This window comes from Mustela lutreola, chromosome 12 (assembly GCF_030435805.1).
Source record: "Mustela lutreola isolate mMusLut2 chromosome 12, mMusLut2.pri, whole genome shotgun sequence".
Lineage (NCBI taxonomy): Eukaryota > Metazoa > Chordata > Mammalia > Carnivora > Mustelidae > Mustela > Mustela lutreola.
In genome coordinates this window covers 5819923-6071503 of record NC_081301.1, presented here as the reverse complement: position 1 = coordinate 6071503, position 251581 = coordinate 5819923, and the positions used below count along the sequence as shown (strand labels likewise).

The 251581-nt window shown below is 48.1% G+C and overlaps 6 protein-coding genes across 27 annotated transcripts; 3 read left to right on the top strand and 3 right to left on the bottom strand.

Annotated features, from left to right (window-relative positions):
* The first annotated feature begins 18006 nt into the window (after positions 1 to 18006).
* LOC131812375 (large ribosomal subunit protein uL23) lies at positions 18007 to 18525 on the top strand. Its single transcript, XM_059141803.1, has one exon. The coding sequence runs from the start codon at positions 18021 to 18023 to the stop codon at positions 18489 to 18491; it is 471 nt and encodes a 156-aa protein (XP_058997786.1). The 5' UTR covers positions 18007 to 18020; the 3' UTR covers positions 18492 to 18525.
* Positions 18526 to 33274: 14749 nt separating this feature from the next.
* On the top strand, positions 33275 to 39159 carry TOR1B (torsin family 1 member B). 2 transcript variants are annotated; one of them, XM_059141455.1, is made up of 5 exons: positions 33275 to 33542; positions 34162 to 34427; positions 35781 to 35956; positions 36400 to 36527; positions 37048 to 39159. In XM_059141455.1, exons 1-5 carry the CDS (start codon positions 33344 to 33346, stop codon positions 37287 to 37289), a joined length of 1011 nt encoding a protein of 336 aa, XP_058997438.1. In that variant the 5' UTR covers positions 33275 to 33343; the 3' UTR covers positions 37290 to 39159. The 2 variants fall into 2 exon arrangements, with proteins under 2 accessions (XP_058997438.1, XP_058997439.1); XM_059141456.1 differs by lacking the exon at positions 36400 to 36527.
* Positions 39160 to 41405: 2246 nt separating this feature from the next.
* On the bottom strand, positions 41406 to 47392 carry TOR1A (torsin family 1 member A). The gene is made up of 5 exons (XM_059141459.1): positions 47146 to 47392; positions 46385 to 46650; positions 45300 to 45475; positions 45073 to 45200; positions 41406 to 42048 (listed from the first exon to the last, which is right to left on the bottom strand). The coding sequence occupies exons 1-5, from the start codon at positions 47321 to 47323 to the stop codon at positions 41798 to 41800; spliced, it is 999 nt and encodes a 332-aa protein (XP_058997442.1). The 5' UTR covers positions 47324 to 47392; the 3' UTR covers positions 41406 to 41797.
* Positions 47393 to 48601: 1209 nt separating this feature from the next.
* On the bottom strand, positions 48602 to 55710 carry C12H9orf78 (chromosome 12 C9orf78 homolog). Its single transcript, XM_059141457.1, has 9 exons — positions 55550 to 55710; positions 55153 to 55212; positions 53908 to 53959; positions 53690 to 53760; positions 52657 to 52734; positions 52192 to 52389; positions 51231 to 51367; positions 51037 to 51135; positions 48602 to 49288 (listed from the first exon to the last, which is right to left on the bottom strand). The coding sequence occupies exons 1-9, from the start codon at positions 55630 to 55632 to the stop codon at positions 49197 to 49199; spliced, it is 870 nt and encodes a 289-aa protein (XP_058997440.1). The 5' UTR covers positions 55633 to 55710; the 3' UTR covers positions 48602 to 49196.
* A 128-nt stretch (positions 55711 to 55838) lies between these two features.
* On the top strand, positions 55839 to 98534 carry USP20 (ubiquitin specific peptidase 20). 6 transcript variants are annotated; one of them, XM_059141815.1, is made up of 26 exons: positions 55839 to 55927; positions 69430 to 69540; positions 70662 to 70758; positions 74289 to 74342; positions 74775 to 74837; positions 75176 to 75307; positions 76298 to 76394; positions 76851 to 76920; positions 79046 to 79159; positions 80098 to 80176; positions 82464 to 82911; positions 83194 to 83334; positions 83619 to 83734; positions 84014 to 84186; positions 84770 to 84864; positions 91145 to 91178; positions 91379 to 91424; positions 92249 to 92429; positions 92515 to 92641; positions 93206 to 93375; positions 93467 to 93548; positions 94485 to 94593; positions 95437 to 95545; positions 96491 to 96562; positions 96923 to 97099; positions 98227 to 98534. In XM_059141815.1, exons 3-25 carry the CDS (start codon positions 70678 to 70680, stop codon positions 97081 to 97083), a joined length of 2754 nt encoding a protein of 917 aa, XP_058997798.1. In that variant the 5' UTR covers positions 55839 to 55927; positions 69430 to 69540; positions 70662 to 70677; the 3' UTR covers positions 97084 to 97099; positions 98227 to 98534. The 6 variants fall into 6 exon arrangements, 5 of the variants coding, with proteins under 5 accessions (XP_058997798.1, XP_058997795.1, XP_058997800.1 ...); XM_059141812.1 differs by having other exon boundaries at positions 94428 to 94593; XM_059141813.1 differs by having other exon boundaries at positions 55918 to 56049; positions 94428 to 94593.
* A 3371-nt stretch (positions 98535 to 101905) lies between these two features.
* Positions 101906 to 245607, bottom strand: FNBP1 (formin binding protein 1). Of its 16 annotated transcripts, XM_059141389.1 has the most exons (18): positions 245325 to 245485; positions 191422 to 191537; positions 179310 to 179366; positions 178468 to 178615; positions 164143 to 164205; positions 163626 to 163730; positions 137287 to 137415; positions 135977 to 136123; positions 130485 to 130682; positions 129357 to 129539; positions 126240 to 126323; positions 123651 to 123665; positions 119740 to 119849; positions 112739 to 112871; positions 110840 to 110961; positions 110413 to 110552; positions 108711 to 108869; positions 101906 to 104952 (listed from the first exon to the last, which is right to left on the bottom strand). In XM_059141389.1, the coding sequence occupies exons 1-18, from the start codon at positions 245346 to 245348 to the stop codon at positions 104945 to 104947; spliced, it is 1941 nt and encodes a 646-aa protein (XP_058997372.1). In that variant the 5' UTR covers positions 245349 to 245485; the 3' UTR covers positions 101906 to 104944. The 16 variants fall into 16 exon arrangements, with proteins under 16 accessions (XP_058997372.1, XP_058997380.1, XP_058997371.1 ...); XM_059141397.1 differs by lacking the exon at positions 101906 to 104952 and having other exon boundaries at positions 105626 to 108869; positions 245325 to 245607; XM_059141388.1 differs by lacking the exon at positions 101906 to 104952 and having other exon boundaries at positions 105626 to 108869; positions 110413 to 110549.
* Positions 245608 to 251581: the final 5974 nt, after the last annotated feature.

Genomic DNA, 251581 nt, shown 5'->3' with positions numbered 1-251581 from the left:
CGAAAGGGACTTTGCGGACGGAATTAAGATCTTCAGGGACACCTGGGTGGCTCAGTGGGTAAAGCGTCTGCCTTTGGCTCCAGTTGTGATCTGGGAGTCCTAGGATCGAGTCCCCGCATCGGCTCCCTGCTCAGCAGGGGGTCTGCTTCTCCCTCAGCCCCTTACTCCGCCTTCGTGCTCTCTCTCTCTCTCTCTCTCTCTCTCTCTCAAATAAATAAATTCTTAAAAAAATAAGTTAGAATCTTGAGACGGGGAGATCATCCTGGATTATCTGGGTGAATTCAGTTCAATCACAAGGGTCCTCCTAAGACAGAGGCAGTAGGGAGAAAAGAAAGACAGGAACAGGGCGCCTGGGTGGCTCAGTGGGTTAAGCCGCTGCCTTCGGCTCAGGTCATGATCTCAGGCTCCTGGGATCGAGTCCCGCATGGGGCTCTCTGCTCAGCAGGGGTCCTGTTTCCTTCTCTCTCTCTCTCTGCCTGCCTTTCTGCCTACTTGTGATCTCTCTCTGTCAAATAAATAAACAAAATTAAAAAAAAAAAAGAAAGAAAGAAAGACAGGAACAGAGGTCAGAGAGGAGAGGGGATGTTATACTGCTGGCTTCGAAGGGGAGGAGGGCTAGGACCCAAAGGATGCAGGGGTCCTCTGGAAGCTGGAAAAGAAATTCTCCCCTAAAACTTCCAGAAGGAAGCAGCCTTGGGATACCTTGACTTTTCATCCACTGACATTGATTTTGGACTGCTGGCCCGCAGAACTCCCAGATAATAAATTGGTCTTGTTTTAAGCCTTGGAAGGTGAGGTGAATGGTTACAGCCAGCACGGGAAGCTAGAGAGCACCCTTCTGTTCTGTTCTGCAGCCTCTCTGGGCAGGCATGCCTTGGAGATGTTGCAGGTTCGGTTCCCAACCACGGCAAGAAAGTGAGCGTCGCAACGAAGTGGCTCCAATGGATTTTTTTTTCACTTCCCAGGCCAGGTGGAAGTTACGTTTACACTGTACCGCAGTCTGGTACGTGCCCAAGAGCGCTGTGTCTAAAAAAGAGGATATGTACCTTAATTTTAAAAATATTTTTAAATATTTAATTTAATTTATTTATTTGATAGAGAGTGAGAGAGAGCATGAGAGCAGGGTGAGGGACAGAGGGAGAAGCAGACTCCCCACTGAGCAGAGAGCCACATTTGGGGTTCCATCCCAGGACTCCAGGACAATGACCTGAGCTGAAGGAGGACACTTAACCGACTGAGCCAGACAGGTGCCCTTAAAAAATGCTTTTTTTTTTTTTTTAAGATTTATTTATTTATTTATTCATTCATCTGAGAGAGATACAGAGAGAGCACAAGCAGGGGGAGAGGCAGAGGGAGAGGGAGAAGCAGACTCCCCTCTGAGCAGGAAGTCTGACATGGGGCTTGATCCCAGGACCCGGGGATCACGATCCAAGCCGAAGGCAGAAGCTCTACTATCTGAGCCACCCAGGCACCCCTAAAAACATGTTATTGCTACGAAATGCAAACCATCATCCTAGCTCTCCCTGAGTCATCCTCACTGATCTGAGATCACCGTAACAGACATGAGAATAATGAAAAGTTTTGAAATATCATGAGAATGACCAAAATGTGACACAGAGACCCAAAGCAAGCAAACGCTGTTGGTAAAGTGGGGCCGACAGACTTGCGGAACAAAAGGTTGCCACAAACCTTTAATTTGTTAGAAAATAAATAAATAAATAAAACAAAACAAAAAACGTAAAACCCCACAGTATCTGCAAAGTGCAGTAAGGCAGAGCACAATGAAACAGAGAATGCCTGTCCTTTTCTGGGAGACTCCCAGGCACATGGTTTTATTATGTACAGAACTTCCCAAAAGGTCCATCAACTTTTCAAAAAAAAAATCACCAGTTTGTGCTCTCAGATTCTTTGACTCTCTTGCTTCAGATCCTCACCTGGCTGTGCCTCCTCCCCACCCCCTTTCCTGGGTTTAGGGCAGGACCTCTACAAAGGCATGAAATCTTGTCCCTTTTTTTTGCCAGCACTTCTTGCTTTGCAAGGAGGTGCCCTGGGGTGGCGGGTGGGTGGGTGGGAGAAATCAGTCTTCTGTGTCTTCTCCACCCTTGGGCCTGCCCGGAGGGACAGGAGTATCAGTCTGGGTGGGTCCTAAAGCAGCAGAGACCAAGGACTGGCCAGGGGGGGGCAGAGACACTGGGCAGGGGCTCTGGAACCAGACTCAGCGGACGCTGAATCCCAGAGCCAGCTCTTGGTGATGCCCACTGTGTGGTCTCAGGCAAGCAGGTTCCTTCTCTGAACACTTTTGGTCACACCGCTGATAAGTCACTCGGAACAGCAGTTGAGAGAACTGGAGGGAGTCGGGTCTAATTATTAAGCACCAGGCACAGAGTAAGCCCTCTTCTGTATGAGCCTCGGAGCCTCAGCTTCCTCCTCCTCAAAATGGGGATAATGTTTGGGTTGCCAAGAGGGAGGCTCTTAGAAACTCCTGTCCTTGCGGCTGGGGCAGGGGGTTGGGGGTGTGGAGTGGGGTGGGGAAGAATTGCTTATCCATTGGTTATGTGCCAAGCCTTCCATTATCTGGACAAAAAAATGTGCTTGTAAACCTACCCCCATGTTTCTGAAACTTGGGGCCGCCGGCCCGGGTTGTTCCAGCCCCACAAGATAAATGATAGGTCAGGAGCAGGTCATAGAAAGTATGGGGTGTCCTGAATTATGTTTTATCTCTGCCTGTATGTTTGAATATGGGTTACACCACTCCCAAAATCGTGGACCACGGACACCCCAAGAGGGAACCCTAGGGACCCACCCTTCCTTGGACGGGCAGCGTGCTCTGTCCTGCTTGTTCTTCTGAAACCAGACAGGCACCTCACAGGCAGAGGCTGGGAAAACCAGTGTGGGCAAAGAGTGGATTACTATCCTCCCTTAGCTGGAGCCAAAAATAAGAGGGACTTTGTGGGGAAACCCTTCCGAGTGACGTGCATGACTTCATGGTAGGAATCTTCCTCATCGTCCACTGAAATGAACCAGCTAAGCCAGGACCTGGCAGGGAGGATAGGCCCTTCTCTGATCTCCGGCCAAGAATTTCCGCATCGGGCTCTCTGCTCGGCAGGGAGCCTGCTTCCCTCTCCTCTCTCTCTGCCTGCCTCTCTGTCTACTTGTGATCTCTCTCTGTCAAATAAATAAATAAAATCTTTAAAAAAAAAAAAAAAAAAAGATTTTTCCTAAAGCCTCCTGCAGCCAGTGGAAGCTGCCGCTGTTGTTTTGGTGCTGCTGCTGCTGCTGGGGGTGATCCTTCTCTCAGAGCTTTGCCTGTAAGAGAAGTGCCCCTACCCTTGCAAGGGGTGGGCCCTACTGGAGACGGTGTGTGCAACGCACTGGGTGGGGATGCGGCGCTTGTCTGGGCCTGGCCAGGAAGCTCACGTGAAATAGACAGGGAAGGTGAGAGAAGCCCAGAGGCCGCCCTGGAGGAGGCCTCCTGGGGGGGGTCAGAAATGTGTTTATATCACCCCTGGGTGACGGTGATGCAGGTGAATATAGACGTAAAAATTCACCATGATGGACCTTCAGAATTTGTGACTTTACTGCGTTACAAAAAGAACAATAATCCAAAAACCCCCAAAAAACCCCACAGGAGTTCTCTGGTCACAGTGTACAATTCCAGAGCCAAGAGGAGCGGCTTCGTGAGAGCCGCCAAGTGGCTCCTTCCAGCTCACCCTCCTTGGCATTTCCTGAGGATCAGAGACCAGCTCTGGGGGCTGTTTAATTGTCTGTGACTTCAGAGGAGCTTAAGAGAGAGGAGGAAGCGGCCCCACCTCGGCCACCGGCTCCTGACCTGGGTGGCTGCGGCTGGGGCTTTCTCCAGCCGGGCGTCCCCGGGGAAGGGCTGTGATAAAGTTACTGTGCTCCAGTGACCTCTGAAGTCAGATCCCTATGGCAGGCGTCAGGGCGGCCTCGACCGCGTATCCTCACCCCGGACAAGCGGTGCTTGTGCAACGCGGTCTGCGGTCTGCGGTCTGCGGCAGGGGTGCGGTCTGCGGTCTGCGGTCTGCGGCAGGAGTGCGGTGCAAACAGAGACTAGTGCTGGTTTCCCGTGGGGCATACATCCTCCTGCCCCCGACCCCCCCAGGCCGGACCCCCTGAGGAGTCCAGGAAGAGCAACTCAACGATGGGCCCTTGTTCTCCTCGGCCAGCTCACCTCTCCTTCCCACCTTCTTCCAGGAAACTCGCAACTTTCCTTTTGGGAACTGGACCCCAGCTGGTGTGGCCAGTCCCGGAGCTCCTCTTCTCGGGATGGGGTGGCCACGTGGTCCAGGGAAGCCAATCACAATGTCCCTGGCATTGGGCCACTGGGATTGGTCCAAGCAGAGCCAATCAGAGACCTTCCCTGGGAGTTTCTATTAGGCCCCCCCGCTGGAAAGACCCCTGTTGGCTGTAGGGCTGAGTCCCGGGACTGCAGTGTCCTGAAGCCACGCGCCACCGTGTCCGTTCCCTGCACGGTGGGGGGACCCTGTATTGTGGAGGCAGCAAGGCCCCAAGGCCCGAACCTCTGAGTCACCCCGGGGCCTGGGAGTTTAGGAGTTTCCTACTTTGCTTAAACAAAACATCAGTCAAATCATGCGTGTCCTTGGCTCCAAACTGCAGTGGCTCAGTGTCGCTCAGAGTAAAAGCCAGAGTTTGGACAGTGGCCCGTGGCCCCAGCCCATCTGGTCTCCAGCTGGTTCTCTCCGGATTCCTTCTCCACTCACTCAGTCAGCCTAGCCACACTGTCCTTGCTGGCCATCATGCACACCACGCACTGTCCTTTCTCTGGGCCTTCGTGCTGGCTGGTGCCTCTGCCTGGAATTCCCGCCCCCTCCCCCATCGACACTCACCTTCAAGTCTTGGCTCCGATATGGGCTCCTCCAAGCCCCTCGACCACCTTCATCCATTCCACAGCCTGTCCCCACCCGTGGCGCTTCTGATGCCACTTCCCTGCCTCTGCTTTGTCTTTTCTTTCCATCGCTCATTTCACTCGATGACACACCATACAATTTATTTATTATCCTTACTGTCTAACATCTGGATTCCTAGCGCCGGGGTCTCGGTTTTGCTTGCTGATAAGCCACAAGCTGTTGGTCCCATGCCTGACATATAGATCCAACTGTAATGTATTGACTTGAATTAAGCTCCTTTGGTAAGAATTCCTCTCTCTATCACCAAAAGAATCTAGACCAAGAGAAGTAAAAAGCTCCCCAGTTTGGTTCTGCGTCCTGACTCCTACATGCCTACTCCCTGAAATGCCCCAGGGGAGCCTGGCCACCTTTCCTGATGGACACAGAGCGAGGTAAAAGGCCTATGTGTGCCTGACTGCCATAGGTTGCCTGGCAGGCTGGGACCAGAACACTATAAGCCGCCTCTGGTGCCCAGTTGGTTAGGTCTAAAAAGACCATATGATTTTAAATTTAGTTACATTACACATTGGCAATGCAAAAACGTTCATCCGGCAGGGCAGAAACACAGCCACTAACATTTATTGATAAGGATAAATGGTGAACACGAGAAGCTGCCCATCAGCGAGCCGGGCTGATTTGGGGTTTCGTGCCAGGCTGCTTCCCGGGGCTCTCAAGGCCAGTCTGGCCCCTAAGCCCATTCCTGTGTTGGCCAAGATGGCCTTCAGGGATGGTGACATCAGTCGGACAGGGTGATTTGGCTGCAGGATTGCTGGTCAGTGTTCTCATACCCAACGCTTGCTTAATCACATGCTAGTGGATTTAAACCTCCCGAAGGAGATAAGACTCTTAGACCCATTTTAGAGGTATGAAGCCTGAGGCCCAGGTCGGCGATTGCACTGGCCCCGGGTCCCGCAACTGTGCGTGGATCCAGAGGCTGTGCTGTTCTAGCTGGGGGGCTGTATGGGGTAAGAACTCGGCAGCAAACTTTAATGGGTAATGTAGGGTTACTCTGCTCTCAGTACGCCTCCCGGAGGCAGGAAACTCCCAGGGAGCTCTTCCCCTCCCAGGAGTGAGGAATTGCAAGGTTGCTCAGCTGGAAAGCCCAGAGGTGAAGAAAGACGGGGAGTCACCCAGGAGAACACTGTTCTGCCCTCAGGAGGACGGGTGTACAAAACATGCTAGGACACGGTTGATGCTAAGAAGCTAAGCCACAAAAGGCCACACAGCATTTGATTCTATTATAAGAAATGTCCAGAATGGGCCAATCCATGCGAATCAGTGCTTGCCAGGCTGTAGGCGGAGGGGGGATGGCGAGTGACCGTTTAAGGCCCATGGGGCTGGGGCTTTCTTTCGGGAAGACGAGAAAGTTCTGGACACGATGCTGATGGTCACACGGCAGTGTAAATGGACACAGTGCCACGGAACTCAGACACTTTAAAATGCTTACTTTTATGTGGAAAAGAAAAAGAAAAGAGAAACTGGGTCACTAGCTTCCTCTCCCCTGTGTGCCCAGCGAGCGCCCAGTGGGGTTTCTGCACAGAGACGTGCTTCCTAAATATTTGTTGAAAGATGGGCCGCCTGAACGTGGGCCCGAAATGCTGTGAATTCCGGGGCCACCCTCTTCTCTGGGCTCAGCAGAGAGAAGCACCTTGAGGGCTCTTCCACACTCTGGCCCCGCGCTGGCCCTTGACGGAGCCCAGCTGCTGCTCCCGGACCCCCAGGCGCGCAGAGCTGCGGTCAGGCAGGAGCATTTCCTGGATGCTTTTTGGGAACAGCACGCAGCTGACGGAAGAGGTGCGTGGGGGACCGGGAAAAGGACAAATGTGTGTCTCAGCGCAAAGCCCTGCCAAGACATTTCCAGAGAAGCTGCGGGCCTCTCAGGGGGGCTCTCCACAGAGGCTCAGGGTCGGGGAGCGCCAAGAGCCGCCCAGGCCCAGGCTGTGGGAGCATCCAGCCCCACCCCTGCACACGCGCCCTTGCCCCCCACCCCACCCCATGCTGCGTTTCCCCTGGGCATTTCCGGTGTCCGGCTCTCCGACACAGCAGGATCTCATTTCCTAGGAGGCCTGGAGGGAAGCTCTGCATTCCCAGGACCAGAGTTCAACCAGCGGTGGCTCAGGGGACAAGTGGCCAGGGGCTTTCCCATGCAGGAAAGATGGGAGCCCTTCCCACTCTTCAGCAGCTTCCCAGACCTCAAAGTTCCTTAGTTTCACAAGAAGCGCCACCCTCTATCCATGGGGCCTTCGTCCCAAAGACAGTGCTTTATGACTGTGGGTTTTTTAACAAATCATCCAAATGTGCCAGAGGCCGAAACGGTTAAGGAGGCAAAGTGTGCCCTTCCTCCATTAGCTCTGATGCCGGGGACATCTCTGCAACTCTGTGATGGCCCGTCTCAACTTGAGCCCTGCCAATCAGGGGACTCACTACTTTCCAAAACTACTACTACTACCACTACTACTACCGCTACTACTACTACTACTACTACTGATGATGATAATAATAATAATAATAATAATAATAAAACAATAACAACAAAGACAACAGCAGGCAGCTATCACGGAGGTAGGCACATTTAGGCGCTTTCTGTATAAACCTGCCTTGTTTTATCTTTAGTGTCCTCACCTGCATCCGGAGAAATGGGCTTGGGGCTACGAATGACTTCACCCAAAGACACAGATCTGGGCAGAGGAAGCTATCTGCAGCCAGAGCCTGGGCTCCTCACCCGCCAGGCAGAGCCAAATTTTGAAGTCAAGCCAGCTGTTTCCTTCTTGCACAACTTTTTGTGCACAACTCCTTCCTGGTGCTGAGCTGGATCTGTCCTTTGGGGTCACAGGGGACACACATGTTCCTTTCTCCTCCCCATGGCCCTTAGAAATTGGAAGACACCCCCAGGCCGACCCTAAATCTCCTCTTCCAGGCAAAACCCCAATCAGCTCATTCTCGGATCCCCTGTTTTCCCAGCCCCTCAGGACCGCGTTTGTAAAGGTCCCTCTAGGAGGTATCCCGTGTGTGCCATGGACCGAACGCAGATCCGGGGGGGACACCCGTCCTTACTGGAGGCCCCTCATTGCCACAAGCACACAGGATGGGCTCTGACACCAAGCAGGTCTGGTTACATAATTTGTAGGGCCCTATGCGACATGAAAATGCAAAGCCCCTTGTTCAATAGTTATTGAGAGTTTCAAGCTGCTGACCGTGGGTGCCTTAAATGGAGCACAGGGGACCTGGTGTGACTCCACGGGCTGGCCCTGATTCTGAGCTCAGGGTCATTCAACATGAGCTGAGTAAGAAAGGCATGTCTGATTCAAAGCCAGAGGAAGGATAACATCAGAGCTTGATAGAACTTTTCGTCACCTATATCTAATATAACAGATGACAGCATTTATCATATAACAACAGGGACAACAGCAGCTTCCCCTGACCCAGGCATCATGCAGTACTGTTTGGTGTTTTTTTAAAGATTCATCTATTTATTTGACAGAAAGAGTGAGAGAGGGAACACAAGTGGGGGAGTGGGAGAGGGAGAAGCAGGCTTCCTGCTGAGCAGGGAGCCTGATGCTGGGCTCAATCCCAGGACCCTGGGATCGTGACCTGAGCCGAAGGCAGACGCCCAATGACTGAACCACCCAGGCATCCTGTTTATTTGTTTTTTTGTTTTTAAAGCAACACTAGTACAGAGGTGCCTGGATGGCTCGTTGGTGGAGCATATAACTCTCAGTCTCAGGGTTATGGGTTCAAGCCGCACACTGTGGGTAGAGATGACTTAAAAAAGAAAGAGGGGCCCCTGGGTGGCTCAGTCAGCCAAGCATCTGCTTTCAGCTCAGGTCAGGATCCCAGGGTCCTGGGCTTCTCCCTTTGCTTCTGCCCCTACCCCCTGCTTGTGTTTTCCTCTCTCTCTCTCTCTCTCTCTCTCTCAAATAAATAAAATCTTTAAAAGAGAGAGAGAGAATACTTAAAGAAAGAAAGAAGGAAAACACTTGTGTAATATTCTCTAAGTTCCTGGGAAATGATAACAATCTTCAACATCGGGTTGAGGAAGGTAATATGATTCTTCCCACCTCCCAGATGAGAAAACTGAGATACGGAGTAGTTGCGTAACTCACCCAGTCACAGAGCTGGTAAGTGTTCTCATGCCAACACTTCCAGCTAAGTCCCTTACCTCCGGTTTTCAGAGCGGATCCCCGAGTTTCGTGGGAGAGGAAGCCACCCTAGTAAAGAAGTCACGGCGGGTGCGTGGGGATTGAACCCAGGACCCCATGGTTGTGAGACAGAGACACTCTGCAGTCCAGTCTCAACCAAAGACCCAGGTTACAGGCTTGTGGTGTACCAGATGGTGCCTCCCAAAGAGATCTGCCCAAGTCCTCACCCACGGTATCTGTGAATGTGGCCTTACTTGGAAATAGGGCCCATGTTAGTCAGGGTTCTTTAGAAAAACAGAACACATATCACGGCAATACGTATAATCGTGCGATTATAGAGGCTGAGAAGTCCCCACACGCTCTGCCGTCAGCAAACTGAAGAGGCAGGAAAGCCAGTGGCGGTGCCATTCAGTCTGGGTCCAGGTCCCGAGAACCTGGGGGAGCTGATGGCGTGAACCCCAGTCCAAGGGCGGGCGAAGATGGGAAGAGACGTCCCAGCAGCACAGAGAGGCCGTCGGCTCTGCCGTCCGTTTTCGGCCGATGCCCACCCACCCCAAGGCCGACTCCTTCAAACTGGGTCTGCTGATTCAAATGCTAATTTCCTCTGGAAACACCCTCCCGGCCACACCCAGAAATAATGTTTCATCCGGGCGCCCCACGGCCTGTCAGGCTGATGCCTGAAACGAAGCACTGTTGCCGAGCTGCTCAAGTCGAGGGCCTCCAGATGAGACCACCGCTGAAAGTGAACTCTGAATCCAGCGACCCGTGTCTCGAGAAGAGGAAGGGGAGGGAGACTCAGACACACCGAGGAAAAGACTATGTGGCCACAGGCCCGCAGCCACCAAAAGGGAGCCAGGAAGACCACCGGCCACCAAGAGGATCTCGCCCTCGGAGCTTCCAGAAGGAACCAACCCAGCCGGCACCTTGCTTGCAGATCTCTGGCCTCCAGGACTGCCAGAAGTTACAATTTCGTTGTTCGCAGTCACCCAGTCTGTGGTCATTTGTGACAGCAGCCCGAGGACACACACATGTGCCTTCTTGTGTTTTTAGGCGGATTCTGTCTCCATAGAACACGTAGCTCCTGGTGGGATCTCCAGAGAGGGCTTCCAGATTTTCACAGAATTCAGCCAAACACTGAAGATTGATTCAGCTGATGCTGCCAATTTGGAAATCAATCTGCAGGGGCGCCTGGGTGGCTCACTCGGTAAAGCATCTGCCTTCAGCTCGGGATCATGATCTCGTGCTCCCTGCTCAGCAGGGAATCTGCTTCTCTCTCTCCCTCTGACCCTCTTCCCCACGTGTGCTCTCTCTCTCTGTCTCAAATAAGTTAAAAAAAAAAATCTTTTTTAAAAAAAGTTACAAGAATCTCAGTGACTTAAAAGAACAGAAATACAGTCTTTCACAATTCGGGAGGTCACAAGTCCGAAACCAAGGAGCTGGCAGAGTGGTGCTCCACGTCACAGTGCTCAGGGAGAGACTGTTCCTTGTCCCCTTGGCTCCTGGTGAGGCCAGCATTCTTTGGCTTGTGGCCACATGGCTCCCACCTCCGCCTTGACCCTGCTTCCTCTTCTTCTTCAGGTGTCTGTAAGTCCCCCTCGCCCTCTCACTCATAAAGATACATGTCAGCGCATTTAGGGTTTACCTGGATAATCCCAGATAATCTCCCCACCTCAGGATCAGCAACCACATCACAATGGCAAAGAAAGGCTCCTTTTCCCTATAAGCTAATGCTCAGTACTCCCAGGAATTGGGAGTTGGTATCTGTGGGATATTATTCAGCCTATGCTAATAATCTGTTTTATTTAACCCAAGTATGATTTTAACATGTAGCTAATATTTTAAAATCATGAATAAGAGGTTTTACTTTTTTTCATATTTAGTCTTCTTTTTTTCTTTTTTTTAAAAGATCTTATTTATTTATTTGACACAGAGAGACACAGTGAGAGAGGGAACATAAGCAGGGGGAGTGGGAGAGGCAGAAGCAGGCTTCCCACCGAGCAGGGAGCCTGATGTGGGGCTCGATTCCAGGACCCTGGGATCATGACCTGAGCCAAAGGCAGATGCCCAAGGACTGAGCTACCCAGGCAGTCCTCATATTAACTCTTTAAAAAGCAGTGTGAGTGGGGCACGTGGGAGGCTCAGTGGGTTAAGTCTCTGCCTTCAGCTCAGGTCATGATCTCAGAGTCCTGAGATTGAGCCCCACATCAGGCTCTCTGCTCAGCGGGGAGCCTGCTTCCCCCCCCCCTCCTCCGCCTGCCTCTCTGCCTACTTGTGATCTCTCTCTGTCCAATAAATAAACCTTTAAAAATATATATATTTAAAAAAAAATCAGTGTGAGTTTTGCAGGCCTGGAGCTTCTCAGTTTGGACTGGGCATGTTGGGGGAGCTCCAGGCCCACACTGGGTGATGACTGCCACCGTGGCCTGTGCCGCTTCCCATAAAGAGATGGACTAATGTCATTTACCTCTTGCTGTGCGATAAAGTCTTCTAGAAACTTCTGTTTTTTTAATCTCTTTAAGACACATGACGCAAAGGTCACAGATGCGATTAGAACCTCAGATGAAAGGCACACACCTTTCGGTTCCGATCCCGTGGCCTGTGAATCAAGATGTCGGAGCTGTCCTTCAGGTATGTGCCCAAATCGTGGACTGATTTTGAGCAAGCTGGACTTAAAGGTCAAGTCGGCAAAGCCCAATTTATTGCTGAAAGAACAGGAAAACTCCTCTTCTCCTCTGTGATAGTAATGCCGACCTCAGGGTTGAGTTTTACAGTCTGAAAAGCACTGATTTTTTTCTATGACCGGCTCATATGATGAATCTCCTTATCCCACTTTTGCAGAAGGGGTAACAGTAAACAAGACCAGGAGAGACCAAGTAACTGCCCCCCCCCCCCATGGCTGGGCAGCTGGGCAGCAGGGAGGAGCACAAGCCCCAAACCAGTGCCCGCTCACTGTCGGGTACCACAGCCTCCTAACTGAGCACCACACTTGGCGTCTCTGAGCCTCGCTTTCTCCATCTCTAAAATGGGCGTGATGACCTTCCTTCGAGGATTCCCGAGATAAGCCAGGTGACGCGTGGATTTGTGCTGCGCGTTTAGTGTTAAGTTATGACTGCCGCTGTTGTTTTAACAACTGAGGTCAGCCACGCCTGTTTTGAGCCCAGGGGCTGGAGATGCATATGCAAAGGTCCATCCCCACCCCTGCTCCCCAGACTCTCAGTCCAGGACGGGTGGAGACAGGTAAAAAACTAATTACCGCACAGCAGGATAAGGATCATAATGATGTATGCGTATCAGGTGAGAAAGTTACAGAGGACAAAGTGGGGTGGGGGTGGGGTTGTTGGATTCCCCGGGGAACCCGATGAGCCGGTTGGAAGCCAGACGGGGGTTGGAGAGGACAAGGCCCAGAATGGGAGCCCTGCCTGAGCCCCTGTAAGGGGTGCCCCTGTACCTCCACCCAAACACCCCGCCCCACAGCAGACACACCTCCGCCAAGTAAGCAGCCCCCACCCCACCCCACCCCACCCCCGCAATTCCGGGGTCTGACCACTGCGGGCTCAGCTGATTGGACCGTGGCGAGCACCCGACTACAGGCAGCCAGCCAATGGGAGGCGAGGCAGCTGCCAAGGACCGCAACAGCCCTAGAGCCCGAGCAGGTGCTCCTCAGGTGTGAACAGAAGATACCCAGAGGGTGCTGGAAAGGTGGGCGGGGCGGAGGCTGAGCTCAGCGCCCCGGGGCGGGGGTGCGGGTGGGGCTTTGAGTCGCAGGAGCAGTGCAGAGAACCTTAACAAATAAACCCATCCGTGAATCCGCTTCGGTCCTGGCCAGTGCTGGGGTCCTCACCTGGGTTCCCGCAGCCCGCTCAAGAGGTTCCCCTTGGACCACGAGCATCCTCGCCGTAAGCCCCTCCATGCCGGAGTCCTCAGAGCGGCTCTGCCCTGAGGACAGCGAAAGGAGCCAGCTCCCCTTAGCTGGAGCTAGTTGGCGCAGGTCCATCTCCTGTCTTTGGGTGCTGGGGTCCGCCCAAAGCCAAGGCCCTGCAGAAGGCCGCTTGGGATCCCGCTTGTTTTTGGGGTACAGGAGGGTAAGAAGACATTTTCTGTGCAAGCCTCTGCTTCCCTGTCCAGTGCCTCCAGCCCTAACTCCACCCCCATGAAGGCCTCCCTGCCTTGTCCTAAGAGCAAGGTCCTCCCTGGCACGGAGGAACACAATATTGGCCCGGATGAGCCCCCTTGCCGCCAGCAACCCCCTCCGCCCGGCGCGTTTCCTGCCAGACTCTTCTTTGGGCACAACTCTGACTACAAGGACCCATCAGAGGCCTCTGGGGTGGGGGTTGGGTGGGGGTTGTTCCTGCAGAGTATGTCCGAGGCAGGAACTCAGGGAAGCCGGGAGGGGGCCCGACGGCCAGGGTTGAGCGGACACAAACTTGTCTAAGACCAACATAGGACCTGGTGAAAGAGAACAGGTTTTTCCCTCCTGGACCCGACAGCTGCAAGATAGAGCTTCAGCTGGGCAGTGATAAAATAACAATTATCACGTAACCAAATTAACGACACGACCAGAGTTGATCCCTGCCAGACCCTGTGTCTCGTGCTTTGTACAGGTTAGCTCAGCATCTTCTTGTAGCCCGCCTTGGGGTTATTAAACCCATCTTCAAGATGAGGACACTGAGGTTCAAAGGGGTGAATCCACTTCTGTGTTCAACCGTAGAGCCAGAGACACATACATGGTGGGTGCGTGTGAAGAAGAACCCTTCAGGGAGCCCAGAGGAGGAGGACTTGCCTGGGAGGGGACTGCTGCCCAGAGCAGGCGTGGAGAGCCCTTGGGCTGATCTCCCCTGGGCCAGGCTGGATGCTCTGACCTCCCCCAGGGCCGCTCGGTTTCGGTCTGGACTGCCCATCTTGAGCCCTGTAATCAAGGACTCCGCCCAGAGCCCTGGGCTGGAGTGTGGGGGAGTGCCCCGGAATTGTCCTGAAATTGGAGCCTGGAAAGGGCCCGAGAGGTCCCTTGCTGTCCCCACCGCCCCCAGCACAAGCTGCAGGCAGGAACCCAGGTGACCAAGTTTGGCAATCCTGGGAGGCCCTGACTCTCCTATCCCATCCTGGGCACAGTGGGTTTGAGCCTCCGAATTCCACTTGCACTACATTATCCTGGAGGGGACCCCCCCCCCCCAAAATTTGCTTCTTCCTCCTGGCTGGATGCTAAATTTGTACCTAGCTTTCAGTCACTCCCCAGCTCTGCATGGACTGAACCATACACCTGAGCCTGTGGAAAGGGCAGGCTTGGGACCACTCTGCCAAGGGTGAGACGTGTGAGGTCCCAGCACGGCCATTTCTGAAGGTTCTACAACGAAAGCGGGAGAATGGGGCGCCCAGCAGAGGTGCTTTTCTGGCTCCTTCATCCTTTCAACCCCTGAACCCCAAGCACGCTAGTGTGCCAGGCCCAGGGCTGGGTGCAGGGACACGAGATTCAGGTCGGAGGCACCCTGACCTTGGCAGTGGTCTGGAGCCGTCTTCCCTGTGACCATTCTCCAACCCCGTCTCCACCCCATGACCTCTCTCCAGCCCAGGCCCGGTGTCTGCTGGGCCGGCCTCAGCCCTCCACCCTCCTGCCTCTTACCCTGCTCGCGGGAACTGCCGCCTGAGCTCATTGGTGATGACTTCAGAGACGTCACACCCAAGGCCTTGGCCAGCCTGAGATCCGAGGGGCTTCAGGCTCTTGCCTCTTCCCCTCCCTCCCTCTCTAGCATGACTCAGGCCGGGACAGGGCCCAGGCTGTGGTCAGACTTTCTTTTTTGATGCAACCGCTTTCTTCACTCCGACCACAGTCCCCCTCCCCGGGAGGCCCCCCTCGCCTCCCTCTCAGCCCTCTGACGTCTGTCTGCCCACATGCCGGGCAGAGAGAGATCCTCACCTCTGCTGAGGTCAAGGCCAGGCTTCCGTCCTGGCTCCAGCTGCTCAAGGGGAGAGGATCGGTGAGGAGGCCGGCGCCCTTGTCCAGAGGAGAGGGGCCGGGGCCCGAGAACTGGCACAGAGCTGGCGGGCCTCGGGGGCAGGCTGGCTGTCGGTTTGGAGGCGGAGGAAGTGTGAAAACAAGAATGCCAGGGGCAGTTGGACCAGTGGTTTCCTCTGGGCAGAGGGCGGTACTGCCTGGGACCGACACGAGGGAACTTCTTGGATGCTGAGAGATTTCTGTCTCCATCTGGGTGGATTTCGTTAAAAAGAGAAAGAAGGAAGGAAGGAAGGAAGGAAGGAAGGAAGGAAGGAAGGAAGGAAGGAAGGAAATCCCAGTGGCCTCGATCTGCCTCAAGTAACTGAGTGAGTTGGGACTCTGTCTACTGCGGTGGGAAGCCTGGAAGAATGTCTTGGAAGAAAAAGATCAAGCGTTCTGTTCTGTGTTTACCCAATGGCTGGACATCTAAATTGTCCCCAGTGCCTTCCCCAAGATACACAATGCCAAGACGAGCATCTGTGTGCATTCAGATGAATTCCTACGAGTAGTTTTTCTGGATCGGGGTGTGTCCCGAAGACTTTGACCTCCCACTGCCAACACGATTGTCTCCATTGGCATTCCTACCAGTGTTCATTCACGGGCTCCTCCGTTCCTTCTGTGAGTGCCAACTCTGTGCCAGGCCCTGTCCCGGGTCCTAGAGACACGGTGGCAAAGGAAACAGGGGGATTGCCACCACCCCCTTCTTGGAATGCCCAGGGTGGGATGGGGATCCATTCAGACTTGAAGGGGTTCGCACACTGAAAATGCTTGCCCACGACCTTGGCCTGAAACCAGTGGCCAGCTGTTTATAGTGGTTTTTCTTCTGGAGCTGGAAAAAGATATATTAGCGAGCCAGAGCTGCAGGAGCTGGGCAGAGCAGGTTGGCGGGGGAAGGGTGCACTGAAGGAAAGAGCACAGAATGGGCAAAGGTCCTGCTCTGAGGGGTATGGGGGCAGGGAAACAGGGCCAGGCAAGACATCGAGCTTTATCCCCAGAGCAATGGGAACCAGGAAGGGATTATCAGCAGCCAAGGGACTTGGATTTTTATAAAAGATCTTCTGACTGCATTAGAGGGAGGGCTGGAAGGGATGGGGGTGGGGAGGAGTCAAAAATCTGTTGAATAAGTTAGTTGCTATCTGGTCCACAGAATTTGCATGTAGGTCCCCACACTTGCCACTAATGAATGGCAACTCATGCACAAAAGACACATGGCTTTTAGGCAGCAAAATTAATGTGATCCTAGGTTATACTGACAGAGGTTCACTTTCAAGACACAGAGATATGGGGGCACCTGGGTGGCTCAGTGGCTTAAAGCCTCCGCCTTTGGCTCAGGTCATGATCTCAGGGTCCTGGGATCGAGCCCCACATCGGGGCTCTCTGTTCAGCTGGGAGCCTGCTTCCTCCTCTCTCTCTGCCTGCCTCTCTGCCTACTTGTGATCTCTGTCTGTCAAATAAATAAGTAAAATCTTAAAAAAAAAAAAAAAAAAGAGAGAGAGAGAGAGACATGGAGATGTGGCCAAAACAGGGAGAAATGGTCATATTTTTTTAAAAGTTCTAGAACAATAGCTATAGTATCAATCCCCTCCTTTTTGGTACAAATAACAGCAAATATCCACACACACACAGAAACAGCCGTCCATTTGTAAAAGCAGAGAAAAAGTTCTAGAAGTAGGAACAGCCAGCCAGTCACTGGGCAACTCTGGAGAGAAGGACCAGAAGGCAGGGGACTGACCATCTCTCCTTAGTTACACACTTCTGTATTGTGGGAGATTTTATTTATGTTTCTAGTTTTTTTTTTTTAAGATTTTATTTATTTATCAGAGAGAGAGGGCGAGAGAGCAAGCACAGGCAGACAGAATGGCAGGCAGAGGCAGAGGGAGAAGCAGGCTCCCTGCCGAGCAAGGAGCCCGATACGGGACTCGATCCCAGGACGCTGGGATCATGACCTGAGCCGAAGGCAGCTGCTTAACCAACTGAGCCACCCAGGCGTCCCTATGTTTCTAGTTTTTAAAGATTTATTTATCTATTTGAGAGAGAGAGAGAAAGAGAGAGCGAGAGCTTGTGAGCATGGGGATGGGGGCGGGAGAGGGAGTCTCCAGCAGACTCCTCGCTGAGCACAGAGGCTAACCTGGGGCTCCATGCCAGGGCCTGGAGATTAAAATCCAAGCAGAAACCAGCTCAACAAACTGAGCCCCCTCTGACACCCCCAGACTTTGGGAGATTTTAATCACAGGCTCATATTCCACACCACCCAACTCTGCTTTCACTCCCAGGTTAGAGGAAATCAGGGGGACGGAGGAATGCGTTCCATCACACCGAGAGACACACCTGGGGGTGGGTCTTTCCCTGGAGCGCCGGGCCCCCTCTCCCCAACAGGTCACTGTCACAAAAGGTACACTAGCTTAGAACCTTGAAGACATACAATCAGAGGACTTGAACAAAGCAGCCATGGAACACAGGGTGGGCTTAACTGGGAAATCTTCAATAAAATCTTGCTTTGGGTAAGGTGAGAATTGTCTGAAATGGAAACCTGGAAGTCACTGGCAGATTAAAGCAGGTCCTCAAAGAGTCTGTTTGGTTTGGTCCCCCAGATGAAATCCCACCAGGATCATTAAATCGGCCACTCCGGACACAAGGGACATTCTCCTAGAAAAGCCACAGCACGTTCTCATCCGATGATCCTGCCGCGTGGGGTCTCCATTGTCGGGGAAAGCAAAGCCCTAGGCTGGGTAAGCCCCTGGCCGGGGAAGGATCCGGAAGGCTGGTGTTTGAACAGCTCTGATGTCGCGGTGGAGGGGATGTGACATTCTTGTTTATTTTTGCATGTTCGTATTTTCTCATTTTCTTCACGCACGTGTCCTGTTTCTGTGATTTAAAAATACATATTTTAAAGTGTACGCATACATTATGGGGCTTTTGATTTTATTTGTTAAAGCTCAAGTCCGGGAAATCCCTTTTACGAAGATGGCGCCGAAAGCTAAGAAGGAAGCCCCTGCCCCTCCCAAAGCCGAAGCCAAAGCAAAGGCTTTGAAAGCCAAGAAAGCGGTGTTGAAAGGCGTCCACAGTCACAAAAAAAAGAAGATCCGCACATCACCTACGTTCCGACGACCCAAGACTCTGCGTCTCCGAAGGCAACCCAAATACCCTCGAAAGAGCGCCCCCAGGAGAAACAAGCTTGACCACTATGCCATCATCAAGTTCCCCCTGACTACTGAGTCAGCCATGAAGAAAATAGAAGACAACAACACACTTGTGTTCATTGTGGATGTCAAGGCCAACAAGCACCAGATCAAACAGGCTGTGAAGAAGCTCTATGACATTGATGTAGCCAAGGTCAACACCTTAATCAGGCCTGATGGAGAGAAGAAGGCATACGTTCGGCTGGCCCCTGACTATGATGCTTTGGATGTTGCCAACAAAATTGGGATCATCTAAACTGAGTCCAGCTGGCTAAATCTAAATACAGTTTTTTCATAATAAAAAAAAAAAAAAAAAAAGCTCAAGTCCAAGGAAGCGAGGAGAGGCAGCCTAAGGTTCCTCGCCCCGCGGGTAGACAGACCCTCCTCTCTGTTGTTCGGCGTCTTTCAAAACACCTACGTGGGGTCTCAGGTGGAGGAGCGATGCCCTCCCCAACCCCCAGGAAACCGCGCGGGGAGGCGGGGACCCAAGCCCTGCGCCCTGGAACCTCGCCCCTCGGAACGTCGCCCCTCGGAAACGCGCGCCCCGGAACCGTGCGCCTTGGGGCCCTGAGTCTTGGCTTCGCCCCAGCGGTGCCACCGGATTGTGCATTTGGTTTGGTTAGAGACGACCAGAGCGGGTTCGAATCCCGGCTCCCCGACTCTCAAGCAGGAGGACTTGGCGCAAGGCTTTGCGGCCTTATTTTCATCTACCACACGGAGGGGATGGCAGTGCAGCCTTGTGATAAGGACATGACCTCCAGCCTCTCCTCTATAAACGTAGGCGGCAGCCCCCACCCGGCTGGTCTGAGGGTTCCCCGAGAAGCCCTGTGTCCCGTCCTTCCCTCGGGCACCTGACCGCCTCGAGTTCTCACACAGGCGAGCAATTTTCATTAATTTTGGTTCAGTTCCAAATCTGGCTTCCATGACAACCAAATGCAAGGCTTAGTCCTTCATTGGATCTTGTAAAAAGGGGAAAAAAAAAAACAACCTCTCTCAAGGACAGTACTGGGGTAATTGGAGGAATTTGAATGTGGGCTGTATAATTGATAATAGTGTTATATTGAAACTAAACTGTGTGGGGTAGTGGTTTGTGGTTTACAGGTGTTGTCCTTACCCGTAGGAAAGACGCCATGAAGGGTTTACGGTTCAAGTTTACTGATGTCCGCAAAGGGCTTCAAATGGATCAGCAAAGGGAAAGAGAGGTGGCTCGGTGAGAGTGGGCTCACGTCGCATGGATCCGTGGGAGGGACATGTAAGCGTTTGTCGTAGTATCTTTCCATTTTTCTGTAAGTTCGGTTTTTGTTTGTTTTTAGAGAGAGAGAAAGAGAGAGAGCGAGCATGCGCACGAAAGGGGAGAAAGTCAGAGGGACAACCAGACGCCCCGCAGAGCAGAGAGCCCAATGTGGGACTCGATCCTAGGACTCTGGGATCATGCCCTGAGCCCAAAGGCAGATGCTTAACCAACTGAGCCACCAGCCATCCGGTTCAGATTCCCCCCTCACCCCCCGCCCCAAATAAAATGCTACCAATTTTCTAAGCAGGAGGCTCGTGTTACCTTGTTGCATTAGGGACGGGGCTGTGAGCTGTTCTCCCCCCTCCCTCTCTTTCCCCTATATCGCCCCCCAGCCTGGGCCACACGGTTGGGTGTTAACACATGCGGTGGGCTAGCCTGGGAACCTTAGCATTCTTCTTAATGCTGGCTCCAGGGAGAACTGCCACGAGCACACGTCTAGAACCATCTAACCCCACCAGCCTTGCGGAGCCAGGGCAACCTGGATGTTGGTTCAAGATCACGTCTATTTGGTCATTGCTGGCCACTGCCCTCCAGCCTTTACCAGGAGACATTCTGAGCAATGTTCCCATGCAAAGGTCCTCCTTCTTTGACCAGAGTGATAAAAAAAACTCCACCTAATTTAGTTGGATCTCACTGAACCAACCTCAGTTAGTCCCGGGTCATGTTTCCATATATGAAAGGCTGGTCACAGTACCCTTGGAGAGTCCGTGAAAATGACGGAGCTTCTCCCATAAAAACCGCACACACTCATTGCGCACGTCATGTCAAGACGCTGACAGGAGGTGTGAAGTCCACTCCCCAGCCCCAGGTTAAAATGCGATGGGCAAGACAGAAATGGGACACAAACGAAATCTTCTTATAATGGAATACGAGTCAGCAATAAAGGGGAGTAGTCATGACTGTGAAAATACGGAGCTCAGGAAAAGATGCCGGACGCAAGAGACCATATGTTACTGACCTATTTACGCGAAATACCCAGAAAAGGCAAAGCTGCAGAGACAGTAAGTATATTTGTGGTTGCCTGGGGTGGGGACAGGAAATAATGGTAAATACGCAGGAGGGAGCATACGGAGGGGACGAGTTGGTTTAAAGCTGATGAGTGGTGATGGTTGCATAACTTGGTACACGTATCAAAAAAATCACCGAGTTGCACATCTGAAAAGAGTGAGCTACATGGTTTGCAAATATGGTTGATTATGTTATTTGAAAATGTCACTGGGCCAGAACAGATTGACTAATAGTCTTCTGTTTTGTTTCAGAGGCTTATTTTGGACAGGCCTGCCCACCTCTGGTGGACTCACCGGGCCTCATGATTTGGACTCATGATCTTATCCCCGCATCACACCCTTTGTCCCCAAACCCTCACATATTTGTTCTGTCCTGACTGGGCTGTGCATCCCTGCGGGAGCAGAACATCCCTGCGGGGGTGTCTGTCTTACTCACCACCGTGTCTGGGGGCCTACACAGGAAGCTGGCCTCTTAACACTTGTCTAAGGAGGGAAAGAGGCAAATGATTGTGTCGCCCCCACCCCACCCCAACACCTTGGGGTTTCCAGCTGCTCCTTTTACACATTCATCACAAATCCAACAACTCTCCTTCCCCATGGCTGGGTGCTTGGGACTATCTTCCTCCCTCGGGAGAGCATTAAACTTTGTTCTCTGTGTTGCTGGCTTGACTTCTCATCTTCCCTCCCTGGAATTACTCACTTTAGAGTGGTTTGGGTTTTAGCACCTAACATTTCTTCCATTTGGCAGAGGCCTGTGTGCCAGGGGCTCCGTGTGTGTAATCACATTTAACCCTTCTAACAGTCCGGAGCAGGTACTATTACTATCCCAGATGGCAGATCAGAAAACTGAGGCCCAGAGAGGTTGGGATAATCCCCCGAGATCACACAGCTGGTCAGAAACAAGGTATTTTTGCTGAAGTCCAGACGCTTGAGAGGAAAAAGAGATCATCCCACCTTCCAGAGGGTACATACACCTCTGGGTCATTCAGTGGACAGGAGTAAAATGCCATCAGCCAGACGTGTGGGTAGGACCCGGAACCCTGTTAATGGCCAAGAACTGCTTCTTAGACAATTTCAAGGATTAAGAAATAGACGCTTCATTAACACCAGTGAATGGGATTACTGCGTCAGGTAGGGGTCCTTTTGTTTTCCGGGTGTTGCTTTTTACCTCTACCTGCCTCTCTGGCTCTCAGATACATTCTCCGCCTCTGCCTCTGCCTCTGACATGCAAAAACAAACAAATAAACAAACCAAAAACATGCTTCTCCCTTGGGGCAAATTACTGGCGCCATCTAGTGGCCAAACTTGGGAACTACATCAGCCTCCTTCTGAAGAGCCTCCAGGTGAGGCAAGGTTTGGGGAAACCAACGCCTTGGAGCCCCTCCTTCGTGGACGAAAATACAACATTTTTCAGGCTACCAGATTCTCCAGATGTGTTCAAGCTACCTCCTCGTGGCCACTTGAACTCTCATATTTAATTGTAAACTATTTCATCGAAGGAAATAACATTTTGCTATAGTAGTCCCTTTAGCTCTCCGTGTCTTTAATAAAAGGAAAGCTCCAAGCCCCATCCCTTCGGCTTTCTGCCCCAAAAGTCATCTCGATGCTGAAACTGGGATGCATCAATTCCTTGCCATGTTTTGTTTTTAACTTTAAACATGTGTGAATCCACAAACAACGTGTAGCACATACATATTTTTTATTACAATTTTTATTTTAATTCAGTTAGTTAGGACACAGCATTATATTAGTTTCACGTGTCTAACACAGTGACTCGACAATTCCATACATTACTCTGTGCTCATCGCGATACATATACTCTTTGATCCCCACCAACTGTTTCACCCACCCCTACCCACCCCTCCTCTGGTGACCAGCAGTTTTCTCTACTGTTAAGAGTCTCTTTCTCGGTTTGTCCCTCTCTCTCTTTTTTTCCTTTGCTTGTTTTGTTTCTTAAATCCCACATATGAGTGGGATTTCCTTGATCTTTCTCTGACTTATTTCGTTTAACATAATACTCTCTAGATCCTCCATCGGCGTTGTTGCAAATGGCAAGATTTCATTCTTTTTTACAGCTGCATAACACTCCACCATGTGTGTGTGTGTGTGTGTGTGTGTGTGTGTGTGTGTGTGTGTGTGTGACATCTTCCTTATCTGTTCATCTTTTGGGCTGCTTCCATAATTTCGCTATTTAAAATAATGCTGCAACAAACATAGGGGTGCCTGTATCCCTTTGAATTAGTGTTTTTATATTTCTGGGGTAAATACCCAGTACTGTGATTATACGATTGAAGGGATAGTTCTATTTTTAACTCTTTGAGGACCCTTCCTACTGTCTTCTGCAGTGGCTGCCCTGGTTTACATTCCCACCAGCACTTCCTGAGGTTTCCTTTTTCTCCATATCTTTGCCAACACTTGTCATTTCTTGCGCTGTTGATTTAAGCCATTCTGACAGGTGTGAGGTCATCGCTCACTGTTTTTTTTTGATTTGCATTTCCCCAGTGACGGGTGACGTTGAGCATCTTTTCATGGGTCTGTTGGCCACCTGGATGTCTTCTTTGGAGAAATGTCTGTTCATGTCTTCCGCCCATTTCTAAATTGGATAATTTGGGATTTGGGTGTTGAGTTGTATCAGTTCTTTATGTATTTTGGACACTGACCTTTATCAGATATGTCATTTGCAAATATATTCTACCATTCTGTAGGCTGCCTTTTAGTTGTGTTGATTGTTTCCTTCACTGTGCAGATGCTTTTTATTTTGCTGTGGTCCCAGAAGTTTCTTTTGTTCTTATTGCCCTTCCTCAGGAGACATATCTAGAAAAATGTTGCTGTAGCTGATGTCAGAGAAGTTGTTGCCTGTGCTCTCTTCTAAGATTTATGGTTCATGGCTCACAGGTAGGTGCACAACCCATTTTGGATTTATTTTTGTGTACGGTGTAAGAAACGGGGCCAGTCTCAGTCTTTTGCATGTAGCTGTCGAGTTTTCCCAGCATCATCTGTTGAACAGACTTTTTCCCATTGCATCTTCTTTCCTCCTTTGTTGAAGATTAATTGACCATATAATTGTGGTTCTCTACTCTGCCTTATTGATCTATGTGTCTATTTTTGTGGCAGTACCACACTGCCTTGATTACAGCTTTGTACTATGACTTGAAGTTGGAGCACAGGTACGTTTTAATAGATAAATAAATGGTGTTCTGTGCCGTATCCTTTTGCCACTTTCCACTCAACTCTGGTTGCTGAAACTTGTAGACATTCATACACATAGTTTAAGTTCATCCATTTTTACCTGCCACATAATATTCCACTATAGGACTCTACAGTAGTTTGCTTACCCATTCCCCTAGTGATGGGAAATTAGGTTTGATTCCAGCGTTTAATATTACACACAGAGGTTCAACAAACATCCTCAAATGTGTCTCCTGTGCACATGTGTGAGTCCTTCTAGGGCTGGGCTTTGTACCATGTATGCTATGAATGGGCTGCAGGTGGGCAGTGGGGAAGAGCCCAGGGAAGCCAGAGCCCTGAACGCCGTCACCTCACCCAGCAGCCCCTCCACTGACCCCAGTAGGACAGACTCATGCGTTCACATGCCATAACGCGAGAAAGGCTTGAAGAGTAGAATTTTGGGGTCATAGGGCACACACATCTTCAACTTTGCCAGCTATAGCCAAATTGGTCATGTTTTCGACCTTATCTCTTGAACTGACCTTGGGGGGCTTTTGCTCCCCCAAAAGATCTAGGTGACTGCCGTCTCCTGGGTGTGTAGCTTAGGACTGCAGACCATCCAACCATTCCATTCGTTTCACAGAAACTCATTGACATCTGTGCCAGAAGTAACAAAGTCCCTATCTTTGACCTGGAAGCTCATGTCCTTGACAGCCTCTGTGAACCTGGAAAGCCAGCATGTGAATTTGCAAGAGGGTGAAATCTGAGCCCCTCTGCCATTCTTGACAAGACACGCCCCCCTTCCCCACCAGGGGTAAAGCACTGTCACCAGTCTGAAGGTGCAAAGAGAAGGGCTTGGTCTCTTCTGAAGGGTGCAATGGTGAATTTTATGCGTTAGCTGGATTAGGTCATGAGGTGCGCCTATAGTTGGTTAAACGTTATTTCTGGGTGTGTTTTCGAGGGAGTTCCTGGATGAGATTAACATTTGAATCAGTAAAGGGAGGAAAGCAGATGGCGCTCCCCCAGCTATGTGAACCTCCATCCAACCTACTGAAGGTCTAAGCAGAACAAAAGGCTGAGGAAGAAAGAATTTTCAGGTTGAGTGAATGAGTGAAAGGACCTAGGTTTGGAACGGGGCTGAGCAGTGCTGCTGGGCCGAGGGAGAACGGCGGGGCAGACATGGGGGCCATGCTAGGGGAGACTGCGAGATCCGTACTAGAGGTGGATCTCTTTTGGGGAGCGGTCCTTTCCTCATTGTTCCAAACCAGGGGATGCTGTCCTGGTCTCACCCCAGGTGACCCCAGGTTGCAGCTGGCTGGGTCAGGGGCCACCTGAGCCAGGCCGGGGCAATCAAATCCCTTCCCTGGGAGTTTGGAATTGGAGTGGAGAGTGGGGAGGGGAGAAGAAGCCGTGAGCGTGTGGTCTCTGGGTGTCTGGGGCAGCGCACACAAAGCCGGGTGCTGGGCAGAGAATGGGACAGATCCACAAAGGACAGGCCGTAGAAGAGAAGGAGGGGGAGAGGCGGGCACTCCGGGCCTGACTCATGTCCCTCCCTTAATGCCCAGCTCCTATGCACGTTCCGTGAGGAACTGTGTGTCTCCTGCCGCCTGAGGATCCACTTCCTTTTGCTGCTTACTCCAGTGCCAGTGTTTTCTTTAGCTTGAAACCCACAGTCTCTATGGATGCCGTCCATTAATCATCTTCCCCAGCACTGGGTTTGGACCTCAGCAACATGATCCCTCTGGGCAGCGGATTTCCTTTGCCCACAGCATTCTGCTATCAAGGGGGTTGGCAGCCCTTGGACCCATACCCTTTCGGGAGGTCAAAGAGGGTGGCTGGGTCCCAGCGGGGAGAAGAAGCCAGTTTTTAGTTAAACACTCTGAATTCTCTGCAGAGAATTCATGAGTGAACATCTGAGACTCGAGTGGAAATAAGCGATTGCTAAGGACCCATGGCCTGCAGTGGTGTGGCCGGTCTTGCAAGCCAGGCCAGTCATTCCAGAACCCGCCCTGGTCCATCCTTCTGTGGTTGACTGGGGGACGGGTGGCGGTCAGGGAACAATAGTGAGGGACTAGAGCAGTACTTATAAGCACAAGGAAGAGAAAGCTTCTTCAGAAACCTTTCAGAGAAGTGTTTCAACAGTAGCAGTAGCAGTAGCAACACCTTGGAGCGCTTTTCAATAATATTGTATTTATAAAGAAGTGTCCATGCGGCAGCTGGTCAGTCTTAGGTGACGCTGATAGAACTTGGATGAAAAACTTTCACAGGAGGGGCCTCCAGGTGGCTCAGTCAGGTAAGTGTCCACCTTCAGCTCAGGTCATGATCTCAGGGTCCTGGGATTGACCCCAACATCGGGCTCCCTGCTCAGTGAAGAGTCTGCTTCCCGCTCTCCCTCTGCTCCTCCCCTGCTTGTTCTTTCTCACTTGCTCTCTCTCTCTCTTAAATAAATAAAGTCTAAAAAGAGTTTCAAGGGATTATAAGTGGGCAATGGCAATTGTTTACCCTGCCATGGCACTGAGGACACTGAACTCTAATTGCTGGGATGATGTGCCCTACTCCCACAACCAGAGGGGAGTCCGGCTGGGCGGCACCAACTCTTCCTTGCTTACTGGAATCCCTAGGGAGCAGGCACAGTTGCCAACACACAGGAACACTTTGGGTCCTAGAAGATAGATGAGCACTTTCCAACGTGAACAGAACAGACAATAGTGGTTCAGGAGTTCAAGGTATCAAGGAGGTACATTTCCAGAAGCCTTGATCCCCACACCAACGCCGCCTTTCCTGGCTCCCCGGTTCGCATCGTGCACTGCACATCTATCTGGTTGCATTTACTTCCCACGCCATGACCACAGTTAGGTGCCCTGACACTCATCATCTCAAGTGACCCTCAGGGCAACCCCGTAAGGAAGAGACTATTGTTACAAACATCCTACAAATGAGGAACCGGGTCTAGAGAGGTTCAGTAACCTGTCCAGGGTCATACACACGGTCATAGCAGAAGCAGGATTTGAACCTGGGCAGCTTGTCTTCTGTAGTAGGCATCTCAGGCACATTAGCTAACCCCTCTGGATCTCAACTCTTTCATCCGTAAAATGGAGATTTCCACTGCTGCTTCGCAGGGTGCTTTAGAATTAACTGAGATAATGACTTCACGCACCCAGAACTTGGCATTTAGTAGAAAGCACTTAACACACACACACACACACACACAAATACATAATGTTATTTCTAAAACGTGCAATATTCTATGAGAAGCATACTAATCTACAGTGATTAAAAGCCAATCTATGGCTGGCAGAAGAGGGGGCATGACGGAAGATGAGAGAGAAGGCTGAAAAAATGAGAGAGGAATCTTCTGGGGGTGATGGTCCCCATGGTGATGGTTTCACAGGTATACACAGATGTTAAAACTTATCTAACTATACACATTAAATATGCGCAGTTTGTTGCATGTCAACTCTAGCTCAACAAAGCTGTTTAAAAGCATATGTAATATTCTATAGCTGTAAGATTTCCTAGAAACAAACTGGGTATCATTGTGTGCAAAGTAACAAAGGAAAACACCAACCATAACGCACCCCAGGAGAACCCCTCTGGGTAATATGGACATTGATAAGACTTGGATGAGAACAGGGCTTAATGTAAACAATCAGCATTTTAAATAATCTAGCCTTTGAACTTTTTTTGTTGTCAGTATTTTTTGTGACCTTGTGAAGGTCGCAGAAGTAGTAAGTGATAGAGTCAGGATTCGAATGGACCTCTCTGAGTCCTGAGACCAGCAGCTCACGAGCACCCTCTAGTGCTTCCCTCCCCAGGTCTCCCCAGTTTCCGGTAGGTTCACAAGCTAACAGGTAGGCTCACCTCTTCTGACAGTCAAATCCAAAGCTCCCGGGGAAACAGGTGCGGGTCAGGAGGGGGCGCTGTCTCGGGTTCTGAAAATCTCAGCCTGCCGGGAAACCAGAGAGCCGAGCCCTGTCTCCAGCAGGATCGCACCCTTCCAAGACTTTTCTGGTCGCTCTTTCAACTTATGACAGCCTTGAGGAGTCAAGCTGGTGGTTTTGAATATTTTCAATCAACAATTTAAACACTGAAAGCAATGCTGCAACAGAGCGATGACAAAGAGTAAAGGGAATGGTAGAACATGAGGGCCAGGGGTTTGAGTGGAGGGTGAAGAAGACGCCGGGCTTCCAGTGACTGTGACACAGGACGGCAACCAGCACAGGCTTGGACAATTTATGAAAACCAAACAGACAGCCTTAGGACAGAATGTGGATCTAAATGCCCAGAATCACTCCCCTTTGTAAGATTTGTAACAAAAATTAATATGAATGGAGTAGTAGTTCTAATGAGGTAGTCACCCAAGAGCCGCCTCAGTGCGAGGAAAATGGCAGAATTCACATAGCATCGAAGTTGTCCTATGAGACTTTTGGTGCCTACCAATGTCTAAAGAAAATATGAGACTCCCTCAGCCACCAAAAGACGGTATTATAGCAATTAATAAAAAAGAGCCGGGACGCCTGGGTGGCTCAGTTGGTTAAGCAGCTGCCTTCGGCTCAGGTCATGATCCCAGCGTCCTGGGATCGAGTCCCACATCGGGCTCCTTGCTCAGCAGGGAGCCTGCTTCTCCCTCTGCCTCTGCCTGCCATTCTGCCTGCCTGTGCTCGCTCTCTCCCCCTCTCTCTCTCTGATAAAAAAAAATAAAATAAAATAAAAAATAAAAAAAATAAAAAAGAGCCATTGGCTGCTGCTACCTTCTCCCTCATCTGACTTACACAGTCTTCATTTTTCTATAGAAACCAGGTTTCTAGATCCATCTTGCAGACCTCAGAGTACTGGAGGTTCCCATTCTAAGGCAATGTATCCTAAGATACTGTAAATGGTAGTAATTTTTTGTCCATTTGAAAGACATGTTCTTTTTAAAAATTTTAAAATTTTCTTAAAAGAGCAGGAATGGAGCACAAAGCAGCGTCAGAATGATTATGTAGTTGGAAAGCAACTGTTGGGCTCAACTATGTCCACCACTGGGGTTCCAATGTGTCTTTGTCCCCCAGAGAGCTCTTTGTGAGGGGGCCTGGAGGTCCTCTACTCTTGTGGCCATCTTCCCACCCTCTATGGATTCCAGTGGTTAGCTTCATAATAAATGACCAAATGGCAAGTCAGGAAATACATTTTAGGGATACAAAATGCCATAGAAATGTGTAGAACAGTCCAAACTGGGGGTTACTTTGGCACAACACCCCTGCCCATGGTTAGTTGATCCAAGGTCAAGATATCTGATCCAGGTTGGGCCAATCAGATTCTCTCTCTACAAGGGCAGTGCCAGAGCATGAAGGGTCCAGAGCTCCTGACTCTGTGTCCTACACACCCTACCCCTCACACCTTTTCACAGATATGAGATAGATAATTTACCCGTTTCACATATGCTACATTCTGTCTTTCGAGCATTTCTGTCCAGCAAGTGCAATTTACACACTTTCACAAACCAACTTCAGTTTAGGAGAATTAAATCTTGTGTGATTATGATTTTTACAACATCACTGATTGTCAGACAGTAGCACAAACAAAACTGCTTTTTTTAAAACAAAAGAAACCTTTTATTTTAGATTTACAGAAAATCTTCAGATAGTACAGTGAGTTTCCATATAGCCTTCACCCAGTTTCCCCAATTATCAACATCTTAATGGGCTTAAGGGCTCCTTTCTCGTGACCCAGCTACTTCCCAAAGGCCCCTCCTCCTAAAACCGTCAGAGTCAGAATAGGAATTTTGGGGGATGGGAACATTTAGTCTATCGTGGCATATCTGGCCCTCAGTTCAGAGTTTGTATGCTATGCTTGGATGTTAAACATGTTTACTGAGCGCCTACTGTATATGTTGCACCATTCTGAGAGTTAGAGAAACAGAACACAGCAGATAAGGTCCCTCTTGAAGCCCTCAGTCCAGTGCAAGAGACGGATTGTAAAGTTTTTTCCAGCGAGATAAACACAACACCAGGCAAAGCGGGTGCAAGGCAAGATTTATTAAAAACACTCTCCGACGAAGTTTCAGGGCTCAGGAGAAGGGGAGCCAGGAAAGTTGTGCCGGGAGGAGGTGGGCACCCGCGGGCGAGGTTCCGCGACTCTGGAAAGCAGAGTGGGGAAAGTCGCGCCCAAGGCAGGGAGAAGGGGGCTTTTAAGGGGTCTCGAGGGGAGCTCAGGGGTCTTTTGGCAAGTTTCCCTTATTTGGATATTTCGCCTGCTCATTGGGGTCCCATTGGTCCACTGGAGCCCGGGGCAGGGGTCTCAGATTCCTGCTTGTCAGGGTCCCTTTGGTCCATGGGAGCCTGGGGCCGGAGGGTCTCAGATTCCTGCTTGGGCCTTTGTTCTCCTGTCCGAGCTCAGGTCTTGTGGCGGGGACTTTCGCCATCTTAAGTAGCCCTTTCTGCCAGCCCAACAGTGACAGTAGGAAAGGACACAAACAGGGTGATAGGGACAGTGGGCCACGAGGGGTGGACGTGAGGTTACTTTACATAGAGCAGGTGGGCCTCAAGCTGAGGCCTGGAAGATCTTAGCCAGGTGAGACTCTGAAGCAAGAGTTGGGGCAGAAAGAACAGGATGCTCAGGAGAGAGACGAGGCTGTGGGTTTGAGAACAAGGCGGTATGTGGGATGTGAAGGTCTGAGAGGAAGACAGGGCACATCAGGTAGAGCTTTGAGGTCAGAATAAAAAGGGTGGATTTTTTCTTAAGGGATTTTGGAAGCCATGGGCAGGCTGAACGCAAGAGTGACATGATCCCATTTGTCGTGAAAATGTTGGGTCCCCAATGTGGGTCCCCCAATAATGGGTCCATGGTCAAAGGAGCAAGACTGATACAAAGCGAAGGTCCAGCAAAGCTTTATTTCGCACCAAGCATCGAGAATCAAACCGTCAAACAGATGGGTCGGGGCCTCCCCCTTACGAGAGGACGATCTCTCCCTGCCTCACAGACTAACTTTTATAGAACAAAGGCCTGTAGTTGAGCCTGGCCACACACAGGTGGCCAATGAGATTGCAATACAGAGAAAGCTGCACAGTCATGCTAGGTCACACATGGGTGGCCAATTGACAATTCACCCCATAGTAGACATTTGCACTAGCCTATCACCTTGGTGAGAATTGCCCCCCCCCAAAAGGCGGGGCCCACACTCGGTAGCTAGGGAGACAGTCTGCCTGCTTTACTGATTGAATGTCTCCACCCAACTCATTCCTGCATTTCCAGCTGTTATCTCCACCTGACCTGAGCCACCCTTGTATTTGGGCTTTGTTACCCCAGACTGGTTTCCTGGACTTGCTTTTAAATAAGTTCCCCTGGGGGGAGGGCAGGGTCAACTTAAGTTTTCCTGCATAAACAACAAAATGGCTGTTCCACGGAGGTGGGGCCGCTCTGGCTAAATAGGCCCTTACAAAAACACCACCTATCTCTGTCATGGACAGTACAGATCCAGGAGGAGGGCAGAGGCAGGGGACCCCCCCTACAGGGCTACCGTGGCCATCCATGATGGAGGCTTGGACAGGGGGTGGCCAAGGAGATGGAGATGATGACTGAAGAGCTTTGGAGAGGTTTTGAACATGGGGTCAGCAACCTGCCAATGGATTAGAGGCGGAGGACTGGGGGAGAAAAGAATCCGGGACAACCACTAGCTTTGGGTCTATGCAGCTGGTGGAAGACAGGTCCACTTCCTGAGATAAGGACCATGGGGGGAGGGGCATTGGCAGAAACCAGTCAAGTTTTCTGTTTGTCTGGGTACTGAGATGTCTGGAGAAGAGCCAAATGGAGATGTCCAGCCAGATGCAGGGTTTTGAGGGAGAAAGTTGGGGCATCTCACCCAGAGAGAGAGCAGGGAGGCAGAAGGGGTCTAGAAGAGAGCCTCAGGGCAGGACAGGACTGTGGGGTGGGAGACAGGGAAGGTGTGGCAACGAAGAGGCTGACGGTGGAGAGGAAGGAGGCCATTTTGCCAGAGAACAAAGTTCTGGGTCCATATGTATGTCCTTTCCTGGGAGCTACTAATCCAGAAGGGAGGCACCAACTATTTAAAGTAAATGCAGAGTTAACATGGGGATGAAGAGTCAATGCCTTTGGGGCACCTGAGTGGCTCAGTTGGTTAGGCGTCTGCCTTCAGTTTGGGTCATAGTCCCAGGGTCCTGGGATCAAACCCCGCATCAGGCTCCCTGCTCAGTGGAGAGCCTGCTTCTCAGTCTTCCTCTGCCTGCCACTCTGCCTACTTGTGCTCTCACACTGCCAAATAAATAAATGAAATCTTAAAAAAAAAAAAGTCAATGCCTTCTAAGCAGGGTATGATTTCCAGGGAGGGGTCTTCACATGGCGTTTGCTCATACATACATACATAGATCGACACTGAACATTTTCATCGCAAGTTTATATGGTTACAAAAGACCCAATTTCCTGTCTAATGCATCAACATTTTAAGATGATACTCTGCTCTTCTAGTATACCCAACGGAATCTAGGCCCACAGCAATTTTACTCATTGTTCGGGTCTCAAGTGAGCTAGGAGAGGAGAGCCTCCCCGAACCCGCAGACTGAGTAAGGTGCCTCCTCTGGGCGTCCCACGTCACACCACGGACCGCACTGGCGGTGACCCACCTGCCGCCCGTCTGTCTCCCTCGCCCCCGACCGAGAACTCTGCGAGGCCCGGGCCTCTGCCCTGCTCCCGCTGTGTCCCCAGCATGTGGCACCGAACCGGACACTGAGCCAGGGCTCATCAAACATCTGTCGAGCGGCTGGCTGAGGGGCCAACTCAACCCGTTTCAGGAAAGCCTGGGCCAAGATCCCCTGGACCGGTCTCCTCACCGAGCCCAACAGCCAGGGTGGTCTCTGTTCTGCCCCCGCCGCCCGCCGTGGGCCATCTTCCGTGGCCCCCCACGGCCTCCTGCACAGAGCGCGGACTCCCCACGGCGCCTGCAGGGTTTCCCTTTCCAGCCTCCCCTAGCGCCGCGCGCTCCTTCTCGCCGGCCTCCCGCGCGGGAAATACCCCCCCCCCCCCCCCACCGCACCACCTGCTCTCCGGGCAAGCGTTCCCCTGCTCCCGTCTTGCTCGAGAAGCTCCTCGAGTTCCCAGTTTAGACGGAAGCCGTCCCTGCTCCCCGGGCTGCTCCCACCGCCTGCCCGGGGGCCGCGCACGGCCAGGACCGACCCCCGCTGCTTCCCTGCGGTCCTCCCAGCACCCGCCGAAGGGCCGGCCTCGCAGGCCTGCGCAAGGCCGCGACGGGCTGCGGCTCCGACCGTGCGCCGGAGCCCGGCACTCCTCGTGCCGAACCCGGGGGAGCCCGCAGAGCGCAGCCCGGCCGTCTCAGGAAAGCAGGCAGGTGGGCAGACGTGGGAAGGCTCCCTGCAGCTCCAGGGGGACAAAGCCAAGTGCGGGGGCTCGGAAAAGGTCTAGGACACAGAACGGGGAGAAGCAGGCAGGGGGCTCGCGAAAGCCGAAGCACCGCACAGCTCCGGCGCCCCGCACAAAGATGGCGGTACAAAGCCCCGCCTCCGCCAATATGGCCGTCCCGGGGAAGGAGGCGGTCCTGCGGGGCGGAAGTGACGCAGCCGGAAGTCCGGCCTGGCTCTTGGCTGGCGGGCAGTACGGCGCGCAGGCTGGCGGGCTAGGAGTGGGGCGATGTGGCGGGCTGCTCGCCTGGGACGTGGGGTGGCCCTGGGGCTGCTGCTGACGGTCCACGCGGTGGCGGCGTTCGAGCCCATGACCGTGGGCATCGCCATCGGGGCCGCGTCGGCGCTCACCGGCTACCTGTCCTACAAGGACCTTTACTGCCGCTTCGCCGAGTGCTGCCGCGAGGAGCAGCGGCTCAACGCGTCGGGTAGGGCGGGTCGGCCCGCGAGGGGCGAGGCGCTCACCCTGAGCTGGGCGGGGGCGGGGGGCACCGACGGGGTCTCGGTCCGACATCCAGCCCTGGAAGCCCTGCTCTCTGACACCCGCGCTCCAGATCGTGGAGATCTGCCTGAGCTCCTTCTTAAACGCCCCGGATTCCCTGCGAGTACAGTAAGAAGAAGCGAAAGCCCCGCGCCCAGCGCTTTGCACCATGTCAGTCCTATTAAGTAGTTTTCATACGTGAGGCGGCTACCCCGAAAGCCCACACTCGGCCCTTGGTTTTCTTACAAGCCAGCAGGGGCGGCTGGGGCACAGCCTGTAGCTCGGTCAAGAGAAGGCTAATCCTTGGATGAACGAACACGTTAGCTTCCTTATCAGACACTGGAGTATTGAGGATGACATCCGTCTAATGCATATCCTTAGAAGTGGCATCGTGTGACTTTCAACCCGAGGTTCTGCCTCCGGGCCAGCCCTGGGGTTGGGCAGACGCCCTGCTGGACCGCTTGCTAATACGTGCCTCTGGCTCTGGCCAGCTGGGGAAAGTGCTGCTCTTCTGGTGCCTGTCTAATGTGTATTTTTCTCTCTGTTCTCCCGGCTGGCTTTTGCAGCCCTCAAGCTGGAATTAGAGGAGAAGCTGTTTGGGCAGCATCTGGCCACAGAGGTGATTCTCAAGGCGCTGACCGGCTTCAAGAACAACAAAAATCCCAAGAAGCCGCTGACTCTTTCCTTACATGGCTGGGCCGGCACGGGCAAGAATTTTGTCAGCCAGATTGTGGCAGAAAATCTTCACTCAAAAGGCCTGAAGAGTAACTTTGTCCACCTGTTTGTCTCCACGCTGCACTTTCCTCACGAGCAGCAGATAAAACTGTACCAGGCAAGAGAATCCCTTGATCCCGCCCGCCGGACACTAGGACTGGTCTGGGCAACCTGCTCACTAACTCCGGCCTCTGCTGCTTCCCTTTGCACTGCAGAAGCCCTGGGCCCCCACTGAGTTAAGGCACGCTCGTCCCCAGTAACGCTCTGCTGTTGCAGAGCTCTCCTACAACGCTTTTCTCCTTTGATTCCAAAATGATACAATGGGGCAGGAAACGTTATTTCCATTTAAAGAGCCATGAGGGGATTTTTGTGCCTTACAATCTCTCTGTTCTTGTAGCAAGTCAGAAACTTGGGCCCAAATCTCCAGATTCGAGGTTTCTGGGGCAGCAGCCACGTTCTGCAATGAATGGGCGTGTTCGGTGTTTCCTCTCAGCCCCTGGTGAAGCGGAGCCCTTTTAAATGATTGGTTCTGATGTGGTTTCATTGAGGTCTCCCACCAATAGCGCAGAGGATCCTGCCCCACCCAGTCGCTTTTATTTTCTTCCTTTACATTCAAATCCTTGGCCTTGCTTTCATTCTTCAAATGCAAGCCTCAAAGAACTGACTCTTAAGCCCGTTCATCCTTTGGAGATACTTTGTCTACATTTAATTTATATTAAGTTGTCTAGGTCGTCTTTGTAAAGGTTAATAGTTCTGCTGTTGGGGGAGGACCTGAATGACAAACAGAAACTGAACTGAAAGGGAAGTGAAAGTGGCTCTTGGCCGCACAGACTGAGCCTGAAGATTGCTGAAAAGAAGGAATAGTTATTGTTTTTCCAAATCCTTTCATGAACCTCTAGAAATACAGTAATTAGATGAGGGGGGCCTCTAGAGCCTTTCTCGTTTTGGGGTAGAGGACTTGTTGCTTGGGTGTCTTTGTCTTGGGAAAGCATAGGGCATAATGCTTTCCATGAAGTACCAGCTCTTTTCACTGCGTCAGTCCAAGTGCTGGTTTGGGGCACTGTGCAAGCGTGTTTCAGTTTCCAGTTGCTTATCCCTCTGTCTGTCTGCTAAAATTAACTTGAGCCTTCAGGCCATGGTGAGCGGACATGATCGGCTGCTTAACCATGACCGAGTAATATTCATGTTTCTTGCTCCTCTTATACCTTTAAAAAGTCACACTCCGCACATTACTTGAGTTAGGTGGTAGGGTGCAAAGAGGTGTTTTTCCTGTCAGCTTCCACTTTTTACAGATAAAGTTTTGGAAAAGCTGTTACCCAATGCATGGATTAGGATGCCGTTTCCGAGAGCTCTCCGTGAAGGCCCAGAGAGCCCGACTTGCCCTCTTGCGGAGTGGGGGAACAGTGCTGTGCTGCTCCCCTCAGCACCTCCTTTGAGCCTCTGCACCCTCTTTCTTTTATGGTTGGTCTAGGACCAGTTACAAGGATGGATTCGGGGTAACGTGAGTGCGTGTGCGAGCTCTGTTTTCATATTTGACGAGATGGACAAATTGCACCCCGGGGTCATCGACGCGATCAAGCCGTTTCTAGACTACTACGAGCAGGTGGATGGCGTGTCTTACCGGAAGGCCATCTTCATCTTTCTCAGGTCAGCGCGAGGTGGTTTCTTGGGGGCACACAAGGCACTCATTCTCCCGGTGCTAGAAGGAGGTCCTGGCAACCGTGAGCTTTCAGTTGCCCAGGGACAAAGGTGCCTGGCGAAAGTAAATGTTTTATTTCTTTTACTTCGCGGTTGCTACCATCGGCGTGGCAAGGAGTGGGAGGGCCTGAGAAAATGAATTAGATATTACTGGTCACTGGCAGTTTCGTTACCTGCCCATGCATCCGAGGCTTATCAGAAGTCAGCGTTGTGCAGCAAGTTCTCGAAAAGCAGATTTCAAGCTCTGTGAAGGCAGACGCTTATTTTGTCCTTGTCCAGGAGCACTTAGTAAATACTCCTCCAGTTAAGAAGAAACTCAGAGCAGGTGTGATTCTTGACTGGACACAGAATCTTACCACGTAATTTTTACTCTGCTTCTTTGGCAAATTCAGCAATGCCGGTGGGGACCTCATAACTAAGATTGCCCTTGACTTTTGGCGGGCGGGAAGAAAGAGGGAAGACATTCAGCTGAAGGACTTGGAACCCGTGCTGTCTGTCGGAGTCTTCAACAATAAACACAGTGAGTGTCCCAGGCCGAGGAACCCCCGACCCTGCCAGCGGAGCCTCCTTCTCCTCTACGCCTTCTGCAAAGCCTCCGAGTCCTTGTGCCTCTCTGGCTTCGCTGAAGTAGGGACGTCCCATAGCAGGAGCAAGGTAGTGAGGGTAACCTTTTTTTCTTTATTAAAGATTTTATTTATTTATTTGACAGGGAGAGATCACAAGTAGGCAGGGAGGCAGGCAGGGGTGGGGGGAAGCAGGCCCCTGCTGAGCAGAGAGCCCGATGTGGGACCCGATCCTAGGACCTTGAGATCATGACCTGAGCTCAAGGCAGAGGCTTAACCCACTGAGCCACCCAGGCGCCCCTAGTGGGGGTAACCTTAACAGACTTGTTGCACGCTTGATAAAAAGAGAATCTCGAGGGGGTAGAGACAGGAAGAATGTACTGTGGGCTGGGATCAGAATGGGCCCTCTAAGAGCAGCGAGCTTGGCCAGGTGGCAGGGACAGTGATGGGAAGACCCAGCTGTGTCTTGCTTTGCAGGTGGCCTGTGGCACAGCGGACTGATAGACCGAAACCTCATCGATTACTTCATCCCCTTCCTCCCCCTGGAGTACAGACACGTGAAGATGTGTATACGGGCGGAGATGAGGGCCCGCGGCTCTGTCATAGATGAGGACATTGTCACCAGAGTGGCAGAGGAAATGACATTTTTCCCCAAAAGCGAGAAAATCTACTCAGACAAGGGCTGCAAGACCGTGCAGTCACGGTTGGATTTTCACTGATGTCTGACTCAAGCGGGGTAAGAGGCCGCTGGGAGCTCAGCAAATGAGGGTCTTGCCTTCTGGAAGCACTTTGAAGCCCTGTGTGGGGTTTGCACTTTGCACCTGTGGACTTTTGGGACATAGAAGTTTCTGAGAGTTGAGTTTTAACAGACACTAACCTACTGAGTGTACTTGTCATCTTGGACTGGACAGCCGTCCATCTGTGAACTGCGGTGGACGATGAACTAAAATCCTGCCCCCTACCCCCCTTGCTGACCTTGACAGAAGTGCCTTGCAAACAGCTGTGTGAGATCTAGGACCCATTCTGACCCCACGGCACCCACACCTCAGAAGCTGCAGCTCTAACTCAGGGAGTGCAAGGGCCCTGTGGCAACCTGGGGAGCATTCGGTTTGCACTTGCTGAAAACCTCCAAGAGTGTTCACTGGCTTTTCACTTGAAATCGGTGGCACCTTCAGGCACAGGCAGTGTCCAGGAAGATGCGGGCCTGCACACTAGGAGCATCCTCGACCAGGCGACCTCGCGGCCTGTGGCGTGGGGTCTCTGGCCGAGGCCTCTGCAGCAACACAGGACCGGCTGCCTCACGGTCTGTCCATTGGTCTGGCTGGTCCTGGAATTCCTCTGCCTTCTCTCACTTGATGTTGATCTCCGTCTTCCTGGTACCTCTTCTGCTCCTGAACTTCAGTCGCTGCCAGATTTGTACCCAATTGCATGTCATCACGAGAGTCCAATCAGAATGAGGCCCTTGGTTTTGCATTTGAGTCCTCTGTTCCCGCGGTGAGATGTCAGTTACAGTTTATGCGTGGGTTGATCCCTCACTTTACTCCGGAGAATCATCTGAAATCCACAGGACAAGCTCTGTCTCCGTGGATGCTACGTGCCAGAGCGGTCAGCCGGCGGGTTCTGCGTTGCCAAAGAAATGTCGGCATTGGACACCAGAAATGCTAGAATTCTCAAGGATACGTAGGTTTTTTATGATGTTTTTACTTGTGAATCTTGTATAACAGAAAAATATAGGACGTGGCTTATTTTAAAATATGGGAAGGATACCAAAAAATGGAGTAACTGCCTATCCTTTGATCAGAAACTCTTTACAAAAACTATGCATTTTTATCCTTCAGTGCATGGCAATAGCTGGTCGAAGTTGGAGGTCAGACGAAGACCGTGTGACGCGGCTGGTCCCGGGTGTCCCCTGAGGACGAGCACCCTCTCTGGCTGGACCGTGCTGGCAACTGGGAAATAAGACGATCCAGCCTGTGTGAATTGGGGTGTGTCTGTGTGTGTGTGTCAGTGTCACAGCTGTGACCTGACCAGAGACCCTTGAGAAGAACAGCGCGCGGTGTGGTTATATGTGAGATGCGGAAGGCACATCTTCGTGACGCAGGAGTGCCTTACAGACGGTCACTTTTAGTCTTTTAAAAATGCCAAGTTAAGGGACGCCCGGGTGGCTCAGTCAGTTAAGCGTCTCTGCCTTTGGCTCAGGTCATGATCGCAGGGTCCTGGGATCGAGCCTGGCGTCGGGCTCTCTGCTCAGCGAGGGGCCTGCATTTCCATTTCCCTCAGCCTGCTGCTTCCCCTTCTTGTGTGCTCGCTGGCTCTCAGATTTGAAAACACAAAAAAAGCCCAGTTAAGGCTTAAAATTTTTTGTACCTGTTCTCGCCCTGAAGCCGCGTTCCAGCTCTTTCCTAACCCCTCGAGTGTCTGGTCAGGGAGAGACAAGCTTTTCCCGGTTCAGGGTGATGCAATTCACTCACCACGTGTGAGCCACCTTTGGACTTGCACCCGTTAGAGGCCACGACTGGCCACATCGTCCCTCACCCGGTGGAAGAGGTAGACCTACTGAATAGGAAATAAAGCCTACATTTTATCCTGTGACGTGTCACTTACAAACTTTTTTGTTTTCCCTAGTTTATTCGGTAACTCTGAACAGTTTGAGCTTGGGAGAAAGGCTGTCCAGCAGCTCGGGGTGTCATGCGCACCACATCCCGGACCAGCTGGCGGGGAGTCGGTGTCACTTGGCCAGTATTTACCTTCAGAGCTGGTCCCCCCCCACCACCCACACGCACAGTGACACTGGACTGGGTGATGGGTTCTGTGCCACAGTTCCACGGATGAAAACTCCAGGGAGAGCTGGGCTTCTTTCTAGCAAGTGTTTGCTCCTGAAGTTGACGTAGGAAGGGAACGGAGGCAGTGGGAAAACAGGGCTTCCTGCTGACCTTCTGCACCTGAGCAAGGCCGGGCTCCGAGCCGGAAGCCCGCACCGTCCCGTGAGGTCCTTGCTCGAGCGCAGTCCACGGCGCTTCTCTGTCGGCAGATCGTTAATACCAACCCCCTTTCCAGGACTGAGGACAAGCCAGCTACTTCCTAGAAAGTTCAAACCCAGCATCCCACCCGCTCCCACCATTTCTTAACTGAAGGTGCTCAAGTCCTGAGACAGAACTTTCCAGGTCTGTTCCCAGCCTCGTGCAGTTTCCACTTCGCCCTCATCTACAAAGACTGAATTTGCCAGATGGAAGTCAGGGGACTCCCATGTTCCCTATGGAGGGGCGCCCAGGTGCTGGGGCTGACATCTGAAAGTCATTAGCCTGATCGATCTGTGACCCCTGGCGACAGGACGACAGGTCAGCTTCTGCTCCACATCAAGAACCTTCCAACATGGGGCATCTGGGTGGCTCAGCCGGTTAAGCCTCTACCTTCCACTCCTGTCATGATCCCAAGGTCCTGGGATCCAGCCCTGTATCGGCCTCCCTGCTCAGGGTGGTCGGCTTCTCCCTCTCCCTCTGACCCTCACCCCTGCTTATGCTCCTGGTCTCTCTCAAATGAATGAATAAATCTTAAAACTTCCAACACTTGCAGCCATCCAGACTTAGGAGGCCTGGATGCCCTTAAAGAGCCTCTCTGGGGCCAGGTCCCACAGAACAAAGTCCTGTGGTGGCAAGTGCCAGCTGGTCCTCTGGTCCTGCAAAAAATGGGTCTGTGAGCACTTTAGTGCCACAGCCCACAGGAACTACCCCCACCCCTGCTGTAGGTGCACAAGGGTGCCGTGGACACCAAGGTATGCCTAGTCCCCTGTAGCTGAGGCTGTGTCTCTGGACTTGAACTCCACGGCTGGGTATCAGGAGCTCCGTGAAGCCCAGTGCTGCTAAGCAGAGAGCAAGAGCCATCGGGAGGCTCAGAGGCCTCGGGTTAGGCTGCGCATTGCACCTGCTGGGTCTTCATTCACAGCTGAAGCACCTAAGACCTACGGTGGAGGCTTTTTCCCCTCCTTTAAGATGTATTCACAAGTTTTACACAATATCATTGTAAAACGGTAGCTCTTCTGTAGTTATAAGTAAAAACACTGTTCTTGGCATCCACAGGGTAGACTGGGAGGAGGGCAGGCAGTTTAACTTATAAGTTTTGGGAGTTCATTAACAAGAACTAGCAACTAGCAACAAATATAGTTTTTAAAAATATGGCCGAACTTGCCAGACGACAAGTTTGTGGGGCTCGTTTGGGAATGGGAAGCAGAGAAGGGTCCTCCTTTGCAAGGCTGAAGGCCTGGCAAGTGAGAAGCTGGAAATACTTCTCTCCCGTGGAAACTCTGTTTCTAACAATGTTCACAATGTTGCTATTCCCACAGTTCACAATGTTACTGAGATCAAAACCCTTGGAAAGGGGATTTAAGGCTTATCTGTGACTTGCCTCAGTGTGTCCCCTCTTACACACTCCTGCTTTTATCTAAACACTTTAGTGCGGGGCCGCCTGGGTGGCTCAGTGGGTTAAAGCCTCTCCCTTCAGCTCAGGTCATGATTCCAGGGTCCTGGGATCGAGCCCCAAATCAGGCTCTCTGCTCTGAGGGGAGCCTGCTTCCTCCTCTCTCTCTGCCTGCCTCTGCCTACTTGTGATCTCTATCAAATAAATAAAATCTTAAAAAAAAATAATAAACACTTTAGTGCCCCTCGCAATGGTCAGCCCATGATAGGTCTGATCACTGCTCCTGCCTCGGTCCCCAGTTATGCCATCTTAGGGACTACGTGCTAAGGACCCGGGCCTGGACTTCTTTGCAGTAAAGACATCACAGTATACGATATGGTGACAGGAACTTTAAAAAAACAAAAAACACGAAGCCAGCAATGTAGAGTCTGAAAAGTTTCTCATAATGTTAAAAACCATTTTAAATAAAGTTACTACATTTTCAGTAAAACTTAAGACGTCCTTCCTTGAAACAGAAACACTTGAAATTAAAACATGATTTTTTAAAAAATCATGAGCCCTGGGCCGAGCAGACTGGGAGCTGCCTGCTTCCTCCGCTAAAGGCTCCTGGGGCTGTTCCGAAGTCCACGATCTGTAGGGTCTGATGCCATCAAGCTTCACTGGATGAAAATGGCCCAGGAAAATGCCCGTCCTGTCCCACAGGAAGCGTTTCCTTCAGTCCTCTTCCAGAGGACAGGGCTAGGGGAGGTCCGGGAAGAGAGCCGTGTGCTGAGTTCCTTCTTCTCCGACTCGAAGCAGTGACTCCAGGCCGCCATCAGTCATCGTAGTAGTAATCTAACTTGGTGAACACGGTTTTGCAGCCTTTGTCAGAGAAAACTCTCTCCTCTTTGGGGAAAAATGTCATTTCATCAGCCACTTTGGTTACAATGTCCTCGTCAATTTCAAAGCCTCGGGACTGCATTTCAACTCTGATGCACATTTTTAGGTGTTTATATTCCAGGGGGAGGAAGGGAACAAAATAATCAATGAGATTTCGGTCAATCAGGCTGCTATGCCAGAAGCCACCTGGGAAAAAGAGAAAGGTGGTGTTCGTCATTGTCCACCTGACCGCCCATCCATCAGACACACGTCCACCGGGCGTCTGTTGGGGGCCAGACCCGGAGGCGGAGCCCGCCATCTAGTGAGTCCCGTGTAACCCGGGAGCTCAATGCCCCCACGGAAGCCAAGCACAGGAGCCACGGGCTCAGGCTCAGGGGCGGCATCTCAGATGCACCTACAGATCTGAAGCAGGAGAGAGGTGCGCAGCCCAGAGTGCCGGGAACACGCAGAGAGGCAGGGCGGTGTGCAGGGAGCGGGGACCAACTTTCCAGGCTGGCAGAGTTTCAGAGAAAGTGCCAGGAGAGATGCTTCCCCAAAGGCACCTCATCAAGTCAAACTCAGGTGTGGTTAGCGGCTCTGTTATGAATATCAAAACACCTTTATGGCTCTTGTCCCTTCGGAAATTCTGAGTGCTTTAGATCTGTGCCTGAAGGCAGAGAGCAAATACTATTTCTCATTACAAATCGTAACTGGAGCATCCGCTCTACTCTCCCAGCAGCGCTTTGCACACAACTGGTGCTCAATAAAGATCTCACTGCCTGGCTGGGGTGAAGTTGGCCGTGGGAGGAAACAAAACGAGTGGCCGAGCAGTAACGGGGGCAGCTCCTTTCCTGAAGGCCTGCTCTGCGTCGGGCAAGCCCTGGGCCCTGGGCAGACACGGACGCTGCCCTCAGGGGTTCACAACCCGACAAGGCAGTACACGGACGATTTCAGATAGTGCCTGGGGCTCTGAGCACCGAGATGGGGCGAGCGGGCAGGGAGGACAGGCTCCTGGGCCAGAGTGGGCAGACATGGCCCGGCTGAGGAGGTAACCTCTGGCAGGAAGCAGCACGACAAGAAACCGACTATCGGGAGAGTGTTCTGGCGGAACAATGATCTCAGATGGGGTCTCCTGAAAAACCATCTACGAACCGCTCCCCAGTTTGTACCCTCGGCCGGACTGCCCCACTGGCGCCCCCCGCCCCAGCACCCCACTGGAACGGCCAGCCATGTGCCCCGCATCTCTCTACAAGGGTGCCTCGCTCACGGTCCACACCTGTCTCCAGCTCGCACCCGGCCCCACATACTTGCAACTCTGCACTCTGTCCCCCGAAATGGCAGCACCACCCTTCCCTGATCAAGCGGGATCCCCGAGCCGGCGCTCTCGCGCCCCCACACCGACGCAGGAAATCTCATCCTGCCGTCTGTAGGTTTCTCCCTCATCCCGCTGTGTCTCCCGATTCTACTGATGGCATGAGGGGCCGGGCCACCAGCGTCTGTCCCCCAAGCCGCTGCACAGCTCCCACCCAGGGTCCCTGCCCCGGCTGCCTTCAGTCCACTCTCCCCCCAGCACCCAGCGTGGTCCTGTTAAAACCAAGTCTGGTCATGACGCTGTTGCTCCAAACAACCCAGGGGCTCCCTCCTCCTTTGGGAGTCAAACCCAAAGCCTCCCTAGGGCCCTCCAGGCCTCCGATGACCAGCACCCCCAATGCAAGCCTTGCCTCTTATCTAACCCCCTATCCTGTTGTTTTTCCTGGACTGCCACAGTCTACACGGTGACCCTAGGCATTCCCCCACCTCAGTAACCCTGCATGTGCTGTTCCCTCTGATGGAATGCTGTTCCCTGTGGTAGCCACATGGCTCACTCCCTCAGTCCTTGGCTCAGCTCAAGTGTTACCCTCACGATGAGCCATCCCTGAGCGCATCACTGGAAACTGCAGCCTATACTCACTCCAGCACCCCCAAACCTCCATCACTGACTTACTTTTTACCTACTGGAGAGGAAGAGATATCTCCACCTTTATACAGATACCGAAATCCATCATCTGATGCCTTTCCTTCCTTATTTATGATTATTGGGATAAAAATTTGCTTTTGTTTATTGTTATGAGGATAAGGATTTGCTTTTGTTCATTGTTATGTGCCCTGTTTCTGGACCAGTACCTGCCACCAAGTAGGTGCTCAATGAACACCAGTGGAATGAATGAATGAGTTCAGCCATCTGCCTGGGGCTGTGGTCAGTAAATAGCTGAGCCAAGTCTGCTTGATTCTGAAGCTTATACTCAGGAACTCATTGTAATTCCCCAGAATGTGGGTCCCAAGCTACCGGCCTCAATTGCTAAAGCATTCAGGCTTAAGGTTTCTAGTGCATGTGTTCCTACTGTTTTGCATGCCAATGAACCACCTAACAGATTACAAAATACCCGGGCTTTCATCAGTAATATTCCGCCTGCACAAACGGACACACAACACCCCCATACTGTTCGTGTATTTCTACAGTAGAAGAAGTTTCTTGTTTCAAAGGAGAACTTTTGTTTTCTAAGCTCAAAAGGAACCTGAACAGAGCAGACTTAAATGGTAACAGTCAGCCTGCGTGGCTCCCAGGTTACCAGGTGAGTCATTTTGCATCATGGGGAATTCTCATCGCCAAGGGTTCAAGGTCAAAGGTGTGTGTGTTCACCAGAAAAATCATGAGCTGGGCAGTGAAAAGCTCAGCTCTGGGGACCAGAGACACCAAACAGGCTGGGTAGCCTTGGGCAAGCAGCTCCCTCTAGGCCTCCATTTCCTTGGGGATGATGACAGTTTCTACCCCAAGAGTTACTGTGGAGATCAAAGGAAATCTGCAGGTCGAGTGTTCAACACGGCGCCCAGTGCAGAACACGGGCCCACTGCTGCTTGGCTTTTGATCTTGCGCACAGAATCTCAGAGCTCCAGGACAGCACACAGGAGGAAGGGACCCGACAGACCCTCTCCTCTGGAGGCACCCCCAACAGCCTTCCTTGCTCACCTGGCTGCTTTTATTCCATAAAGGAAAAGGATTTAGCTAAAGAAAACACGGAGAGTCACCTAAAGTTTAACACAGAGTCTTCTGAGAAATTCTGCCTCAGTAGATCAGGGAAGGGACTGAGAATCCGCCTTGCTAGCCAGCTCCCAGGCCATGGCCAGGCTGAGGACCTACAGCTCAGGGACGCAGGATCACGAATGTGATGGGTTAGGAGCGCCGGCACTTACTATTCTTGTTATTGAAGGCGGACACGGACAAGGCTGGCTCCATGTCTTTGAGCTTGATCTCCTCCCTCTGCTTCCCACTTCTCCAGAAATCTAAAGCCACGTCTGTGATCCTTTCGGCTCCAGCATTGCTACAACAGAATTCCGGGGAGTGAGGACTGGGTTTTGTGCCAAAGCCCACGGACTTGGGCTCAAAGAGTTCTTCAAGCAGGTCCCGGCCCCGACCTTACCTGAGAAATATGAAGATGGCTTTCTGGTAGGAGACCCCGTCCAAGTGGTCATAATAGTCTAGAAAAGGCTTGATGGCATCTATGAGGCCCGCATGCATCTTGTCCATCTCATCGAAGATGAAGATGGACCTCGCGCAGGCACTGACGTTGCCGCGGATCCACAACTGTAACTGGTCCTGAATGACAAGGGGCAAAAGCCACTCAAAGTTCTCAGCAAGTGCAGCAAACACGCGGTGCAAGCATCAGCACTACAACTGTTCGCACGATGGCCCAGTATATGAAGTGTTTGCTGGGGGTATGGCACCTTGTGAAGAACTTGACCCACACAAGCTCCTTGGTTCCTCAGAACTCCCCACAGTGTGCTTTATCATACCCATTTTACAGATAAGGAGGCTGAGGCACACAGCTTCCTCATTTTGCCCAAGATTACAAAATTAGTATGCGGTAGAGCTGGGATGTGAAGCCGGCTCTGCCCACTTCCAGAGCCCCATGTTGATTGTTGTGTGGCTATCCTAGTGGTGCTGTGTCACTGAGTTCCTGGTCCTTGTCATTAAAATGGCGACATTAATAGATATCCTGTGTACACCGGCCTTCTTCAATCCCAAGACTACACAGCTGCCAGGTGGGAGAGTTAGGACTCACAACCAGGTGTGTCTGCCGCCAAAGCCCAGGCTCTTATTTATCAGTGAGTTAAACTGTACAAGGAGTTTGCAACACTTTGGCCGAACAACCTCAGGCCTTTCTAGAAATGTCTCCTGTTTTACAAAATGAGTTACAGGTCATGATCTTTAGATTGGATGTGATGACATCCATGTAACCCCACTTACTTAGAAACCCCACTTACTAAAAAGAGTATTCCTGGAGAGCCCGTTTTCAGCAACCACCACGGAGCTGAGAAGGTGTAACCACTCCACACAACCTCAAACCCTCCCGAACCTCCACACCTTTCAAAGGGAACCTACACCTGTAGAAGAGAAGACTCAGGGCTCACTCACTCCAACACGGAATTCCCAAATCCCACCCACCCCACAAAGACACCGCCACCCCAGCATCATCCAGGAAAGATTCCAAAATTCTGCTCTTGCCTTATACAGCGTGATGTTGGAGGCGTGTGGAAAGTGCAGCGTGGCCACAAACAGGTGGACATAGTCACTGTTCAGACCACCCTCGTAAATATTCTCCGCGATGATCTTGCTGACAAAATTTTTGCCCGTGCCCGTCCACCCGTGCAGAGAGAGGGTCAGCGGTTTCTTCGGCTTCGGGTTGCTTATGAAGCCGGACACGGCATTTAAGATGACTTTCTTTGCAAGATGCTGTCCGAAGAGCTTGCTGTCCAGATCCTTCTGCAGCGCTGGGAGAAACAAAGCTAGTCAGGGAGGGAGTGTCGGCGCGTCTGCCGAAGTCCAGCCGAGTGTACAGGCCGTGAGAGCCCGCGGAACCTGCTAAGCTCGCCGAGCGCGGGCTGAAACGCTGACGTAGGTCAGCACTGGGCCCGCAGGTGGCGGTGGGCCTGGAGGCCTCCCCCGGCCGGCCCTGCCCCTTCTCCGCGCCCCGCTCCGCAGGGCTGCGGTTCGGCCGCCGCTCCGGGCGCGGGAAGACCTCCCACCGCCCCTCTTGCCTCTGGCTGGGAAGAAGCGAAAGTCTCGGCGGAGGAAGCGGCCCGGCCCGCAGCCCCCCTGTTCGGTTCTCTGGCCAAATCCGGTCCGTCCGTGGTCGTGGCCTTGAGCCGGGCGCCCCTCCGCCCGGGCCGCTCCGGCTGCGGCTCCGACCCCCGACCCCGACCCCCGACCCCGACCTCGGCCTGCCGCCCGACCCCCGCCTCCGACGCCCGCCCCGCCCGTCCTACCTTCCCGGCTGAGGCTCCGCTTCTGGCCGCAGCACTCCGTGAAGAGGCAGTAGAGACGCGGGTAGATGTAGCCGGTGAGGACGCCGGCCAGGGCCAGGCCCAGGCTGATGGGCTCCACCGCCCGCACCGCCAACGGAGCCAGCAGCAGCAGGCCCAGCGCGGCCCAGCCCAGCTTCATGCCCGGACCCGCGCCTCCCTGCGCGTTCTCGCGCTGCCCCAGGCCGGCGCTACTGCCAGAATGCGTTTCCGGTTCCTCCCTGCCGCGGCCGCCATCTTTGTGCGGGGCGGGCCTCTTTACGCCGTCGCGGCCGCCATCTTTGTGCCGGGCGGAGCCCTTTCCGGCTTCCGGGAGGTGAGCGCCGGAGGCCGCTGGGGGCGTTTTTTGTTTTTTTTTTCCCAAAGACTATTTTCCGGGAACGAATTTAGATCTATAGAAAAATGAAGACTGTATAACTCTATACCTTCCCACGCAATTCCCCGTATTATTAACATACTAGTGTGTTACATTTGTTAAAATTAATGAACCTATATTGATACAACGAAAGTTTGTTCATTTTTCCTTAGTTTTTACCTGATGTCGCATGTCTGATTTAGGTCCCGTCCAAGATACATTCTGTTTCGTTCTCATGTCTCCTCAGGCTCCTCCTTGGCTAAGACTGTTTCTCACGCTCTCCTTGGTTTTGATGGCCTTGACAGTTTCGGGGAGGCTGGTCAAATCTTTGGTTGGCTTCCCCGCTATCGGGATGTGATGTTCTTATGCTTAGACTGGGGATATGTGTTGGGGCGGAACATACTCACACAGGCAGAGTGCTATCATGACATATGAAGGATACATACCAGCAACGTGATTTATGACTGTTGCTGACCTTCAGCGCCTGGATGAGGTAGTGTTCGTCCGATTTTGCCAGGGAAAGTTACTTGCCCTCACTCACCCATTCATTCATGGTTTTGAGGACTGCCCGGGTGTTGGGTTATGGACTAGACCCTGGGGACTAGAGGAAAAAAACAAACAAGACATCCATGATTCCTGCCTTCACTGATCATGCATTCTAATAGCGGAAGGAATACAAAAATAAAAACTATCTCCATTTTACAGATGAGAAAACAGGCTCAGAGGAAAAGAGATTGGTCCGAGGGTACAGTAGGCGGTGAGCAGAGCTCAGCTCTGACTCTAAAGCCAAAGTCCTCTAACCACAACACCCACTCTAAAAATCAGCCCAGAGGTCAACCAACCTGCTCGTCCTTTCTTGTCTTGACCTGTGTTAAGTGCCTCAGGAAAATGACAGCCCAGGGGGCACCGCCCCCCACAGCCCACGGCTTGGATCCTGTCCACATCTCTTAAACTCAATGAGAAAAATCTCTCAGGAACCCGGTTCCGCATTTGAGCTGCCCATGCCCCAGGCTCCCAACACATTACCTAGTGTTGGTAGAAGGAGACACAGTTCAAACAGGAAGGTTGGATTTGTTTCATATTTAATACTCAAGTGCTGAAAATGATATAAATTTTTTCTTTCTTATTGAAAAGGAATAGGTAACTTTGTAAAAGTCAGAAAATGCCAGTGTCCCTTTGACCCTATCCTAGGTTTTTCTGCTGTCAGCTAGATCCAGCATAAACAGTGAAGGATGCATTTCTGAACTCCAGATATTGGAAAGTAGAAGACACGATTGCATATATAATAATGAACAGCACAATCTAAAGGGTTTTATCTCACTCTGAACACAGCTGTTTCCTCCTGACCCAGAGCCAATATTAAGAGAAAGTCAACATATTTACAAACGAGATTAACAACGCTCACAGGAATAGAGTTTGCCCACAAATAGGGAAACTACACATTGTTTTGTTTCAAAAGGTTATAAATGCGGTGCCTGAAAAATCCAGCAGGTAAGCAGCAGGGCTAAGAGGGTCTGTTTTGGGACCAGTCTGCTAGCAAATGAGCAAACTGCTGTCCAGGAAGCCTTTTCGTCGGCGGGGGTGTGGCGTGGTGGGGCGTGGGGAACGGAGGGGACGGCGCTATTTACGTCCCAGTCTGCACTTTTCCCTTTCAACACCCTTAGTACCGCCTGTTCATCTTCTTGAACTTCTCATAGTGATAGTCGTCAGTGGCCTTCTCATTAGCGGGCCGTTTGCGGTTAGGAGGGGATCCTGCGAAGGCAAAGAGGAAAAGCCATTGGCCGTGCTGGAAACTGCTGAGAGGTTCTGCTTCGGCTGGGACCACGCCGGTCTCATTCCCCACAGGAGCCCCAGGTGCTACCACCGTGAACAGGAACATAGTAGGGCCTCAGTGAATACTTGTTACTGAGTGAATGAAAATAAACAGAGGTTGGAGGCGCCTGGGTGGCTCAGTGGGTTAAGCCTCTGCCTTCAGCTCAGGTCATGATCCCAGAGTCCTGGGATCGAGCCCCGCATCGGGCTCTCTGCTCAGCAGGGACCCTGCTTCCCCTCCTCTCTCTCTGCCTACTTGTGATCTCTGTCAAATAAATAAACAAAATCTTAAAATAAATAAATAAATAGAGGTTGGAGTCAGGTGACCGTACGGTGGCCTAGGCTACACAGCAACAGACGAGGTGACCAGTCGGAGGGTGTTTTCAACTGCAGTGAGAGTGTGACTGAGCACGAAGCCTGGTGCCCGATACTTTCAGATACAACTTCTTTCCCCCAATTCTAACGGGGGCCTGTTGCCATCACTGTCCCGAGAGCTCAAGTGACTTCCACACTACTGCTCGGAAAGGGAAGGGACGCTGAGATTGGAACCCGAGTCTGGTGACGCCAAAGTCCTTGCTTACCGTGTGTGAATGACACAGAGCTGCAGGAACTGAAGACTACGCAACTGGGACGTTACAGAAAATAATTTCTCAAGAGGGAGGGAAGGGAAAACAGTCTGGATGTTTCAGAAGCCTCAGCAACTTCTGCATGTTACCAGCATCGCCATTTTATCCCGTTGTTGATAAAAAAGGCGACACCCCCCGGTGCTGGCGAGCATGAGGGAAAGGGGCGCAGGTGGACGCTGCCAGCGGAGGAACAAATCGCCGCACGCCTGGAGGAGCGTTTGGCGACTTCGTGGCATGGAGCGAAGGACATAATACAGGCAAAACAGCCTTTAAATCAGGAAAAATGAGAAACAACCTAAGTGTCCAACCAGAGGGAACCGCAGTAAATCCACACAATAGAACATGAGGTGGCCACTGAACGGGCAACTATGTATTTACTGTCACGGAGAGACATGCAGGGCACACTACCGAGTAAAACACTGTGAGATCCTATTAAATATGTATCTGCTGTATGTTTCTTTCTTTCTTTTTTTAATTAAGATTTTATTTATTTGCCAGAGAGAGAGAGCGAGCGAGCACAGGCAGACAGAGTGGCAGGCAGAGGGAGAAGCAGGCTCCCTGCCGAGCGAGGAGCCCGATGTGGGACTCGATCCCAGGACGCTGGGATCATGACCTGAGCCAAAGGCAGCTGCTTAACCAACTGAGCCACCCAGACGTCCCATCTGCTGTATGTTTCTATATTCGTAATTTCTTTTAAGCCTGGAAGGTTATCCATAAAAACGTCAATGGCACTCATCTTTGGGTGTTGTGAGTAACATTCAATGTATTTTGATTATTGAAGTCAATAATTTTTGATAACTGAAATTTCTAAGTCTCTATTATAATTTGACAGCCCAGTGAATCTTCAGAGCGACCCCAAATATTTGGTTTTATGATGGTCCCCATGGACGGGTGAGTAATTGGAGGCTTAGAAAAGGGAAGGCAGTGGCCACGGTCCAGAGCATGAAGTGGAACCTGGCTGTCTTGGCCCCAAAGCCCACGTTCCACCCCTGCAGAGGCCACCCTGCCTCCACGGGCCCCGATGACCGCTCCAGGCAGCCCTGCGGCCCCTGCTGTACTCACGCTCGGGCTCTGGCTTCTCCGTGTCCCCCACTCTCAAGGGCCGGGCTTTGGGCTCTTCTTTGTTTCTCCGTATGGGGGCATTGAGCTCCTCGTGATAAACTGGATCAAAAAGAGCCCAGGGGACACTTAAGACAAAATACGGGAGCCAGGGAACCTCCCCAGTGGGGCAGGGCTACTTCCCCAGAGAAGCTTACATCGGTTGTGCTGCACGTAATTCACAGCCATGTTCGTGGGCACGAAAGATGTCTCACTGTCTTTCTTCTTGTTCTGCTGCTCTGCCAGCAGACGGGCCTTGGCATCCTCCGTGGAAATGATGTTTTTTATTTTAGCACTGTGGGGAGAAGGGGGCCGTGCTGTGTATTAGACCTTCTCACCTCTGGTCCTCGGACAGAATTCACGGCCAGGCTGGAAGCCACCACTGTGTAAGGAGATCCGCTCCTAGAGCACAGTGTTCTACAGCTGACCTACCACTCTCCTACACACGTGTTCTCATGTGTTCTCACAGCTGCCGGAGATGCAGGACGTACTGTCCCCTTCTGATCAAGAGGAAACTGAGCCTCAAAGAAGAAAAAAGAATTGCCTAGGGCTCAGAGCTAGTAAGGCCAGAAAAGAGGTGAGAATCCAGAAGTCTCCCCACTTCCTACTACACCCAAAGAGGATTCTGACCATCGCATTTCTTCCATGACGATCCCATGTTAGAACAGATGTTTTGCAAAAAATAAAAAGGAGGATCATGGGCTGGTAAACCTTGAACATTGCTCCTGCTAGAATAAAAGAGGAAGATAAGGGTCTGATTAGAACAGCTTAAGGGCTGTGAACAGAGACTGAATAAAAATAAACACCTGTATACAAATATCCAGTCATTATGTTGTGTACCAGAAACCAATATAATGTTACATGTTGATTATGTCTCAATACACAAAATATCTAACTTTTGCGTTCAGGAGACTTTCCCTTAAGTCTAATAACACTGACCAAATCCTTCAGAGACACTGTTGGCACACGTATCTCAGCTTGCCAGAGAAAATAGTTATTATTTGTGTATTTGTGGCTTTCCAAGGAGATAGGCAAGAAACAGTCCCCTTCACTGGAAACCAGAGCGCTTTTCGGGGGGCTGGGGCAGGAGAGGGACCAGACCAGGGGTCTGAAACATACTCGATGCCAAGGTCCACCTCGGGGATGCCACTGAGCATCTGGTTGGAAAGCATCTCTTCGGTCTTCTTTGCTGAGGAAACGCGGATGTTTTCTGGAAGTTCGTAAAGACAGTCCTCTGCATTCTTCGGCTTGACTTTCTGTTCCTCGTGTTCTACAATCCCCTTCCTCTTTTTCAGCTCTGTCTCAATGTACTTCATCCTGAAACGAGAAAGTCACAGACCTCAGGGAGAGCCAGGAGATTCACAAAACTTGTCTTGAAAATTAGTTGTTTCTGGGGCGCCTGGGTGGCTTCGTCGGTTAAGCCTCTGCCTTCAGCTCAAGTCATGATCTCAGGGTCCTGGGATCAAGCCCTGCATCGGGCTCCCCGCTGCCTTTGGATAATTCTAGAAATGTCATGTGAAACTAAGCACCTTACACTCTAGTCGCGGCCAACTCCGAACCGCTGATACCCAGACCGATACCTACATGTCGGCATCTTCGTCCCTTCGGTTGGTTTCTGCGGAAAATGATGTTCCCAGGTGGAGGTCTTCCTCCTCACTGATCCTAAGGGAAGAAGCAATGAAGCGGAGTCTTAAAGTTGCGACTCAGTGAGGCTGCAATCGATATTATACAAATAAAACACATACAGACAGTATGTCCCGCTTCTGGTTGGGAAAAAATATATATGTGATATGGAAATAAGAAGAAATAGAAGCAAGCAAACTTGTCCTCTGGAGATTTCTCTGGGGAATGAGTAGATACTTTTATTTCTTGCTTTTCTATTATTTTTATAATTGCATTTTTGCGTTCCTTAAGAAAGAAAAACATTAAAAAAAAAAAGAAGAAGAAAAACAAAACTTCCACATAGGTTTGAAACACACTAAACAATTCACCTTTATGAAAGGAGAATGGCCACAGCGCACTAAACTAACTTTTCAAGCGTTTTTGCTTTTGGGGTGCTTGGGTGGCTCAGTCCATTGAACATCTTTTTCCTTTTTTTTAAGGTTTATTTGAGAGAGAGAGAGAGAGAGCAGGGGGAGGGGCAAAAGGAGAGGCAGACTCCCCGCTGAGCAGGGAGCCTGATGCGGGACTGGATCCCAGGACCCTGGGATTATTACCTGAGCTGAAGGCAGCCGCCTCACTGATGCAGCCACCCAGGCACCGGGAGCATCTGACTCTTGATTCCAGCTCAGGTCATGATCTCAGGGTCATGGCTTCCAGTCCCACACTGGGCTCCACGCTTAGCAGAGAATCCACTTGAGATCTTCCCTCTCCCTCTCCCTCCCCCCTCCCCCCAGCGTGTGCATGGGCGTACACTTTCTCTCTCAAATGAAGAAATAAAATTTTAAAAAAGAGTTTTGCTTTCACTTGGTTTTAAGCTACCTACTTTTTGTAAAGCACCAAGGATACTTCAGGATGTCCCACTAAAGCTGCTGTTACAGGCCCCCACTATCTGGGGTCACATAGACCCAGGCAGAGGCTACAGGTCAGTGTGTGTCTCCATGAGGTCTACACTTACTTATCTTTGCCTCTTTCCTTCAGTTTCTTCATGTCCACCATACCGCCTGTCTTCATCTGGAAGGGATCATCCTGCAGAAAGTCGGATGAGCACAAAACACAGCTGAGAGGAAGCATCTATATTATTGGGAATGGACTTTTTTTTGTTTGTTTTAACACGGTCACCCACTGGAGAGCAGCGACAGCTCCCTATTACCCAGGGAGGCCCCCACAACTCACCACTAGGGTGGTCTCTTCTTGTACCTTTTCTCCCACCAGCAGGGCCACAGCACTGAGCAAAAACAAAAAGAAAGAGTGGCAGAGAGGAAGAGTGAGTGAGTGAGAGATAGAGATAGAAATCGCATAACTGAGATATGAGGACATACACTTAGAAAGTCTGTATGTGGCAACATTAGAGCAAAGGCAAGATCTGAGGAGTGGGCACCAAAGACAATTGGAAAAGCCTACAAGCATAAAACAGAGTTCAGCAAGCACTTTAGATGCTGGATGGGGGGGTGTGTGCAGTGAAGGTGTATACTCTCCTTCAAGGCCAGTGATACTATTTGGGCTTGGCAATCTCATTAAGATTTTGCCTTTGAGGGGCGCCTGGGTGGCTCAGTGGGTTAAAGCCTCTGCCTCCGGCTCAGGTCATGATCTTAGGGTCCTGGGATCGAGCCCCACATCGGGCTCTCTGCTCAGCGAGGAGCCTGCTTCCTCCTCTCTCTCTACCTGCTTCTCTGCCTACTTGCCTACTACTGTCTGTCAAATAAATAAAATCTTAAAAAAAAAAAAAAGATTTTGCCTTTGGAGAACACAAAGCTGAAGACGAATGTAGAAAAAAGTACCTATTGCACTCCTGTTTGGTGAAACAATGACCTACTGTCCCCTACAAATGACCCCTGAGTAGGAGGTTAGTTGGCAAACTACGGCACATGTATGTGGTGGGCTAATATGCAGCCACTAAAAAGGATTTTGGAAAAATAAACCACATGATGCCCAAAATGTGAAAGTGAGTTGAAAAACAGCATAGAAGAAAAGTACTCACAACCTTTACAAGAGAAAGAAAACAGATCAGCCAGAACATTCAGTGTTAACACTGGTTGCCTGTGGACGGGAGAATTATGGGTGCTGCTTATTTTCTTGATTACACTTTTCTAAATTTTCCAAACTCTTAACAACCAACGGGCATTTCACAATCGGGGGCAATAAAAGTAGGAGTTAATCACTCGTTTCTGCTCCTCTGGGGTAAAGCTCAACACCACACAGCTCAGGCCATCTCCTGGTTAAACCTCTTTAAACAACAGTGGAATAAATAAAAAATAAAATAAAATAAAGAGGGGTGGACTCCTTGGAGGGCAGTGGAAGGTGTACAGAGGGTTAAGAGAAGAAGGTACGCCTGAGAGAGTTGTGACGGCGACCGAGGCGGGGGCGGGTCTCTGTCATCTCCACCTCCTCCTCCTCCCGGTCCCCGGGCGCGATACCCACCTCACCCCGTTGGGCCTCTTCCTCAAGTTCTGCACCTCGCGGGTCTCTTCTAGTTTTAATCTGAAAAAAGGCAACGCACAGACTGAGAGACCCTCCATGGAACTCAGACTCAAAGGGCAGCCTCTATTGGCACCCCTGCCCAGACGCTAAGCCGCCAGCACAATGGTCCGGAAGGCGACCCTGCGCTCAGGCCCACTGGGTGTCAGATCCACCGTGCATCGTGGGGACACCTCTCCCAATTGCGCGGCCTAGAGGCGGCGGCGTCATCCTCTAGGAGCCTCAGTTTTTGTCTGCAGAGAAGGACAACAATCTCGGCTCACAAAGAGGAGCCTAGCCGGTAATAAGTCCCACAGCCGGCTCTCTCTTCTGCCCCTTGGACGTCCCACCCCAAACGCACCGAACCTCCTCTGAGTCCTGCTCATCTTCCTCCGACTCTGAGTCTGCCCGACGCCGGCGGAAACTCTTGCCGGTGACCGGCATGGTCGCCCCGGCCCCGCTGTCCCGCCGCCGAGCCCCCGTACCGTGGCCGGGATGGCTTCCGGCGCGCAGCAGTGAGGTCAGAGCGCACACCGCCCAGCCCCGCCCCCAGCTCGCCTGGCCCCGCCCCCGGCCTGCACTGCCCGCCTGGCCCCGCCCACACCCGTGGCGTCCCCCTCTCCTGATTGGGCTGCCAGGGGGAGGAGGCGGGGCGCGGCCCGCCGATCCCACGGCTCTGCGCTGTGCAGCTGTGAGCGCGCTTGACAGACAAGCGGTGGCGGCGCGGTTGCGACGGCAGGTGAGTTCCGGGCCGCAGCCGGCTGCTTCGGCGGGCCGGGCCTCTCCGAGCAGGGGCACCCCAGCCTGGCTCCGGGCCGGCTGGGGCTTGGCTCTGCCAGGTGCGCAGAACGCCGCTGCCAGGTGAGCGGAGCCCGGGACCCCCGGCCGCCGCCGCTCTCTCCCCTCCTCCGGCCGGCGCCCAGGGGTGTCCTCTGGGGCCCTGGGGCCCCACTTGGAGCCCTGGGGGGGGGGCTCGCTGCTTCTCCGGAACAGGGACCGCCATCTCTTTTATTTCTGCGGGGCCGGGCCCAGCGTTGAAAGCACGAGTGTGGCGTCTCGGGGCGCTGACTTATTTCCCCAGGGTCTGGGCCCTGACGTGCATTTTTTTCTTTAGGGATAAAAGATGAGCACTTCTTAGCAGTGGGGAACTAACGTGCTGGCGCCGGCTGCCCCGCTAATGATGGCCTCCAGCCCCTTCGTCCCCGCTTCCCATGTTTTGAACCCGCTCCGGAGGGTTTGAGGGGGAGAGGGCCCCTCCTCGTGTGCTTGCCGGCCGCCTCCCCGGACCTCCGGGGGCCTTGTTGTCGTCCTTTGTCACGAGGACTGTCGCCCTGCCTTCCGCCCTTTCCACCTCGAGGATGCTGTGAGGATTAAGTTTATTTGAAAACAAACAGGCAGCAACGAACGCTTAGGAGAGAACTCAGTGTGTCCGTGATGGTTTACAGGACTTTTAGGAACCGCTTACACAGTTTTCCTTTTCTCTGTATAGGCCGGTCCTTTTCTTTGAAAGCACGGCGCTACTATGTGGCAGGCACTGGGCTAAGCATTATCTCCGTGAACTCCCACCGCAAGCCTAGGAAGTAGATCGAGTTATCGTTCATTCTGCAAATGAGGAGACTTTGGTTCACAGAGGCCATAGGAGCCTAAGGTTAAACAGCTGGAAGGTGGGGTAGGGGTCCGTGGCAGGTGCGCCTCTGCTACAGGTTGGACAGGATACCTAGACAGGAGAAGCTCAGTAAATGTTTGCTGCAGCGGCGGGTATTACAGCTCATTGGCTGGGGGGAGGGGCTGACGGAGACTGTGTTGATTTCCTCTTCTGGAAGACCATGCAGATGCAGGGCAGCACTTTCTGGAATACCTTCCTTTTCTCTGGAACAGTCCCTCCTGAGATTGCTGTTCTGTCCCTTGGACTGAGACAAATGAACTCAGGACTTCTTGGAACAGCTTTTTGGCTTTGGTCAAAAGCCATATATTCAAATCTCCAAGTCTTGCCTTCTGCAGTCTGGTTCAGCCAACCCCAGATGCACCTGGGTATCGCGGAACACCCTGTCCCTGCTGGCTGAAGGGGAGGCTCCCCGGGAATTGCTGCAGGAACCCAAGGGGTCCGTGTCTGCAGATGTCACCCTTCCAGAGGTGACTCTGATTTTGCCCACCCAGCAACCTTCCCACTAGGAGGTACTGGACAGCACCAGGGAGAGGGCCAGAAGGCCAAGGACATTTCTGGACCCTTCTTCTCCTCTGCCATCCCAGGGAAGAGAGTCTGGTACAAATGAGCTGGGGGGCCAGAGTGCCCAGTGCCCCTCAGCCCTTGGGTTGTGGCTGGTCTCCCTGAGACCTGTTTAGCAAAAGCGGTGTTGGAAGAGTAGCAGCTGTGAATGGGTGGCCGGGCTAAGGGGCTGCAGACTTTCCAAGTCTCGCTGGGCCTTTTTTGGGGGTGGTCGGGGGGGGAGGTTAGATAAAACGGCTTCTCAGAGGGAGCTGCCGGGAAATGTGGGTTCTCTTCCATTCAGAGATGTGTCCTGCTGTAGTTTGGAGAGTTTGGTTGTTTAAGGAAATGTACGCATTTGGCTTGAATTTGGGTTGGTTTGCGAGCTCCTTCCTGGAGCCTGGCTTGTTTCGGGGTTCAGTGAACATTAATGTCTAAGTAGACTTGGGACAGAGCAAAGCAGTTGCAGTTTGCAGTGTGGCTTAGTTAAGTGTTCAGTAGAAAAGTTTGCTGGACTAATTTACTTACTCAGATATTCACTGAGCTTTTACTATATGGAGCAGGCACTGTTCTAGGTGCTTGAAGTATGCCAGGGAGCAAAAGAGATTAAAGATCCTTGATCTAGTGGACTTTCTTTCTTTCCTTTAAAAAAAAAAAATTATTATTTATTTATTTATTTGAGAGAGAGAGAGAATGAGAGAATGAGAGCATGAGTGGTGGGGTTGGGGAGAGCAGAGGGAGAGGGATAAGCAGACTCCCCGCTGCGCACAGGGCTCGATCCCTCCACCCTGAGGTCATAACCTGAGCTGAAATCCAGAGTCGAGCTCAACGAACTGAGCCAGCCAGGTGCCCCTTTTTCAGGTTCTAATAACATTAAGTATGTAAAGTATATTAGAAGGTGATGAGTGGTATGGAAATAGAGCGAGGCAAGAGAATCATGAATGGGAGGGGGGATTGAGTTGCAAATTTAAATTGGTGTATTCTCATTTGGGGTTAGATCGGTAACATTATAAAGCAGTGGACAGAGTTACAGGTCCTGACCCTCAGTTCAGGCCCGCATTCTGCCACCTAACCTGGTGACTCTGGGTAGGAGCCTTCCCTTCTTGGAGTCTCTTTCCCCACCGGGTCCCTATTCTGTCATTTACTGGCTATGTGACCTTTGGTGTGAACCTGTCTGACCCTTTCCTGCTTTGCGGTTTTAGGGGTCTTAGTCTGAGTTTCCGCTTATACTTATGCACTCCAGGGTTTGTGGCTTCTCCGTGACTGGGGCCAGTCACTGCTTGCAGCCTGCTAACCCCCAATGACTGCCAGCCTGGGGTGGTCCCAACCCATGCCCTCTCCAATTAACTGACTCTTCCAGAGCCTGCAACAAATTGCAGTGCCAGGCTTCAGGGGTGTTATCGTAGACTTCAGGAGTTTAAGCTGAGCAGAAAAATGCTCTGAAGTATGACTCAGAAGTGGCTCTTGTGAAGGCGGCCAGAGGGAGCTGCCCTCCGAATGTGGGTGTTTGGTTTGGAGGAGTAGAGGTGATCCCTACTCCAGGCTGGCTGGGGCTGCTGGGAAGACTGTGGCGCTGAGAGTTCAGAGCACTTTCTGGGTGGGCAGTCCCAAGTTCAGATTCTGGATCAGGGGCTCAGTAGGTGTGTGACCTCTAGCCAGTTACTCTACCTCTCTGAGTCTCAGCCTTTCCTCCTTTAGTGATGGAAGTGGAGATGGGTTTAGCTCCCAGTTGTTGCTGGCCCTCCAGGAGGGTGGTCAGGATTCAGTGAGGTCGCTTAGAACTGGAGATGTGGGAGAACGGAGGTGTGGGGCAAGCAAGACATGTCAAGGCAGGAGGAAGCTGAGGGTTCTGCTTGGGAGTCAGGAGGAGGTCGTTGGATTCTTGGGGAATTAAGACGGGGTTGACGGGCGGGATGAATTTGGGCTTTAGGGGAAATGTTGAGAGAGGAGGGCAGGAGAGAGCCTCTGAGAGCCGGAGGGTTATGGAGGGGTGTGGGCAGGTGTGGGGGGTGTGGGATGGATGGTCTAATAAGGACCATGGCAGGTCTCTGTGTTGGTGGGGGCTTGGCCGCATCCCGTCTCCCATCATAAGGAACTGGCCTCCTAGCTGGGAGGAGTAGGTGGCCAGAACTGCCAGGAAAATGATGAGTAATGGGCATCCTAGGCCTGGTCTGAGCAGCTGATGCCAGGCCCAGATGGGCTGCCTGCCTGGGGTTACTTTCCCCCTTCCTTGCTGCAGGTCCCAGTGCCTGCCCTCTTGCGGCTGAACCCTCTCGGAAGCCTCGCCCAGGGCCTGCAGTGGGTGGGATCTGGGCCAGACCCGCCAGGGCCTCCCTCCGCCAGCTTTCTCTGCCCCTGGAGAGGAGGCTGGCCTGGCCACTCGGGAGGGAGAGATGACTTGCTGACTCCCAGCAGCACAGCGGCTCCCAGAGGGCCTGTTCCTGGGAGCCAGCTCCCTCTGCAGCATAGGTTTCCTGCCCTTTCAGTCTTTATTAGGTGCCTGCTGTGTGCACTCCAACTATTTGCACAGAGGCAAGGGTGGGAAGCACTGTGAAGGCAGATGCAGCCTGGCTCCTTCCTCGCTGTGTCGCCTCCTCGCTGTACGGTCTCGGACAAATGGCTTCCTGTGTCTGGACCTCTGTTCTTTTGCCCTAAGATGAGAAACAGCTTTCCTGACATGAAGAGTGTAGGAGAAGCCCTGGGCATATCACCTGGTCAGAGTCAGCGCTGTCCTGGGCCCCGGAGCCCCGGCTGAGCAGCTGATGGAGGGCACCCTTGGGCGTATGACTCACATTCCTACCCGTCTCAGTCCCCTGATCTATAAAGCATGGCCAGTAACACAAATTATAGCCCAGAACGTTTTTGAGCATCCTTGCTTTGCCCGGAAATGCAGACTCTGAGCCACCCTGGAAGTCCACATGATCAGAATGCTAAATTCTCCTTATGCATTGTCTCCCTGCGCCCTCCTGTAATACTGCTTGCCTGCTTTGTCCCCATTTCATGGATGCGGAAACTGAGGGGCAACTGATTTATCTAAAGATACACAGCTTGAGAGGGACCAGCAAGGGGCCGAACACAGGGCTCACTGTCTCGTTTCCTTCCGGAATTAGGGTCAGGCCCAGAGCTAACGTAAGTGAAGCAGTTGACCACGGGTAAGAGCAGGAGAAGGCAGCTGCCGCTAGTAATTTCATCCCTGGTGGCTACATATAGCTACCCTGGGGTTGAAATGCAGGCCTTTGTGCCCCATGAGGCCAGGCCCCAAACCTGGCTTGTGTTCCATTACCCCAAGTCAGGCCAGTTGGGTACCAAGATAAAACGAAGTGAAAGCTTGTAGGCACCCAAGATAAGCAGAGTGCCAATCTCGTAGACCAGGCACTTCTGACATCTCAGGTCCTGCGTGCAGAAGAGTAAACACCCAAAGTTTACAGTGCTCCTGCTCAACTTTGCCCTTCCTACAAACTGATGTTTTTAAACATCAACTTTGGGGAAAAAAGTGTTAGTAAACCTCAAACTTACTATGTTGGGCATGCTTATATACTGCTGGTAGGCAGATACATTTATGTAGTGGATCTAGAGGGAAACCGGTCAATGTGTATCTAGAGCCTCAAGCACATCCATTTTTTTTTTTTTTAAGATTTTATTTATTTGCCAGAGATAGAGAGAGAGAGAGTACACACAAGCAGGCAGAGAGGCAGGCAGAGGCAATGAGAGAAGCAGGCTCCCCGCCGAGGAAGGAGCCCGATGTGGGACTCGATCCCAAGACCCTGGATCACGACCTGAGCCGAAGGCAGCGGCTTAAACCTGAGCCACCCAGGTGTCCCGTCGAGCACATACATTTTGACCTAGTAATTTTTCCTGGGTCAAAGATGTAGTCAAAGATTTATATTTCAGAATATTTCTCACTGCCTTATTGATAATGGCCACACACACACATAAACAGCCTAAGCTTCTGAGAGTAGGAAAGTGGCAAAGTAAGGTGTAGCTTAAATTGTATGTGGGAGATTAACCATTAGACATGAAGTTGTTGCAAAGAAGTTTAGTGACAGGAGAAATGTACATGATATAAACAGAAAAACCTTGTATGCAAACTCTGTTATATTCTAGTTTCATTTTGTAAATTAGACCTTCCTGCACGGGAGCAGGACTTACCAACACGGTAGTGATCTTCCCCCGCCCCCAAGATCATCGCAGGTGACCATTATGCCATTTTGTGTTTGTCCACGTTCTCCAGCTTCTACAGACGTGTGTATTAATTGTATTGAAGCCACACAAAAAGCCTTTTTCTATTTACAGGGTTGGTGGAAGGAGATGAAAATTTTAACCCAGCCCGGAATTTAGTGAGACAAAAGCAAAAGCCTTAAGAGCAGATCTTCAAGTGAGTGAGTCGCGTGCTGGAAGGTCAGCTGTCCAAGCTGCTCAGCCGCAGAGGCCCTTCCTCTCTCGGAGCTTCTGGGACCACTCACGTGCTACCCCCTCTCTAATAGGGACCTCAGGTATCCTATTCACACCCTGAGGGTCTGGGGACCCCCCCCCCCCGGGGTAGAGTCGTGCCCCCTCAGTGCCCTGCCAGGGATCTGGGGAAAAACAAGGGCCCAGGAGGGACACCTTAAGTACCAAAGAGGCCAGATGTTCGTTCTTTTTATTTTGGAAACTTTAAAGATAATACCCGTAACCTATCAGGACATGTATTAACAAAAGCAACACCAGTTCATTGTTGAAATGCAAGCAAGCGACAGAGGGAACACAAATCACTCGATCCCATCCGCCCTGGAATGATGATAACGGTTTTTGTTGTAGGCGCAAAGTGAGATTAGTTTACCAAAATGGAATTTTCCTGTGATAGTGTTTTATAGCTTTGAGTACTTTTTTTTTTTTTTAAGATTTTATTTATTTATTTGACAGAGATCACCAGTAGGCAGAGAAGCAGGCAGAGAGTGAGGAGGAAGCAGGCTCCCTGCTGAGCAGAGAGCCCGATTTGGGGCTCCAGCCCAGGGCCCCAAGATCATGACCTGAGCTGAAGGCAGAGGCTTTAACCCACTGAGCCACCCAGGCGCCCTACAGCTTTGTGTACTGGAAGTCACTGTCCAGTTGCCATTCTGGGTATTTGGGATAGAGCAGTGAACAAAACAGAACGGGGCTTACATTCTTGAGAGGGAACGGACGTTAGCCAAAAAAAACAGGTAAGTGACCCACGTGATTACAGACCAGGCCAAATATGGACCAGGATGGACAGGGGGCCTTCCCTCAGAGAGAGGATGGTGGAGCGGGGTGGGTCTGCATTCAGCAGGGTGACCGACAGGTGCCTTTCCCAGTCAGGGGACAGTGAAGTGGAGAGAGGACAGTCACAGTGGATGGCATGGCAGGGCCCAAGGGGGACCAGTATCTTTCTTCATTACGGATTTCAATTCGGATTTCAATTCTTCGGCATTCCCCACCCCTCCCTCCACTTTGTTTGTTTGTTTACTTAAGGTAGGATCCACACCCAGCATAGAGCCCAGCAAGGAACTTGAACCTCAAGATTAAGACCTGAGCTGAGATCAAGAGTCGGATGGCTAACCAACTGAGCCACCTAGGTGCCCCCTACCCCCATTTCTTTCTTTCTTTCTTTTTTTTTTATTAACATATAATGTATTATTAGCCCCAGGAGTACAGGTCTGTGAATCATCAGTCTTACACATTCACAGCACTCACCATAGCACATGCCCTCCCCAATGTCCATAACCCAGCCACCCTGTTCCCCCCCACTTAGTTTGTTGTTTCCTGGATTAAGAGTTTCTTATGGTTTGTCTCCCTCCTGATCCCATCTTGTTCCATTATTTTTTTATTTTAAAGATTTTATTTATTTATTTGACGGAGAGAGATCACAAGTAGACAGAGAGGCAGGCACAGAGAGAGAGCGAAGCAGGCTCCCAGCTGAGCAGAGAGCCCGATGCGGGACTCAATCCCAGGACCCTGAGATCATGACCCAAGCTGAAGGCAGCGGCTTAACCCACTGAGCCCCCCAGGCGCCCCGATCTTGTCCCATGTTTTCCCTCCCTACCCCCACTCCTCTCATTCCTCATACCAGAGAGATCATGTGATAATTATCTTCCTCTGATTGACTTATTTCTCTCAGCCCCCTACCCCCACTTTAAAATGTCTTTTTAACAGTGTCATCCTCTCTTTCTCTCTGCAACTTCTGAAATTTTTATTTATTTTTGAAAATCTTATTTTGAAATTTCATTAAAATACATATAAAATGAAGCTCCTTAATCATCTTCGGTGTGGGGCTCGGAGGCACTAAACACATTTACACTGTTGATCACCCCCCCCCCCCCCCCCCCCCCCGTCTCCAGAACTTTCCCTTCTTCCCAAACTGAAACTTTGTCCCCGTTAACAAACGACTCCTCCCTCTCCTCCTACTCTCTGGACTTGATTACATTAGGTAGCTCAGAGAAGTGGAAACATACAGTATTTATCTTCTTTGTGTCTGGCTTATTTTTACCCAGTGTAATGTCCTCCAGGTTCATCTTTGTTGTAGCATGAGTCAGAATTTTCTTCCTTTTTTAAGGCTGAATAACATTCTGTTGTATGGATAGAGCACATTTTGTCTATTCATGTCTTTTGATGGATCTTTGGGGTGCTTCCTCCTTTGGTTCTTATGAATAGTGCTGCTGTGAACACGGGTGTAGGAATATCTATTCAAGTCCCTGCTTTCAATGCTTTGGGGTGTATTGTTTATTGTTGGGGACACCTGGGTGGCTCAGTGGAGTGTCCAGCTCTTGGTCTCAGCTCAGGTTTTGATCTCAGGGTTGTGTGTTCAAGCCCCACATGGTGTAGAGATTACTTTAAAATAAAATAAAATCTTTTAGGGGCACCTGGCTGGCTCTTTTGGTAGAATATGTGGGTCTTAATCTCAGGGTCATGAGTTCAAGCCTCACGTTGGGCATGGAGTCTACTTAAAAATAAGATAGAATCTTTAAAATAATAAAGGGCTTTTAGTTAACTCTGTTGAGCTATAATTTACACACAGTAAAATGCATGCGCTTTAAGGAAGTAGTTCCTGAAATTTGACAGGTACAGAGCCGTGGCTAAATCCCATCTCAGTCAAGATCTAGAACATTACAACACCACGGACCCTTCCTTCTGGGCGTCTTAACAGTGTAGCCTCCGCCTCCTCCCCAGGCAACCACTGACCCAATTTCTAACACCTTCGGTTAGTTTTGTCTGTTTCAAAGAGAATCCTAGAATGTGGACTCTTCCGTATCTGACTTCTTTGCTCAACTTAATGTGTCTGGAATTGACCCACGTTGCTGTGCATATCCAGGGTTCTTTCTGATTTCGAGTAGTGTCCCGTTAGACGAATATAATGTCCGTTAGCTTCAGTCTCCTGCAATTGAACACTGGGAGGTCTTTGCAGTTTGGGCCTGTGCCGTCTAAAGCTGCTACGAATGTTTGCCTACAAGTCTTGGTGTGGAGGTGTGTTTTCACGTCTCCCAGGCAAATAGCCAACGGTGGAATCGCAGGGTCATGGGATAAGTGTAAGCTTGACTTTGTAGGAAGCTGCCTGGCTCTTTTCCAGCTTTTGATACTATTTTACAGTCCTATCAATACAGGCAGATTCCTTCACATCCTCAGCAACACCTGGTGTTAAAGATTCTATTATTTCTGGATGTCCTCGGTGCTGTGAGGTGTTCTCTGCAGAGGACACTGAGCATGCTTTTGTGTGTCTGTTGGCCCTTCTTACCTGGTATAGTACCTGCTCCGTCCTTCTCCTGTTTCACAAAACTGTGCAGTTTACTCTTCTCTGGGTTATAAGAGTTCTTCATATATCGTGGATATTTGTTAGATACATGTACAGTGAACATTTTCTCCCAGACTGTAGCTTGCTTTTTCATTCCCCTAACAGCATCTTTTGAAGAGAAAAGTATTTAATTTTGAAAAAAGTTCAGTTTTTTTTTTTTTAAGATTTTATTTATTTATTTGACAGAGAGAGATCACAGTAGGCAGAGAGGCAGGCAGAGAGGGGAAGGGAAGGAAGCAGGCCCCTGCTGAGCAGAGAGCCCGATGCGGGACTCGATCCCAGGACCCTGAGATCATGACCTGAGCCGAAGGCAGCGGCTGAACCCACTGAGCCACCCAGGCACCTGAAAAAAGTTCAGTTTTTTCCATGCTTCCTCGTATAACGAACACCTTCCATGTCCTAAGACCTTTGCAGATGCCAAAGTGGCAGAGCTTCTCTCCTAGGATTTCCCCTAGAAGTTCTAGAGTTTTAATGTTTGCTGCTGTTAAATCTGAGGTCAGGAGAACTGGCTGCCGGGGCCGTGTCGGGGTTGCTAGGGGAGGGGAGAGGGATGTGGCGTAGCGTGTGTCCACCCCTGCTGGGGGAGGCATGCCTGCAGCAGCACGTGGTGGCTCCACAGACGGACCTCGAAGGTTCTGCGGGCTTTGCAAAGCTCCCAAACCACGTGTACAGAAAATCGGTGGGCAGGGGGCTTGAACTCACATGATGGCAGTAGGTGAATCTGGATTTGGAACATGGATGTTAATCAAGTCCTGTGCCTCACAGATTTGTCGTCTCCAGAACATCGAGGTGCTTCCCCCACAATAGATGAGACTGTGTATCCAGAACAGTTCGGAGTTTTAATCAAAGGAGGTGGTGTTGGGGCACCTGGATGGCTCAGTCTTAGTTAAGCATCTGATTTTGACTCAGATCATGATCCTGGGGTCATGGGATTGACCCCCATAGCAGGTTTCCCCCTCAGTGGGGACTGTGCTTGTCCGTCTCCCTCTCATCCTCCCCCCACTCATTCTCTCTCACTCACTCACTCACTGAAATAAGTAAAATCTTTAAAAAAAAATAAAAAGAAACATAAATTTCCGGAAACAGAAGTGGAGGAAGAGAGAAAGCTTGTTAAAAACACGAAGGACTGTTTACCTCTTGCTGTGGCAGGCAGTAGTCGCAGAACGAATTGAAGGGCAGAAGAGTCGGAGGCAGGCAGGATGCTGTCGGGGTTGAGAACGGTGGACCTTGGGGTTTTACCATCCCAAGAAGTGTGTTGCTAAGAACACATGTGCAGGTCTTGGATGACGTCCCTGATCACCTAGGTGCTGAGATGTGTGGCAGCAGGAGCCAGGGTGGCTGCCCAGAGCCCTCCGGTGCACATGGAAGGAGGGAGCTCGTGGCTCAGCTGGAGGAGCTGTAGATGCAGCAGCTCGTTGGTGTGAAGGCCAGAGGAAAAGGTGGAAAACCGAAGGGCTCTGAAGCTGAGCTCTGGCGGCGCCACAAGCAAATGAAGAACTAGAGGAAAAAGAATTGGGGGAAGATGTCAGCAGTTTGAAAAAGAAAAAGCAAGTGGAGCATCTCAAGGATGTATTTTAGAGTAACTTGACTCTGCCAGAAACTTGGAGTAGAATTAGAAGAAAGGGAGGATCTTTTAAACCCTCTGTTGACCACCAATTACATAAAGTCTGTGATCCATTTCTAAATAAGTTTTGTGTAAGGTGTGAGGTAGGGGTTAAAGGTTATTTTTTTCCCCCATATACAGAGCCTCTGTTGAAAGGACTGCCTTTTGCCCATTGAATTATATCAGTACCTTTGAAAAAAATTTTTATTTATTCGAGGGAAAGGGAGAGAAGAAGTGGCGGGGACAGAGAATGAGTGGGGGGACAGAGAGAGGAAGAAGCAGATGCCTTTGCTGAGCATGGGGTCCAGTGCGGGGCTCAGTCCCAGGACCCTGAGATCATGGGCCCAAGCTGAGGGCAGATGCTTAACTGACTGAGCCACCCAGGCACCCCTATCAGTACCTTTTTTGAAATCATTCAACCACATATGTGTGGGTCTAACTCCAGACTCTTGCTTCTGTTCCCTGGAGCCATGTGTCTGTGTTCGAGCCAATGCTACCCTGACTTGATTACTAAACCTTTATAAAGAGTCTTCAGTCAGATGATATAAGTCTACAGATTTTGTGCTTTTGCCAAATTGTTTGGGCTCCTTTAGGTTTTTTTTTTTTTCTGTATACATTTTAGAATTAGCTTGACAATTTCTGCAAGAAAGCTTGCTCAGATTTTCACTGAGATTGCATCGAATCTGTAGACCAATTTGGGGCAGAATGGATATTTTTTTTTTTTAAAGATTATTTATTTGACAGAGAGATCACAGGTAGGCAGAGAGGCAGGCAGACAGAGAGGGGGAAGCAGGCTCCCCGCCGAGCAGGGAGGCCAATGCAGGGCTCGATCCCAGGACCCTGAGACCATGACCTGAGCAGAAGGCAGAGGCTTAACCCACTGAGCCACCCAGGTGCCCCCCAGAATGGATATCTTAATATTGAGTACGCCAATCCATGAACATGGTTTATCTCTCCTATATATTTAGATCTAATCTAATTTCATGAATAGGAAGATTCAATATATACATTTTTAGTGGTTGCAGTGTACAACAGAGTCTGGTTGTGTCATTATTTGTCCAATGGCTATTACTGTTTCCTTAGGTTCCTCCCATTATAAACAGCACATACCTTTGTCATTCTGTCTTTGCACATACTCTGATTACTTACCTAGAAAAAATCTGGAGTCCCCTTAACCCTCTGGATTCTTCTTTGCTATCTGCCTCATTTAAACTGGTGATTTGTGTGCAGTGAGGTGGGGAATGTCAGTGGTCTGGGCCTATTTTGGGGAGGCCCCAGCAGCGCACTGATTTAGAAGAGGAGGTAGCAAAACTCTGGCAGCAGGCCTGGGTTATTTTGCCAAGCCCTGGAGCTAAGAATTTTTTTTTGAAAAAGAGTTTTAGTACATTGTAAGAAAAAAATACAAAGAATATGTGATCAAGATAAACATGACCCACAAAGCCTAAATCATTTACTGCCTAATACTTTATAGACAAGGTTCGTCAAGCCTCGATTCAGAGCTTGGCTCTGTACTAGTCTGATCAAGGACCCACCCAAGGACTGACTGACTAGCTGAGGGTTGACCTTGGCTTAGTCCTGGAGATACTGAACTCCAGCTCTGTGTCTTCTATAAAACAGGGTCAGTGAGGGTACATGGAGGGTTGTTAGCCACAGGGCTCTTTTTTTTTTTTTCCCCTTTCCCCTATCTCAAGTTGGAGGAACTTAAGTAGTCTGATTGCATGTGTGCCTCCGGATGGGCCCATCGCTGTCATCCTTGTCCTGGGCACCACCCCTGGTATTGGGCATCAGGCTCATAAGCCGACTCTGCCATCCAGCTGGAGAGATGAGCCCCATACCAAAGTCACTTCCTCCCCGCTCTCTCCAGTGTCCTCACCGTATTGTAGCTTGTCAGCCTGGTGCACTTGACCTTGGTGGAAATGAAAAAAACTAACAAACAAACAACAAAAAACCTAAAAATCTGTCTTTGAGTGAAGAGGCTTGGAATTTAGAACCTTGAGCTTGTCATTGTCATGTGACCATTTTAAATGTTAGCTTCTAACTGCCTCTCCCTCTTCAAACTGCCCGCATCTGGGAGACTGTGGCCCAGCAGGGCAAGGGGGGGCAGTGGCGACACTTGGATGGACTTAGTTGTGCCTCTCGCCTGGGGTTGCTCAAGACTTGGGGTTTGGGGGTTCTGAGCAATACAGGATCCTCGAGAGGCACCAAGGATGACCTGAGGGTCCCAGGGGCATTCGTGGAAGGGGCTGGACCTTCTGTCCAGAGGGTTAACAGGCAGTGGCAGCCAGAGGGAGCATTAGTTGGGGAGGCCTGTGGCCCTCTCTTACAGACCCTTGAAGGTCTCTGCTCTCGGGGATCATAGAGATGATGCCCAGCAGTGGCTAGTGAAGGGTCCAACACCCCCAAAGAGGGGCAGGTCCTATTTGCCAGCTCTGCACAAGCCTTCTCGAGCTACCCTGGGACTGGTGTGTTATTACTGTCCCTGTGAATGGACTGAGGAGCCTGTCCAGCCCGTGGATGCCTCAAATGTTCAAAAATTCACTTGCCCTCCTCCGGAGGAATTCGGGCCTATTTTCAGCCTCTGGTCAGTGCAAAGAGGGATTTTGAAATAACAGAGCTGCATGAAGTCCACTGGTTTGTTCCCCACTCCAGGTTCCCTGCTGGAGGCCCACGCTCACCCCAGCAGGCGCGGCCCACCACTGCCAGCTGTCCACGGAGAATGCGGATGTCAGCTGCTTCCTGGGGGTGGCGCTCTACACAGAGGTAGGCCTGCAGCCTCCCTGTCTGGGGAGGGGCGGGGGGCCTGAAACCCGGACCCAGGAGGGAAGTCTTTTAGGTGAAATAAGGGGATTGTGGTTATATCTTTTTTTTCTTTTTTTAAGTCCTTATCTTCTAGAAGAACATGCTGAGATGAAATGATAGGGTATGTGGGCTCTGCTGCCAAAAGGAAGAGGGAGGTTGGGTGAAGCTAGGAGACGGTCCGTGGGAGTGAGCCACGCAGTTCCATCTGCTTCTGCGTGTGTTTGCACTTTCCCAAGGTGGAAAGAGAGCGACCACAGGCGGGGCCTCGCGGGTCCAACCAGCTTGGGCATTAGCCCTGGCCTCGCACTCCTTTCTGTGAGACCCAAGAGAAGGAGGAACCTCTATTTCCTAATCTATAAAATGGGGCTTCATCACAGCTGCCTGGGAGATGGCTGGGGCAGTTTGCAGTCAAGTAATGCCGGGAGACCACTTCGGGTGTTACCTGGAACCTTAGCAGCCGCCGGGAACAGCAGCTGTGGCTGGGGCCTTCTGGGAGAGCGGGGGTCCGCCTCCCTCGGCAGGACACGCAGCCTCTGCTGTTGATCCAGCCACCTGGGCTCCACGTCATCTCTGGTTGGTTTGGACGTTTTTGGCAACAGTTTGGAGCTAGAATCAATAGTCGGATTCCTGGGTGCGATTTCTGCCAAAATTTTGGGTGGCTGAGGCAAATTCAGGTATTTCTTTTTTGACATTTTCTTTGGAAATAATTGTAACTCACAGGACGTTGCCACAAATGTCACGCAGCTTCCCCCAGTGGTACCACATCTTTGGTGTATCTGCAGGACGGTGTCCCAGCCGGTAGAGCTGACGGCGGCACACCCCACAGAGCTTACTCACAATTACCAGTTTTACTCATGCCCATTTGTGAGTCCTTGAGCAACCCACTGGGATCAATATTACCATCACGCCCAGTTCTCAGAGAAGGCCAGTGAGGCTCAGAGCAGTTAAGTAGCTTCCCCGAGTCACCACCTGATTTGTGGCAGAGCCAGGGCCCGAGACCAAAGTTGTGCACTGAGCCAGTAGCCCATGCTTCCCTCCCGCAGCGGCTGCTGTTAACCCAGTCTCCCTGCATTTTCTCATAGGTGAGCCCAGGCCAGAATGGGGGACTCCAGGGACCTTTGCCCTCACCTTGACTCCATAGGGGAGGTGACCAAGGAGGACTTGGTGTTCAAATCTAAGGTAAAGCATTAGACCTTCCAAGGCTGGTAGCCACTCCCGGGGGCCCTGCGTTCCTGAGATGCAGATGTTTCCAAAGGCAGTGGAAGAACTGGCTTCCCGACAGTCTCTGCTTAGGCTTTTGTGTAAATGGAGGGCCTGGCGTCTGTTCGGGAGGCCTTTGGGGGGGGGGGTGCATCCTAATGGCCATTAATTAGTACTTAGCTCACTCCATCTGGGAGCCGCTAATGCTCTGCGCATTAGAGGCTGGCGCAGGTGCCCAGAGCCTTCTCAGGGCAGGGCGTGGATCATGCTTTGAGAGCCCACGGAGATTTTGACACATGTGACCCGAGGAGGGCCCTGGGGGGGCCCACAGTGAGAGATGGTGGGCCTCTCTGAGTGGGGAGGATGTGTCTTTGTCTGGAAAAATGTTTTGAATCTGTGTAATACTTTCCTGTGGTTCAAAATCAAACAACATGAAAATACCAACCTCAAGAAGTCCCCCCGCCCTCTGTGCTCACCCTCCCCTTCCCCCCTTTAGGGCACCACTTACAGGAGTTTTTTCTGGACCTTTTCAGAGTTTCTTTATGCAAATATGCTTATTTTTCATTTTCCTCTGCGTTCCCTAAAAGGTAGCATTACTGCAGACGCTGTTGTAACTTGCTCTGTTCACCAGACAGCCTGTCCCAGAGCTCTTTCAGCCCTGGTACCTAGACAGTTTTCTCGCTCTTGGCCCTGGCCTTGCCTGGTGTCTCGTTGTATGGGCTGCAGGACTCAGCGTCTGTGGGTGGCGGCGCGGCTCTTTGATGTGGCCAATGTGATGCTGGGACGAGGGGCCCCGGGGGAGTGCTGCTGGGCCAGAGCGTGCGGAGGGCGCACTCCTGGGAGTGGGTCTGGGGTCAGATTCCCAGACTCGCGTCCGGCTCTTCTTTCCGGGCACCTGATGCTGGTCCCTCAGCCTCCCCGTTAGCAGCAGTCCCGGCTGGCCTTTGGCCTGAGCTTAGCCTGGGCCCGTGGGAGGGATCCGGCGCTCTCAGTACCTGCGGCTTCTTCTGAAGTAGTTTCGCTTCTCTGTGGTCTGGAGGAGGGCCGAGCGAGGCTGCGGTGCATCTGCACTGACCCCGGGCTCTGCGCGGAGGAATAAGCGAGGCCGACCGACGGGAGTTTCCTCCAGAGGAGGCAGGAAGAGGGGCATCTCGCTCAAACTGGCGAGCGAGGAGGGCAGATCTGGGCTGGGGCACAGCAGCCTTTTGGAGGTGCATCTGTCTCGGGCCGTGTTTCGGGGAGCATGTCGTCCACCCTGCCCTGAGCATCCCGGGCCCTACAAACTGAAACGATTGTTTTAGAGCACCAGAAGGGGGAGGGCTATGAACAGGTCAGGCAGGTTGTAGGAGATGCGGATGGCCAAGAAACTCCTCAGAGAAGATGCTTAACCTCACGAGCAGTCGGGGCGATTGCTGAGGGGGCGGGATGAGAGTGTTTTTGTCCTCCAGGGAAGCCGCAGGCGGGTGGGCTCAGAGCTGATGGTGATGGAGAGAAGGAGACCACACGCGCGGTAGGGCTGGGTCGGCGTTCCTGTCCCTTCGGGGAACTTGTCCAGCAGCGACGTAAGTACCGTCGCAGAGAAACGAGCACAGCAGTGTCCACAGAGCAGCACGTGCCAGAGGAGGGAGCTGGCGGCGCTCCGCGTAGTCATCAGGAGGGGAACGGGGTCAGTTGCGCTGCACCCGCGGCGTGGGCCCGTGTGATCATTGCGGGGGACGCAGTGTGATGTCCGTGTCCAGTGTCGGGACGATGACCATAAAAAGGTGGCAGAAGCGTGTGTCGGAGAAACATGTACAGTATGATCTGATCTTTCCTAAAGCCACACCAAGAGTGTGCATATGCTTTTGTATCAGTAGAAAATGTGGAGGGACCTGTGTCCGATTATTCTGGCACATAGATTTACTATACGGTAATCCTCTACTTCAGACTGTGTGTACATGTATGCATTGTCTGCACTGTTAAAACAAGCGTCCTGGGCACCCAGCCGGCTCATTCGGGAGAGCACGTGACTCGGGACGGCAGAGCTGTGTGTTCGAGCCCCACGTGGACTTAGAGCCTACTTAAAAGCCTGGGGACACTTTTGTCATCCCAATGACTGAAAGCAAGAGGAAGCCCCAGATGAAGGAAGTGAATTGTGAAATCAGGAAAACACAAAAGAGATGGCAAATTCAGGAAGGTTCAGAGCTGCCGACGGCTCCCCGGGCTGGCCGCAGCACCCCCAGCGGGAGTCCCAGTCGGGCTGCGGACCCCAGTTCCAGCCTGCTTAACCTCAGCCTGACGCGGAGCTCCGAGTTTAGACATGGCCACAAACTGGGCTTCGTGCCAATGAGATGTTCCTGAGGGAGCGTGGTGGGGGGAGGCCTGCTTTCCAGCCCCGGCTCCCCGGCTTCCCCGTCCCAAGCCTGCTCCGTAGCATGGCGGGACCTCTGAGCCTCAGTTGATCATCTGTCCGAGGGAGGTCTGCACGGACTGGTGGGGTGATGTGAACCGTGTGTGACGAACTGAGCCCAGTCCTCCTCAGTACATAGACCTTTCGCTCTGACTGAGCCCCTTGTTGTAACTGCTGTCAGACCTGGCCCTCAGAGTCCACTTCAGAAGACGGAGGTCCCTTGGGCATTGTGGAGCCTTAGCTGGGAACTGCTGTTCTAGACATGTGCACACAGGCTTATGTAGGGCACATTTTAAGTTGTAACAAAGAGACCCTGAAATACAGTATCTTAAATGAGAGAGACATTTCTTTTTCTCTCACCGAATCGTTCCGAGCTAGGTAGGGTGGTAGGGCGGCCCTACCACAGGACTTTCATCTCTGAGTCCAAGGTGCTTGCCTGCGCTCCTGCCCTCGCATCCACATTCCAGCCGGGGGAAGGAGGAGAAGGAACTAGGGGTGTGCACAGCCCAAAAGCGGCATGTATCACTTTCACTGTCATCTCATGACAAGAACTGAGCCCTGTGACCCCAGTGGGGGCTGAGAAACAGTCTGCAGTCGGCTGGCCATGTGCTCAGCCCAAATCCGTGCGTTTTGTTACTGAAACAAGAAGGGGAGATACTGATGGACAGGCTCTGTCACCCGGAAGACCAGAAACCTCGGTGTTTTCTGGGGACCTCAGACGTAGCCACGTTGCAGTTTGTGCTAGGCGCTGGGGAAGTCACAGGGGTAGACTGGGCAAACCATGCCTCTTTCACGGAGCCCAGGGTCTGGGTGGGGGAGAAAGGCTTACACAGTCTTCAAAGGAAGAGAGGAGGGTGTGAGTTAAGAGCACATTAATGGGTCCACTGATTTAAGTTTCAAGTGATTTTACAGAATATGTGTTTGCAGCACATAATGAAACAAAATTCAAAAGTGAAGTGTAAAGTGCCCTGCGAGGGGGGACATGCAGATTGGCAGGCTGGTGAAAGCCTTTCCAAGGTATAAAAAGTCTTTCAGTGGAGAGCTTTGGGGTCCGGCCGTCGGCGCCTCTGGCTGGAGTGGCCCCCTGGGCTGCTCACGCTCGGCTCTTCCCCTCGCACAGGGAGTCTGTCAGTCGTGTGGTGTTGCTGGACCGAACCTGTGGGCCTGTCTCCAGGTAAGCCATCCTTGTCACCGTTGGGGGCGGGGAGCTTGGTCTAGACCCTAGGCTGGGAGCATCTGTCTCTGGTGGGCGCTGCTGGAAACGTCAGGTGGGGACACGGGGCCTGGTTGTCTCAGGCCCCGGGCCCAAATCAAGAAGGCACTAGAGTGAGGGGATGGGTCTGGGCGCCACGCAGCCAGGCCTCAGTTGGCTCCCATCTCACTGTGACCCTGTCTGGGCTTCGTGCAGGAGGCCAGTAGCCCAGGGCACCCTGCTCCCCCTTACTCAGAGGCCAGGGCAGCTGGCACGGTAGCTGTCCCGTTCAGCTGGAACCACAGGGTGTATAAAGCTGTTGTCCTGCGGGGTGACAGGACCTCAGTCGCTTGTGGGTCCTGGTGGTGGAAAGGGCCAGCCCCATCCTTGCTCCTTCCCTCCCTCTCTCCGCAGGTCTCCTGCCCTTACGTTGGCTGCGGAGAATCCTTTGCCGACCACAGTACCATTCATGCTCAGGTGAGCGCTGTGGCCGGGAGCATGGGCCCCGCGGGCAGACGGCCCCGCATCCGAGCCCCTGCTTCTGCGGCCTCTCAGCTCCGTCTGCCCCCTCTGGGCCTCGACGGCCGTGTCTGTAAGATGGGTCTAAGGGCAGCAGGAAGCGCGAGCTGATCTGCCGGTGCGAGCCTCCAGCCCTTGCGGGTATCTGGTCAGCGGCAGCCCTAGGTGTCCCCGGCTGCGGGGCGAGCAGATTCTGAGCTTCCAGGCCTCTGTCCTGACCGAGGTCGCCCCGAGCTGCCGCGGGGCCCCTGTTGGGCCAGTGTATCCTCAACCTCATTTTGGATCTTGCCCTCTAGGCAAAAAACCATAACCTGACGGTGAACCTGACCACATTCCGGGTGTGGTGTTACGCCTGCGAGAAGGAGGTGTTCCTAGAGCAGAGGCCGGCAGCGCAGCCGGCAGGCCCCTCACCCAGGTTCTCGGAGCAGGTAAGGGGGTGCCACGGAGTCAGTGCCGGAGGTAGTGACATACGCCTGTGACCCAGGCGTCGGTGGAGCTGGGATGGTGGTTCCTAGATGGCACCTGTCCCCGGGCAGTGTTCTCAAGTGCCTGCAAATGCTTGCTGAGCCCTGAGCCAAGGCTCACGTGGAGGGTTGAGGACACAGACACCCTCATGGGAAGGGCTTCCCTTTGGGAGTCCACAGGCCGTGGGGAGGCTGTGTGCAAGGACTTGTGGGAGCCTGGCTTGGGGCCTGTGGGGGGCCCCTGCTGCCCCAGCTCTAAGCTGTATCCCCAGTAGTCACTGCAGTGCCGTGCTCTCTGGGAAAGGCCTTGAAACCCGTCTAACGAGGTGCTGACCAGTCCCTGTGCCCCACTGAAAGGCAGTGGGCCCCGTATGGAGGGCAGCCTCGGGCTGGGGTCAGTGCGCTGCTTGGGGCCGGCCAGCTACCAGCTGCAGTGAGAGCCCGGGGGACCCCGCGTGTCCGTGTGTGCCTGCCTCCCCCACACTGACACAGCCACTGTCACGTAGGCGCTCCCTGCTTGTTTGTGAAAGATGTTTGCAAACGTGGAAGATGTTTATGATTTTTACCCCAAAAGACTATCATACAGCATATGGACAGTAGCTTGTTTTGGGGGCCTGTGCATAGCAACAGTTAAAAATCTGCAAGCTATGCGTGGACATCTCGAATTATCTCAGGAAAGTTACATTGTCATTATTCTTCGTTTCTATTTTTTTTTTCCAGATCTGTTACAAATAAGATAATTTTTTCATTATTGTAACTAAAATACAAGTTCCCGGGCTGGGGCCACCAGTGCCGGCTCTGGGGTGCCCTCTGCTCAGCCGGGCTGACTCGGTGCGGACTCGCGGCTGGGGGCTGGGCTTCCTTTCCCCCCCGGGGGAGGGGGCCACATGGGGCTCTGACCCCACCCCTCCCGCCTCACCTCCCCGTGCTCCTCACGCGGAGTCTCCCTTGCAGGACTCCCCCCTGCCCTCCCACCTTCTGAAAGCCGTCCCTATTGCTGTGGCCGACGAAGGAGACTCCGAGTCCGAGGATGATGACCTGAAGCCTCGAGGTAGCCCGACCCCAGGACGGGGGGCGCCGTGGTATGGGGCATGGGGGGGTCTTGGCTATGGGCCGGGAGGGCCTCCCGACCGACGACCGACGGCCTGATGGCTGACGGCCAATGGCTCCCCTTGGAGTGCCGGCTGTCCGGCTGAGTCCCAGTGGCCTGCCAGCCCTCACCCCGCTCCTCAGTCCCGTGACCCCACGCGGGCCGGCCCTGCCGCCCCTTGCCTCCTCACCTGTGCGGGGCGGACGCTGGGCCAAGTTGGGTGGAGGGAGGAAGGGTCCGTCTGTCTGAAACTCTCAGGGACCCACAGCTCTCCTGAGCAGAAACACATGAACGTACTTGGCAGATTTCTGGGGCGGGACACCAGCCCCCCCTGTCCCGCCCCGGTTGGATGATGCTGCAGCTCTGCTGGGAGGGGCAGGGCCCTCACTTTCCCTCCCCCGTGTGACTGGTTCCTAGGCCTCACGGGCATGAAGAACCTCGGGAACTCTTGCTACATGAGCGCCGCCTTGCAGGCCTTGTCCAACTGGTAGGTGGTGCCCTCGCCCAGGGGCTGGGGGGCCTGGAGCCGTCGCCGGGTGCCCTGAAGGTGGCCGCAGCCCCTGGGCTCTGTCGTGCATGTTACCCCCAGATGCGTGTATACGGATCCACATCAAAAACCGTAAAAACATACATGGCCTTTGGCCCAGCTGTCCCTCCTGTCAGAATTAGTCCTAGGAAGGTCGGCTGAGGTGTGGAGCATGTTGCCTGGGGCGGGGGTGTGTGTGTCCCTATCCTGTGTTCACAGGAAGGTTTGATGGTCCACATGTGTTTGTAAAGATTTTATCTATCTATCTATCTATTTATTTATTTATGTGAGAGGTGAGCAGTGGGGAATGGCACAGGGAGAGGGAGAAACAGCCTCCCGGCTGAGCAGGGAGCCTGATGTGGGGCTCTATCCCAAGACCCGGGGGTCATGACCTGAACCTTAATGCAGATGCTTAGCCTACTGAGCCCCCCAGGCACCCCAGTGGTCCCCATTTACAGGCTAGATTTACAATGAGTACAGGACAGTATTTACTGAACATAAGGGGTCAGAATGTGGCCATGGGGAGAAAGGAGGTTATGAAGCTTTGTGTGGTGCAATCCCATTTGGGGGAGATAGCCTGAATTTTTTTTTAAAGATTTTATTTATTTGTTTGACAGATACACAGCGAGAAAAGGAACACAAGCAGGGGGAGTGGGAGAGGGAGAAGCAGGCTTCCTACTGAGCAGGGAGCCCGATGCGGGGCTCGATCCCTGGACCCCGGGATCATGACCTGAGCTGAAGGCAGGTGCCCCTGGATTCCTCATTTCTGTCTAGGATAGGCTGTTAACTGTGAAGCCAGGGCATTTCCTGGTACATAGGTGTCCTGCTTGGGAGGGACTTGGTGCCTGCCTATGTGAGGGAGGGGGGGGATGTGTGCGTAGGAACGTCCAGAAGGATGCATGCCTAGAATCTTCCCGAGTAGTTGTCCTCACAAGATAGGATTAAAGTCACTTACTGAGGGTGCCTGGGTGGCTCAGTAGATTAAGCCTCTGCCTTCAGCTCAGGTCATGATCTCAGGGTTCTGGGATTGAGTCCCGCATCGGACTCTCTGCTCGCAGGGAGCCTGCTTCCTCCTCTCTCTCTCTCTGCTCGCCTCTCTCCCTACTTGTGATCTCTCTCTGTCAAATAAATAAGTAAAATCTTAAAAAAAAAAAAAAATAGGGGCACCTGGGTGGCTCAGTGGGTTAAGCCGCTGCCTTCGGCTCGGGTCATGATCTCAGGGTCCTGGGATCGAGTCCCACATCGGGCTCTCCGCTCAGCGGGGAGCCTGCTTCCCTCTCTCTCTCTCTGCCTACTTGTCATCTTTCTCTGTCAAATAAATAAAATCTTAAAATAAATAAATAAATAAATAATAAAGTCACTTACTATTTGCCCATCTCTAGACATTCTAGTGTTTTTACAATGAATATGTATTGCTTCAAGTAATGAGATAAGTTGAGGAAAAGGGAAGATGCCTTCAGGTTGGGGAAGGTTTCCACGGAGTGGGCTGGGGTCAGGGACAGGCGCTCTCTCTCTGTCAGGCAGCAGCTGGCCCCTGACCACACGGCCCCCGAAGCCGGCAGCGCTGCAGCCCTGGGAGAGGGATGGGGGCTGTTTCGGGAGAGGGATGGGGGCTGTTTCGGCATCTCAGGGCGGCCGTAACAGAGCATGGCAGGCAGGGTGCTCGAAACAGAAATTTATTCTCTCTCAGTTCTGGAGGCTACAAGTCTGAGGTCAAGGTGCGGGTGGGGGCAGGGGGAGGGGCGGCCCCTCTCCTTGACTGCTAGATGGCTGCCTTCTCCCTGTGTCTTCATGTCATCCTCCCTCTGGGCGTGTTTGTGTCCACATCTCCTCCTGGCAGAAGGACGCAGTCATATAGGACCAGAGCCCACCCAGAGGGCCTCCTTTGAACCTAATTATGAGTCCAAATACAGTCACCTTTTGAGGTCTCCAACATGGGAATTTGGGGAGACCCAATTCACCCTGTGATGGGTCATCTGCAGGCCTTTCTGGCTCAAGGGCAGCAGCATGCCCCCGCCGCCCCCACCGTAGGCTCTTGCTTCTCTCACCAGCTCTTTCTAACCAATGCCACGTACCCTGCCCCTAGCCCTCCACTGACCCAGTTCTTCTTGGAGTGCGGAGGCCTGGTGCGCACAGACAAGAAGCCAGCGCTGTGCAAAAGTTACCAGAAGCTGGTCTCTGAGGTCTGGCACAGGAGACGGTGAGTGACTGAGCCCCTGACCTTGGGCAGGCGCCCGGGGCCCGGGATTTCTCTCTCTGCCCCTCAACCATGCACTCCCTGTGCCTTCAGCCCCTCACTGTGTGCTTGTCACCTGGGTGACCCGCGCGGCAACCTCGTTTTACAAATTGGGGAAACTGAGGCTTGGAGAGAGTTTATGTGTCTTGCTCAAGGAGCTTGAATTTGAAAGTGGCATTGCCCTGAGCTTGTAGCCACTTCCCTGACCTGTGTGCCGAGGCCCAGACACGTGCCATGACTAGTCCCAGTCCTACCTGCCACCATGCGTGCGGGAGAGACTCTCACAGGCGGTGGCTGGTGACGACCCCGGAGGGGCTTAGCTCAGTGTGAAATGAATTTGCAGACCAGAAGTTTGGGTTAGACCTGTTTCCTCAGGAAAATTGGGAATAACTTAAAATGAGTTCATAGAAATATGCCGAGTGTAAAAGCAGATTATAAAACAGTGTGATGTAGTATAACTCCCGTTCTGTCAGAATTCTGCTAGGTTTATTTTCTGTGTGTGTGTTTTCCTGGAAAAGTCTGGAAATGTTGATGGCAGTCATCTCTGGGTGGTGCTATTAGCGGTGATGTTTCTCTGCTGGGCTCTTCTGAAATTTTAGACTTTTCAGTAATGAACACGTAATGCTTTTGAAATTAGGAAAAAACCGCAAGAAGTATTTCAGAAAGGAAAGAGTTTTCAAGTAGGCTTGTCCCAGATGGGTGGGAAATGAGCCCAAACCAATCATGAGTCTTTGCCTGGTAGCTGGTACCTTGTGACTCCGGGGATGTGCGAACCGGCAGGGGCTCCAGGGACCGCTCACTGGGTCTGATCCATCGCCCCAGGCCACCTGCCTTAGCAACCCTGATGGGATTAGGACGCTCAGAGTGGGCCACCTGCACTAACGGGTCTGGTCTTCCTACAGCCCAAGCTACGTGGTTCCCACCGGCCTGTCTCACGGGATCAAGTTAGTCAACCCGATGTTCCGAGGCTATGCACAGCAGGTAAGCCATCGGAGCCATCGGAGCTGCGCGGGGGACACCTGGGGCTATTAGCAGGCCTGGCTCCGAAGCCGAGATCGGCATGGGAAATAGCAGTGCAGCTCGGGGTGGTGGGGCGGGTCCCCTCACTGCCTGAGCCCTTCGTGTCTGTGAGGACACAGTAGCCTCCTGCTTAAGAAGTCATTTGCCTGGCCACAAGGCTGGAGATTTGACCTCGGGCAGTCTGACTGTAGAGTCAGGCAGAATTTCACTTTTATTAAAGGAAACATTTGATTACAAGTTTTTGTAAGTCTAGGGAACCCTTTGGAAATCAGTGATACTTTCTGCCGTCTAAACTCATGGGGCCCAAACGAAGTGGAGTGCAAGCCCATGTATGCCCCAGTCCCAGGCCGAGTGGCTCGTTCATGGGGTCCAGTCCCCTGCCTCAGACTGCCACACAACCTGGGGTTTCACTGCTGGGCTTGTGGGAGGAGCTGGACCTGTTGGGACCGTTCCTGTGTCCCCAACATGGGGGCCAGGGGCAGAGCCGCGGTCAGGTGAGGGATGCCTCCCGCCTCTCCGTCGGCCCCCAGCACCCTCCCTGCCATCCCTTCCTGGGCCGAGGTCGCTGGGTGTTCTGGGCTCACACCGTCGATTAGATAACGCCCACGTGAGGAGTCCAGTGCTGCCCGAACGCCGCTCTTCCCGGGCAGTGATAATGTCCTCCATGATCACGGTTCACCATCCACTGTTCATTAAGCTGTCCCTCCGCGCCCCACAAGGACAGCTCTGTTTATCCTCACAGAGCCCTCTGAGGTGGGCTCTGTCGTCACCCCCATGTTAGAGGTACGGGGCTAAGGCTCAGAGAGGTTCTATAGCTCGCTCGGGTCACACAGCACAGAGCGGCAGGGCAGGACTCAGGCAGAGCTGAACCATGGCCCAGGCTCTCTGTGAGGGCCCTGTGGAGCAGGGCTGCTGCCGCACACCCACCTGGACTCCAGAAGCATCCTTGTCTCTGGTTCTTAGATGTAACACAGGGAACATTCCTGAGTCTGAAACATGGGCGCGGCTATGGGCCTCTGTTCATGACCACGGACTGACCACAGATTTTAGCAACAAACACATACCTGTGTTAAAAGGAAGAACCAGAGAGAAAAGTAGATGGTGTACTGGGGCCTGTTTCTTAAAAGAAACTTTTAGGCCTCTGACACAGGGCCCACGAATCCTCTCTGCTCCCTCATGCAGGATAAGCTAGTGGTTAATTACTCTGATCTTCACGTTCAGCACTTTGCTGAGGAAATCCACCCAGAGCCTCCCTTCCGTCTCCCAGGACCGAGAGGAAGAGGCCCTTGTCTCCATGCCCGTGACGGAGAGCTGGAGGGGCTTGGCACCGTGTCGGCCAGTGGGGGTCGGGGGCACTGCTGCCGATGCCGGGCACCATGAGGGGCATGTCGTTGAACCCCGTGGCCCAGCATGGCACCTGGCCCCCCCGGCTGTTGGAGACCAGCCGCCACCACGGTGTTCGGGCCTTCTGCAGCACCTGGGGATCCGGCGCTCGGCTGGGCCCCGTGGTCAGCTGTTGGGAGCCGCGCTGCCCGGGCTCTCTGATCAGTTGGGTGACCTGGTCAGAGGCCAGAATCAAAGCTGTGACTCGACGCCCAGCCAGCCTGAAGGGGCGGCTTAGACACGTCGTGCCCACATCTCTGGGAGGGGCCATCTGGCCTCCGGAGCCTGTGCCCTACCACAAGCCGCAGTGGCAAGGGAAGGGGGAGGCCTGAGGGGCCTGGTGGGCGGACGGGGAGGGCGGGGAGGCCCAGAGGACAGCTGGAGGGTGCAGGCGGCTGGCGTCACCCCCACAAAACTCAGCTGAGCCCTCACGTGCACCTGCGTCTTAGGGGGCCCCTTCCTGCTTCCACAGGCTCCCTGCCCATCCCTGGAGTCCCCTCCTATGGGAAGCGAGGTGACTTTCGAGGCTGAACGCGACCCCTCCGCTCTCCCGCACTGAGCTGGCGGCAGGGTGCTTAGGAGCAGGAGCTGGGGCATCACACAGACCTGCTGGGGGGCGGGGGGCGCGGCTCTGCCACCTCGCGGCCGTATGGTGGGAGGGGAGGCTCCGGCTGCTGTGTCCACCTTAGGACGGGGATGGATGGAACTGCCACAGAGGCTGTTAGGGCCGCTCCGTAGGTCTCTAGCGGGTGTTGTGAGGGCCCAGAGATGGATCCACTGCTGTCCCTGCCCCCAGAAGCAGCGGGGCGCTGGCAGCAGAGTCCTCCGCCCTGGAAAGCCCTGTTGATGCAGCCGCTGCTTCCAGGACACCCAGGAGTTCCTGCGCTGCTTGATGGACCAGCTCCACGAGGAGCTCAAGGAACCGGAGGTGGTGGCTGCGACGGTGCTGGCCGAGGCACAGGACTCAGACTCGAGCGATACGGATGAGAAGCGGGAGGGTGACCGGAGCCCGTCAGAGGACGAGTTCCTGTCCTGCGACTCGAGCAGTGACCGGGGTGAGGGCGACGGGCAGGTTCGCGGCGGGGCCAGCTCGCAGGCTGAGGCGGAGCTGCTGATCCCCGACGAGGCGGGCCGCGCCATCTCCGAGAAGGAGCGCATGAAGGACCGCAAGTTCTCCTGGGGCCAGCAGCGCGCCAGCTCCGAGCAGGTGGACGAGGACGCCGATGTGGACACGGCCATGGCCGCCCTTGACGACCAGCCCTCGGAGGCCCAGCCACCGTTGCCGGGCTCCTCCAGCCCCTTCCGGACCCCAGGTGCCAGACAGCCACTTGGTCCAGCACCTCCTACACGCCTGTAGCAGGCCGGACCCGCTCCGAACCGGGGTGTGGCCAGCCTGCCCGGCCGCCCCGCACCCCCATGACACTGGAGGACAGGTGTCCTGCAGGTTGGGTTGGGGGCCGGGGTGGGCAGAGGGCAGAGAACATACAATGGGCCTTGGGCCCTGGAAGGTACCAGTGGGTCCTCTTCCTGGCCGGGTTGTGGAGCCGACGTGCCTCCCCACCGCAGCCCAGCAGCGGTCCCCTCTCTGCCCTCAGAGCCAGACAACGAGGCCCACATGCACAGCTCGTCCCGCCCCTGCAGCCCCGCGCACCACCACGAGGGCCACGCCAAGCTGGCCGGCAGCCCTCCCCGCTCGAGCCCCGTGAGGATGGGGCCCTCGTACGTGCTCAAGAAAGGTTGGCAGGACTGGGCAGGGAGGGGGTCTGCGGGGCACCCACACGTGCAGCTGGGGCTGGGAATGCGGGGCGTCTGAGCAGCGGCGCCTCCCAGCCCTCCTCTAACGCCATAGGGGTGCGGGCGTTGCCCCTCTTACTGACATGACCGAGGCCCTGGGAGGGAACTGCATATCCCAACACGTGACGCACACAGGACCCCGAGTCCCGGCCCAGCAAGCCCCAGTGCTGCCCCTTACCCCAGACAGGCTGGTGGGGCTGGGCCTAGTCCCATGCTATGCCCCCAGCCCAGGTGCTGAGTGCCGGCAGCCGCAGGCGGAAGGAGCAGCCCTACCGCAGCGTCATCTCCGACATCTTCAACGGCTCCATCCTCAGCCTCGTGCAGTGTCTCACCTGTGACAGGGTGAGCCCTGGGAGTGGAGAGCCAGGGCCCAGCCTTCAGGGGCCTGGTGGTCCCCCCTCGGGGTGGGGGCAGGGGAGTGGCTTCTCCACCTGATGGCCCCTGCCTTTCTGGAAGGGGGAGGGCTCTGGTTGCCTGGTGCCAGGGTCCAGGGGACGGGGAGCAGACACTCTGTCCTCTACCTGCCATCGGGTGGCTGGGGTTCAGGCTGCAGATTCTGCTTGGTCTGGGCAGGGTGGAGCCCCGGAAGGTGGAAACCCAGCCTGACCTTCAACCCCACAGGTCTCCACCACGGTGGAGACGTTCCAGGACCTGTCATTGCCCATTCCTGGCAAGGAGGACCTGGCCAAGCTGCACTCGGCCATCTACCAGAACGTGCCGGCCAAGCCGGGCGCCTGCGGGGACAGCTATGCCGCCCAGGGCTGGCTAGCCTTCATCGTGGAGTATATCCGGAGGTACACCTGTCTTCCCACCTTCCCGCCTTCGGCAGACCCGAGACTGCCCTGGACCTGGCAGGCAACAGACCGTGAACAGCAAAGTTCAGGCATTTGCAGGGCCAAGTTCAGGCATTTGGAAGGCACCCACAGCTGGATGTGCAGCTGTTTCCTGAGGGGGCGGTGGGGACTTCCTCAGCCACCCTGGGATGGCCTGGGTTGGGTCTGAAGGCAGGTAACGACAGGGAGTCAGCAGGCGGCAGCTAGAAGGGAGGGCGGCAGCTGGAGAGGGGCCTGGCCCAGTGGGGGGAGCAGTGGGCAGCTCTCGGGAGCCCCCACTGTGTGCCACGAGGCCCTCTTTACACGTACGTGATGTCAGGGTCCCATCTACCTGGAGGACGGGCCAGTGTGACCAAGGTCCCTTCACAGGTGGGAAGACGAGGCTCGGGGGGAGGTGGTGTCCCTCTCCCGGGGCCACTGGGCTGCCGGTCCCAGGTGTTCATCCCACCCACCCGGCCAAGATGCATCCCTGGGCCCCAAGTGACCAGGTCTTAGTCTTGCCTGGGCCCTGGCGGCACACACCACCCCCATTCTGTCTCCCTAGGTTTGTGGTATCCTGTACCCCCAGCTGGTTTTGGGGGCCGGTCGTCACCCTGGAGGACTGCCTTGCTGCTTTCTTTGCCGCCGATGAGCTGAAGGGTGAGTGGAGTGGGCTCGGCCGGGGAGGGGGTTGCCGGGTGAGCTCGCGGCTGCTTTCTGGAACTCACTGTCAGTGACACCCACCTCCGCCTTTCCACATCCCTCCGCCCCTCCCCACAGGCCCCCATCAGTCAGGCCGGGCCGGGGCCTGCGTGTCCTCCCAGCCCCACTGCCTAGAGCGCTCGTAGGGCTTTGCCTCTCTTGCTTCTGCTTACCAGTTTGTTGGGCAGAAACAATGCGTGCTTTAATTTTGCATTTCCTCGGTTACCAATAGTTTGGGGCAGTTTTCGTAAGTGCTTTGACGATTTTTTATTTCCTATTTTGAAATTTCCCAATCCTGTGCTTCTCCCATTTTTCTGTCGCGTGGTTGGCATGTTAACAGACCTTTGGGAAAGCTCTTCTAAAAATTAAAATTAATTGTGGCAAAATATACATGACCTAAAATGCACCATCTTAACCATTTTGAGGTGTAAAGTTCAGTAGTGTTGACTATGTTCACGCTGTAGTACAGTCCCTCTCCAGAACTTTCTCATTCTGCAAAATGGGCACTCTCTACCCCAAGACAGCAACTCTCTGTTCTCCCCTCCCCTGCCGCTGGCGCCCATCCTTGTACTTCCTGTCTCTGAACTTAACAGCTCTAAGGACCTCATCTAAGTCAGCTCATATGGTGTTTGTCTTTTTGTGACCGGCCTATTTCACTCAACGTGACATCCTCTGGGTTCATCCGTGTTGTAGCAGGTGTCAGGATCTCCTTCCTTTTTAAAAAGATTTTATTTATTTATTTGACAGAGAGTGAATGAGCAAGAGAGAGAGAGAGAGCACAAGCCGGGGGAGGAGCAAAGGGAGAGGGACAAGCAGACTCCCCTCTGAGCAAGGAGCCCAACGTGGGGCTTGATCCTGGGACTCTGGGATCATGAGCTGAGTCGAAGGGAGATGCTTAACCGACTGTGCCACCCAGATGCCAGGAATCTCCTCCTCCTCCTCCTTCTACTACTACTATTATTACTACCACCACTACTACTGATTTTTCTACTACTACTACTACTACTATTACTACTACTACTTCTTTTTAAAATTTTATTTATTTATTTGACAAGCAGGGGGAGCAGCAGGGAGAGGGAGAAGCAGGCTCCCCACTGAGCAGGGAACCCATGTGGGATTCGATCCCAGGACCCTGGGATCATGACCTGAGATGAAGGCAGACGCTTAACTGACTGAGCCACCCAGGCAGCACTCTCCTTTTTTAAAGCTGTGTCGTATTCCACTGATAGACCACGTGTTATCTATCCGTTCATCTCTCAGTGGACACATGGGTTGCGTCTGCCTTTTAGCTATTGTGAATATTGCTGCAACCAGCATGGCTGTGCACCTGTCTCTTCTAGATTGATTTCATCTCCTTGGGATACATACCCAGCAGTGGGATTGCTGGAGCATACGGCCGTCCTATTTTTCATTTTTTTTTTTTTTTAAGATTCTATTTATTTATTTGACAGAAAGAGACAGCGAGTGAAGGAACTCAAGCAGTGGGAGTGGGAGAGGGAGAAACAGGCTTCTGGCTGAGCAGCGAGCCCGATGCGGGGCTGGATCTCAGGACCTTGGGATCATGACCTGAGCCGAAGGCAGATGCTTCACCAACTGAGCCACCCAGGCGCCCCCTATTTTTAATTTTTTGAGGAACTTCCATGCTGTGTTCCTTGATGGCGTGCCAATTTCCATTCCCACTAGTAGTGCACAAGTTCCCTGTTCTCCACATCCTTGCCAACACCTGTTACCTCATTTAAAGAAAAATATTTTTAATTATAGCTATTCTAAAACAGGTGTGGGGTAGTATTTCGTCGCAGTTCCGATTTGCATGTCCCTGGTGATGAGTTTTGTTGAGCATCTTTTCATGTACGTGTTGGCCATCTGTTTGTCTTTGGGAAAATGTCTCTCCAGGTCCTCTGCCACTTTTTGAATGGATTATCTGGGGGGGTTTGTTTGTTTTGCTCTTTTTTTTTTTTTTTTAATAAAGATTTTTATTTATTTATTTGACAGAGAGAAATCACAAGTAGATGGAGAGGCAGGCAGAGAGAGAGAGAGAGAGGGAAGCAGGCTCCCTGCCGAGCAGAGAGCCCGATGCGGGACTAGATCCCAGGACCCTGAGATCATGACCTGAGCCGAAGGCAGCGGCTTAACCCACTGAGCCACCCAGGCGCCCCAGTTTGTTTTGCTCTTGATTTGAATGAATTCGTTACATATTCTGAATATTAACTCTTTATCTGACACAGGGTTTCTCAATATTTTTTCCTGTTCTGTAGGTTGCTGCTTTATTTTGCAAATTGTTTCTTTTGTTCAGAACTTTTTAGCTTGATGTGCTCCCACTGGTTTATTTTTGGTCTTGTTGCTTTTGGTGTTCTATCCACAACTGCGTTGCCAAGACCAATGTCAAAGAGCATTTTCCTATGTTTTCTTCTAGACTTGTATGGTTTCGGGTCTTCTGTTTAAGCCTTTAATCCATTTCAGGGTATGAGACAAGGCTCCGGTTTCATTCCTCTGCATGTGAATGTCCAGTGTTCTCAACACCGTTTACTGAATGACTCTCTTTTCCCCTCGTTGAATATTCCTGGCTCCCTCGTCAGATAGCGGTTGCCCATAGAGACTCACGGGTTTATTTCTGGGCTCTCAATTCTGTTCCTTGGTCTGTGTGTCTGCTGCTTTGCCAGTACCATACTGTGCTAATGACCGTCGTTTTGTAGCGTAGTTTGCAGTCAGGAAATGTGGTGTCTCCAGCTTTGTTCTTGCTCAGGATTATTTTGGCCGTTTGGGATCTTTTGTAGTTCCGTATGAATTTTAGGATTATTTTCTACTTCCGTGGACAGTGTCACTGGACTTCTGGCAGGGATTACATGGACTCTACAGATGGCTTTGGGTGGACAGCATTTGTCGTTCCCACCCATGAATGCGGGATCTTCTCCCTTAGTTTGGTCTTTGTGTAGGACCAGCTCTGTCCTTGTCCCGTCACCCTGACTCCTGGTGCCGGATGCGTGTGGCTTTCCCATACCAAGCAGCTATGTGACACCCGCTGGGTACTGAGAATTCAACTCAGTGGTGGTATTGCTACCTGGAGACTGCATCAGATCCCACAGGTCAAGGACTCAGTCCTATAAGACTTCCCCTCCCCAAGAGCCCATCACAAGTCCTGCTTGTCATCTGTGCTTCTGACTGACCGGCTATAGATCAAAGGTTCCGACCCCTCCTTCTTGGGTTGGATAAATTTGCTAGAGCCCTTACTTACTAGGTGACTGGTTTATTGTAAAAGGCTGTAGCTTAGGAATAGCCAGGTGGAAGAGATGCATAGGGCAGGGTATGTGGGAAGGGGTGTGGAGTTTCCACAGCCTCTGAACTCCTACTTTCCCTTGGTCTCCATGCATCCACCAGCTCTGAAGGTCTCCCAACCCCACGCCATTGGGATTTTATGAAGGCTTCCTTGCATACGCGTGATCAGTTATGAACTCCTCTCTGTAGAACACCAGTGTGGCTGAAATTTCCCAACTTCTAATCATGGCTTGGTCTTTCTGGTGACCAGCCCTGATTCTGGAACCATCCAGAGTCATCTTGTTATTTATTTTTTGAAAGATTTTATTTATTTATTTTTTTATGTTAGAGGGAGAGAGAGTGAGTATACATGTGAGTAGGGGGACAGACAGAGGGAGAGGAAGAGAATCTCAAGCAGACTCCATGCTGAGCACAGAGCCCGATGTGGGGCTCGATCTCATGACCCTAAGATCACGACCTGAGCTGAAACCAAGAGTCAGAGGCTTAACTGACTGAGCCACCCAGGTGCCCCAGAGTCACCTCATTAGAACAAAAGTCGCCATCATTACCTAGGAAATTCCAGGGGACTTAGGAATCCTGTGGCAGGAAGCAGGGTCAGAGAGCAAATGCCAGAACAAATGATGCTCCCAGTGCTCTTAGTACTTAGGAAAGTACAAGGACTTCAGGGGCTCTGAGCCAGGAACCTTGGGCTGTATTTTCTGTCATGGATTCGTCCTAACAGTTTTTTGGTGGAATCTTAGGTTTCCTACGTTCTCTTTTCCTATTCGGATGTCTTTTATTTCTTTTTCTTGCCTAATTGCTCTGGCTAAGATTTCTAATACTGGGTTGAGTAGGTGTGGTAAGAGGCAGCACCCTTCTGTTGTGCCCGATTTCCGGGGAAAAACTTCTAGCTTTTCACTGTTGAGGATGTTATTAGCTGTGGACTTGTCTTAGATGGCCTCTGTTATGTTGAGGTATGTTCCCTCTACACCCAATTTGTTGAGAGCTCTTATCATGAAAGGGTGTTGAAATCTGTCAAGTGATTTTTCTGTCTCTGTTGAGAAGATCATTTGATTTTTATCCTTTACTCAATGAATGTAGAGTATCGTGTGTATTGATTCGTGTATGATAAACTATACCTACCTTCCACATTCAAATTCCATTTAAACATGGTGTGTGATCCTTTCAATACAATGTTGAATTTGGTTTGCTAGAATATTACCGAGAAGTTTCCATCGATATTCATCAGGGATATTGGCCAGTCATTTTCTTTTCTTATCATGTGCTTATCTCACTATGATATCAGAGTGCTACTGGCCTCCTAAAGTGAGTTTGAGAGTACCCCCCCCCCCCCCGGCTCAGTTTTTTGGAAATGTTTGAGAAGGATTAGTGTTAATTCTTTTTTTAAATGTTTGATAAAATTCACCAGCAAAACCATCTGGTCCTGGACTTTTATTTATTGGGCAGTTTTATGTTTGTTTTTTATTACTGTTTCCATCTCCTTCCTCATGATTGGTCTATTCAGATCTTTTCTGTCTTCATGATTCAATCTTGGCAGGTTGTATGTTTCTAGGGATGTTCCCATTTCTTCTAGGCTGTCCAGCTTGTTCGTGTATAGTTTACTCTGTCGTGCCTTTTATGATCCTTCGTGTTTCTGTGGCATCAGTTCCAAGAGTCCTCTTCCATTTACGATTTACTTGTCTTCTCTCTTTCTCTCTCTGCTAACCTCGCTAAAAGTTTTTCAATTTTATCTTTTCTGAAAATCAACTCTTAGTTTCACTGATTATTTTCCTGTTCTTTTCTTTTTTTTTTTTTTTTTTAAAGATTTTATTTATTTATTTGTCAGAGAGAGAGACAGCGAGCACAGGCAGAGTGGCAGGCAGAGTCAGAGGGAGAAGCAGGTTCCTCGCAGAGCAAGGAGCCCGATGTGGGACTCGATCCCAGGACACTGGGATCATGACCTGAGCCGAAGGCAGCGGCTTAACCCACTGAGCCACCCAGGCGCCCTCCTGTTCTTTTCTTCATCTCACTTTCACTTACGTCTGCTGTAATCTCTCTCATTTCCTGCCTCCTGCCAAGCTGGTCCTGAGTTTGTCCTTCATTGTCTAATTCCCTGAGGTATAGTCTGGTTGTTCATTTGAGATCTTTTTTCTTAGTGTAATTTATTGCTATGAAATTCCCTCTTACAGCTGCTTTTGCTGCACCCCATATATGCTAGTACATTGCGGTTTCATTGTCATTTGTCTTGAGATACGTCCTGAGTTCCCTTTTGATTTTTTTCTTCGACTTGTCGGTTGTTGACGTGTGTGTTGTTTGTGAATTTTTTAATTCTCTTCCTGCTCATTGTTTCTAGTTTTATACCGCTGTGGTTGGAAATACACTCATCTTCCCAAATTCATTAAGGCTTGCTTTGTGGCCCAGCTCCTGGAGCTATCCTGGAGAATGTTCTGTGGGCACTTGAGAATGTGCATTCCGGTGCTGTTGGATGGAATGTTCTATATATGTCTGTTAGGTCTTTTTGGCCTGTAGTCATTCAGGTCTAGTTCCCTTAGTCATTTTCTGCCTGGATGATCTGCCCAGTGTTGAAAGTAGGATATTAAAGTGTTAAGTATTATTGTCCTGCTGACTCATTGTCCCTTCCATTTACAATTTACTTGTTGGGTTAATGTTCTTTTGAAATATCTAGGTGCTGTGGCGTTGGCTGCATATCACCCTTTGCCACTGTACAGTGACCCTCTTTGTCTCTTTGGCCGATTTTGACGGAAAATCTGTTGTATGTGATGTCGGTAGACGCACCTCTGCTCTGTTGCTTTCTGTCTGCTGGGAATGTCTTCCATCCCTCTCTCTCAGCCCGTGTGCCCTGAGAGCTGAAGCGAGTCTCTTGCAGGCGGCGTATCGGGTTGTGTCCCGTAAGTATAGATTGTTATGTCCACCTCTGCTCCCACGTCCTGCCGCCACTCACCGTTGTCTGCATTTCCTGCCCTAGGTGACAACATGTACAGCTGTGAACGGTGTAAAAAGTAAGTGTGTGTGCTCTGGGCTTTCTCCCCAAATTCCCGTTCTGACCCCTCGGTCTGTCTGTGTCCCACGTGTTTCCCCGGTTCCTTCAGAGAGTTTGATCCAGACCTCACAGAGGTGACCGTGGGGGGAGGGTGCTCACTGGGCCCCTCTGTCCCCACACCGGGACACTCACTGCTTCTCCCCTGTTCCTCCCTGCCAGGTTGCGGAATGGGGTGAAGTACTGTAAAGTCTTGCGGCTGCCTGAGGTGAGTGGAGAAGCCTCCCGCCTGCTCTCTCTGCTGCTGACTGACGTGCGGTGGCGCAGTGGGTCACCCTGTATCCCAGGGAGCCTGAGCTGAAGAGGCCTGGGACAGGGGGGTGTCTGCTGCTTTGTCCGAGAGAACTGCTGGGACCCTCTGTCAGCTCCCCCATGCTCTGCAGGTGTGGGGCAGAGGGTGCCACCTGGAGGAGGGCAGGTGTGTGGGGAGGGACAGGGCCACCACGCTGTCTGCGCTGGGGAAGGCCTTTCTGAGGGTCACGTGAGCCCTGAGCACGGGGGCTGGCGTCAGCCTTGTGGAGGGAGAGCTGGGAAGGAGCAGGTGGGCAGAGTGTGGAGGCAGGAATGGGCTTGGCCAAGCCCAGGAAGGGCCGTGTGGCCAGAGCACAGAGGAGTGTGGCCCGGGAGGCAGGTTCTGGAAGCCCGCGTGGAAAAAAACTGTGGTCAGGGTTCTGACGGTCAGCTTCTTTCACGGACCAGTGCTGCCCTCGGGGACTGTGTTGGCTGCCCGCGCTGTCTCCATGGCCCTGCCGTCTCGTGTGCCTTGGTCAGGGGACAGGCCACGGGCCAACTCGGCTCCCATGTGGAGCTCTTCCGTGTGTCCAGGCGCTCAGTAGGCGGGAGCCCTCAGCCAGCCTGGGCCTCTGGAAGGCTCTTGGCGTTCGGTTTCTTGTGTTCGCCTGGAGGGCGAGCCCTGAGTGGGTCAAACAGTGGCCAGTGGGTGTCCCAGAGCCCGGCCCCAAGCCCCCTCCTGGTCACAGGGCTCAGGGCATCCCTGCCTGCAGTGACGGCCGCATCCTCCCTGCCTTCCAGATCCTGTGCATCCACCTGAAGCGCTTCCGGCACGAGGTCATGTACTCGTTCAAAATCAGCAGCCACGTCACCTTCCCCCTCGAGGGACTTGACCTGCGTCCGTTCCTTGCTAAGGAGTGCAAGTCCCAGATCACAACCTACGACCTCCTCTCGGTCATCTGCCACCATGGCACAGCAGGCAGTGAGTCAGCCCCCTCCCCTCCCCACATCACCCCTGTCCCTGTCCCCCAGGGTGTCTGTGATCAGCCTGCCCCTCCCGCCACTAGGTGGCCACTACATCGCCTACTGCCAGAATGTGATCAACGGGCAGTGGTACGAATTTGACGACCAGTATGTCACCGAGGTCCACGAGACGGTGGTGCAGAACGCTGAGGCCTATGTGCTCTTCTACCGGTAGGTCCCCTGGCAGCTGTCACAGTGGGGCGTAGCCCAGCTCAAGGACAGATGGGTGGCCTGTGAGCCTGGGATGGCCAGCCCCTGTGCTCTGGGGCTTTGCTCCGGGTGCTTTTGGAGGGAGGTGGAACCTGGAAGGTTCTAGGCTCTAGGCAGTAAGGGTGTCAGGTTGTAAGAAAGAACCTTCTGGCCGTGGGGAAAGCAGGGAACCCAAGAAGTTGAGTTTGGGTCTTCCGTGGCGCTCCCATGGAGCCATCGTGGCCAGCACTCGGGCCAGGGCAGTGGGGCCTCTGAGAGGCTGCCGGGCTGCTACGGGGTTTGGGGGTGGGGAGGGCAGTGGTTGGTGGCTGCGGACACACCCCTGGCAGGGAGCCCAGACACAGCTGCTCCTAATTCCCCTGCCCCACCCCTTCCACTCCTGCCCCACACCTGCCCCCATACCTGCTCCACCCCTGCTCTACCCTTATCCGCCCCTGCTCTGCCCACCCCGCCCCACCCCTGTTCTGCCCACCCTGCACCACCCCGGAACGACCCTGCCGCCCCCCTGCCCCGGCCCTGCGGCAGGAAGAGCAGCGAGGAGGCGGTGCGGGAGCGGCAGCAGGTCGTGTCCCTGGCTGCCATGCGGGAGCCCAGCCTGCTGCGGTTCTACGTGTCCCGGGAATGGCTCAACAAGTTCAACACGTTTGCCGAGCCTGGGCCCATCACCAATCACACGTTCCTCTGCTCCCACGGAGGTGAGGGAGCCTCCTCCGGGACCGGGGCGTAGGGGGTGCGGGGGGCAGCCGGCCGAGCCCCTGGTGCTCCCTCCCTGCGCCTCCTCCACAGGCATCCCACCGCACAAGTACCACTACATCGACGACCTGGTGGTGATCCTGCCCCAGAACGTGTGGGAGCACCTGTACAACAGGTAGGGCGCTGCCGGTGCGGCGGGGGGAGCCCGAGGAACAAAGGCCACCGTGGGCCCACGCTGCCCAGAAGCAGCCGTCAGCCTCCCTTGCACAAGCCCGCGGAGAAGATGCTTGGGGGCGCCTGTCAGACCCTGACTGTTGGGAGGGAGGGAGACCGGCTCCTGCGTGGCCCGCGGGTCCCTCTCACGGAGAGTCCCCGGGGCACTGGCTCCAGCCGCCCGGCTCGGGTGGCCTGGGCTTCCAGGTTCAAGTCCCTCAGGGCCAGAACGGGGCTCTCACATTGCGGACACCTGGGCCCGGGTCACCGTGCAGATGGGCAGGCAGGATGTGAGCCCCTGGGAGAGCAGTCAGATAGGCCAGGAGGCCGCTCCCCAGACAGGCTTTGCCATCCGCTGGCAGGTCGGGTGCAAAAACTCAGCCTGGAGGTAGGCAGGTGGGTCAGGGTCCCACAGGGAAGTGTGTCCCCATATCCTGTGGGAATCCGCTCTCCTGCCTGCAGAGGGACCAGCTTCTGCCTCCCTTTGACATTGTCCCCAGGGTCTGGCCAGGTGGGCCACGGGCCTCAGCAGCTCCTGCCTGGTAGCCAAGAGGGAAAGCAAGATTGTTAGTCTGCCCTTCAGCCTGTAAACATAGCTCTGTGACACGCCCACCCTGGGGCAAGTGGCCGCCGGGCTCCGTGGGCCTGCTGACACTCAGGTCCCCCTGCCAGTCTGAGGGCGACAGGAAAGTCAACAGGCCATGGTCTGTTGACCAGGGCGCTCAGGGCTGCTCCGCGGCTGGGCCAGGGGAGACATCAGGGAGCCCCCCGGGAGCAGGAGAAAGCTGCCAGGTAGAGGGCAGTCCTGGTTCTCTGGTATGTTCTGAAACTCTCCCTTCAGGGTGCGCTCGCTCGCTCTCGCTCTCTCTCTCTCTCTCTGCCCTTCCTCCGGGCGCAGATTCGGGGGTGGCCCTGCCGTGAACCATCTGTACGTGTGCTCCATCTGCCAGGTGGAGATCGAGGCGCTGGCCAAGCGCAGGCGGATTGAGATCGACACCTTCATTAAGGTGCGCATGGTCAGGGGCACTGGGGAGGGATGGGGGCCTCTGTGGGGGACAGGTGGGGAGCTGGGGACTGAGGAGCCCTGTGGGGTTGGGCTCCGCGTGGAAGACCTGTCCCGTGGGAGCACAGAGTGGCCGGACACTGAAGGCTTTGCTGGCAGGAGGGTCAGGTTCCGGAGGCTCAGGTCCATCCGCTGGGTGAGCTGCTGAGCCGCCGTGGAAAGGACAGAGAGCCCTGCCGCTCGGGGCGGGGTGACTGCTGCGGGGACTGTCCTGTGCGTGAAAGGACAGTTAGCGTCCCTGGCCCCCGCATGCCAATGACGGCAAAAATCACGTCCACACGTTGGCCGTGTCCCTTGGGGGGCAGATCTCCCCGCTAGTGAGAACCGTGGGGCTGTACAGAGTGACGTGGAAAGGTGCATTCAGTGAAAACAAGTGGCGAAATGGCCAGTGGAAGCAGGTGTGTGTGTGTGTGTGTGTGTGTGTGGCCTGGGGCTGCTGGGGACAGGGTGACTGGGGACCACCGCCCCTCCGGAGTGGAGCGTGGGTAAAAGACATTAAGGGACGCTGAGCTTTGTGCCCAGGAGAAGATGACATGTCAGGAGAGTTAACGGAAGAAGTCAGTGCTTTCCCTTAAATGGGGGGGGGGGCCTTGGCCTGGGACCTCAGCTGAAGAAATTCAGTGTCCCCTGCAGACGCGGGGGGCTGGGATCGCGGCAGAGCGCTCGCCGAGCTTGTCTGGGAGCTCCCCAGTTTTCTACCTAGAGTGCCCAGGGTTTTCTAAGAGGTGGGGAGGGCGGGGGGACAGGGCGGTCAGCAGGGGGCTGACCCTCCCCTCCCTCGGCGCAGCTGAACAAAGCCTTCCAGGCCGAGGAGTCCCCTGGCGTCATCTACTGCATCAGCATGCAGTGGTTCCGGGAGTGGGAGGCCTTTGTCAAGGGCAAGGGCAAGGACGCCGGTGAGTGTAGCACGGCCTGGCCCGGCCGCACCGCTGTTCTCCCTGCCCCGGCGGGGGGCGGCGGGGGGCGGGGGGCTTCTGGCTGCGGCAGGACTGGCGTGGTCTTCCTTGTCCCTTCCCTCGCGTCCTGTCCCCACGGGTGATTTTCCCTCCTGCCGGGCACTTTTCTTTGGGGGTTTGCTTGCCCTAAAGAAAGATTTTAGTGGCTAGATGGCTTCAGGCTCTTGGGAAAGAAGAACGTGGATACGGTGTCCTCTGACCGCTCACTTTCCAGAGCTGGAACCAGGCAGCCTCCCAGAAGCTTCCACAGGCCCCAGCGAGAAAAGGCTGAGCCCGAGCTCTGGCCTGCCCACGGCACACCCTCCCACCCTCGAGCCCCACACACGGGCTCCCAGACTAGCGCTTGGGGCCTGGCCGGGCCAGCAGCAGGCCAACATGGGCCTTTCGGGGCCTAAGCACCAGTCAGGCCTCAGGGCGAGGGGAGGGGCCCGGGGGCTCCCTGGTGTTGGTGTAGGGCCGGGGCTATGCTCCAGAGTTGCAGCTCGCCCTCAGGCCCCAGCTTTGCTTTCTGCTGGCTCTTCCTGGGGCACTTTCTCCCCGGCTTCTGGAAACAGCTCTTAAGTCACGTGGTTGCCGAGGATGCTGCGTGATTTAGGGGATGGTGCTCAGCGAGGGTCTAAAGTCCCAGAAATCCCTGGGATGCCTTAGGTCCCTTCCGGCTCTCCTGCTTTGATGGCCCAGCATTCGGTGCTCGGCCCGTGCCCCCGTGAGCACGTCACCCAGCCCCTGTGGGCCCCGGACAGCCTCTCCGGGGTCATGGGGTCGGAGTCACGCTTTGAGAATGGCTTCTGCCTGCAGAGAGGTGGAGGGCCATGGTGGGGGCAGGTGGGTTTCCCGCTGCCGCAGAGGCTCCGAGGCGCTGAGCCTGAGCTGGGTCTGTTCCAGAACCCCCCGGGCCCATCGACAACAGCAGGATCGCACAGGTCAAAGGAAGCGGCCACATCCAGCTGAAGCAGGGTGAGTCTCGCCGCCTCCAGCCCTGGCCTCCCCACGGTCCCTCCTGGCTGCTGGTCACAGTCCCACTGGAAGCCCCCGCCTGTCCTACCCAGGCCCTGTGCCAGCCTCTGTCTGCCCTTTGCGGGCACCCCATACCCTGGGAAACGGGTGGCAGCCAGAGATGTGCCTTCCGGGGTCCTTGGAGAAGCGACGTCCCTTGGAGTGTCCCGAGGTTGCTCTGGAAGAGCTTTGCACGGGAGCGCACGGAGCTCCTAGAGCCCCCTGCCAAGACATGGCCTCTCGGGGCGGGAGTTGGGGTCAGGGAAGGTGAGTGGGCAGCGCAGGCGCAGCCCCGACCACCTGGCCTCTGGGGCCCCGCAGGAGCTGACTATGGGCAGATTTCAGAGGAGACCTGGGTCTACCTGAACAACCTGTACGGCGGCGGCCCCGAGATCGCCATCCGACAGAGCATGGCCCAGCTCCAGGACCCAGAGAGCCTGCACGGGGAGCAGAAGATTGAAGCCGAGACCCGGGCCATGTGACCTGCTGGGCCAGCCTGTAAGTCCCCTCGCTCTGCAGAGACCCTCTCCCGCCCCCCGTGTGTTGGAAGAACGCAGCCCTGAACGCACCTTCCGGGAGACTGTTTGGAAAAACCCTCTCGTGAGCCCCGCTGGGCCGAGTGACCCAAGTGTCCCCACAGGCCCCCGCCTTGGCCCTTCTCCCTGTGGAGGGCGTGTGTGTGCCCCAAAGAGAGGCGGCGGCTGGGGAGATCCAGGCAGAAAGTTTTCTGCCCAGAAGCAGCAAGTTATCTGGGTCCCAGTGAGTGAGGTCGCGATCAGGAAATACACCTGCTGCGGGCTCGTCAAACAACCAGGGCTCTACGACGTTCCTTAACTTGGGTCTTTGTGTCCACTTGTCAAGGCCGTTGTGTCCCCCACCTGCCCTCTTGCTTGTTCAGGCCCAGCTTGGGTCCCTGGAGCTCCAAGTCAGGGGCTGTGACCGAGAGACCACAGGGCAGGAGGAGCTCTGGGTGCTGCGCAGCACCCAGCACGCAGAGCAGGAAGCTGGGGCACAGAGGGCCGAGCTGGAGCAGCAGGGGGTGCCTCTGCCCTAGGCCCCGCTTTGGCCCGATTCCCTGGTGTCACAGAAAGGCTCCGGAACCCTGGGCTGCTCTCAGCGTTTCTCCTGCAGACTGACGATTCTGGACTCTGTTGTGATGGGGACCCAGGGTAGGGGTTGGTTCTGCTGAGCGAGATTGTTTCTGGAGGCAGCTGGTCCATGGCTCCCCGTGCTGCCGAGCTGGCTCCCCAGACTGGCTGTCACCGTCCCCAGCAGGGAACCAGATGATGAGACAGAAGTACCCTGTGTCACTATCCTTTGCTGCGGATGTGGCTTCCCTGGGGTGGGGGGGGTGGCTCCCTGTTTCTCACCACACTGTCACGGGGAGCCTGGGGAGATGTGGCGCCAGGGCAGCTCTCACATCGGCCGGGGAAGCCCATTCTGGATGCTGAAACGGGCCACGCTGGGGCGCTGGGACAAGCGCAAGGGGCCGGGCTTGCCTCTGGGGATACCCACGCCCCTGGACGAAGCAGTTGGGGCGAGATGCCCACCTCGTTGGGACTGGAGGGAAGGGGGGGTGGGGAAGGGGCCTTGGGACCTGGGCCCCCACACACCGTGGCCTTTAGTCTCTAGAAGCAGATGCGGCTGGAATTCCGGCAGAGCCCGGGAAGCTCACTCTACGGTCCTTCTACCCGGGTCCTCCGCCACCGAGGCAGCGCGCAATCGCCATTGGAGAACAAGCCGCTCTGGAATCCCCTGACGCTTGCTACAGTCTTGAAAGTTCCTGCTGCAGCCAGTCCCTGCGGCGGGGCTGGGTGGCCAGGCATTGCCCTGCTGGTGACAGAGTCTGCGCCAGGTCGTAAACTTGTCCCCGCCGTCGGCGCGGCCTTGTTGGTGTTCAGAATGTCCTAATAAATACATATGCATCCCCGCAGGCCTGGCTGTCATCTGTACCCGCGGCAGGTCACGCTGTCAGTGGGGGGCCTGCGCTGGGGGTGCGGCGGGGTGCGCAGATGAGCTGCCCGCACCAGCGTACACAGGAGAGGGCTTGGCAGGGCTCGGAAACCAGCCCGCCCCTGGAGGCCGCGGGAGCGGACAGGGAAGGGAGGCCGCGAACGCACGTGTGCCGCCTTTTCCTGGAACCAGCCCTGGCCCCAGAGAAGTGGGGCCAGTTGTGGGGGTGGCGGTAAGGCCAGCACATCCATGGGCTGGTCCCGTACTGGCGCCTTGGCCACTCAGGATAACCCCTCTGGGCTGGGGTCACCCTCCCGGGGCCGGGCAAGGGCTCGACGGCTGGAGGAGCCGTTCCCTCCTCAGCGGACAGCGGACATCGGCTCCTTGAATCCCAGCATCGCGGTTGCTGAGGTCCTGCCTGGGGAGCTCCCCGCGTTTTATCTTCCCTGTGGTTTTGGCTGGTTTTTGTTTACACTCCTTGGGGCTTGGTGGGGAGAGACGAATAGGAGAGTTTTGTGTTATTTGAAACATGCTTGTGAAAGCCCATCAGACGCGAGCGGGCGCGGACGGTGCTCGGCGTCAGGAACGGTTCCCCCCGCTGTGAGCACCCCGAGCCCCGTGAACCCCTACGGCTCCCTCGAGCACAGTGGCCACCTCGTCCCGCCCCAGAAGAAGCTCCGGGCCTGTCTCTCATCCCTCGCTCTTCTTTCTAGCTTTCCCGCATCTGCCGCGCAGCTCTGCTCCCACTGGGACATCGTGCACACGGAATTCCGTGGTACGGGTTTTGTGATTGGCCTTTCTTGTCTTCTGCGGGAGATGAGAAAGAAGAAGTTCCGTCCGGGGCATTGGCCGATGTCGGAGGTTTGGAGACACTCGGTTCTTGTACGGCAGGAAGGTTGGGGAGAAAACGGAGGTACCAATTGACCTCAAAGTCTTTCCTTCCTATTTTCCCTCGATACACCAGGCTTTAAGGGGCTCCACCAAACTCAGAGGCTGGAATCAGCAGACAAAACAGGAGACTGTGTGTGTTCATTCACTCCCCACCCTGAGTGGGGCCGCGAAGCAGCGGGCAGTGGGGGAGGCCACCTCCTGTCTTCCCTCCGCAGGCGCCCCCCAGCCCCGATCGGGCCGGGTCTCTCTCCAGCAGCCCCGTTTAGAGGAGCCAGAGTCTGCCTCCCCCCATGGACGGGGGCACCCACACGCTCCCAGCTGCTGCCTGGGCACAGCTTCTGCTCACAAACCTGCATCAGAAAATGCATTTGCAAGGTGCAGCCCCCCGTCCCCGCTCCCCGGAGTATGGCTTCCTACCTTTGTTCTCGCCCAAGTTCAGTGCAAAACACAAATGAATCTGCCAGTCCGACACCGCCTGGTTTGGAGCCCCCCAGAGCCTTGGGGGAAGCGAGTGGGGTTTTGGAATCACACCTCCCTCTGGCTCTCTTCTCTGCAGCGGAGAGGAGCCTTGGTTGCCGCCAAGGAGCAGGGTGTGGAAGAGATGAAGGCCCTCAGGAGAGGCTGTGAAGAGGGCAGTCCACGGTGCAGGACACTGTTCTGGAGAGCTGGCCCGGGGACGGTGCAGGACACTGTTCTGGAGAGCTGGCCCAGGGACGTGTTAGGACGCCGTCTCCAGCCCGTCCTTGGATCTGAGACCAGCGAGCGGCCTGGCCCAGGTGGGGTCTGGGGAGCCGGGAGTGGGGACAGGGCTCAGCCTGGTGCGGTGGGGGGGCGGGCACGCCGAGGGGCAGAATGCTGCCTGGGATCCTTCTCACCTCCCGACCCCCGTCTCCTCCTGGGGCCCAGCAGCTACGAATGAGGAGATCCCCACTTTTCCTCTCCCAGCTTTTGGCCCCTTAGCTCTGAGGACAAGGGCACGCTGGGGCCTTTCTCAGATTTTGCTCCACCTTGTGGGGCCCATCAATGCCCCCAGCGGACGGGAGGTCATTCCAGTACGGGTCCCTCACTGCACCATCTGGACAGGTAGTGTTTGAAGCAGGGCCTCTCAGAGGCACCTCCGGGAACCAGCTCCTGGTGTTCACAAAGTGGCTGCTCAGTGCCGGGTTTGCACTTCAATCCTGGGTCCGAGAAGGTGCTAGCCATAGGCTTACTGCCTTGCCTTCTCAGAACAGCACAGCAGAGGCCAGGGAGGGAAGAGGAGGCCTCCTCCAGCCAGGGATGGGGGTTCCTCACCACCCAGGACACGGGGACATTAGCCCCACTGGGCTAGGCTGGCTGGCTGGGCAACCCCTCCCTCCCAGCGCCCCCCTCGCACAGGCCCCCAGCGCCTCACATTGGCTGCAGATTCAGAGCTGGATGTCCGGGCTGTCCTGCGGGTCCAGCAACTCCAGAGATCTCTCTCCTTTAACTAAAAGAGGGGCCCCTGAACACACCCCGCGCACACACCGGGTCCTGCCCTGGGGCGTCCTTCCCCTCGCGTGCTGGCCCCTCTCCCGCTAGGGGTCGCCACCACCTGTGCGGCCGCGCGGCCTGGCCTGGGTGCGGCGTGAGGCCAGGGGGGAGGCCCGCAAGGCCTGGCCTTGCCCCGGGGCGGGCTGCGGAGCCGGCGAGGCCCCTGCCGCGCTGCTGCCTTCGAAGTCAGGAGCCCCTGCTTTTCTGAAGGCCACTGACATCCATTTCTGGGGGGAGGCTGGGGCCAAGGTGAAGCCCAGCCTCTTGGTGGCCTCCCGCCTTTTGGCACCTCTGCAGCCTCACTCCCTCCGGACTATTCTAAAACGGCTCTGAGGGGCTTTAGGACCTAAAGAGGTGTGGGCACCAATCACTGTACCTTCCCCGCAAAGCCTGGGCTGGGATCCCCCCCCCGCCCCCCCCCCCCCCGGCCCAGCACCTGGAATCGGGGCCTCCCGCTGCGCACAGCCGCAACCAGCAGGGCTGGCGGTCCTCCCCACTCTAGTGTCGTGGGAGCCCCTGGTTACTGCCCCCAGGCTCCCGAGAGGGTGGGCTCCAGCACTGGTCACAGCGGACTGCCCACAGAAAGCAAACGTGCCCCGTGGTCCTGGCTCCCCCACCCCCCACAATGGGAGCCCTGAAGACCTAGAGGAGCCGACTGCCGAAGATGCACAGAAAACACATTTGCTGCTCCTAAGGAGCCCCACCCACCCCAATCCCTGCACCAAACCGACCCGAATCCCACATCACAGGGTCCCAGGCAGCTTGTTGTCCTCCAGCAGATGCGGTGGTGGGTACAACTGGCAAGCCTGGCCAGAGTGGATGGCTGCGGGACTGTCCGGGTTCACGTGGTGACTCAGTGAGGGGCACACGGGCCCAGCCCCGGGGCCCCGCCTGCTTCCAGGCCCGGGGTCCCCTCTTCGTGTCAGAAATAGTCCCATGACAACATAACAGAGGTTATACTTTTATTTAACGTTTAGAGGATTAACATATAGTTACAAGGTCAATATAAGCCTTCCAATGGAAGCACTTTATTTGGTTTAATTCCATCTCCAGAGACAAACGGGCAACTCCAGATCCTTCACAATGGCAGGGGGCCGTTACAACACTGAAATGCCTCCAAAGTTGAGAATTAGTGCCATACACACAGATAAACCAAAACGTTTAAAGGTGCTCAACATCAGGTTAAAATAGAATTTTGGATCGCTCTTTTAAAGAAGTGTTTTGACGGCACAAGCGCAGGGAGGCAGAGGCATGAGGAAGTATGAAACTAAGATTTCTGGAAAAATACTCAGCATCCATGTCACTTTTCCACGTTCACTGAACTCTCTCCCGTAATTACAATGTCACCAGAACGCCTAAGCGGGGGCCCTGGGCTATTGCCCTCGAGATAAGCTACAGCTTATCTGGCCTGAGCCTCACAGCCTGGAAGCTTCCGAGGGGAGCATGAAAGACCCAAAGGAAAATCCCAGGACAGCATTCCGTGCCTTTTTATCTTGCAAAGGAAAAACAGGATAAATGACAAGTTCCTCCCTTTCACGTTGTCTTTAGGTCACGTTCAGGGCAGGTTGTCTTAAAACTTAGTCATTCTTACAATAACACTATTCTAGCATTGGGGAGAAGTGACAGGCCAAGAGGGGAGGGAGGGGATCCCCCGGAGCAGATGGGGAAGCTCCCCTACTCTACGGGAACTGGTCCACAGTCCTCTAGACGAATTTCCCAGGAGGATCCCCAGAGCAGAGAAGACACCTCATCTACCCTCTAACAACTCATCTCCTTGAACGAGCTCGGGTCTGCAGCGCCCCCCTTCCCACACGGCCGCACGGCCCCGCCGGAAGGAGCGCACCAAGGCTAACACGGAGAAGCACCTATGACCCGTTCCTTGCTGGACGCAGGCGGTACAGAAGGAAAAACAAAACAAAAAGGCACAGGGGTTACAAGATACGAGCATAGTCTATACTGGGCTTAGCAGACACTAAAAGAACAAATCACTGTAGCTGATACCATTTTCCCTACGCTGCGAGAAATGAATCTATCCTGACCCCAGAGTATGGAAGATGCAATGCACATGCATTCCCGAGGCCTGAAAACCGATTTAAAAAAACCATTTAGCATCCTTGCAGAGTGGACAGCGGTCCGCTTGGCCTGGGGAGATTCGGGAGTTCGTGGAGATACCGACTCCCTGCTCCCCACCCCGACTGGTGGAGAAGCCCTCTGTGGAGCCGCTGGTTTGCAAGGACACACAAGCAGCCCTCTCACGAGGCGCTGGCCCCCGCTGCAGGGGAGGTGGGCAGCCGCCGTGGGGAGGGGAGGTGCGCTGCTGACACAGCAGCCCCGAGCCCCTCGGGCAGGTGGGTGGCTGGTCTTCTGCTGAAGGGTTTGCCCCCTTCAGGGCGAGAGACAGAGGCGCAGACAGAAAGACAGAAGAGGGGGCGGCTCAGGCTCACTCGCTCGCCTTTAAACCCAAAGCCACTTCCTCGTCACCTGCTTACCCCAGGCATCTGCCTGCTGGAGGTTTCTTGTCACCAAGCTGCTCTCAGAAGCAGGTGTGCAGTCGTGGTCAACCCCGGTTTGCTGAGAGGAACCCTTTTGTGGCCGCTGAACACAGGCCCATCCCTTAGCACCTGTCCTTCCTGTCCCTGTCCCTTCGGCTCCCGGAAGACATCCTTGTCTTAGATTCATAAATGTCGAGGAGAATGAAGGATGTTCGAGGTGACCACCCAGGTACCAACAGCCACACGAGAGAAGACAGAGGCCCGATTTCCCTCTTGGGCTTCGGATGGTTCTCATTCACAGAAACTCACAGCCCGTGACTTCTCCTGACTGACTGTGTCGGCACCAGAGACGGGAAGCTACGCCGCCCTAAGGCATGCCTGGCCACGGGCTACGTGGTCTCACGTTTTCCTCAAGGATCCGTAAGAGGAAGGGAACCTCGCTCAAAACCCAACTCAATCCAGTCTCCATGGCCCGCGGAGCACGTGAGAACATAAGAAGCCGCAGGGTCACCCAAAGGACCGCCAGCAGCACGGGGTCTTTGGTGCGGAAAGTGCTAGAATCCTACGATGGGAATCTCGGGAATTCTCACTTTGCAACGAGCTAGTGCCCAGGTGAGCCTCTGGCTCCGCCAAGTGCCTTGCCCGGCGGACCCCGTTCCCAGGGCGATGGTGGGGGAGACGAGTGGGCTGGGACCTTCCCTCACTCCATGGCAGGACACAAGCCTCTGCGTGTGGCCCTCAAGAGATGGAATTTGACTTCCAGTGTAGACCTTTCAGGCCACGGAGCACAAGCCCCAAATCAAAACGTGTGTGTGTGTGTGTGTGTGTATAAGCGTGCACGCCACAGAGGGGGCTGTGTGCCTGCGTGTGCCCCATGGACCCTCTCAGGCCAGGAAATGTTGCAAGAGCTGATGGTTAGTATGAGGCGAGGACCCCTAGGCAGAAAAGGACCACCGAAGGGACTCGGGAACCCACCTGTGACATTCAGGCGCTCAGTCTGCCCAGCGCAAGCCTGACCCTCCTTGTCCAGATTCTGTTAGTCTCCCGGGGGGAGACTGGTGGCGAAGTTTTCACGGAAGGCACAGTGTGAACCATGGACAGGCCAGGACGCGCCAGGTAGACTGAGGGCCAAGGCAGGGGCCCGGGAAGGAGGGAACACGTGTCTAGCTGCCTTCTGTGGCCCCATGGGGGGTGGGGGGGGTGGGGACGGCGACAGGGACAGACCTGCCCCCGGAGAGGTGGCCAGACGGGGCCGCGGGGGGCGACGGGCCACGAGAAGCATGCTGTCGGGAGCAAAGAAAGGAAAAGGCAAGCAGCCGCGTGGCAGGTCAGGAGAGGATGTGGCTTCAGGCCGCGAAGACAGAGGGGACCGCAGGCCGGCCCGGCCCGGCCCGGGAGCTGTCTACGCGAGCGGGCGCCCAGGCCTGTGGAGACAAGCAGACCGAAGGGTTTCTCCCGGGAAGGCTCACCGAGGCTCTGGCTCCTGCAACCGCCTCTAGGGATCTACAACACAAAAAGACAGAAAGAGAAAGAGTGTTTAGAGGGAGGCCGGCGGCCCGGGGCGGGCATCTGGTCTGCACCGCCCGGGAGGGGGACAGCTCTAGAGCGTCGAGTGTTACCACGGGCACGTGGGAGATAAGGAACTTTCACGGTCTCTGGTCGCCTCAGGGGCCAGCCTTCCCTTCAGGGGGAAGAGAGGTCCACGCGGCAGACCCACGCCCATCCACCCCCGACCCCTCTTTCTGGGTCCGCTGAGCTTTGGAAGAAAGAAATGCAACCCGCTTTCCAGGCGGATGCAAGGAATTTCGAGGCCTGATTCTCTCCCCCGACCGACACTGTCGGCGCTTCACCAAAAAACAAAAACGAAAACAAAACCAAAAACCAGTAAAATCTTGGTGAAAAGAAAAAACCTGTTACTCAGCAATCAACAGTGAAAGTTCTTCATCCGGAGGGGGCAGGAGAGGAAGGAGACAGAGGCTCGGAAAGCCCTCAGGTGCACACAGGGCGAGAGACAGAGCAGGTGTCATCATTTAAAAGGGCGGGGGGAAGGGCAGAATTTTAAAAAAGCATTTGGCCGGAAAAGGTCCCCAGGACTCAAGACAACAGAGTTAAATGCCCAGATTACACAGAATCATTTTCTCGGAAAAGGTGAAAAATCACTTAAAATACACAACACTGAGAAAAATACGTTTATTAGAGAGGCAGATACCGAGGGTACAACCAGGAGGAGCCAGACAGATTCGTTTCTTTCAGGGTGAGGAGAGAGAGAGACAACCATGTTGGCCGCGGTGGAGCAAAACTTACTCAGAACACAAGTGTCTACAATAAAGTCAAGGCTGAGCAGCCGGCGGGGGACCTAGTCCTTCCGGCCTCCCCAGCGGTTACAAAACAAAAACGGTCATTAGGCAGCAGAATCACCAATAAAACAAACAGACAAGAGAGTCAAACGTTAAAACAAGGAATTCAAGTCATCCTTTTAGTTTTTAAACGGCAGTATATACAAATATATGGGGGGCGGGCGGGCGGGGGGATTTCGGACATATTTAACAGAAAGCAACTTAAAAAACCAAACTGAACCATCAAAGAAGAGAGTCGCGATCCAACTGACCACTGGACGTTCCTCTAGTCTAAATATTTTGGCAATTATTAAATAGTCACATTGTAGACAACACACACACACTCACACACACACAAGTGCTTTGAGTTCTGGGCATGAGGAAGCAGCAGCCCCTCGGGCTGGGAGGGGTCTGGTGGGAGGCAGCGTTCTTGGGGGTGCCCGCAAGCTTAGAAACCCGTGGGGAAGACAGGCTTCTATGCCTATACAAGGAACCTCGAAATGCGTCTCTAAAATAAAAGGAGAAAACTTTACCCACAAGCCGAGACTTGGCTTCTTTCATTTTAGCAGATAACCAGGGGTGGTGGGAGGGGGTTGAAAAATACCCAAGCATATTCTGGGCAGAAATGGGAATTCTGATTCTTTGGGAGTAGTTTCAGGACTTCTAATACTTGGTGTGTTGACCGGCTGGCACCGAGGCACTGTTCCATCCCTCGTCCGCAGCTGCCTGTGCTAAGGGCCTGGGGCACACAACTTAACATCACAAGTATTCAATTATGCGCCCCAAATCAACACCCCACCCCCACCCCTGGCCCTACAAACCAACTGAGCCGTTTTCTGAATCAAATTTGCACAACTGTTAAGAAAAAAAAAAACAAAACACCTAAATAAATAAACCCACAACAACGTCATGGAATGCAATACTTTCCAAGGGAGGCTTCCAAAGGCTCTGGTCCTCTTGGCCATTTTAAGACTTTGTCAGTGTTTGGTTCACTTCCTGTAGCAGTTCACGGGCTGGCACCGGGTCCCATCATTAGACAGAACGCTCTGGTTTTAAAAGCTGAGGTCCCCTGTTCGCCTGGGTCCATGCCCAGCGCTGTCACCTCCTCCAGCTCATGAAGAGGAGGAACCCCGCGGCCTCAGCAGGGTCAGCCGAGCTCCTTGTGGCAAATACTCACAAAGGGGAACAGAAACAAATTTTCTTGAGGGGCCTGGGGTCCGGGGTGAATGGCTTTATCGATAATATGTCAGTAAAGGCAGAACAAGGCAAAAGAAACCAGAATCACAAAATGATATTTTAAAAAAGCGGGCTGACCAATGTCCGTTTCCCGCTTTGGGCCTTTGTACTGCAGGTCCCTCAGAAGCCACCACTGGGGGCCACCTGCCGCAGGGTACACGGGACGGCTCTGTACGGTCTTTGCAACTTCCTGGCAACCAATCAGTATTTAACAACAGACCGTGTATTAAAAATCAGGCTGTCATGAACGTTCATGAAGTTCCATTCTGGTGGTCCTGGGGAAATGAGGAAAACTTTCTGACAGAATCCACAAGAACCGGTAACAGCGGGACCCCTGCTGTTGTTTTTAAAATCCGCTTTTTTTTTTTTTTTTTTTGTAGAATCAACTTTAAATCGATTTGCGCTTATAAAAGGAGCTCACAGTGTAAAAGCAAGGAGCTAATTTCCTATTTAAAAGTAGGAAGGACAAAAATAAGTAATTCTCAAAGCCAAATAAAATCAGAACCTGACCTCTCGGTCGTGAGCCCTTCATAGCTAGCTGGTTCTCTAGGACCGCATGGTAAATTCTCAAAATGGGCGCACAGCTGGGGCGGGGCACACCTGTGGTCGATTTTACTACCTACGCTGCTGCCGATTTAAAAAAATGCAAATCCCACCCAGATCCCTTTCAAGACGGTGAAATATTTTAGTCTGGTTATGGTTCATTATGTAAAATAAAACGAGCAAGCAATTCTAAAATGATTTTTCAGTAAATTCATATTTTGGGTCTTAAAGATGCCAAGGATTAAAAAAACAAACCAACCGACCCAAAACACGTCTGCAAAAGCAGTGAGCCTCCAGTCCTCCAGGGAGGGGGAGGTCTGTGTGTAGAAAGCTCCGGCAGAAGCACGCTGGGTTTTTGGTCAGTCACCAAAACAGCACTAGGGCATCTGATCGTCTCTGTCAAGGGCAGCGGGCAGCTCAGGGCCTCGTGTACAAGTCTACTGGTTAACCGCTAACCAAGCTTTTCCAGTTTTCAGCTGGTTGTCTGGGATCATGCAGACGGGAGAGGAAAACACGACCATCTACCAATGATCTTAAACACGTTGAAGGAAAAATACACACATTTAGTACCAATTTAGGACTCGTCTTATTCTTTCCTCGAGGAGGGGGAGGTTTTATTGATGACTTCCTCCAAAGCAAATGATTGTAAGACCAAACTAACCAGTGTGGCTCAAGTTTAAACGTAACATCCTAAGGGGGTTGCGCTCACCGCAGTTGCGAGAGAGAAACAGAACGGGAGTCTTACCCACCCTGCTGATGTGTGTGAACTTTTAAAAATTCAGAAATAGCAATTGGAAGCGAGAAGGCAACTTTTTTCTTTTTTTTGGATACCTACAGATACTGCCAGAGGAAGAACTGTTTATCTGAGTTCAAATGACAAAATTGTAAACTGGCAGTTGGCAGCTTTCTGTGTCCTATTCCACGAGCAAGTGAAACGTTTTCTAGTCAACACCGGCCAAGGAAATTCGGGTGCCGAGCGCCCACCAGCCCACCACGTGGCCACGGGGCAGCTCGCACTCCGGGGTCCTCCGGCTTTGGAAGAACCGCCCGGAACAGTCATAGTTGTGGGGACAGACAACTCCAATTTTTTTTTTTTACAGGTTTTTTTTTTTTTTTTTAAGTTGTATTAAATATAAGTCTTAGCACCTTTGGCATTTTTGTCCAAATAGACTTCGACGTACGAGGTGGGGACGTAACCCTCTTCGTCTTCGTTTCTCCGAATGCGTGTCCAGCCGTCACCTTTGTCTTCCTCGATCACGTACAGCGTTTCTCCCTCAGCCACGGAGATGGTCCCTTCATTCTGACCTGGAGAAGCAACACCAGAAGGGGTCAGGCTTCCTGCCGAAGCCGGGCGGAGCTTAGCAAGGGAAGAGGGGCAGTGAGGGAGGGACAGACGCGTGGAACCTGCAGGGCTCGTCCCACGCAGAAGCTTCCAGACCCACCCCCCCAACAATGCTTCTCCAGTCCTCCAGGAAGCCCCCCCCCAGGAATCCAAGTGCTTCCCCAGGGGACATCTTTCTCCAGGGGACACCTTTGGTCTGCTCTTCATCTCTTGCAGGGAGCGTGTGCTTATGGCTTTAATGACACCCTTTCAGACATTGTCCCCACTCGTTAACTGGGGTCCCCAAGACCACTTGCTGAGGTCACTGCCCCCAGAACAGCGCCCACTGCTCACACAGCGTTCTCAAGGGCAGACTGGCTGGGGAGCGGCTTACAGGGGTGCCGTGGGGGTGGGGCCGACGCGTGGGAATGAGATTAAGATGGCGACCTTGAACCTGGAGCTTTCGTGTCCCACCACACAGGTGGCCTGTCGTGAGAAGATCTGGAAGATCCCTCTGTCCCAGAGCTTCCCAAAGCTACCTGAGCTCAGCCTGCTTCTCCCACGCCATCCTGTGTGTCTTTCTCCCCGACATCGTTCTGGCGACTCCGGGCTAATTGCTAATCTTTCAAACCCTTCATCTCTGTTCTCCCACTGGTCCCCACACGTGACAAGACGTATCTGAAGGCGCAGCTCGAACAGTACCAACGCCCCGCTCAAACGTCTTCAACAGCTCCTCAACTGTTGCCAGATGGAATCCAGACGACTCTCTCACCCCCCCACGACATCATTCCTAGTCTCAGATTCTATCACTCCCACCTCAGACGTCTAAGCTCCAGCCCCACAAGCCCACGATTCCCTCGCCTTCCTCCCTCTGACGCACAGAGGCCTGGAGAGTTCCCTGAATTAATTTTCTGAAGGATGTGAGCGCCCTGTCCCTTGAGCGCTCAGCACTCCGTACCCCCACCTCCAGTACGTGCCACCAGCGGACCTCCCCCAAATGTGTGTCTGTCCTCGCTCCCCAGGGGCGGACGCCACACCAACCCATTCTCTACCCCATCCCTCTGGGGGCTTTACAAGACAGGATCTCCTGGAGATACTGGATGAACGGATGAAATCATCATGGCGTGCCTGGGTGGCTCAGTGGGTTAAGCCTCTGCCTTCAGCTCAGGTCATGGTCTCAGGGTCTTGGGATGGAGCCCCGCATCGGGCTCAGTGGAGAGCCTGCTTCCTGCCCCCTCTTTCTGCCTGCCTGTCTGCCTACTTGTGATCTCTCTGTCAAATAAATAAAATCTTTTTAAAAAAATCATCAGTATTCCACACTATCTGCTGCAAGTAAGCTGCATGAACGCTGTTCCATCGGGTGGACCAACGGGCAAAACATGCAGCCTTGAACCAAATACTGGTGATGATGGTGAGCGGAACACAGGGTAAAACAACCGAGAAAGATCCGGAAGGCTTCGGAAGAAGGTCTAGTCACAGCAGACGGGACAGTGTGCACAACAGGGGAACCAGGCGGACGTGGGTCACCTTCGAATGTGTAGAGGGCTTTGCAGGTCCCGATGGCGGGCAGGGGCTCTTCCTCGTCAAACTCGTCGTCGAAGTCCGTGGCCAGCACCTTCCCCTCACCCTCCTGACTCTGCTCCTCCGTGTAACTGCCATCCGGGCTGCTCAAGAGAGGAAACCACGCAGCAACTATAGCGACTGCCCAGCGAAGTGCTCGCCCCCTGCCCCCCCGACCGCTGCCACCAAGGCCATCTCGGGTCGCCCTGCATGCTCCATTGCCACCCCATGCGGGCCGAGGGACCCACGCCGCGGGGAAAGGGCAGGTCTGGCATCTCGGGCTCCTTGGTATACGGAGCAAGTGCCTCTGCTCGTTTCTAGACTCCAGAACTGCAACATGGACACAAAGCAAATCTGCCCCCGCTGGACGGCAGGCGCGGCACAGATACTGTACCTCTCGCGGTCCTGGGCGCAGCTGTTGACCGTGGCCGGGTTCTGGGCGTCGAACATTCCACTCTGCCGGCGGGCCTGCTCGCTGCGGGCCGGCAGCCTGCCCTCCACCTCCGCCAGCCAGGCCTGCAAGCAGAAGCCACCAGAGACAGCTCAGCTGAGGGTCCGACCCAAGAGTCCCCAGATTCAGGGGGCTCGATGGTCCCTGAGGCTGATCAAGAAGGGCCACACGCTTGGGGGGGGGGTCCCCTGTGTCTCTGCATGCAGCTATACCAAGTGCCCACACGCAACGGCTCCCAGTGCATCTCACGCTGGAGAAGTAGAAGCAAGCGGGCATAGGCCACTGTCACAGTGTGGCAGAAAGAGCCCTGGACTGTGTTACAATCTTGGGCTTTTTTTTTTTTTTTTGGTAGGCTCCATGCTCAGTGTGGAGCTCAGTGCAGAGCCTGAATTCCCAACCGTGAGATCAAGACCTGAGCTGAGATCAAGCATTGGGAGCTTAATGACTGAGCCACGCAGGTGCCCCACTACTCTTGGGCTTTTAAAAACAGCTGTGTGAGATCAGGTAAGTCGCTTCTGGTTCCTTCTGGCTCCAAAATTCTGTGACCGTGAGCTCCCGCTGGAGAAGGGGCTCCTGTCCCACTGGAGCAGAGACTCAGTGTGAAATCTATGTGCACCTTTTTTTTTTTTTTTTTTTTTTTTAAAGATTTTATTTATTTGTCAGAGAGAGCGAGCGAGAGCGAGCACAGGCAGACAGAGTGGCAGGCAGGGTCAGAGGGAGAAGCAGGCTCCCTGCGGAGCAAGGAGCCCGATGTGGGACTCGATCCCAGGGCGCTGGGATCATGACCTGAGCCGAAGACAGCTGCTTAACCAACTGAGCCACCCAGGCGTCCCGCACCTTTTGTTTTGAGGAGTGAGTCTCTCTTTTTAAGGGTAAAGAAATGCGTTTCCAAGAAATCAAATTAAGATAAAAGATAAACTTATCTTGGGCAACATTTAAAATTGTGTCGAAAGAAAAGGCCAGAGGAGAAAAATGACCAGGAAAGGACATTTCGAGGTTCTAAACCCTCTAACTAATTGGCGGATGCCAGGAAGAGTCTTAAAAAGCCGTATCTGACCCTTCGTTGCTAGAAGCAACCGATTCCGACTGGCACAATCAGTCACTGCTCTATTTTTCAATGTTCTGTAGCCTCAAAATTTGTGGGTAAAAGCAGCTTTCTGCCCATCGCTCTTGAGTGCTCTCTCTCCCTCCTTAAAAACTATAGTATTTGGACGCCTGGGTGGCTCAGTGGATTAAAGCCTCTGCCTTCCGCTCGGGTCATGATCCCAGGGTCCTGGGATCAAGACAGGCGTCAGGCTCTCTGCAGAGCCTGCTTCCTCCTCTCTCTCTCACTCTGCCTGCCTCTCTGTCTGCTTGTGATCTCTGTCTCTCAAATAAATTTAAAGATTTAAATTTAAATAAAAAAAAAAACTGTAGTATTTATCTTTCCTACTCATTTCTAACTGGTGTCTCTCAGCGGTTGTCACCTCTATAACCTTTTGATAATGGGTTCTTTGGAAGAACCGTAATGTATCTGACTTGATTTTTTTTAACTTCTGGATTCACGACAGCCCACACACAGCTGTCCCCTTCATCGTCAGGGGTTGGAACAGGACCGACCAAGCCAAGCACAAAGGACAAGGCGTACAAATACATTGATCAGTGCTGGGTTTAGGGGAGTCCTGGGCCGAAGGCGTGCCGAGGGGCAGAACAGCAGGGGGTGTGACCACTCTTCCTTTTATCATGACTCGCCATGTCTTCGCGAATCGCTGGTGTGCTACGGCATGAACCCAGCACGACACCCAGCCTTTCCGCGGTTTCTTTTTCTTCCAACAGGGCTTTTCACGCACAGCGTTTCCATACCTCAAATTTCTGGGCTTCTAGTCGCAGTTTTTCTATATTTTGGCTCACTTCGGTTAATTTGTGATCCAGACTGGCAGGGTCTCCCATCTGAGGATTCTTTAGGTAAACATCTTTCATTTTTGTGATGGCATCTCTGGAAAGAAAGAGGGAGCAAGACACAGTAAAGGTCAAGGTCATCCGCCAAGTGTCTTCTCCTACCACGCCGCACGCCGCACGAGCCGGCACACGGGATGATGGCATCACGGCGCAGGTCGGAGGGGAGTCCTCGGAGCTGCTTTCATCCTAAAACTCCGTGAGAATTCTGCTCCCGAGGTCTGTATAATCCAGAGACGGGTATTAAAACTTCGGTTGCCTTTTCTGAATGGTATCTGGTACCTCCCACTGCCCTCTGAGATTGAGAAACAAATCAGTCACGTCCCTGCCTTCGCCCCCGCCTTCGCCCCCAACGACGGAAACAGAGCTCCAGTGGCACTCTGGGTCCCACAGGCTCCCAGGCGTTCCCCTCGTGCAGGAGCACAGTTAACTGCTTGGGAAATTTTATGACACACTCTTTTAACTATTAAGAAGCCAAACCCACAGTTGGTGTCCATGACAGCGGGCAACCGAGCCTCAAGGCAACCCATCGCCAGGCCCCACGCCCTTCCTGAACCCGGAGGGCAGTGGCCCGCAGCGGCCTGAACGGATAATCCCTCCAGGCGTGTGGCCACCATGCCTGGGGCTATCTCTGGGACCAAAAGGCTCTATTAATTTTGAATTCTGGCTCCATAGGGTTCGGTAGGGTTCGGAGATGTTCAAAGTTTAGAGCAAATGACTCTGCAGGTGGTAAGGGGCCAACTTTAATGAGCTTCAGTAAAAGGGACCTGTTATACAACATAGGACCAATGAAGCAAACCCAGTTAGAGTCATGGGAAATAGTTTAACTGAAACTATAGAAATAACAGGAGGAAAATTTCCCAAAGTCCCCATCGGGCCTGGGCCCGCCCCCTTGCATCTGAGCCCGCCCAGCCCAGCCCGCTGCTCCTTTGTGGGTATCCCCCGCCCCCTCCGCTTCCCCTCTGCACATCTCCCCTGCACTCCCTGCCCCCTGACTCCGCTCCCCTTCCTTCTTTCCCACCACGTGAGTCCCTTTCCAACTCCATACGTTTGTTATTACGCTTATTACTGTTCATCCTCGGTCTCTTCCTACTTCAATGGAAGCTCTGGAAGGAAGCTCTATGGGCTCAAGCTCTTTTGTTAACTTGGTATCTCCCCGGGGTGGGGCACTACGGGGCACACAGCAGATGCTCAGTAAGTATCTGAGATGAATAAATGCTCTTACAACAAACAAACTGTAATGTCCGCCTTTACCAAATTCCTTCCTTCCTTTTTTAAAAAAAATTTTTATTTATTTATTTGACAAGATCACAAGTAGGCAGAGAGGCAGACAGAGAGAGAGAGGAGGAAGCAGGCTCCCTGCTGAGCAGAGAACCCGATGCGGGGCTCCATCCCAGGACCCTGAGATCATGACCTGAGCAGAAGGCAGAGGTTTTAACCCACTGAGCCCCCCAGGCGCCCCACCAAATTCCTTTCTTGACCTTATGGCTACACCTCCAGCTACTGCCCCATCTCTCAGCAAAACGTTTCCAAAGACTTGTCGAGATTCATTACCTCTGATTCTCCAACTCCTGTCTCTCCTCATAGGTCTCCATAGATGTTTAACTTTATTCGTCTTTTCAAGGAACCAACTTTTGGATTTGCTGATCCTTTTTGTTGAGTGTGTATGTTTTTCTGTGTCATTAATTTATACTCTTTTCTTGCTTCTGTTTTCTTGGGTTCAATCTGCTGTGCTTTTTCTAACTTCCTGTGATAGACACTCAGCTCACTGATGCTTAGTGTTTTTTGTTTTTAATACATATGGAAAGCTATAAAGTTCCCTTTGTGAGTGTTGCCTCAGTGACAGCCCAGTGGTGCGTGGAATATGGGTTCAGGTTCAGCTCTGCTCCGATATTTCCCAATCTTTTTTTTTTTTTAATCGCGCTTTCAGTGTATTTCTTTTTCTTTTTTTCTTCTTTTAAACATATAATGTATTATTTGTTTCAGGGGTACAGGTCTATGTTTCCAATGTGTCTCATGATTTCTTCTTTAGTCTTCTGAGTTATCTAGAGCTACATTTCTTAGTTTCTCAATGTTTGTTATTGGTACCCAACTTCACTGCAGGCTTCGGAGAACACACCTTGAATGGTGTCCAGCCTTGGATGTTTGTTGAGATCTGCTTTGTGAAAACAGGATATGCTCAGGTTGTTAGAAATGTTCTATGTGTGCTTGAAAAGAATGTGCACCATGAAATTATTGGATAGACATGTCTGAGGTCAATTTTGTCAATTATATTATTTAAGTATTCTGTCCTGGAAGCGACAGATGCTGGCAAGGATGCAGAGAAAGGGGAACCCTCCCACACTGTTGATGGGAATGCAAGCTGGTGCAGCCACTCTGGAAAAGAGCATGGAGGTTCCTCAAAAGAGTTGAAAATAGAGCTGCCCTATGACCCAGCAATTGCACTACTGGGTATTTACCCAAAAGATACAAATGTAGTGATTCGAGGGGGCACATGCACCCAAATGTTTATAGCAGCAATGTCCACAATAGCCAAACTATGGAAAGAACCTAGATGTCCACCGACAGATGAATGGATAAAGAAGATGGGGTCTATATATACAACGGAATACTATGCAGCCATCAAAAGAAATGAAATCTTGCCGTTTGTAACACCATGGACGAACGACAGGGTATTATGCTGACTGAAATAAGTCAATCAGAGAAAGAAAATTATCATATAATCTCTCTGGTATGATGAATTTGAGAGGCAACATGTGAGGTTTGGGGGGTAGGGAAGGAAAAAATGAAACAAGATGGGATCAGGAGGGAGACAAACCATAAGAGATTTAATCTCACAAAACAAACTGAGGGTTGCCAGGGTGGGTCAGGAGAGGGTGGTGGGGTTATGGACATTAGAGAGGGTATGTGCTATGGTGGGTGCTGTGAAGTGTGTAAACCTGGCAATTCACAGACCTGTACCCCTAGGGCAAATAATACATTATATGTTAATAAAAAGATTTAAAATTTAAAAAAAAAAATTCTATCCTGAATCTGTTAATCTGTTCTACCAGTCACTCAGAGAACTGCATTAAAAATCTCTTCCAACGGGGCACCTGGGTGGCTCAGTGGGTTAAGCCTCTGCCTTCGGCTCGGGTCATGATCCCAGGGTCCTGGGATCGAGCCCCACATCTGGCTCTCTGCTCTGCAGGGAGCCTGCTTCCTCCTCTCTCTCTGCCTGCCTCTCTGCCTACTTGTGATCTCTGTCAGATAAATAAAAAATCTTAAAAAAAAAAAAATCTCTTCCAACGACATGTTTGTATTTCTTGTACATACTCATGTCAAAGGGTTAACAGTATAACCTTTTCTATGTTTTAAGATTGTACAGTCCTACAGCTTTAAACTGAACTGTTTGTTCCTTGAAACATTTAATGTTTTAATTCAATTTAATGTTACGAAGTTGACCTTCCTAAGCTGAATAGTTTGAGGGGTTTTTTTGGCCTGAAAGTCAGTCATCTTCTGGCTGGCACTGGTCAACCAGTACCTTTTTCCATTCTCTTATTTTCAACCTTTCTATACCTGTATGTTGGGGTGTTTTGTTTTTTTTTTTTTGCTTTTTTTTTTTTTAATACCTTATGAGTTAGCTGTGCCTTTTATAGGCTGTGGATTTGGGGTTGTTGTAGCTTTGTCTAGTCTGAAAATCTAATTGGGACATGTAGTCTGTTGACACTGAACATACTCATTTTATTTTACAGATTCTATGTGCCAGGCATTGGTCCAAGTACCTTCCATATACCGACACATTTAATCCTATTAACTTCCTTTTCAAGATGAGGAAACAGAGGTAAGGTTAAGAGGTTAAGATCAAGAAGAGGTTAAGAAGCTTGTCCAGGGGCGCCTGGGTGGCTCAGTGGGTTAAAGCTTCTGCCTTAGGCTCAGGTCATGATCTCAGGGTCCTGGGATCGAGTACTGCATCGGGCTCTCTGCTCAGCAGGGAGCCTGTTTCCCACCCTGCCTACTTGTGATCTCTGTCTGTCAAATAAATAAATAAAATCTTTAAAAAAAAAAAAAGAAAAAGAAATAGGTGGAACCAGGTTTGAACCCAGGGTATTAAAAAAAATTTTTTTAAGTTTTATTTATTTAAGTAATCTCTACACCCCACATGGGGCTTGAACCCACGACCCCAAGATCAAGAGTCACACACTCCTCTGAATCAGTCAGGTGCCCCTGAACCCCAGGGTATTTTAAATCTACCCTCATGCTTCGTGCTTTGATGACTCCTGCCTTGTTCCTCTTGGACAAGACATAAGTTGCGTGAGAGCAGATGTTTTCATGTGTTTTGTTCATCGTTTTATTCCCAGGGTCTAGGATATTTCCTTGCACACAGTAAATGCTCAATAAATAGTCATCTAGTAAACCGTTAAATGGCACTGGACTTTTTTTTTTTTTTTTTGGTAAGATTTTATTTATTTACTTGACAGAGAAAGAGAGAGAGAGAGATCACAAGTAGGCAGAGAGGCAGGCAGAGAGAGAGGGGGAAGCCGGCTCCCTGCTGAGCTAGAACGGGGCTCGATCCCAGGACCTGAGATCATGACCTGAGCCAAAGGCAGAGGCTTAACCCACTGAGCCATCCAGCGCCCCTGGCACTGGCCTTCTTACCAGCAAGGCCGCTGTGAGCGTTAAAAGGTTAACCAGCTTCTATGGCCACAACCCAAGTGGCAGAGAAAGTTTTCTACCTAATTCTTGGACAACAGTGTCCATGACCTTCTACAATGTCATTTCAAATACCTGAGTCAGAACTTCTCACTCCAGTACGGAATATAACTGCTCAGTTATTCCACAGGCCGAGGTGTAACGGGTTGATACATGCAGGACCCTTTTTATATTTGGTTCTGCGTGTAATAAAAAGGATAAAGAAAACTTTCATCTCATGAGGTATATTTCCTTTTTTTTTTTTTTAAAGATTTTATTTATTTACTTGAGAGAGAGACAGTGAGAGAGAGCATGAGCGAGGAGAAGGTCAGAGAGAGAAGCAGACTCCCCGTGGAGCTGGGAGCCCGATGCGGGACTCGATCCCGAGACTCCAGGATCATGACCTGAGCCGAAGGCAGTCGTCCAACCAACTGAGCCACCCAGGCATCCCTCATGAGGTGTATTTCTAACACACAACAAAGTTAATTATCTGTGCTGCTATTTGTTATGCACAGTAACAGTGTCCATAAAACCACCCATTTTGGGCGCCTGGGGGGTGCTCAGTTGGTTGAGCGTCCCACTTGATTTCGGCTCAGGCCATGATCTCAGGGTCGTGGGAGCCACATCAGGGCTCTGAGCTGGAGGGGAGTCTGCTTGAGATTCTCTCTCTTCCTCTGCTCCCCTGTGCCCCCGACCCTCTACCTACCCCGTGATCTCTCTTGCTCTGTCTAAAAAACATTACAAATATAAATAAAATAAACAAATACATAAAACCACCCATTTTTCAGAAGTTGTTCTACCAGCAGTAAACAACTACTTTTTTGTACTAAAACTACCACTTTCATGGGGTGCCTGGGTGGCTCAGTAGGTTAAAGACTCTGCCTTCAGCTCCGGTCATGATCTCAGGGTCCTGGGATCAAGCCCCCATCAGGCTCTTTTCTCAGCGGGGAGCCTGCTTCCCTCTCTCTCTCTCTCTCTGCCTGCCTCTCTGCCTACTTGTGATCTCTGTCAAATCAATAAATAAAATCTTAAAAAATAAATAAATAAAACTACCACTTTCACACTAGACTGTACTACTGCCTAATCGATTTTGTTTGTTGGCTTTTTGCATGACCAAATTTTATTTTATTTATTTTATTTTACTTTTTCGCATTACCAAATTTTAACTCCAGCTTTGCCACAATGAAATTTATGTAGAATCCCTCTCTGGCCTGTTTACAGGCCACAAAACCTCAAGTTATCTTTTAGAAAATCTCAAATAGATGAATGATTCCCCGATTCACTCAGTGAGAATTTATAAGGTGAGAGACAATAAAGAAAGTGGTTTTTCCATCAGGATCACTAGCAAGTAGCCCCTAAGTGACAGCAAAGACCTACGGGCTACAAATGTGGGGAGGGAAGCGCAAATGAAGAGATTATCAACTCTTTTCGTCTTATTTTTTGCATATACAACATCCTGGGGTCAAACTCACAGAACGGCTCAGAAAACGGGGAACCCCAGCCATGGGATTCTGACACAGGAGCTTCTCAAGAATGGGAAAACATCACACCCCGCGGGCGGCTGGTGGTGTGTGTAATAAGATATAACGTGATTTGTTTTCTAGACACTATCAGTAGGCTCTACAACAAGGTACAGAGACGTGAGAACCTCTGGGAAGGCTGTCACTTATCCTCAAATAGGAAGACAAGGTTATTTTAGACCCAAAACTAGAATGTGGGGCAAGGGAGGGGGGTGGGACTCACGCCACGCTCCTCTTCCTCATTTGTACATACTTGTAATTAAAAGAAAAGAGGGTGGGGGATGGGCAGAACAGCTGAATGGGAAGAAGGAGACGCTTATCGCGATGAGCCCCGAGTCATGCACAGAAATGCTGGGTCACCGTAGCGTCCACCTGAAACTCACAGAGCACTGGATGTTAACTGTCCTGGAAATAAAATTTAAAACTTAAAAAGATATAAAAATTGGAAAAAAAAAAACAAGTATGGAAATACAGAGGAAGAAAAAAACCAGATAACCAAATGTATTTTGTTCCCCAAACTCAGAGTAAAACCTATTTGTTAAAAGAATTCTCCCGCTCTGCAATGAAGCCATCCGGTAGACCTTCCGTGAAAGAAACAAACAACAACAACAAAACCCCACACCACTGAAATCCTCACTCTTCTTGAAGCTAATCTGGGATTTCCCATCTTTCACACTAAACCCGAATCTCGTAATAAGTCGCGTCGCTCCACGCTACCTCTGATCCATCTCCTTCTGAATTTCTTTATTTAATTCATCGACTTTCTGCTGCAGCTTCTTCCTTCTCTGCTCCGGCGGGAGGTTGCTGAAATCCTCAGGCGTCGCACCCTGCGGACACAAACAGGCATGAGCCCACGCTCGTCCCTGAGGACAGACACAGGACGCCTGCACGACGCAGCCCCCAGACACCGGGGGTGCCGAGGTCCGCGTGTGTTTTCATGACCAAGAGGGAAGCTCTTTCCCAGGACACCCAGCTGAGACGTAAGATCGATGCATGCAAACTGCAGAGAAGTCCCACACACCGGCTCGGGGTCCAGGTCTGCTTGCCCAACCACCTCGGCCAAGGCAAGCAGCAAGGCTGCAGACGGGGAGGGGCAGAAGAAATTCCGGCCCCCCCAAGACTCGAGGAAGACCACACTCTGAGGCAGAGCCTTCCCTTGCCCGTCAGTGTTGGCGGCAGCGCTGGAGCGTGAAGGACATCTGAGGTGTCTGCTCCTTTCCTACCGCACAGGGACAAGTGCCCCCCTTCCACGGTCTCGTGTTGAACGCCCCGCTTTACTCCCTATCCGGGGTCTTTCTTCCCAATTCCCCACACAGGCTGAGGCCCAAAGTTTCCATCCCCACCAAGGGACAGATGGGACGTCTGGTCCCTCAGGTATGTGGGGGGAAGGGTCACTAAAACATCTATCCTCCCCCCTCCCCCCCCCACCCCCTGCACGCTCCCCTCTGCTGCCTCTGAAAGTCGGGTCACTCCTTTCTGACATCTGTAGGGTGACCTCAGAAAATCCACATAGAACGGGCTCCCGGACCTCCACACCAACTCCCCAGCATCCGAAAGCCATGCCAGCTGTTTCCAATCCAGCAGAAGGAGCCTGTTTTGATATCTGGAACCCCTTTCAGAAACAATTAGGATCTTTCCTCGGTGCGTACGGTCTCAGTAGAAAACCCCAACAGCGAGCTTCCAGACTCTTCCAGGTGCTTACGAGTCAGGAGCTTCGGCTAGAGCTGTTGGGGGATCAAGTGCCTTTGATTCCATGAAGGGATTTTCATAAACAAAGAGAAATGGATTCAATCGCCAGGGATAAGCCAAGAAATTTAACAAGAGATTTTACTTTAGAGCCAATGAAACAGGCTGGCTGGGGCGCGGGGGTGGAAAGGAGAGGACCCGGGGAATGTAATTCCAAAATCGAGCTGAATTGGCCAAAGCAGCTGACATGGTGCTGGTGACCCCGGCTCCCTGGCTGCTTGGGACCGAGCGCCAGGGCTGCTGTGCCGGGAGGTGCGATGCAACCGCGCTTACCGCAAGGCCACGCGCACACCTTCCGGCTGATGTTTAGACTCGTGTGTGTGTGTGCGCGTGCCCGCGTGTGTTAGAGAGAGAGAGGAGTGAAACCAGAACACAAGTGGCTAGTCCGTCATGGCAAGCCAAGCAAGGTCAGTTGCCTGTAAAGCGAAAATGACCCAAACTCATCTTTCAGCACAGAAATCAATCAGGCTGCTTGTTTCCGGCCCCGGGCGATTCTCGGGTTGGAACACGTGCAACCTGAATCGTGTGCTTTTCACTTTGCTCAGCTCCAGCACCGAGCCCAAAAGCACAACACCTTCTCTTCCTGCTGAGGTTACTTAAATCACATCAGAGTGTTTTCTAAAATTGAGGGGATTGTTTTGTTTTGTTTTGTTTTCAGGGCTGGAATGCCATAAAACAAAAGGCGTGCTGCTTCGGAAGCCAGGAAAGGCAGGGAGGGTGCCAATGTGAATTCATTAATAGTTACTAAGCTGAAATGCGGGCTAAGAGTCCCAAAGAATTTTTCCTACAAAGAATGGAAAAGTTCTCATCTCTGCGCTCGTGAATACGGCGGCCACACACGGCTACTGAGCCTTTGAAATGTGGCCAGGACGACCATGGAACTGAATTCTACATTTTTATTGGATTTTAATTAACAAACATTTGAATAGGCTTGTGTGATGGATGGCCAGCATACGGGTTTCAGGGGTAGACTGTGAGCATGTGTAAGGTTTGCAGGGGTGTATAAACACTTGTGACTTATAAACAGATTCCTTACACAGCAAAAAATTTGTAACTTCAATTACTTACGAGAACTAACTAACTAACTAAAGGAATAAGTTAGGTCCCTTTCGATAGGTATTCTATGTTTCTGTATTGTTATTTAGAAACTAATCTCATGAACTGTGCCTCAGACAAACTGCATTGCCCTTGGAGGCTGAGGTCACGGCTTCTTCTAGATCTGAAGGAGTGTTAGGTGTCTGGAAGTACCTTGAAAGGCCATTAAGTCTTGGATGACTTTAAGCAATACTCTGACCTAGGATTCGTTTTGCAATGAAGGAATTTATATTTCCAGCTTTGACTCAGAGTAGACTTTCTGAAATCTTTGTTGTGGTCCAGTCTGGAAACAGACTGGCCCCATGGGTGGCACTGGTTTTGCAAGATGGGTCAACGTGTGGGGGGATATTTTAAGTGGCTGCTGCTCTGGAAGGACCTTGTTTTCCACACTTCTGGAATCAAACGTTTGCTCTGTGCCTCTCCCCACAGGAGCACAAGCTACAAGCACAAGAAGTGTAAGCGGCTTCTTTGGAGTTCACACCTTTTTCACTCCAGGCATCTTTGGGCAACACTTCCCTTCTTTACTGGCTTCCAAGTAATGGTAAAAAGCAACAGTTCCATACCAGCTTGGTCAAATGATTTCTATTTCAGGCAGAAAGACTGCCCAATTTTATTAATACTGTTATCTTTTGCTTCCAGCGCTTCAGCAAAAGAAGAAATACAGACAGGGCAAGGAAGAAACCCCAGTACCTGAGAGACTCCTACTTAATTCACCCAGTTCCTCCCAAATCCATGCTGCTGCCCAACTCAGTTCATTGAAACATTTAGAGTGTTTTCCTTCTCGTAGAGACCTTAATTAAGGACTCGTCTGGGGATTTTATTTCACAGTCTAAGATATGTTCCATTTAACAAGATATTCGTTTTCTCTGGGGTTGGGCTGGTTGCCAAATACTGAGTCAGGTTGAAAAAATTCTGGAAATCCACATGTATATGTATCCATGTACAAACACACAAATGTGTAGATAAGGACCACCAGAAACTCTTATCCTGCATCATCAACAGCAATGCATAAAGTAGTTGACCTTATTCCTGGGTGAATTGTTACAGTGTATCATTGTCCATAATTTTAAGACATTCTCAGCTGTGGTGTTTAGAATACTATGTAACTTAGAATACTATGTAACTCTGACATACAGTTAGGGGTTACAGAGTTAAAAGTTTCTTTTAATAAATTTAATGATTAGTCTGTTTACTAGGGCTATGCGATTAGGTAGGAACAACACAAGACACTAAGTAAATTATTTTAGAATTTACTAAATTCACTGTCCATAAAGTCATCTTGTGATTTCTTAAATCAGCTATGCATAAGGAACCCACATATTTATATAGCGACTTAAAGATCCCATGGGTTGTAATTCTCCCAGGCTGCATTGGAACTGAGTTTGAGACTGGCACCATTCCTGCCCGTCTCCTTCGGGCTCACTGTGCTTTTCACCTACTTCTGTGGCTCCCAGGGAGAACATCTTTAGCTGTTAAATTTACTTTTACTCCAAATGATCCATAAATAAACTCCCCAATATCAAATATGTGTATTTCTGGTCACATTTTAAATAAAGTTTATTAATATCTGCCATCCTCTTAAGGCCCCAGTAAGAAAGGAGACCAAATCATGAGTTAAGCGTTAATTTTCTTAGCAACTTGAAAAGATTAAGATCGCCCCTAGTGGATTTTGGACCTTTGGATTGCACAGCTCTACTGAAGAAACACCAACGAAAGCATACGCAACAGAAACATACACCCAAAAAACCTGATTAGATTTGGGACATGCATAGAATAATTGTGCTTACCAGCTTGAGAGAAAGCTTCATGTAAAAATTGAAGAGGTAACAGGGGAAAAAAAGAGAGAGAGAGACAACACATCAGAAGAAGAGGAATTCGGTCAGTTGCACCGTATTAACATAACACATAAATTCACCTGTCGCTTGTGAAAATGACTTGCAGTGGATCTGTGCAAACGTTCACAAGAGGGTCTGGCCCCTGCCAAAACCTTCCTTTCGCTGCCACGTTGCCAGAGCAAAAAAATAAAGATAGAAAAGGAGAGGTTCTGTTCACAGTTCTGTGTGGGTCACATCGGTCTGGTTATAAGCTGAAATAAGTTTGCAGTTGGTGACACATGCTGATAATAAAAGACAAAAATAATCACACAGGCTTTTGTTCACCACATTTCACATGGAAAGTTTTACTCACAGGGGGGAGCTGAAGAGCAGTGACTTCCGCAGTAAGTAACGTATTTATTTATCTTAAGAACTCTAATAAACGTGAAGACTGTCATTTCTCAAAGACACAAAGGCAAACTCTTGAGTGGGTGAACGGGTAACCGGGGGCTGGAAGTTGCTCCAGGAAACCATCTGCGGGATCCAGAAAGCCTTTCTGCACCAGGCCGGAGGCAGGACGATGCCCTTGCATTGCTTACCAACCCCCGCACTGTGGAAGGTGTGTTCAGAGGCTCACATGCACTCTGAGCCCTACCCACGGGGGTTACAAAGCACCTGGAAAGCTAACGGGAGTAGCTGCCCTGAGAGTTACTGTTAGGAAACACCCAGTTATCTCAACTACTGAGGGGCACTCCTTGCTCTGCATTTCCTGACCATTATCAGGAGGCAGCAGGTGCAATTTTGTTGGGCCTGGAGATTAGCAAAGGTAGAGTAATTACTGGACACAAAACAGATTAAAGGGCATCTCCAAATTATTAAAAAAAAAAAAAAGAAAGAAAGAAAGAAACATTTGGCTCTTCGTTAACAGGTGAGATATACTCTATGGCCGGGAAGCAGTGTTTTGAGAGCATGGTGCATTTTAACTTAGCTGTTGTCAATTCTAAAAGCTCAGGCAGCTGCAGTAGGATCAAAAATATGTTGGAGACCAAGGACCAAAGAACGAGCCCTTTGATTTTAAATTGGGAGTGCAGGGCGTTAAAAAATTCCTTAACCAGGTTTAAAAAATCTTATTCTTAAGATGAACTAAAAATGGACACTTCTTTTCAAATAGGCATTAAGCTTTGAAAGAAATCGCCCCTATGGGGGAAAAGACAAAACTTTTGGGAGAACGAGGCAGCAGGTACAGGCGTGCTCCTGACTCTCCCTGTGGCCCCTCCTGTGAGCCTTAGCACAGATCGGCTGATCACATCTTGAGTTCTTTACAGACAACACTCAGGGTGCACAGCGGAAAACTTGGCAAATATCTCCCCGGCAAAGCACGTTACCCCCTACAAATGTTTTCTCACCCAGGATCGTCTAAACGTGGCAAATTCGAACACCTGACACTTGAACTCTGTACATACACTACCTGTTCTCTCTTCGGCTACTTCCGTTACTTACATGAGCATATCAATTATATGTTCTTTCTTAAGCATTCCAAAAGAAGAATTCTAACATCGAAACTAACAGCACAGGAATGATTACCACTTCATAATAAAAACGAGTCATTAGGATCGAAAATAAATCTGAGTACCCATAGGAAATCCCGGATTTTTGAGCCAAACGCCGTCTTCTGAAGTGGACAGTGATGGGCCCTCTACAAGAAGCACCATCACGGGGTGTGGTATCCTCATAACGATCAGACACCGGTTTTCCATCTTAAGCTGTAAGCCAGCCAGTTAGATCATTTAACATGGGAAACCGAAGCCTTTGAGAAAATACTTGCAAAGACTGCATTAGGTGCACCGCGAGACATCCGAGGAACTAGAAAGCGGTCAGTTTCAGGCAACAAGTATGGAGCCTTGGGAGCCACACATGTCAATAACACATGAGGGGACACAGAGCCAGCGGGTCCATGTGTTACTGCACGGCCACAGGTACGAACCTCAAGTACGAAGAAAGGGGACACTGAAAATAAGTACAGAAGTAACGGTTGAATTATGGTCCGTGGAAAGTCACGGGACTATTTTGTGACCTCGCCCACGCCCCGATGATTGTTTTGGTTCCCCAAGCTTCACAGCATGACCCCCTTACGGATCCATCTCTTTCACACGGGGCGGGGGGGGGGGTGTCCTCGCACGATCTACACGACCGCCGTCTGTAAGAATGTCCTCCTGGGACCACGCTCTGCGGCTGTGGTTATGGGTGAGATTCTGCCCTAGAATCACACCCGTGGACATCTTCTCAGACGGCAGTCACGATCGGCGAAGAGCGGGCAGAGCCAAGCTCCGTCCACTGCCGTTTTGGGGAAGCCTGGTTGTTCTTGGGAAGTTGGTTCCTTTTTCCCGCCCGAGCTTTCCAGATGAAGTAACTTGGGGCTGACTTTATAGTAATAACTTGGCTCTTCCCATGTCCAGGTCACCCAGGGGAGAATTTCGTTGCCGGGTCCCCAGTCTTGGTGCTGTCCGAGGGGTTAGTACCTGAGCCATGACTCAATGCCCTGGCCGTCACAGGTCAACTTACAACATAGTCCCTAGCTTCAAAAGCATACGTGGGTTTCCCTATCGTCCTCTTCATGAGTTCTTTGTGAAAACAGAAAGACTGAGTCTGCCAATAATCAGCAAGAGAACAAGATAAAATGAATAAAATTAAAGTGACCATAAAATTGTAACATCTGACAAACAATCAGTAAGGATTTTCCAAACCTTTTGATCAACTGCGATGGGATTTTTTTCCATGCCATGAAATCTAACACATGGGGGGAAATGGGCCCATATTTTAGAATTAGAAGGCCCTTGTCGAGACCAGAAAGAGAAATCTTAATTTAAGACTACAAAATTACATTTGTAAATTGCAAGCAGAGACCACACTGTCTGGTTTCATTTTTCCTTGTCTTAGGTAAAGATGAAGAAATGGTTAGGAAAGCTCGGTGGCATACTTTAGAAATGTTCAATGAAACAAGATTTTCTTACAGATGCCGGTGATTCACAACAACAAAAAAATTTTATCCTGGTTCATTATTTAGACACAAAATCAGCTATGCTAAGAAATGTCTGCATAGGGGTCACACATTCGGATAATAGGAACAAAAACTGAAATCTGGATCTGAAAGCTGCAAAACACAATAAATTAATAGATGTGTTAAAATCACAGATCTGTTATTCTAGGTCACTTTTCCTATCTTTGGCACAACAGTCTTAAAGTTCTAAATGAGGTATAAAGGAAACAGAAGGACAGTATTATTTTCATGACAGGCCCCCATAATCTATGTACCTTCTCTGTTGAGATTGTTTTAAAATCAAATTTATTTCCCCAAACTTCAGATTTATTTTTCATTTTTGAACTTCCTAATTTTACTTCTGTGATGCATTTCCTTTTTCTTTTTTTTTTTTTTTCTTTCTTTTTTGTTCACTTCTACTTCCTGAAGGAAGGGACCTCCAACCTGACCCTCACTGAGAACAGGCTGACCCAAAATGAAGGAAGCAGAAATATGTTTCTATTTATTCACTCATTCTTCTAGAACATCCTAGAACGTGTGTGTTAACTCTCAGGAAAACAAAGCAGGGAGAAAAAAAAAATTTTTTTTAACCGAGTTTTTGTTGAGCACAGATTTAAAGTGTAGGCAATAAAATTCATTTTGCTCATTTACAATTTTTAAAAGAGGGATTTTCCTCTAAATCATCATAATAACCCATTCCTCATCCCCCCCCCCCTTTTTTAAAGGGGTATATTTTTCCTAGCCGTCTTTCTCATACACTTATTGATTACTGACATTCTTTGGTCTTTCCCCAAACATTTAGAGAACATCATGAAATACAGATTCAGAAAACCATTTGCAACCAACACACTGTGGTGGTGTTGAGGGAATGACACAGACACAGAAACGAACGGTAAACAATCACAAATATTCCGCATACTCCATCGTGAGATTCCAAAAGACCATGCAGAGGTACTTGCTAGAAACAGAATAAACGAGTGCTTTGGTAAAGGTCTTGCAAGTGGCCGAGAGATGGGTTAACTGACTTACAGTTAACATAAAACTTTAAAGTGTTGCAAAAACACCCTGGCCAGATGCTGGACATTCTTCCAGGAGTAAGTGGGATGGCAGGGGAGTTTTCAAAGCCAGCCTGATCGAGCCCAGAACTGGGATCTCATTATAGAGCTCAACGCGGTCCATCACCCACTTCCGAAGCTACGCCCTGCCTTCTAACAACGGCTCTCTTGGAATCTTGAGGAAATTACATTGCTAATTCTTAACCTGATATGCTGGGCAACCTTAAGACGAGATAATTTCGCCGACTATCTGTATCCTTTACAGAATGGGGGGGGGGGTTGTCCCTCTTTCTACTTATTTACTTATTTTAAAAATACGGGATGCTTCGAGAATTTGCATGTCATCTGTGCTCATCTCCTCTGTATCATTCCAATTTTAGTATATGTCCCACCCCTCGTTTTAGTCCCAGCTATTATACATCGATACTCTTTTTTACCCAAAGGAAGGGAACAGTAAAAATTATGTTTCTACGAGAACACGTCCCACAGCCACTGCCTTGCAGCCCCCACAGATTGGGATAAAAGACCTTACTGGGTCCACGTGTCCATTTACTCCTGACCGCCACGCCTCGATCTGGGGATGGCTCTGACTACACGGATCAGTTCGGTTTATTTGGGAGGCTCCAAATGACTTTATTCCACTTTTGTCCTCGCAACCAAACGGGAAACTCCTTTTGGTTCCTGGATCAGCTGCACAAAACCCTGTGCGTCTGGCACAGGTGTTCCTAACCGAACGGGCAAGCTTGAGACGAGAGGATGTCCATTACCAAGTCAACCCTGTCCTAGCGGATGCTCCCCGAGTGTGGACGTCACAGCACCTCGGACGACGAGCACGCTATCTGACTTCACCTCTTCCTAACCTCATCTTTTGGGGCCTCGGTTTTCTTACCAGTAAAATAAGGATGTCATAGTGCCCAGGCTCACAGGGCAGTCAAAGACAACCATGGAACAGAGTCTGGTCCCCCATCAGCGCTCAGTAAATGTCAGCTGCTTATTATCTCCACCTCTAACGATAAATCTGGCCTTAGGCCTCTTCCAGCCAACGTTTTCTCACTATCTTCTAAGTTCCCCAACACAGCTCAAGAAACCACCGTAACCTCGGACATTTCCCCCTCGAACCTTGAGGCTTAGCTCAGACAGAAGCAGCTCTGTGACCCTCATGCTGTTCTCAGCAACCATCAAGCAAATGTTTTCTGCATCTACAGTGACTTCCAATTCCTCATCTCGGATGTCGCTGGCTTTGGAAACCGAATCTAAGCTTCCTTTTTGGGTAAAATCAAGGTAGAACATTAATGACTTAGATGTTTTCAAAGGGAAGTGGAGAAAGCCTTTCTGAAATGTGCTCGAGACCCAGAGGACTCTGGGCCAGCCGGCTCGCTTTCTCTTCTTCTTTCTATCCACTCTGCTTCCTTCTTACTTCTCTCCTCCCCCGCTGGGGTTCTTCTTTCTAGCTACGGTGAAGCCCAGGTCCTTACTGTTCCGTGTTACGGGAAAACACAATGGATTCATTCACAAACAAAATAAGTCATGCAGAACGACACATGCGCCCAGAGCGCACAAGAGACAGGATTCCAGAGCAGAACTTACCCCACGCTTTAGGCTCCTGAAGCAGTGGATTTTGGGTTTGGAGACCATGAACTCGTTGAAGCGATGGGAGAGGGGTTCCTTTTGCTGCTTGGGAGACTGGGGGCCGTTGGGAACAGCAGAGGGTGAGGCAGAGGCAGGGGGGGGAGGGGGAGGCTGATGGGGGGATGTTAAAAGGGACATAAGCTACATGTAAGATGGAGCAGTGAGAGTAAAATCAGAAACAAGAAGATAAGACACAAAACAAAATAAGCATCAAATCATATTTGAAATCCAAAGCAAGTAAAACACAAACGATTACATATTTAGGCCATGGTCCAAAAGAAAACATGTAGAACATGACGAAAAGTGGAGGTTTTAGTCAGTAAAGCGACGGAAGAAGAGCAAGAAATCTGCGACCAGAAGCTCATGCAGGCTCTCCCATGCAAAACTATGTTAGTTACGCTCAACCAGTTAAGGCCAGAAAAGGGTCAAGATTTCTAAACCACCTAAAACCACCAGAGCTGGATGGGACAACATAGAGGACCTTAGATGCCAAAGTTGTCAAAACAGCAAGACAGTCTTTGGGAAATTAAATATGCAGTTATTCTCGGGAGAGCGTAGTAAGGGTGCCTGGACCACACGGGACGCCCAGGTCAGCGCTGTCCCGCGCCTACGACCGCGCTACCAAAAGAAAACGCAAAATGTTCATGGAGGCACATGTTAACGTGAAGTCAAAACCCAAGCTATTAACCCATGGACACGATTTCGAATCAGAGCTGCTGATCAGCTGTTAGGAGAAATCCCGCACAGCACCCCCTCTCCCAGCCGAGGGGACCAGGCGGCTAGTGGACTTAGCGGTGAAAGGCGTGATGGGAGATGGCCAAGAGGTCAGTAGAGGTCAGTGTTAGTGTGGATGGCAGGAGTCAGGTGGCAATGCATCCGAAATAAGACAAACGGCCATGGCAAAGGGACCACCACCAAAGAGAAATCATGGTTCTTAAATAAAACAGCACGCTAGCTCTTTTTTTGCATTCTGTGAACTACAGGCTTACATTCTTTAGTTTGGTTTGATTTTGTTTTTTAAAGACTAACCGAGACAATCACCACACTTTATAAAATTCATTTCACGCTGGGTCCAACCATCAGTACCTTATTTTTTTTGATGAAAGGCCATAGCTTTCCTTTGGATTTGCCACCAAACTTGAGCTCTGGTTTGCCTTCTCCTCGGGAATTCGAGAGGCTGTTATCCGACACAGTGCGTTTCATCGGCTGGGTGTAATCCTCAAATTCGATGTCCCCGGGAGGCTCAAACCCGGACTTATAAGCTTCTATTACCAGTTGGGAATCCTGAAATTATAGCCATCAAACACAAATGCATTCAGACACGTGCGAATACTTTTTACACAACGAATTATGATGGCCCCATACAGAGGCTATCGTAAAGAACTTTATCTCTATAGTTATCTACAGAATTATAACTACATTGATTGGTAACAGAGTTTTTCTAATGATAGTTTTTTAAAGATTTTATTTATTTATTTGTCAGAGAGAGAGAGAGCACAAGCAGGTAGGGTGGCAGGCAGAGGCAGAGAGAGAAGCAGGCTCCCCGCTGAGCAGAGAGCCAGATGCGAGACTCGATCCCAGGACCCTGGGATCACGACCCAAGCCAAAGGCAGATGCTTAACCGACTGAGCCACCCAGGCGTCCCAATAGTTTTATCATTAGAAAGAATAAGCACTATTTGTAAAGCTACAAGTCTAGCTGGATGGGAAGATACTCTCAACAGCCATTTTTCTGCAGCTGGAGAAACAAATATTAAGTAAGAAGGACTCTGCTAAAAGCAGAGAAAAAAGAGCCACTGTTAGGCACTTCCCTTGAAAAATACAGTAATACAAAAGTCTGGTTCTCACCAGGAATTCTTAAGGTAGTTTAGCATACACAAAATCAAATCAAAGAGTAGGTAATCTCTATCACTTCTTTGGTTCATCGTGGTTCAGGGATATTAATTTTAATAGATATATAATGATATAATATATAAAAATAAATATATATAATAATATAACATATTAAATTATATTTATTGTAGGATTTTCCCTTATGGATACATTTGTTCTTAGACTCTCCCCCATCCACATGCAAGCTCTCGTCTGTTTTTCCTCTGTTGTATCCCTAGACCGAGATGGTGCCGGCGAGAACCGTGTGCAATAAATGTTTGCTGAAAAAATTCAACGAACCGAATGCCTACTCCACAGGCCCCTGAGTCCAAGCACTCTGCTAGGAACTCTGGGTGCTACACCTTCTCAGGGTTTGTCTGTGGTACAGACAAACGTGTAAGGCAATCATAACCAGAATGTCATAGACAGACAGGCAGATAGATACATACATAAAGCATTACAAAAGCACATGTGATTTGTAGTAACAATTGAAATCAATGATCAACTGACTTAAAAAAAAGGACACTACAGAAGACCATATGGAAAGATCTCAATTCTTCATATAAGCCCACAGTCGGTAGGGTATATAGCTATTTTAGTTATCCCTTACTCTGGAGATGGGCCACAGACTGCCAACTGTCTTCCAATAGCCAACTGTTTTTTCTTCTCAGGAATAGGAACCCTGATTTTAAGTTGCACACCCTGCCACCTACCTGAAGGCTTCATTCCCCAGCCTTCTGGGCAACAGGAGGTGGCCACCTAAGTTTTGACCTCTGAGATCTCTGAGATGCAGCCAGGATGGTGTGTAATTTTAGGAAGACTCTTTAAAGGGATAGCACGGGCCTTTCTCCATATTCTGCTTTCTGGAATTTGGATGTGATAGTTGGCGCTCCAGAAGCCATGCAGAGTTTGAAGGTCACACCATCCAAAGCTGTGAACTAGGAGGAGCCCGAGTCCCTGAGAACTTACAGACCAGCTGTCCATGCCGGGGCTGAGCCCTTTGCCTGCAGACATCTTTCACGTGAGAGGAAAAACCAACCGCCCTGTGTAAGACACCACTGTTCCCGTTACGGTTAAACATATGCAAGCAGGTTCAGATCTACAAGCCCAGGTGTGCCAGTGACTCACTGATGTGCTCTAATGAAACATGGTCATTTGATATAAACGGAAATTAACCATACACAAATAAACCAGTTTGACCTTTTCAGTAACCACGTGATTCTGAGACTGTATCAAGGGGCAGAGGGGACATCCAGTTTGTTGGAGAAGGGGCTGACAGAGCTGGGAGCTTTCCGTCCTTCTGTCCCACTCAAATAATTATTCAATCACCTCTTTCAACTCTTTGCTCAAATGTAACCTCTTGGTGGAAGAGCCAGCCCCGTCCCCTCCGGCACTTTCTAGCATTCTTTCCTACCTCACGATTTCCCCCAAATGCTCATCCCATTTGCACACTCTAAAAAATAGATTCTCATTTATTTTGCTATGGTCTGTCCCTTGAGAGTGAGTGAGTGAGTGAAAGGATTCGAACATTGCCAGAAACGGTGCTTGTTTTAGAAATAAAAAGCACAAGGTCGGGGGGAGGGGCCTAAGGGAAAGCACATGGCTTCGGAACCAGATGGACACATTCACTGTGTGGCCCTGGGCAAGGCTGTCACCTCCCTGGGTTCAAGGTTCTCCTCAGTGGGTCGTGGTGAGCACCCCCTGCACGGAAGGAAGTAGGTGTGCAGTAAGTGTTCGGGGAGCCGTGTCATGAAATACCATCAACGTTTCTCAAGATGAAAATTTTGAAGGAGGACAGGCCAGCAGCTAAACACGAAGACGTGGAGATGACAAGTGTGTGAGCAAAGAAAAGCTAGACTAAAAACGGCAAAGAATCAAAAGCAGCAACACCACAGCTACCTTAGCTACGAGCTGAACCTGCACAAGAAGATAAACTCGAGACGCACCAGGAGAACAGAGCAGGATGTCTGGAAAGAGAAAGGGAACGTGCCAGGAAAGGTGATCTGCATGGATTAAGAAATATCTGACCCTTGAATTCTCAAAAAAGAGCAAAATGAAACATTCATTCAAGGACACACCTGAAGGAGGCCGAGGGAATGAGCCATGCAGATGTCTGTGGGAGGAATACTCCAGGCAGAGGGAACACAGTAGGAGCATACTTGGGGAGTTTCTGAGGAACAGCAGGCTGCTGTGGCCACAGCACGGGGGAGAATACAGAAGAGGTGACATCAGACAGATAAATGGGGAGGGAGCGTGTTCCAGATCGTTCAGGGCTTTGAGCCCACAGTGGTTCTGACTTTTCCTGTAAGACGGAAGCTCACGGAGGTCTCTGAACAGAGGAGACCCGTGATCTAACTTATTGTAAAGGAAGCCCTCTGGTCTCTGTGTTAAGAATGGCGGGCGGAGGGGGCAAAGGTAGGGAGACATCAGGCATCTCCTGCAGTAATCCAAGCTGCTCCTGCACAACCCAACTCATGGAGATCTTGGATCAGGAGGGTAACAACAGAGGAGGTAAGCTCTGTGGGTTCTTAATGTATTTTGGAGGTAAAGCCAAGAGGATTGGCTGATAAATTAATGCAGGTGTCAGAAAAAGATCTTGACTCCAGAAGGATGGAAATGCCATGAACGGAGACAGTGAAGACTATGAGAGGTGCAAGTTTGGCAAGACAGATCGGGAGTTCCCCCTTGGGTACGCTGAGCTTGAGGAACGGAGTAGAATCCAAGTGGAGAAGCCACCTGGCAGCTGAATGTATGAACCTGCCGTGGAGGGACAGGTCCAGGCTGGGCATGTCACACGTGTGATTCAGAGTTGAGATGGGACTTCACGCTCCGAAAGTCTATGGGTCACTCCAAGGAGCAAAGGCATAAAGTACATAGGTCCAAGATCAATGCCCAGAGGTGCACCCAAGTTAGATATAAGAAGAAGAAGAAGAACAAGCAAAGGAGACTGAGTCAGTAAGGGGAAAAGCCATCACAGTGTGGCTTCCTGGGACTCAAGTGAAGGAACAGCAGGTAGGAGAGTGGTCGAGTGGGGGCTGGTGCTGCTAACAGTTTAAGTTCTTGAATAAGAACTTGAAAGAAGACCTAGAAGAGACCCTTGTAATTAGCATGAAGGTCATAGGTGAAAAAGAATGATCAGTGATAGAACAGGAAAACAAGTCTCCCATAATGGGAGAAATGTCCTATAAATCTAGGGAGCTCACAATTTCCCAGATAAAACTGATGAAGGGAAACCATCATTCAGACATGATCTTGTAAAATTGTGAAGTTTCAAGGAAGAAGACATTTCTAAGCTTCTAATATAAGAAGTTAAAATCAGGCTTGTTTTGGGGCACCTGGGTGGCTCAAGTGGGTTAAAGCCTCTGCCTTCAGCTCAGGTCATGATCCCACCATCCAGAATAGAACCCCAAGTTGGATTCCCTGCTCAGAAGGGAGCCTACCTCTCCCTCTACCCCGCCCCCTGCTCATGCTTTCTCTCTCTTGAATAAATAAATAAAAATCTTTAGAAAAAAAGAAAAAAATGACTTTGTCTGAAACGGATGATGAAGAGATGTCCAAAATCGATGAAGTAACAGTGGCAAGAAAATGAAAAAAACCGGACTGCCTGGGGGCATGACCAGTCACATGTGTCTCAACCAAGACATGTGGTTCAGCATAAGGAAAGTATGGTTTGATCACCTGCGACTCCTTCTTAGCATAATGTAGTTTTGTGGGGTAAACACCATTAATTAATAAGCACTAGAAATTTTCCCCAAAAATGTTAGCTGAAATCACCGAAGAAGGAAACTCCAGGTTAACAGATGTTAATAAAATAGAGATCAGGGAATCCTAAAATAAAAAAAATAAATAATGCTTGCTACTAGAACCATTCCTCCTACAAACACTTATTAGTTAACATGTTTGAAGTATTTCTGCACATTGGGTCGATAATTATTTTTTTACACAGATGGCCTTAAATATGGTAATACACCTAGAACATCCTTAGAGGAATGAAGAATCTATACACTAAGGCATGTTCACAGGAAAGATGGCTTTGATCTCTTGCCTAGACTCATTTTAAGACGCTCTTACGACAAATAATACTTATGACATTGCTTTTTCTTAGATATTTGGTTTTGCAAATTAATAAAATGTTTGTAAAAGCCTATGCTGGTGTCCTAGCTGATATTTTTGTTGAGGGAAATAGGTTTCTAGGAAAGTAATCCAAATGAATGATACTGGCCCTGAGTAGTGTTCTCAGACAAGAGACGACAGTGCCCCAAAGGGGACATGTGGTAACATCCAGAGACACTTCTGACCGTTACAACCAGGGAAGGGTGCTAACGGCATTTGGTTAGTAGAGGACACAGGTGTTACTAACCACCCTGTAGCACTCAGGACAGGCCCCTACAGTAGAGAATTTTCCGGCCAGCAAAATGTCAACAGTGCCCTACAGAACCAGATCCCGGCATGGGGGTAACTCGGCCAACTGACCATTCTGCAATGGCTCAGACTTAGCTGTGTTCTCTGGAAAAGAAATTCGGGAGCTACATCCAGAAGACTGAGGGCACAAAAGAACACTCGAAAGTGCTGTTACTACTGCTGCAAAGTACTCGCGAACCCTGGGAGGAGCCACCCATCTCGAGGTGATTCACTGTGGACGGCGGCGAAGAAACAATGGAACCAGAAACCCTTCGTTGTAAATCATGTCCAAACTGGAATACTTACGTTCTTCTGATCGATGGACTCTGCTGCCTTCACGATTTCATCCAAGCACTTCCCAATGATGGGGATCACCTGCCGATCGACCTCCGCGTACGTCTTCATCGACTCCCCGATCCTTACTATCCTCCTCTCCTCCATCTCCTGTATTTTCTGCAACATTAGATTTTGCACGAAATTAATCGGGTCCACTGTGACTCACGGGAATTGTTTGCAGCAGTACTGTCACCTCGAGCAAATCGTCTGGGATGGGAACAGCCAGACGGTAGGGTTGGAGTGGATGACCGGCTCCCTCTTCACCGGCTGCACACGTATGTTAGAGTGGTCAGGCTGTCCAAATGTGTACCTTCCAGGGTTCCTCTCCAATTTCAGAGAGAACCCCAAGCTCAAGTGCTTCTATCACTGATGTCACTTGGGGACACACCAAACATCTCCCTACCTTTGACTGGGGTAATTAGTTTACCAAAAGCCTGGTGTTGGTTAATGGTCTCAACCCAACACGGGCTGAGAGGTAACTAGTGTATCTTCCGCCTGCGAGCTGGAGGCTCTTGTATGTGGTAGGTGTAGACACGAAGAAGCAAATACTTGTTACTTTTTCCACAACCGGACACAAGTGGTGAAAGATTCCCAAAGTGGGAGAACATGTCTCCAACTCTACTCATGCCACTTCTGACAACCTAGAGTAGCCCAAAAGAAAAACAATCCAAAGACAAGGACTGTATTTGTTCAAATCCTGTAACTGTATGAATTCTATTAGGACTCCTAAAATTAAGTTGGCATTTTGTGATCTGAATGCTCCTTTTAGCAAAGAGGGCGCTAATCTCAGAATTGCACTTCTAAGACTGGCAAAGAAAGGCTACAGGCGTGAACGGAGGACAACTGCAAAGGTCACTGACCTTGAGATTCATATTATATATAATAATACAAATTATAATATGTAATATTATATTTCATCTTATTGCCAGTCAATGCCATAAATAGATATCTATATCTATCAATATCTATATAGATAGATATAGATATATATATATATATCTTTCTTTCTTTCTTTCTTTTTTTTTTTTAAGGAGGCGCCAAGCCCAGAGCAGACCCCAACACAGAGCCTGAACTCATGACCCTGAGCTCAAGACTTGAGGTCAAGAGTCAAATGCTTAACCGACAGAGCCACCCAGGCACTCCCTGGATGCTTCAAAAGTGGCTTCACTTGGAGGGAATTTAGAATTCTGTAAATGCTCCGAACGTAAGCCCAGCCATCAGGATTCCAAAGACACGAGTCTCTAAAGGCAAAGCCGATCTGAGAGGCCTGAATGACTTACCTGAAATATGTTGGGGATGTGAGTATAGTAATACTCGTGCTGCTCGTGGTTGAACTTCTGGAGGATGGATGAGTAATCAGCTTTGCTGTCCTCTGCCATCTGGTGTCGTACTTGAGCCTGCTGTCGCGCCTTGGGGCAAAAAATGAGAAGACCCCCATGTTTACATAGGATAAGAGTCTAGAATTGCAAACCAGAGGGGTCTGCAGTCCACTTTACCTCCAATGTGTTCTACCGGGCAGGTGTTATTTTCTAGAAATTGTTTGGAATTTGAATTTCGTTTAGGTAAGGTTGTGTACCCTAGTTTTTCACCAACCCTACCCTTCTCTGTCTTCACTTGGCATCACTTTCTAGTTTGACCCAAGTGTCTCTCTTCTTTATTGTCTGCACTTGGCCCAATTCACATATTTATCTTACCTAGGTGGGCCTTGTGGGAACCTATGCTTATATATATATTTTTATGCTATGTACATATACTTTATATTATATATATGTGTGTGTGTATGTATGTATGTATGTATATGTGTGTGTGTGTGTATATATATATATTTTTCCTTTTCCTTAAGGAGGGGATGAGGGAATCTATTAATTTTTTAAAAGATTTTATTCATTTATTTGAAAGAGAGAGAGAGAGAGAGTGCACAGAGAAAGAGTGAGAGGCAAAAGCAAGATTCCCTATTGAGGGACACCTGGATGGCTCAGTCATTAGGCATCTGCCTTTGGCTTGGGTCATGATCCTGGGGTCCTGGGATAGAGCCCCGCATTGGGCTCCCTGCTCCCTGCTTCTCCCCCTCTCACTCCCCCTGCTTGTATTCCTCCTCCTGCTGTCTTTTTCTCTGTCAAATAAATAAATAAAATCTTAAAAAAACAAAACAAAACAAAAACAATTCCCTGTTGAGCAGGAAGCCCGATGAGGGGCTCAATCCTAGAACCCTGAGATCATGACCTGAGCTGAAGGCAGATGCTTAACAAATTGAGCCACTCAGGGGCCCCAATCCATAAATTTTTTTTATCCAATTCTCAGTGGGGTTCATGAATTACAAAGGCACAGGAGCCCTGATCTAAACAGACCTTTCTAATAATCTCTGCAATGTTTATTATTTTTAAATTATTTTTATTTATTTATTATTTTTAAACATGTTTATTTATTTATCAGAGAGCGAGCGAGCACGAGCAGAGGGAGAAGCAGGCTCCCCACTGAACAGGGAACCCGATGCGGGACTCGATCCCAGGATCCTGGAATCATGACCTGAGCTGACGGAGATGCTTAACTAACTGAACCACGCGGGGGTCCCTATTTTTTTTTTTTTTTTTTTAAGTAATCTCTACACTCAGTGTGGGCTTGAACCCAGAGATCAAGAGTTGCACGCTCCACAACTGTGCCAGGGAAGCATGCAGATGCTTACTTTCAGTATACATTTTTTTTAAAAGATTTTATTTACTTGATAGAGATCACAAGTAGGCAGAGAGGCAGGCAGAGAGAGAGAGACAAGGAAGCAGGCTCCCTGCTGAGCAGAGAGCCCGATGTGGGGCTTGATCCCAGGACCCTGAGATCATGACCTGAGCCGAAGGTAGAGGTCTTAACACACTGAGCCACTCAGGCGCCCTGCAGAATTGATTTTAAAGCTTGAACAGAAAGCCTGTGAACTCTGACGTCATCTACAAATACCACTGATGGCTACGCTGGTGAGCCCACTGTGGACTCATCTAGCGCTTTGGATATGTTTTCAAAAATATGACCTCCTGAATCTCTAAATGACTCTGAGCTTCCTGCAGGGCAAAAACTAGCCCCTGCCAGATGCAGAAGTGGCTTGGCCTGCAGGTGACTTGGCCGGCTACCCCACCAAGCCAAAAACACAACAGGAAAAGGGCCTTGTTCCAGCGTAACTACAGGAACTTTTTGTTTCTTTCTTTTTCGTTTCGTTTTACTAAACCCACTCATATTTTATTTTTATTTTTTCAAAGATTTTTATTTATATTTGACAGACAGAGATCACAAGTAGGCAGAGAGGCAGGCAGAGAGAGAGAGAGAGGAGGAAGCAGACTCCCGGCTGAGCAGAGAGCCCGACGCGGGGCTCGATCCCAGAACTCTGGGATCATGACCTGAGCCGAAGGCAGAGGCTTTAACCCACTGAGTCACCCAGGCACCCCAAACCCACTCATATTTTAAAAGGATAAAAAAGAACACCGACATGCTCAAAAGGAAAAGTCGACGGCCCACTTGCTGTCTGATCATCGGTAGCGTCCACGACCAGATTTTGCGCATCTCGGTGTTCCTTATGGTTTCCTGCCTCTGTGACTCGGAGGGTTCATCTGATTTTCACTTCCTTGACACTTTTCCACTCATCTGCATGATGGTGAAAGCCCAGCGTGGTCATTCACTGCTGCCTCCTTCATTCTCTTCTCGAACACTTCTCAGAGGTTAACCATCTAAATATTTCCAAACTGATTTCCTTATTACCTGAAGTTCAAACTTTGAAGTTCTCAAGGCCTTTCGGAATCTCAAAATCAGTTTTACCCCCTTCTCATCTCCCCTTGGTTAGTTCAATGGCCATATTCGTCCTCTTTGTTGGCAGTATTTTATTTTTTTAAAAGATTTTATTTATTTATTTGACAGAGAGATCGATCACAAGTAGGCAGAGAGGCAGGCAGAGAGAGGAGGAAACAGGTTCTCCCTGCTGAGCAGGGAGCCCGAAGCAGGGCTCAATCCCAGGACCCTGAGATCATGACCTGAGCCGAAGACAGAGGTTTCATAGGCTTTAACCACTGAGCCACCCAGGCGCCCCTGATGGCAGCCTTTTAACTTCCTCCTATGGCCATACACTCTGGCTTCTGCTTCTACCGTGTCCACTAGTAACTATAATAATCTGGTCCCCAAAATGTTAAGTCCCCAGCTCCCCTCAAAAATCCATGCCCTTCCAGTCTACACTAGCTCTCCTCTGTTTCAATCATAGCTTCCCCACCTACGTGCACACCATCTGTTCCCCTACTGCTTCCAACGCAAAGAGCCTTTTAACCCTTTCAATTACTTAAGAGTTTAACATGTATCACTTTGTTATGAATATGGAAAAAACAAAACAAAACAAGGAAACTCCGAGGTAGACCTCAGATTTCTAAAAAATTCTCTATTTCCTTTACAAAACTTCCTCAGAAATAGTCTTACCAAAATTCAAGGGGGAGGGGGTGGGTTGTTTCCTCATCTCCTCTGTAAATAAAAGTAACAAGACAGGAGTCCCCTTATTTATTTTGGGGGATATTATTCTAAGTTGCTGAGTTTTTTAAATAGTGTAAGGTCTGACACAGAGAGCAGAATGTCATCATTATGCATGTGTAGGTTTGCACGTACAGACCTACACACACACACACACACACACACACACACACACACACCACGAGCAGACACAAGCTTCCTGGCGATTAACCCATCACACTAACCATGGAATGTTTTACTTATGAGAACCGGCGGGTGCCCTGCTGGAGGTACCCCACCACCCTCTGGTTGGAAGTGGCCATGGTCCTCTTCTCTCAGTTCCCCTAAATCTCTAATAATAATGTGTTCACTTGGGTTATATAACCGCTTTCGTAAGCACATTAACTCATAACCATTTTGCGATGCCCTTTACAAGCTTTATCTGCAGTGATTCGGAGACATAACCAGGGAGCCCCTAGACTGTGGAAGAAACTGAAATTGGGAAAAACGTGTAAAACTCCAGCCCTGGAATGCTAGTCGAGTAGAAGAAAACAAATCAGACAATCAGAGGGAACAGGTCTACCTTTTATGTTAAAGAAGCGTGATCTCTCTGCGAGTTTTTCTTCAATGCAAAAATGTGGACATAAGGTTGCAAAGTGTGTATTTCTTATAGTCTCTGTTGAAATTTTTCTAGAGTCTTTCTCTTCCCCCCACCCCCTCTCACACTTAAAAGCAGTAAAATATTGTCACACATCAAATTCTGCAGGGCTGAGGCACGAAGACAGGACAGTCTTGTTCTCAATCCCAGCGTCCAGCTGCTTTGAATTAATACCCACTTTTGAATCCCAGGCCCAGGAATGTGCCATTGTTCTGAGCGAGTTTTACTATGGAAAATCTATTTTTGTTTAGTAAAGCTGTTATATTTATTTTGCAATGGAACCGAGAAAGAGTCTTTCTCTAAACCTAGGGCTGAGTCAGTTACTCATTAGAAATACATTTTTAAAAATATCTTTAAAAGGGCTTTCGAAAACTCTGGAGTAACTGGCAAGTAACGAGATACTTTGAGAGAGTGCATCTCCTAGTCTAAGGCTAAAGGAAGACTGTAAACATCACTCTTTCTCTCTCTGTTTAAGTCAGTCTAAAAATAGTGACTATTATCTTCAAGAGGTACTTCCTTCCCAGGCCACACCATAAGCTGTATCTTGCAATTAAATTAAAGTTCTCATTCTAAGAATACAGGACGCTGCATCTCAGAGCAACAAGACTATAGGGCAGAGGGAAGTTCAGAGGATTTTTTTTTTTTAATGAGTCAGTCATAGAATTTAGAGAAAATATTCTAAAAAAGTACAGAATGGCCACAATCGCCTAAGGCTGTAAATCACAGCCATCCTTGAATGAGATCTAGACCACTTTCGCTGTCAATCAGAAAGACCGAATTTAAACTTTAGAATTTCTTTGACAGACCCTTGGGAATCTCCCCCAAATCAGTCCAAACAGGCCCATGTATGTTATCGCTTGGGCATGACTTCACTGACTTTTCACACCCTCCCCACTCCAAGTCCTGCGGGAAGAACGCGAAAGCTGGATGCCCCAAAAGGTCAGAGTTGCAGTTTCTTTTTTTTTTTTTTTTTTTTTTTTAAGATTTTATTTATTTATTTGACAGAGAGAGATCACAGTAGGCAGAGAGGCAGGCAGAGAGGGGGAAGCAGGCTCCCTGCTAAGCAGAGAGCCGGACATGGGACTCGATCCCAGGACCCTGAGATCATGACCCGAGCCGAAGGCAGTGGCTTAACCCACTGAGCCACCCAGGCGCCCCAGAGTTGCAGTTTCTAAATAAAGAAAACAATAATTTAGAAACTCTGTTGCAGCCCGATGCTTCTAAATCCTAATGGGTTTAAAGATAAAAATACTGTAATCCATTTAGTTAGTTAAATTTAGACTATTAGCCCTGGCCAAACTGTGCTGCGACTTCCTGTCCAGTTCAGTGTTATTTTCTCCCTTAATGTTGCAGATATGAGGGGAGGAAGCAACGCTCGCTGCTGCCGGTCTCAGCCGTCAGGAGCAGAGGGCACAGGCGTCCTAAGAAATGTGTTCGCTCTCCAGCGGGGCACACGGTCGATTGGCTGAAGAAATTAGACACTCACGTCTCTTCTGAGGGCCGCTCATGGCTTTTGACCTTTTCACAGAAATGGTCAAAGATGCCCTGATTCCATTTATGTATTTACTATAAATAAATAATAAGGCTTATTAATTTTTTGAACATGGCTGCAGACCTCCTACATTTTTATATACACGGCTGTTGCTTGAGTGATAAACCATTTCCTGCAGTGGCGTTCAGAGGTTTTGGAAAGCCATTCTTTTCCTTTGTTAAACGCATGTTATAGAACACATTTACAAGGCCCATCCTTTACCCCCCAAATCTGGGGACAGCAGTGTGAAATAATTCACAGTTACCACTGGTATCTCCAACGACAGTAAAGGTTTTCCCGAGCAGCGGTTCTTTCAATGTTTTATTTCATCATTATAATAAAGAGAAACCAAGTGTATTTTAGGCTGCATGGAAAAGGGGGCTAAATTGAGATTTTACTGGGAATTCATGATTTTTGCACCACTGCCAGGCTACCCATCATTATTATCCAGGAGCTGGAGACGCGGGGCAGCTCCGGGTCTTGGCCGCCATCACTGGGATCCAGAAGGGTACACAGCCAGGGCTGGAGGTGCAGCAAGGATCCAGTGGGGCTCTTGGCTCCAAATTCACCCCTCTTCCAACTAAGCCACTGACTTAACATTGTGGATAAAACTGGGGAGCCTGGCGGGTTTAGTCGGTAAAGCAAGTGACTCTGGATCTCGGGGTTTGAGTTCGAGCCCCACGCTGGGTGCTGTAGAGATGACCTAAAAAAGTAAAGTCTTAAAAAATATATACAGTGGATACAATTAAACTAATAAAATTCAATAACCTGGGTTATCCAGCCTTTCTCTACCTTTAGTTCTTTTTTTCACCCGATTACCAAAATTTGCTTGCTGTAAATAATTCCAATTTACAGAACTGTGGGGTTTAGAAAGTCGAAGTGCCTGCCCATTTCATTCCACAGTCTGACAATCACTGGGAACATGACAACCTGGAGTCCTTAATTTGTGATCTGTGACAACACTGAGAGCAGATAAGGCAAGCTGGGGCAAGTCAATGGAAAGTTCCAGAAGAACAGCTGTAGTGATGCCACCGAATGACACCAGCACATTACAACGATGCCCCATGGACAGCTGGCAAACTTGGTGATTCTCAGAGTAGCAAGGAGCTCCAACCGCCAGCTCACCCTTCCTTTGGCCACGGCCGGGTTAATGAGAAGCACACAGGCTTTGGCAGGGTGTGAGGAAGGAAGGGACCGCTGAATACTGTGACCTATTTTCTGGGTAGTTTTGAGACCTATAAAAGCAGCCACTGGTGGCCCCCCCGCAGGGCTCCCTGCTCAGCGGGGAGCCTGTTTCTCCCTCTCCCCCGCACCCAGCTTGTGTTCCCTCTCTCGCTGTGTCTCTGTCAAAAGAAATAAATAAAATCTTAAAAAATAAAAAACAAACAAATTTAAAAAAAAAAAGCAAAAACCAGCAACTGGTAGAGAATCTCTGAAAACTCTATTTGGTTTACCGGATTTCTCTTTCGATTTGTCTGTAAAGATTATCTTTCCTAGTTCTTAACTCAGCAATTCTACTTCTGGGAAATTCATCCTCATGAAACCATTTTACTCGTTCATTCATTTTTATATTTATTTCCTTTTCAAGTCCTCTCCACACCCAACATGGGGCTCGAACTCACAAACTCCAAGATCAGGAGTTGTACGTCCCACCGACTGAGCCAGCCGGGCACCCCACTAATGAAATAAATTTTAAATGTTCATGAAAGATATCCAGCACAATATTATTTATAATAGACATAATTTGAAACAAATGCCCAGTAATGTCATTGGTTAAATATATCTCATACCCTGGCTAAGACGCAGACTACTACAAAAAACTGTAGAAGAGTATTTAATGATAAGAGAAAGTGAAAGCTGTATGTGGTTTAAAAATTTTTTTTACGTTTCAAAAACAGTATTCATAGCATAATTTGATTATTATAAAAATAAAATATTAATAGTGATCACTGCTTCAAAGAGTGATTAAGGAATTCTATTTTGCCGGAAAGATTAGGTAAAGAAACGAATTCTAATGCTGAATTCCAGGAACTTAGAAACTGAAGAGATATGGAGAGATATGGCTCGCCTTTGAGATTCAAAAAAAGAAAGAAAGAAAGAAAAGAAAAAGAAAAAAAAAAGCTCTAAAAAGATAATGTAGTAGGAGGGATACTAACAAGGAAAGAGATGAAAGAGTTCTCTGTCTAGAGCAATGTTGTTGTATGATAAATGGCATTGTTTAAATTTCCCAGCAAACTGTTGAATTTAGAATACATTTTCAAATTCAAGACTAAGAATGCATTTAAAAATTCCTATTCAGATGGAGTGCTGGGAGTTTTTGTTGGAGCCTTCCAGGCCTGGGACTTGCCAAAACAATGAGTCTGTCTTTGATAAATTATAAAGACAGCGAAAATACAAAACAGAGAAAAACTTCAAAATAAGTTAACCAAAGAAATATGCTTGAAATATTTCAGCAATTTCCGGATTTTTTTTTTCCTTAACAGTCTTACAACTTCTAGCCCCAGTATCGTAGGTTACTTTGGTGCACAGCCACTGAAACAGAAGGAGAGAACATGGGAAGATAGCAAGTGAGACCAGCATCTCAATCCCACATGGGCCATTCACTTGCTAAACAGTTTTAAGAAAAGGCCTTCTGTTCCCCTATACCCTGGTTGCCTCATTTGAAAAGTAGAAATTGAAATATCTATTTACTCAAGGTAAGTGACCATTTCTGCTAAAAGAGAAGCCAATGTTCATATTGTTCATCTTGAGGTTGGCAAAGCCCCAAGGTAGGCTGGTCAAAAATGCGGTATGAGCTCAGGGATCTTGGTAAAGTATAAATCATGGTCTCTAAGACTTGTCTCCCTTCTTTTTCCTGGTTTCTAGTGCACTGTCATTGGCAAGAGACTTGAGTTCTCAGTTGTGGTAGGGTAGAAATTGATGATCTCTTTCTCTTCTCCTTCCCCCCTTAATAACTGCACTCCAGAATACCACACTCCTGAGGTTTCAGATACATATGGCTGAAAATGACAGTCTAGATTCTAGAAAGTTAATGCCCAAAGGATCATGAGATCTCTTATGGCTGTGGTGCTACGCTGAGGAACAAAAATACTGAAGGCAGTTCTGGAAAAGATCCATCCCTCAGAAGAGAGAAAAAATAGTCCTGTTACATTCCCCAGGGAGAGGAAAGAAATGCAAGCTTCCTGTTCTAAAGAAACCTGATGTTTGGTGGTAGGTTAGCAGCTAAACCATCTTTAGCACCCAAGTCACAACAGATGTTTAATCAGTAAGGTTTAATACTAAAAATCTTCCTTATTTTTTTTAAAGCTGGGTGACACTTAACAAAACTTCTTAGCGACCAGAGAAGTCAGCAAGGAAGCTTAAGGTCTCAGGCTGTGGGACAGAGTACAGGAAGCGCACCCTCGGTGAAACAAAATCTTAAACTTGCAAGTATTATACAGATGGCTCAAGAATTCTCAATCCAAGTAATTAATATAAAAATTAGTCCCAGGTTGTCTGGAAGAAACCAATGTAAGACCTTGCTGGGTTTCACATAATCCTGCTTTTATGAGATTCTCAGAAGAAAAAAACAAACAAACAAACCATCCCTATTGAAGACACACTCATATGAAAAAGACAATAGTAATCATAGATGCACAAGGAAATAAACCACCATGAGGTGATCCAATAGAGAGAAAAATTATCACCATAAGAACTTGAGGTAAAAGCACAATTTGGGAGAAAATAGAAAACAAAAATATTTAAATACTTATTTATTTAAGAGGGAGAGAGAGAGGAAGAGAAAGAGAGAAAGCACAAGGGGAGGGGCAGAGGGAGAGGGAGAGGAAGAAGGAGACTTCTTGCTGAGCAGGGAGTCCAAAATGGGGCTCCATCCCAGGACCCTGGGATCGTGACCTGAGCCACTCAGGTGCCCACCCTTTATTTATTTATTGGGGGGCAAGAATATTTAAAACAATTAAAGGAATAAAAAAGAAGCAATAGAGCTCACAAGAAAATAACATTGTAAAGATAAAGGATATCTGAGAAAGAACCAAATGGAATGCTAGGAAACAAAAAAATACAGTTATTGAAATTTTAAAATGTAATAGATGAGTTAAGTAACAGATAACTGAGAAGAATTCATGCAGTAGCTAAGAGATTTACACAAAATGTAAGATACAGAGATAAAGAAAGGAAGGAATGACAATGAAGCTGAGAAGCCTGTGGAATAAACAGAACAAGAAGTTTCATACACAGCTACTGGGAGTCCCAGGATCAACAATGGGGAAGAATGAAACACGGGCAACTTTTTAAGAGTTAACACCTGGAAGATGTTCCTACATTTACAAAAGGAAAACAAAACAAAAAAAACCTCCCATTTGAAGGCCCAAGGAGAAAAACACAAAATAAAAAATTATATATATTCAACCATCATAGTGATGCTACAAAACACCAAAGGCAAAGGTAAGGTTTTAACAACTAGGGAAAGAAAGTCAAGTGTCTACAGAGGGATTGCAGTTAAGCAGACTGCCAGCTTCCCAAGAGGAATGGCCAGTGATAAAAGACAGTGGGATGATGTTTCAAAATATGCTGAGAGAAAATAACCGGCAGCAGAGAATTCTACACCTAGCTAAACTATCACACTGGAGGGAAGACAAAATAAAGTTATTTCACATAATGAACTTACTGCTCACAAACCCTCATGGAAAAAGATAAAGTAAAACAACCTATCATCCAGGAAGGAGGGGATGTAACCCAGAAAGGGATCATATGTAAGAAGTAGCAGCACTGGGTCTGCCTTATATGTTTAGGCTGTGAGGACGAATGGTAGACAGATGGTGCCTGGACGTCCTAGTCCAGCACAATCCCTGCTTCTCCTCCCTGGCTCCCTGATATGGAGCCTCCTGTCAATTGCTATTCATCATTCTATGCCAACTCACTATCACCCGCGTAATTCCATAGGCAAGAACAGCAGTTAACAGTGGAGAGCTCATTTAACATGACCCAGTAGCGAAGCCATATGGTCCCCTGGCAAGAAGTGACTCTGAGGTATAGAAATGTGCATCAGTCTTGGCTGTCCCATATCCAACAGGGCCATTTATGGCTAATGATAATTCCACAGCTTATAGCCTTACTCTTTTTATCTAGAGAGGGACAAAAGAATTCTAGAAGGGATTAAAGGCCTTTTAGAAAATATAAAGCATCTTTCTAGTGTGAGTTTTTGGAAAAGGAGGTTCAACAGCATTTCATCAGGGTCACCTTCATTCTTCCATTTGGCTTTTCTTTTAATATCTGTCATAATCTGTTCTCATTTCATCTCCCCAGGAGATCCTGCTCAGCCCCCTGTCCCACCAGGCAGGTCAACACGGGCACCATGTTCCCCTCAGAGCCCTGCGTGGGGTTCTTTCCACTCAGTTGTTCTCTGTCTGGTCCATCTTTTCCATTTCTACTATACATTGTTCATCCTCATGCCCCAATTCCATCATCACGCCTTTCTCAGCAACCTGTAATCTGCACAGAGCTTTTACAGATGCGGAATCCATGAGCGGCTTTGAACTCCTGGTATTTGCCGCTCAGAGGGCTGGGTGATCTTACACATACGATGTAGCTCATAAACCAATTTTTAAAAAACTGCTGTTGTTCTAATTACCTTCACGATGCAGGTGGGGACATGACATAGGATACCCTGTCTTATTCTCCAATGGACTCAAGTTTTCCTTGTCTGTCCATTTCGTCACTGTTGGCTAACCAAGGCCCTCGTGATGGGTACCTATTATAATCCTATCAATGCTATGCATTATTTGTTCAGTAAATATTCTTGTGGAATGCCCACATGCCTAGAATGTGCAAAATATACTCGACCGATCTGCAGTAGGTTGAAGGAGAGAGACGCAGGAGGAAGGAGCCAGAAGTAATCAAAAGAGAAGGACACAAATAGACAAAATACAGATGATGACAACAGTGTTGACCAACTGACTGTGGTCCAAAAACAGGCCTCTCCTTCTGTAGATCACATACCACTGAAACCCCCAGACAAGCCCCTGAGGTGCACAATCTTACCCTTATTTCATAGACTAGGAAACATGCTCAGCAATGAAGCAAACTGCCTTGTGCCAGACCTTTAGTGTGCGGCGAAAACAAGACCCAAACCCACTTCTACCCAGTAGCAAGATTAAGAACAAGCTCTTGGCCAAGCAGGCCAGTCACTACGACTGCAAATGAAAAATGTCTTATTAAATGACGGGGCACCTGGGTGACTCATTCAGTTAAGCCACCAACCCTTGATTTTGGCTCTGGTCGTGATCTCAGAGTTGTGAGATCGAGGCCTCAGTCGGGCTGTGCACGGAGCGTGGAGCCTGCATGGGATTCCCTCTCTACCTCTCCCTCTGCCTCTATCCACCTGCCCCTCAAAATAAAATAGAATAAAATAAAAAAGTAAAATAAAATAAAAATATTTTATTGAGTTGGCATAGGAAAGCCTTTAGAACAGCAAGTGCAAAGGGTCTCACGCTACACACACATCAATAAGTGAGTATCATTTTTATGTATTTAATTCCTTTTTATTTTATATGCATATTCATATGCTCATACATAATATGAATATTTAGATTCATATCGTTTTTATTTTTTGGAAGATTTTTATTTATTTATTTGACAGAGAGAAAGAGAGAGAGATCACAAGTAGGCAGACAGGCAGACAGAGAGAGGGGGGGAAGCAGGCTCCCCACTGAGCAGACAGCCAGATGCAGGGCTTGATCCCAGGACCCTGAGATATAACTTGAGTCGAAGGCAGAGGCTTAACCCACTGAGCCACCTGGGTGCCCACATATCATTTTTATTTAAGTCATCTTAATTGTCAGATCTGGGATAGGAGAATGACCTATTGTCTTAATGGGTTCTATTGCTATGTTGACAGATTAACTTGGAGTTAGTCGATAGTTGATGCTTTCCGGAACACTAAAACAAGGCTATGGCAGATTCCCTTGTCAACATTTTAATGTAAATGAAATAATGCATACTGGAAATATTTCAATGAAGAGACTTTCTGAACTATTTCAACTCTACATAAATCCACTTTTGGTAGTACCTCCACCCCAGTATTCCTGACACACTTGAGATTTTGACATTTGACCCCCTTGTTTCTTTTTGGATGTTTATTGAACCAAACTCCATATATATTTTTTTTAAGCTTAAAAACCACTTACTTCAGAAACATGTAAGTGAAAATTACAGTTTACAATACAGAGATAGTAGCAATGGGTAGCCGACGAACTAAAACTTGGAGCTGAATAAAACTTGAATACTTTTTGTGTGGAACATTTAACTGTAGTAAATAATTGCATGTTTCAACATTCCTATCACAGACTCATTTTTTTCCAAGTTTATTTATTAATTTATCTATTAATCGCTACACTGAACGTGAGGCTCGGACTCATGGCCTAGAGATCTGGGGTTGCACATTCTACCACCTGAGCCAGACAGGTGCCCCTACAAATTCATTTTTAATGGTAAAACTAACATGAATGCCACAGCCTTTAAAAACACACACACACAGGGACGCCTGGGTGGCTCAGTTGGTTAAGCAGCTGCCTTCGGCTCAGGTCATGATCCCAGTGTCCTGGGATGGAGTCCCACATCGGGCTCCTTGCTCAGCAGGGAGCCTGCTTCTCCCTCTGCCTCTGCCTGCCATTCTGTCTGCCTGTGCTCGCTCTCTCTCCCTCTCTCTCTCTGATAAATAAATAAAATCTTAAAACACACACACACACACACACACACACACACAACTCATCCTACTAATATTCACTTATGACACAGATTGAAGTTATGTCCCATTTCTAAATATAATTACATTTACTCCGCATCTAATAATTGGAGAAAATTTCCATTAAATTCCATTTCCCGTGAGAAGCATTAAGAGGAAAATATATCCATCACGACCTGGGACAAATATTAAGAATGGAAACAACCAAAACCATTCAGGCTGTTCATTTAATACAGGCAACCTGGGAGAAAATAAACTCAGAATGTAAACTCTACAGATAGAGACATAAACAAGAGAGTAACAAAGGTGTTTTCTCTAGAATCTTTGATCTGAACACTGATCCACTTATAGCAACAATACCCGTCTTTGAGAGTTGCTTTGAAATTGTACATTTTTCTCTCGTTGTAAGTAAAAAAGCATCTTAAACCAAAAGATCAAGCTGCAGTTGCAAAATGTATTTCCTGCGTTCAGACCAACCACTTCCTCTTTCAAAATAATTTTTTTGTTGTTTTCTAAATTGTTACAGTGAACCATTCCTTCAGATAACCAGTGAGATGTCTGATATGAAACAAATTTGGGAAAACACTCAAGATATCACCATGTTCAATAAAGATGTCAAACCTCATAGTTACAGCAAGGGCAGTGAAAAAATTTAATAGTACAATTCCTTATACGTACAATGACTAAAGTAGTCATCTTGCAAGAGACTGTTTCCCCAAATGGTAAAAAAATTTAACACTCTGGTCTTCATCCGGTTTCAGTTAGAACACAAGCAAGCCTGCCCTGTCGGGGCTTACGAGAGCCCTCAACACAGCTTCCAGCTCAAGAAACCTTCCCCAGCTGCTACCATTCGTTTGTTTTACTGAGAGAATTATCAAACTGATCATCACTCGAAGTAAATGCCTTCATTCTTATGTACAATTAGCATGGATTATTATTTTGTTTTTCTCTTTAAAATATTCTATTATGTAACCTAGGATATAAAGAAAGAACCCATGTGTATTTTTATTATAATTAGAAACATGAAGTTTTGTCCCAACTCCTTACAATTCTACCTTCATTCATAAGTGGCTCAGAAGTTCCTAATCTACCTCGTTATAGGGACATCTCTGTAGAATTTAAAGCCTAGAACGCTTACGGCCATGTCATTTAGAAGCCATAATATTACACGGAAATGGAAATGCAAACTCCCTGAGAAACTGATCCGCTCTTCTGAGTACTGATGGTCAGGATTTGAATTTAATTTAACTTTTAAAACATTCCCTCAAATCAGGTTATATAACAACACTCACAAGTATGCCCAGTAAGGAAGCCTCTCCCATTATACAGAGAATTCCTCTGGTTAGTCAATATTCAGAATTGGAATGAATTTGAATAAAGAAGTCATGTTAACTGTTTCATGGCAAGCAGCTGCCTATAAAATTTAGATGCTGGCAGGAGAAGATTTATACAAGATTAACGAAGCTGGACCTATGAGGAGGAGAAACTGACACCCAGAGTTTAAAAACATAACTTGAACTCACTAACGATTACTGTAGCTACTTGTAACCACTAACTGCAGTTTTTGTTAAACAATATCCTATTTTGCATTTAGAAATTATGTAAGAGCCAACAGTCACAAGGCAAGGGCGAATTAGAGAAAGGGAATTATTCATTGCCTGACATGGATGAACTCCGTGTACGGCATGCGTTTAGAAAACACTGTTCTCTCTGTTCAGAAATATTAGTTCACATTCCATTCATTTTGATAACCTTTTCCTTTTCCATCCAAACACCACACTAACCAACTGTGGGTCTATCAGAATGCAGAGATTAGGAACTGCTCTTCACTGAAGTCTGTCTGCGTTGTTATTTTTCCAAAGCAGAGTGACAGATAAAACCCGACTATAAAGGCTTTGTCACCAAAATGCTACTGAAGAGGCGCAATGGGAAAATTCACAAAAAGGAGAGCGGAGTACCAGGAAGAAAATGAAAGGCAAGCTCCTTAAAGTCAAGGAATGTGTGCTTATGTGCTGGTGTTCGTTCCCTCCCCACAACTGGGCAGCACACGGTCGGCAGATAATGGGTCAGGGGATGACCAGTGAATGAGATCACTTTGCAATTTAGGAATCTTTCAACCTGTTCAATATTTCTTGAAAACGAGACTGAGACCATGAAGTCATGATTCCAGTAGAATTCCCTAAAATTTAAAAAAGCAAAAATAGGTATAGGATAACTCCATGTGAAAACAGAAATAGACAACTTCAGAATTTGGTTGGGTAAAAAGCTGTACCAAGGAGAAGCAAAGTGCAAGAAAAGAATTAGTAGAAACATTGTTATAAACCAAGGGCGCCTGGGTGGCTCGGTGGGTTAGAGCCTCTGGCCTTCAGCTCGGGTCATGATCCCAGGGTCCTGGAATCGAGACCCATATGGGGCTCCCTGCTCGGCGGTGAGCCTGCTTCCCTATCTCTCTCTCCGCCTGCCTCTCTGCCTACTTGTGGTCTGTCTGTCAAATAAATAAATAAATAAAAATCTTTTAAAAACCCCAACTGTATGGAGAGTTACTTAAAATTCTGAGTCTCCCAAAGTAATCCCCAAACTACATAAAGGTTGAAATATGGACTCTATGAAAAAGGAATCTGTTGCCCATTTGTCTACATTCTATGCTCTAAACCTGGAACAAAAGGGAAACTAGATGGAAAAATGGTCCTTTGGCACCAAGTCAGCTCTGATGGCACTGTGCTTCTGAGAGATGGAACCAGCAAAACACAGGCTCTCCGTACTACTAAGCATGATCCTTAAAAATGTGTGACTTGAAAACAATAATATTCCAGTTGTCTAGGCTTTTCCACTGCACAACAATATTTTGACAGCAATGACGAGAACTGTAAGATAAAGCATCACCCACCTATCAGTTAAAGGCACATCAAAAGGCTTTACTGGGTAAGTAAAGATTTTTTATTTTTTTTAAGATTTTATTTTATTTGACAGACAGAGATCACAAGTAGGCAGAGAGGCAGGCAGAGAGAGGAAGGAAGCAGGCTCCCTGCTAAGCAGAGAGCCCAATATGGGGCTCGATCCCAGGACCCTGGGATCAGGACCTGAGCTGAAGGCAGAGGCTTTCACCCACTGAGACACCCAGGCACCCCAGGAAAGATATTTTAAACAGAAAACAAAAGGTACCAATCTTTTAAAAAAATATATACTGGCAAATTGGACTTTATTAAAATTAGTAAGTTGTATTCATTAAAAGAAGCCAGACATGGCCTGACCTGCCTTCAGCTCAGGTCATCATCCCAGGGTCCTGGGATCGAGCCCCATATCGGGCTCCCTACCCTACGGGAAGCCTGCTTCTCCCTCTCCCTCTTCCCCTGCTTCTGTTCCCTCTTTCACTGTGTTTCTCTCTGTCAAATAAATAAATAAATATAATCTAAAAAAAAAAAAAGCCAGACATAAAAATATATTGTATAATTATATACATACCTATGAACATATGTCTAATCACATATAAATACACACTTATAAAGAATACCTGTATACCAAAAGGAAGAAAATCTATTTTATTTGTTTATTTTAAGATTTAATTTATTTATTTGACAGAGAGAGAGAGAGAAAGAGCATGAGCGGGCGGGAGAGGGACAGTGGGGGAGGGAGAAGCAGGCTCCCCGCTGAGCAGGGAGCCCAATGTGGGGCTCGATCCCAGGACCCTGACATCATGACCCAAGCAGAACGAAGACATTAGCGGACTGAGCCACCCAGGCATCCTGATAATCTGTTTTTAAAATGAGCAGAGGACTGGGTCACTTCACAAGAGAGGTTATTCACGTGGTTCCACAAATGCTCAACATTGTTCTTTATCCAGAAAATGAAAGCGCCAATTAAAACCATGAAAGATTCCACTCCACACTCACCCAAAGGCTCAAGTAAAAAGATCGACAGACACCTCTTGTTGGTGAGGACGAGGGACAATCCCCTAGAGGAGTGTCCGTCGATGCGACTACCTCATCAATGTCTTTGACATCCTGCCAGAGCCAGGTACGCACCCATGACCCAGGACGCCACACCCAAGAAAAGTGAGAGACCAGGTCCACCAACAGCCATGTATAAAAATGTCCACGGCAGCTTCTTCCTTAACTTAGCCTCAGTCTGGAAGCAATCCAAATGCCCACCAAGAGGAGAACAGATACACAGCTTGTGGTATACCCACACAGCACGCCACATGGGATTCACAAAAGGGCAACACAAGCTATGACCATACGCAACAAACATATGCATCCCACAAACATATCGAGTCAGAGGAGCCAGACAAAAGAACATGTGTTGAGTAATTCGTCCGAAGAACAGAGGCAGGCTAAACTAATGTATGATAGAGGTCAGAATAATAGTTACCTTTGGGGTGGGGGAGTGTTCAACGGAGCCTGTTGGGGTTCTAAAAACGTCCCCTATGTTAGGTGGTGGTGCATGATTTCATGTATATGTGAAAACTCACGGAGCTGTCCACTTACGATGTGGCCGCTTTACTAAATTCACCTCACTAAAAAACGTTTTTTCTAAAGTAAGCTCTATGCCCAAAGTGGGGCTTGAACTCATGACCCTGAGATCAAGACTTGCACGCTCTACCAAGGGGGCCAGCCAGGTGCCCCCAATAAAAACAACAGTAATTATTTTAGATGTTCTAGAAGGACATGTATCAAGCTGCAAGAGTGATCACCTCTGAGGAGGACCTGGAATGGGGGGAGGTGCGACAGCACAGAATATTCTCACCTTCTCCTCATTATTATTTTATAAGAGACCCTATATTTGAGTAAGATATATGGTTTGATTTTCCCATGTTTCCTTGGAGTACTTGGACTTCTCAGTATTACCAAAGAGATGGTAAGGGCTATATTTTCCAACACATTAAAAGGGAGCAAGAAAGGGTCTGGTTTTACCTTCAATTTAAGCACATGGGTCATGAGCCCCAGGTTGACCTATTCAAACTAACATATACTGGTCCTTTTGCAAATCCAGATCCCCTGATTCCCATTCACTAGAACCCATGTTAAGTCCTGACGTTCAAAACTTTCTGACAGCTGCATCATGGCAAGAGAAAAGAGACTGCATACTTCCTTGAGTTTCATCACCAGTAAAATCCATTCCATTGAGCTATTTCCTCCCCTCATCGTTCCTCTGAGGAACATGGCCAGCCTCACAACATCCAAATCTATTCATCTGCCCAAAGACAAAAACTAACACTTTTTTTCTATTTTATAAATATAAATATAAATTTATTTTTAGTTAAACTGGGTGCCTCAAGGACAACAAAAACCCTCTTGTAAGCAAATTAGTAAGTATCTGGGCACACACGGACACTGGGCACAAAGCGAGAGTCTATAGATGCTGCACACGGACTTGGACAGATTTAGATGATCTGAACACAGCGCTTATGAAAAGTGTGGGGCATTTAAATTTTAAAAAAAGAAGAAAATCAGGCTCAAACCCAGATCCTCAGTACTAGTTTGGAAAAGATGCAGTCCCTTCTCCTGTATCATCACACCCAAACGTAATTTAGACAAGTCCATTCTGCTGATAGTGGGAAGGGTTAACCCAGTCCCAGGGTTCCCAGTGCCGCAGAGCCGACTGCTGCACGAGAGCCTGAGTTATTTCCAAGACCACTGGATAATTTAATCATTTGTGGAAACTGGGGGAAAAGACATTTATATTAGATTCAAAGACTGTCAGAAGTCACAATGGGTAATTACATTATGTAGCAAGAAGAACTGAAACACTGTATCTTTTCAGCTTGATACTGAGGAGGCTTCGCCACCACCAAAAAACAAAGTAGGGATATAACAGTCAAACCCCTGTTTGTTTGGGGAAATTACAGTGCTCCAAGTCACACTCTCAGGCAAAAGAACTTATGAATTCCAATGTTTTGACACTGCTTTACCTGCTCCAATGTTGGGATGCTAAAATCCGGTAACCGATCATATCCTTAGAGAGAAGGTAAGTGGTACTTGCATAAAAATAACAAAATGATGCTCTCGGGATACAAAAACACAATATATCCTTGGAAAAAGTAAGAGTCAAGGAGAACAAGTCAATCTGGCCAGGACCTATCAGAAAGTCCTAAAGCCGTAACTGGACCCAGCAATAGCACTTTCGATAACAAACTTGGGTCTGACCTGAGGGAGATAAACAAAGGGAAAAAAATCATCATGGAAATTTCTGAACCACACAAAGGGCCAGAACTCACACAGCATGTGTGGATCTCAAACCTCCAGTTGGAAATTTAGATTGACGCAGTCTTGGCTGGCGAGTGACCCAAGGGAATGCCAGCTCCCTGGAGAACTCACTTTAACCTTGGCCACAGATAAAATCCCAAGGAACGCATATCCATAATCACACAATCTGTTCTATACCTCACATGTTTTTCTGCTGTGGTTTTTACCTTCTTATAGGACTGAAATATAGGACCATGACATTGGTGTAACATGAAAGCCCTTTCTTTGCGCAGTTTTCACAGTATGTTAATGTTAACTGGGAAGCTATTTACCCTAGTGTGAAAACAATGGATGATACCAAAAACTCCAGCATGGATCAGATTTTTTCATTTTGACCCAAGTAGTCTCATCATATGTGAATTCCCCCAAGAAACTACATGTCTGAGGCCTTAATACTCTGAAAGACTCGCGTCTTAAAGGACAAGGGTTGTGGTGCTCGATACAGATGCCTAGTTTTACTAGGGCTGTTGTTATGTTGGTGGTCTGGTTACAAAGTTCTGTCACTGTTAACTGATCTGTTTCTAAGCCTATTTTCCCCCAGAAGCCCAGTTTGGTTTTTTCAGCCGTGTCTTTACAGAACATAAGTTTTGTAGCAATGCATTTATGACATTATAGCAGAAATGTATGTATCACAGAAACACACAAGGAAATAAGTCACCATGAGCAAGTCAGCAGAAACAACAAATTGAAGAATCAATACACAAAGACATAGACACTGAAATTCATTAAATAGGGAATATAAAATTGGTATATTAAATATGTTTCAAGAAGTAAAATATGACAAAGTCACAAGAAAATAACAAAAAGACTACACAGATTTTAAAGAGAGTCTAAAGGAACTTCTAGAAGTGAAAATGTAACAACTTCTATCTTCATCCATCTTCAGTGGATGTATTAAACCACAGATTAGACACAGCTTAAGAGAGAATTAGTGACATGAAAATTCTAATGTGAAGGAATTACATGCAGCATAGCAGAGAAAGACAAAAAGATGAGAAACAGAAATAGAGCTTAACAGGCAGAGAAGATACAGAGTAGAATCCTGCTTGTAGAATCTATAGAGTAAAATTTACCCTGCACCTAATAATCAGAGTTCCAGATGAACTAGCAGAATGGTAGCTAGACACGCATGGGAAAGCTCCAACCAGGAGCCAATAAACTCACCAAGTCAAAAAAAGAGAAAAAAGAAATTCTCAGCTAGATACATTACAGTAAAATTTCAGTGAAGAACTAAGACCCCCCCCCCCCCAAAATCTCCATAGTTACCAAGAAGAAAGGGCGTTATCTTCAAGGGATTAACAGTTAGGCTGGCTTCTCCCGCTCTACAACTTAACACAAAAGACAGCCACAAGATGGTAGAATTAAGTTCCTCCTCTAGGTATAATACAATCGCCCTAGGAGTCTATACATGGAGAAATCATCTTTCAAGGATGAGAGTAGCAATCATCTCAAACAAACAAAAACTGAGATTTTACTGTAATAAATTTCTGCTAAAGGCACCTCCAAAGGATGTCCTTTGGGAAGAAGGAATAAGATCTCAGATACAAAAAGAATGGTGAACAAAGAAAGTAGAAAGCATACTTACAGGACTGTGTAAAATTATGAAAGCCTAACTTGTATAATAGAACCCCAGAGACTCACAAACTGCAATGACCCAAGAATTGTTTGGGAAAACATTAGTAAAGATTCCAAATTACTTTGTAGTTTAGATTTAATACGTACGTTAAAATATCTAGGCTAACCAATAAAAGCACAGAAAGAGAATAGATCATCTCCAATCTTTCGTAGAGGCAAAAGATGGAGTGAGGAAAGTGAAACAAGACCAAAACGTCAAAACTGAAGAAGGCAAGAAGTGTCAGAGCAAGAGGTGAGGGAATGCAGAGAGAGAGATACAAAGAGAAAACAAGACAAGATGGTATACATGAACCCAAACTTTCTCTAGGGAAAAGGAAAAGACCATTGGACTGGATGAAAAAGAAATCGAGGGGCGCCTGGGTGGCTCAGTGGGTTAAAGCCTCTGCCTTCGGCTCAGGTCATGATCCCAGGGTCCTGGGATCGAGCCCCGCATCGGGCTCTCTGCTCAGCGGGGAGCCTGCTTCCTCCTCTCTCTCTGCCTGCCTCTCTGCCTACTTGTGATCTCAGTCTGTCAAATAAATAAAATCTTAAAAAAAAAAAAAAAAGAAAAAGAAAAAGAAAAAGAAATCGAGTCATGTGCCATTTCTGAGTGACCCATCCAAATACAAGGACAAAGAAGCAGGTAGGGTAACAGAGTAATAGAGAGAAAGTTTGGGAAAGATCTGCCAGGCACATACTAGCCCAGAGAGCTGCTAAGTATCAGGCGAAACAGACTTCAAGGTATAAAACGTAAGGGTAGAAAGAAGTTCACTACACATGGATGAAAAGTCAAAACACACTGAAGATACTACAATTCTAAAATTTACTTATTTATTTATGTGTTAAAAGCTTTTTTAAAAAATTTAATTTTTTAAGTAATCTCCACACCCAACATGGGCTCAAACTCACGCCCCCAAGATCAAGAGTCACCTGCTCTACCCACTGAGCCAGTGGGCAGCCCTAAAGTTAATATTTTCCTAAAGTAACTTTACAATGGAAGAAAAAAATGAGAGAAAATGACAGCTCTTCCACTGCCATCATCAGGATGGTTAACTTGGGGATTACCGACCATGGCAGTAAACGGCTTTGAGTCCCCCGTACGTACTGACCCTGTTAATCCTCCCATCAATCCTGTTCTGTGTTCCCTTTTGACAAACAGGAAAAGTAAAGCACAGAGAAGTAACAGATCTCTCTCAAAAAATGATACAACACATGGCAGAAAACAACAACAGAACTTCACGATGGGAAGATTTGCGTGACATCATCGGCAAGTTGGATCTAATGAAAATACATAGAGATGGGTAATACATGCTCTTTTCAACTACTTCCAGAACGCCTATAAAAGTGGACCATGTACTGGGCCATAAAACAAGTCTCAACAAACACCCAAGACTCAAACTCAGACTTCCTAGAATGATGATGCAATGAAATTACAGAAATCCATACTGAAAAGATAAGTTTACATGTTCATATAATTGAAAATTTTTATTTCTTTTAAAGATTATATATAGGGGTGCCTGGGTGGCTCAGTGGGTTAAAGCCTCTGCCTTTGGCTCAGGTCGTGATCTCAGGGTCCTGGGATCGAGCCCCACATCCTGCTCTCTGATCAGCAGGGAGCCTGCTTCACCCCCTCTCTCTGCCTGATTTTCTGCCTGCTTGTGATCTCTCTCTCGTCAAGTAAATAAATAAAATCTTAAAAAAAAAAAAAAGATTATATATATTTATTTAAGTGAGAGCGGGAGAGACCTGAGCGGGGTGCAAGGGGTAGAAGGAGGAGAAGCTGAGCAGGGAAGCCCACATGGGGCTTGATCCTAGGACCCTGGGATCATGACCCGAGCCCAAGGCAGGCACTTAACTGACTGAGCCACCCAGCCACCCACAACTGGAAATTTTTATACAGGCTTCCAAATAAATCACAGGAGAGATTCAATAGTAATGGAAACAAACAACAGTAGTACTCCATACCAAAATATGTGGGTTGCGGATAAAATTGTACGGAAGTGAGAAATGTGTTACTTTTTTTTTTTTTTTTAAGTAGATTCAATGTAGGGCTTGAACTCACGACCCTGAGATCAAGACCTGAGCTGAGATCAAGAGTCGGACGTTTAACCCACGGAGCTACTGAGGCGCCCTGAGAAATGGGTCACTTAAATGCTCACATTAGAAAAGACGAAAAACGGAAATGAGGTGGGCAAGAAGAAAGAAATCTCTGAAAAGGCAAGAGAATTATTTCCAAAGAGGAAGGCAAAGAAGAAAAAGAAATGAAATGAAACAGAAAATTAAAAAAGACAAGGGAAGCTCCACAACAATAAATTTGGGGTTCTTGAAAATGTGAATAAAAATGATTTCAGAAACCTGATCTTCCAAGAGAAAATGGTATAAATAAGCAATACTGGGAGTCAATAAAGGGGGGAACACAACCACATAGGCAGCAAACAGTAAGGTGAGAGAATATTACAGGCAACTTTAAGGCAATAAATTTGAAAGCTTAGGATGAAGTGGGTTTATGTTTAGAAAAATAACAACCCACAGTATCGACCAAAGAGGAAGCAGACGACGATGAAGGTATCGACTCAGTAGTTAGAGACTTTCCCACAGTGAAGGATTACAAAACAGTCAATAACCAATTAATTTCAATTCACATGTATTATTTCAGAGAAGAGGAAAAAAAAGCAACACTCTGAAACTACTAAGTAAAGCCAACTAGGAGGGACAAGAAACATTACAGATCAATTTCAGTGGGCACAGATTCAAGCCGCTTCAGTAAAGTAGTAACAAAACAGATTCAGATCAAGTATTTTAAAAACCCCATCACCCCCTAGCTGGATTTGTCACAGGAATGCTAATTTGGTTCAATATAAGAAAACTGACTCATGTAGTCTATCACATTAACAGATTAAAGGAAGCAGAAAAAGTATTGGCTGGTATTGAATATCAAGTCAAGTTGGAAAAAACCTCCTGACAACAAAGGAAAAGAAGGGACTCCCTGAGCTTGTTAAGGGTTTATTAAAATCGTGCACTAATTAATGGAGAAACATTTAAAGTACTCTCTTCATTATCGGAATCCAGATAAGAAGGGCCACAACGGCTGTTCCTGTCCCCATAATGATGGTCACTGCCAACAGAGCAAGATAAGAAAAAAAAAAAAAAAAGCCGTAAGGATTGAAAAAGAAATTTGCTGGGATACGACTATCTCTAAGAAAGAACAAACAAAAAAAACCCGAAAAAAAACCAAAGTGGAAATAAAAAAGAGAGTTTAGCAAGGCATCTGCCTCTAACCTGAATTCATAAAAGTGTTCTTTTTTTTTTTTTTAAATTTTATTTATTTATTTGACAGACAGAGATCACAAGTAGAGAGGCGGCGGGTGGAGGTAGCAGGCTCCCCGCTGAGCAGAGAGCGCCATGTGGGGCTCGATCCCAGGACCCTGGGATCATGACAGGAGCCAAAGGCAGAGGCTTTAATCCACTGAGCCACCCAGGCGCCCCAAAGTCACGTGTTCTATACTCCATGTGAATTAAGTAAAAAAACATAATAGTGGATAAAAAAAATCAAGTCCAAAGAAAATAAATGAAAGTATGATTTTGGTTATATAATGATGGAAAAGAGACAAAATTATAAATATTACTCCTTGGAAATACATATACCTGTGGTAAAGCTGGGACATAAAGCAAGGAGGCGATTAACACCAAATTAAGGAAAAAATACCCCTGTAGGGAGGGGACCAGGAGCAGGAAGTTAGGGACAGACTTCCAAGGCATGAGTAAGATTTTTCTTCTTAAGCTAGCTTATAGATTACAAGTATTCTTTTGGTTCCTATTCTTTACACTGTACTTATATAATATACATTATTTTAAAAGGTAAACTACCTTTTATTAATAATAGTTGCATGTTTTATTCTTTTTTTCCCCTTCAGCTGTTTGCAGTTTCAGGTATTTCTGTAATCAGCATGGGCAGCTTTTATATTAAGGCAAGGTCATAAAAGTAGGGGCGCCTGGGTGGCTCAGTAGGTTAAGTGTCTGCCTTTGGCTCAGGTCATGATCCCAGGGTCCTGGGTCTTAGCTCTGTAGCAGGTTCTCTGCTCAGAGAGAAGCCTGGTTCTTCCTCTCCCTCTGCTACTCCCCCTGCTTGTGCTCCCTTACTCTCTGGCTCAGTCAAATAAATAAAATCTTCATTAAAAAAAAGAAAAGTCATAAAAGTAATCTTTTAAAAAAATCTCGAATAAAAATCACTCTGATTTTACATTTAGGTAGTAAAATATTTCATAAAGAATGCATACCTTTACAACATTTAGCCCCAAATGATTTTTTTGATCAACTCTGGATCAATCTATTTTATCTGAGTCACATTTTCAATCCTTCGGGGAGCTGGCTCTTTCTTAGGAATTTACAACAAATGAATGGTGATTTATGGTCACTTTACCAGCACATTAATATATCTCTCAGGAAAGTATCCCCACTCCTGCTCAGAGACATTGGTGTGCACTTAAATATATTAGGTCATTATCGAGGAAGCCATGCTAACATGTACCGAAGCTTTAAGCAAGGAATCTGGCAGACTTGGACAAATAACTAAGTAATCCACACTATTTTCCAACTAAACTCATCTCCCACGAATCTGGCAAGAGTGAAAGAAATCTATGAAGACGCTGTGCCTCTTTCTACGTAAAACATGACGCTGCAGACGCCCAGACAGCCCCAGGCAGCCGTGGGATGAATACAGTCCTTTAACAGTCTAATGCTGTTTACACTGTATTGATGACTTTTAGAAAAAGAAAACTCAGCTTCTAGGGAAAAACAGATAGGGAACCACAAGCAGGTACAGTATGAACTTCACCACATTCCGAACTGCGACGCAAGTCCACTTAGAGAAGAGCCCTTGAGGGACGCCCAGGATGCAACCCGCTAAGAACCTGAATGAATCACCTAGAAAATCAGGCCAGCCTGTGTGTCCCTTTATCTCCCCAACGGAAGCATTAGAAGCAGCAGAGCTCTTCCAGATGGCGCAGAACCGGTCTGCTCTGGCTTTTAAAGGGGTTGACTTTTTCTTTGAAAAGCCATTAAGAGAAAGCCACAGCCTCCGGAAACCACGCTCCCCACCTCCCCACCCGCCATGAGCCACTCCTAAATCTCCTGTCTTCATCCTGGGGACGACACAAGTCTACAACCTGCTCCAATCACAACACTGGAGACTCCCCAGAAGTCAGCTTCTGGTCCCCACAACCCGTGACACAAAATGCTACCAGCTGATCCCAGGCTGAGTGGCCTGTAGTGGGGACATCAGAAAGGAGAGCTTGGGGACTGGCAGCCCGGAGGAGCGGTGACAGACATCAGAGGAAGGGAAAGGCCAGAGCTCACAACCACCTTACCTTTTCCACATCTGCTTTGGTGACATTGATGTCAGCGTCCATCTTCTCGAAGTACTGCTGCGCCCTGTCTGCCTCTTTGCAGTCACGTTCAAAGCGTCTTTTACTCTGAAAGCAGAGGCAAGTGGTGACAGGGAGCAGTTGGGAATGAAACCATAAGATTCCTATGAGAACGTATCATTTTGTCTCCATCACCCGAAGAGCTTTCTCCTCTAAGCTGCTTGGTTATATATACATCCGAAAGTCAAAGAGCTCTTCTAAAATCTGCATTTATTTCCACCCCAGCTTTCTAACTTTTATACTTTCCATAGGAGTTTTTAGAAACACTTTGCTTGAGCTCTTTGGGCTCCACACTTTAGTCTCAATCATGGTGTCTAGAGATAAAGGTGATTCAAAATGGAGAAGATTTCTAAAGGCATCCATCCCTTTGGTGTTTTTGTTCTGCACTTACGGATCGATGCAAGCTCACATTCAAATCGAAAGTCTACAGGCATTTCTCCAGTGTCTGCTGTGCACTTACTGATTCGAGTTGTTTCCAGCAGATCTCTATGTGCTGCTGTGCCTTCCGCCCGTCGTGAAAGTACTGGAAACAGAAAACACGTGGGGATTAGCACCCTCTTTGTCATACTCGTACGTGAGAAAAAGATCCATCCGCCTAAAATCATATTTCATTTTTTTAAAGTGGTCTCCATGCCCAACGTGGGGCTTGAACTCAGGCCCCTGAGATCAAGAGTCATGTGCACTAACGGCCGAGCCAGCCAGGCACCCCCTCCTCCCCAATCATACTGAAATACTATCTAGCACGTGCACGCCAAAGAAAGGAAAGGGTTAAAAAATAAAGAGGAAGTGAACATGCAAACGGTCAGAGTTCCCTTTAAAACTTCAGATATGATAATACTGAATTCTAAGACCTACATACAGCACTTGGAAAAAGACAGCAATGTTTGTTAAGACATATTCATTTTTAATTGCTTTGAGAAGGAACTCATGTAGCTCACGATCCATCCACTTAAGTTGTACAATTCACCGCCCTTTGCTGTAATCACAGAATTACGCAACCATGATCACAATCAATTTGAGAACTCTTTTTTATCCTCCAAAAAGAGAGCCCGGACCTCTGAGCCGTCATCTTCCCACCAGCCCTAGGCAACCACTACTCCACTTTCCGTCTTCATAAATTTGCCTGTTCTGGGTTATTTCCTGTGAATGGACTTATACAATATGAGTTCCTTCTGTGACTGACATGATGTTTCCATTAGGACGTAATGTCCACTCAGCAGGATGTCTTCAAGGTTCATCCGTGTTGTCACGTGTATCTGCACTTTATCTCTCTTTACTGCCAAGTGACATAGTGACATTCCATTGTCTGGACATATATAAACATTTTGTTTATCCTTTCACAATCGATAAACACTGGGGTTTTCCCCGTTTAGGGCTGTCGTGAATGATGCTTGTTGCAAACATTTGTATAAAACTTTTGTGTAGCTGGATGTTTCCATGACTTAGGCCTTTTTAGATTTAAAAATAAATTCATTCCCCCCTGCTATATGCAAAGGCCCTGAGGCAGGTAAGTGCATCGTGTTGACTAGTAAGGATCCTAGGGGGCTAGACCAGGGTGAGCCTCGAGAATATCAGGAGAGGGGGTCAGAGAAGAAAGGACCAGACTGCGTAGCATTTTATAGACTTGTGGCCTGAATGAGCTGGGAGCCATGGGTCATTCCAAGTACAGAAGTGCCCTGTTATGTAAAGGAAGGTTCTAGGTAGGAGCCTTTCTCCAACCCTGACCACAGGGTAGCCGTGCAGGTGGGGAGCAGGTCTGAGGGGAATCAGACACAGCTTTCGACATGTGAGCTTGACATTCTAGGAGACCCCCAAGTGGAGAGCCTCCCAGGTTGCTGGATGGCTGCAGGAGAATCCAGAGAGCGGCCAATGCTGTAACGATCAGCGTTACAGGCATCTAACGGGAGCTCGATGTCAAGCTACAGCCTGGACGAGATCACCAAAGGAGATAGGACCCCAAGGAAAGACCAGCTAGAAACACATGGAAGTATGAAGAAAACAGTGTCCTTTTTATCTGGGGCCCTAAAATCCTAAATCCTGACCCAGCCTTCAACTGTGACGTCACCAACTTTGTCAATGTGGTGGGAATTTCCCAGATCCGTTCTCTGCCCTGTACTGTGTCCCAAGAGGCTGACCTGCATGGACCACATGCAGGCTCCCTTGCCCTCGGGCTCTGTCCGATTTGCCACAGAGGTTCCGGCATAGCAGAGGGCAGGAATTTCTATCTATCTGCAGCTTGCTCTCGCTATGATGCTCCAGGTTGGCTAGGTCCTCGACCTAAGGCCACAGCTCGGGTCAGGCACTCCTAGGAAATGCCTACAATTCTCCCCTGTCCCCGTCAGATCGAGGGGCCACAGCAGCTCCCCACCCTGACTAGCCCCAGGGTCCTGCGCGAGCACTATTGCTTCTCCAGGGTAAATGCTCCTTTTACTAGACAACCTTCCTTCAGTGATTGGGTGTCAATGTGCATCTGTGTTCCAATGGACAAGGTATAAACCTTGGTGGGGGTACGGGGTGGGGGGGGTCCATGGCCAGAAAGAAAGCAGAAAGCAGGACAGGCGGAACAGGTCCCCTGTACCTTTCCATCCTCCCCTAGTCAGAGCTTAGGGCCCGGCTGAGCCACAAAGGAGGGCCGGGGACCGGGGGTTGGGGGGGTGGACAGGAAGGAGGAGACGAAATCAGATTTTGGTTTTTTAACAACAGCGTTCTTCTTATCTCTCTCTCCTTTGAGGCCACGTTTCACGTTGTTAAGTTCCTTTTTGTGGCAAGTTTTACCCATCCAGCAATTTCTTTTTTTTTTTTTGTCTCCATGAATCCAAGAGGAGCCCCCTGGGGGCTTCATTCCTCAAGTTTCATAACAGACGTAGGGATGAAACTGAACGGAGACTGAGTCTCAGGCTAGAAATAAACAAGCAAGGCGGGGATCGAGGCAGTGGAAGTAAGAAGGAGGCTGAGGGCAGAGCTAGGAAGATCCTGAACCTTGGAGGAAGTACAAAAGGCAAGTGGGTTTTCTGAAAGCCAAACAGACATCACTTTAACACGGAATGGAGGGCAGGAGGGAGGAGGGAAGTCCTGGGGGCAGGGAGTCAGGGGAAGAGAGAGCGGACAGCGAGGCAGAGGAACAAGGCTTAGCGGTGCCCTCTCTGGCTCCTGGAGCCCTGCCGGGTCAGAAGCTACATTCCTGAATTGTCAAGAGGACGATCCCCCATTTCGCAAGCAGAATTACTGTGTTCTGCGATTTGCTGGAAAGATCTCCCTATCCCCCGGCCCAGTTTTACTTCGAGATTTAAAGACAGACATAAAGACATAAAAAAACCCCTTAGCACCAAACTCAGACCTGTGCTCTAGGTTTATGGTCTTGAAATGGGTGTTTTCACAAAATGCGAGGCCAGTCCTGGGCTGAGAGGAAACACACACAAGAATACGCAGAAAGTGACAGGCACTGCCAGGAAAGGCTGAGTCGGCTGTATCATCAAAGGAATCTTCTCTGGAGACAATAGGTACTCCCCCTCCCCCCATGCCACACACACACACACACACACACACAGAGTCATATTCTGGGAGCAGAAGGCTGATTTTGATTGAAACCCACACAGTAAACTTTCTCCCTGCTCCTTCATTTAATACTCAAAAATAAGTATCATCTTATTTTTCAAGCACGGTTGTGCACCTTGACCTGACAGAGAAGCTTTCTCCCACGAAGGACTCCTTGGCCGCAGTCCTGTCCGACTAAAACAACCATCTGAGAACTACACTTGAGATCCTAATGTCTCCCGTGACATAAGGAAAAATCAAGGTGTCTGTGATTTTCCTTCTAACGTATCTCTTCCGGTACGTGGTGGTGCCTGAGCCCTTAGGAAATCAGAGAGTGGTACCGAAGGCCTCTTGACCGTCCTGAACGTACCACGACCGACAGCGGTCATCTGGAGCCACCTCTCTCTCTCTCTCTCTCTCCTCCTTCAGTCGGAAAAGCTAGCTAACAGTTACAAAGATAAACAGACCAGCTTGCCAGATGTGCGTGTTGTTTATTAACAAACAATGGCAAAGCGTTGCTTCCCCGGACAGTGAGCAAGTGTGTCTCTTTAAAGTGTGCCTCCGAGCTCTAAATAAAGAGGAATTGTTCTCTAGAAAAAGATAATAAGTCTTTTGGAGCCACAAAGTGAAGTCATCACAGTGCTTTTCTCCTATCAGCAGAGATGGGAAATGGCATCTCTGGGGACCCAGAGAGATGCGGCTGACTTTCTCCTGGAAGCAGGGTGCTTTCATTTCTCTTCGGCAGTAATAACAGACTTTTGAAAATGCCTGATGGTATCTCAGCAGACAGCGAAACTTACTTTCATTTCAACTTTTTGGTTGGACCTTAAAAATATACGGGTAGAGTCTACGTATATAATAAAAGCATCCTTCCAGATTTTTTAGGATTCTCCCAGTAAGCAGGGGCCGCTGAGATAAGAATCAGAGGAAACCTAAATTAAGCAAGCACAAACTTTAAGAAAAACTACAACGACAAAGCTTCCAAGAAGGTTTTACTGCGCTGCAAGAGATCGCCCTTAGACTGTGAAAATGTTTATCATTCACACTCCACAATTAGGTACAACAGCTGCTCGTTCTTACACTATTTATATATAATAGACCACTGATTTTTAAAACTCCATAAAAAAGCAAAATATGGCAATGATGTGAGAACAGCCAAATCCAGAAAAAAAGGAAAAAAAAAAAAAGAGAGAGAGAGAGAGAGAGAGAGAATAAACACTCAATTGAGGACAGTCAACCATCTGGAATTTTAAATAAAACTCAGATTCCCCAGATGAAAACAAAGGAACACAAGACTTGAAAAGGGCAAAGAAAAAAGGGGCTTGCAGAAAATATGTCTGTGACAAATATTATAATTTCCTCAAAACCCACAGCGTGGTGGGTCTGAGCAGCTTCCAAGCCTGACTCGGGATTAATTAGCACAACTACGAATCCTTGCTGCAGAGACATGGCTGGGGACCGGGGAAGGAAACTCAACCACCGTCAGTCCCGCTCACGGGAGCCACCGCAACCCCAAACCATAGACCTAGAAGCGTTGGTGAGGGCAGCGCATTCTGATCTGTGTGGGATGGTCACAGGATTAAATAAACATGATTTATTCAGGAAGGTCCATTTTCCTCCATCTATTTATAACGCAAATACTGTCCCAGTGAACTACCTCCCAGTGTCAGGCTCAGTTGCTTAACCCTACCCATCCCCTCGACCATCTGGGCACCGGGCAGGGGACCCCACGCGCGATCCAGCAGCCGGTGCCAAGTGGCCTTTGTCCTCTCCTGGGGTGCCATCTCCCCACAGCTCCTGTCATTCTCATGCCGGCTTTTGCTACCCAGACCTCTCCACACACTGACAATTCACCTGGACTCCAGGAGGCTTGTATCTGTCTTTCAGAATAACCCCTTCTCTCACATTTCTTAAAATTCTGATTGTTTTTGAAGAATCTCAATTAACTCTTTTTTGGACTTGAACTCACGACCCGGAGATCAACAGTCACATGCTCTATGGGCTGAGCCAGCCAGGCGCCTCCTGATTAACTCTTAGGATGAAAGAGTCTGAAAATGACCAACATGGAGCAGTGATGCCCCTCACTCGACCCCTGCTGAGGGTATCAATCCCGGACTTCCAATCCCAGACAATGCGCATCACCATCAGTAAGAGTTTCAGATAAGGCGCCAGGTTGACAAGGGTGAGACGTTAGGGGCAGTAATCCTTCCCCAATAGGCTGAAAGCTCTTACAATCAACTTTATTCATTCCACACATATGAATTACACGCCCCCAGGTGCAGGGTGCGGCCCATGCCGGGTGCTGTCCTTGTGGCCACGGTGGTTAAGAGAAAGAGGACGAGGCACAGAGAGGGCGGCTGTGGGTGCAGCAGCATTTTCAACAGATCCGGATGACATTTTTTGAACAAACTGGAGGCGTGAACTTGCAAAGGTCTAGGGAAGGAAAGATCCTTCGGAGCGGCTGGAACAGCAGTGGAGGTGCCCTGAAGCAGGAACGGGCTTCCTGTGGTCCTCGACGGCTGATGCCAACGTCATCAGACCGAGATGAGCGGTAAGACAGAAGCAGGCAAGGGCTGGACCGCGGACAGCGGTTTCCCGGGCCGCGCCGAGGGTGAGGGAAAGCTAGGGAAGGACCGAGGAAGGGAGGGACGGGGTCTGTCTGCAGGATGACAAGGCTGCACCGGCTGCCGTGCGGAGAACGCACCGAATGGGGCAGGCGCGGCGGAGGGACAGGGAGGAGGTTGCTGCACCTGTTCATGGGACAGCTGGTGGCACAGGTGGAGACGGGGAGCTGCGCCACAGACCTTGGGAGCAAGAGGGATGAGGTAGGAGGCTTGGGGCAGTCCTCCAGGTGAGACAATGAGGGACCGGATGAGGGGTGAGAAGGGTTTGGATTCAGAACGTTTACTGAAGGTAGAGCGGACAGGACCTGATCTGTATTATATAGACAGGGCCCATATTATATGGGGTGTGAAGGAAAAAGAAGTCCTGGACGCCCTATTGTTTGGGCCAGAACCATTACGTTAACAAGGAGTGCCATTTAACGACCCGAGGAAATGCAGACTGGAACAGGGGTATGATAAAGGGGTTTGGGGGATCCACAGTTTCTTTTTGGATGGGATAAAAAGCCCTCTGCATCGCACAGCTAGGCATCACTCCTAGTGCTGCTGGGCTCCAGGGACACTCCCTCCCCCGACAAGGGGGTGCTCGGAGATGCTGCATCGGGCTCATCCAGGGAGATGGCAAGTGAGTGCCTGGATACAGGAGAGTCAGCTGGGACACAAAACATCCGTGAAACAATTCCTGGTTCTAAGAAGAAAAAGAAGGTCTCGTTCTAGCTCATGAGGGAGCACCACAAAACCCAAAGCTGCACTTCAAATCCAGGGAATCAAGAGCAGAATGTCAGCCTCCTGATAACTAGGTATGTTATAACTAGGTATGTTAGCCCACAATTTCGGGTGAAATTTTAATGATTCTGCAAATGACAGAACCACAGCGGTGACAGGGCCTTGATGAACAGCACGCGCCTGTCACACGTCCTCCCAAAACAAAGGAGACATAACAAAACCAAATACACCTTCTAGAGATACATTAAACCAGGAGCTATCCGTGGATGTCCCACCAGCAGGACATAGGCAGAAGACCAGCAACTTCTACAGGGCTCCCTGCTTTCGGATTTATTTAAATAAAGGTGGTAACCCCAGTAAAGAGGAGGTATTATGGAAACCCTCCTCTCCAGGTCATGAAATCGAAAAGTCCCTCTTGGCTTTCTGTGTTCTCTCCTCACAGGTCCTGCCTGGCTTTATAACGGAGCACCCCAGGTGCGTCTCAATGGGACCGGAAAGATCAGAAATTGACTTGTAATGACTTGATCACACACGTAAGACCGTTTTAGTTTCTGCATTCCCTCACGCTAGGCTTTGTCTGTTTGCTGAAATCTCTTATAAAAACATATTTGATGCATAGTAGGGTCAGTCCACGCTACAAAACTGCCTTATAGGATATTAAGTCCTTCCCTAAGTTCCTAAATAGGACCTACCCAATAGCTAACTTGGAGACCATGGTATCTTTTAGTATCAATTTTTAAACACCTCTGGGACCTCAGGGAAAAGATATAACTGGCCAACCTAAGTAATGTGGGGTCTTGTAAGCACTCTCTGAGTTTATAAAAATTTTAGTGAGTCATTGAAGGTACTGTATAATCGTTTCCTCTAGAACTTTTCAGATAGCCGCTGCCAAAAAGCGATTCTGTTCCTGGCAATATTTGGTAATGAACCATACTTTCCACCTGCTGAGAAAAGCTTGCTTGGAAGTTCCAGTCAATGTCGGCCAGCACCTCCTGACTCCCCTTCTGGAGCTACAAATCTCTATAAAAATCCCTCTTACACGGTTCGCGGTGATCACCGTGCATTACCCTGAAACACACTCAAAGGCTCGAGCTGAACCAAACCACCTCTCCGAAATTCTTTAACAACTTGATTCAATGGGCAAAAATCGCCAGCAAGGGTATCTTTACCCTCATTCTTATAGGGGAATCTATCTGATAGCGACTCTGAACTACCCACACTTCAGATCGGGTAATTCACAACCTCGTTGATCATTTCCGTGACTTAGGAATCTCATCTACACTTCTCTCAAAGACCATCACTCTTGTAAATGACCAGAGCTTAATTAAGAACCATAAATCACGTATGTTCAACCTCGTACTCTCTTCCTGGGAATTTAGCTTGGAGGAACGGTGCCTACCCCACGCACAAAAGAGCTATGAAAGAAACGAGTTCTCTGCAGTACTCTTTATATAACTAAAAGTAAGTAAATAACCCGAAACTGGTAATAGCCTACAGGTCAAATAGTAAAGAATTAGTTAAGTGAATGATACGAGCATTAGAATAATGCATAGCCACTAAGATTCTAATGATGAAAACTACCTGTTTTCATGCAGAAAAATAAAAACTGCTTATGAAATTAAATGGGGAATAAAGAAAAATGTAAGTTATATCCATATAGGACTAACATGCTTAATTGTTATATATAGGAAATATATTTATATAGACATATTACATATACATGTCTATATCAGTCTTTGTACACATCAATATCTTTGTGTCTATAAGTGACACCTAGAAAATAACTTGGAAAAAAATGAGGATTTTTACTTTTAAAAATTTCAAGTTTTTGTTCTTTAATCCAGATTTTTGGTAACATTCTTTAAAAATATTGACAATTAATACATGAATCATAACATTCCCCCCTTCAAAAAAGGGGGAAGAGTACATAAAAGAAATAGAAGTTCTTTTTTTTTTTTAATTTTTAAAGTAGACTCCACACCCTGACGGAGGAGGGTGTGGAGTCTACTCCAGAGGAGCCTGACGCAGGGCTTGAACTCACGACCGGAGATCAAGACCTGAGCATAAATTAAGAGTTGGATGCTCAACCGACTGAGCCACTGGTGCCCCAAGAAACAGAAGTTCTTTTTGCATGTCAGCTAAAAGAGATGACTATTCTATTTATTGCAAATCTCTCAAAATCTAGGAAAATCAGGCAAGTATAAAAATTTCCAGATTTTACACATTAAAACTAATCATGTTGCCTCATAAAGAATATTGATTTCCGGGCGCCTGGGTGGCTCAGTGGGTTGAGCCGCTGCCTTTGGCTCAGGTCATGATCTCAGGGTCCTGGGATCGAGTCCCGCATCGGGCTCTCTGCTTAGCAGGGAGCCTGCTTCCTCCTCTCCTCTCTCTGCCTGCCTCTCTGCCTACTTGTGGTCTCTCTCTGTCAAATAAATAAATAAAAAAAAAATCTTTAAAAAAAAAAAAAAAGAATATTGATTTCCCAGTAATTTCTCCTGAACACCAGTAAATCCCAAATATTGTCACATAGTACAGATTTATTGATAATTTACATCTGTAGACAAAAAACTGAATACAAAGCAAAGGAACCGGCAGTGTGTACTCTGACTTATGTTCTCCCCAAAGACAGGCCACTGATTCTCTCTAAAGAGAAGGTGAGTACCTTGCTAAAATCTAATTTCTGGGGTGCCTGGGTGGCTCAGAGGGTTATGCTTCTGCCTTCGGCTTGGGTCATGATCTCAGGGTCCTGGGATCGAGCCCCACATCGGGCTCTCTGCTTGGAAGGGAGCCTGCTTCCCCCTCTCTCTGCCTCTCTACCTACTTGTGATCTCCTCTCTCAAATAAACTAAAAAAAAAAAAAAAAAAAAAAAAAGTTATTCTTGAAAAATCAATGCATTTTCCTAACAACGAGCCTATAAATTTGTGTCTCGGAACAAACTGTTTCCTTAAGATACTATGTGGGAGAGTTGCACATCTTATGGGATCAAGGGAGGTGTGGACATGGCTGCCTAAAACCCACCTTTTCTCCAAAGAACGTGAACCGCAGGTGTTGTTCTGTTTTATAATGGGAGATTTTTAAGACTTCAAGGACACACAGCTGGCTCATTATCATGAAGTGGCCCCCAGGATGAGAAGAATGTCCATCTCTCCCTCTACTTCCCTCTTACTACCTTCCTTTCAAAGGAAGGAAACATTCTTTACAGAATGAGCTCTGTCACCACAAAGACCCTTGTTAGAGATTCATCTATTCAAACACAGCAAAATCTAGAGGAGAAATAATTTTCCAGTAGTATTCCAAACTGAACTTGGAAATGACTCAATATGCAGTAATGAGATCCAGCAGTAATCCTATAAATTTGAAATCATCCCTTTGGGCAGACAGGATTTCGCCGCTGTACCAAATGGCCCAAAACACATTATACTAATGGTTAAGACTGGCACTTAAGCAAGACATGATTTCTGGTCAGCTCTGAGAATTACTAGCTAGACCTAAAATGGTGAAAGCCTCTCATTTCAATGCTGTCCACCAATTCTACATTTTTAGAAAGTTCTTTTTAAATGCACCGGGCCATACTGTTATGACATACGGTCTCAGGGAAGCCTGTATACCTTCCTGCTTTCTGTAATAAACCCTGATCAGAACACTCGAGGGGAGATACCTGGGTGGCTCAGTCGGCTAAGTGTCTACCATCAGCTCAGGTCATGGTGGCAGGGTCCTGGGATCGAGTCCTGCATCCAACTCCTTTCTCAGCGAGGAGCTCACTAGACTCAGAATGGGGCTCAGAGAGCCCTCAGGACCCAGTCTGATGTGTCACAGCTGGTGGGGCTGCCTGAATCCCAAGCCCATTTGTTGACCAGAACATCCTTTCCTCTCCTAGCCTGACAGCCTCCCAGGGAGCTGTGGACACACAGCTGGTCTGGGCTCTCCCTCTCCTAGGGAAGATGTGCAGCACGCGGTCAGCCCTTCACAGCAGCATGGCAACAAGGCCCCTGGCTGGGACACCGGAAGACCTGGATCTGAGTTCCAGCTCTGTTGTGTCACTTCTGCTGGTCACAAATGTCACCGCAAAGTGGAGAAGATCCCATTCTGCTGTGTTTTTAATAAGAGTCATCTTTTTTTTTAAAGATTTTTATTGATTTATTTGAGAGAGAGAGAGCAAGAGCGAGCGCACACAGAGGGAGAGAGAGACTCCTTGCTGAGCAGAGAGCTTAATGTGGGGCTCGATCCCAGGACCCTGAGATCATAACCCAAGCCAAAGGCAGATGCTTCATGGACCAAGCCACCAGGCGTGCCAAGAGTCATCTTCACTTTTTTCTTTCTTAAAAAGATTTAATTAATTAATTTATTTGAGAGAGAGAGAGAGAGCATGGGGGGGTGGTGTTAAGGGAGAGAGGGAGAAGCAGATTCCCCACAGAGCAGGAGCCTGACTTGGGACTTGATCCTGGGTCTCCAGGATCATGACCTGGGCTGAAGGCAGCTGCTTAACCAACTGAGCCACCCAGGTGCCCTACAAGTCATCTTTTCAAGAATAAGTAAGATCATTCATTAATAAGAGTCAGAGGAGCCCAAAGGGAAAGCTCTAAAGGAGAAATATTGGTCATTATGGTTCAACCTCAAGGAGGGCCTTACCTAGAGCTGATTGCCCGTGAAGAAGCGGACACTGTCTAACCCGGCATCCTTGAATGTAAGTTAAAGAATGTCACTCAGTGGAAACAAAAACACGCATGTGAACATGCATGGCCCCGAGAGCCACACAGAGCCACCCCCCGGGGAAGGGCCTGACCCCCGCCTTGCTGCCTCCAGCCTCCTGGTCTGGGATAAAATGTGTCACTGTCCGCCCTCCCAAAGGGGTGCTGTGAAGAGAAAATGTAAAGCCTAATAGCTCTCAGTTATTATAATCCACAAAAATGAAGACTCAAGGCGAAACAATTAAACAGACAATATAACCAGAATAATTTCTAAAGTCGCCGCGTATCAATATACAACCTAATGGCCCATTACGTGGTCATTCAAAATAATGATAAATATGTAGGAAAAAAGCACAAAGGTTCATGATGCATTCTATTGAAACACCACAAATACGCATTTACGTATGGCTATTCTTTCTTTCTAGAACTTTAAAAGGGTTCCCAATTTCCTAAAATGTCATTTCATGTAATTACGAAATGCTTCCAGAGCCCGGTGGTTGTCGCTCTTCCCAGTGGAACATCTGACTCAGATGTGTGCTTGTAATTCTCCCTAAAATAGGGGCACCTGGGTGGCTCAGTGGGTTAAGCCGCTGCCTTCGGCTCAGGTCATGATCTCAGGGTCCTGGGATCAAGTCCCGCATCGGGCACTCTGCTCAGCAGAGAGCCTGCTTCCCTCTCTCTCTCTGCCTGCCTCTCTGCCTACCTGTGATTTCTCACTGTCAAATAAATAGATAAAATCTTTAAAAAAAAAAAAAAAAACTCCCTAAAATAAAAGGAGCACTACGAACTGCAGATCTTATTTAATGTGTCTCTGTATCACCTATAATTTACTCTATAAATGACTATAATTCCTGATTAAAAAAGGAACAGAATTCAAGCTACAGATACGACGGACTGTACAAAAGACATGATTAGCAGTGAATGAATAAAACAAAAGGACCCAATCATAACAACGAAAAGGAAATACAAGGATCCTCCACTAATGACACAAAGTCCAAGAACAAAGTGAATCAAGTTGAGTCTAAGACGGCTCCTCTCTACTTCCTAATGCTTACTTCCACCCTGGCACTCTTCCAGGTGCTTGGGATACGACAGGAGCCAAGAAAATTCTTGCCCTTGAAGAGCTTACATTCTAGTGTGAGACGAAAGAAAACAAATATATAAAGTGTTAGATGTTGGTAAGCACTATGGGAATACAGTAAAGCAGGGAAGGTGGTGGGAATGAGGCGGGGAAAGAGAGGAGAGACTTTGTAATTTTAAGTAAGGTGGACAAGACAGACCTCAAGAAGACGCTATTCCTGAGAAGTCAGTAAGCGAGCTCTGTAGATATCTGGGGCCAAAGGTTTCGAAGGAGAACAGAGCCAGTACAAAGGCCCTGGGCCAGGGTGACACAGGGTGAGGTTGAGCAATAGCAAGGGGGCCATGTGGCTGGAAGAGAGGCATTCAACAAAGTTAACAGGAAGCCAGTTTATGTGGGCTCATATCTCATGATTCACTTCAGAAACAGAATTTATATTCTGTACTAAAGTAAAGGCAGAAAGTTCTGGTTTAGGGTGTTTGCTAAATTTCTAAGCTACATGGGTAGCTGAAGGTCAGTCAAAAGACACAAAGCACTGAACAAAGAAACAAACAGGAAGAAGGTATAAACTTTGCAAGGTTGAGGGAAGTTCAAGAACCCGGGAAGCAGTCCAACATCAAGTTCAGATTTACTCTATTTAGTTTATGATTATATTAGACATTTGTGCTTCATTCTGAACTTCAGCATTCTGTGCACTGCTTCCTTTCCATCATAGAAAAGATCTTTAATGAACGGTCTGGAAGATGCTGTCATCTAATTTGGGGCTCTAGTGCAGGGTTTCTCAATCTGGGCACTATGGACATTATGGGGCAGGTAATTCTTTGTTGGAGAGGCCGCCTGTGTATTGTAGGATATTTACGAGCATCTCTGGGTTCTACCCACCAGATGCCAATGGCAACCCCCTGGCCGGTCAAAACTATCTCCAGATACTGGTAAGTGTTGCCGGGGTAGGCAGAAAAATTGTGCCCAGTTGAGATCCACTGCTCTAATGTGAACAGATAAAATATGTCATCTCAGTTTATGAACCCGTGGTTTTTGCTTTGTTTTTCAAACCAATGGTTGTTCTTAAGGCATATATCTGTTCCTAACTACTAAACTCGCCCAAAGCTATGTGCTACCTATTTATAGCTTACTTAGAAAGAAGTAAACTCCTCAGATGTTCCAAAAACTTTCCTGTCCCAGGACCTTTGCACTGGCTGCTACCTCCGTTGCTTGTCCCAGGCAACTCTACCTCATCCTTTGAGTCTTATTAAAACGTTGGCTGTTTAGGGCCCTGGGAAGCTTCTCCCCGATCCTGAGCACAAGCATGTTAGGTACTCCTATCATCTCCTCCTGTGGCACCTACACGCATACTTCACAGCAACAATCATAACTGCAATTAAGTAATTATTTTGATGATTATTATTTAACATCTCTTCCATTTGTTCAGTAGCAATCCCACCTTCTCTGTTGGTTCCTGCATGTCCAGGGCACCAGAAGAATTATGGTGGACTTGGATTTAAATGAGAAAAGCATTATCGTGGGCCAGCTTTAGTACTTTATTCCTAACAAATTATGATGCCCTGTGTAAGCCATCAGAGAACAAGGACACGAACAGCAGCTTACAATTAAACCTTTTAGGACAAAACCTTGACTATGAATAAACTTTATGTGAGTGCATGTTTTTCTCCTTTGTTAACAGTAAGAGCTATGATAAGATGATAATGAATGCAGGAGGACCAAAAAGGGCCTCTTCCTTCGATGACAAAGGACCCAGAAAACAGTTGATGGCACTGAGATCATCTTTCTGGCTTTTGTGAACACATTATAAGCATTTAAGTTAATACTCCTTATTCCACACCGCATGGACTACCTGATATCGCTTACTCTTTTTATGTGTGAGATCCTCAAATACATTTAAACTCCTCTTCGGGATTTTATTCGGGGGGGAGGGGTGTCCTCAGATAAGTTTCAGTGTCTGAGGGACCCTTGCAAAGACCTAGAAACACCTTCTAGGAACAGGGTCCATAACTTTTTCCACGATTCAGTTCAAGACGCACCACGTTATAGGACTGTGTTTAATCTGAAAGCTTCTAGGAGTATTCCCGTTGCCCCTGGTCCATCTCTTAGGAAGGAAAAAACAAACTTCTGTTACCGATTTCCTCTCCTGCTTCAGCTCCTGGACGTAGCGGGCTAACTCCACAGTGATGTTCGAGGTCATGTTCTCGGAGATAACTTCATGCTGCCCAGCGTAATCATTCATTTCATTCAGGGTGGAAAGGAAGGCTTTACAAGCCGTATACCTACGGAAATGAGCACACGCCACGCTTTCAGACAGGGGCCCCGTCCGTTCTAACACTGTATGTGCTGACGAAATATTAATTAAAATCAGGTTAATGTGCGTCAACGTCCCATAGGATCCCGAAAGTTCATTACTCATAAGAGCGTTCTCGTTGAAATGGCTCAGAATTAATTACCACTGAAGCACTCTACATTCTGTGAAGCCGAACCGCTCTATGTAAGGCAGTATTTAGCCTCGTTAATCCTGGTTCAAATATGACCCCAGATACCGTACATGCCAACTATGCATTAATTCAATGGGTGTTTAGATCTAAATTGGAGATTTAACACTTTTGCACTGTCCATGCTAAGGTGCCTAAGTTGCTTACTGGAATGGACAGATTTCTCAAAGAGACGCCTGACATTACAAAAGCCAATCAAGACCATGGAATGCACAATCCTCACTTCCTGTATTTGCTGAGATTACATTCTGAGCTTTTCCCAATTACCTTAATTGAAACAATCTGGAATAGGTCTAGTGACTCAGCGCAAGTTAGCCGAGCCGGGTTTTTACCGTTCTTGATGCCAATTTAAAAACTAGCACAAACACGGGTGGGGAATGCAGCTTATTTTTGTACATTTCCTTTCCCCTTTCCTTCATCAGCATCACGGCTGGTGTAAAGATTACCAGCACATAATTATCAGCGTTAAACAGACCTGTATTCTTCTTCCTCCTTCGAGTTCTTTTTAGGTTGGTATTTCTTTGCGAGGTTCCTAAAACAAAAATGCAGACATATCACCTTCTATAGAAAGATGATTGAGAAATCGGGAATGAGAGATGAAGTCAGTGCTTTGTGCGTAAGTTAAAAAAAAAAACAAAAAACGCAAAATGTCCGCAGCTGAAATCCATTTATTTCCTTCCTTTTTTTTTTTTTTTTTTAAAGAAAGTCATCTCTACACCCAATGTGGGGTTGGAACTCACGACCCCAAGACCAAGAGTTGCCAGCTCTCCCAGCTGGGCCAGCCAGGTGCCCCTGCTTCCTTGCATCTTTTCTGCATGGGAGATAAAGCTCTGGTTGTGAAAGATTTGCATCGTTTTTAATCTTTTACCCCAAAGGTAGAGCACGTGAGAACAGAAAGGGTCAGGAGTTGATGCTAACCTGGCTGTTACAACCTGACTTTAATTGGAGAGTACAGACCATGTGTGCACCTGCGGCCGATTTCATCTGCAGCACTGAGCTGAGGGTGAGTTTCCCTCCGGGCCACCGTTCCCTCCCGATCATCTTCACGATGATCCAAGAAAAGCATGTGGACTATGTCCAAATGCTCAAATTAAAAATCCAAGTACCGGGTGCCTAGGGGGCACCGTGGTTAAGCATCTGACTCGGTTTTGGCTCAGGTCATGATCTCGGGGTTGTGTGCTCAGAAGGGAGTCTACTTGAGATTCTCTCTCTCCCTCTGCCCCTCCCACTCGTGCTCTCTAAGATAAATAAATAAATCTTAAAAAAAAAAAAAAAAACAAGTGCCAAAGGCATGTTGTCAGGGCTGTGTGGTTGCTCCTGCAAAGAGCTAATGAAAAGGAAAGGAATTTAGGGGCTGTTAACATAAGACGTTTAATTAGGAGGACTGCCTGCCCAGGAGATTTGCACTGACCACACTCAGATGAGACAAAATCACTCACATCTCTCTTTCTAATCTCGCCTCCAGGTCAAGAATCCAGACAATCTTTACATTTAACACACTTAAATTTACACAAAAACCAGGAGGTAGCCCTGAAAAAAATGAAACTCACTCACATGGATCCCACCCCTGACTTGGGTGGCAACAGCCAGGAGAGGCTGACTAATGGTCCATGACAGGGGTCCTCACTTGACCACAATGCAGTACTCACTTCCCTGTTTATCCCGTTTCTATTCCTCTTTCCTAGTAGCTACTTTCATTATTTCACATTTTCTTTTATTCTCCCTGAATCTACAGATTCGCCTAGAAAAATGTGCCATCATAAGTTTACAATCTTGATCATGGTACTTTTTACATACAAAATGGATGTGATTTCATCTCTAACAGGTGTTACTAGATGACGTGAGGCAATGGACTTCAGTATAAAAGGGGCGCCTGGGTGGCTCAGTGCGTTAAGCTTCTGCCTTCGGCTCAGATCATGATCCTGGGGTCCTGGGATTGAGCCCCACATCAGGCTCTCTGCTCAGCGGGGAGCCTGCTTCCCCCTCTCTGCCTGCCTCTCTGCCTGCTTGTGATCCCTGTCTGTCAAATAAATAAATAAAAATCTAAAAAAAAAAAAGACATTGCTCTGGGATGGGTTGAACCCAGACAAATCAGTGAGCAAGTCTGGGCGTCATCTGGGAGTTTAAGGGAGTTGGATGAAATGACCTCTATTGCCCCTTCAAGTTTTCTGATGCAGTATATAACACCCAACAGAATATCAATTGTTGCAATTTAAAATGAAGTTATTGGATGCTTGGGTGGCTCAGTCTATTAAGCATCTGCCTTGGGGCTCAGGTCAGGATCCCAGAGTCTCGGGATTGAGTCCCGAGTCCCTGCTCGGCAGGGAGCCTGCTTCTCCCTCTGTCTGCCGCTCCCCCTGCCTGTGCTCTCGCTCTCTCTGACCAGTAAATAAATACAACCTTTTAAAAAATAAAATAAATAAAATAAAATGAAGATATGAAGAGCACGTGGGTGGTGCACTCAGTAGAGCATGTGAGTGTTGATCTTGGGGTCATGAGTTCAAACCCCACGTGGGGCACAGAGCTTACTTAAAATAGTAATGATAACAGTAATATCATCAATAGTAATGAAATAAAAGTAAAATGAAGACATGAGCATATGATCATTTCAAAATTTAATTAATTTTTGACTATTAATTATAATTAATAACTGATGAGAAGAGAACGTTCCTGCTTGAAGGCTGCTCTGGTGTGACCCATGCTTCAATAAACCATGTCATATTTTCTCTGCTGATACTCTGGACGCATAGAACAGTTTCCCTAATAAATCTAGATCCAAAAGGATGCTGAAAAACATTTCCTTTAAAAATATGGCTTAGGGGCACCTGACTGGCTCAGCAGGTGAAGCATGTGACTTTTGAGCTCGGGATTGTGGTTCGAGCCCCACACTGGGTATAGAGATTACTTCAAAAATAAAATCTTTGAAATAAATTAATTAATTCATTAATAATGTGGCTTAAAGACACAAATAATGCAAAGGAGAGAAATCCTCCTTGTTGAAAGCACAGTACAGCCGAGATGGTTCACCACAGTCACTCCTTAAAAGGCAGATTTAGTAAAAACAGTCCATCCTACTTAACAGGTGGCCAGGATGGAAAGGGGAACACATGGAAAGCACATGACTCTATAACCAAGAGGTTCTTTTCCACATAGACATAGAGTAGAATATATGGGAAGTTGGAGTGTTAAAAAGCCTATTGGCTGCATGTGTGTTTTTTTTTAATTTGATTGTTTTTTGGTTTTTTTTTTTTTGGCAGAGAGGAAGAGGAGTTGGGGGGCGGGGGCAGAGGGAGCGGGAGAGAGAATCTTAAGCAAGCTCCATGCCCTGCGAGGAGCCTGACGTGGGTCTCAATCTCCCAGAGCTGTCAGAAGTGTGTGAGACTCTTGATCTTGGGGTTGTGAGTTCGAGCCCCAGGTGGGGTGTAGCGACTACTTAAATAAAACAAACAAGCAAAAACCCACTTCACATTTTAAAAAATAAATTAAAAAATTTAATAAATACACATTTTCTTTTCAGTTTCCAGTCCTAAGCCTTCATAAAAAGAATTTTAAATTTTATATCTAGTTGAAGGAAACATAGCTTGACTAGAGACAGGTAAAACCAGAATTCTTTTTAGTTCTTTCTCACCAGTCCAAACCGAAACGGGATTAAAGACAATAGGGGGAGGTCTGTTGTGGGTGACAACCTGTGGAGACGGTCACGTTGGGCTGAATGAGTCTCACTTTGACCATGTTGGCATACACAGCATTCAAAATGCTTCTTAAAAGCACCAGTGAGTAATTCACTCTATAAATGCCAACAGAAAACTAAAAGCTTAAGAGGTATGGAAGGGAAAATGAGAATTTTTCTCTCAGGGACCACTAGACAGAAGGATCAACTTTCATCTCCATTAGAGATGAAAGTTATTTTGTATGGGGTCACCTAAAACAAGCAAGGAAATAAACCATAAAGAGCAGCTTTAAATTTATGGGATCTTTCTGAGAAATTTTAAGTGTTTTATGTATTACACTTGCTCTTCAGACAGGCTAATGAAAAGGTAAGAGAAAAACATAATCCTCTCATAAGGATACTGGGTTTAAACTTGGTTGATCCGAAGAGCCACAGGGAAGCTTTAAAAAAAAAAAAGGAGATACCTGGGCCCAGTGCCAGGCTCTCTGAAATGGAAGGTCCAGGGTTGGGTCCAAGAATGTGTTTGGTTTTTTTTTTTCTCTATCTTTCCTTCTTTCTTTCTTTCTTTTTTTTTTTTTTCAAAGCTCACCACAAGACTTCCGGACAAAGACAGCAGAATAAAATTCAATCAGAGAACTGTGCTTTCCCAACAAGAGGTGAGAAGGAAAAGCCAGGACAATGATCAACAGCAGAAAACAAGCCCATGGGGAAAGAAGCATAATTTCAGTCTACGCACTTTGTAAAGTGGCGACCGTGGTGAGGGACAGAAGATTCTGGGGCCGTGGAGAAGGATGCTGTCCCTACTCTTGCTGCCACTACGGCCGGGGGTGAAGTGGGGTAGGAATAAGCCCATAAAACCCTTAAGATCAGTTTCGACAATATACACTGAAGGGTGAGTAAACAATCGAGGACAGTGACAGGAAAGCTCTGAGAAGACGTGCAGGCTGACCACCCAGGTTCCAGAATTCAGGCAGGAGCAGGGGTCACACCACCTGGATCCTCACGCTCCAGGGCTCGAAGCTGGATGCCCGCGGGAGATCACGCCTAACCTAGGCATCCCGAAGGAACGAGGATTATCTTTGACCTAGCGGACTAAACTCTCAAACACAACCTCTAGCAGAGTTCTGGAACACACTCAGAGTCTCAAAGATGAAAAGTACAAAGCCAGATGCTTTGCCTCACCCTTACCCCGTAACAGAGCTCAGAGGGAAAGGCCAACCGTTCTAGAAGCACGGCCAGGAACGCTCACCTACCCTCTATCAGAACCTACAGCAGCACTGGGGTTGCTTAGGTGGGTAAGAACAGCATGCTTAGAAGTTCATGTGCCTTATCTCATGAAGCCCCCTTAACAACCCTGGAAAGGAGGAATTACTATTATTCACATTTTACAGATGAAAAAGATGAAGCACAGACAGGATGGGCCCCAAGCTGTGCGACAATTGAACAGAAGAATCAAGAATGCATCCCAGGTACTGGGGCTCTAGCGTCCGTTCTGTCAACTGTTTCGCCGAACTGCCCATATTAAACGTAAGTGAGGCGAAAACCTAGGACATGTAATACAGGAGAGAAGGAAGGAAGAGGAAAGGTGGGAAGGAAGGGAGAAAGATTCGGAGGAACAAAAAGAAGGGAGGGAGGGAATGCCAAAAAAGAAAAAAAGAAACACAAAAAAACCCCACAACAAATCAAAACACCAAGCAAACAAACAATCTGGAAGAAAGGAAGCAAAAGAAGCAAAAGCAAACCCCTCCAGAATATTTTACACTACAGAAAAACTTCATAAAAACACAAAGCCAATGAAGTCGAGAATTCCCGGGCCACGGGCTCAGACAGACTGCGAAGGTAAGGAAATGAACTAAGAACGGAAGCTACCACTACAGAACTAACGAATACGGTGGGCTGGGTATCAAATGTAACAGAAGCAAGCTTTGAGATGATCATTGTAAGGAAAGCAACTAACAAAAGCAGAAGAAAAGATTACCTAAAGAACCAGATACTTTAACATAAGGAAAAGCTGTATCTCTGAAGTATATAAAGCCAGTAAATCATACAGAAAAAATATTCAGATGTAACTGGAGAAAGTGACCCCGAAGTAAATGAGGGATTGGATCTGCATGTGAATGGGCTCTAAGGAAACTGACCAAGAATGATCAACAAGGCTGAGCTTGGCGATGCCATCAAACCGCTAAACAAACAAAAAATTCCTCACATATATAGTCAAAAAAATTCACCTACAAAAAAAGAAAAAAAAAATCTGGCTGGCCCCAGACTTTTCCACCAAAAACCAATGCAGCGACAAAGTTTGGAGAGGACGAAAATATGACTGGCAAATAACCGGGTCAAATTATTATCAAGTATGGGGACATTCTCAAACAGAAACAAACTCGGGAGAATTACTCCACAAACTCTTATTAGGGAAGGAAATATTCATATTTCTCTTGATGCCAAGAGACAGGGGGAGAGGTTGTGCTAGGACGAATGGAGGTGAGCATACATTTATATTTAAATACAGAATTAAGGGGCGCCTGGGGGATTTAGTCGGTTAAACCTCTGACTCTCAGCTTAAGCCTCTGACTCTAGGCTTTGGCTCAGGTCATGATGTTAGGATCATGGGATCCTTCCGGGCATCGGGCTCTGCGCTCAGCACAGAATCTGCTTGAAATTGTCTCTCCCCCTCTCCCCTACCATGCTCACACATACTCTCTCTCTAATAAATAAAGAAATAAATGATAAGTAAGTAAGCAAATAAATGCAGAATTAAGACAAGTTAACTGTGGGACTGTGTTACAGACCACATTATATAGCTCAACTAGAAGAGGAAGCAAAACATGTAAAGATTATTTCCTTTCTCTTACTTAGCAGTGAGCCAAGTGAGCTTGCTTAAAGTTATAACAAGAAGTTAAAAAAAACAAAAGCAAAAACCAGTAATGACATCCTACAAGTTTTTAATAATTTTTCTGCTAAATCTTGTAAGAATTCAATATTTATGGTTCAGCAAATCCTTCAGTTCCATCTGTATGTATTTTTTTATGGTGAAAGTAAATATAAGTGGAATTCCTTGTATACACAATATATTTTATAAAATGATTTCTACATAATTACCTTTTATTGACAATTAACTCTAATTAAAAAAAAAAAAAAGTTGGCCAGGACATGAATGGTTCACCAAAAAGAACGTATAAATGACTCAAAGGTATAAAAACAGGCTCAACCTCATTGATAATAAGAGAAACACAAACTAGGGCTCAGACTCTCCTATTTTTACTTATCACATTGGCAAAGACAGGACAAGACTGGTACCAAGGAGCACTGAGGGTCAAGGTCAATGGCACTGCCCCACGCTGTGCCATAAGCCGTAAGGGTCACAGCCTTTGAGTGGCAACTTGGTGAACTCTACCAGAACCAGAGTGCTACTTTCAGGAACTTTGTTTCTGGAACGGCTTGTCCAAGTGCATTACTCAAGGTTATGCATTGCAACTTTGTTCCGAGTTGCAAACAATTGGAAACAATCAACATGTCCACCAAGCCATAGCAATACTGTAAAACCGCAAAAATAATGAGTCCTCGGAACAATCTCCAGGATGTAAAGAGACAAGGGCACACGGAACTGCTCGGGAAGCAAGGAAGAAAACACACCCTCATTTGCCTGCGGTGTCATAAAATTTCTTGGAAAAGATAAACAAGAGACTGATAACATTTATTGTCCCCAGGGTCAGGGTTAAGAGAAGGGACCCTTCATATGGAATGTTTTAAACTTTGATTAGGAATTCGACCTTACATTGCCTTGAAGAAATAGTAATTCTGGCAAGGGTCAGTAAACTTTTCCTAAAACAGGTCAGACGGATAGTATTTTAGACTTGGAAGGGCGTCATGCTCAGGTGTCCCTGTTGCAACTAGTCAATTGCAATTGTTCTCAGAAGCAGCCATAGGACAACACATTAATGAATGGGCGTGGCCATGTTTCTGCATAACTTTATTTATAAAACCAGGCAGTGGATGGATTGGGACATAGGCTGTAGTTTGCCAACCCCCCAACCTACAGAAATCAAAGCCCCAATGAACACCCACTGCTTCTAAAATAAGTTAGCATAGGGACGCCTGGGTGGCTCAGTTGGTTAAGCTGGTGTCTTTGGCTCAGGTCACAATCCCAGGGTCCTGGGTCACAATGCCCGAGTCCCGCATCGGGCTCCTAGCTTGGCGGGAAGCCTGCTTCTCTCTCCACCTCTGCGTGCCACTCTGCCTGCTTGTGTGCTCTTTTTCTCTCTGACACATAAATAAATAAAATCTTAAAAAAAAAAAAAAACTGGGGCGCCTGGGTGCCTCAGTGGGTTAAAGCCTCTGCCTTCAGCTCAGGTCATGATCCCAGGATCCTGGGATTGAGCCCCACATCGGGCTCTCTGCTCAGCAGGGAGCCTGCTCTGTCCTCTCTCTGCCTGCCTCTCTGTCTATTGTGATCTCTGTCTGTCAAATGAATAAATTTAAAAAAAATCTTAAAAAAAAAAAAAAAAACTAAGTTAGCATCATTTTTCCTCTAATTAATGCTGAAAAAATTAAAAATGATTTAATACCAGAAATCTCTCCAAAAAGATCGTGTTGCTTTTTCAAATCACACTGGTATTTCAAGCAAGCATTTGCTGACCATGCTTCAGTCACCCTGGCCTTTCCATTCCTTGAACATGTTTCCACCTCAGGACCTTTGCACTCACTGACCCCTTGGCCTGGAAGAGCTAAACCCAGACCTTGGCATGCTGGTCTTCTCTCTTTGTGTTTCCGTTCTCAAGCAACAGGTTTTCCCTGGCCAGTCTAGCTACATAACCCCCACCCACTATCACGCTCTATTACACCACTGGCTTTATTTACCTGGGTTGATAAATGCTATCTTTAAAAAAATCTTCTTTGCTTATTTGCATGTGGTCTGTTTTCCACAGTGAGAAGGTGAGCTCCAAGGTGTCTTGTTCATCTGAGCTCCCCTGGTACTCTGCTCACACACTGTTGGTTGTTCTGTTTGTTGGTAAGCCCTCATCAGCTCTCATAGCTTATGCAAACACATGATTCTCCTTGAAGCAGTGGGGACCAAACATCTCAGACCTGGACGTCTCGATTCAGCCTTCCTACAACTATTTCCTGAGTTCCTATCATGCATCAGGAGAGAACACAGCAAGGAGGCTGGTATGGTTAGAGCAGAGAGAGGGAAGAGGAGGAAAGAGACGTCAGAGAGGTTGGGGGATATGGTCACATAGGGCTTTGTAGGACATCCATGCTAAGGGCTCTGGATTTACAGAGTGAAATGGGAAGTCGTTGGAATTTTGAACAGAGTGCCATGATCTAGCTGCTTTGTGGAAAACAGACAGACAGGAGGGGATAAGAGGGGAATAAGAGAAACCAGTTAGAAGCCTCGGAATAACTCAGGTGAGAGGTGATGGGGACTGGACCACAGCGGCCGAGGTGCAGGTCAGAAGGGGTCAGATCCTGGGTAAATTTGCCAAGTACAGTCACTGGGACTTCCTGATGGCTTACACTGGGGACACTGGGGATGGGGGAGGGGTAGTGGCAGAGAAAGAGGGAATTTCTGACCTAACCAAGAACAGGGTTTCTGACCTAACAGGGAAGGAGCAGCTGCCTTCAAGTGCCTGGGAAAAGCCAGGCCATGCAGACGCACACTGTAGGCGGGCAGCTTCGGCTTCGGACACTTTCCATTTCAGATAGATTTTAGGAGGTAATGCATAATCTATATTGGAGTCCAGGACAGAGGGCTAGCTTGGAGGTCCACACACCTGCGAGCCACTGTCACGTGGATCACACTTAAAGCCAGATGAGAGCACCCAGGGAACACAGACCGAGAGGGGGAGGTGACAGGGACTGGGAACTAGGGCATACTGGGTGAAGAGGCAGGAGGCAAAGAGGACCCCGTGAGACGCTAAGAAGGAGTTCCCAGTGAGGGAGGAAGGAAGCCGGAAGACTGGACTGAGGCCAAGCCAGGAGGAGGAAGCATCCGCCCCGTCAAAGCCGCCGATAGGTCAAGGACGCCAGACTGCGGACAGGCGATTGGGTTGAACAATACGGAAGTCACAGGGGCCCTGAAAGGGCAGTGCTGGCTGAGAGGTGTGCAGTGAGTTTAAGGTAGCGAGAGGGGAGGGATTGGAGACAGCAAGTAAGAACCCTTTGAAGACGTATGACTGCAAAGGGGAACAAAGAAACGGTGGCACCGGGTAGGAAGAATGACCTCAGGAAAGTTTGTTTTTGGATGATGGCGTGCTCGTGTGTCGACGGGGATAATAACTCGGGAGAGAAGATCTGAGGACGTGGGAGAGAGAAGCACTGGGGCTCGGTTCCAGAGCCGGAGGGAGGGGGGACACCGAGTGCACAAGAGGGGAGGCCTGGATGTAGATAGAAGCATCTCGGGGCAGGGGGCACAGATGCTGAGAGTCTCAGGACATTTTCTTCTGACTGCTTCCGTGCTCTCGGTGACGTAGCAAACAAGTGGCGAGGATGGGAAAGGAGATGCTGGGTTTGCAGAAAGGGGGAATGGAGTCTCTTCGGTGAGTGGGCAAGCAAATCAGCCAAGGACAGGAAGGATGCTTATGTATTGGCATTGAGGACCTGGCTAAGGGCTCAGTATCGAGGGGGAGGAGACCAGTCTGAAGGGTTAGTTCAATTACTCCTGATCCGGTACATCAACTTCTGCCAACAAGAACAAATTCAGACACGGCCTAGGGATGGAATGAAACAATGTTAATACATACATCTCAGGGGGCGCCTGGCTGGCTCAGTCAGAGGAACATGCGACTCTTGGTCTAGGGATTGTGCATTTGAGCCCCATGTTGGGCACAGAGCCTACTAGATACATATTTAAATCTCAGGAAAAGCACTTCTCAAGAGGCTGCCGTGAGAACCCTGACATCTACTTCAACTTGTGATCCACAAGAGGGTACACAGTCAAGGAGAGCCACCGCACTTGACCCTAAACCCACACTGGAATTTGCATTCTTTTCCAACAGCCCCCCCCTCCTTTTGCTACCTGCGTCCTCCGCCCCTCACCTAGGGCGGTAAGAAAGGGCCAGAAGCCAGGTGCAGTTCAGAGGGGGAGCCAAGAAAGCCCTTTCCCTTTGTGACACGGAAAGGAGCAGACACTTGCTAAAAGCTGAATTAACAGCATCTACTCCCAAACCTCCTGAACAAAACAGGATCATGACAAAGGTGCCGGGAAGACAAGTGTAAGCTAACAGAAGAAGAAAGGGAACAAACACGTAAATCCATGCAGTGAGACCGTATTCTGGCTAAGGACGTTATGTAACCCATTTTCCCACAAAGGGCATTACGATGAACAGTGTGATATTTGGCTAATGAGGATGAAGCAGCCCCTTCCCTGTTGCTACATTCAGGATGGGAGGCGGATGCACACACGCAGTGCCAGAGATCGACCTGGGTTCAGCAAGTCATAAGCCTGTTTCATTGAGCAATGGGTTTTTGTTTGATTTACTCAATGGAAAGAGCACGTGTCATTCACAAAAACATCCACATGTACCCTCAGGGCCTTATTTATAAACAACACCAGCTCTAGGAGAATCCACCTTCTCTAAGGGCCCCTGACATATCCCTTCTGCAGACACTCTTTGGGTTCAAACGAAATGTTTCTAGACCAAAAGTCATCTGGATCTTTAACAGATCTTCAAACAATCGGCACCAACCCATTCCACCAAACAAGAAATCATTAAAGATTGTGACCACTACATCCAGTTCCAGCTTCATTCTACCAACAACTTTTACACATTTTAGCTAAAAGCACAGATTCCTCGGATAATTTCACCATTAAATATGTAAGCGGTCCAAGCACTTTTAAAATGCTGCCCACGGGACTCGTACAGGCTTCTAGATGGAGCGTGGATCGGGAGAAGCAGTTTGGAAAACTATCTACTTAGAGCTAAACACCTGTGACCCCACAATTCCAGTCTTGGGTGTATATAGAGTTTGTATCCCCAAAAAGGGGCCAAGCAATAGCCTGGTGGCCGAGAAGTGGGTGAACTGTGGTATACTCACACACCCAAGACCAACCACCAGTGAATGGAACAAGCTCCCCCACAGACAGCCACACAAATGACTGTCCCAAACCTAAAGTAGAACAAAAGAAGCCAAACGCAAACAGTGCTTAATAAGTGAGTACTTTCACATGAGGTTCAAAAGCAAGCAAAACCGTCTGTGTCACTGGAAGTCAGAAGTGTGAACAGCCATGGGAGGAAGGTGTTGCATTGGAAGGGGCCAGGGGACCTCTGGGCCTGGATTTGCCTATTTCTCCACCTGGGAGCTGATGACACGGGGGTGTTCACTCTGGGAAGATTTCTGGGGCTATACACTTATGACATGCACTTCTACCTCTCTATATATTACACTTCAATTAGGAGTTTTCTTGAAAAAAAAAAAAAAAAAAAGTAGCTCCAAAATTCAAAAACTATCCTTTAAAAAAAAAAAAAAAAAGAAAGAAAAGAAAAAGAAAAACAGAGCCTAATGGCAATAACTTAGTTTTTATTTTTATTGTTCTATGAAAATAAATTTTCTCTATCAAAAGCAAGGTTTTTTTTGTTTTGTTTTAAGATTTTATTTATTTATTTGACAGAGAGAGACACAGCGAGAGAGGGAACACAGCAGAGGGAGTGGGAGAGGGAGAAGCAGGCTTCCCGTGGAGCAGGGAGCCCGATGCGGGGCTTGAACCCAGGACTCTAGGATCATGACCTGAGCTGAAGGCAGATGCTTAACGACTGAGTCACCCAGGCGCCCCAAAAGCAATGGTTTCTAACTGAAATATTACCTTACATAAAAGGGGGAAAATATTTAAGTACTATACATTCACAGGATAAATGAGTATATAAATTATCACTACATCCATTTTGCAATTAACAAATAACCTTTTTCAATATCGACTTACCTGAGCTGCTTTGCATAGCTGAGTTCAATCTCTGTCCTTTCCTTTACAAATTTGATGTATTTCTCAAGAATGTCAATTCCCCACTGTGTGTGTTTTTCTAAGTTGTCAAATTGGTCCTGTTTTAAAAAAACAAAGAGAGAGAGAGCTTTAGAATCCTTCTCTGCGATTAATATAACTTCAGGGAACAATTCTCTCAACAATATGTGGCGGTACAGAAAGCAGTTCTAGTATTTTCCATGATTGTACTGGGTGCTTTTCTTGTGGAGCCGTTTTAAATCAACATTACCAAATTTGGTTTGAAAACTGCCCGGGGTACTGAACTCTGACCCATTCGTTCATGTTAGAAACACAGTTTGGGGATATAGTTAACATTCTGGTACAAAGGAAAATATCTTTTCCAGATTCCAAAAACCGAGAGCTGAAACACACATCAGCTCAGTCGAGCTCGCCAGCACCTCACCTGTTGCCTCTGAGTTAATTCAAACCAGCTCGCTGAAATTTGGGGCAAGCAAATGGGAACAGAAAGAGTGACAAAATACTGCCTTCTTCAAACAGATAAATGAAATGACTCATGCGGACTTTATTCAAACATTCGAACATTTATGAAACCCACACCGTGTGGGCTAGGAAAGGAGCCGGGGAACTGAAATGCACAGAAATAGAGCCCCATCTCGCCTGGAGGTTCCTAGCCTGGAAGAATGAGAGGAGGTGGGTATTTCAGCAACAGCTACTGCAAAGGCGAGGACACATCCAGGAATCTGGGGATTGGGGGGGCGGTGGCACTTGTCCCTCTGGAGGGAAAGTGGGGGGCCGGGGGGAGGGCTCAAGGGAAGAAGGGTGGTGGGTAAGAAACTGGAAAAAGTCCCAGCCCATCACCCCAGGCCTCAAACAGAGAGAGTGAAGGAGCTTAGCCTCTTCAGTGCACACAAGTGAGCCGTTGAACTTGGAAGGAGAGGCACGCCCACAGACATGCTGAGAATGGCCAGGAGGTGGAAGCCGGGAGAGTGTTCCCTAGTCCAGAGGAGAGAAAACGGGAGCAGAGGGTCCACAGACCCGTAACAACTAGAATCTGCTAGCTTCAGCCGCCGACTGCAAGAGGAGGCTGGAAAGGAATAGGAGGGCGGGGCGAGATTCTGGGGGCCTCCCTGCCTCTGGCTCCCGGGACGAGAGAATCGAGGGGCTGGGGTGACGTAACACAATGCCCAAGGGAGTGACATGTCCAGAGGGGAGCTGCAAACACAGATCCATTCGGAGCTCAAGGAGGCAGGGCTGTGACCTGGTGGGTCTGAAGGGATTCACGGAGAAGGTCAGCAACACGGGCTGCCGCGATGCCCTGATAGCGGAGAGGGGCCTGGCCTCTGGGAGGGCCCAGAAAGGCCTGGGAAAGCGACAGGAGTGTCAGAGCGACATTGTAGGGAAGGGAAAGATGGACTGTGTCCGCTGTCTCCTGGGAGACGGCAGGAAAAGAGAAATATGCGCGTTCTGGCCCCAGCCTGGAACTCCACCACCTGGGGCCGCAGAATGTAGCCAAAATGTAGCCATTTGCCTAGAGATGCCGAATCAGTCACGGCCTAATTTCACAATTCAGTCATGAGGATCACAGGAAATGGAGAAGAGTCAAATCGAGTATAAAAAATACAAAGCCACAGTTTAATCCTATCGCAGGTGTGTGAGATCCTAAGGACACAGTCGGTGCCAAACTTCAGCTTGGTTTTAAAACTTAGCATCTGCCACTTGATGGACACCGGTCCTCGTGCTCTCATTCTGCGTTCCATTCCAAGTTGTTCCCTAGAGGTCCACCTTGGGTGGGAGTGGGGGCCCTGCAGAGCCAAAAATATTTTTCTTTTTCTTTTTCTTTTTTTTAAGATTTTATTTATTTATTTGACAGAGATTACAAGTAGGCAGAGAGGCAGGCAGAGAGAGAGAGGAGGAAGGAGGCTCCCCGCAGAGCAGAGAGTCCCAGGACCGATGGATCCCAGGGGCTCGATCCCAGGACCCTGGGATCATGACCTGAACCAGAGGCAGAGGCTTTAACCCACTGAGCCACCTAGATGCCCCCCAAAACATTTTTTCTCCAAGAAATTCTCTTCTTGAAGAAAACTCATCTCCTCTTACTTCCACCCAGGCCCACAGAACAGGTTGAGAAACTAAGGTTTTAACTTACTGTAATGGTTTTCTCATGAAAAAGAATCACTGCAAAACGTCTTCAAATCTAATAATTGTTTACATTATCATAAAAACCAAGGTACAACTTTGTAAGGTTTTCATTGATTCTTGGCCTCCAATAATATATTCCACGGACATCTAGTTTCTACTTCAAGGAATACTAGTCAGGAAGGTGATTTATTTATATCCTCCATATAGACAAGGGTGGTCAAGCAAATTGATAGGGTAAACAAGACGGTAGGTCACTTCAAACTACTCGAGAGAACAAATATACAAACAATTCAAGTCATGATTACAAATCATTCCTAGCTCTTCAGAGCAAGGCTTGTTTAAAGCTCTGGGCTGGTTGGTAACCCTCTGCTAACCTAGTTTCATAGCTAGTTTCCTATTTATTTTTAAAACGCCTTGGGGCGCCTGGGTGGCTCAGTGGGTTATGCCTCTGCCTTCAGCTCGGGTCATGATCTCAGGGTTCTGGGATCGAGTCCTTATTGGGCTCTCTGCTTGGCAGGGAGCCTGCTTCCTCCTCTCTCTCTCTCTCTCTGCTTGCCTCTCTGCCTACTTGTGATCTCTGTCAAATAAATAAATAAAATATTAAAAAAAAAAAAAAGTGCCTTTCTAGACCCCTCCCTCCATTTGAGTCCTGGTTCATCTCCCATTCCCAAAGGCTTACTATATTCAGGAGTTAAAGGGGTTTCCTTGAAAACTTGCTAACAGGGGCACCTGGGTGGCTCAGTAGGTTAAAGCCTGTGCCTTCGGCTCAGGTCATGATTTCAGGGTCCTGGGATCGAGCCTCACAACGGACTCTCTGCGCAGCAGGGAGCCTGCTTCTCTCTCTCTCTCTGCCTGTCTCTCTGCCTACTTGTGATCTCTGTCAAATAAATAAATAAAATCTTTTAAAAAAAAGAAAACTTGCTAACAGCATCTGCTTTTAAATTGTCCTGATGATAATCTCACTACATATTTTTCCCTGTGAGTATGTGGTTCTTTTTTTTTTTTTAACGCTCTGGTGTATAGAATACAGAGCAAAAGCTTTTGATACCGAAATTCTTTTTTTTTTTTAATCTACATTTGAATTGAGTCTACCTTAAAAATTACTGGCCCCAATCCAACAATATGTTTTCAATAAAGTTATCTGTATTCAGGAACATTCTGCAAGCTATAATAAGGTCAAAATAAGATAGAAGATCTTGATGCTAAAAACCTTACTCAGTAGCAACAAATAAACTAGTACTTGTTTGTCAATCTAGGATCGTTCTTTTTATGCTATATTAGAACATCTCTTGGGGGGCCTGGCTGGTTTAGCAGGTGGAATATGCGGTTCTTGATCTTGGGGTCATGAGTTTGAGCCTCACGCTGTGTGTAGAGCTTACTTAAAAAAAAAAAAATGAAATAACATGTTGTCACAAATAAAATTTTTTAAAATACTATAACCTCCCTAATGATGCCACACTCTACCCCTCCCATCACATGGATTGCCACGGCATGGAGTTTTCTGACAGCAGCTAAAAGCAAATTCAAAACAGATGAAAAACTAATCAACCCACTTACATTCTTGACCAAAATGTGGAAAACTTAATGGAAAAACATTCCAAATCTTAAAAAGACTCCTTTGTGAGCAAATATTATAAAGGGCCCTTTAAAAAAGAGCCTTCGGGGGTGCCCGGGTGGCTCAGTGGGTTAAAGCCTCTGCCTTGGCTCAGGTCATGATCCCAGGGGTCCTGGGATCGAGCCCCGCATCTCTTTGCTCAGCAGGGAGCCTGCTTCCCCTCTCTCTCTGTCTCTGCCTGCCTCTCTGCCTACTTGTGATCTCTGTCAAATAAATAAATAAAATATTAAAAAAAAAAAAACAGTCGGCACTTTGGAGATGGGGCCATTAGCAAAAATGGACCCTTTCCTTTGTGATGTTACAGGACAGCAGTTCTGCTCTCTTAAAAATCATTAAGAGGCCCTCTCAGACCTCTTAAAAATCATTAAGAACCTTTGAAAACTTTTATTTATGTGGGTTATGACCATCAATATTTACTGTATCAGAAATTAAAAACAAGTTTTAAACATGCTTATTAATTTATTTAAAAAGACGACACTAGGGCGCCTGGGTGGCTCAGTGGGTTAAGCCGCTGCCTTTGGCTCAGGTCATGATCTCGGGGTCCTGGGATCGAGTCCCGCATCGGGCTCTCTGCTCAGCAGGAAGCCTGCTTCCTCCTCTCTCTCTCTGCCTGCCTCTCTACCTACTTGTAATCTCTCTCTGTCAAATAAATAAATAAATCTTTAAAAAAAAAAAAAAAAGACGACACTAAATCCATCCCATGTCAAAAGAAGCAGCTCTTTTTAAAAAGAAATTTCCTTTCCAAAACAACAACAAAACGTGAGAAAACTGGCACTGTTTTACTTTTCTGCGAATCTCTTTAATGTTTGGTTTCATAGAAGACAGCTGGATGCTCAGATCCTTCTGAATTCAATCTGGTCGACTCCTTACTTTGGCTGAAACATGCAAAAAAATAAGACTTCATGCACATATGTAGTAAGAAAGTGGAGGAGAAGTTCAAGAGCCTTTTTAGGTCATGCTGGCTACCTCCTGATAGCGCCCCAAGACTCAACTAATAGTAGTTTCTTAAAGGCTAGTTGCAATATGAAATCTGAAACCCAAAGAATTTTTCGCATCAGGTTACAATAAAATGCACTCATTGATCTCGTGCTCTGAATGGATCTTTTGCCTGCATGTGACTGTGTAACATTATTTAGAAAATACCATTTACAAAGTATCATGTCACTGATAACTTGCAGATCTTCCAAATGTTGCCACATTTCATTAAAAAATATATTCAAATCATATTTGTTTATATTGCTACCTATCTCATCTTTTCCAATGTCTTTATTTTTAAATTTTTATTTGTTTTTAAAAATTTGTTAGAGAGTGGGGTGCCTGATTGGCTCAGTGGGTTAAAGCCTCTGCCTTCGGCTCAGGTCATGATCCCAGGGTCCTGGGATCGAGCCCCACATTGGGCTCTCTGCTTGGCAGGGAGCCTGCTTCCCCCTCTCTCTCTGCCTGCCTCTCTGTCTGCTTGTGATCTCTCTGTCAAATAAATAAATAAAATCTTTAAAAAAAAATTTGTTAGAGAGCACAAGTGGGGAGGAGGGGCAGAGGGAAAGGAAGGAGCAGGCTCCCTTGCTCCCTGTTGAGCAAGGAGCTTGATGCGGGGCTCCATCCCAGGACTCTAGGATCATGACCTGAGCCAAAGGCAGTTGCTTAACTGACTGAGCCACCCAGGCACCCTATTTATTATATTTTGGGTTTTTTTTTAAAAGTAAGCTCTATTCCCAAAATGGGGCTTGAACTCACGACCCGAGGTCAAGAATCTGAGGCGGCTTTAAATACTGGGGAGCTGTCAAGGTCACAGTGGCAAATACGAATTTCCCAAAATACCAATTTTCACTTAAAAGGTAGAATTCCATCATTGGCAACAAACAGTTGTTTCCTTAAAAGGACAGGCTTGGGGTGCCTGGGTGGCTCAGACGGGTGGGTCATGATCTCCAGGCAGGTCCCCGGATGGAGCCCCATGTCAGGCTCCCATCTCAGCAGGGAGTCAGCTTCTCCTCTCCCTCTGCCTCTCCCCCTGTTTGTGCTCTGTCTCTCTCTTTCTCTCAAATGAATAAATAAAATCTTTAAAAAAATAAACAAATAAAGGGACAGGCTCAATTATTCCTTTTTGAGAAAATACCTGCCAAATGCCCGAGTTCATCTGCCAACTTTTTTTTTTTTTAAAGATTTTATTTATTTATTTGACAGAGAGAAACAGTGAGAGAAGGAACACGAGCAGGAGAAGTGGGAGAGGGAGAAGCAGGGTCCCTGCCCAGCAGGGAGCCCAATGTGGGACTCGATCCCAGGACCCTGGGATCATGACCTGATCCGACGGCAGACGCTTAATGATGGAGCCACCCAGCCGCCCTGCCAACTGTCCTCTTAAGTAAAAATGGTGTCCATGAAAAAACAAGTTAGTCCAGCTCACAACGCAATCACTGAAGTATCCTGGTCGACACTAAGTGCTTTAGGCATATTTCCCATCCTGTCATACTATTCAAAAAGTGTATACTCAACAGTTGAGATTTAATAAAATTACTCCTCTTACTGTTTCCTTGTGGGCATTTTTATTTCTAATTTTTTAAAAAAGATTTAACTTACTTATTTGACAGAGAGAGGGAGAGAGCACAAGGCAGAGGCAGAAGCAGGCTCCCCGCTGAGCAAGGAGCCCGACCCAGGGCTCCATCCCCAAGATCCTGGGATCATGACCTGAGCGGAAGGCAGACACTTAACCGACTGAACCACCCAGGCACCACCACTGAGGATATTTCTGAATAAAAGGGATTTTTTTTTTTTAAACCGCTAACAGTTAAGAAACAAGACCTGCTGAGTTGACCCATTGCCCTGATTTGCGTCAAGGGGCCTGCAGCCTTCCCGTCACCACCTTTATGCTACGAGCCTCAACATCCACACCGTGAGAAAGATAGTGTTTTTGTGTGATTATGAAAATAGTTTTGACTCTGCGGACTGCGTAAGAGGCGGCCCAGGGGCTGCACTGCAAGAACTCGTCCCCCATGACATGCGCTCTACAATTTCTCTTTGAAAGCTTCATGTTTCCAAAGATTAAGAAAGGCAGATCATATATGACCTAATGGAAAATGATGTTTAATGTACTATTAAGTGCCTACTATATATACGCTCAGGAATTAACTCGCAATTGCCAAGAGAACGGCAATGGATGTTTCCAAGGAGTTGGGTGGAAGGCGACACCCCCTCTTGACCGCCTACTGCTCCTCGAGTTCCAACCAAAGGTTCACGGCAGGAGCTGTCGGCCACAGGACGCGGAGTAGGCCGCAGGGACAAACGAGGGGAGCACGAGTGCGTTAATCAAACGCAGTTACTGCATTTTCCAATCGATCATTTTCAGGTCTGGCTGTCTGCACGCGGAAGACCGAAGCGAGAGAAGTATGAACCAGGGCAGCTGTCTGGGTTGTTGTATCTTCATCAGAGTTCCTAAAGCATCACCAAGTTCAATACAAATGTTGCCTTCCTGTACCTACAAGAGCGACTCATCGGTCGGTGTTGAGACTGGTCTCTCTACGTCCCTGGAGAATGAAGACTCTTGGCTATGCCTAAGAAGTCGTCTGCTGAAATCTGATTTTTCTTTGAAAGACTGCAAAAGAAATGACCCAGGAAGTACTTTCAGAAAAGCTAGTTACTAGGGGCACCTGGGTGGCTCAGTGGGTTAAGCCTCTGTCTTTGGCTCGGGTCACGATTTCGGGGTCCTGGGATCGAGCCCTGCATCGGGCTCTCTGCTCAGCAGGGAGACTGGTTCCCCCCTCTCTGCCTGCCTCTCTGCTTACTTGTGATTTCTGTCAAATAAATAAATAAAATCTTTAAAAAAGAATAATAATAAATTAAATAAAATGAGGAGACCCAAGTCTGCCTCAAGGAAATTTTTCTCCACAGTATAGGTCAAGTTTTTAATATTATACTTCCTGTCACTAGAAAGTGTACTAAACTTACACAAATTCAGAGTCCCCTGAACAAGCCAATCCGGTAAGATACTAAGTTGCTGAGGTTATATCAGTGTCAGTGGCTCAGACTCAAGAGGAGGGTATCCTGAGGCCAGCTCTCCACGAATCTCTCCCCAAGTGACTCACTCAGTGAAGAGAATTCGCTCTTCCATATCACTGGGTATGTTTCTGTCCATGCGGTATAGACCACTGTTTTAGGATACTCTAATTCGGGATAAATCCACTTTCCAAAGGACTAGGGCACTTGGAGGAACAGACTTTAAATGGCTCTATCTGGGGGCACCTTGGTGGCTCAGTGGGTTAAAGCCTCTGCCTTTGGCTCGGGTCATGATTTCGGGGTCCTGGGATCGAGCCCCGCATTGGGCTCTCTGCTCAGCAGAGAGCCTGCTTCCCTTCCTCTCTTCTGTCTGCCTCTCTGCCTACTTGTGATCTCTGTCAAATAAATAAATAAAATCTTAAAAAAAAAATAAAATAAAATAAATGGCTCTATCTGAACAGAATCCCTTGGGATGGTATTACTGGCATTAGCTTCCTCGCATCTTTAAGAGAAAAGTGTCAGCACGTCTAGATCTACCCAGAGTAAATGTAACAAAACCTCCATTTAAAATGTTTTTAAAAATCAATTAGGTTCTGAATATTAAAGTAGCTGTATATATAGGAACAAAAAAAGTTTGACAAAACTTTACAAACAAAAATGTGTCATCACATGGGGCGCCTGGGTGGCTCAGTGGGTTGGGCCGCTGCCTTCGGCTCGGGTCATGATCTCAGGGTCCTGGGATCGAGTCCCACATCGGGCTCTCTGCGCAGCAGGAAGCCTGCTTCCCTCTCTCTCTGCCTGCCTCTCTGTCTACTGTGATCTCTCCCTGTCAAATAAATAAATAAAATCTTTAAAAAAAAAAAAAATGTGTCATCACAAATGCCACCTGAAATTCTAGATCTCAAATTTGAAACAGACTTCAATTAATCTCCATGGACAAGGAGAAAGAATTTTTCTCACATACAATGTCAAAAGCAGAAATATTTTTGGGGTGTCTGGGCAGCTCAGTTAGTTGACAGCTGACTCTTGGTTTTGGCTCAGGTCATGAAACCAGGGTCCTGGGATCAAGCCCCATGTCTGCTTGAGTCTGCTTTCTCCTTCTACCCCTCCTCCTACTGCACCACTTGGCACGCGCATTCTCTCTCTCAAATAAATAAGTCTTTTTTAAAAAGATAGAAATACCAAAATATATACTTTCACCATGACAGCATCAAAATTGACGTGATGAAGAACTACTACCCAAAGGAAAGTCACTGTTTACTCAGGAGGAAAAAAAAAACAAAAACAAATAAAAGGTCAAGGACAGCAGTAGACGGTTTATTTCGAGGAGCACAGACACCTGCTTAGACAATACCAAGTAGACACAGATTCTGTAAAATCACACATTCATCTGCTATTTCTGAAACAGGTTCTCTGAATTAGGAGGGGTTCTCCCCCCAAACTGGGTTGAAAAGCAGGAGTCTATGACATAATTAACAAAAGAGGAGCTCCAACATCACAGTGTCAAGTTGGACAGTCAAGTTAATACAAAAGATTTTCATGAGGAAGGAAAAGTGCCCACAATGGACGGTTTTACTGAACTTTGAATCTCTAAAATGCAAGTCCAAAAACTGCCACAAAACCAGGTTTACCGATGGAGGCATATCTGCCTTAATCACCAGCCATAATCTATCTAACTCTGTTTCTGTTGCGAAAATGAAATTACTAAGGAACTATTCTGTTCATGGCTCCTTCCAGCGACGGCATTCTGAACCCAAGAAGTAAGAATGTAAACAAAGGATGAAAACATATGCATGACTTAAAAACAAAACAAAACAAAAAAAACTTCAGGGGTGCCTGGGTGGCTCAATCAGTTGAGCGTCTGACTCTTGATTTCAGCTCAGGTCATGATCTTGGGGTCCTGAGACTGAGCCTCAAATCAGGCTCCATGCTCAGTACAGAGTCTGCTTGTCTCTCTCTGTCCTCATGCTCGCGCTCGCTCTCTCTCTCAAATAAATAAAATCTTAAAAAAACAAACCCAAACTTTAGCAGAAGCCGACGGGGCAACAGCACGTAGATGAAGTCAGTGGTAGAAACAATGTGGAAAAGCACACAGAATCTGAAAAGCTGCATTTTCATGTTTTAGGACAATAATTCTATTGTGTAAAAAGGCAGCAAGGAGGCCGGTGGGGGACGTACACCAGACAGAATGGGGTGGACAGCAGCCGACTTGGGGCTGATGGACGCAGGGATGGCCCAGGCCGAGTCTTAGCACTGCATCCTGAAATGACAAGAGAAAGATGTAACTCATGCCCAAAGCACCAGAATTCTGACTCACCTGGAGTCTGAGCGGCTGAGATTTGGAGGGGAGACTGCTATGGAATGCAGTCCTTTAAGAAGCTGCAATAAGCTCTGGCCTATTATTTCAATGTTCTTAGAACACCACAGTTACTTTCTCCCCCCTCCACTCCCCTGGATACAACAAAAGCAACCCACAAACAAATATAAACACCTGTGCCCACCCCAAATATACTGAACGACAGAGATCACAAGAATATGCTTTTCAAGGGGGGGGATTAAAGAGTGTTTACTTTTTTCATTTAAAAAAAAAAAAAAGTCATTTTGGGGCGCCTGGGTGGCTCAGTGGGTTAAGCCCCTGCCTTCGGCTCAGGTCATGATCTCAGGGTCCCAGGATCGAGTCCCGCATCGGGCTCTCTGCTCAGCGGGGAGCCTGCTTCCTTCTCTCTCTCTCTCTCTCTCTCTCTCTCTGCCTGCCTCTCTGCCTACTTGTGATCTCTGTCAAATAAATAAATAAAATATTTTTTTAAAAAAAGTCATTTTTATTTTTATATATCTCTTTAAAAAACAAGTCATTTTTAAAGCGATCATAAAAATCACTCCTTTGTCCAGACATTGTCAAGTATCTCAAGCAGAAGAGGAAAGGTAGGAAAGATGACGGAGCTGTAAAACCCAGGGCTGGGAAGAGGGCTCTAATGTGGAACAGAGTGGGTTGAACCAATCAGTTTCCTGGAAAGACAGAAACCGGTTACAGAAAGCAAAATCTCGCTCTAAGAAAGAAATGCCGTTTCCCTGTGACAGGATGCAAGAGGGACTTGGTCCAGCCCTGACTGTGACATAAACGTCTTTTTCTTTTTTAAGATTTTATTTATTCATTTGACAGAGATCACAAGTAGGCAGGGAGGCAGGAAGGGAAGCAGGCTCCCCACTGAGCAGAGAGCCCGATGCAGGACTCGATCCCAGGACCCTGAGATCATGACCTGAGCCGAAGGCAGAGGCTTAACCCACTGAGCCCCCCAGGCGTCCCGACATGAACATCTTTCATGCAAATGTTCAGTATCAGGAGCGTCTGGCTTTGGCCTGGAAACGGAATCTACTTGTTCATTTCCTGGTGGTTGCACAACCGCTCCATTGAGACTGACTGTATATGACCTGGTCCCACCCCTGCTCAACCAGCAGACCCAAGAGTTCAGTTATCCGCCCTCCTCCGCTGCCCCCTGTTCCTTTCTTTAAACCCTGGAGAACGAGGCATACCTCTCCAACATCCCACACTGTTCTCTACAGGTGATTCTCGCCCCCAAGAAAGAAGTTCAAGACCAACTGAAGGGAGGAAGGTAAGAGGGAGAGGAAGAAGGAAGAAAACAGGCTCTAAATACCAGAACACTGAAGGCAATCCAAAGGCTAAATGAGAACAAAGCGTATCAGCTAAATTTTTAATGAGAAAAAAAAAAAAAAAAAACCAAAAACCTCAGATTTTTAAAGGCCTGACTCATTGCTCAACTCTATAAATATTTCCATGTGTGTGGGGAAGGGGAGCAAAATATTACAGAAATATCACAGGGGAAAAAAAATTCTAAGCCCTGTCACCTGAAACTTAGTTAATATCAGTGCAGAAGATTTTCCAAACACTTAGCAAGGAACTCACTTCTAATTTTAAGTAAAGACGGTTAATTCAACAAGGGCGCCTGGTTGGCTCAGTCTTAAGTGTCTGCCTTCAGCTCAGGTCATGATCCCAGGGTCCTGGGATGGAGCCCTGCATTGATCACCCTGCTCAGTGGGAAGCCTGCTTCTCCCTCTCCCACTCCCCCTGCTTGTGGTCCCTCTCTCACTGAGTCACTGTCAAATAAATAAATAAATAAATAATCTTTAAAAAAAAAAAAAAAAAAAAAGATGGTTAAGCAAATGCATGGGTGGTGTTCTCTTTTTAAGACACGGGATCCCAACTCTCCAGCCCACTGCCACAGTCGAACATCCCACGCGAAGGACCCAGGTGACAGATTAGATAGGCCAATCAGAAACTCTCCAGGTATAGGTGCTGGACCTAAGAGGTGAAAATTGGCCCTGTGCATGCCAAATTAGGAAAAAAAAAAAAAACCCTTCTCTTTGGGTCTGTTACTTTCAATCTAACCCATACAACCCTGTGTCTTTCCAATAAATTGCAAGAATTCAACACTTCTTACTGAGAGCAGACCATGAGCTGAGCTCTGTGCCAGACACTAGAATTCCAGAGGACAAGTGAAGTTTTAATTAAGATAAAAGGCAGTGGGAGCACAGAAGCGTGGGATCGGTTCTGAATGCGGGATTAGGGAAAGCCTTTCAGGGGAAGTGATGCTGAAGCTGAAACAAGAAGGAAAAGGAAAAGCCAGCTACGCAAAATGGGGAGAAGCCGGAAGAAGGCAGAGGAGGGGGCATCAGACCAGGCGGAGGGAAGAGAAGGTGCAGAGGCCCCAGGAAGGGAAGAACACGGCACACGGAAGGAAATGCAGGCCGCCCCGTCTCCCTCCAGCGTGAAGATAAAGAGGGAGAAAGCCAGGGGCCAGATCAGCCAGGGCCTTGGAGACCGCAGCCAGGGTTCCACGGAACGGCTCTGAGTGTTTGCCAACTAATACAATCCCTCTTTCTCTCTAAGACTTCTTTGTGCCTTACAGCCTGTGTTTTCAAATGATTAAATGAGGGCCGTCTGGATGGCACAGTTGGTTAAGCATCTGACTCTTGGTTTCGGCTCAGGTCATGATCTCCGGGTCCTGAGATGGAACGCCCCCCGTCAGTCTCCACGCTCAGCACAGAGTCTGCTTGCTCCACTCTCCCTCTCCCCCTCCCCCTGTTCGTGCTCTCTCTCCATAAAAATAGATAAAATCTTTAAAAAATAAGTAAACATGGGGCACCTGGGTGGCTCAGTGGGTGAAAGCCTCTGCCTTCGGCTCGGGTCATGATCTCAGGGTCCTGGGATCGAGTCCCGCATCGGGCTCTCTGCTCGGCAGGGAGCCTGCTTCCTCCTCTCTCTCTGCCTGCCTCGCTGCCTACTTGTGCTCTCTCTCTGTCAAATAAATAAATAAAAATCTTTAAAAAAAAAATAAGTAAACAAAATAAAATGATTAAATGAGCGGTGCCTGGCTGGCTGGCTCAGTCAGTGGAGCGTGAGGCTCTTTATCTCAGGGTTCCGGGTTCGAGCCCCATTTGGGAGTAGAGATTACTTTAAAATAAAATCTGTTTCTTTTTAAGATTTTATTTATGTATTTATTCATTTGACAGAGAGAGTGAGCAAGTAAGAGAGAGAGCATGAAGAAGAGAAGGAGAAGCAGGCTTCCTGCCGAGCAGGGAGCCTGACATGGGGCTCGATCCCAGGACCCCGGGATCATAACCTGAACCAAAGGAAGACGCTTAACAACTAAGCCACCCAGGTGCCCCCAAAATAAAAATCTTTAAAAAATAAATAAATAAATAAGTGGCACGTGGGTGGCTCAGTCGGTTAAGTGTCCAACTCTTGGTTTTGGCTCAGGTCATGATGTCAGGGCTGTGGGGTCGAGCCCCGCGTCTGGCTCTCCACTTGGCAGAAGTCTGCTTGCAATCCATCTTTCCCTCTGCTCCCCGCAACATCTGCGTAAACTCTCTCTCTCAATAAAAAAAAAAATAATCTCTTTTTAAAAAGAAGACATTGGGGCACCTGGGTGGTTCAGTCGTTAAGCATCTGCCTTCAGCTCAGGTTGTGATCCCAGGGTCCTGGGATCACGAGCCCCACATCAGGCCCCCTGCTCAGCAGGACGCCTGCTTCTCCTCTCCCACTCCCCTTGCTTGTGTTTCCTCTCTTGCTGTGTCTCTCTCTGTCAAATAAGTAAATAAAATCATTTAAAAAAATGGTTTAGCCAAACAATATAAAGAAAGAAAGAAAGAAAGCAGGCATTAAAAAAAATTGGTATAAATGGAGAGGTATGAGCCCTGTTCATAAATTAGAAGGCTATCTACTGTAAATATATTAACTCTCCTCCAAATCATCTGTAGATTCAGTGTCATTTCTTTCTTTCTTTCTTTTCTTTTTTTAAGGATTTTATTTATTTGACAGACAGAGATCACAAGCAGGCAGAGAGGCAGGCAGAGAGAGAGGAGGAAACAGGTTCCTTGCTGAGCAGAGAGCCCAATGTGGGACTCGATCCCAGGACCCTGTGATCATGACCCGAGCTGAAAGCAGTGGCTTTAACCCACTGAGCCACCCAGGCGCCCTCAGTGTCGTTTCAATTAAAACCCCAGCAAGTTTTTGGAGAACACCATTCACAGCTTCAAATGGAAGTTGCAAAGGTCAAGCAAGAGCCGAAACACTTGAAGCACAGGTCGGGGTTAGAGCTATACTGTACATGGACTCATAATAAAGCTAATTAAGAAGCTGTGTGGTACCAACCAGGAGCAGGAAAATGCAAGGCACAGAACGAGGGTATGCAAAAACAATTTCGTATGGAAAAGAGGAAGCCATACAAAAAACACAGAGAACCTGGTGGCTAAGGACCTGGAGTCTTGAGCTAGAATGGCTTAGTCTGAGCTCTGGCTCTTTGGCATTCTAGCTATGTTCCGTGGAGTAAGCTACTTAACCTGTGTTTCTGCATCTAAAAAATGGGGCTAAATGCAGGATCTATGTGTGGGGTTACTGTAAGGATTAAGTGTTATCTCGTGCTGAGAACACTGCCTGGCACACAGTAAGCCCTGGGCCAAGTGTGAATGACGGCCACCACCACTGCCCCCACTACCATCACCATCAGCCAATGAGGAAAGAACAGGCTGTCCCATGGAAGGTGCAGGGAGCCCGAGACCCCTGATCTCAGGGTTGTGAGTTCAAGCTCCACGTTGGGTGTAGAGATGACTTAAAGAAACATCCTTAGGGGCATCTGGGTGGCCTAGTCAGTTAGGCATCTGACTCTTGGTTTCAGCTCAGGTTGTTTGATCTCAAGGTTGTGAGGTCAAGCCCCACACTGGGCTCTGTGCTCATCGGAGTCTGCTTAACTTTCTCTCTCCCTCTCCCTCTGTCCCTCCTTCCTGTGCGCACTCTCTCTCAAATAAAAAAGTAATCTTTAAAAATAATAAATAAATAAATGAATAATTTTAAAGGGTGCTGGATAACTGAATATCTATTAAAAAAATGAAATCAAATCTCTGTTTCTTACAATATACAAACACTAATTAAAGATAGGTTAAGGATCTAAATGTAACAGTTAAGACCATAAAGGAAAAACAATTAATAAACTTGAATGTATAAAAACTAAAAATTTGGGGGGCACGTGGGTGGCTCAGTTGGTTGAAAGTCTACCTTCAGCTCTGGTCACGATCCTGGAGTCCCAGGACCAAGCCTGGCATTGCATCAGGCTTCTTGCTCAGCAGGGAGCCTGCTACTCCCTCTCTCCCTCACCCCACTTGTGCGCTTGTGCCTCTCTCTCTCTCTCATGTTCTCTCTCAAATAAATAAATAAAATCTTAAAAAAAAAAAAAGACTAAAAACTTCTGTCAAGCAGAGATACCCCACGGTAAGTGATATGATAAAGGATAAACTGGGAGATGGTATCTGTGACACTAGGATCAACAAAGGATTATTATCTATAATATAGAAAGAATACCTTCAAATCAGTTTTCTTCAAAAGACTAAATGACTCTATTGGAAAAGGGGCAAAAGTAAGAAGAATTTTAAACACAAAATGATACTTAGCCTTATTAGTAACCAGTGAAAGGCATATTAAAACTACAGTCAGATACCATTTCGCACCCACCAACCTGGCAAAAATTTAGTCAGAAAATATAAGTGCTAACAGTGCATTGCAATGGAAAGGGTCACACCCTACTGGGAACTTTGGAAAACAAACTGGTTTTGCCTAGTAAAGGTGAACTTGGGCCCTGCATTACACCTAGGTATTCCTTCCCTACATATATATCTTTTTTTTTTTTTTAAGATTTTATTTATTTATTTGAGAGAGAGACAGTGAGAGAGAACATGAGCGAGGAGAAGGTCAGAGGGAGAAGTAGACTCCCCAAAGAGCTGGGAGCCCGATGTGGGACTCGATCCCGGGACTCCAGGATCATGACCTGAGCCGAAGGCATTCGTCCAACCAACTGAGCCACCCAGGCGCCCCCTACATATATATCTTAAGGTCTAGAACCCAGACTGTAAATTCTTGTTCATGCGCACAATGAGACATGAGTAAGAATGTATGTAGCAGCAAATCATAGCAGCAAAATACTAGAAAAAACTCAACTGTCCATCTCATTTCATTTATATAAAGTCTCCAAATAGGAAAAACTAAACAATATATTGTTTACTGATAACAGTCATAAGTGACAAAAAACTATAAAGAAAAACAAGAGAGGAGTGCGTAGGTGGCTCCGTTGGCTGAGTGGCTGCCTTCAGCTCGGGTCGTGATCTTGGGGTCCTGGGATCCAGTCCCGCATCGGGCTCGCTGCTCAGCGGGGATCCTCCTTCTCCCTCTACCCCCCCAACTCATTTTCTTTCTTTCTTTCTGTCTCTCTCTCCTTCAAATAAATAAATAACCTTTTTAAAAAATAAAAGAAAGGAAAGATGAAAGGAAGGAGAGAAAAAGAAAAACAAGAGAATTTTTTTAAAAGATTTTATTTATTTATTTGACAGACAGAGATCACAAGTAGGCAGAGAGAGAGGAGGAAGCAGGCTCCCCGCTGAGCAGAGAGCCCGATGCAGGACTCGATCCCAGGACCCTGAGATCATGACCTGAGCGGAAGGCAGAGGCTTAACCCCCTGAGGCACCCAGGTGCCCCAAGAATATTTTTTAACACAAAATTCTGGATAATACTCAAGTAGGGAGAAGAATGTGATCAGAGGCCATAGGAAGCTTCTGGGGGGCAGAGTAATTTTTCTTTACCTGGGTGGAATGTACGCCCGGGTTCATTTTACTGCTGTTTTTGTATACATACATGTTTCCATACATTCTTTTGTAATATGCCATAATTAATCTGTAATTGTTAGTTTATATCTGGGTTGATGGGAAAATCTTCAGTGTAAAGAGAAACTTGAGATCATTCGAGCCTCTGCCAACTGGAGGTCAAAACTGAAGTTAAAACATTTATGAAAGCAAAAATGAAGTCAACAGAAAAATCTATTATATCAAGTACTGAACTATTACTTTTTCCTTGATTGATGGACCTCCTATTTTGTTCCCATAGAAAATATAAAACATTCTTAGAAAATGGGCATCTCTTAATACCCAAGTATGGATTGATTATTGATTGTTAAAGATGCCACACTTAGAGGAAAACCTTTTTTTAAAATCCAAGACTGGGCCACACCTGGGTGGTTCAGTTGGTTAGGTGTCCGACTCTTGGTTTCCAGTCATGTCATGATCTCAGGGTGGTGAGATACAGCTCCACATCCTGCTCCTGGGCTCACCAGGGAGTCTGCTTGGGGCTCGCTCTCTCCCTTTCCCTCTGCCCAGCCCCCCACCCAGCTCCACGGACTGTCCCAATCTCTTTATCTGTAAAATAATAAATAAATAAACCTTAAAAAAAAATCCAGGACTATTATTGTCCAAAAGCCAAAAATATTTTTCACAAACCACCACAGGAACATAATAGATAATTTTCCTCAAGTAAAATGTTTATGAAGGCTTTGAGAACACGAAATATTATGGTAACCAACATAACCTACGCCAAAATCACACTTATCTGTTTCTATTCTATGCCAAAGTCACATTTACCTATTCATTCACCTAACAATATTTTATCGATCACCTACTATATGTCAAACACTATTCTAGGAACTAAGGACATAGCAGCAAACAGAAGACAGAAATTCCCTATTCTCACGGAGCTTAACTACCAGTAGACCTTTACTGTACAGAACTATAAAGAAATTTACATTCCCATAAGAACTACTAGGTCTTTAGATAGCAACACTTAAAAGCCCATGGATACCTATTAGCAGAGCTGACCGTCAAAGTATTTAATAAACAATTACCAATAGATTCCCCATCCAGTCAAAACAGAGACCAGCCGTGCTGAGGCATCCTGGCTGAAAACCACCTTGTCTGTGGCCCAAATCCCTTCCAGAAAGGTGACCAAATTCCGTGCTCACAAACAGGGTCCTGCTATCTTACTGAACCCTGACCCGGACTGAAGATCACCATTTATAAAACAAAAACCAACCAACAGAGAAAAAGAGGAAGAGGAAGAAAGCTTTGCTTACTTGGTAAGCAACTTGCTTTATGCACGCATTTCTTTCATTATTTCGGAAATTAACCTTTTCAGATACGTTCATTAGCCTTTGAAATTTCCACTTGTAACTTTTCTCTCTCTTTTTTAAAAAATATTTTATTTTGATTTTTACGTAACCTCTATCCTCAACACGGGACTCAAACTCACAACCCCAAGGTCAAGAGTCACATGCCCCACCGACTGAAACAGGCGCCCCATAACTTTTCCTCTTTTTTTTTTTGAAGATTTTATTTATTTATTTGACAGAGAGAGATCACAAGTAGGCAGAGAGGCAGGCAGAGAGAGAGGAGGAAGCAGGCTCCTTGCTGAGCAGAGAGCCAGATGTGGGGCTCGATCCTAGAACCCTGGGATCATAACCTGAGCTGAAGGCAGAGGCTTTAACCCACTGAGCCACCCAGGCACCCCACTTTTCCACTTCTTAATCTTTACTTATTTATTTATTAGAACTTTTTTTTTTTTTTTAAGATTTTATTTATTTGTCAGAGAGAGAGAGAGAGTGAGCACAGGCAGACAGAGTAGCAGGCAGAGGCAGAGAGAGAAGCAGGCTCACTGCTGAGCAAGGAGCCTGATGTGGGACTCGATCCCAGGACGCTGGGATCATGACCTGAGCTGAAGGCAGCCGCTTAACCAACTGAGCACCCAGGCGTCCCTAGAACATTGTTTTTAATCTTATATTTTGCATAATCCCTTCATACACGGGGGGCTACCATACTAATTCTGTCATTTTTGGTATACTTGTTCCTGGTTTGATTAATTATAAATTTTACAGACATTTTTGGCATGGAGACATATGAATGTGTGTTTATCTCAGGGGCTTAGAACTATGAGGGATCCCCCCCCACCACTATTTTATACTTCTCTGTGGGTTCAAAATTTTCTTCAGTGAGCATTTGTCCTGATTATCAATGTAGTATTATACCAATGTAATTAACGGGTCTAAGGAAATCACAGAAGTAAATGTCTTATGAAGTTAGTTCTACATCACTTTACTGGGGAATTACCATTCTGTTCTTGGTAGTAGTAACTAATGACAAAATAGCATAAACTTGCCATTTTACTCAAGTTTGATGTTTTCAGTAAAAGGAAAAATGTCTCTACTGATACGTTACAGAACATTAAGTAGAAATCCAGGATTCAGGGGCATCTGGCTGGATCAGTCTGTACAGCATGGAACTCCTGACCTGGGAGGTCATGGGTTTAAGTCCCATGTGGGGCATGGAGCCTCCTTGAAAGAAAGGAAGAAAGGGAGGGAGGGAAGGAAGGAAGGAAAGAAGAAGAAAAGAAATCCAGGATTCATGTCTGGCTGTCTTTTCCTCCAAATTCCTGAGTCTACTGCCAAGCGCTGCTACCTTTACACTAACCCACTTCCCAAAGGTGCACTTGACACTCTTTTTAAACATTAAAAAAAATTTTAAGTAATCAATACACCCAGTGGGGGCCTGAACTCACAACCCCGGGATCAAGAGTCGTACACTCTGCAAGTGAGCCAGCCAGGCGCCCCCATGCTCTCGGCGCTCTTACCAGGAGTGCTAACACTAGTCACCTCTCTCACTCGGCGCGCCTCACCTGTACCTGACCCCACACCCTGCCCCATCAGTCAAGACACACATGCACAACCACCTGTATACCCTTTGATAAGTATTTGCTGAATGAATGAACTAGTCCATGGAAACTTCTCCAACCATCACTGCAATCCTGCTGTGTAATTCCTTCCAGCCTATGGCCAGAGTAAGTTTACTTCACATTTGTAGTTTATTATTCTGGATTTTAGGAGAATGTGTGCCAACTGCTCTCCCAAGTGCTGGGGCATGCCGACTAAGAGCAACAGAAGAATATTCTGGCCCCAGGGAGCTACTGAAAATGGTATTTACAAAAAGCACATTCATACAAAATGTTATATATATGATTTTTTTTTCTTCCAGTCATTCCATTAGGAGATCTCAAGTCCCCAAGATCAGGTGCAAAAAAGTTTTTAAAAAAATTCTGGCGCATGGCTGCCTTTCCTAAGGTGTTGCCAAGGAATGTGAGATAGTTAAATGTTTAGTTACCTATAATCCTAGTGTAAGTGTTTTCCTTTCATTAATTATACAGGGCAGTCCGCTCTCCTAATAGCCAGAAGCTATTCAAGTTTTGTAAAAGTAACCATTAATAGATATTTCAAAGAAAACCCACCATGTTTGGCTCTATTCTGGAGGGGCTGTAAATTATTTCAGCTTCACTTTACTTCAATGGTTTGAGCTCCTATTTCTTCGTTACGAATTTATTTTGGGCAAACGCTAATGTAACCAACACGTGAAGCACTCTGTGCTTTAAAAACAAACCAAAACAAGTAAAATGAGCATGCACAGAGCTGTCAATCACACGAGGCATTTTCTGCAGGAGTGGGGGGGGGGGGGTCGGCACCCCAGATTCTGCAGCATGAGGCACGAGGGTCAGACGGCCCATGCTCCAGCCAATACCCTCGCCCCTCCAGCAAAAAGTCACTTTATTTCTCAGGGCACCTGGGTGGCTCAGTGGGTTAAGCCTCTGCCTTCGGCTCAGGCATGATCTCAGGGTCCTGGGATCGAGCCCCACATCGCGCTCTCTGCTCAACGGGGAACCTGCTTCTCCCTCTCTCTCTGCCTGCCTCTCTGCCTACTTGTGATCTCTCTCTCTGTCAAATAAATTAAAAAAATCTTAAAAAGAAAAAAAAAGTCACTTTACTTCTGTCTTAGTTTCCTTACCCAGAAGAGAAAACAGTAACAATAGCACATGTAATGCCACCGAACTGTACACTTAAAAAATGGTTAAAATCTCAAATTATACGTTATGTGTCTTTTGCCACAATAAAAAAAAAAAAAAGTTTATAGGAAAAAAAGAGTATTAGTAGAAGTCAGAAAGATCATGTTGGGCCAGACCATCTGAGGCAATGCTGGCCACTAAAAGGAACTTGAACTCTGGGGTCCGCTGGGATGTCACTGACATACTTGGAGAATAATGAATTTATACCAATATTGTTTATTGACCCTCTGTATGCATTTTACCCCTTCTAAGTTTCCACTTTATCATAAAGACTGCAAGGCAAAACACTGTGTTTCTCAGACTTAGGGATCTGGGTTTGGGTTTCTAGAGCAAGGTGGACTCTCATGAGATCTCAAAACCAAAAGAGGCAATGAAAAAAAAAAGGGTACCAACTTAGAGCTGCGGAGACATAAAATGAGTCAATATAGAGTAAAGTGCTTAAAACCAGCACCGAGAAAATAAATAGCTAAATAATAGCTTACTGACAAATTAAACATCACAGCAGTATCGTAACAGGCCAAACCATTAACATTTGTGTCCTAAAAGCACAGGCAAAGCCATCTTGAACACTAGACTGCACTCTCCCTTTCGGCACATCAGTTAGTCATGGTGTGAGCTTATGACTTATCCCACACTGCTGGTGGTTATAGGTCCATCGCCCTGAGTTTGTAAGTGGAAATCCTAGTGTTCAAGGGATTTGGGGCAGGACCATAGGAAACCCCAAATTTAGAGGGAAGTGCCTATATTTCTTCAAAACATTACACAAATGCAAGCTATTTTATTGATCCAGGATGTACTGGCAACTTGAGATAATCTCTAGGTCAGCGAACTGGCTACATCTTTGGGCAAGGGTGTTAATGGGTTTAATTCCAATGTATCTGATGTTACTAGAGATATCAGTCGGGCTAGTCTTTTTCCCATTTTTGCAATCAAAGGTAAGGATCTGGTAAGATTCATTTGAGACAGACATCATCTAACCTGAGTTCTCAGTCTCCTGAGTATAGATGTTCGGGTCTCGGATAACAGTCATGGTGGCTACAATTTCCAGTGTCCTTACTGTGCGCAGTCTCTGGTCCAAGCACTTACACAGTTTATTCAATCCCCACAACCATCCTAGCAGGTCGACACTGTTACTATCCCAACTCCAGAAGGATAAAAGAGGCACAGAAAGGTTAAAGGTTAAAGATCTTGTATAAGCATCCACTCCCCGCAGTGATTAACCAGAATGGATTTGAACCCACAGCTCTAGAGTCTGTGGGCTTCTCTAGACTGTCGACTCAAGATGATCCTGTCTCTTGATTTCTTCCGGTGTTGGTTGCCCACATGGTGCTAGCTCCTTTCTAAATCTTGTATCTTTCACCCCTGCAGTAATCCCACGGCAAGGCCAGTGTCAAGTCCATTTTTTTTTTTTTTACTTGAGGTCACAGAGCAAGCTGTAAATGGCAGAACTGGAATCTGAACCCAGTTGTGATTCCAAGGTCTGTAATTTTAGCCTCTATGGAGATGGAAAAAGAGTTGGGGAACAGTCATGAAAGAACTTGGTAATGAGCAAAAGACTCAGCAGCTTTTTGGGTTGGGGGTGTGGGTATTTATGGTGGTCACTTGCATCAGAAACCCACCAATCAAAGGTTGAGTGAGTATATTTGAAATTTTTAAGTAGAAAGGAGGGAGCTGGCCTGGAAGCAGCCTTAAAGAGAGTAGTAATACTCTTGAATATTCAACAGTAGAGTTTTGCATTAAGCAAATATTAAAATGTGAAATTTTTTATTTTTTTATTTTTTTATTTTTATTTTTTTTTTTTAAAGATTTTATTTATTTATTTGACAGAGAGAAATCACAAGTACACTGAGAGTCAGACAGAGAGAGAGAGAGAAGGAAGCAGGCTCCCTGCCGAGCAGAGAGCCCGATGCGGGACTCGATCCCAGGACCCTGAGATCATGACCCGAGCCGAAGGCAGCGGCTTAACCCACTGAGCCACCCAGGCGCCCCTAAAATGTGAAATTTTTAATGTCTACTATAGATGTTAACTTACAAAATACTGAAACAGGGCGCCTGGGTTAAGCATCTGCCTTCAGCTCAGGTCATGATCCCAGCATCCTGGAATTGAGCCCCGTATCAGGCTCCCTGCTCAGTGGGAAGCCTGCTTCTCCCTCTCCCACTCCCCCTGCTTTGTTCCTTCTCTCACTGTGTCTCTCTGTCAAATAAATAAATAAAATCTTAAAAAAAAAATACTGAAACAAAATTACATTTTTCTGTTTCCTTCAACTAATGCAGACTCTTTTAAGTTTAAAATAAAACCCATAGATAATTTTTTTCCTATTCAACAGCTAACAGCTCCAACAACACAGTCAGCAATTGTGGTGCCTGGGTGGCTCAGTCAGTTAAGCGTCTACCTTCAGCACAGGCCATGATCCCAGGGTCCTGGGATTGAGCCCTGCATCAGGCTCCCGGCTCAGGGGGAGCCTGCTTCTCCCTCTCCCTCTCCCTCTGCCTGCCATTCTGCCTACGTGTGGACTCACTTGAGTTCTCTCTCTCAAATAAATAAAATCTTTTGAAAAAACAGAGTTCAAAAAAAAGTAGTCAATGTTATAATAGGTTACTTAATGATCTTAGTGTACTTAACCGATTTTTTTCTATGTAATGTTTCTATATAAATTTCTATGTAAAATTTCCCCCAGGGCATCTGGGTGGCTCACTTGGTTAAGTACTCCACTCTTGGTTTCAAGCTCAGGTCATGATCTCAGGGTCCTGAGACTGAGCCCAGCATCTGACTCTACACTCAGCAGGGAGTCTGCTTGAGATTCTCTCTCTCTCTCTTCTCTCTCCCTGCCCCTCCCCTCACCATGCATGCTTGCTCACTCTCTTCCTCTCTCTCTAAAATAAATAAATCAATCTTGGGGCGCCTGGGTGGCTCAGTCAGTTGGGCATCTGCCTTTGGCTCAGGTCATGATCCCAGGGTCCTGGGATTGAGCCCCACATCGGGCTCCCTGCTCGGCAGAGAGCCTGCTTCTCCCTCTCCTTCTGCCTGCTGCTCTGCCTGCTTGTGCTCTATCTCTCTGTCAAATAAATAAATAAAATCTATAAATAAATAAATCTTTAAACATAAAAAATATATATATACATATATACATATGTCTATTAAAAAGTGTATATATACACTTTTTCCCAGCAGTTTCAGGTTTACAGAAAAACTGAGCAGAAAGTACAGAGTTTCCATACACTGCACCTCCTTTCCCAACCCCCCAGTTTCTACTATTATTTTTTTTCCCCCAGTTTCTACTATTATTAACATGCTGCATTATCAGGCTGGCACATTTGTTCAATTGATAAGCCAATATTGAATGATACATTATTATTAATGTAAGTCCATACCTTACATTAGGGTTCACTTGTGGTATGGGTTTTGCAATGGAAAATGTCCTATATCCGCCATGGCAGTATCATACGGAAAAGTTTCATTGCCCTGAGAATCCTCTGGGTTTCCTTCCTCCCAACCACTGGCAACCACTGATCCTTCTACCGTCTGCATAGTTTTGCCTTTTCCAGGAGGTCAGAGCTGGAACCAGAGAGTATGTAAACTTTTCAGACAACTCTTTGACTTAGCAATATGCATTTAAACTTCTTCTGTGTCTTTCTGTGGCTTGGTAACTCATTTCTTTCATTGCCTGAAATATATTTCACTGCTTGGATGTATCACACCTGCCTTATCCATTCACCTGATTGAAGGGTATCTTAGTTGCTTCTCAGTTTTGACAATTACAGATAAAGCTGCTATAAATTTCCACATGCACCAGTATTTTGCCTTTAAAAAGAGAAATTCTTTTTTATTCCCAGGGTTGTTTGTTTGTTTGTTTGTTTGTTCCTTCCTTCCTTCCTAGCAACATTGATTAACAAAACAATTACAAAACTATTTTTAAAGCACTCTATACAGAAAAGTCAGGATTTCCTCAAACTAAGTGAACGTTCTCTTGGATGGTTTTCTCTGCACCATCAGGCATTTCTAAGAAATGTTAAAAGACAAAAAAGACACAGAGCCTCTGTTTGAGAATTATGAATAACTTAATTGTCAGCATGCCTGTGTAATTTTTTTTTCAGGCCTTATTTGTAAAGATAGCAAAAATCAGCAGGACAAGATTCACTTCTCTAGGGAAGCCTCTTGGAAATCCCCACTTAGCTGGCTTCTCCTCACATCTGGTCTCAACATTATGTATTCTGCTCTTTGTGGCAAGAATCAGAGCATAAATCCACATTTATCTGATTAGGAAGCTCTGTGCGGGCAGCCCCCTCTGTCTGTCTGTGCTCAGCCCTGTACTTCCCCAGGGCATAACAGAAAGAATAAATATATCTGCAAAAGTACTCGTGCAAAAAAGTAACACTCACCAGTGTTAGTAAGAAATTCCTTAAACTTATAAACATACTTCTGGTTTTGAGACAATTCAAATGACATTTCATATACAGCTAATTAAAAATTCTTGTAGAAAGAAAAGAATTGCTAAGGCCCCCTCTAATTTTCATTATCTGAAGATCGTATAATTAGATGTGACATACAGCATACAGAGAACCCCTGGGTTATTTTATATGTAATCCAGAGTCTCTTTTTACATAGAGTTACTTACCTTCTACTAAAAATAAGTATATATGGATACAGAAGGTGTGGTCTGCATACATACAATGGCATACTGAGCCTCGAGAAAGAAGGAAATCCTGCCATTTGCAAAACCACGAGGGCATTACATTGAGTGAAATAAGTCAGAGAGACAAACGCTGTATGATCTCACTTATACGCGGACTCTTAAAAAAGCTGAACTCAAAACAGAGTGGAGTGGTGGTTGCCAGGGACTGGGGGTGGGGGGGATGGGGAGATATTGATTAAAGGGTAGAGACTTCCAGTTACAGGGTGAGTAAGTGCTGAACATCTAATGTACAGCCTGGTGATTATAGTTAATAACGCTGTATTATACACTTGAGAGTTGCCAGCAGAGATTTTAAATGTTCTCACCACAAAAAAAGAAAGGGTAATTATGTGATTGATGGAGGTGTTAGCTAACTCCATGGTAGTAACCACTTTGCAATATATAAGTGTATCAATGTTTTACACCTTAAACTTACACAATGTTTTGTTTATGCTGGTTACATTTCAATAAAGCTAGAGGTAGGGGAGCCTGGGTGGCTCAGCGGGTTAAGCGTCAGACTCTTGGCTTTCGCTCAGGTGGTAACCTCAGGGTCCGGGCTCCATGCTCATTGTGGAGTCTGCTTGGGATTTTCTCTCTCCCTCTACCCTTCCCCACAGCTTGCGCTCTCTCTCTGAAATAAATTTTAAAATCTTAAAAAAAAAAAAAAAAAAAGTAAAATTGGAGGTAAAGAAGACTAGATCATAGCTAGATTATATTAACAGAATTTCTACAAACTCTGAAAATTCTGTCCCCTGAAAACCTGAAGTGGAGACTTTATTTCAAGCAAATAAGAAACACCTTTTGATGGCTAGAAATAGTAAAATCATACATCAGAAAAGACAATCAGGAGTGCCTGGGTGGCTCGGTGGGTTAAACCTCTGCCTTGGGCTCAGGTCATGATCTCGGGGTCCTGGGATCGAGCCCTGTTTCGGGCTCTCTGCTTGGTGGGGAGCCTGCTTCCCTCTCTCTCTCTCTCTTTGCCTGCCTCTCTGCCTGCTGTGATCTCTCTGTAAAATAAATAGATAAAATCTTAAAAAAAAAAAAAAAAAAAGACAAGACAATCAAACTAATATATTCTTTCCTCAGATAAAATCCAACATCAAGCAGCCAACATTGTATTTTTGGATTAAGCTGACAAGTTGAATGCACTGGTTTCATAAAAAGTCTTTATGGGTTTGATAGTGATTTTTTTTTTTTTTTGGATGAAAGATACATCCATGGAGAGATTTAAGAAAATATTTCAGAATATCAATTTTATAATTTGCTCTAATGTTTACAAAAATCAATGAATAAAGCTCCAAAACAGATCATCATGACTACTCCATCTGGAGCCAAAATCTGCCGCATAAATTCAAATTTGGCAATAATTAGCTGGAAAGAAGTCAACAATTGTGTGATTTGTTTGTCTTGTTGTCTAGTTAGGTTTTCACAGCAAAGGCTGGCCAGGGAGAAACCTCAAGGTTTTCGAGTGGTCCCAAGCACAATGTTGATTTTATCTATCTAAATACTGGACTATTTCAACAAGCCTGCACTAGATAAAAAACAAAAAAGCCTCCAGAACTGGAAAGTAACTGTTTAGAGCTGTTCTGATGACTTGCCTTTTGGGCAACAGAACTATGTTTTAATCACATTTCTCAATGGGAATGCTAAGAGGAGACATTTCCTTTGGCTCTTGAAACCCTGGCATGAAACAAATGCATCAACAGGGGCGCCTGGGTGACTCCGTCAGTTAAGCGTCTGCCTTTGGTTCGTGTCATGATTCCGGGGCCCTGGGATCGAGTCCCGCATCCCCACATCGGGCTCCTTGCTCAGTGGGAAGCTTCTCCCTCTGCCTGCCATTGCCCCTGCTTGTGCTCTCTCTTTGAAAAATAAAATCTCCAAAAACAAACAAAAAACAAATGGCTTCCATGGCAGTGACTTCACCTTAAGGAAGAGACCCCTGTGACCCAGGTTTATTTTCCCCTCAGCAATACACACAAAGATGGGCACTTCCTATTTATTTATTTATTTATTTAGAGAAGGAGCCCAAGTGAGGGGAGGAACAGAAGGTAAATCCCAGAAAGACTCTTAGCTGAGCAGGGAGCCTGATGCAGGGCTCGATCTCAAAACCCTGAGATCATGACCTGACCCAAAACCAAGAGTCAGATGCTTAACCGACTGAGCCACCCAGTCACCCAATCAGGCTACTTCAGAAACGCCTCTAACTTCTCCTGTGTTGGCATCATTCCTCCCTCCCCAACTCCGCTTTTTTGCTTTACTAAATGTTGTATACTTGAGACGAAACATAACAATAATCATTTTAAAACTACTAATTCCAGGGGCGCCTGGGCAGCTCAGTCAGTGGAGCATCGAGTTTCAGCTCCGGTCATGATCTCAGGGTCGTGGGTGGGGTGGAGCTTCTCCCTCTCCCTCGCCCCTCCATGCTCATGCTCTCTCTCTCTCAAATAAATAAATACAATCTCAAAAAAAAAAAAAAAAAAAAGGACTATTTCTGTAGCATGTAAACTATTTCACTTCATCATAAAACCAAAAGGTGCTAGTGATAACAGTGAGCTTCCGACAAGAAGATGAATTAATGATATGCCGCACCAGCTCAGCAGAAATTCGGTCTCACTGAAACCTGAAATCTCTTGCACTCTGCTCTGAAGTGCCTAAAACGATTCTAGGGAGGTAACCGCTCAAGAACTTAGAAAAGTTCCATCATCTCCAGCAACCAGCAGCTTTTAGCCCTTCATTCTGCTTCTAGGAGCAACCGAGAAGAACACGGAGCACGGAGGCCAGCACAGAGTCAGACTTCCTTCGAACATCCTCCATTACTAAGGACTAATTACTAAGACTAATTAAAATCATTAATGAACCCACTCACACAGATTCCCACTTCTGCTTTAAAAAAAACAAAAGACTTCTCCAAAACAATGTCAAATTGCTGCCTGTTTTTCCAAAGCACCCCTGATAAAAGATCCCATGAAACTGGTCATTCAGAACAGATGGGCTTCTAGGTAATGAAAAATTATTATAGCAATTTCCAGAAGCCTCATCCCTATGAAACTTAGGGACAGCTATCAGGTCTTCGTATCTGTCCCCCACGGCAGCCAACTCCGTGCCTTGCACACGTGTTTGTGGAGGTGAGTGGCAACACAGGTAAATAAATGATGTTTATAGCCAATCTAACTTTAGTAGCTTTTAAAAAGAACTAAATAGTTATTTTCAGTCACACGCTGTAATCACAGTAAGGTGTGAAAAAGTCAACCCTGACCGCTCACTGTCAGCTCCACTCATTCCCTCCTACCTCAGCTCACGCTTTGCACACACTGTGAGAAAACTGCTCTTAGCCGGATAGACTAAAAGCCAGTAAATACTGGTTTTAGTAGACAGATGCACAACTGATTGGTGGAAAATTAATTTGCAGAAAGAACAATTCCCAATTAATCCTTTAAGTCTGGTTTAATGTGGTGGGTACAATTTTAAATAGTGCCTAATATACCCTTACAACCTGTTCTCCAACATGATTAGGTAGGCAGTCAGGAGGGAGACTTCAAACACAACACAGCAATCCTTTAATTACTTGGGAAACATTTACAGAACCTTCTGAAGAGTTAAAGATCAATTGTTTCATACAGCATTTACAACGGCTCTTGAATTTCCAAAAACCAATGCGCTTCCCGAATTACTTCTTTACTCTCCTAAAGACAACTAAGATGCCCAGTACCAATCTGTCTTGTATCTTTTTTCCTTTTTAAAATTGAGATGAAGGGCACCTGGGTGGCACAGTGGGTTAAAGCCTCTGTCTTCAGCTCAGGTCATAATCTCAGGGTCCTGGGATCGAGCCCCACATCGGGCTCTCTGCTCAGCAGGGAGCCTGCTTCCCTCTCTCTATCTGCCAGGCCTTTCTGCCTCCTTGTGATCTCTGTTAAATAAATAAATAAACTCTTAAAAAACACATGAAAATTGAGATGAAACTCACATAACATAAAGTTAACCATTTTAAAGTAAATAATTCAGTATCATTTAGTACAGTCACAATGTCATGCAACACTACTTCTATCGAGATCCAAAATATTTTCATCACCCTAAAGTAAAAACCTGTAGCCATGAAACAGTTGCTCCTGGTTTCTCCCTTTCCCAGCCCCGCAAACACTGATCTGTTTTCTGTCACTACGGGTTTACTTATTCCGGATATTTTATATAAATAGAATCACATAACATGTGACCTTCTGTGTCTGGCTTCTCTCATTGAGCTGCATGTCTTTAAGGTGCATCCAAGTCGTAGCATGGTCAGTACTCCATTCCTTTTTATGGCTGGATAATATTCTATTGTGTGGACAGATGACACTTTGTTTACTCATTCATCCCCAACGGACATTGGGTTGTTTCCACCTTTTCGTGACTGTGAATAGTGTTGCTACAAACACCTGTACAAGTATTTACTAGAATATCTATCTTCCATTCTTTGGGCTTTATGCACAGGAACGGCTGCGTCCCCCAGGAATTCTGTTGAGCTTTCTGAGGGTCCACCAACCCTTCTTCCACAGTGGCTAAGCCATTTTACATTTCCACCAGCAATGTACGAGGGGTCTGATGTCTCGACATCCTCCTTAACACTTGGTATTTTCCACTTTCTCGGACATAGTCATTCTAGTCAGAATGAAGTACTATCTTGTGGTTTTGATTTCCATTTTCCTGCTGACTAATTGAGACGCTCACCATCTTTCCATGTGATGGTCGAACATAGGTATACCTCTTTAGAGAACCAATGTCTTTGTATCCCTCACGTCAGTGACAATAAATAAAAATAATTTTAATCTTTACTATTACTTTTTAAAGACTCTTCACAGGTGCCTGCATGGCTCAGTCAGTTAAGCATCTACCTTTGGGTCAGGTCATGATCCCAGGGTCCTGGGATCAAGTCCCCACATCGGGCTCTCTGCTCAACGGGGAAGACTGCTTCTCCCTCTCCCACTCCCCCTGCTTATATTCCTTCTCTCACTATCTGTGTCAAATACACAAAATCTTAAAAAAAAAAAAAAGAGTACTGCTTGGGGGCTACCCCTTCGGGTCCCCTCCCTCCTTGGGAGCTTTATCCTTTGCTATCGCTCAACAAACTTTGCTTTGCTGCCCACCACTCTCTGGTCTACCTCTTCATTCTTCAAAGTGGTGTGACCAAGAACTATGGGCACCAATGGAGGAAAAAAAAAAAACCCGAGACATTTTTGCGGGTTCATCCAGGATATCCACCGTTGTTAAGGACAACTAACCAGGAAAAGCCATCTAACTCTAAAAGGCGATGGTTCAGATGGAGCCTCTCGTGGAAGCCAAACCAGACACGTGCAGGGGACCCCCTGATAGATGGGGATGAGAGGAACCGGGACTGCTGCCCCACCCAACGTCCCTGACCAGCAGGAAGTGGCTATGGTCGGTCATTGCCCTTCTTTGCGAACCACAGTTAGGGTGACCTCTGCAGAGGGGGGAATGACAGGGACAATCGGAAGGCAGGCCGGCAGGGACAATGGGCCCCCACCCTAAGAGGAAACCGCCCTTAAAAGAACTTTACACAGAGGAGGCGCCTAGGTGGCTCAGTTGGTTGGACGACGGCTTTCAGCTCAGGTCATGATCCTGGAGTCCCGGGATCGAGTCCCGCATCGGGCTCCCAGCTCCATGGGGAGTCTGCGTCTCCCTCTGACCTTCTCCTCGCTCATGTTCTCTCTCACTGTCTCTCTCTCAAATAAATAAATAAAATCTTAAAAAAAAAAAAAAAAAAAGAACTTTACACAGCCCTAGGAGGAGTCCTCCACCCTTTCCCACAGGACCAAAACCTCACTGTGACAGGGAGGGTCAATCAGATTAAAACAGCCCACCAACAAGCCCCTAAAAACCGGCAGACTTAGAAACTCCCAGGCAACCCTTTCAAGTCCCTCCCTCCTTGGGAGCTTTGTACGATCACTTTGCTTTCACTCAATAAATCACTCAATAAACCTTTAAAAAAAAAAAAAAGTACTTCTTGGTACATGAATCAGGCATCTTTGACGTAATCACAACTAGGAAATGCACAAATTTACTAAGAGTTTACAAAGCTTCAGGTCTAAAGGCATAGAACAATAGGCTCTGTTTTAATATCCTCGAGAATAAAAATGTCCGATAGCCACACTCTTGTTTTTTATACCAAGAGTGAACTCAATTCAATTGTTCAAACTCAACTGCTATTGCACACCAAGTTACAGTTATAAATACCGTCTTAGGAGATTTTTTTTTTTTTCGGTAAAGGTCTGACAAAAAAGGACACAGGTACGGTAGTCAGTCTAAGTGGTGAATGGTATAGTGCTAAAAGAGACAAGCTCAAGGTGCCTGGGGGTCTCAGTCGTTAAGCATCTATCTACCTTTGGCTCAGTCAAGGTCCCTGGGATGGAGTCCTGCATGGGCCTCCCCGCTAGACAGGAAGCCGGCTTCTCCCTCTCCCACTTCCCTTGCTTGTGTTCCCTCCCTCGATATGTCTTTGTCAAATAAATAAGTAAAATCTTTTCTAAAAAAATAAGAGACAAGCTCTTGGTTGGCTTAGTCATGGGAGCGTGCAACTCTTGATCTTGGGGTTATGAGTTTACACACTACATTGGGTGTAGAGATGACTTAAATAAATAAAAAAATAAATAAATAAACTTGAGAGAGAGAGAGAGAGAAGCTCTTGTCTAAGTCTGCTTGTTCTAGAGATTAGATTTAATCTAGCCTCTCTTTTCTGGGTACCTAAGATGAGATCATTTTGCGTTAGCCTCTTAGCTGTGGGCTCACTGGTTAAACCACATTTGCATCCTGCTCGGCACCACCTAAATGGAAAGTTGAATAGAGGACTAGAACAGCTGACAGAAAAAAAGATGGTTCTTAAACTTTGAAAAGATGCAGGAAAATTAAAACCACATCTAAACATCACATTTTTAGCCACTGATTAGCCAAATGGTTGGCCACACACCGTCCCTGGGGATGGAGTACCATGGGACTCTAACATCTGCCAGAGAGAGCCCAGGCTGTTTCAGGCCGCTGTGGAGGGTGGTTTGGCATATCCAAGTTCCTGGTGTCCATTCTCCAAACATGTAGGCAAAACAACACATGAGAGTATTAATCTGTGCTATTTTTTTAAAAAGACTTTATTATTTATTTGAGAGAGTGAGTGCCAGCGGCGGAGGGGCAGAGGGAGAGGGAGAGAAGCAGACTTCCAACAGCACAGGGAGTCCCACATAAGGCTCGACCCCAGGACCCTGAGATCATGAGCTGCTGAGTCATGAGCCTAAGTCAGATTCTTTACCAACTGAGCCACCCCAGCGCCCCTAATCCGTACTATTTTTAATAAGGAAATATATTGAAAACAATCTAAATGACCACAGTAAGTTTTAGTAGATCCATTATATTTTGGGGAGCACCTGGGTGACTCAGTTGGTTAGGCAGCCAACTCTTGGTCTTGACTGGGGTCATGGTCTCGGGGTCCTGGGATCGAGTCCCGTATCAGGCTCCCTGCTCAGCCCAGCATCTGCTTGAGGATTCTCTCTCCCTCCTGCCCCGTTTTCCTGCCCCTGCAGCTGCCATGCACATGCTTTCTCTTCCTCTTTCTCTTGCAAATTAATAAATAAATCTTTTTTTAAAAAGAGAGAGAGGGGGGCACCTGGGTGGCTCAGTGGGTTAATCCTCTGCCTTCAGCTCAGGTCATGATCTCAGGGTCCTGGGATTGAGCCCCGCATCAGGCTCTCTGCTCAGTGGGGAGCCTACACCCCCCCCCCGCCTGCCTCTCTGCCTACTTGTGATCTCTCTCTGTCAAATAAATAAATAAAACCTTAAAAAAAAAAAGAGAGAGAGAGAGAGAGATTAAAAAAAAAGAAGAAGAATTGATACTTTTGGGTTAGGCTCAGAGCCAGCTGATATCGGTAGGCTGGTTCAGTCAGTATAACATGTGACTCCTGACCTCGGGATCATGAGTTCAAGCCCTGCTTTGGGTCTAGGGCTTTCTTTAAAAAAAAAAAAAAAAAAAAAAAAAAAAAAATTAATAATAATAATAATAATAATAAAGATTAACAGTTACATCAAGAAGAAGGAGGCAGCTAAAGGAAAAGAGAACCCCCAAGACAGTGCAAGTGATACAAAGGAAGGGACCAAAGGTGTGAATGGTAAAGAAAGGGGCTTTTATGTACAAACACGTGAGAGCTCCCTGGAAGAATTCACAAGAAACTAGTAAACTTGATTGCCTCCAGGGAAGGGCAGGGGTCACTGGGGGAAGTGTGTACCACGAGCACAGCTGCTCATTCAAAAATACACAAAGAATCAAGAAATACGTCATGCTTTCGAGGTCACCACTTTTCCCCAATTTTGCATCTTTAACAGAGACTCCCAGCATGCTACGGTCAGCGTTCATTTCCGTGTGTAACTACATGAAGGATGTTATTGAAACGAAACTGTCTGCAAGTAGGGCTAGCGGAGGAGGGGAAGGACCAGGGAGCTACCTGGGACAGGCTCTTTCCCTTGGGCTGGGGCTGGGGGCGGGGGGGGGGGGGATAGGACCAAGAAGTAGGAGCTGAGGCTCCAGCAGGCTCTCTTGCTTGAAGGATGAGGAACCATGAGCGGCTGGAAGACACAGAGTGCTGGGCTTGTCTAAATTTAGCTGCCACTCTGGGGCGTTCGGGCCTTGTTAGGTCTGCACTCAGGTCTGAGGCTCACCCACTCCAACCGTATTAGGCAATCCAGGTTCCTAAGTGTTCTCCCCACAGCACCCTTGGAGCTGCCTACAGTATCCAGAGGATGGGTTTTTTTGTTTTTGTTTTTAAATTCTGGGCATTTAGCATTTTACCCAATTTCCCTGAACTCAGCCTTTCATCCACATTAGCAAATCCTACATTCCCCCTAGGCTCTGTCTTTTTCTCCTAGGCTTTCTTTATCTTCACTTCACTCCCTAGGAGGTTGCCTGATCCCTAAGGATTGGCCCGCAGTTCAAAGACTACCAAGTAAATAGAGCATATGACTGTATCCTTCATTGTCCCTTTGAGTGACCCTCGTCTCTGCCACACTGAGAAACCAAGATAAGTGTCATCTTCGGCGTGGCCTACCCTGGCAATCACTGAACAGTCCGCGCTGCACACTCCAGCCACGTGATCTGGGCGGGGTCTATCCCTCAAGCAAACACCACCCGTTTTGAAACAAACAGATCTTTTTTATAGACCCCCCCATATTGGTGATACCTGAATGAACACAACTGACATTTCTGCAATCGGCTTTATTAGAGGTTTCAATCTTTTTCAGATAATGAAAGGTAAACTCTAGATCTGCCTGGAGTTCATCAGAAACACGTTCTTTCTCAGCCAAATGTTTCCAGCTCCTCGTGAGAGCTTTCTTCTCCTCTGACTCAATTAGACAGACAATTCTCCTCTGACCCAGACCGTTCTGGGGCTTCACAGCCACAGAAATCCCAAAAGCGAAGAAAAAAGAAGCCATCAGCTGGCATTCTTTTCCATTAGCTTGTTGAATATTTTTATCTAGAAACGAAGCATCTGACTACGGAAAGTCTTTCTGGAATGGCTTTATTTACCTCCCTTATTTGCTAATCTACCAAAGTGACAAATAAATCATACAACAAGCCATTCAGGTTTCTCGGCCAAAACAGCTCTTGTTGAGCAAAAACAGTCCCTGATACTCTTGCCTACGGTGTCACACCCAAGACACTCAATCCCCATAGAGTGCCTGACAACTCAAGGAATGTGTCCAATGGTTCTATTTATGTGTCACTTTTGGAATTGTGGAACCTTTTACAAACCTCCTATTAACATTATTAGCATTTCTTTGAGCTACAGTGTGGGAACTATACATAAAATCTCCCAATAGAGCTTCTAGCCTTGGAGGTAGCTACTCTACCCTAATTGACATGGATGCGTTCCCAACTTAGGACGCATTAGGACTCACTCCTAGGACAACTTTCTCAGCGTCCATCGATCCCAGAATTCAGGTTACCTTACAACACTGGAGTTGAATGGACTCAAGGTCGCACAGTCTAGTTTATACCCAATTCACGGATCACTTCTACACCCCTAATGAGGAAAGGGCCCTTCAGTTTCTTCTGGACGTGAGATTCAAGACATGAATGAAGTATTATCAGGACCAGCAGCACATAAAGGTGACTAACAATGGCCAGTGCTCTTACAGCTTATTGTGTCAGACATTTACTGCTCAAAACTATTCATTAGCTCACTTGACATTCTCATTGAACTTATTAGAAAGGCGGTGCTCCGATTATCCCCATTTTACAGATGAAGGAACTGAGGTTAGATGACATGCCTGAATTACTCAGTTAGTTAGGATCAGGCTACGGACCAAGCAGTCTGGCTCCAGACCAGAACTCTCGAACAACAGGGCACACTGACTGAGTTGTAGAAGTCTCGTGAAAATAAAATAGAGTGATTTTTAAATAAGCACCCGTTAGAGACTATCTAGCCCAAGTCACTCACTCAGAGAGTGAAGACGCACTGTGAATGGGTAGCACAGACAGAACTAGATCCGTATGTTTAGCTTTAGTCTGTCTGGCAGATTTACTGCCTCCAGAACATGGAAAAATTCGCATTTTATTGGATATTTCTCAAACGACACTTCTAAAGTAGATCAGCATGGCTTCCATCTTAAAGAGGAGATGGATTTGGAGGAGGAAAAACTGGCAAAATAATTTCTTTTTTTTTTTTAGATTTATTTATTTGACAGACAGAGAGAGAGATCACAAGCAGGCAGAGAGGGGGAAGCAGGCTCCCTGCTGAGCAGAGAGCCCGATACGGACTCGATCCCAGGACCCTGGGATCATGACCCGAGCTGAAGGCAGAGGCTTTAACACTGATTCACCCAGGTGCCCTGGCAAAATGATTTCTCACAAAAGGGAATCACAATGAAGCGTCCTCTTCTGCAGGTGGATGGCTTTGACCACAAGATACAAAATGTGATTTTTATCAAGAATGACACAGGGGGGATCAGAGAAAATAAATATAAAAACTTATCTTTAATGTTCTTCCACTTTTCAACTTCATATTCTGAGGGATTTCTTCAAAAAGAAAGTGATCTTATTTTTCTCTTTAGGGAAGAATAAGAGGGTACATGGTAGTCCTGTTGTTGACTAAATAGAGAGGGGCAGTGTCACTATCATCTACGATGACATCTACTGCTATTACTATTGTCTATGATGACATCCAAGGATATTGTTCTAGTTATTATTGTCAAATAAACCACCCCTGAAACTTAGTGGGAAACAACGATTTTATTATGGGTCAGCAATTTGACAGGGACAACTTATCTCTGTTCCTCCATGGCTGGGGCCCCAAGTGAAAAAGCTTGAAAGGTTGTGGGGACTCAATGGCAAAGGGCTGGAATCATCTGGAAGCCTTTCACTCATATGGCCAGCAGCTGATTCTCACTGTTGGCTGAGACCTCAATTGGGCTGTCAGCAGGAACCTCTAGAGTTGGCTTCTTCATACAATGTGGACTGTCTGGCTTCCTAACAAGGTGGCCCTGGGTTCTAAGAGTAACATCCCGAAAGAACCAAGGCGAAAGTGGACACCATATTTGTGATCTTGCCATGGAAATCACAGGGCGTCCCTTTCGCCATACCCTGTTGGTCAAGGCAGTCCAAAGACCTGCCAAGGTCAAGAGGAGGGGATGTAAGCCTCTCTTCCCTCTGAACAGAAGCAGTCACATTCTAAGAACATGTGGAAGGGCACCTGGGTGGCTCAGTGGGTTAAGCCTTTGCCTTCGGTTCAGGTCATGATCTCAGGGCCCTAGGATTGAGTCCTGCATCGGGGCTCTCTGCTCAACAGGGAGCCTGCTTCCCCCTCTCTCTCTGCCTGCCTCTCTACCTACTTGTGATTTCTCCCTCTGTCAAATAAATAAATAAAATCTTTAAAAAAAAAAAAAAAAAAAACATGTGGAATGAGAGGGGCACCCGGGTGACTCATTTAGTTAAGCATCTGCCTTGGGCCCAGGTCATGCTCCTGGGGTCCTGGGGTGGAGCCCCATGTCCGGCTCCCTGCTCAGTGGGAAGTCTGCTTCTCCCTCTCCTTCAGCCCCTCCCCCTCACTCATGCTCTCTCTCGCAAATGAATAAATTTAAAAAAAAATTTTTTTTTAAGAACGTGTGGAATGGGAAATATTGATTGTTGTGGCAATCTATGCAAAGCAGACTCTGACACCATTCGAAGTTTATCTTTCCCCAAAGCCGATTTATTTGATGATCCAGTATTACCAATTTTAAATCATCTCTGAGAAACAGAAAGAGGAAAAATGAAACAGGATTGGGTACAACAGAGATCTCCGTCTACAAGGTGCGAATAGAATAATCCTGAACATTCCCTACTCATCGCCCAATGTCAGAACAAGTGTGCAGGCAACCCTCAAAGGGGTAGAATCTACCCTAGTATACCATCTCCAAAACCCTATTAAAATGATGCGTGTGTGACATTCATTTCTCTGATCATTACCAAAAACAGAATGCCCAGCACTGGCCATTTGTTTTTATTTTGCTCATTTTTGAAGTGGTGCATTAGTTTTACTTCTAAGCACATCAAAGCTTCAAGATCTGTTTATGGTGCTCTTCTAAGAATTTACAAAACCAATCAACTCTTAATTGCCTGTACTCCTCCCTCTATAAAACAAGTCCTACATAATGATTCTCAGGAAGGTAAATAGTTCAGCAAACAGATCAGCCACTATCCAAAAGGGCAGCATATCATGACAGTTTTGCTACAAGATGGGAGTCCTGAAGTTAAATAAGAGTGCGTGGAGGGAAGCGCCTTTCTGGCTCAGTCAGAAGAGCACGTGACTCTTGATCTCCGGCCGTGAGTTCAAGCCCCACATTTGGCATAGAGATTACTAAAAAATAGTAATAATAAAGTTAGTCCTTGGAGGAATATCACTGTAACAAGAGCTCAGAATTTTACCATTTTAATTCTAGTTTTTCTGATCACCTAAACATATATTGGGCAATCCGACCCCAAAAGACCCAAATAGCCTGGACTTGTCCCCGGAGCTCCAAATGCATGTATTTAACTATTGACTTGGCATTAAATATACGTCAATAGCTAACAGGCAACTTGCAAAGACGTACAGCACGATACTCTTGTTCTCCTCCACATCAACCCCAATCTTTCAGTTCCCAGTATCTTACACCCTTATCTTTCTCCATAGCATTTATCATGATCACATATATTATATAAAGGGGTGCCTCCCTGGCTCAGTTGGCAGAGCATTAGGCTCTTTTTTTTTTTTTTAAGATTTTATTTTTTTGACAGACAGAGATCACAAGTAGGCAGAGAGACAGGCAGAGAGAAGAGGGGTAAGCAGGCTCCCCACAGAGCAGAGAGCCTGATGCGGGGCTCAAATCCCAGGACCCTGGGATCATGACCTGAGCCAAAACCAGAGGCTTTAACCCACTGAGCCACCCAGATACTCCAAGCATGAAGACTCTTATCTTGGGTTTTGAGTTCAAGCCTCACATTGGGTGTAGAGATTACTTAAAAATAAAATCTTGAAAAAATACAGATACATATAGAAAGATCACACAGAAGGGCAATATTTTTTACATTTTGGTTCACTGCCATTTTCCCTTTGCCCAGAATAATGTCTGGCCTCTGGTAAGTGGTCAATACTATTTGTTGGATGAATTCGTGGTGACTAGGCAGCACCGGAGTAAATCACAACCGGAGAACCACAGAATACAAAGAGAATCTTAGAATGGTTTATGTTGGTCAGTGGCTGGCGGGATAAGGAGCTCCAAAATGTGGCTACATTTTACATTTCTTAAAAAGAACTAAAGCGAGCAGAAACCAAGAATGCACGAGAAGGAATCAAAGCGTGAGACAGCGCTCCCTGAGCCGTATCAGAATGACCTAGGAGAGCTTTTCAAATGACAGATGCTCAGACTTGCCAGTTTGGGAAATGCTATAAAGTGAGAAACTGATGAACACCCAGTACCAAATCTGGGTCCTTGAATGTAATCTCAGGGATGCAAGACTGAACAGAGATTTGAATTAAAAAGGTCTAAACATAATCAAATACCCTGCAGACTGTCTAAAGAAAGAAGAAAGAAAAAGGAACCATTTCTATAGCATGTGTGAAACAGACTACTCTATTCTTAATGCAAATCTATCCCTCCAGAAGAGACAGAGGCCTCAGGTTTCCATAACTTGGTGTTACGAGACATGAAATTCATCCAAATTTATTTTGCTTTGATGCTCTCCAAGAAACTTGGTATAGAATTTAGCTTTCCACATAGAGTAGCCTACAGGGAGAAAACGTGCAGGTCAGCAAATATGAAAATCTCGTCTCTTTATGGATACACTTCTCAATATACATTTAAAATGTGCAGGGACGCCTGGGTGGCTCAGTGGGTTAAAGCCTCTGCCTTCGGCTCAGGTCATGATTCCTAGGGCCCTGGGATCAAGCCCCATATCGGGCTCTCTGCTCAGCAGGGAGACTGCTTCCCCCTCTCTCTCTGCCTGCCTCTCTGTCTGCTTGTGATCTCTGTCTGTCTAATAAATAAACAAAACAAACAAAAAAAGAAAGAAATATTTAAAATGTGCATTTCAGCTTATCTGTCAGTCTTGGGAATCTGGTGAGCAGGAGTCACCTCCAGGCATATTGAAAATCCCAAATCCGTTAGCTTAATAAAGTCGAAGTAGAGACCCCTGGCCAAACCCAACCGCGGTAGTTGCCATTGGAGCAGGACCAGAAAGAGAACCAGAAAGAAGTGACTGTAGGCTTTGGTTTTGTGCCCAGCTGAGGGACGAACAGACCTGAGGCTGACATACTATTTAACCCACAAGCCAAAGCGGTGAATTGGCCTCATCCTCCCAATCCCCGGGCTGCCAGCCCAGACGCACCCTGCTAGAAGCATCCAAGGCCCCCTAGCAATTCATTCTAAGCTAATTCCACCCATATAAAAATAGTACTAGGGGCTGATCTGTACTCCAACCCATGCAATGAACCCAATCAGCCTCGAACCTACCAGGGCCTAAAGCAATTAGCTTCTGTCCAACCCCCACCCTGCAGGAAGGAGACAACGTGACTCCCTGCTTTCCTCCTTTCAAGGCCAGCTGTGTGCCCTCAAGGTCAAGCCACAGGGCTCACATAGCTGTCAACCTCAGTCTACCTTTTTAGGCTCCTCTTCATGTGCTCTGTTCACTCCCCAGTCCCATGTACTCTTTTAGGTTTGGACATACCATTGTATGACTTTAAAGCTAGAGCCCAGAGTCTAGCTCCCGGCTCAGTGAGGAGCCTGCCTCTCCCTCTTCCTCTCCCCCTGCTCGTGCTCACTCTCTAATAAAAAAACAAAATCTTGGGCGCCTGGGTGGCTCAGTTGGTTGGACGACTGCCTTTGGCTCGGGTCATGATCCTGGAGTCCCGGGATCGAGTCCCACATCGGGCTCCCAGCTCCATGGGGAGTCTGCTTCTCCCTCTGACCTTCTCCTCGCTCATGTTCTCTCTCACTGTCTCTCTCTCAAATAAATAAATAAAAAAAAAATCTTTAAAAAAAAAATAAAAAAAAAAAAATCTTAAAAAAAAGAAAAAAAGAAAAAAAAAGAATTAAATCTATCTTGGTGGTGGGGGGGGGCTGGGTGGCTCAATGGGTTGAAGCCTCTGCCTTCCGCTCAGGTCATGATCCCAGGGTCCTGGGATCGAGCCCCGCATTGGGAATCTCTGCTCAGCGGGGAACCTGCTTCCCCCTCTCTCTTTCTGCCTGCCTCTCTGCCTACTTGTGATCTGTGTCTGTCAAATAAATAAATAAAATCTTTTTAAAAAATAAATAAATAAATACATAAATAATCTATCCTAGGATGAAACTCTCCATGTACACCTTAGTATCTTTAGAAAATTGAACAACGCAAGTAGACAACCTTTTTTTTTTTTAAATGGAACATTATTTAATGATTAAATCCTCATTGTACCAATGAGAAATCTTTTTTTAAAGTGTAATTAACATACAGCATTATATTAGTTTCAGGTATACATTATAATGATTCCACAATCGCACCCATTACTCCGCACTCCTCAGGATCTGCGCACTCTGAATTCCCTTGATCTCTTTCACCCATCTCTCCACTCCCTCCCCTCTGGCAACCATCAGCGTGTTCTCTGTATTTAAGATTCTATTTTATTGCCTCTTTATTTTTTTCTTTGTTTGTTTTGTTTCTTAAGTTCCACCTATGAATGAAGCCAAACGAGATCTCTTCCTCTGACTTATTTCCCTTAGCATTTTATGCTCTGGGAGGTCCATCCCTGTTTTTACAATGGCAAGATCTCATTCTTTTTTATGGCTAAATCATATGCCACCACCTCTTCTTGATCCCTTCATCTGTGGGTAGATGCTTGGGCTGCTTCCATATCTAGGCTATTGCAAATAATACTGCAATAAACATAGGGGTGCATGTATCTTTTCAAATTCGAGTTTCTGTCTTCGGGGCAGCTGGCTGGCTCAGTCAGTAGAGCAGGTAACTCCCATCTCAGGTCATGAGTTCAAGCCCATGCTGGGTGTGGAACCTACTTAGAGTTTTTGGGAACCTACTTAGTGTTCTTTGGGTAAATACCCAATAGTGGAATTACTGAATCATATGGTAATTCAATTTCTAGTTTTCTGAAAAGCCTCCATATGGTTTTCCATGGTGGCTACACCATTTTTCATTCCCATCAACAGGGCACAAGGGCTCCTTTCTCTCTACATCCTCACAACATATGTTTTTTCTTGTCATTTTGGTTTTAGCCATTCTGACAGGTGTAAGGTAATATCTCTGTGTGGTTTTGATTTGCATTTCTCTGATAATGAGTGACTTCGAGTATCTTTTCATATGTCTGTGAGTCATCTGGATGTCTTCTTTGGAAAAATGTTCAGGTCTCGGCCCATTTTTAATTGGATTATTTGTGGGGTTTTTTGGGTGCTGGGTTATACAAGTTCTTTATATATTTTGGATATTAATCCCTTATCACATATATCATTTGCAAATATCTTCTCTCATTCAGCAGGTCATCTTTCTGTTTTGTTGATGGTTTCCTTCACCATAGAAATGCTTTTTATTTTGGTAGAGACACATATTGTTTACATGCCCGTACTACCCAAAGCAATCTACAGATTTAATGCGATCCCTATCAAAATACCAACACTTTTCACAGAACTAGAACAAATAATACTAGATAACCTACTTTTAAGGCTAAGTAAATTTAAATCTAAAAATTTGAAGTCACCGTGAAAAACTAAATTTGTATGTACAAACACACTCATAAAATCCAAATTTCTTTGCCCAGACAATGCCAGGCATTTCCATATATATCCATCCTAGGGCAGATACTTTTAAGCTTCTTAGTTTTCTTTGTTAAGTAGAAGTCAATCTCAAACTAAGCCAATATGTAGAATAATTCATCAGATTGTGGTCTCAAGCAGCAAACATCCAGCTTCTGGGCGGGGGGACGGGACATAATGTGACTTCAGAACAACTTTTTTTAGAAATTGAGACAGAACTGACATATAGCATTATTAGTTTCAGATGTACAACATAATGATTCTGTTTGTATGTATTGTGAAATGATCACTACAGTCTAGTTAACATACACAGTTACAATTTTTTTCTTGTGATCTGACAGAATAACTTTACTTTTTTTTTTTTTTAAAGATTTATTTATTTATTTATTTGACAGAGAGAGAGAGAGATCACAAGTAGGCAGAGAGGCAGGAAGAGAGGCAGGCAGAGAGGCAGGCAGAGAGAGAGGAGGAAGCAGGCTCCCTGCTGAGCAGAGAGCCCGATGTGGGACTCAATCCCAGGACCCTGAGATCATGACCTGAGCTGAAGGCAGCGGCTTAACCCACTGAACCAGCCAGGCGCCCAATAACTTTACTTTTTAAAATTTTTTTCAAGATTTATTTATTTATTTGAGAGAGAAAGCGCATGAGTGGGAGGGGCAGAGGGAGAAGAAAGAGGAGGAGATGTAGGCTGCATCCCACCACCCACAGATCACAACTAGAGCCAAAACCAACCAAGCATCAGATGCCCAAAAGACTGTGCCAGCCCAGGGTCCCAACCACAAGATAACTTTTTTTTTTTTTTTAAGATTGTATTTATTTATTTGACAGAGAGAGAGATCACAAGTAGGCAGAGAGGCAGGCAGAGAGAGAGGAGGAAGCAGGCTCCCTGCTGAGCAGAGAGCCCGATGTGGGACTCAATCCCAGGACCCTGGGATCATGACCTGAGCCAAAGGCAGCGGCTTAATCCACTGAGCCACCCAGGTGCCTCCACAGAATAACTTTTTGAAAATGTGGTAATAATAGCCAAACAAAGCTACTTCCCTTGGAGAGGTAACATTAAAATTATATCTTAGCAGACCCAAGTATATTGCTAAATATCGGTATGGTCAGCGTTTTGGAATGCATTTATTTTTAAAAAGATTTTTATTTATTTATCTGAGAGAGAGAGGGAGAGCACAAGTGGGAGAAGGAGCAGAGGGAGAGGAGAGGGAGAAGCAGACTCCCCACCAAGCAGGGAGCCTGATGCAGGGCTGGATCCCAGGACCCGAGGATCATGACCTGAGCAGAAGGGAGATGCTTAACCGACTGAGTCACCCACGTCCCCGTGGAGTGCATTTCATATTAAAACATTTTTTTTAATGAAAAGAGATAAACATTCATGGTCTCCTAACACCCAAACTTCCTTTCCAAAGCAACGATTTCCAGGCATTTTCCTACTATTATTTTATTGTTAACATGTAAAAAGAATTTTAAATCGAAGGACAAAGACTTCACTGTGAAAACCAGAAGGCTAGGACAGTGAATTGCTCATTTTTCAGGAGTCCTGACTGCAGCAGAATTCTGCAATTGGTTTCCAAAGAACAGAGCTTTTTTCCTCCCCATTATTACATTAATTCGGATTCACCCATCACCTCTCACTGTGAAGTGCTCTCAAAGCACTTCACAAACAAGCACTCACCTTTCTGATTTCTCGGGAAGAGGAAGCAAACGTCATCATACCACTTTACGGGTGGGGAAACCAAGGAACAGAAATGCGAGGGCTTGCCCAGCACTAATGCTAGTAAGTGTAAGGTTAGGCAAGGAGCACAGCCCTCGCTGGGCCCTGCTGTGCTTTCTCTCTCATCTGGCAACGCCCACACCATTGCTCCCAAGAACCTGCTGGGTATTTTAATGCATTTCAGGAACCCGCTCTCAGTTTTGGTTGTGCAAACAAAATATAAAGGGAATAGATCCCTTTAAAGGTGCCATGTTTTCTTTTGCTGTAGATAGCAGGGGAGATGTTTTTGTTTTCTTAGTCCCTGAGAACAAACTTTGCAGGTCCTGCATGGGACTGCCAGAGCACCCCCAAATGGTCAATTTCTAGAACCTCTTCATTCTTTCCCAATTTAATAAAAAAGAAATGCTTTTCTTCAAGAACAACAAAAATACTTTACAGCAAGACATACTTTTGGGACACAATGAAATCAGAAACTTGACCTTACTCTTAATACTTTTACAAGTTAATTTCTTTAAACTAGAAAGGAAGAAAAAAATTAACTTTGGATTTGAAAAAATGAAGGAACCACTAGACACACACGAGACACCTGCTGGAACATATGCTTCATTCATAGCAGTTTCCGCTGGGGCTGCAGTGCTCAGCCCAGGGAGTCACTGGCTCTCCAGGCTTCTCGATATGAGTAACGGCAAAGGGTGTACAGAGCCAAACCGGTATCACTCATGGAGAAGTATGAGTGAGCAATGGGTAAAAAAGGGCTTGTAAGCTATAAATACAGAAGATACAGTTTCCCCAACTATGCTTGTCTTGTATCAGGAAAAAACAAACAAATAAAAAACAAAAATACAACCAACGTAAACCTGTAGCACGAGTGCGAGCATTCGTGGTTTGACAGAGTCTGGTCAGTAGCTTCACCGCTCGGAGTCTCCTTTATTAAATGGAGAAAACTAGGGGCGCCTGGGTGCCTCAATGGGTTGAGCCTCTGCCTTCAGCTCAGCTCATGGTCTCAGGGTCCTGGGATCGAGCCCTGCCTTGGGCTCTCTGCTCCGCGGGGAGCCTGCTTCCCCCCATCTCTCTCTGCTTGCCTCTCTGCCTACCTGTGATCTCTGTCTGTCAAATAAATAAATAAAATATTTAATAAATAAATAAACAAATAAATAAATAAATGGAGAAAACTATTAAGCTTACACAGTTCTTGTTAGCTTATAAAAGGATACACTTAAGTCTTCTAATCAAGGTGCACTGGGCACTTAACAACAGGGTTCTCTCCTGTCTTCGCATTTTAAGAGATGGGCAGAAGAATTTTGGTTCTCTGCCTAATTGCTCAGAAAAGTGGGTTAGCCCCGAGTGGCTCGCTCAGTTGAGTCTTCATCTCAGCTCCGGGGTCATGCATGATCTCAGGCTTGGCTCCACACCGGGCATGGAGCCTGCTTAAGGTTCTTTCTCTCTTGGGATCCCTGGGTGGCTCAGTTGGTTAAGCGGCTGCCTTCGGCTCAGGTCATGATCCCAGGGTCCTGGGATCGAGTCCCACATCGGGTTCCTTGCTCGGTGGGGAGCCTGCTTCTCCCTCTGCTTCTGCCTGCCTCTCTGTCTGCCTGTACTCGCTCGCTCTCTCTCCGTCTCTGACAAATAAATAAATCAAATTTAAAAAAAAAAAAAAGGTTCTTTCTCTCCCTTTCCCTCTGCTCCTCCCCCACCGTCCTCTCTTTCTCTAAAAATAAATTAATAAATAGTAAAAGATACATTAGAAAAGGGAGGCAGCAGGCTAGCATTACGAGACGTGGTGAAGGAAACTAGAGGCTCTAAATAAACCCGGTGGGGCCAAGAAGAAGAGAAAAGAACAGCAACACACTGATGACTTTCAAGCTGGATGGTGAGGCCGTAAGGCTCATGGTATTACTCAGTGTAAGCATGTTTGAAAACGTCCATAACAGGGCGCCTGGGGGGCTCAGTGGGTTAAAGCCTCTGCCTTTGGCTTGGGTCGTGGTCCCAGGGTCCTGGGATCAGGTCATGATCTCAGGGCCCTGGGATCGAGCCCCACATTGGGCTCTCTGTTGAGCAGAGAGCCTGCTTCCCCACCCCCTGTGTGTAAGGTGACAGGGCACAGTGCAAACGAAAAGATCACAAGAACTATAGATTTTATGCAATTGAGGAGCGACTTCTACTTTCCTAATCCGTAAAGAGGGTAGAGAAGCACAAAGGGAGGCTGTACCTGCTGAACTTTATACACTGAATGACCGACGTTAGTCTAAGAGCTAATTCTTCGTAAAACCTTCATTCTATTTACTAAAATGGCAGGTTCTAAATGTCAAAAAATGCACAACACAGCTATTGTGATAGTATAGCTTGAATGTGAGCAGGTATTGTAACTTTTACAATATGAAATTGGAAGTTTCCTCTTTTGGTTGTTGGGGGTGGGTGGTGGTTTGAATCTATTTAAACTGAAGTTGTTTAAACTTTCCATATATTTAGCACAGAATTTACGAAGGGGATGAGATTTATGAGTTAAAAGTTGGTCCAGTTGGAGGACCGTGACTAATCAATATTAAAAACTTGTATACTCGGGGCGCCCAGGTGGCTCAATGGGTTAAAGCCTCTGCCTTCAGCTCAGGTCATGATCCCAGGCATCGGGCTCTCTGCTCAGCACGGAGCCTGCTTTTCAGCCTACCTCTCTGCCTAGTTGTAATCACTCTCTCTCTCTCTGTCAAATAAATAAATAAATAAATAAATAAAAAAAACAAATAAACAAAAAAAACTTGTATACTCTCCAAAAAAAAAAAAAAAAAACCCACCAACTTTTATACTCTCAAAATTCTGTAACATAATATACATAATTTGGCCTTTTGTGATTTTAACATTCTTTTAAAGATTTAATTCTTAAGTAATCTCTATACCCAATGTGGGGCTCAAACTCACGACCCCGAGATCAAGAGTCACACACTCTACTGACTGGGCCAGCTAGATAACCCCAGATTTTAACATTTTTTTAAACGAGACACATTAGTAGCCTGAAACTAGTATGAGTATATGTTACTAAAAAAGGAAACAAATATTTCATTATAAACACTAATTCTAAAAGATTTCACACCCACATTCTAAAATCTAATTAGATAATTTCCTAGGACATTCATGTATTCTTGGTAGCTTGCAATTTTTAAGTGTCAAAATAAAGCCTTGTTTTTCAATGTGGGCGGTGTTGATGAAACAAGTATGAGTAATACTTGCAGGAAACATAATATTAGCTTTAGCTAGGAAGTGGGTGATCCTTGAATAGTCCTCCAGAGAGCATTTTCCGTGTTGCACAGATGTAAAGCACAAGTTATATTATAAGGTAAGCACAGACATGTACAAGACTCCGTCAGAGTGCCTGAAGTACAGTGTTACTGACCAAAAATGCTATTTACACAAATTTTCAGGTTTATGTCTAGATAAAGTGAAGTCAACAAGCTGATGAGGGAACCGAGACTGCCAGAGCTCCCATTTTTGCTTTCTATCTACTAACCAGAAAAGGTGGTGCCAAGCCCATGTAATGACAAGGCAGGGATGACAGAATTAAACTCCATTTAGCCTATCTTCGAAGGCCGTTCTGCTCCACTCACCACAGATCTGGCAGTTATGAACATCTCTCTCCCCTGTTGGTCTGGCTATGTTTTATCCCAAGTGGAAATCTCTGAATGCTTAAGAACAAAGGCGAAGAGCTAGGAGTCCTTGCGAATTCTGCCCTACATTTCGCATCCTGCATTCTCATTTCCTAAACTGGGAACTATTAAGTCAATTACTCCAAGATTAAGAAAGAATCAGTAATGCCTGGTTTACAATTTTAACTCAGTGTAAAGTGTTCTTCTATCAAGCACACTCATACTCAGCTGGCATCAGCACCATGAACCCCAGGGGAGATAAGTCTTCAAGCCTTACTTTAAAAGTGAAAAAGGGGGGGTGCCTGGGTGGCTCAGTGGGTTACAGCCTCTGCCTTCGGCTCAGGTCATGATCCCAGGGTCCTGGCATCAAGCCCCACATCGAGCCCCTAATCGGGCTCTCTGCTCAGCAGGAAGCCTGCTTCCTCCTCTCTCTGCCTGGCTCTCTGCCTATTTGCAATCTCTCTGTCAAATAAATAAATAAAATCTTTAAAAAAAGAAAAATAAAAATAAACAAATAAAAATAAAAGTGAAAAAGTTACCTGACTGTGCGTATTTGCGGGCAGGAGGTATATGGGAAATCTCTATACCTTCCACCTAATTTTGCTGTGAAACTAAAATGGCTCTAAAAAATAAAGTCTATTTAATATATATATTAATATATATATATTTAATATATTTAATAGAAGTACTATTTTCTTAAAAAAAGATGCCTAAAGTTATCAAAAATGTTTACGACTGCAAAAGGGCAAAAAGGTGTTAAAATTACCCTCCCACTTTAAAAAAAGCAAATGTTAAAAGGGGAAAAAAGATCCATTCGTTTATTCAATAAATATTTACTGAATTCCTACTATGAGTCAGGCGTTGTTCTCAGTACAGTTGGTAGATAACTCTTTTCACGGCTGCCTCTACAAAGTGCACCCCACCATCAGTATCGCCACATTCAACATACTGTGAAATGTACATTGCATGCCTGGCATTGCCTTAGAAACTCAGGTTAAAAAATCTCGCTGCTTGCTTTCTTGCTTTTGAGATTTGGGGTGACTCCGTTTCTTATTAGCACCAAAGTAAAGCCATGAAGATAGCAGAGAGGACACTGGGAGACCACAAAACTGGGTTCTGTCATTTAGTCATTTGTTAGCGGCAAAGATTAGAATAATTATGAGGAAAGCTAAAATTTCCAGTGGGTTTATTTATACTTTGCATTAATGAGCAAGTGAATAAAAAGCTGAAGTGATACTTCAGTAACTTGTCACTTCCCTTTACGAAGTAAGTAAGTAACAAAAAACATTCAAATGTGAGAAATTTTTGCTTGGCCATTTCTCCAACGATCAGTCACAACTTCAACAAGCCAGTGCAATCAATTTACACTATTAACATGACTTTTTTTTTTTAAGATTTTATTTATTTATTTGTCAGAGAGAGAGCACAAGAAGGGGGAACGGCAGGCAGAGCAGACAGAGGGAGAAGCAAACTCCTCGTTGAACAAGGAGCCCGATGTGATACTCGATCCCAGAACCCTTGAGACCAGGACCTGGGCCGAAGGCAGATGCTTCACCAACTGAGCCACCAGGTGTCCCTAACATTACCTTTTGTAACAAAGGCTTGAGTAAATGCAGTTTGGTTAATCTCAGAAACATAAATCTCTCTCCTGACTCTGATTTTGCAGACTAGAGTTAAAACCTACTTTATATTCTTCCACCAAAATAAGTAGATATCCTTCAATGTATATGACATGAGTTGACCAGTATCTTGCATACAGTAATTGTTCAATTAAAAAATTAAGAATTTATTAAAAGGGAATAATATGCAGTGGGGTGGGGGGCCCTGTGTGGTTCAGCCAGTAGAGCATGCAACGTGATCTTGGGTTGTGAATTTGAGCCCCGTGTGTGATGTGGAGTTAACTTAAAAATTAAAAAAAAATAAAATAAAAAACAAAAAATAAAAATTTAAGAGTTGTACAGAAACTACTTAATTATATCCTAATCACTTTAAAACAGCCATTTGTGGGATGCCTGGGTGGCTCAGTTGGTTGGACGACTGCCTTAACCTCAGGTCATGAACCCGGAGTCACGGGATCGAGTCTGCTTCTCCCTCTGACCTTCTCCTCGCTCATGTTCTCTCTCACAGTCTCTCTCTCAAATAAATAAATAAAATCTTAAAAAAAAAACAAAACAGCCATTTGTTATGAACTTCTGATACAAAAATAGAAAGCCACCATTTAAATACAAGCTAATCCAATAAAGTTATTATAAATTACGGGTTTGAGTTCATTTTTATAGTGGTATGATAACTTCCTGACATTTCATGATTTGTCAAAGTTTCCTGGAATATGAAAGTGTAACCCTACAGAGAGGTGTTTAAAAAAAAAGAGAGAGAGAAAGGATTTTGTTTGTTTGTTTTAAAGATTTCTTTTATTTATTACAGAGAGATAGTGAGAGAAGGAACACAAGTATGGGAGAGCTGGAGAGGGAGAAGCAAGCCCCCCAACGACTGGGGAGCCCGACATGGGGTTCGATCCCAGGATGCCAGGATCATGACCCGAGCCTAAGGCAGACACCCAACAACTGGGCCACCCAGGCGCCCCAGAAAGAAAAGCTGTACTTCACCTAAAGGAGGACGTGCAGTGAAAGCAGGCCTAGCAAGCGTAATGTGCCCATTAGAAACCCATGGGTCTTAAAAGCCTGTGCTGATCTTGACTAAAGCCCTAAAAAAATGTGTAAAACCTGGTGTTACTTGCGAAGGTCTATGAAGCCACCTGTTACAAATAACTCAGGCCCATCCAAACCATAGCGCGGCCTCCCCCCACCTAGAAACATAATTCTACCAACTTGGGCTTTGCAACCTATCGTTATCTCATTACCCACATGCATGAGTCCAAGCCACCATTCAGGGAAAACCCTCAATGACTGCTCTCCGCTGGGCCGTCTGGCGCTGCCCAACAGGACACTTCACCCAGTCTCTTACCACCGAAGCACAGGAAGCTTCTTTTTCAGAATCCTTCATTATGCCAATTTTTTAAAAAAACCTCAAATACTGATAAAATAAAGCAGCAGAAAAGAGACATTTTGTTGCCCTTAAATCTCTTAGCATTTCACTCTATAACTCGAATACTGCACTTCTTTTACTAGTGCAAATAATGTGTTTATTCCTTTCCCCTTATTAAACTATAAACCACTCAAGCCCAAAAGCTCGTACTCTAGTGAAATGCTTTTTCACACACCCCCTCCTTAGAAATCTTTTCCACTCACTTTTATTGTAGAACATTCCAAGCATACACAGTAGGAAGCACCCCATCATGAGCCCTTCTACGCCCATCACCCAGCTTCAACAAGCACCACCTCCTCACCACGCCTGTTTGCCAACATCCCTACCCCCATTTATTTTGAACCAAATCAAGACTTCGTATCATACATCACAGATATTTCGGTTCCTATTTATTTTCAACAACATTGTCCTTGCTTCCCTACCCCCACCCCTGCGGCCCCCTAAAAGAAGTACACAGAACAATGCAGGTGATTAGAGCTGTCCTTTTCTTCCCACAGCTACCTTCTCTTTCCCCATCACCATTTACGCCACTCGCTAACATCCCTGGGATGTCCACGTTGTACTCAGCCCCTTTAACCCTGCCTATTGCATTTAAAAAATACTGTATTTTTTCCTCCATGGCCCTTTCTCTCGTTTGAACAAGCGAAGAGAGAGCGGGCCAGGATTTCTCTTGTCTGGATAAAATTTACTTCTGATTTGCTAAATCAGATAAGCTAAAAAGAGCCAAAGGGAGTGGAAAAGGAATGGAAGAGGAAAGAAACACTGCACTTAAATGATAGACTTTGCCTAAGATGTACAAATACTGAAAACCATCAGTTATTTTCTTTTAAAAATGAGTATTTGTAAACATCAGCTGAAATCTTGAGTCCTTTTGGACAAGAAGATGTTTAGAGAATACATCACTAATTTAAGGGAGCTTTTGCCTTCAGGATTTTGGGGTCAATGGCAGTAGCTGTTTCTGAGCCTAAGAAACGGTTATGTAAAAACAATTAAAGCCCAAAAAAATAAATAAATAAATTAAGGGAGGATGCGCTCTGTTTCTATAGCTGCTCTAACCTTGTTTTATTTTGACGGGAGATTTCTTGGCCTCAGCTCAGACAGCAACCACCACCCCACACTTTCTCCTCCACACCCTTTACAAATGGAATTCCGAAAGGAGGCACTTTTTGAGTTCATCATGGGAAATGGCTCATCTTGAGAACATTTCAGAGCAATGACTGAGAGATTTCATCCACTCCTCTCCCCGGACGCCGCACTGCCCATCTCTGCCAGTGATTTCCCCGGGAATCCAGGGAAAGGCAGAGAAACAAGCTCCATGCCACCAGCCACAGCCTCTCCTCCCCGGGGAGGCCTGTGCACTGCCTCGGCATCCCCTGGTCGCCCGGCTCCGGGGAGAGAGCTTCCAGCAAGAGGTTCCAGACACGGCGCGTCTTGTTTACCCACCCGCAGTCCCAGGTTAAGGATCCCAGAGGGCTCCCCTCGCCGCCAACCTTCCCCATTGTAAACTGTTTCCTCTGAGCAGTTAAAAGAATGATTTCTCCCGCGAAGCCTCCCCCTGAACAGGGTCACACAAGCTCTCCCCCTAACTCGGATTACTCTCCCCTCCAGGCCGAACGCCGCAGTCCCCGCCGCAAATCCAGGATCTAAGCTGCTCGGCTAGAACTACAAGTGCGCCCCGCGCCGCCACAGGTCAAAAGTCCTCGCTTCTAGAGGGAAGACACCACTTCTCGCCTCTGCACCCCAAAATCCAAGACCTGAGACCCGGCCGGGCCGAGGCCGCCCCGCCCCCGAGAGGAGCACCGCCGCCGGGGGGAACAGCCCTAGGCAGTCGCGGCTGGGGCGCCCGAACAAATAACGCAGCCGGGAAAATCCGAGGGCCTCCACGCCCCCCTCGGAGCTGGTCAGCCGCGCGACGGTTACTCGCCCCGAGGGATTAAGGTTGCTCTTTCCACACACCACACTGGCCTCGGGGCGCCGGGGAGAGGGAGGCCGGCCCGCGCCCTCTGCCCCCGCCGCCCGGGGGACCCAGATCCGCGCCCCCTCCTCGGGCCGCGGGGGGACTCAGATCTGCACCTCCAGCCGAGCCCGCCGGAGTGGGGGGGACCCGGACGCCAACCCAAGCACCGGGGCTGGGGGGGGGGGGCACAGGTCCGTGCCCCCTTGCCCGGGCCGCCGGGGACTCAGATCCGCGCCGCCAGATCAGGCCGCCGAGAAGCCCCAGGTCTGCGCCCCCTCCTCCGGCCGCCGGGGGGACCCGGATCCGTGCCCCCTCCTCCGGCGGCCAAGTACTGAGACCAGCTCCCCTCGCCTCGGAAGGGCGAATCTGGCTTGCACCTCCTACTTGGGCCGAGGCCGACGAGGGGCACCCAGCCCCCCCCCCCGTCTCCTCCGCAGGCCTCGGGGACCCCGACCAGCGCGCCATCGCCTCCACCGAGGCAGCCCGGCCCGCGCCCCCCCTCACCAGGCGCGCCAGGCACCTTCCCCCCAGCCCCGCGGGCCCGGCCCCTCACTTACCCAGAGCTCGGTGCCCCAGCTCATGGTGCAGGGGGCGGGAAGGGGCGCGCCGCGCGGCAGGCGCGGCTCTCGGGTCCCCCTCCCCGGCGGTCCCCTCGCCCCTTGAGATCCCCGCGATCGAGCAAAGCCCGGCACGCGCGCGGCCGCTGCCTCCTCTGGCTCGCCGCTCCTCGCCGTGGGTCTCCTCAGCCGCTCCTCCTCCCCGTCGCTCCTCTGCAAAATGGCCCGAGGAAGCAGCCGCCGCGGCCGCCGCAGCGCCCGCCAGCCCGCCCCACACCCGGAGAGCGAGGGGAGGGGGAAGCGAGGGAGGGGCGGTGGGAGGGGGCGGGGCCGCGCCGGGGGCGGGGCCGGCCTGACAGCTCGCGCACGCGCGCGCCCCGCCCCCTCCCCCGGCCCACCCTCCTCCTGGGCGCCCTCCAGCCTGTCCGCCCCGCCCGGGGGTCCAAAAGGACGCAAAGAGGGAGGCGGGAGGGCGTCCGGGACCGGGAACCGGGAGAACTGTCCCCGCCGACTTTATCATTAGCGACCACGCTCTCTGCTCTTAGAACCACCCCTCGCCTTTGAACGAAGCCGGCCCCTGTTATTACCGGTGCTCTACCGAGGCCTGAGGTTGCTCCCCTGCGCCAAGCACTAATTTGGACTTAAGGACAATACTTTCCCTTGGCACCCATTCGAGCCGATCAGAGTTTGCTCGGGATGCTCTTTCCCCAGCGCCCAGCAGCCGCGGAGGCACAAGGTGACCTGTAGACTTGCGCTTTGGGAGTGGGGCCTGGTTTGGTGATGCCGTGGAGGATACAGATAGGGAGGGACGTCGAGGCCGAGAGCGACCAAGCCGCTCTGAGTGGCTGGGGAAGGAACGCGGGGCTTACAAGCAGTGATTGTCGATCTCTGAAACCAGTGGTTCCCAACTTGTTCAGCCAAGAAACGCTCAGACGTGAAATCACGTTGCCGCTTAGTGGGAAAAACGCTGGGTCCACAGTTAACGCGTTGGGTTCCAATCCAGCCTCCCGCATGCACTACCTGGGTGGCCTCAGACAATGACTCCACCTCTCTCGAGAAGCTCAGAGCACCCCCATCTGCCACATGGAGGTGATAACTGTCCATCTTACCCTGTGCTGGTGAGGATCAGGAGATGAACACCTGTTACCCGGAACTTGGTTGGGAAACAGCAGACTTCTTTTTTTCTTTTCAAGATTTTATTTTTAAGTAATCTCCACACCCATAGTGGGGCCCGAACTTACAGCCGAGATCAAAAGTTGCAAGCTCCCACAATTGAGCCAGCCAAGCTCCTCCTGACTTGATTTTTAGGTAGATACTCTCCTTTTCTTTCTCTGTGTTCCAAAGGTCTACACAAATATTCCCAAGAAGCTATGTTGAATCATTGGGTCCTTTCTCCTGCACTTTTCTCTCTTATTTAATACTGCAGGCTTTTCTAGGTAACTTTGAACTAAAATGGGCCCCACTTTAGAAATACTGCACAATGATATACCTCTCCAATACCCACCCACCCCCAACCAGCAGCCTCAACAAGTTTACATTCTCCACCATGAAAGGGTGGAGCTGAAAACCCTTGCAGATAAACCAACAAGTCTACTTCCTTTGTTGGACACAGTTAACAATAAATTTAAACTGTCAAAACGGTTTTGGTCTTCTCTGAGTTACAAGCGCCCCCTACTCATTTGTTTTTAGTGTGTGTGTTTAAATATTTTGCTCTCACTGTTAACCAGCTGAGAATTCTTTACTCCGGAGCCTACCAGACTATAACAATCAGGATGACCCCCTACTTACTCCCAAGGCCGATTAATAGCCAGAGTGAGTTGGAGGGCTTAGAATTTCAAACAATGCCTCACAATTTAGTTTGCTATTTGGAAATGGTAAGTGAAATGCAGGTTAACTTACAAGACCTTGCTCAGTAATCAACTCAATTTTCCTTCCTGCCAATGCTTAAATATTTTCCTAGACAAATACAATGATCTAATCTTGACTGAGTTCTTGGAGACTTCTCAAAAACAGAGTGACCAGTTGTGAAAATATGTTATGCTCTAAAGAAGGTAAAGAAGAGGAAGGGACAGCCGAAGGAAAAAAGGCCACATGACAGTGAAACCTTTTAAGGTGAGTAAGCAGGAAATAGTTATAGCGACCCATTAAAAGTCACAGTAGCAGGGACGCCTGGGTGGCTCAGTTGGTTGAGCAGCTGCCTTCTGCTCAGGTCATGATCCCAGCGTCCTGGGATCGAGTCCCACATCGGGCTCCTTGCTCGGCGGGGAGCCTGCTTCTCCCTCTGCCTCTAGCCTGCCACTCTGTCTGCCTGTGCTTGCACTCTGTATCTGTAGCAGAAGTAACTGACTGTGCTTGCGCTCTGTATCTGTAGCAGAAGTAACTGAAACCAGGTTAACTAGACCACATTGCAAATATCTTTAACCTTATTAGGTTTGGGCAGTAACCTGGAAAAGGTTTGAAAATGTCAAAATCTTCCAGAAAAGAGAGAGAGAGGAAAGGAAAAAGGCACTACTGATTTCAAGGCAATGGAAACAAATGCAGTTCAGGATAAAGAGAACCCAGCAGGGGTGCCTGGGTGGCTCAGTGGGTTAAGCCTCTGCCTTTGGCTCAGGTCATGATCCCAGGGTCCTAGGATCGAGCCCGCATCTGGTTCTCTGCTCAGCAGGGATTCTGCTTCCCACCCCCCCCTCCCCGCAAACCCTCTTCTGCCTGCCTCTGTACTTGTGATCTCTGTCTGTCAAATAAATAAATGAAATCTTTAAAAAAACATAAAAAGTAAAAAGTATTAAGAAAAAAAGAGAGAGAACCCAGCAGAAAAAAATTTAAAATGATAAAATACAGTACAGTATTTTCCAACAACTAAATCCACTTCCATTTCTCTTATGGTGAAGGAGTAATTCTAAGACAAAGAATTCTCACTATGAACAAATCACTGTGACGTAACCTACTTAGTAATCCATATTCACAAGGGGTATTCTGAACTCTGTATGTAAGTGCGTCAATTACACAGATCAGTTGGGGTTAAGCCAACCTGATTCACCTCTCAGGAACAGTTGAAGAACACTGATTTACAAAGTTCTGATCTCGGTGGGTGACTATATAAATTTTCGTCAGAAAGTGCGACTGCATGGACATTATTAGAGACCCTAGACAGGTCGCTATGTAGTTAGAGGCCAAGAATTCTACTAGGGTTCTTAACAATTCTAATGCTGCTAGCAAATAATAAACATCTCATTCAGGACCTTTGACATATAGGTGTCTCTATCTTATCCATTTTACGGGAGATACGTTTTGTAACTGTTAAATCAAGATTTTAGTGTCCCATTACTTACTAGATGTGTGTGTGTGACCTTTGTAAGTTAACTTAAACCAAGCTTCTGGCTCCTCAGTGGTAAAACAGGGACCTCGTGGGTTGTCCTGAGGCTGAATGAAGCAGCTGGCAGCGCGCACCGGCTTTGGTGATAGCGGACTGGGAGAGCCTTGCACGGAAAGCTGGAGAGCTCTAAAAAATGGAAATAATGCTACTTACTTCCGAGTCATGGAGATTTGTAGTAGCACTTTGAAGATTAAAGAATATATGTAAAATACTTAGCAAACAAGGGCCCCAGTATTGGGTTCTCTTCCATTCCTCTTGTTTTCTGGGGGATTTTTACTTGTTTTATCAAGGAACACAATCCTCGATGCACTTCTAATGTGGCAAAGTGGCTCGCCTGAGCTACAATTGATTGGTTGGCTGTTGCTGAAGTACTATTCCTAATGAACCTCTTGGGATTTTTTTTTTTCCCCCTTTAAAATAGCTTCCGCTAGTTTCTAGCTTAAAATTCGCCGTTTAGCATTCAGACTTCTCACTAAGGACCCAAGAAAGCAGTCAAGTGGAAAAAGTTGGAGTGGGATAAAAGTAGCTACTCTAGGGTGAGTAGAATCTTAAATGCAACCAATTTTTGTACCTGATTGTGGAATTCCCCTGAAGGTCTATGGAGATGTGCATGAAATCAGGAAAAACCAGCTGTCCTGCGGCTGAGCAAGTTACACACTGTGCCACCAAATGGAGGGGAAGTGAACTTGATGCTTTTCTCCGACTCATAGGATTTAAGACATGCCAGGCCCTAGTTTTTCCAAGGTGGCTGTCTTCCAGAAGATTCGATGGGCTTCCCCCATGGCCCAAGAAACAACGTTTCAAGTCAAAGAATGAAAGTGATATTTCACATGTGAATGTGTGGCCAGTCACCAATTTCACCTCTGGTTCTTCACACATTGTTTACAGAGGTTTTTGGTCTGAAATATCAACTCTTTTGATAAAAATAAATGACAATTATACCTTATTACAACCACCAAATATTAACTCACTCATTTCCAGAAGGTTTCTGGAAATTTCTAAACTAGTATCAAATGTCATTAATAGTACTAGGTTCAAACTATAAATTCAACTACTAGTGGCAAACTTTAGTGGATCTTGCAAAGTTAGAGGAAATGGAAAAATAAATAGACTTGACTAAGAGAGTGAGGTTAAAAGTCAGGTTTAGGAGAAGAGTCTTTCCAGCTCCTCCAGGCTTTTTCAGTCGATACCTAGAAGTTTAATGTCCCTTTGAAAATGGTGCCAGGGAGAAGCAGGCATAACTTGTTCTGTTACTCAACATGTCTGTTTCCAGTTACAGCATCATGATTATGCAAATAATCTTTTCTTGAAACTCTGAAATTATGTGCTAAATATAATTGCCAAGATAGTTTTCACCAAATTTGAAAAGTAATTGTCTAAAACCCACTTTACTTTAAGTCTTTATTTTTTTTAAAGATTTTATTTATTGGAGAGACAGAGATCACAAGTAGGCAGAGAGGCAGGCAGAGAGAGGGGTGGTAGGGGAGGCAGACTACCACCTGAGCAGAAAAGCCCGGTGTGGGGCTTGATCCCAGGACCCTGAGACCATGAACTGAACCAAAGGCAGAGGCTTAACCCACTGAGCCACCAGGCGCCCCTCATTTTAAGTCTTTGTAACTAGTGTTCCCTTTCTTCTCTCAATTTCAAACAAATGACTGGCACACTATAGCTCTGAAATACCTGAAGGAAGCGATTCCTTACAAACTTCTGGATAGATACCATTGGTATGTAATAACCCCTGTGAAGGTCACATAGTAACTCCCAAGGGAAAAGAAGCAAAGAATAAGGGGCGCCTGGGTGGCTCAGTGGGTGAAGCCTCTGCCTTCGGCTCAGGTCATGATCTCAGGGTCCTGGGATCGAGCGCCACATCTGCGGGGGTGGGGGGTGTCTCTGCTCAGCAGGGAGCCTGCTTCCCCCCCCCCCTGCCTGCCTCTGATCTCTGTCAAATAAATAAAGTCTTAAAAAAAAAAAAAAAAAAAGAATAAGAACCCAACTTTAAGCCCTTGTAAAACTGTTTCCCAGAAACTAAAAGACAAAAGCTTTCTATTTTGTAAACTATTTAAATATTTCATGGCAGTTGTAACACTTAATGAAATTAAGACTCTTCCTAATCATTCCATTTTTAGAAGCCTATTAGTATATTCGAGTTGAAAACCAAGAGTCTCAAAAATGGCACCTTGCTTTAAAAAGTAAACAACAGAAATACTTCAAAGCATTGCAGACTGCCTTTGAAAATGAAACTGCAATTAAAAATCACCTTTTCTTTGAACAACTACTTTCACAGTGAAGTGAGAATCAGCTATCTCTGAAATCTCTCGATGCCAAAAAGAAAGTACCACTTATGTTCCTACTATGTTCTCTCATTTTGCTGATTTTTTTTTATTTATTTGACAGAGATCACAAGTAGGCAGAGAGGCAAGTAGAGAAAGAGGGAAGAAGCAGGCTCCCTGCTGGGCTCGATCCCAGGACCCTGAGATCATGACCTGAGCTGAAGGCAGAGGCTTTAACCCACTGAGCCACCCAGGCACCCCTCATTTTGCTGATTTTTAAAGTGCCTTCTGAAATTATTTCTAACATTTCTTTATTTTTTTAAGATTTTATTTATTTATTTATTGACAGAGAGAGAAACTTCAAGAGAGGAAACATAAGCAGGGGGAGTCAGATGGAAGAAGCAGGCTTCCCACTGAGCAGACACCCTGGATGCTGGGCTCAGTCCCAGGACCCTGGGATCATGATCTAAGCCAAAGGCAGATGCTTAATGAATGAGTCATCCAGGTGCTCCTAGCATTTCACTTAATAACACATTGGTCACTTATATTCTGGGATTTTAATCTTTTAAAAGATTAGAAATGGTAAGACTTAGAAAACCTTGCAAGCTATA

What these genes read in the sequence shown, in the direction of transcription:
- LOC131812375 (XM_059141803.1), top strand. Translation starts at nt 18,021, where the DNA reads ATGGCGCCGAAAGCTAAGAAGGAAGCCCCTGCCCCTCCCAAAGCCGAA.
- TOR1B (XM_059141455.1), top strand. Translation starts at nt 33,344, where the DNA reads ATGTGGCGGGCTGCTCGCCTGGGACGTGGGGTGGCCCTGGGGCTGCTG. An exon ending in GCAGCGGCTCAACGCGTCGG is followed by an intron (nt 33,543 to 34,161) that starts GTAGGGCGGGTC and finishes TGGCTTTTGCAG; the next exon opens with CCCTCAAGCTGGAATTAGAG. An exon ending in AGCAGATAAAACTGTACCAG is followed by an intron (nt 34,428 to 35,780) that starts GCAAGAGAATCC and finishes TGGTTGGTCTAG; the next exon opens with GACCAGTTACAAGGATGGAT.
- TOR1A (XM_059141459.1), bottom strand. Translation starts at nt 47,323, where the DNA reads ATGAAGCTGGGCTGGGCCGCGCTGGGCCTGCTGCTGCTGGCTCCGTTG. An exon ending in CCAACATCACGCTGTATAAG is followed by an intron (nt 45,476 to 46,384) that starts GCAAGAGCAGAA and finishes CTTGTCATTCAG; the next exon opens with GACCAGTTACAGTTGTGGAT. An exon ending in CGCCTTCAATAACAAGAATA is followed by an intron (nt 42,049 to 45,072) that starts GTAAGTGCCGGC and finishes TCTTTTTCCCAG; the next exon opens with GTGGCTTCTGGCATAGCAGC.
- C12H9orf78 (XM_059141457.1), bottom strand. Translation starts at nt 55,632, where the DNA reads ATGCCGGTCACCGGCAAGAGTTTCCGCCGGCGTCGGGCAGACTCAGAG. An exon ending in CAGGACTCAGAGGAGGTTCG is followed by an intron (nt 55,213 to 55,549) that starts GTGCGTTTGGGG and finishes GCCTTTTTTCAG; the next exon opens with ATTAAAACTAGAAGAGACCC. An exon ending in AAGGAAAGAGGCAAAGATAA is followed by an intron (nt 52,735 to 53,689) that starts GTAAGTGTAGAC and finishes TTCTTCCCTTAG; the next exon opens with GATCAGTGAGGAGGAAGACC.
- USP20 (XM_059141812.1), top strand. Translation starts at nt 70,678, where the DNA reads ATGGGGGACTCCAGGGACCTTTGCCCTCACCTTGACTCCATAGGGGAG. An exon ending in GAGGTCTGGCACAGGAGACG is followed by an intron (nt 79,160 to 80,097) that starts GTGAGTGACTGA and finishes GTCTTCCTACAG; the next exon opens with CCCAAGCTACGTGGTTCCCA. An exon ending in TGGGAGCACCTGTACAACAG is followed by an intron (nt 93,549 to 94,427) that starts GTAGGGCGCTGC and finishes CTCTCCCTTCAG; the next exon opens with GGTGCGCTCGCTCGCTCTCG.
- FNBP1 (XM_059141397.1), bottom strand. Translation starts at nt 245,348, where the DNA reads ATGAGCTGGGGCACCGAGCTCTGG. An exon ending in GCTGGAAACAACTCGAATCA is followed by an intron (nt 163,731 to 164,142) that starts GTAAGTGCACAG and finishes CTCTGCTTTCAG; the next exon opens with AGTAAAAGACGCTTTGAACG. An exon ending in CAGAAGGAGATGGATCAGAG is followed by an intron (nt 112,872 to 119,739) that starts GTAGCGTGGAGC and finishes CTTTCTTTCCAG; the next exon opens with AGATGCCATCACAAAAATGA.